This window comes from Acanthopagrus latus, chromosome 10, assembly GCF_904848185.1.
Source record: "Acanthopagrus latus isolate v.2019 chromosome 10, fAcaLat1.1, whole genome shotgun sequence".
NCBI lineage: Eukaryota > Metazoa > Chordata > Actinopteri > Spariformes > Sparidae > Acanthopagrus > Acanthopagrus latus.
Window position 1 is genome coordinate 17,741,241 of NC_051048.1, and position 202,115 is coordinate 17,943,355.

Sequence of the window (202,115 nt, forward strand, 5' to 3'; positions counted from 1 at the left end):
ATTAAATTTTGGGCAAATATAAAGGAGAGGCAACAACCTTCAAATCCCCTTCCTTCTCTGAAAAAAAAAAAAAGGCAATTCCTGGCAGCAGTCCAGCCAAAACTCTCCATCCATCATCCCATTAGAGGAGAAAGTGTCCCCTTTCAATAGCAAATTAGAGTGATTCATATGTAATGGGTAATTACATTTAGCACTACTTGAATGATATCAGTTACATGCTGAATAAGCCAAGCAGAGGGCTGTGGAATTAATTGCTCTTGCTGAAGTCTGTCAGAAAGAAAGAAAGAAAGAAAGAAAGAAAGAAAGAAAGAAAGAAAGAAAGAAAGAAAGAAAGAAAGAAAGAAAGAACGCATTGGGATTGCACTTTGTCTCTAAAAGACATGGAGGAATATGACAAAACAATGGCAATGGCCACTTTGGGGCAGGACAGTAACATTGCGGGGAAGACAACAAAAGAATTAGCAGAAAGATGCTACGAGTGTCTGTATAGACTCATGGGAAACAGCCAATTTGGTCGATTTGTTGTAAGATTGTCTCTACAAGCGACATTGCATTTTGTCATTTGATTCTTAAATTCAGTTAATTAAAGCAGCAATATGTAAGAACTGGTAAAATTCATACACAAAACATACAGTGGGAAGCAGATAACCAGAGTAACTGCCATTAAGTATTGCTGCCTTTAGCTAGCGAGCTCCGTTAGCTGTGCAGCTAGCAGTCCAGACGGGCAGTTTGGTTACCAGGGGAAGTGTTGGCGATAGCATAGCTAGAACAGGAGCTTTGAACCGGGATGGGCCATGGCTAGCTGCTTAGCATGCTTTGTTTTCAACTTTTAATCTGCATCTTTAAGAAACTCTGGCGGGAGCTTTCTGGCCTGCAGTGTCTGTACTCTCTGTCCTGTCTACTCCACCTAGTTACGCTGTCGTTACTCTTCATTCACGTATGTGAATGTCTTGGAAATATGCTCCGGTATAGACGTGGATCGGCACTCAGAGAGACATTAACGACTTCTGACGACTTAGCTATGGGAAACATGAGCTCCAGATCGGGAAACGATCTTCTTCGATCTACTGGGGATCATCTGACCAGATTTGCATCAATCAATTCCACTTTGCAATGTATGAAATCAAGCAAAGCAACAGGTCGCTCTTTTTGTTACGGAGACTGTCATGTGATGCCGATGCTCTCTCTGTTATGGAATATATACTCTGTGCCCCAGAAAGCCCAACTCCCATTAGACCATTAAGTCATAAACGGTCTGCAGTCCTGTCACTGTAAAGCACCCCCATTTAGGTAATTGACCATTACATACATCCACCCTTTTAGCTCCGTCTGCCCTGTTCTGCTCTCTAGTAGCGCTGAACACAAAAACCACAGTAAACAGGTTTGGCTTTGTGCTCTGACATACAAAGCCGTGCTTCACGCGAGCACACACTTGGCCAGAAAGCATTCCAGCGCAGTCATTTTTCCCACCCAGATTAGCACAAACACTCAGAGTATTAACGCCTACCACCAGTAAACCCCAAAACACACACACCGTCCTCCGATTGCAACAATTCCCATAATGCTCACCATCACACTTACAGCCCAGGCAACAGGACTGGCTCTGACAGGAGCCTCACGTGGATAAAAGAAGAGTGTGGTTTGTCCCTATTTGTACTTCAGAGCCGCAGCGGATTAAAACGGTGTCTCCTTTGATTGAACGTTTTTTCATTTTTCACAGAAGTTCAAACTAAAACTCCGTCTGCCCTCAGGGCTCGCGGGTGCAATCAGGTATGAAGCTCGGAATACTTTAAACGAGACGAAATTTTAATTTCATGAAAATAATTTGCGGCAAAGATTAAACGGCTGCCTGTGGCGATGATATATCGCCGTCATTTATCATCTCAAGTAGTTTCAAACAAGAATTTCAAATCAAGCCTGCCAGTGCAACTTGGATTATGAAGTTATTTGCATTTTCCCCTGGGAGCAAATACCTGCAGGTGGTTCAGGTAAATCCCCTGTTTGGCATGTTTACACGCGTGTTTCACAACTCACAGGTGATGACACATGGCACCCTGCTGTGCGCTTCAAGCAGATGTCTTCATATTATCAGCCATCGGGGCTGCTGTAGCTGCTCCACAACACGATTCAGAACGCGCTCCCCTGCCTTTCCATCTCACCCTGAAGGTATAAAATCTGGTTTCGACATACCCAAAATAAACACTCTCTGAGCCTGAGACAGAGCACACACACACCTAAAGTAGTTCACTGGGTCTCAGACCTCTTGCGTAAAAGACGGATGCGTGAGAGGTGTGCCGCGGTGACACTGTTGACAAGCAATAAAAAGCCATTTACACAATCTGTGTTTGGTTCGACACCAGCCTATTACATAAAGCTCAACATGGTGCAGTCGAGCGAACATGCCGAGACAGGCCTTTTGTTGTTACCCTGAATTCTTGCGAAGGCATAATGGTCATAGTCAACACGTAATAAGCAGGAAGTGGGTATATCACACGAGTCTCGTTAAAAAGCTAACTGGCACTTTTGGAAACCATTCGTTCCCTCACTTGGAAATAACTGGCGTGGTAAATAGGACGCCTTAAAGCAGCACAATCCACCTATGGCCACTTCTGGTTAGCATTTTAAATCCCTTCACAGTTTGTACTGTAACTGTACTGAACTATTTTAAGACGCATTGTTTGCAAGCTCAAGGCACATGTTCGGGATTTAGCAGCAAACGGGCGAACTAATGATGCGCACAAAACAAAAACAGATGTAGCGGGTAGCACGAGAAAAGATAATGAGATTGGACGCAGCTCGGCCGTCGGCTCATTAAAAACCTCAAGTTGCGAGGCGGAGTATCTGCCAGCATCTGATCCTGGAGAGGGGTCAGACGGTGGCAGCCGTTTGCGCCGGAGAGCTCCAAACTGCTCGGATACAGAGGGGATTTTCTAATTTCATGCTCCTCTTCCCATTTTAGGGAATTAAACTCAAATTTTCTCAAGGCGGCAAACAACTTAACGCAAGCGACTTAACATTAATTTAACCTCATTCGCACAGTGAGTAAAAACTGAACCCAGATGCTAAAGTCAAGGCTGTGCTCCAACCGCACCGGACTGAAAGGAAAAAAAGAAAAAAAAGCAACTAGTGTGCCGAATAAGTACTAAAACTACTGGGCAAACTTTCCCCTCAATCCCCTCCGAGTAAATCAAAAAGGCATAGCGGATTAGAGCACTGTCGCAAAGCTCCCATTGACCTAGAAGTATGTGTGTTCCTCACAACTAAATTAGGAAGCACTTGTGTATTTTATTACGTGTGTCTGTGCGCAAGAGCGATTAAGCCCCAATCATATCAGTGCACCTAATCCCTTTACGCGGGCCCTCATATTTGCTCGACATCGGTCTCAGTGCATGATCCTCGCGGTGAAATCTATGTGTTCGAGCGTTAATGTATGGATGAAGCACAGACGGGCAAGTGGGATGTTAAGGAGGGAGACAGACAGACAGACAGACAGACAGACAGACAGACAGACAGACAGAAAGAAAGAAAGAAAGAAAGAAAGAAAGAAAGAAAGAAAGAAAGAAAGAAAGAAAGAAAGAAAGAGGCAAGTGTGTGTGTGTGTGTGTGGACATGAAGAAGACATTAAGGGAGGAAAGACTGGAGGCGTGATGGAGGACTGCCTTTAAGAATCAGATTCGGCGGAAGTTGCAGCTAACTCAAATCCTCAGCCACCACCCGACCAGCAACATTAAGCCTTGATCGTCTTTTGGTGACACACACATACACACACACACACACACACACACACACGTACGGGCTATGCTTTGAAATCAGAATCTCCACTGGGCACAAATTCATCTGGAAATGATTTTGCCAGGTGCAGAGCCCTGGCAGAAGTTGGTAAACCACATCTTATCTCCCATAAGCAGATGTGCGTGTTCCAAAATACTTCATATCAATCTCACACGGCCCGACACATAAACATGTTGTGTGTGTATGTGTGTGCATGCGTGTGTGTGTGTGAGCTTGAGAGTCACAGTCAAAAAACCTATGTGACTATGCGTCAGTCAGCTCTCATTTCCCAGCCCAGCATTTACCAAAGCCTCTTACACAGACCACAGCACATTACAAAACCCCTTCATACACAGACACATACACACACACACACACAGACACTCATCAGAAATCACACATCTTATTTCTTTTATCTTGATTGCGCCCTCAAAGCCGAGAAGGTCTCTCTATCTCTCTCTCTCTCATGCAATAACACACACACACACACACACACACACACACACACACACACACACACACACACACACACCAATACACGGACACACCAGCACTCGAGCAGACGGACCATCAAGAGCACATTTCCATATCAGTCGCTCGTTCTGTCCCTGGGTTCCTGCACTTGGCCCCTCATTTCTCTTCTTTCTCTGTTCATCTACAAATAATGAATAGAAATAAACACATGGAAGGAGGGCAGGACAAGATGCAAAAGTTTTTGAAAGAAACTTGTGGACTCTCTGTTTTCCAACATCAAGAGAGTGGTGTTTGTTTTTGCTGCTTCTTTGTCTCTTTAACAATATAGCAGATGCTCAAGATGTCCTTGTGTATACACTACTCCAAATTAGCCTGGGATAGTGGAATATGTACTGTATGTGTTTTACTTGACTCAATTATTATTGAATTATTTAGTGTTGAGTCAACCGTTTCCCCAAGTAACTGATTTCTCAGTTGATCAATAACTGTTGTGGAAAATAGTGAATAACCTCCATCACAAGTTAGGAATCCAAGGTGATTTCTTCAAATTGCTCACCAACATGTAAATTAATCATTATTTAATCTATTATTATTATTGAAATAACTGTTTTGTTTATTAATATTAAGCCAGTTAACAAACTTCAGTTAGCTTATGCATTTAAAATGTATGTTAAATATGTATGAAATATGACTGTTTGTAGTTAATTAGATGAGACATGAAGTTTATTTCCTCTTTCCTCTGAGAGTGTGTTTACCTTAATTGAAAAGTTTACAAAGTCTTTTTGAGGTATGGAGTGACTCATCTTGACAATCAACAATCTTCGGCTTTATGCTTGAGTGATGGTCCTCGCGCCGACAAATCGGACAGAGGCTGCGCGTGACTAATTACTGAACGTTACAGGTACTTTGCTGTTAGCACTGGCTAGCGTTAGCCTACTACATAGTTAACTGTCAGGTTAGCTTTGTGCGTAGCTTGTCAAAAGTTTCTTTTAAGATGCTTTGAAGAATATTCTCTATTCACTAGCGTCATTTTAAACACAACTAACTAAAGTTATTACAGCCGCTAATTGAGGAGGAGGAAGTAAGCTAAGGTAAGCTCCTAGCTAACAGTTAGCTACAGTGTAACTTGCGCTGGCTAAAGCCTGGTTTGTCTTATCTGACTGCATGTATGTATACATGTAGGTGACATAAGTTAGAATTTAGCTTTTAGAAGCAATAGAGGTAGTGTTATGTTAGCTAATATTTCTTGCCACGCAGTCTCTTGTCTTGTATTTAACCATAGCTTTTGCTTCTTGTTTTGAAACCCTTTTTAAAACTTTAATCCTACATTCTTTTTAACAATGTATAAAGTCTTTTAACTTTCACTGAACTTGTCGCTAATGAACCCAGCATTCACAACAATTGCATAGTTTATAGGTACAGCTTTGGTATACAATGAGGAAAGCAAGCAGATGATGTTTATGGATAATGGTGGGCATCAGTAGGCTAGTATGAATGTGTGTGTATGTGTGTTTGAACATCGACTGTTGTGGTAAACAGAAGTTAAATTGTTGTGCTGTCAATCTGAATCTGTTTATGTTTACACAGAGAGGGGTCTGAGAGACGATGCAAGATCAAAGGTGTGACGGGGAAAGCTGTATGATCTGGGTGGTGAGGAGGACAGAATTTGGCTTAGAAGAGGCGAACTGAGTCAGTGACAGATGAGAAGGGCAGAACATCAAACGGCACATGCACTTTCACACAATATGCACTTTATTGCCGGTAAAATAGGCCTTCTCTGTGAAGATCAGAACAGAGCAGGGTTTGAGGACAGTGGATTTAAGTGCTCGGATGATAAATAGCGCTCAGAGCTCAGCTTTCGATCGGAGGGGATTAGTCCTGTCAATGGCTTCTGCTCTGATAAGAGTAGTCCAAGCCTTCAGGTGTTTTCCATAGGGTGTGCTGTTATTTCTGCTTGTATTTCAAGTTTAAATCTTGTCTGGTATGGTTCTGCTGGTGCCTCAGTGTCTTAGTTTGATTGTGGGCATCAGCAGGCCAGTATGACTCTGTGTGTATTTGTGTTTAAACATTAAAACAGACAAGTGATGTAAGGCAGGCCCGCTGGCAGATTTATGGCAACATGATGACAGGAAGCAGAAATATTCCGTTCGCCGTTAAATTAATTCACCGCTCAAATACGAAAAGGAATCTATAAACAAAATTGTCCTCTGTAACTCTTCAGCAATGCATTCGCAAACCTTGGACTCAGAACTAGCGCACTCAGCTTAATATACACAAATGGTAAGGGTATTTTATTAGGGATCAAAGGTATTGATATATATATACTGTATTCAGGTCTGCCACTATGAATGTGTCTGCTATGAAAAAGCCCTTAAAACCTGTATCATTGTCTCGTGTAGGCTAATCTGTTGTCTTGGTCCGGGTTTCAGCTGTTTCCTCACACTCAGTGGTCATGTCTGTTCTCGCCAACTGAGGTGTGGAAATGAAATGACTAATTGCACTGTTGTGTGACAGAATAGAAGGTCATTGGTTTTGCTAAATGAGGGGTTTCTCTCCAGTAATGATGATGTGAGTGATCAGACACAAAAAGACAGATTCACAGAGAAATGACAGGGTTTCAGATGGTGTTATTGACTCTGTGAAGCGTGACGGGGTTTTCCCTCTCTGTCTCTCTGACCACATCCTCCATGAGTGACACAGACAGGCCCTCTCTATCTGATGATGCTTTGGGAGCTGTTAAAGGAAAAAAACGATGCAATTTTCCCCTGATACACATTGATGAGGTAAAGGGTTTTACTTCATCACTCCTCACGGTGTAAACTTCTCTAAGCTTATCCTTCCTTTAACTTTAACTCCAGAAGTGTTCCGCTTCTTGCAATTCAGCCTTTTGCCAGTTTATGGTTATTTGCCATCCAAATGATGTCACACGCGGACAAGTTGCAGTCAGTGTGTGTGTTAAAGATGCACTGAACTAAGACGCTTTACTTTTTTTTAACACCAATCCTTTTCACACAGACTCTCCGCATTATCTCCACAGTAGAGGTTCGCCAATTCTCGGCCTTTGTTTGATCACACAGAACTAAGCAGTACTGGTGTAAAGCTGCACCGGTGTGTCAATTCATACAGCATACATACCTGTCATGATGGTGACGTCCGTGTGTTTTTTTCCAACGTGTCTCTCCCGGAGTCCACCTGTTGATAAACATGACTGAACATAAACCACTGACTGTTTATAATCACATGGATGCTGTTATAATGCATTGTGATTGCGATCCTGACTCACCATACATGCCAGAGTTAAGTTTTTGGCTCTAAATTTCATGACTACATAATGGCCATCAGTAAACAGGACGCTGTCTGACTGTGTCACTAGTGAGGAGGGATGCTGTTTTTTGGGAGAAAGTTGTTTTTTTTTTCAAGACCGTAACTTCAGCACCACTATAGTGGAAGGAGTTTTTTGCCGCTGTTTTTCAGGCAGAAATGTGACAAAGAGTGGGGCGGACAGACACTCCTTCACATATAACTGCAGTATTTATTTCCTCGTATAAGTTGCCAAAGACACTACCAGTTCCCACTTTATTGTTGTTTGGTCATGTAACGTTGCTTTGTGGGACAATTCCCTTTGTTTTGTTGAGTGAGTCATCAGATCGACAAGCCGTGCTCCATGCCTTCTGCTTATCCATTCACACATTCCCCTCTGCTGTGCCTCTGATACTACCTCCGGAGGCGCATCAGAGCCACAGCAAAATTTCACCCCTCGCCGCATCTGGAACTTTGTGAATGAGGCTACTGTTTCAAATTTTGTGAAGCTGACACCACACTGTTGTGAAGAGATGCATAATTCCTTTCTTTTGCCTTTTACCGGGTACTTTGTATTCTTCAGTTACTGTAGTGCAGGTATTGATATATCATTAGATGATTGTCTTGCAATAGATTGTCGCAGAATCGCTGTCAAGATGCTATCTTTAGCATGGATCATCCCTATCAAAAACTTGCGTTTATTAAACAGCTTTGAGGTCTAGATCAGATGTGAATATTAACTAGTGCTGGAACAATTACTCTGCTCGTCAATTGAAAAAAAATAATAATTTACCAACATTTCTGATTGTAAAATAATTGATTGAGGCATTTCCAGGTGATCAGGTAAAACAATGTCGAGATGTCACTTTGGTTGCTAGTTAAAGGCAGCCGTATCAACATTTGATACTATACTATTAGTAACTACAATGCTTTGCAAATGCTCCATTTTATCCCTCTTGTTTTACTCTGTGCTGCTGAAAAGATCCATTTTTCCACAGGAATCATCAGAGTTTCTGTGCTAGTCTAAACCTTGCATCATGACTGCATGAGGCTCGGTTTAAGTGGACTTTTGACAGCCCTACTGCGAGTTGGCTGTCAAAATTTAGCTGCAATGTCAGTAATAGATCAGAGGGCTAATGATAATGATAAACAAGTTAACAGTCTTTATTTATTCACCACAAAGCAAGGACACTCTGTTCACAAAAAACTCTTGCAGCATTTGTCCACTTCAGGGAGAATGTACTCCTCAACTAACTATGTTGTCTGCTTTACATATGCCTTACAGCAGAGTTCCACTTTCTGGCTTCCAAATTGATTCTCACAGTCTCATTTTCAGCCATTTTCACGTTAGGCTCCTCAGCAGTTAGGGAAAGACACTGAGTTATGCGATAACTGTGCCATTTATAGCCTTGATTCTTACATAATATTCCATGTTTATCATAGCCTCTTTAGTCATGTTCTATTTACAGTGGTGCTCAACGCTTGTGTTTATGAATACAGCTTGTGTTCTTTAATGTTGTTCACGCCATGAGCTGATTACCATTAAAGGGCAATGGTTTGTTATTATGTCTTATTATGTCCCTAACCCTCTTGGCCTCCTACTTCTGATAGATGTACACATGAGACCATTTATCTGGGATTACCTTTTTTCTTTGAAAACATTTGTTAAGCTTTCATCTACTTTCTTTGTCATTGAACGCTGCTGTATTTTTTGTATGCTGTTTTCAGATGTCTGTGGACAACAGAAAGAGGTCAGCATGTTCCTCCAACTCTGGAAACTTGGTTTACTGGTCCTCCTCATTTCCACGGCAACCAGCAAGGGTCCTGATTGTGGAGGCACTGCCACCCTGGTGGTCAGAGACCTGTGCAGTGCTCTGTGATGCTCTGGATAACTTCCTGTCCCTGGCCTGTAGTCTGGATGGTCCCTGTAGGATCCCACTACTCAGTCTGTATGCCATCAGCAGGCAACAGGAATGTCTACTGCCATTTGTGGTAAGAAAGATGAAAGAGAAGTAGTTTGAAGATCCGTTATTGGTTTGTCATGTTCTTCCTCTCACCCCACTTCACTTTATTGCTTTCTGTCAGTACCAGTGATCTCTCATTGTATTCCTTTTTCTTCTCTGTCCACCTCTGTTTTCAGCAGGTTCGTGCTAACCTGGCCAGGCTGCGTTCCTGTGTCGAAGAGCTGAGGTCTATTCCAGGTGAAGGTTGTATCAGAGGAGCAGCCAGAGGAGGTGAGCTGCTGCGACAGGCGGTGCTGGACAGTCTGCAGCAGTTCAAACAGTACATCAGACATACCTGTACAGGAAACCAGTCCGGCAATAACACATCTGTGGAGGTGAGCAGAGATAGGACCTTTATATGCACAACCAGCACAACAATTTTTTTTTTTGCATGGTCCTCACTGCTCTTTAAGACTTGCAGTTTTTGTGGGCTTGCTCCTGGTAACTCTGTGAGTGTTGATGGCTGTCCCATAATTAAGTATCCATGTGGGCTACCTTTAGATCTCCAGTGAGTCTGCTTATGGGTGTACACTATGGGCATCAAAAAAAAGACCTCAAGTTCACATGGGCTCAATTCCCAAATTGAGAGGTTGGACCAGCCATGGTCTGATCATTTATTGTTTCAGAGTTGATAGGAAACAGGATTAGACATCAGACATCCGCTTCACCAACTAAGCTAAACGGTGCCCCATGTATCAGTTCTGTTTTACTGGCTCTTAAAAGTGGAGATGCTGGGGATTGAACCCAGGGCCTCATACATGCAAAGCATGCGCTCTACCACTGAGCTACATCCCCTGAAGGTCATAGCTCACACAGCTCTATCTGTGTAAGAAAGTTGGATCGGGGTACACAATAAACCAGCTAATTTTGAGATTTTTTTGCTTTACATTTGAAACAACATGTTCACACTAGTGTTGTAAAGATCTCTGTCCATATGGTAACATCTAAACAATAAGAAAATGGTTAAGTCTTTCAATTTAGATGTTTTCAGTTCAGTTTACTGAAGAAGGGTTGAATGATTTGTAAGATATGAACATTTCCCCTGAATACTACCTGGAAAAGAATAACATCATCTATCCTTCATTTCTCTCTGCATGGAGAGAAAATGTGAAGCCAACTTAGATTAGTATTCTTAGTTTTGTGGTCAATTTTTGTTACTGTGACAAAGCCCTACAATTATTCATGATGTGAAAGTTGGATCGGGGTACACAATAAACCAGCTAATTTTGGGATTTTTTTGCTTTGCATTTGAAACAACATGTTCACACTAGTGTTGTAAAGATCTCTGTCCATATGGTAACATCTAAACAATAAGAAAATGGTTAAGTCTTTCAATTTAGATGTTTTCAGTTCAGTTTACTGAAGAAGGGTTGAATGATTTGTAAGATATGAACATTTCCCCTGAATACTACCTGGAAAAGAATAACATCATCTATCCTTCATTTCTCTCTGCATGGAGAGAAAATGTGAAGCCAACTTAGATTAGTATTCTTAGTTTTGTGGTCAATTTTTGTTACTGTGACAAAGCCCTACAATTATTCATGATGCAGTGCTTTAACACTTGTCATTGATCTGCACTGTAAATTTGAAGCTGTTGTGGTACAGTACCATAAGCAATGGAGATGCTGGGGATTGAACCCAGGACCTCATACATGCAAAGCATGCGCTCTACCACTGAGCTACATCCCCTGAAGGTCATAGCTCACACAACTCTATCTGTGTGAGAAAGTTGGAACGGGGTACACAATAAACCAGCTAATTTTGAGAGCTTGATTTACATGTGAAAACAATATGTTCACACTAGTGTTGTAAAGATCTCTGTCCATATGGTAACATCTAAACAATAAAAAAATGGTTAAGTCTTTCAATTTAATTCGAGCTGGAAAAACAACAAAACTGAGCAACATCTGCTCAGATCTGGGAAGATGTAAATACACCCAGTCACTCTGTTGAGTCTCAGCTGGTTGTACCTCTTTTCTGGCCCCCTGTTCTGTGGTTGTCTTTGCTGTCTTTTAATTCAGCTGCATCCACATATAGATGTTTTCAATTTAGCTAACTGAAGAAGGGTTGAATGATTTCTAAGATTTGAACATTTCCCCTGAATACTACCTGGAAAAAATAACATCTATCCTTCATTTCTATCTGCATGGAGAGAAAGTTTGAAGCCAACTTAGATTAGTATTCTTAGTTTTGTGGTCAATTTATGTTATTGTCACAAAGCCTTACAATTATTCATGATGCAGTGCTTTAATACTTGTCATTGACCTGCACTGTAAATTTGAAGCTGTTGTGGTACAGTATCATAAGCAATGGAGATGCTGGGGATTGAACCCAGGACCTCATACATGCGAAGCATGCGCTCTACCACTGAGCTACATCCCCATGTCTTATATCATGTAAAAAAAAAAACTGCACAAACTGGAAGTACTGTATGTTATGTGTCAACTTTATTGTATATGAAGTAATTTCCTCTAAATATTTGGCTGTTTCTGTCTCTGCAGATCCATCATATCGTCAGCTAGTGACTAGCTGGGACTGAATAGACCCCTTTGATGTTCAAACTCTGTACTTCATGCTAATGTGGGGAAGAGGCTCCACTTATATCTGACAAATGAGGTCTCTTCATGTCCAATTTAGTGTATTTAGCAGCTGCAAAAACATAATGAATGGGGATTCTAATTAGCATTTTTAAAAGCTTAAAAAAATCTTTGTTAACAGTTCTTCATAGTGGCTGAGAACTCTTGACATGTTATATCAGACAGTCTGCTTAGAACCAGCTCCTCTACATTTGAAATGCTGCAAATGGGCTCTATTCACCTGCTGATGAGCCATCTGTCTAAAAGGAGTGACATCAGTAAAGCATCAGCTCTCATTGTCTTCCTGCTAGAATATCCAATCAGCAATCACATTTAAATGGCAAACCCCTCAAGTACAGAAACCAGTTCTGAGCTGCATTTACATTTGTTCAGTGTTTGTTAGAATTGTTTCAAGACCAATCCTGGTCTCAGTTGTTTCAACTTTCTGATTTACATAACCTTTATTGTGGTTCTAGGGGATGTAGTTGTTGACATCCATTAAAAATAGCTTTCATATTTAATAGAACTATTAATGCCTATTTAAGTTAAGTAATTCAAAGCCAGCTTGGGTTTATTTTTCAGTACATGTTGCAGGTTCAAATCTTCGGACACAAACACATCTATTTAGACGTCAGCAGATGACGGTGTGGGGGAATAGGAATATTAGCTGTCATTACTGAAATCGTCTAATTTGTTAGATATGAACGGCAACAATATGGGGAGCCAACTGAGAAATGAGCCAGGCACTGTCCTTCTGGTTAAATTTGAACATCATGTCCTCCGGGTACAGGGCTCTGAGTTGTTGACGAGGATTTCTCAAATCCAACCAGCTTTATTAAGAAGCTCTGGGCAGATGATTACACTAAGAGTCACTGTTTCCGACAGCAGCAGATATGAATAGCACTGTTAGGCAGCAGAGGGACACTAAGCAGAGACAGGGCCCTGTGCATGTGTGTCTGTGTGTGTGTTGCTGTTCCACTAATACAATACATGTTTTCATTTATATAGGTTTCTAGCATTGATGATATTCTTTAGGCCTATACATATGGCCAAACAGCAGGAAGCAGAGAGCAGAGCCCATTAATAAACCGATTATGGTGTTCATTTATTGCTACTGTTCATGTGATTCAGTAGGGTGCAGTCTGACATTAGTTTGTCTGTGTTCACCCCATTAGACATGTAAATACAACAGAAAGCTAATTTGATCCTGTCTGTCCTCACATGTAGTGTTGGCTTAAGTAGTTGTATTTTGCGTAAATCTTCTGTGGAAATCTTCAATAACAAATAATGGATCAGTAAAAATACATTTTACAGCGCATTAACAGTCGTTTTATCACTCAGGATGGAATTACGTGAGATAATTATAGCTTAGTTACAGGAAACATTAAAATTACAGATCATACAGCAAGAGGGCACTTAAAGCTGCATTTTTTTCTCAGGAAACAGTTTTTATACTATGTGTAAGTGTAGAGTTGGGTCATTATACCATAAGGCATGCCACTTTTCTGGTAGGGTGGGATCTTGCCTTACTGGGACAGGGACAGCAGTTCTGACATCATGTGTTTAGTTTAGTAACAGTAATTTACAGTATGTCATGTCCCTGAACTACAAGAGAAACACAACAGTCACACACAAAGAATGCTTTGTTGTGATGTTGTTGTGGCCTGTTCTTTTGAAGATATGACAACCTCAAACTGAGCTTGATCTTTTGTAATGCCTGCAATTCAGATGTCATCGTTTGGGAAAGAATTGTGGGATGGAACAGCTATGTGACATAAAGGGATATTTCAAATTTTATAAGTTGTTTAACCATTCAACAATTGCCATATTTTACACATACTGACATATTTACATGTGCCTCTTTCTTTTCCTTTAACTGATTCTATCTATGTCTTTTGAGGGTTGTCTCTTTCCTTTATTTTAACAGGTTACTGTGGTGACCAGTCAGCCGGGGCGTGGCATCGTTCACCAGTTGGAGATGGGGCTCAAAGATGCTGACCTAGTGTCACTGAAGCGGCTCCTGGTGGTACAGATTTATAGTGCAGCAGACTGGAGCCAAGACAACCCGTCACCTGTGGTCACTCACGCTGAGACTGAAGGTAGGAAACCTTCAGACACAAAAACACACTGGATCACACAGTAGCACATTGACTGTTCATGCGAGGTTGGTAAAAGCAAACACATTCACACTGCTTTTATATACTGCAGTGCATGTGGCTGTGACTAAGCAAACACTAGCAATAAGAAAACTACTCTAAGGAGGTCTGCTATCTATTTCCTCCCCCTCACTTTGCACATGCTCTTCCCCTGTGCTTTCTTAATCATCTTCAATTCAGTTGTGTAGTGTTGACCCATTTATCACGCTGCGTTTTTGCCACATATCCGCAGTCAACACATCCTAGACACATGTCACAATTTCCACAACTTGGCTACAGTTCAAACATTTACCAGTCCATGCAGAGAGACTAATTTCATAATGACATGTCATTCTTTGTAATTACATGAAGGTTCAAGTGGTGTGGTCTGAGTAAGTAGAGAGTGCAGTGGGGATTGGATATCCTGAAGGGGGAGAAAAAGAGGAGACTGAGAAAGAAAACATACAGGGAGGAGGGAGGAGAGACAAAATGAGAGCAAGTGTAAGTCTTTCCTGTAAAAATATTTATGCGCCGTTTGAAATATTTATTCCGTGATTTTAAACCACTTAGCGTATCAGTTGAGTAACTGACTGCATTTTAGTTTTCTCAGAAGTGCGTCAAATGTTGGAAAGATGATACTAATGATGCTGAGAGTTTGAGCTCACTTGACACAGTTATGTCAGTTATGCAATCCTGCCAGGGTTGTAGCTTGGCCCCCTTTCTGTTATTTTTATATAATATTAAGGTAAAATATTATGGATTTTGTCCCACTTCTCTTTAATTAAACGTTTCCCTTGTTGCCCCTGGAGTCAGTCTTGGTTTGCATTGGCCTTTCAATAACAGACCTGGGTGTTGTAAAATATATCCCAGACTTTGTAGTGTTAACTTGAGATGTAAATTTAGTTTCTTTGTTGTCAGCCAAACTAGATATATAGAATATAAATATGTACAGTTTGGAAAACATGTTTGTGTTTTTAAGAAGCTGTTGGCATCCAGTGTAATGTTGCTTTACGATCCTTTTGTGTCTTGTCTTTTAAGACAGAGATCCTCACCCTGGGGCCCCTGAAGGACAGTTTTACGGGCCACCAGATAATTCCAGAAGTAAGACAGAAAGTAAAATCTCCAATTTGTGAAATAGTGGATGTTTAAAATTGTTTCAAATGTAACCATCCTCAAATTAAAAACTGACTTTAGTTTCAAATGGCCAGGAGGAAGTTCTGGAGAAAGAAATATGTTTTGGAGTCTTGTTCCCAGGTGATAAAGTACGGAAACCCTAGATTAACCCAAAGTGTCAATGATTGGTTGTTGGTTTATTGGTCTGGACACAATCAACCAATTGTACACCAACCTAAAGCTTCATATTTAGGTGGGTGGCATGAGACTCAACAATCAAATATCTTTTTCCAGAGTTGCAGATTGCATCTCTAACTGCTGTAATGATAGATTGCAAGCAGACTTATATTCATTTGAAGAGAAAGATGGAGGGTTAAACAGTCACTTTCTAGCTTGCAGTTGTCCAGGAAATTTAATTGATTGTAAATGCAGTCACAATGTGAAGAAATTGTGGTGAGATTATCATGTGTGTGTGTTTATTTAGTCTGACAGTAAGTAAATAAAAAGCTACAGGAATCATGAGTTTCATGAGGGACATGGCTCCCTGCTTCACCTCCTCTAGTGCAAATTCCTCTTTTGTATTCATTGATCAATATGAGTGATACTTATTCCTCTCACTTTCCAGTGACAAAGACAAAGCAGTCCTAGTGAAAAAAGTAATTTTTGAATGGAGCCTTAGAGACATGGTTATGTAGTTACCACAGTTCGATGATAGTGAGGCCAGACTTTTTTTTTAGCTGCTGTGATGCCACTGGGACGAGATCACTTCTCCACAGTGTCTCCAAGTGTTTACAGCACTGAGAAACATAATTGTCACTTGAACTCTGATACTTCTGCCTACACCCTCTTAATTATGTCAACACTAGTGGTGCTGCTAGACCACTGATGCACCACATAAAGATTTTTCATTAGAGCTGGTTCTTTCCACAGTGGAGAAAATATGAATACATCTTCGCACACAGTGTTATTGATGGCACAAACTATGTTATTGATTGGTGTTTTTCTGCCTTTTGTGTGACATAATTGTCAGTTTGATTATGAATCTTCTTTAGTTTTCTGCTTTTTCTCATAAAAATAAAAGATTTGACTCAAAAACTTAACATAGTACAAAATACAGAAGTTACAGTTGTTGACTTTTTTAATCTTCCCATTTCTTTGTTTTCTGATTTGCATTATTACACACATTGTAACCTGTGGAAGTTGCTTATCTTTAAGAAGTCTCAGAACAACCAGACCCTAAGATAACTCCTTAAAAATATGAGACCACACAGTCTATTTGCTTGAAAACCAGTGTACTTTTATAATATTTCAGATTGTGCAATTGCTCACAGTTAAAACCACAAACATTTTGGATGAAGTTTTGTAAGAATCGGCCAACAGAGAAAAGGGAATGGGCTCAGTACTGCATCCAAGAGCTACGTTGACCTCAGAGATCATCTGGCTGGAAACTGAAGCTGGCTTAAATCAAAGATAAGAAGTTTAGCTGTCTAGCCAGTATGATTTCAGACTTAATGGATACCAGTATTGGTCCTAAAATTGTGTTTAAATGTCACACACTTTGTGAAAGTTTGACCGGGTGTTTTTATTGTATTATACAAAAATTCAGATGCTGCTGTTTAAGGTATAACTCACAGAGCTGCTCAGAAATGGCAGTTTACAGGGAGATACTTGTTTGAATTTGAATTTCCATTTATTAGTCGAATTTCTGTTTCCTTTATCATTTATTACGGTTATTATCATGTACACAACCCTGAGGGAGTTTGTAGCAGAACTTTGTTGATCAGCAGTAGGATGTAAAGGCTCATTGACCCATCGTTTCAATTTGTAAAGCAATTTGTGTTTTGAAAAGGGATGTGTGACTAATATACCAAGCCTAATACGCAAAAATTTAGCAAGCAGTGTTTATTTAGGGAATACGCCGGAATCTGGGTGTGTTGTGGAATCTTAATCATGTCCTTGTGTTGAAGATGCTGGGTGGGAATACTCTGTGAGAGCGAGAGATTGAAGAAAATATTTCTCACTTAACCCCAGACTATTTATTTTAGCTGCGTGTGTGTGTGTGTCAGTCCATGGAGTGCAGGATATTATAAGAAGTGGGTGGAGTATCCATTTATGTACCAAAGGGAGACTTGGAGCAAAAGCCATAACTAGTGTTTTCATTCTCTTTTTGTCTCTCATCTTCATCACTCACTTATCTAATGGCAAGAAAGAGGGTCACAACTCTTTTCTAAAATAAAGAAAGGTTATTACATAACTGTGTGTGTGTGTGTGTAAGGCAAGGTGAATCGAACAAATGCGCGCACAGTACAGTGCAGCAACTTTATAGAAACATCAGTAAGAGGACAGTTATGCAAATGCCTCATTTTTCAAAAAGCTGACAGTTGGTTTGCTCAAACTGCGTGTGTGTGTGAGTGAGATGCAGCATATTTTATAATGACTGGCAGCACTGCTGGGAGTTCTCATACGTGTATCTTTGTGAGAACCATTGTGAGTTTTACACCCTGATTTTGAGGGCATTATTGTAATCGGTTCTGCAAAATGCTTTTTATCAGTCAGACTTGGATGGGTCAGAATAGGGGTTGGAGTTAAGAGTGTAGTTGTGATGATTAAGGTTAGGGGTGAGATAGTGCTTTGGGTCATCGAGGGATCTTCCAAGTGTAAAAGCACTAACGTGTGTAAGTGTTTAAGGGCCAACGCCTAGATAAGCATCCTGTTTTTGTTGAAACTCAACCAATGTATCCTTGAATCCCCTGCCTGTTGTATAATTGTACAGTTGAGCACCAGGGAGCACATAGAGAAATGGGTCACAGAGCGAGACAGAGACAGATGATTACGGCACCGGTGGTTTGGGGTTTGCTTCCTCACAGTTGAACAGCCAAGCTGTTGACTCAAACCAATACAACAAGTTGTCCCACACAGGATGCAGCAGTACCTTAGGGACAGTCAGCAACAAATAACTTTTCACTTCAGTGTTTAGATTCATAGGAGAAATGATGTAAATGCATTGTTTTTCTTTAGATATAAAGTTGTGTTGAAATGAAACAAATTAATTATGTAATTAATGCAACTCTGTTGCAGGCGTTTGACAGAATTATATTGCTTAAACATTGATATGATTTTCGTAAGCTTTATTTACCATTTTAGATATTGAAAAATAACTGAATTTGTGCTACTGCATATATTAGAACATGAACTTTTACCATTTCTGAAGAATACATTGCCCTCTCAGTGTATTCTGTTGATGCAGATTGCTGTTGATTAGTTAAATATAGTCTGGTCACAGCTGTTGGCTTTACAGCGATCACTTCAAAGAATGCTGGAGTGGATGCAGACGAGAGAAGGACAAAGGGGAACAATGCTTGTCTTTTTGCAGACAAAATCATTGTGTTGGAGCAGAGGGATAGAGAGTAAGATAAAGTCACGAATACAAGCTGATAAAGGGTATATTACAAAAATAAACAGTAGATCAGAGTGATAAAAGAGAAGATGAGACGGGGACTGTGACAGATAAGTGTTGATAACAGTGTCAGTCGGTGGGTGGATGTCAAGTGTGAGATTGAGGCAAAGACAATGGGTTTACATTACCTGAGGCTGCCTGTAATGCTGGCATTAACCCAAATATGTGTTTAGCTGCCAGACGTTTTGTTTGTGTGTGTGTGTCTGTGAGTGTGTCTGTATGTCTGTGTGTGGGTGTGTGTGTCCTTACCAGTCAGTGAAACATTGCCCCATCTGTGCTGTAACTTTGCTCTGGGACAGCCTGTCTCGAAACTGCCACAAAGTTGCCAACAAAACAAATCTTCAACCAGTCACATTTTGAAAGATGTAAAGTTGTGAAGAGGATACATGGGTAGAGGTGACACTGAAACTGAACTTGTATTTGATAATTATTCAGTGAAATTCTGTGGTTTTTCAGTGAGAGTTTTTGGAATAAGACTGCCAACTGGAGCCTGTGAAAGGTTTGATGTGTTTTTAGTGCTGCATTCAGACTTCACTATTTCTCTCTCCTATAATACCCCAATCCGACAGACATCAGGTACTGGGAATGGAAATGAACATTTATCATGACATTCTTTTCACTCCTTGCAATGACAGGGGTGTTGCGATTTTAAATTAAATTATCAAAATCAAAAGCAGGATCTGCAATTCTTTGGTAGTGTTTTCTCTCTACTCCCACCTACTTGCGTGCACCCGAACTGGGGAAAAAAAAAATCTTCAAAGACGATGGGCTGACTAGTGCTGGAAGTAATTCTGAGAGTGTCCTTCATTTGTTTGGGAAGAGGGTTTACTCATGGGGGAAGAACTGAAATGAAGTGAACAATGCAAGAGATACTTCTTTTGTTTGTTTGAAAAGATAGTTTTCTCTGGACAGATTTGGGAAACCGAACTTTGCATCAAACTGAATTTTTATTTTTTGTTTATTGTTGAAACCCAGAAGGATGGTATTTTTTGAACTTCCAATTCTTTATTTTTTGTGAAATGTATTTGAACCTGCCTAATTCTAACACCAGGAGGGAACCCCCATTCTTTAAAAAAACATTATTTGTCTGTCACTGTGTGTCATGTCTCCAAGAATTAATGAGTCTTTATCGCCTACTCTGATACAGTGACTATGGTAACAGACAAAAATATTATCAGGTCTGAATCCAGCTTAATAGAGTCCACTTCCCCCAGCAAGAATGGGTTAAGAAAAACTCCTTATCCATCCATTCTTTCAGACAAATGCATTATATTTTATTGATTAAAGCTAATAAATGCACATGTTCCTGCTATGTTGAAATCTAACCAGTTAACCAGTTAGCTTTTGTTGCTGTTTGTCTGCTTGACCCATGTTACTCGTGAAATTAAAAGGACAATGTTCAAGTATAGAGCAGGCAGCAGGATGATTGAATTGGGTCCACCATTTATCCTGCACGCCAAAGGAAGTTCCTGCCAGACGTAGCAGTTTAATGCTTTACTCCCTCCAGACTTGAGAAACACAAACACTGGTCCAGCTTGCCAAGTCTGTCTGTCAGCTCCTGCTTTGTGTGTGTGCGTGTGTGTGTGTTTTATGTGAATACATCACAAAGACATGGAGCATATATTTCTGTCTCCATAATGTTTGTGTGTTATTTGACAGTTTCCATTCCAGCTTGATTTACAAGTCATTATTTAGTCTTATTATTAAGTCTTTGCATTTGATGTCAATTTCTAAAGATGGGCTTTATAAATGCCGAAACAAGTACAATATGTGCACACAATTATGTAAATACACACCAGACAAAATCTATATTTACTCTGGAGACAGAATCACAAGTTAGAAAAAGGAGCATCTGTTTTGGGAGTAAGATGTGTTATTTTTGCAAAGTCATCGTCAGTGTGCTAGAGGACACCCACTGTGACAGGCAGCCAAGCAGATACAGAGACACACCCATGCTCCCGTCTGGAGCAGTCGCAGAGATAGATTACTACAGTCTGACTGTCTCCCATGAACAGCTGGACCTTTGTCCCCTCAGCTGCATCTCTCCCTCCCTCTTATTCTCTCTCTCGCTCTCTCACTCTCACTCTCACTCTCTCTCTCTCTCTCTCTCTCTCTCTCTCTCTCTCTCTCTCTCTCTCAAAAACTGCTTAAACCCAAACAGAACAAGACAAGGAAAAAAGTAAGATGGATGAGAATTTGTTCTTTCATTTTTTCAGAAATTCCCCTAAAGGCTGATATCACCAATCCAATTTACTGTTTCTCACTCTTTCTTTGGTTTAACTTTTTTTGGTGAAATGCAACAAATATTTTGTTTACCTGCTTCCCATAACCTGTTACCCTTTGACACATTTCAACCAGTCATCCAATATTCAGATTAGAAAGCTTTTACAGAGGCAAGAACACTTTCAGCCTTGGATCGCATCGTAAAACTCAAATTGCAAATGTCGCCTTGAGGACTGCCATCAGGCAAAGTTGGAGTGACAATTCCTGCATTTGCCTAAAGTATCATATCCAGCATTGCCTTGATTTCAACAGTGTACATAAATGTTGTCTTCATACATGTCAGAAGCCTCTGTCCTCATCATAGCACATTTTTCACTAGATGGACTTGAGGACATGGAGAACCAAAGCAGGTGCCTGACTGAGCTGTTTCACCTGAAATGCTTTGTTTTCTCAGTTATAAGCTATAAGTGGAGATGCTGGGGATTGAACCCAGGACCTCATACATGCGAAGCATGCGCTCTACCACTGAGCTACATCCCCTACACATGACAGCTTATATAAATTAAATATAAATATAAATGATATTATCTTATAAATTATCATATAAATATTAAGATTTCTGAATTTAAGTATTAAAGATGTTATGGTGAGAGCTTGGGCCTGGCAGTAACTTTATTATTATAATTATCATTAATATTGATATTTTAATGAATTAAAATACTCAATAATTGAGCTGAGTTTTGAGGATTTGCCACGGCACACAGGATTTAGTTTTCTCCAACACGCCCGGTCCTGTTTAATGTAGAATGTGAAGGCCATTTAGAATAGAACCAGCTGAAGAAAAGGAGCTGTGCTTGGCATCTCTGAACAGCATGTCTGAATTTGAGGAAAGTTAAGCTTATCAGAATGATAAAGGAGGCATGGATGGCACTTAGTGACCTTGGGTAATTAAAGTAGTGGGTTTTTTATGTACATAGTTTTTTAAATATAAGTATGTAATTATAAATGAAGAGCAAGCCAGAGGATCACAGAAATATAGATGTTAAAATGTGTATAAGTAACATTGACATTAACATTGATTTGACTTATGGAATGGATTTTATCATTGTTCCATGAATCATCATTCCTACTTTCCAAGCAGTAACAAATTCATTTGAGACTTGCTGCAGTGCAAGAAAGAACGTCTGTCTCTTTTTCTGTTAAGAATATGGTTGGGTCTTCCCAGGTATACATCACCAGCAGGGATAGATTCTGTAAAACTGTATGTTAAGGTTTGTTTATGTTAATTATGTGTGGTTAGCTTAATTTCTCATGCTGTGTGTGGCATTTCTGTGTCTTTCATAATCGTGTGCAGTAACAGTGGTTTAATCCGCCATCCATTTATCTTAGCTTGATAACAGCTTATTAAACAGCTTTATTTTTAAAAGAAGTGTTTACACATACATGATGGCTACAGGCTTAATTTTCAATTAACACAGCCTGATATCCAAAGAGGTTATTGAGGAATATCACAATCTTCTTGTAAGACCTTAGCTTTTCCTGTCACACAATGACTTCCTTACAGTATTTCAGGACTGCACGAGTCAGAGTCACCTCTGAAGCAGAAGCAGGCTGATGCTGCATGAATATTGACTTGTTGAAACATATCTCTGATTCTATGAATGCTGTGAATATCAGTGAATCACAGTAGGAGTTTGCATATGAATGATTTCACTGCTGTTGTTCCAGCTTCAAAGATAGACATTTCCACTGAGACACTTCTCTCTGAAAAAAATCATCTCCTGACGAATAGTACTGTATGTAGTATAGTTGACTAGCGTGTTTTTTTTTATATCTGAAGTCTCTTTATATTATACTGTGCCACTGTAGACTTGATAAAACACTAATGCTTCATGTCACACTGCTTTTGAACTCCTGTAATGGAAAGTGACACCACTGAAAATGTCAACGTTTGGTATTTTATTAATGATAGTGGTCTCAGGCAATGATTCAGAAAAGTCCGTCCACTGCTGATGTTACACTCACCAAACCTGAGTGGACTAGGCAATTTGCAAACTGGGCTCAGATTTCCATTGGCTTTGGAAATAGACTTCCATTTTATGAATGTTGAAATTCAAAGCAGCGTGACATACACTTAGATCAATCGGGTCAGCGCCTGTTTATATAAAACACTGCCCTCTCATGGATGGCTGCCTTTAGGCAAGGTAACTAATTTTGTAGTTTTTCCTGAAGCTGTGTTTCATTGCACTTAGTCAATTTCAAGCACCACTGAGCTATATCCCTATACTAGGGTGTTTTATGAATCAAATTATTATTTCTTCATCTAAGAAATATAAGCTATTAAGAATACTAATGGAGATGCTGGGGATTGAACCCAGGCCCTCATACATGCAAAGCATGCGCTCTACCACTGAGCTACATCCCCTAGGCGTCACGCATGATATGGAAGTTTAAAGTTGCAGGCTGTGGTTTGTTCTGTCTCCTAAAATACTGGTTGTTTTAGTGAGCACAAACTACAATGTTTGTTTCTAAAATCTTTAATAATTAATTCTGATTTCACATAATCAGAGGAAATTCAGTTTAGTGGCTCTTCAAAATGTATACCCCATGCTGATTAGGTAGGCTTTGTGCATCCTAATCTAAGCGAATGGTGAATAACACTTATATGTTGACACTTATCTGTGGTCACAGAGTTAGTGGTGAACTGCTGCATCTGGTGGACTTATTGTTACCTCAATCACTGCTGTTCTCTTTACTTCTTCCCGGCAGTTTGCTCACTATCATACACTATTTTCCTCAATAGTTAAAGTTATTGAAATAGAAAATAGAGCTACACAAAGCAATAAAGCTGAGCTAATTTGATGTTTAACATGACACTAAGGTCAGACAGTTTATTCAGTCATATTTGTACAGATCTACTCCTGGCTTACAACTGTCTGCAGACCATTGCTCTTTTGTGGAACTTATTCCTGCAGTTGATCAATTAAAACTCTCAAAGGTCAGCAGTGTCAAGATAGCTTGCTATTAGTCAGCAGTGGGAATTCCAAACTTCAAAGTTCAGCTCTAGACACGAGTGTTTGCATTGGTATGAATTTGGCTGTGAAATTACTGTATAGTCTGGTCCCCAAGCTGACTGTGTTGCTAAGCCTTGTCTGTCCACAGAAGCAATGAAGTGAGAGTGTGTATGGATTGGTTTGGAAATGGGCCAAAGTGACTGTAAAACAGCCCTCACGCGCCTAACGACTTAGCAGGTATGTGCCTCAAGTCTTGAGAGTGGACACTGGGACTGAGCTGTTGTCCTAAAGAGGCGTGATGGTGGCGTCATGAAGATGACGTTGGTGTGTTTTCAAGGTGTTTCCCTGATGTCCCCCCTGTCAGTCTGGTGGGATGGAGGCTGTTTTCTGGGACAAAGTTCATTAACATCTCAGTCCAAAGGGCTGACTGTTGCGGTGATTTATTTTCAACACAAACACTCGGTTAAAGTTGAAGTTTTTTGCCAGTGACAGATGCTGTTTTTTGGGCAGAAATGTGACGAGGAGTCAGTAGGACAGGCAGGACGACGGACCTAACCCTAACCCTCTCCACGTACAGCTGCTGTATTTTTTTCATATAAGTTGCCAAAGGCTGTTACAGTTGCTACATTACTTTTGCTTGGTCATGTAATGTTGCTTTGTGGGACATTTTTCTGTATTAAGGACCTGTGTAGTTAACCGATGGTCCGATCATCACACCCCCGACCACGTCAGCGGGTTATCTGTTCACATTGATTCGGTTCACCAGTAATACGGCCCTGATACTACCCCCAGCGCCAGGGCCTGAGCGAAATTTCACCCCTCGCTGCCTCCGAGAGATTGACACTGAGACAGAGGCAGGGAATTGGTGCAATAAAGCCGCATCCTAACGCCGGTGTGAATGGGACAACTGAGGGCCACTTCAACTTGGAACATAGAAAAGTAGATGTTGAGAAGAACCCAAAACAGTTGTTGTGTCCCTTAGCGGTACGGTTAAAACAAGTTCTGAACAACAATGTGTTGACATCTAACTTTCCCTCAAACTCCACATCGCAGTTTTTAAGTTGGAGTTTACCACTCTCCAGGGGACATGGCTGCCCGTGTGATACCTATAAAAGCAATATTTTGTTTCCTGATGTCTGCTCATTATTCTCTTGTAGCAGTAATTTCTGTCTTTGTTCCCTGTTTCACCACTGACTGTGTTCTCACCTTCAAAAGTAGCTGGTTCTAAACTAGTATGTACAACTTATACTATGCATCATATGTAATGTACATGTATGTCGTCAGTGCATGTGACTGTGCAAACATTTTGTGTGCCATTACTGTATGTATACTCTTTCATTGGTATTTTACCTAATATTAAAATCTGTGGGCAAATGTGTGTGGTTGTGCATTTGTGTATTTTTAACCCCTTTCACTTTTGAATTTGCCTTTTAATAAGGTGCAGTATTATGAAAATCCATTTGACGCATGCTTCTCAAAACTCACTATAAATCCTTTTCAAACAGCTGCCAAAATCTGTTTCCTCATCATCATTTTTTGATAGACATTCATTCAAACAGTTATAGTCTTTTTCACATCCCTTCCCAGCTTTGCCAAAGCGTTTATTTCATTCAAATTCCTAGTTTGCAAAGGCTGCTCAAAGTGATAACATAGTTATTCCATCCACACATATTCTCTCCCAAAATCCAGGTTTCAGTTGACTGTCGTTATCCTATTCAAATACCTTCCACCCAGACTGCTTGTGGAGGTTGTATTATCCCATCATTGATCTAGCCTACAGCCATCCGCCCATCTGCTTCACATCAATAACCTCCTTTATTGCTCCTCCAGTTTAGCTCTGAGCTCTGAGGTAAACATTATTCCTCATACACACACATACCAACACAAACACACCCAGGCTCCTCAGACAGTGTTCTCCTCGAAGAGGTTCACTGCTTTGTGAACCATAACGTGAACCATATCTTGCCATGCATCAAACAAGCAAATTATCATCTTCCTCATAAAAATAGATGCTAAAGAAGTTGATTTTGTAACAAAAGGTGGAGATGCTGGGGATTGAACCCAGGACCTCATACATGCGAAGCATGCGCTCTACCACTGAGCTACATCCCCTCTTTTGATGGTTTTGTATCAAGTTTATTCTGGCAGATAGCCGTCTCACCTCTGTGATAAAGAGCTGTAGAGGCTGAAATAGAATATTGAACTGTGAAAACTACAGTATACCATTATAGAAATGTCCTTCCCAAATGTTTTATAGTTCATCCCAAATAATTCTAATAATTGAAAAAAAATTTTATCATTTACATGTGGCTTCCAAAGTTACTAGGAATGTAAAATTAATGCGAATATGCTACATCTGTGTGTATCTTACTTTTCAGAAAACTTAATTGAATTACATTGAACTAATTCAACAACTAATTAAATTGGCAAATTGAGGATTTTTTTTATGTTTTCCAGTGTTATTGTTAACGGTGCAGCATTCTTTTTTTTGTCGTTCTAATAGGATTTAATAAGAATTATGGCGATGCCATCCAAATGTTAACTCTGCATCAGTGTTGCTTAGAATATTATTTAAATAGAATTACAAGAGTAGGCCTGATTATTCTAATTTTACAAAAGAAACTCACCTTAAGAATTTTCAGCTTTATCAATAGTGTGAAATGGTGAGAAAAATGAATTAGTCAATGCTACAGATGCTCAGAAATACTGTAAATGCACATGAAGTAAAGTGTAAAGTGCTAATGAGAGTAGTAGGTGTATGTTTCATTGGTGATATAACATTTTTACTAAGATTAAAGCAATTGTTCCTAAAATCGCATGAAAAAAGAGCTTATCTCGAGTGCTATTTTGTGGTTTGCCTGAGATATTTCAGCTAAAGGTGGAAGCCGTCTAAAAGCAGACTCATATCTCGGACAAATAGCTCTTTCAAACTGACACCCCATCAGCAATTCTTGGATCAGTCTCTCAATAGAAAAGGATTATAGCCCATTATATCCCCTAATCCTCTCCCTCTGCTTGCAGTGTCTCTCTCTCCTCCTTTTCTTCTCCTTCCCAGTCTCTCCTCTCAAACTGTCCACAGTGCTATCTCCAGTGTTTTCCCCTGCAAATTTTTCTTTTCTCTCCCTGTCTGTTGGTCCAGTTTGTGCGAGAGATAAGTAGCTTTTACAAGGGACAGATGACAGTTGATGTGGTTAAGCCTCAAAGAATAAAAAGCATGTCTGTTTGTGTGTGTGTGTGTGTGTGTGTGTGTGTGTGTGTGTGTGTGTGTGTGTGTGTGTGTGTGTGAAAGAGAGAGAGCGGGTGTGTTTGTGTTTATGTAACTGAGCTTGCGTTTGTGTTTGTGCCCTTGCTTATTTATTTCTTTGCAATTTTGCGATCATGGGCATGTCCTATGTGTTTGAGTACAAACATATCTGTAAATCAGCAGGGATGTCTATCCGCGCTTTTTCACTCTTTGTGTGTGTGTGTGTGTGTGTGTGTGTGTGTGTGGGGGGGGGGGGGGGTCTTAACAACGTAATCTTCCTGTATAATTTTTGCTTTTCTTTTAATCACACTGTTTCACAGGATCTGCCTTGCTCCATCAAAGCGTAAAAGAGAGATGAGAGGACTTTTTCCTCTTTCCTTCTGTTCTCTCTTCAGATGCTTAATTACATTCTCCTCCTCCACCACCTCCCCTTTCCTCTTCTCCCATGTCTCTTTTTAGGAGGAGCAAGAAAAGAAAATTCTCTGGCATGTTTTTGTCTCCAACCGTCTCTTCTTCCTAGTACATTGCAAATCTTTTATGCAGCATCCCATTTCTTCCCAGCTTTTATCTTGTTCTCACTTTATCTCTCTTGTATTACCATAGAAGTGTGATGTATTAACCTAGATTTATTGTGCTCATTGTCTTCACCACTTGTGATTTATGTTGGGGTTGGTTTGCTTAGATTTAAAGCCCATCCAATAAAAAGCTACTGTCATCTAACCAAATCTTTGAAACATTCACATCAGGCATAAAATGAAGTCATTTTTAGCAGCCCAAAACAGGCTCTGTTGAGTTGGATCAGCAGTTAATGTTACAAAAGTGCATGCAGGAAACATGATGAGACAATACATACACTGATGGGAGCCTGTTTCCTGTCAGACTATGCACTCTATGTCAGGTCACAACTGAATACATACATTTTGCCAAGATTGTGGGTGTTTTGTGTTGTGTAATCATATTAACTGTTACACTGCCGGCAGTGCTGTGCTTTTTATATCTTTGCGACTGCCACCTTGAATACGTAATGCTCCTTTTGTTTAGAAGTGTTTTCCCTCTTCTTATTTGCCTCCTTCTGAACACTTAAGCCATTTCCACACCCCACACAGTTGCATTTGGATCAGCATACATCCCACAAATCCATTTTGCATCGCAAGAATAATGACTCTGAAAATATGTGTCCCTCGAGAGGAGGATTATAATCCACTGGCCCACAGCCAGGAATTATTGCAATGGTAAACCAAGTCATCATCCTAAATGCTCACAATGAGCTATATTTGTCGCATTACATTATAATAATAATGTGAAACTTCATTGATCCCAAGAGTGACTTCTCCCCAAGCAGAGTTAAGACCTACAGAGCAGAAGCCCTGGAGCTTTTTACAAAAATGCTTTGGCAGAGTGAGTGCTTGTGGGTGTATTAACTGTGGTCATCTGGACAGTGTCTGAAACATGTCCCCAATGAGACCAAATCCTTGATTTGTTCAGCCTTTAAAAAATCCAAAAATATTCATTGTCATATACTGGGCTCTGTGTATGACATATCTACTCTAACTTAACCTCAACGCTAACTGTAACATTGAAAATAATCCCCACCATAAAATGGTGATTTGTACTTTGACTTTTGTGACATAACGTCTTTATGGCTGAGCTTTAGAGGTGCTGGTGTGCAGACTTTGCTACCCAGACCAAGCCAGGCTTTCCATTTCCAAAGTATTTGTGCTCAGCAAAGCCAAGCTGCAGCATGGCAGCTATGAGGCTGTTATTGATTTCCTCATCTAACTCGGGCAGAAAGAGAGGCAAATTTCCCAGAAATGTCAAACTATACCTTTAAAAGGTTTTCTGTACGTCTGTGTTAAAACAATTGCCAGGTGCCCCTGTTAGCATTGCAACAGGGTTTGTTGCAATCTCTTGTTAGTTCTCTCTCCTGCTCACGCTGGCATTTAAAAGGAGCCTTCTTGATACACTTGATTACACTTCCCTCTGTGTTTAAAATTCAGCCATTAGAGTTGGACAAATCAAGAGGGTCATCCGACATTCTTGAATGAATGAATGAGGACTGTTAAAGTGGAAACTCAGCATTGTCTGGTTTAATTTCATTGTAGTAATTTAAAGAAATTCCTTTCTGTTTTTTCAGTATCCCCTTTCATTGTATCAAACATTTACCCAATATTTAGATTTATCGCGATAAATTATCTTGTGTGTTAAGCTGAAAGTAATTAGAGGATACTATTGATGGTATTTGTGACTCAGTACATCCATTTTTTGCAGTCAACTCCTGTGGGATGTCAATAAACACCATTCCTACATTTTTGTGTAATTGGTTCTGCGTAAAAATTACTTTCCATCTGCCAGACTTTTCCGTCTTAGCTACTATTACCACCGCACACCTGCAGTCATTCAACCCAGGGTTGCCCCCTCCCTCAGTCTCTTTCTCTCTTTCTCTTCCATTCAGTTAATTTTTCCATCACAGTCAGCTAATTCACTTTAATGTGTGCTCTGTGAAAGTGCAGAGGGGTGCTCTAGAGGAAACCCCACCCAGATCTGCTGACATGCTCACACACACCCAACTGCAGCTACTGCACAATGTTTTCACAGACAGGTAGCACATAAGGAAGCACACTCATAATTTGCCCATAAATTCAGTAGCAAGAATGCAACAGAGATAAAGACAAAATGTGTTTTGTTCTGCTTATGCCAGTGCTTTATTCATATACATGTAAATATGGTTTAACATGAATGATAATGAAGATGCATGGATTTCAGGAGGGCTTGTTTTTCATCTTTGCACACACACACACACACACACACGGTGCCAAGGTCAGGCTGTTCACACCTTTGTGTGACGTTAGCAGAGCAGCAGGTGGTCGTACAGATGGAGCCTGGCATCACTCTTCACACCAGGATATGGAACCTATTAGTCCCACACAGAGAGGTGGCTGGTTGCTCTGCATCATGCACACACACAATCTTGTTGATATAACCCTCTCCTAAAAAAGTTTGTCTGTCAGGATATCTTTGTATAAAACTTTTTTACTGTTAAACCATTTTAAGCCTGTCTTTTTAAAAGAATAAGACAAAACAAATACTTCAAATCTACAGTGCAGACTGGGAGAAGAATACGTAATGGAAAACTTGGACAGGTCTCAAACCATTTCGGCATCTGAACTTAGTACAGCATCTTAGCATGCTAACATTTGCTAATGGAAATTAACCTGACACACCAGATGTTTTGTTACCAGGAACCGTCTGGAGAGATGCCCGAAACTGTTTGGAAAAGAGCAGGCAAGAAAATACTTGGCAGGTGATTGGACAAACCATCTGTCTCACACCTTGTATCACAGGCTAAATTAAACCAATAATATCAACAGTAGGAGAGCGTTATCAGACTCTTACCAAAGCTGGTAAGAATTGGAGTAAAAACATGCAAAGGTCCTGAAGTGCCACCATTGTTGTTTTCAAATGTGGCTTTTCTCACTGGTTGACTCTCGTAGCTGCCGTCTCTAGCTGCCAGTAGTTCCTGACAGGGTGCTGCTGTGTGCTGAGCCACAAGCACATAGGTCTAAGCCAGGCAAGATGACTTTGTAATATTACATGGTCAAGTGATTTTGCAAATCTACAAGTCACCTTGCACAGTGGGTTGAGAATGTGGACAGAGGAACAATGAGTGCATTCGGCACTGTTGTTACAACCCATAAATCTGGTATCATGGAAGTACCTCAACTTCAACAAGTGCTTTATATGCTGAATCACACCACTGGTGATCAAAATGAGCAGAAATTGTCATTTCTTTGATTTACTGCAGAAGAAATGTACCTGCTATGATTGTCTTATCATCACAAATTAAACTCTGAATTTCTCATTTCTGTTTAATTTCCCTAAGGTTAGTTTATGTATTAGCAAGAACCAAAATTAGTCTGCACTCCTGAATGCAGTATCTATGAAACATCAGTTAATCATCCATGCAGCCTTCCAAATATCACTCTCAATCATCTGCTGTAATGACACACTTTCTCCTCCTCCTCTCACCCTTTTCCCCCTCAATTTACCGTCTCATAATTCCTCCCCTATTTTCATCCAGTTTCCTCTTGACTCTTTCCTTCCTCTCTAAGTAGCTGTCTCTGTCTCTCTTCTTGTCTTCATTATCTTTTCTATCTCAGCATATACAGATAGACTCTGTGTGTCTCTCTAATCTTGGCTTTCAAGCCACTTAAAGAAAATAAGGCAATTTTTCCCCTTCTCCTTTGAGAGGTTTGTTATTTGCTATCACCTCTCCAATCTCTCAACCCTGCTCTCATCTTCTCTCTGCAGCCTTTTTCATGGGTCTCTTTCCTCCTTGTCTTCTTCCTTTGTTTGAATTCACACAGCACTTTTTGGTTTGAAGAGATTTTATGACACTGAGCATCTCTTTAAAACTTTCTAAAGTACGTGGGAGTCACCATGGGAGCAAGCTTTTGTTGTTTCCTGGAGAGTGGACATTTTGGAGCTATAATTGCTTTGATCGATACAACCAGGATAAATCATGGACCTCATAAAAGTATACTACTTAAAAAATGTAGACTTCTGTAATTTCTCCTCAGCCTTCCTGTTTTCCTCTCCTTCAAACCTTTCAAACACTTGCCTCTCTTGTGTGGCTTCATGCTGTCTGCAGGGCTCCACTCATCCTCTGTCCTCTTGTCTTTTTCAAGTGCCTCAAAGAAGTCTTCGAGCTGCCATCTTCTCTGAGTCTGTCCTTCTCTGCTGTCTACCCCTCGTCTATTTACAGATTCTGCTTGAAACCAGGCAGTTGATCTCTTGCCATCACTTTACTTTTCTCTCTCTACTGATCAGGCGCTCTACAACATTATTTATTTACATTAACATGGTTGCAACTCATCTTCCTCAGGACTCTAGGTTTCTATAATTTGTTTTTTTGCCTGCAAAATATTTCAGCTAACCTCGCAGTCGACACCAATTAATCTGAGGGTAACTGGGGTTTCATCTGACAGGCCAGAGGGTGTGAATGTGTGGCGCATGTATCCAGCAATCTGAAATTTGACCATAATGGTCATTTTGCATTGAGGAAAATACAGTTTATCTGTCAGCTCCTATTTGTTTGATACAAGTTTGGTGTCAGGACAGATCTGTGGTAGCCTACAGGAAAAGTCTTATCAGAAGCACAATTACAAGCAGGAAATTGAGATTTAAATTATTTTCTTCTGTCCAAGCATACCTTTTGCATCCATTTACACTTGTATCAAAACAGCATGGATTTGGTAACATACCAAATGAGTCCCCTCTTTTTGACCTTCTCTTTAGTACTTGTCACTATATTGCTTCTTTTTCTCTTTTCTGTTGTTCTTGATAGCTGTGCTGCTGTTTCCCCCCTCGTCATCTTGTCCTTTTCAAGTGTCCGTCTGCTTTAATTGTCTCCATGAGCGTTTGGCCTCATCAGAAGTGACCGCAAGGCAATTAGGTCACAGAGCCGCTGGTGTGCTGAGTGCATGCGTTTCATCCCAGATGATCAATGTCCTATTTGTCACAGTCTGAAACTACATCAATGAGCTATTCATCATTAATGCCTACACAGACACACGCTGACAGAGTGTGACAAGGCAAGGACAGAGCGTGTGCTGTAAGTGTCGCTCTATAAGTGAAATATGGATGTCAGAGGAAAATTCCAGAGACAGACGTCCATCATTGTATCCTTCATGTTACGTACAGTTTGTGAATTTTGTGTCAGGAGATGCATTAGGTGATACCTTACAAGATGTAATGATAAATTGAAAGAGGATTATAGACAACTTTTATTCACTGTTATTATTAAATTAGAATCTTAAAGGATGATCCGGGTTTATTTTAACAGGGGATGTATTTTTGTAGCAAAAGTTCGTTGCTGAGAATTGGGAGTTAACAAAAACCAAACTTATTTTTACTGATACAAAGTTCAGTGCTCGTTGGAACACACCTTCCAAAAGGGTGCAAATTTGATCAAATAAGCATTTCAATAGCTCATGAATATACAAAAATACACAAAAATAGGACAAAGAAATTCTGCACTGTTGATGTTTTAATGCAGTGCACCTCAGATTTGTTCTCCGTTACCATTGTCTTTCTTTAATTAGACAATGTGATAATAGAAGCTTTCATGAAGATTTCCACCATTATAGTGCGCCATGTCCATTATCAGGTAAAAGCTGATGGGTATCTAAATGAATAAGTGAAAACAGAGTTGTAGAGCAGGGCTCTGCTTCCTCTTGTTGTACTGCATTAGCTCACTGATTCACTTATTTCCCCACACAGGCTAATGTTACGTTGGTCGATGGCCATGAGGATGATGCACATGTCCTAATGCACGGAGTAAAAGGAACTATTACTGGGTCTGGGCCAGGGTGGGGCAAACAGAGTAGAAAGCGAGACACAGAAAGCGAGGTGTCTTTCGGAAGTGGTACATGTATTATTATACTACCCTAGTTACTCAAGCAATGTAAAAAATAATCTAAGAAACAGGAACTAACATTTTCACCCTGACACACTGATGTATTTGGGGCTTGGAAAGATGTAGGGGGGGTTGTCATTGTTTGGCTGTCGCTTTTTTAAAGAAATCCAAGTTTTAAATTAAACACAATTTTGGCTCCAGAATGATCATTACAGATCGCATATATCTGTTTTACCCTCACAGTCAAATTTCAAATTCAAAGTGACAGCCCTATGCCACTGGCAAAATAACCCACCCCTCTCTTAAAAAGCTCATCAGTCATTCATCAAAACCGATGTCTCCAGGGAAATTAAAACAAAACTGAAGTCATTGCGTTTTTATCTAATGTAAAAGTGAATCACAAATATGTTTGCCCTTTGCAAATGTTCTCCAACGAGCAACAATGCTAGAGGCACACAGCAGCTTTAAGTTGTCAACTAAAGCAAAAAATATGTAAGTGGTTGTTGTGTCAAAGGTTTGCATGGAAATCGCTCAACATGTGAATCAAAATGAGTCTCACCGACATGAGACAAACTCTCCAATCATTACATAGAAGAGCAATGCTTCAGTAAGCCGGGCAAGGCGTTAGCATGCACCCACTGAAGGATGTGATTTTCCAGATGAGTCAGCAACAGAGACTGAGTTTAACCGCAGTTAAAATGCCAACTGTCTTAACTGTTGGAACAAATGCAGTGACCTTGTGGTTAAAGAGCATAGAAATAAAAAGGCACAGGTTCTCCCCAATAGTTGCAGCTCATCAGAGTGTGATGCAAATAGATGTTTGTGTGTTGTAAAGCGATGATTTAATCAAATGAGCAGAATAATTTGTTAACCTTAAGAATGCACAGTTGTATGGAGAAGGTTCTGATGTCCGTTTACACATCCAGCTTACACAGAGCAACATTAGCATGTTGTGAGATGTGTTTTGACCACCTGATGAATTGAGGTCCAATATTCACTAATTTTTTTAGCTCGGTTTTGGTCTCCACCAACTCCTGAGAAAGACAGCTGGCTAAAAATCTTGTCCATGTATAACAGCCTGTTTATATGTGTATATGTCTCTGTGATTCCAACGGCATTAGACTATTGGCTCATAAACCTTGATAGAATCTTACGCAGAGATATACAAAAAACAATCAGTTAGGACCTGACTAACATTTAAAATTATTGATATACAATCATTTTAATGCTTTTCAAACGTATTAAGTATGTAAGTTCTATAGAGTTATGATTTTTTTAAAAATATGTCTATGTAAAGATGTTATCAATAAAGCAAAATAAACATTAAACAAGCCATTTGTACATTTTAGACTATTTGAAGTTGCGATATACAGAGTTGCTAACAAACATCAAACTGTCTCTGGAGCTGAACTGTTATTAAAATCACACTCTTTAAAATGTTTGGTATTACAGTGTTTACACAGAATGTGTTCTCTCATGATGAGACTTTAACTGAAGGTCAAATAAAGGTCACAGGGACGGGTCACAGTCTGGCTACAGACCAGGAGAACGAGGGACAGTTAAAGCAGAGTCATGGAGACAGTGTTGGAAGAGAGATGAAGGATAACACGTGATTAATTCTTTTAATCTTCCGTACCTGCAACAAACACACTTAATGAACTCAGCAGAGATTAAGAAGCAGAGGCATTTGAAGAAGGATTTCGCAGTGTAAACACATTCTTCATGAGATCAGATAAGCCTGCTGAGGAGACACAGCCAGCATCGCTTCACTCTGACTCTTTGCTGTCTCACTGCTGAACACACACGTCGAGGTTAACTGCTCTCACCTAATATCCTCAGTCAGTAATGTATTACTTTGTAGAAACCACTATGACACACATACATACATACACACACGCACAGAAGATGGACTGTCTTGACTTATTTTTGCCGCTGTGAGAAGAAATCCACCTTGTTTTTCCTCCTTATCACCCCCTCTCTCTCACACACACACACAAACACACACAGATACACACTTCATGGTCTAATTACAAGCATTTCCAACGGTGTGGTCCATCATCCCTCACCCAACATAACCATCCATCTCTCCCGTATCTTATCTTTCCCTGTTCTCTCTCCCCCCTTCCTGCTGCTTTTGCTCTTTGTGTAATTTACACTGTCTTCTTGTCTTCTTGGACCCACTTTCTCTCTCGCTCTCCCTTTCCTCCTCTTTCCATTTCTACTCCCCAGACAGACATTATCTGAGGGAATGGCAATTGATTTTCTGCAACCCGTTTTCCTCCATCCCTGTGCATCTCTCTCGGATTGTTCTCTTATCTCTGCATTACCATTACCATAAAGTTGAGCATCCCTTCTCTCTCTCCCCAATCCTCCTCCTCTAGATATACATGTCTCCGTAAGGTCTCTCACCTCAGTTTTTACTTCTCTGTTCCTCTCTGTAACCTTTACACATTTTCTCTGCAGCCTCTCTGTCTTCGCTCAGCCGATACACAGCAGGATGCAGGGTTTTTTTAACAGCTCTTCCTGAAGTATCACAGAACTCCCACCAGGTTTTTAATCCATATTAAGAGCAGGAGCAATGTGGCATGTGTCAGAATTTTAAGCTTGACTTTAAAGCGTGACTTTTTGACACATAAAAGGAGAACTTGTTAACCAAAAGTGTCATTAGTGCGAGCTTTGTTAGCTTCTCTGTCTCTCTCTTCCGTCATGCCTCTTGCCTTCACTCAGCAGGAATCTGACTGCAAAATGTTCATCAGCAGAAAACTCAGCAAACACAGTTCTCCCCTTCAGATAACATACTTATTTCTGGATGAGGCACTTTTGGAAACTTTGGCCAAAAAAACAGAAATAGCTTCTGTACTGTAGCTGCCTCTTGACAGATGAAAGAAGCAATGACATATCTTATTCAAAGAATTCTTCATTTTCTCCCTAAAAGTTCCTGGCAGAGAAAGTTTAAAAACGTTGTCTGCTCTTCATCCATCTTCTCTGCTCTTTCTCATCCCCCCTTTCTGTGCACCTCTCCTCCATCTGTACCCTGCAGTGCCTCCTGGTCCACTGCTATCCCTTTAGTCCCATTAGTTATCTCCTGATAGGTCATTAACTATTAAACACCAGATAGAGGGAATAGGAGAAGAGGAGCTTTCGTTAAGGTTTGTGCCTAGTTTGGGATAATAAATGGACATTGGGGGATGACAACAGAGAGAGTAGAGGGTGGGGCAGGTCCGCGGGGTCTCTTTCTCGTCTCTGTAATGATAAGTGGAAGCAAAGAGAGGAGAGCAGTGCAGCTGCTTTATAGCCCCTGGGATGAAGCGTCACTCTAAGTACAGAAAATGAGAGACAAGAGACGGAGATTTGCATGAGCGCCTCTAAAATAACTAGACAGCCTGCTTTTTCTGTGTGTCATCTGTCCTCTTTTAAAAAATAAATAAATAAATAAATAGTCAGTTAATGTCCAGAGCTTCAGCTTTACTTCTTCCAGTGCCAGGCGTTCTCATCCAGTAAAGCTTAAGAAGGTTTAATCCAGAGAAACTCAGATGACAGAGTCTGTGTCTGAGGCAAAACTGCAGATTGAATTTATTGAATTTTGCTTCCATCTAGTGGTCATAGAAAAAATGTTGATTTTCCCCAGGTGTATACTAAGCTGATATCTGTGTAAAATGGGGTTTGGAAAAGGACATGATTGACCAAAATTAGTGTCAGGTCTCTGTCAGCAGAGTTGACCTCTAGTCCAGATCCTTATTGAATCTCATTTCAAACCTCTATTAAAGACCCAGGAAATCAGCTGAGGGAGACTTTCAGTGAAACCAAGCATGAGCAAAGACAAAGCAGAATCAACCAGTTAAAATGAGAAAACAAACCACAAACTTTATTATGTAAAACAGTTATCGGCATGTTGCAAGATATGACTAAATGGTAACTTATATAACATTGGACTGGGCTTATTTCTGACTTATTTCTGATTTAATAAAAGTCATCTGTTGCTGTAGATTCCTGATTTGGCATGTAAAAGTAAATGCATCATTGAGCTAAGATACTCAAATTCTATAACTCTTTCAGCATGCGATCTGTTGACAGTAGATTCCTCTGTGTGTCCATCTTCAGACTCTCTGTTGTTGGGAACGGAGGTCGACCTGCAGCAGGTGGAAAACAGTGTGTTCGCCATGGAGATGGTGTTGAAGGCGTGGCTTCAAGAGCAGGGAGGAGACAGGGAGCACCTCCACCTCCTGCTGCCGAGCCCACTGGACAGTCTTATTCCAGGTAGAGATACTGCACGCAAACATACCTGCACACCTCCTCTAGTTGATCAGCAACATGGATGTGATGTGATGTCCTCAGATTGCTTATAGCAGTCAACTTATTGTAGCTCTATCAATATGCCATCTGTAACTGGACACCTTCTGTTGATAAACACATGTACTGTAAAAACAAAGTCTACTCTATCCAGAACACATTGCAATCTGAACGTAACTGAATCCACAGGTGACCACACTGCCATGATGGCATGTTACAGTAATACCGGATGTCTTGCCACATTTTCTTGATGACCTTTCTCCCCCCCCAGTGTGTGTGAAGTGTGACATGCAGGAGCGTCTGATAAGCCCCGCCCTCATCCCCTTGAACCCCAACCTGGGTGTGAAGACCGAGAGCGTCTGGGACTTCTTGCCTGTCACTAAGGGATCAGCTAGTCAGAGCCAGCTGCCACAGAGACTGAAAGCAATCAAGTAAGAGCTGCGGCAGCAAGGAGAGCCTCCTCAGTCACATTCATGCTTCCTTGTCTCTTAGATTGTCTGAGATAAAGAGTCTGTGTGTGTGTGCAGATGCTTCAAAGCCATGTGTGTAATGTTGTGTGTATTCAGTAAAACCCTGCCTGTCCATGAATGGCTCTATTCTGATAGCTGGGAGCAGTGGAATATTTCTCAGCTGATACTCTCCCATCACATCAGAGTCAGCTTTGTTCTGCTCGAGTCATCGGCTCTGATGCTGGAAAACACTGAAAACTTGCTCCATGCCTGAAAGCGCCAGTTGAGAATTTCCCCTTAACATGTTTGTGAGGCAATGTTTTCCTTTTTTTATAGTAGAACCTCATTGGGCATGGTCACAGAGGGATGCACAAGGAAAGGACAGGGATTCAACACAAGATAAGCAGGCTAACACTGGCTACAAGGACAAGAAAACCAAACAAAGGCTATAAATGTTTTATTATTCACTAACAAAACATCCAACTGGCACAAAATACAATAATAATATGATATTTAACTAACAGTGTCCATAGCTTGTTATATATTAACATACAGGACAGGCATGCTATGGCAAAAGCAATTTAAGTTATTTTGAGGGCACATGCATTTAAAAGAGCCCAGTAATCATAAATGTGTATGTTTTCAGTATTTCCATAATGAGACAGACAAACAGACAGGCTTTCTAATACTCATTAATACAAATTAATTCCTTTGACTTTCCTTTTTTTTTCTTGCATAAACAAAAAAGAACACTTTAGGAGCCTTTAAAGCTCACCTGAGGGGCGTAAGTCCAATGTAGAATCAAAGTCAGTACCAAAGTCTGTCTCATCAAAAACAATTCCATTGCATCCCACCCAACCTTCACAAGACAGAAATGAGCCTGAAATAAACCATACTGTGTATTAATATTATTGCTGGCTACTCTGAAGCAAAATACAGTATGTGCCAAAGGGATCTGAAATTTTTTCCAAATTTTCATGTTAGGAAAAATGGACATTAATTGAAGAAGTACCTCACTGATAAAGAAGGCAGATATACAGTAGATCAAGTCAAAAATTGACTCTCAGTTTAATAATTTGGATACAGTTTTATATTAATCCTGATTACTGTAATTGGAATTTAGAGACACTGCTGTAGTTCATTAGACTATTAAAAAGCTGACAGGCACTCTTATCTTTAATTTTGTCTCTGTTTGACTAAATCTATACGCAACTATGTGTTTAGTTGTTGTTGTAGTTTTGACCAGGTCTGTCTTGAGAATGTGAGAAAGGTCTCAGTGAGATCACCTTTATAACAACAGATTAAATTAGAAAAAGATTATGAGTGATCACTTCAGTGTTTCAATACAGTGTGATTATGATCAACTCTCTTACAGTCTTGTGACATTTTTGTCCGGCGTAACCAAGAGCATTAAGGCAAACAAATGACACAAAGATATGTCTGATAAATCCAATAGCAAATAGCAGCATACTTTCTGAATTAGAGAAATAAATTCTTCAACTTTTACTTCTTTGATACAAGGATATTGCTGTCATGTGTTTTTATGTCTTTGTGAATACATTTTCTCGTGTCTTTGTAAATAGTGACAGGGGAATTTCAACAGTTCATATATCAGTGGTTGATCAGCTGGAGAAAACTGGGTCATGCCGGTGTAAATAGCTCTGCTGTTCAAAAGCTGAAGTCAATCCTAGAAAAAAAATGAATAAACACATGCACACTGTCCCTGATTTGCATCAGTTTTCCATTTCCAGGAGCTGCAGTAGGATGTAATGTGTCCCTGTAAGTGAGAGTGTGTGTGTGTGTCTTTGTGTGTGTGTGTGTCTGTTTTGCATGCCGGTAAGTCCAAAAAGTTATTGTGCTCTGTCTGTGTGTGTGTGTGCTTTACATACTGATGAGGCATGATGTACAGCAGTGACATTTAAATGGAGCTGGAGGACGGTCACAGGGATGATGTCATGGTCTGCGTCTGTGCTCCTGATGATTTGTTGTGTTTGCATACAGACAGTGCTCCACTGAAAACTGTTTCAGGAGCTCAGAGGAGACTGACGACAGCTTGTTAGACATAAAATGGTTTACAGTACAGTTCCAGCGGTCACAGAATGTTTCCTATGATTGGAGACATTTTCTGTGGCAGGAAAACACATATATCATGGACATGTTTGTCCTTCATTTTGGGTCTGCATGCTAACTAAGTTTGTGTGTGTGCTGCAGGACTCTGCGCGCAGACGGAGTGTGTGAGAGTGTGTTATACGGCCTGCCGCTGGTGATCCGCCCCACCACCTGCTGGCAGCTGGACTGGGATGAAATGGAGACTAACCACAACCTGTTCCACGCTCTCTGCCACACACTCAGGGTGTGTTCATGTGTTTACTGTTTTTAATTTTAGATTAGACATTTTGCAAGTCTTGAAGTGCTCTGATAATTCTGCAGGTTGCTGGGGTTTAAATCTACCAATCTATCTGTGTTTTGCATAATGCAAACCAGAGTCCTCTTTATCTACCAAAATAAATAGAACTGTTTAATAGTGTGCCACTGTGCTTCCATGTAATGGACATTTACCTCACCTGACTGCTCAGCTGTTTCCACACTGAGAGAAGAAAATGAAGCTGTTTCTATTCTCAGCATCTTCCCAGATTCCTTCCTCTTTGTTTTTTCTCTTGCAGATGGCAGAGGCCACCGGTTTTGTTACTGCTTCTTCTTCTTTGAGGTTTATTGGTGGTTGGCAAACAACCAGTTTTGTTTCCAGTTTGCAGCCTCTACTTCTTCTACTGTTCTCTGTTGCAGCCATATGTAACACAGCCTGCTGCCAACTTCTGATGAAACTGAGCTTTGCAAAGGCCAGTTTCTTTGCATCTAATTCACTATTTTATCTTTCCAACCTTTCTAGAAGTTCACTTTAAACTTGCTTGACAATTAGATGAACACCACACTACTCCCAAGTCGCCCCTGTGCAACACAAATGAATAACCATGTTTTTCTCTCTTTCAGAGTCGTGACCTATTCCTGCTGCTGCAGGTGGAGCCTGCACAGAGGTGTACAGCTGGAGGCTCAGGTCCATATGTGTGTGGGTGCTGGTGTGTGTGTGTGAGAAAGAATTCATCAGTCGTCTTGAGTGCACTCTTATGCTGTGTGTGTCTGTGTGTGTGATTGTATACAACACAGGTGTGGTTTCTCACTACGTCCTCCAGCCCTCCCCGTCTCTTTCCCTCCTTCTGAAGCCAGTGGTCTCTAGAGAGTTGCTGCTGCCCTGCTCACTGCCCGTCTCGACTCACGACCCTGCACCTGATGCTATGCAGGCCATGCAGGTTAGGTGACATTTGTTTATTGAAGACAAATTGCAGAAGTAGACAGAGGTATCCACAACTTAAAAGGAGAAATAGATTTGTTGTTGACACTGATCCACAAACTGATACCAGGTCTTAAACATGATTAATGATTATTGAGTCTCACACAGTTCACACATCCACAGGTTGCTGTTGTTTTCTCTGTCAGGCTTGTCTCACTCAGCTGGATGAGGAGCTTGTGTACAATCCTCTCTGTCTGAGCAGTAATCTGTACCAGCACCTGAGGAGTAGAGGCCTGCTCTCACAGCCACGATACCCATACAGGTCAGGGTTTGGTGTGCTGATGGTCTATATGCTTTATCAATAAATATGTAATAGAGGTAGAGGTCAGTGGAAAGGTGGAAGATCACACTTCATTTACCAGTGTTGATTATGATGATTTTATAGAACATGATGATTAGAATCAATTCAATTTTATTTATGAAACCAAACATTATAAACCACTAATGTACCTCCTGGGGCTTTACACTCTGTACAGCATATTCAGTACATATTGTATTCTGTTGAGGGAAACGTCCCAAAAAACTGCTTTAACAGGGAATCGAAGAAAAGGCAGAAAAGAGGAGAACAGACATGTCATGTGTACAGAAAAGAAAAAAAATATTGTTGACAATCAGGATAATATATATAAGATTTACTCCTGGCCACCGTGGAGAGTGTGATGATTGATGATGTTTATACATAAAGATGGTAATAATAATGATGTGATGATGATGATGATTGATTGATTGATTCCAGGGTGCAGCCATCAGCTGCTCGCAGAAATCAGTCTCAACCAGTAGAGGGCCCTAAAAGCACGGGCAGCAGACAGCCGCGGCAGGTAAAGGTCAGGACGAGCTGCTCACATAGATTACCTCGGTTAGCACATGAGTAAAGTTAACAGTGTGAGTCAAGAGCAATTTGAAAGCAGGAAGCAGGAGAGATTTTTTTTTTATGAAACTCATTAAGGTTCTGTGTGCTTAACTAATCCAACTTCCCCCTCACATCTCACCACCATATTTACTCAATAGATGGCAGCACTTAGTTTTCTTGGCAATACACATGTGGTTGATATATTAGAAGTCACCTTACCCTGATGTTTTAACACTTAACACAAGACAACTTCATCACTGGTTCATTAGGAACAAAATGCAGAGTTGAATGAATCAGATGCAGCTATTAGAAGACCTATAACACCATAACATAAGAGCTGAACCTGCAGTGGTGAAACATATTAACCAGTGGTGGAAGAAGTACTCAGATTCTTTACTTTGTGAAACCACCAATACACCGATATATAAAAATACTCCACTAAAAAGCAAAAATCCTGCATGTAAAATCCTTGTTATATAAAAGTACTGAGATATTATCAACTAAATGACTATAAAAGTAAAGTTCTAATGGCTCCTGATGCAGCAGTATTTTACACTTGTTCCAACTACTCAATCTACAGTTCGGTAGTTAAGTACAGTGAAAGGGTAAGGGTCACCAAATAAACTTGAGGGTTTGTAGGATGAACAGTGGGGCGAGAAGGAAGAAAATTCTAAGCTGTGATACATACATTTGTATTAATTTAACTCCTCTCAAATCTTTGTTGATAGTAAAATATCTGATAACTTGAATGGTTATTTAAATGAAACCATGTGACAAGTTTAAAGGGGAAATGTGTCTTTGGTGGCACCAATAACAACTCCTAGGCATCTGACACATAACCTTAAACTCTTGTATGATATAATGTATTTACACTAAAGCATGTTATTCCAAAAGACATGTGACACATGGCAAAGAGCCACACACTGGTTCTATATTAGAGGTCACAAGCCAAAAAGTTTGGACACTGGTGGCTAATCTAGAAGAATTTTTTGTAGTTTATCAGCACATTATGTTTTTGGGTGAACAAAATCTCACCCTGAAAAGTAACTTGTAACTAAAGCTGTTACCTAAATGTTATGGAGTAGAAGAATCAAACAGGATTAAATGGAAGTACATTACAACTTTGTAACACAAGCATTACTAGGTTACATAAGAACACGTGTGGAACATAAAAAATGTGCAGTAATGTGAGTGAAACTTGCCGACCAGAAATTAGATTATGTAGTTTGTTTTAGACAGGAGCTCATAATCCTGTGAATCAGTCTTTTGTTTTATTTTGTCATAGTGAGTCAGACTGTTGATACAAGCTGACAAGACTGTGGTTTGATTTCATAATAGATGCACGTTGAACATTTTTTCATGATACATTGTCAAAACTGTTAATATTAGAAAAGAAGCCCAGTAACATTCAACACATATCTGCAAATATCCAAACATGTCTCATGACTTCAAGTATAGTTCATAATTGTAATTTCTTTCAGAGGAGGTTTCATATTTTACTGGCAACGTCTTTCTTTGAACATTTCATCCCTCTGTGTTATTTCATTACATCAGCTAAGGCCGACTGAGCTGAGTGTGTGTAGCTGTTGGCTGTGTGACTCATCAGCGCCGATAAGGCTGCTGACATGCAAATAGTTCACTACAGCGGCAAAACACAGAGAAAATGTCCGCCCGCTCTGCTTCTGTTTTGTTCTGTTCTTTGGCACACACACACACTCTCTTTGCCCACTACCGTGGAACTTAATCGTACTCTAACCCTTAACATAATGTTTGTATTTGTTTTCTCTCTAATCGCTTATCGTGCTTTTGTTCCACCTCCTTCAGAGCCTTCTCCTCTTCCCCTCTTGTATCTGACGCATTTTTCTTTGTCTTTTTTTTATCAGTTCAGGATACCAAGAACTGACAGCTCAGACTGCATTATTCAGCCAAAAGTAGCCAGTTAAAGTAGAATCAAATATATGTGTTCTCCAAGCATATCTATACCCTCTATTTGAAGTATAAACATCGTGTCTTGTCTCTTTTCAGCCACAAAACCAGGGTCGCCAACTGGGAGCCAACAGCAAGGTCAGGGCCACTGTGGCTCCCTTCCCTTCATCCTCCTCCCACTCATCCTCCTCCCTCGGACCTCCTCCTGCTAAGGCCTCTCGTCCAGCTCTGACGCTCCTCAGCAGCAGCGGCGGTGGAAGAAGCCGCCAGGCTTCGGCCCCTACTCTGCAGGAGGAAGACAATGATGATGTCTTCATGATAATACAGTAAGACCACCGCAGGGCGAGTGGAGGACAGTGGGCCGAGAGAGCAAAACAGTGACATGGAAGTGACAAAGAGAGAGTCGACAAGTCATTTGACACACACTCACTTTGAAATCCCTCCTGAAACTGTCTCTTCAAAGAGCTTTACAGTGACAGACACATTAGGTCTCCCTTTTAAAGTTTATGGGTAATTAAGCAGCTCATCAAGGCTTTAAAGTCTTTGTAAAGACACACTAATTTGCACATTAACATACACAGTACACACACCACTCTGTGCTACACTCTGGGTGGTTACAGCTTCTTTTGATAGCTTTTAATTCGTCTCTATTTATTCTCACCACACGAACACAAATAAATAGAACCATTTTAACAAGCCTGTCTATGCAGGCATGAGCGGGTGAGAAAGGAAAGTTGCGACCCTGCCCTCTACAGTTCACTGAGGCAGCAAAACTTCAAAATCACACACTGTCAAGATGAAAAGAAGGGAAACAGCAGGACAATGGAAGCCTGGAAGAGTCAAAAAATGGAGGGAAGGAAGAGGAAGTTATAAGAAACGACAAAAAAAAGAGCAAAAGGTGGGTGGTGTGGGAGATCAGAGGGAGATTAAAGGATGTATAAAAAGCCTTGACTGAGTCAGAGAAGAGAAACCAGTTGTAAAATGATAATTCAGGCATAATGAAGCAGACATACTGCAGCTTTTGTACTAAAGTGACTTATAGACAAACTCACACATATGCACATTCCATTTCCATTTTGCCCTTAAGCCCCGGCGTGAACACAGCTTCACTGTTTTAATGAGACAGAGAATAGAGCAGCAGACAGAGGGGCCTCTCTGCTCTCCTTCACCCCCACAGCCGGCTCTCTCTCCGGGGGTTGAAAGGCAGCGCGAGTGAGTCGGGTGGCTGATGGAAGGAGAACAGAGACAAAAGAAAAACTGAAGTATTTGATTTGATATAAAGAAATGACATCACTGTTAGATTCCTGCACACATCAACGCGCATTTAAGCAATGATTCACGCTCACGCGTACGTACTGGTCAGTTACACACGTCCATCGTCACTATTATTAATTTATTCCTCGTCAAGGAGCTTTGTCATCCACACACAGTCACACACAGGCTTAATCAGTCTCCCGCCATTCCACCCCCTTGTTGAACCTTATAACATTGTAGGGACGACCCAGTGGCAAATGTCTTCATGACGCTGTGATGTCACAGGACTTCCGCATTCATGAATTACACCCACAACGATCCTTTTGTCCCCAGAGAGAATTTGACTACCCGTTGACATTCAACCCACTTCTGTCTCTCTCTCTCTCTCTCTCTCTCTCTGTACTCTCTCTTCTCGCTTTCTCTCAGTACTGCTCTTTGAATCCTCACAAACTCAGAGAAGTCGAGTCAACGTGTGTGAATTTCATAAATTTGTTCAAATAGCACAACAGCAGCCTCTCTGTCCTCAAAAAGGTCAAAAGGCCATTGCCAAAGTTCCCCTGTTTGACCCGGACAACATCAGCCACTCGCCTCATTAAATTTCATAACTGTAAGCGATAACTGGGGCATGACGAAGAGTCAACCAGCGTCCCTGTTTCATCGTTGACTTTAGCAGAAACCGCCCCGTTAGTCAGGAGGTACTTCAGGTTTTGGCAGGATTTGGAACCTTCGCAGTTGTTCTTGGCAAAAAAGTTCTTTGTTCATTGTTATTTTTGATTCCACCACACAAACATCCTCATCTCATAGTGTTCAGTTTGTAATGTTCCCATTCAGCTTACATGTTGTGATTGGTTTTAATGCATCGTCTGAGCTACAAAGTAAACTGCCATGGATTGATGCCATTTGTTCCCTCTGTTAGTTAGATATTTCAGCATTCTTTTCAGGCTGTTGTAAGATCTGCATATTGATATTTATACAGTTTATATTTATTGACCTCATAGATTCGTATTGTACGAACTTCAATTTTAATAAACTATCCCAAAATAACTCTTTTGTGGAAGGTTTATTGTGGTAACTGTGCTGTGAGGTGAGGTGGCCTCAGATGCCTTTGCTCTGAAAAGAGGCCATCTAACCACCTTTAACCTTTTACTACGCACTGTTCCACCCACAGGATGCTCGAACTATATACAACTCTCGCTGCAGGTACTATGATAAGGTACATGAACATACTGTATGTTGCTCTTTATGGAAAGGTGGCATGTTTGGTGTACCAATCAATGCTGGCCGATTTTGAGAACTTACATTAATGTCAGCGGTTGTCGCTCACCACGTTGGTTATCTGCACCTTCTGTGCATTTTAATGCATCGCGCCGCTTTGCTCACTAGTTCATCTAATCCGTACATGTGTTGTGTGAACCGGTGCGAAAGTGTTCGACACATCACTGACAATCACATGGAATCAATGTTGGGAATGTTGGATACAGACCAAGCTATTTGGCAGAAAGTGAGTGAAAGTAAAGTGGACTTGTGTCACGTGTTGCTACTGAGACTAGACAGTGTGATCATTGCTCACCACTGTACAGGAGACAGTGTGTCTCCTACTTTTTAAGTTTTGATTCAGCGTTTCCTGAGGGAGGAGAGGTGACCTTTCACTGCACCACTCTGTCTCATTTTTCAGACAGCGAATGTCCGTTGGTCTTGGTCAGCATGGGCAGGACTTGCCTCTGTTATGGTTCCACTTTGGCTGATAAGTTCTGTATTTTTTATACATAGATTTTCTTGGCTTCCTGTTTCCTGACACTTGCAGCATTTGATGCAGTTTACAGTAATATTCGTTATTCATGAAAGTTTTTTTAAATTCCTTTTTCCATTCTGATATCAACAAAAGCTTTTGTGGTTATGCTTGGCTATAAGTGCATCCGTCAGTTTCTATAACTGCGCTAACATAATATTAGTGCTGCGACTTCCTGCTTTATTCTCAATGTACTGTTTCCTTTGCTGAAATATGAAAACGAGGAGGGGAAAGAAAAAAAAAAAACGCCTCTGCCAGACTCTATCTGTGTCACAAACTGTGTCTTTCCTGTAATTGTCCTCACTGGATACAGCAGCAGTGCAGGACTCTAATGCACACACAGATGAACAGGGCAGGGACACAGAGTCACAACTCATATACAGGTCACAGGCGGAGAATAATCGTTTTACTCAAAAGCAGAACAGAAAGAGGAAGTGCAGAGTGCCTTGCTAGCCAAATAGCTACAGCGCATGCCATATAACCCCAACTTCACCGGTTCCACTCCAGCTGACGGTCTCTGTTATGTGCTATGCATCCCTCTCTCCCGTTTCCTGTCTACCTCTTCACCTCACTGTTAACAATAAAGGCCAAAAATGCCACACACAAAAAAAAGAAAGAGGAAGCGTATCATTGGGAGGAGGAAGTGAGGAGGTGAAGTCAGGCGACGGAACATGAACTAAATCTGAATCAGAATATGAAAGGCCTGCATGCCTAGACCGGGCAAGAGAAATCTGGAAATCTGGGACGAAATCATGAACATACAAACAAAAAAACACTTGAGCACATTCAGCATAGAAGCCCATGCCCCACGGCAGTGGACCGACGAGCTTGAATGAGAACCTCGTTTCCTTCAGAATGCGCTGAGAGTCGAGAGTGTGTGTGAATGAAACTCTCTGTCAGACACGTGTGACTGAATGAGTTTGCCCACGCACTTCTAAAAATAAAAGTTGGTGGTCTGCAGAGTCAAAGACGAGGAAACGGGGCAGTTTCAGGTGCGTCTGAAGGGAGAACATCTGAATCCTTGTCAGATGTGCGCAACAGAAAGTATCATATTTCTCGCACCGCAGTCCCAAAACAGAATGAGGAAACGCCACCGAGGTTCAGCTCGAAGGGTTTTATATTCAGAGGTGCAGCTGTCAGGTGGGAAATCTTCACAAGGTGAAAGACCCTCTGCATGATCTGCACTGAAAACGATGAGCCTCCAGGTCTTAAAACCAGATAAACTATCAGGATATTTTGATATTTGAACTTTCCTTTCAATCTGCTGTTGTGAAATATAATTTATATTCCTTTACTAGGTAATTCACAGCATTAACAGGCTTAGCAGGTAACAAACAATTTCAGTTGTCAACTTAAGTTGTTAACTACCAGTTTTTAGGAATGTTAGACTGATCTGTTTGTTAGTTCAGATTTTCACATCCGCGCTCGGTTTATATTAAAGCCGTGCCAATAGATATTTTAATATCAACTAGACCTACAAAGTTAGCACCTAGCCTGTGTATTTAGCTAAAGACCAAGTCCGAAGGGGGTTCATGGGCACCTTTGTGCAAGTGCTGGTTCGGGGAAAGCTGGTTCAACACTTAACCCTGCTCTGAAATGAAAAAACCTGTTTTCCAACAGGAACGGTGCCACTGTGGAGTCGCATCATTCAGTCTCTGTATAAGTCTCCAATTTCCCAGCATTGTTAGCGACAAATATGGAGCTGAGACTCTGAACAAATATCTCTCTATATCGACTCCTGCCACTTTGGAACCCGTTTTTCTGGCCAGCAACTGAACCACCTTGGTAAAAAAAAAAAAAAAAAAAATGCCAATGTACATGACTGTTAGCCAGCTAGCAACAGACAGAGACAGGCTGTTGGAGTGTACCTGTTTTGTTCAGTTCAGGTCAACCTCTGACTGAACCGAGAACTCACCAGAAACCTCACTTCAATTTGTCATGTCCCTCCAGTCTCTCTGGATGCTAATGAAGTAGATACAAAGAGCCCCGGGATATGTGTTGATTTTTCACTAAACTTGAGATATTTTCAACTCACTTGCTTACGTGAAATCACATCTGATTGTGCCTCCCCTTAACTGTGTGTGCAACATTTTGTATTTCTTCTTTCAACGTTTCTGGAAATGTTTTTTCCAAACACGAGAGACGGTCTCAGCCTCCACAAAATGCACCTGTCAGCGGGGAGCCTGGTTTCAGTACCTCTTGCTGTTGGACTGGTCCTGTTCTCTTTCTGTAAGTCTGACCTGACCTTTAAAAGGAGAGAAAGACACAGCGAGAGACAGGAAGGAGACGGGCACACAATGTTGAGGATAGGCAGAGAAAAGATAAGAAGACAGTGAGTGGGGTGCAAGTGGTCAAAGATTGTGTGTGTGTGTGTGTGTGTGTGTGTGTGTGTGTGTGTGACGTCTACATGCAGAAATGCAGAGACCACAAACCCGCAGATAAAGCTTGTCTAGCCAAAGATAGCAGCATGTGGCTTGAGTCGGCACATACAAAAGTGTGTCCACAAGTAGCTCACGTTGTCATCCTGTTTCAGCCTTCACCAAAAAAAATCCTTGTTGTCTTCACAAAGTGCTTTTGTTCGTTTTGCGTCCTGCAGCAAAACATTTAAGGGCCTCCTACTGTCTTGACATTTCTCTTAAGTTGATCTGAAACTATGAAGCGAGGTCTCGTATGCTTTCAGACTGAGGATACCAACCTCAAGCGAGCCTACAGAGTCGCACAAGAATGCACCCAAGGTGATTTGGCAGTTGTGGTGGAACATAATGTAGACACAGTCGCACCCCCCTATACCATAGACTGAACAAACCTGACGGCACCAGGTCTGGTCGTAGATCTCTCAGACGCCACTCGCCTGTAGCTGCGTAGCTGTCTCATACACACACACACACACACACACACACACACATTCATGGCTGATCAGGCAGTCAGTTGAGCTGTTCTGCAGATGTGTGAAAGGTCAAAGCAGACGAGGAGCGAAATGTGATGAAGGAGGGAGATGAGGTGAGAGAAAGCGCAGAGGAACTTCTTATAACACAGGAACAAGATCTGAAAGAGTTAAGTTAGTTTTTACGAAGGTATAATCAGTCATCATGCTACACCGATGACTGATGAAACTACTGTGCTGTTTTTTTTAAAATTTGGGATGGGTGAAAAGGTACACTTGTACCCGAATGAGTCATGACGGTCTCCTTTGTTTGTGTTGTCAGGCTACTATCAGTTCAACTACAATTTTAGTGTTAAAAGTCATTCTGCTAGTGATCAGGAGCACAGCGTAGCAGTTGTCTGACGTCTTCTGGATGATGATGTCATCATGGTTATCTCATTTACACGTCTGTGATAAGGAAGCCAGAATTGCAAACAGTTTGTGTTTGAAAAATGTGCATTTATCATGCCGAGAATGTCCCTTCCAGTAAGTGAAATGTAGCGTTCAGTGTTTTTTTGGAGCACAGTACATACAAGGGACCACAAATACACCTCAGCCTCAGTTCTGACCATCTGATTGTTACCACTCTTGTTTCTGCCCGTTAAATTTGAAGCTTTATCCAGCAGAAGGTTAGTTAGCTTAGCATAAAATATTGCATTCATGACTACAGCATTATATCAGCCATTGACTGATCCAAAAAAGTTTTCATAATCGGGTCCTCAACTGATTATTTATTCTGTATTATTGTCACTATTGTGACGATCACAAACAAATCTAAAAAAAAAAAAAAAAGATGTCTTTTACATCATTAAAACAGTATAATTAGGTTCAGCTAGTCTTAATCTGCATGGACCAATCCACAGCTAGCACAGTGATTGGATTTTCACCTCTGCATGGTGCAGGTCTCACCTTATTATCAGTAACAAATAATAAGAACAGCTACTGAGAAAGCGTCAAGTCAAGGCTTGTTTTGGATATTCCAATGAGGAAGTGTTAAACCATATTCAGAGAACCAAATGTTGAAAGCATGAAAACAGTACCATGCACTGTGTGCAGAGTGTGTGTGCAGAGTGTGTGTGTGTGTGCGTGAATATTTTTCCAATGAGTTCGCGCAGAGTTTAATGAGAAAGACAGAAGTTTGTCATCGCTCTTTCCCTTTCTGTTTTTCTTCCCCCGTTCTGTCTGAAACAACAGGCTGGGGGGGGGCAGAGTTAGGAAATTTACCTCAAAATGTCTTCCAGTTACTTTTAGACAACTTCAATCTCCAGGAAAAAAAAAACTCCAGCAGCAGGTGGGGAAATAAAGAAAAGCAAAAAAAAAAGAACAGGGATGATGGGGATAAAGAGCAGATTGACGAGAAGGAACAGTTTGTACCTGTTGTGCAAGCCAACCAGACACAGACAGGTTCATCCAGCCAGCATTCATCATGTCAGCATCTTTTTTTCTCCCTCTTTCCTCATCCTCGGCTCAGGATGAACAGCCGCATGCTCCTCTTTCTCCGCTGCTTTCTCCAACATGTCAATTAGCCCTTTTTTCCCCTCACTTTCCCCCTCTCTTTCGTCTTGTGCTGCTGCCCTCCTCTCACGGTATCTCTCCGCGCAGTTGAAATGCGCAGCGTGTCCGACACAAACTAGCCGCCATTAACGGTCGCCGGGGCGACCGCACAACAGCATTGATGCGGGGAGGGTGAAAGGAAGGAAGAGAGACAAGAAAGAAAGGACGCCTTTGTTTCTGCTTCTTCGAGGCTCGACTTTAACGGTGTGATTAAGTGGTTGGAAACGGACTGAAACAACAAAAACAGAGCGTGGCGGAGGGAGGGAAGCGGAGGATGAGGTCAGACTCTTTTACTGTCCAGAACACCAACTCTTTGAAACCCCTCAAAACTGCATCTGATTGGCTCCTGATGGAAGCAAACACGCCGGCGTGGAGGGGCAGCGATGCAGCAATTAAGAGGACTTTTGGACGAAGCTTTAAGGTTTTGGAGCCGTTTTTTTTTTTATTATTATTAGATATATTTACAGACAGCACAGCTGTTTCCGACACACATGTACACACTTACACATTGCAGGGGATTGATTAGTTTCATATTTAGATTGTCTGTACACAGAAACGTAACAATTCAGATAACATTATCTTGTGCAGGGTGTCATTTAACGTGACCCCAGGAACCCTTTGTGGTCCATTTACGTCTCTTTCAAAGACCCGAATGGGATGCCCCACTTTCCATGCTTCCTTTAAAACGATAGCATCAATGTTTTCCATTCAAAGGAGCATTCTTACGTTGCATATTCACTTCCTGGACTGAAAATGTTATAACCTCCCCCTCTCATTGGGATTTAAGATGATAAATAAGGCCGGGCAACACACACAGGAAAAAAAAAGATCCTCTCCATTTGGTCCGAACCTGTCGATGATCTTTTTTTTCCTGTCACGTCGTCTCATATCTTCAGAGAAACACAAAGGCAGCAGTGCAAAAAAAACCAATATGTTTCCCAGTCACCTCATAAGCATGGCAGACATTTTATAAAAGAAGAGCCAAGCCACTCTCTCAGCTTGTTAAAGAGAAGCCTGGAGGCCGAGCTCCTTTTGGCAAAAAATGGTTTCTGTGTGTGTGTGTTTGTGTGTTCGAGTGAAGTGGCTGGTTCCAACCACACTGTGGATTGGTGCTCCAATTATGGGTTTGGCCATGCATCACTCTTTTACACACACACACACACAGAGGGTGGCCCGACAATAACCCTAACCCTAACCCCTAACCCTAACCCATGTTTCATGATGTGCTTTTTCTCGCAGTTGTGATCTAATGCGCTCTGAATGAATTGACCGTCTCAAATAATTATCCCAGTCCAACAGATGGAAGAAACGTGCGTAGTCCTCACATAAACTTCAAGGGGGAAAAAAAAAAAGAGCATCAACCAAAAGTTTGTGGGTTGTTTTTTTTTGCATTAGACATTTGAGTCCCTGCAGGAAACAGAGGGATGTCAGATATCTCCCAGGTTATCGTAGATGATATCGGGTGCTCTCGGGTGCTGGCTGTACCACGAGTTAGGTTTCTGTTTAGACACTTTGCTGTACAGTTCCCGGCCCCCTCCTCCTCCCCCTCCGACCCAAATGTTGTTGTTGTTGTTGTTCACGTTACTGCCGGGACCGCCGTGCTTCCCGGGAGGCAGCGGCACCGGCTCCTTCCGGGCAAAAGGGCTCCTGGCGGGTTTGGGGGCGGTGACGGGTTTGGGAAACCTCGGCACAGGGGGCTGCGGCGTGCCGCGACCTGGGCCCAGCTGCGGAGGAGAGTGTCTGTGGGGCTCGGGCTGCTTTCCGTGGGAGGGCGTGCAGTAATTTCCCTCCGGTCCTGATGGGCTCGCTACTTCTTCCTGTCTCCTCAGGCTGAGGGGCTCCAAACGGGCCTCATCGTAAATACTCATCCCCAAACCTGGAGACATGCCAGCACAACCCTCCGGTTCGTCATATATGTGCTCCGTGGGGAGAGCAGAAGGTGAGGAAGCCCCTTCAGCTTGACCTCCTGGGGGTCGTCTGTTCATGTTCACCCCTCGTCCCCCGCCTCTTCCTCCCCCTGCGGCCCCATTTATACTCAAGGCGCTTGTTTTCTGGTTCAGCTCCAGGCTGATCCGGTCATACACGTGTGAGTACAGGTCCGATGGCTTCCTCTGGTTGCTGCCTATGTGGTGATGATCCCCTTGCACGCCGCCTCCCAAAGCCTCGTCTCCTACTGGTCGGAGGCGTGGGGTGGGCACTGGTGGGGTGGATGGGTTGCTGGTCTGGTTTTGACCCTTGATGCTGTCCACTGGGTCGGAGTAGAGGCAGTCAGATGCCGTCAGAGGCATGCGGACTGAATCTGCCGGCTCAGAATAAAGACCCGCTTGTTCATCAGCTGAAGAGAGGCCTTTTGCCGCCCCCTGCCCCCTGAGAGGCTTCGGAGGGGGCCCCTCCCCTCCCAAAACCCCCAACATGGCTGGTGGTTCGGGTAAACTCCTCCCTTTGTGTGCTGTGGCTCCTCCTTGCCCCCTCCCCCCTCCTCCTCCATCTCCACCCTCCCTCTTCCCGAGCACACCGTCAGCAGAGCCCGGTTTGCTGCCGCCCGAATCGCCGTCCGCCTCCCGACTGCTGCAGCTGCTGCTGTCTCCGCTTCCCGCCGCCGCCATGCCACTAGAGATGGCGTTGCGTAAGTGCTGCAGTGATGCAGGGCAGTCTGGGTCGAAGTTGATGGGGCAGCTGAGGTGGCGCTCCTCAGCCAGAGCCTTCTGCGACTGGATGGCCTGGTCCACCAGCGTGAAGATCTCGTTGCCTTGCTTGGTCTCAAAGGTGAAGTTACCGGGGCCGGAGTCGCAGCGCCGACCCGCCTCGAACGAGAACATCACCTAGAGAAAGAAAGGAAGTAAAATGAGCTCTGCTGTCTGGACCTTACTGGAAATTTACTTTTTTATCTTTTATATTTTTAAAAGCGTGACCTGGTTCCATAAAGTCTCATCCCATAGATCTCAAATTGATTGACTGATCTTTACACGTACTTTAAAACCTGAATCTTCACTGTAGCTGCTAAGCGAAACGCTTTAGCAGGCACTCCTTCTGAAGTGGGCTCACAAGCTCGAACACACATCAAGGGTGTTAATTACGACTTTTCAACTTTCCAAATTTGACATCTCAGGCCTTCTGGGGATTTGGATTACGCCGGATGAGCCATGTTTTTTTTTTTTTCCCTTCTCTCTTTTTTACATTTTAAAACAAGTTCCCATCTACTTCAGCTGTTTAGAAGAAATGCTGTAACGCTCCAGAAATGTTACGCAGACTAACAAACTCCACCCAACTTCCCCTGGCATGGGCGTGTGTGGAAAAAAAAAATTTAAATCGTTAGTTGCAATTATTTGTACGACAATTACAACTAAAACTGTGGCAGCCCTGTGTGAAAGTAGAAGCTAATTGTGTGTCTGTCTGAATAAATGCCAGGATGGGAGTGAGATAATGGAAGTCCCTGCACTCTTTTCCAGCCACCACTCATTTAGCATTTTCTTGGAACTTAAACCGTGCTTGCTTCCCTTTTCCACTGAAAATATTTTTTTGAGTTTTCACAGCATATCTGTTTCTTTTTTTCACTGCTTTCCTTAATGTTAAGTTCCGTTTTGTAAGCACAAACTTTATGTGAGACCTACACATACAGATCATATGGGTTTCTTCCCCTTTTTATTCTTCCTCTTCCTGATACATATGATCAATGTCGGTTTCACTCTATACACATGCATAAATAAACATGTGCAGACAAACCAAACAGGCCGCTGAAAGGTCGAAGTCATTTTTAAATCCTGGCCTCAAGCTTTGAAGCATCAGCGTGACACAAAAACAACCACAGTCTCTCAGGTTTAATGTCCTCAGTGACTAAATGCGCACACACTGCCGCTAAAAGTAGCACTGCACTTCCTAACAACGATCAGTCGTCACAGTCTGGGCTTGAATTGAACACACCAAACTTCCTGCATCAGAGATTAATCTTGCCGAAGATACGTTCTCTTCACCCACCCGGTCTCGCCCGTATCTCCTCAGTAGCTTGTAGGGCCACACCAGCACCTTCCTCTTGGTCTTCGGGTCCTTCAAGATTAAGATGTCGTTTTCGGCTTTCAGCCAGTAGCTGCCCGACAGCCCGCACCGCTCGGACGCCTCGGTGCGCTGGACGGTCACCCAAAACTCGTTCACTGTGAGAAGACAGGGAAGGTGTTTTTGCTCAAAATCTCCTAATTCTGGATGATCTGTGAAGTCTGCGCTGTGTTATTCTCTTCAGATCGTAAGAATAGACGGTTTTGTGTCTTTACCCTCCTCTCTGGAGTAGTAGATGAGGTTTTCAGACATCTGCAGGTCTTGCGGTCCTCCATTAGGGTCTGCAGCAGTACCGGTGCTGCTACCGCTTCCTCCCTGTGGACACACGCAGACACTTAGGACAGTTAACCAGCTGAGAGAGATGCAGGACTGTTTGTTGTACTTTGAGGTGTAGTGTGCATGACCAAAAAAGAGGGGAAACTTGGAGAAACCGAAAGCTTTCCAGTACAACCACTGAAGGTCAGATCAGGCAAGAGTGAGAGAAGGGAAAAGAGAAAAAGGAATAAAGAGTCAGAGAGGCTGACGGTGCAACAGAGAGCGATGCGGATGAAGTCTTCCTCCTGGAAACTCCCTCTGGCTTCCTCTCAAAAAAAATGTGTAGTGTGCAGGTTTGTGCGTGTGTGTGTGTGGGTGAGTGCACACAATAGAAGCTGTGGCCTGTATAGACACTCCAGGGGCATGTGGGATAGAAGTGGATAGAACAAAAGACTGACACATTCAAAACAGACATAAAAGGAAGCTCGTACCGTAATAACTAACACATCCACCCACGTCTCAGTCACTCACTGCAGACACCACTTCCAAAAGCTAACAGTAAAAGTGCAAAAAATAAATACCTGAAACGCGATATCGCACATGGTGTCCATCCAGTCCTTGGTGACGGTCTTCTCTGCAGCGAACACGTGCATCTTGTCGTTGGTCTCTACACAGAACGCCGCCATGTTGTCTTTGGGACAGCTCTCGGTCAGCGCCGGCAGGATGGAGATGCACTCAGACAAGCGGATGATCTTCTTGTCCAGCTTCCTGGTTTTCTCATTGGACCCGCCTCCCGAGCCTCCGCCGGACCCGCCCCCTCCGCCCGACGGCGAGTCGTAGAACTCGAGGCGGGCGATGCCGTTTTGGCTGGCGGGGTACAGGACGAACCAGTTCTTCTTCCATTTCTGATGAGCGGAAAAGGGAAGGAAAATTGAAATGCTGCGCTTATCAAAATTTATAATCAACGTTATATTCATTTTATATCAGAACGTCCCACTCGTAGGGACGACCCACAGATTAACATCCCGGGAATCTGTAGTTTACCTTTGATTTACTGACTGTTTTACTGTTTTTTAGAGGGGTTTGTTTTAGGACATGCAACTTAAAAGGCTAAATATGTGAGATTTGAACATTAATCACATATAAAACATTTACTTGTACAGATACGATGGAGTCATTGTGCCCTAAACAGAGAATGACCTCTCCTTGCCTGTTTCCAAAATGGCGACCTGGTAAGAAACTTTCTCTTATTACAGCTGAACATTACATCAAAACGTGTTCCCTTCCTTACAAACCAGGACACAAAATGGTTGCCCATTCACCATAATTGTTTTCTTTTTCTTGTCTTTAGCTAAACACCACACTAAATGATGTTTCCGAAAACTGACGAGTGACTGACGTGTGCATTTGTATGTATCTAGGTCTCTTTTTTTTTTTAATTACAAGCGAAAGTAGATAAATGTGTGGCATGGTCAGAAGGGGCTGAGGGTAAAAACGGTTCGAAAAACAGAAAGTCTGCCTCTTTCTTTTGTGTGGCTCACATCTGTCCTGTTCACATCTGTCCTGGGGAGGGAAGTACAATTAGCATGTGGTCTGTAGACGGCAAAGAGGAAACGCCAATTGCAGGGTTTGCCACAAATAACCAAAAACTGATGAAGAGGGAAGATGTTTGAACATTTCAAGTCCAAAAAGGATGTGAGTCAAAATAACATTTCTGTGCCTTTCTGTTACTTGCACCCTACTGAGACTTAATGTAGGAGGCATGTGGTGATGAATGTGATGCAGTTTGACTCAGACCTTTCGCACACTCCACTCTTTCCTCTACTATCAAATAGCAGCAGCAGACCACAGTTACAGCATTAGTCACCTGCTGTTTTAAGGAGAATATAATTTCCCCCCCTAAATCAAAGCAAGTTCTGAGCTGCTTCTTTACATTTTTGACCCAAATGAGTAAAGGTTTAGCTCGACAACTAAAACTTGGACATGATATGCACCCAGAAAGAGATCTGATCATGAAATACTGACACTACTAATACTGCGGAGGTATCATTTTCAGTATTTGAAGTACCATTTCAAACAATTATATCGGATTTAATTAAATCAAAATTAAACGCAGCTAGTTTAGTTTAGGATGTTGAACACATTCCTGGATATATTTTTGGTGTCTGTAGTCATTTTCCTTTTTACACTGTTTAAGGATGGACTTTTATTTCAATACAAGTCATCTGCTGTGAGTAACCACACATATTCCTTACAGTCATGTAAAGATATGAAGAAAACCTACAGTATATATACAATAATGTCTCTGTCTATGTTTTATGTTGCGTCAAAGTAATAAAAAAAAAAGCTTAATTTACAACGGATTTATGTTTGTTTGTTTCTTTAAGTAACAGGTTAAAAATATGACCTGGCAACAGGTGCATCACCTTTCCTGAGAACAACAGCGAGGAAGCGACAGCTAACAATGATCTCTTCCTCCGCAGGGACAAAAAGGGACGTGACCAAACAACAAGACATACAGCACTGAACAATAAGAAACGCAGCGGGTGTGTAACACTCCAGATGTTCAGGGCTTACAATGGACACAATGACACACTGCATGTAAGATTATGTGTAAGTCACAACACAAAATAGTGTACACGTGATAAAACGGCATGAGACAGTGGGACACTTGTTTGGGAAGTCCCTATCGTCCCTCGTCCCCTCTGGACGTGTCTGTGTGTGTGTGTTTGGCTACCCCACATCACGATATGCCTCATCTCAGCCACATTTCCCCACAGAATGTGTGTGTGTGTTTTCCCCTACATTCACTCTGCGGGGCGGATGCTGAATGACAGTCAGAGAGCCGAGCTTGTGACAGGAAGGTCAGCAGTTTGAAAATCCTTCGACCGGCGGGGAAAATCCAAACTCCAAATGACACACGGTCCAAAACTACGCCGACAAGTCCTCAAAATGCACCACAACGAGGGGGGATTTTCTTCGTCACTGGTCAGATAATATTTAACGAAATATCACCCGGTGCATTTGAATACTTATGTGACCTACAAGCAGCTCATAGGGCCTCTGTGCCAGGCTGATATCAAAATCGACAGTTGAGGCTTAGAGATATATGATGGCAGCATATCAGCCAATACCACATTTTAATATACAAGAATGAACTAATATTTTTGGAAACTGATGCTCAAAGCTGTTTATTTAAGGGAAGTGAGTTAACCAGGATATTTACAATAGAACAAGACAGTTTTTTCACAGCATACATTTATGACCTGTCATTGTAGTCCTCTGTTCTATACAAGTGTCCTGCTAAGTGTGCGATAGTGAGGCTGTGACCAAGCACGCTCATTACCTGGAGCCTGACACTGGAGCTGCTAGGTGGAACTGAGCCATTTTTAATTATTATTTTATTACTGACTTTAATTTTCAGGTAATCTCTGATGTGAAAAAGGCTTCAAGTCAACTTTACTACAGTGCATTTAACGATAAGTTTCAAACTAATTTTAAATTACACTACATGAATAAAACAACAAACACGTTTCAGTCTTGAAATGCGTGAAAATGCTGCCTATGAAAGAATATGTACGCAATTTGTATTTGCATCACTGCCAAGATACACTGAGATTATATCAGCCTGCCATCATCTTCTTTGTGCTGTCACAGCAAACACTGGCTCTGTAGGTGGTAGAAGAAGTACTCAAATGAGTTTCTTAAGGAAATGAAGCCAGACCATGACAGAAAAATACCCATGCACCACTCGATTATTATTAACAATAATGCCACTCGGTAGTCTTTTTGCCTCTCTAAGTTATCTGGTGAAAATCCCTGCGTTTGTGGTTATAATATCGCAATGCCGGCTCTTGTTCAACATCCTGCAGCCCTAATGAAAACGAGTATATGTGGAAAAATGACCTCTGACATTAATATACTAAGCACACTTTATGTACTCTTCTTGGGTTGCAAACACATCATAAATCTTACTCTGCAGAGTAATTGTTACTGATAAATTCATGTAGTGGAGTAAAAGTTCAGTATTTCCCTCCTAATTGTTGTCAAGTCTAAGTTTCAAATTCAGTGGACATACTCAACTAAAGTAAAAGTAGCTGTAAAACTCACATGTCTATCATTCACAGCACCAAACTAAAAGACACGTGTGTCACTCTAATGGTGTAATTATAGTATTTGCATGATGGGCCCGATATAACTGCAGCCACATGGCCTACATGCAGCTGCACAATCAGATATTCAACACTCATTGCAATTCATCAGTCACATGTCAGAATCATGTCACCAAACAACTCCTAGAACTGAAATGACAAGAGATTTAAAGATGAACTTAAATGTATTTATAACACACACATACACACACACACACACAAGGTTTCAGAAGTCAACATGTGCACATGTGCATGCACGCCCTCCAACCCGTTACAATTAACTGCCGAAAAAAAGGACAGGAAGTGTGTGGGATTGTTATTACCCAGGATTCTCTCTGCTTCCTTCTTCGGCATCCAGGTGTGTCTCAGTGTATGTATACAATGTGTGTGTGCATCTGTTTGTGTTGTTTTGATGATTCCCCCGGTGCGCTGGGGAACATCTGTTGCTGTGCAGACACACATGCACACTGTGAGTGTTCAGTCCAGACTAACACTGGTCTGTACAGTATACGTGAACAGGGTGTGACATTAACCCCTGCAGCAATATGGTCCATGGTGTGTGTGTGTGTGTGTGAGTGAAACAGCTGCTCCATTTAAGGCAACAGACCGTTATCAGCCATTGTTACGCTGAGTGGAAATTATGCAAAAAGGATCCCAGCAGAGAGAGACTTCCTCACCGCAACACAGCACCAATTATATTAATAACTAACTTTAATACTATAATACAAGCGTGTGGCCTTTACTGCCTATATGTTTAGATTGGCCTTGTAAAGATGACGTAACCCCTTCCTTTGTAAATGTAAAAGACAAGGCCATTATATTTGTCCTAAACACGTAAATCTTAATAATGGCCATATGAATCAGCTTTTTATTTTAAAAAAAGCAGATAAACCCCTGTACAAAAACAAGAATCAAATCATCTTCCCATGACAAACACTTTCGTTCGTTTTTCTGTATTTTTTGGAACGATTCTCGTGCCGTTCAGGACGTCACACAGGAATTTTTTTTGCTCTTCCTGTCATTCAGCTTTGAAGGTGATGTCTTGAAAGCCGTCAGTGTTCATCCGTCCCTGCATTTACATCGCATTTTCATTTTGCACATCTTTGACGCTGTATTATTCTTAGATACCGCTGCTGCATAGGACAGAAAAAAGGTTTTAATAACCACAGAATTTGAATCTTCGCTTGAACTCATTTGGTCACTGAAACTATATTACACAGATCTGTCTCTCAAAACTAACTATTTATGGCAAAAAGTGTGAATTTGGCAACAGAAAGACCTTTGACTAATGTCACTCAAAAAAATACCTGTAAATGTTATTATCACTGTGTAATATTATTACAACACCTGTGTGTGTTTGCATGTACAGTCCTACTGATGGGTACATTAATCCACCACTGTCACTACAGCACAGGATCCTCTCTATTCATCATGTTGCAGTTTAACTGAACCACTCAACCATGTTCCCACTGGCCACAGGCAGACCTCAATGACACATGCAGGAGAAGTGTGTGTGTGTGTGTGTGTGTGTGTGTGTGTGTGTGTGTGTGTGTGTGTGGTTGTCTGCCTGTTTGTGTTTTGACACAAGAGTGAAAGTATGTTTTGTGTATCACGGCGTGTCCGTTCTCGGTAATGTGTGTGAGACGGAGAGAGAAGGAAAACAGAGGGAAGCTGTGTGGCTGTGTTTATGTGTCCTGTATGCATGTGTAAAGTGTGTTTAAGAGACGGGAGATAATGAGGGAGAAGAAGAGTGTGTGTGTGTGTGTGTGTGTGTGTGTGTGTGTGTGTGTGTGACAGAGAGAGAGACCACTGCTTTGACCACAGGTCTGCTGCCATAACCTCAGTCCTCTGCTGTGCCTACAAAATAAACCCTTCAAACATGTCGACTTGAGCCGAGTAAAGTAAAAAAAAGTGCGCAGAAAATCTTTCAGGTTGTTCTTTTCTGAGTTCCTGAAACTGACCAACAACCAAAACTAAGCATGAATTTGCATGAAGCGGTGTGGTGAGACTATAGTAAATAACACTAATAGGTCATAACTGAAGAATGTCAGCTTTGTGTCGCTGCCACACAGCGAGTCGAATAGAAATATGCCACATTTTCATATAGTCAAAGTACATCAGTGCACATGTTGTGTATCAAAAGGCTATTTGTGGAGCAAATATGTATCCAGAGGGACGATGACGCGCATAACTAGGTCAAGCTGGTTAACACAAGTGACATTTACAACAGAATGATGTACAGTCCCTAGACAGTAAAATGTTACTACATTTTATCTAATTTCAATGCTAATATGATTTTGTACAAAAATGTGGACCCTGGGACCTGTGATAATGAACGTAGGAGTTAAACTCAACATGCAAGCTGAGCTGCAATTACATCACAGTTCACTGGGGTACGAAATGTTGAATAATTAAAATAAAATCTGACATATTATTATGATCTGATTTGTGTGCCCAACAGTCCAAACACCACTAGAGAGAGAGAACAAGCGGAGCTGCAACAAACATGTCGACCGTGTTTTACTAAAGATATTTTTTTAAATGTTACAATCACATTACAATTAAAGGAGTGTGACGATTTCAAATACCTCCACAATGCAACTGAATGGCCGTTTTTTTTTTTTTTTACTAGGAAGTAACTGTTGATGATGTTACCGTGACATCATGGTGATTTGGTCTGTAGTGTTTACCGTCAGGCTGACCCACATCTAGCACGGAAATGTGCAGCTAAGCTTCACCAAAGTAGACTAGTTAAGTGATACAGCAAAATGGAAACCCTGTCTGAAAACAACTTCATGCACTGAAGGGACTCACGCCAAAGCATTTTTCTAACAGCGCGGCATAAGAATGCACCGTCTCTGATGTCCTGGTGTCTGCTGATTTTCAATGAAAACAGGAAATGATAAGCAAAACAGGCATTAGTCAACAAAATCTAAATGGTACCCACTCCTGCTGACCGAAGGGAAAGTGACCTGTGATAAAAAAGATCTGTCCGTGTAAATATGAAATAACACATCATCTGTTCATCATATGACATGCTCGCAATCAGATCAGATTGTTCTCCGCGTCCACTGACAGTCCAAGTGTAGAACAGCCCCAGTTTTACATAATACAGTAATAATTACTTAGTATTGTTATTTACACCACAGAAACTAAACTCATACATTCATGCCATGACTATGCCAGAATTAGACTGAAGTAACTAATTTGTATGTACATAATATGCAAAGTTACAGTACGTAATGCTGACTCACATGAGGGAAAGATAAGTCAGTCAAATTTGAGCTCTGCAAGTCACATTGAACAAGGTTTAATGTGACTGAAATTAAACAGCAAAGTCACTGAGTAAGGACGCTGATCATGGTTCTGTAAACACTTAATCATTCCTTTCCACTGATCATCACCGTCTACTCACAAAATTATGCTGTTCTTCCCGAAAATAGACCTACTTCTGAGCATATTTGGAGAATTACGCACTTTCTTACATAATGCTCGTCATACTACCAATGATCTGGTGTTTCTTTTCTGAGAAAGATGATTAAGCGTCTGAGATGCTACTGCAAGAGAAGAGAAGACAACTCATAACCCCGTTAATCCATCCGGCAGTCATTACTTTAAAAGGGACTTGTATAAATCGCGCCTCGGGGTGTGTAATGTTGTTTAATCCTGACACACCCAGTCTGCTCAAGTGGCAGCTAGCTCCTGGCTGAGGCTGTCTTCATCATCCAACATGCCCACCTGTGCAGCTTGAACTGATAATTCGCCAACAGCTGCCAATGTCAACATCAAACCGAAAGCTATGTGTAAGCCCGGGGTTCAGCAAAACTCCACACTGCGGGTGCGAGCATCTGTGATCTCAGTAAGTGTGTGGCAGACGAGCAGAAGCACGCACAGACAGCGATTTCATCTTAAATCATGCACACAGTCCACTCGCTCTGCTGCACATCTTAGCCACAAGAAGACATTTAATGACAGCTTTACAAGTATGAAAACTGCAACTACAGTGTCGGAAAAATTAGGACTCTTTGAAGAGTCTGTCCTCAACGGCACGTCAGACAACAAGCTTAACATCGGAATCATCACCACAAATATTTGGCATTGTTCAGATGTGACTGTGAGTGGCTTGGACAGAGGCACGGCACAGGCTTTAGATGGAATGAATACCTTTGTAGACAGTGTGTGTCAGACCTCAGATGTATTGTTTGGTGTCCCGCAGTAGGATCTGACAGAGGTCTCGGACATTGTTGAAAAAATGCTCTCTAGCGAGACGAGTTCTCCTTGAAAACACTTGTGACTCACGTCTTCTGCGTGTTTGGCCTTTTCTATGTTAGAAAAACAAACGCGAGCCTTAACAGAACACGTCGTTGGACATCGACCATAAGTTTGACTGTGGGTTCATTGTCCAAATGCTTACTCTGTCTGAACAAATGGCTCCTGTACTGATATGAGATAAAGAATAGCTGCAAAACATTTGGCAGAAGCTGGAGTATAGAAGTGATTTAGAAACTGGTGATTAAGTTGAGGGGTCGAGCCAATTCACTGAGGACATGAATGACCGCGAGTTCATGGAGCTGAACAAAGGCTGAATGAATCTGTCACAGGCTGATTTGAGAGGATGTTATTAGCGCTCTTTTTTAAGCCAGAATCTTCACTGTAGCTGCAAGAGTAAAGCACAGGCATCGGTGCACAGGCTCTTCTGGTCATCAAGTCAGTGAATAACATTTTTTTTTAAATCAAATTAGGATCTCACGGCATCCAGAAACTTTGGAATATGGCAGGAAAGCTTAATGGAGCCATTTTATGTTTTTTTCAAATGTTTTTTTCACATTTTCCCCAACCTCAGTTGTTTAGGACAATGCTACAACTCAGTTTTGCTGTGAATCTCCAGACAATGAAACTTCACCTGACTTTCCATCAGCGTGGGCGTGAGGAGACAGAGTAATGACTGAATTTAAGGTAAGCTAAGGTGAACGGTCCCTCTCATTTTCAGACATTAAACAAACGTGTTGGCAACAATGCTGGGCACGACTCCCAACACTTTGACTGTAAACCAGTGATCCTTACTCAATCCAAATTATGAAAATTATACTTTAAAAGAACTCTTTTGCTAGTTCATTGTCAGTAGTAGTAGTTGTATCTTATCTGGATTCTGGTGGTTTGGGCTGAGTCTGACTTCCATCATTTGCATAAAAGTAGCTGAAAAAAATGCTCAAAAAAAAAAAGGAAAGAAACAAATAACCTGTGGTCTTGATAATGCTATTTAAATAAATTCAATTTCGTCCTTTTGTTACTTGTCTCCAAATACTGTTAAATAGAATACGGACTGAAGTAACTAAAGTCTTCGTAACAGTTGATGCATCTCGATAGTTTTCATTCTAAGAGCCTGCGGTACAAAACTCTTCAAACAGCAGTCAGAAACAGAAACCTGGGTCAAACGCGGTCGTCACATTTTCCAACCGTACATGTGGGAACGAGCATATATGAGTGTGTGTGTGTGTGTGTGTGTGTCCACTGACAGCTCTCGCGATTGCATAATTCACCCGACGCAGCTCACGCATGTTTCGACACTTTCAGATCAGCTTCCTGTACTATTCTCCTCTACTCTGGTGCCTCCTTCTTCTTCTTCTGTTGTCCTCAGCGCCGCTCTGCAGAGATAACGTGTTATTTTTGAGGGACGTGGAGATTTTGTTTGTTAAGAGTTCTATTGTTTTTTCTTCCCCGGCTGTTTACAAAACGCACTGAAACTGTGTTTTGCGTGCATGAATATCTATTGTGCAGTGCTGATTACAGGACAGGAAACAGAGCCAGAATGTTTTGTTGATCCATGTCATATGACCAGAGAGAGAGAGAGACGGAGAGACAAAGACGCTCTTACAAATCTGAAAGAGTAACTGAGTTCTTATCCAGAGGTGCGCTGAGACCAAAGGCGAGGTTGCATGGAGGCCAAAGATTAAGGCAAACACACAAGACACACACACACACACACACACACACACACACACACACACACACACACACACACTGGTGTTATCACTGGCTTTTAACTGCGTCCGGCTCTGGTGTGTGATCTGAAAACTAGAATGAGTGGTCACAAAGTGTCAGAGGCAGCACAGAGGAGGATGGGTGAAGGCGTTTGCAAGGGTGCAAAACAGCTGTATCTGCTGCTAAGATGAAGTGGAAGTATGCGTGACACCCTAACGAAAAAGATCTGTATCTCTGTCTCAGGGAATTTTCTATCTCTGTCGCTGTACATGCAACATCCCTTTTGAGAATTTATTCTCATCATGATAAAAAAAAAAAATATTACAGCTTTCATCATGCAGCTTTTTAGCAGCCCTAATGTAGTGGGGTGTCACTAGCTCACACACCAAGCAACAAAAAGCTCTCACATTTTTTTTCTCTCCATCTCACACGCTTTACTTTGATCCACTTTCCTGTATTTTTCACATTGACTTCGATGTCACCACACATGCACACGAACACTTGCTCACACACAGATGTGCACGGCAGGTTCACTCCAAACCACCACTAGAAAAACAGGGTCAAGATCAGTAAACAAAACAAAACAAAAAAAAGCTGTGTTCACTTCCTCTCTCTGTATCTACAGAAGACACTGGACACAGTGACTGGTCTGTCAACTGCACCAATATATAATCTGTCACGACCTTAGAAGCTCCTCTTTATAACTGAGAGAAGCACAAAGTGTGTGTCACAAAAAAAAAAAATGTTAAAGACTTCGTGGGACACGTTCATCTTCTTGAAAACCATGTCACATAAAATACCAACAAACAGTACAACTATGAGGATGTGTAGTGCCTTTACCCTGACATAAACTGACCCATAAACATGCTAGTTATTGCTACAAGTTAATGTTCATATAGGGAGGATGAGTTTTACCGCCACTAACATAACTGTTTCATTCCTATGAGAACTCACAGACTGTTTCTGACTTGCAGGCTGTTTATGACAGGCCCATGGAGGTTTATACTAGTTGGTTTTTATCACAAATCTGCACAAACTTCACTGATTTTCTGTCAACGCCACAAACGCCCAGGCGGAAAAAAAAAAAAGACTGCTACATTTCTCGGACTTACCTTTCCGAACTTCTGATGCTGCACATAAAGTTGTCCCTCCTTGACGTGGGTGTCCATGCCCCCAAACGCTCCAGGGACACCCTTCACCTCGAAAGACGAAATTTGACTTCAAGTTGACGCAGGAAAAAATAGAAAATTAAATTAAATTTTTAAAAAATCACTGTTTTTTTGAAGGGGTTTTATTTTCCCTATGTCCCCTAACAACTTCCCCCTTCTCTCACTTCCGCCCCCCGGCCGCTCAGACTCATCTATCGTCCCGCTCCCGCACGCTTTAGGGCGTCATGGTGGAGGTACAGAGGTCCGGAGAGTCGCTGGGTGGTCCCGACGGAGTCAAGTTATGTCCTAAAGTTGTCGCTGGGTGTCCTATCTGTCGCCTCTCTCACTCCTCCTGTAGGGCTGGACCACTGATTAACCACACTTAATACATAACACGAAGCTTCCGGTTACAGCTTTCACAATAAAAGTCCGGTTAACGAACATCTGGATCAGGTGCATGCTGTCTGAGCTCAGCAGTGCTTCACAGGTACTTAGATATTTCAGTCGGCTAGGATATGATTTATATAATAGTGATTATTTACTTCAGGACACTTTCTTATTGGTCCCAGATTAAAAACTAAGTGAGCAGTTGTTAACCTCCCTGTTTCTCCCTGCAGTAATGCATTACTTAGTAACTAGTAGGCCTCATTATGTAGTAATAACTTGTTAAAGCAAAACATGTATAAGAATGTGCACCATGTAACTACCATGTTGTTAGTCAAAGCTTTTAAACTAGACTAGACAGGGCCTCAAATTGTTCCCCGACCATTTGAATTTATACGTTTTGATAGATAAATAAACATATCCACAATTAGACAGATTTCCACAAAAACCTCACTGTAAACCTGAGACCAAGCCAGCTGGATGTGTTGCCCTGTAGAAAAACAGCCAGACAGTTGCCCAGGCTGGATTACAAATGGGATAAATCAGACTGTAGGCATAGGCACACAGGCTAAATAAATGTGATGATATGGCTCATTTTTTGTACAATGGAGCCCTGAAAACTACTTATCTCAAAATAAATAAATAAAAACTAAAACTAAAAACTGACGGAAATGTGAACTGTTTCTTAAATTAGATATCAAACCAAGCATGACAGCATTGTATTATGTAAATGATTATCATGCTGATGGCAAACATCTGTATTTTTCAATAAATCTTACTTTTCAAAGAAGCGTTTAATAGTGACCCGACTTAAGAGTTTCGAAAATATGTCTTAATGAGTTCACATTGTTGTATGAGTTCTGTGGAAAAAAATAGTGAGGATTTTGCCTATTTATATATTCTTTTATTTTGAAATCTGTATTAGCTAATATCCGGTATTGTAGTAAATCTGCGGTGGTTGACGCAGCTCTCTCTCCACAGGAGGAGTGAGCAGCGCGTGGTGAGCGCACCGAGCTTCTTCTTCTTCTTCTTCTTCTTCTTCTTCTTCTTCTTCTTCTTCTTCTTCTTCTTCTTCTTCTTCTTCTTCTTCTACCACCTCCTCACTCTTGTGTAACTTCTCTGTTGGTCACAGCTATCACACACGTACTTTCTAATGCAACTTCAACCTATAGGCGGAATATTAAAAACGTGGTGTTTACATTGGTCATGAAACTTAAAGACAACATAGCAGGACACTCTCTTAACTGAAAATAATGTACACATGTCGCAAAGTTACCCCAGGTTCACATGAACACCGCTGTTATCAGCTCTTAAACACACTTCATCCACAGATAGCACGGGAGCCAAAGAATGATAGATATGTTTTAAGCTGCCTGTGTTGGCAAAGAGAAGCTGGCCTCAAAATTAATGCGTTGCAGATGCCTCCTGCTGGCTCACACTGCAGCTCAAGAGTTGTCCCTGTTTTTAGCCCATAACCAGATGGTGCTAAATCTCTGACTAACTACGGATTTTTAGTCCATGAGTCAAGACACACAGTTCGCCAGTGTTCCTCCACCAAACTAAAACACGTCCTCTGCCTTACTTTATGTTTTTCTTATTAAGGAAAAAAAGAAAAACAGAAATCATCATGAAGACATGATGTAAACTGAAGGTTCAGGGTGAAACACAGCTGCCACCTACTGGTTTTTCATGAGCATTGCAGATTGGAGCCGAGCTGCTGCTCTCGCGATATCTGCGCACTTGGACCGGACCACAACAGGAAGTGAGACATGGCGTCGGTGTTCGGCGGAGTAGAGGGGTAAGATTTAGTTTAATTTACAGCAAAACCTCTTCTTCTTTGACTTTTTATGAATTGATATCAGTTAAGGGTTGTGTGTATTGCAGGTTACCAGACAACTTTCCCCGGTTGTCATCTGGAAATTTAAACGTATTAGCTTAGTTTCATTCTGATTTTACTGTCCTGACTGGAGGAATAGGGAACTTTTTATGGGTCTCGTGATCACTTCCTCTCCTGCACAGTTTACATCAAAAATAAATTGTGTGTGTGTGTGTGTGTGTGTGTGTGTGTGTGTGTGTGTGTGTGTGTGTGTGTGAGAGAGAGAGAGAGAGAGAGAGAGAGAGAGAGAGAGAGAGATAATAAATGTATGGAAATGTGAAGATACTTGCTTTGCAGTTGCACCTGTGAGTTTATAGACAACAAATGCATGTAACGTTACTTCATTCTCCTAATGTTGCCTCGATGGTATTGACTCTATGCATGTGTTTCTGTTGCTGTTTGTCTAGTGGGGGGACCCACTCCAAGGCCATGTTGGTGGCAGCTGATGGAAAGATCCTGGCAGAGACAGAGGGACCGTGCTCCAACCACTGGGTGAGCAGTGGGGGGGTGGCAAGATTTAGGAAACAAAGTAAGGGTTATAGGGAGGAAATAATGGATTAGTATTGGGAGACATTATAAGTCTTTGATTTATTTCCTCTCATAATCAAAACTATAAAAGCTGATGGCCAAAAAGACTTTGTGTGTGCTTCTGTTTGCGTGTACAGTTGGTCGGGGTGGACAAATGCATCGAAGTCATCAACGACATGGTCCAGAGAGCCAAGACGGAGGCAGGGCTGGATCCGAACACGCCGTTATGCTCATTGGTCAGTTAAACCTTCAAAGTTTGTCAAATGCCTACACACGTTTTTTTGACTTCCTGATGTGTAATTGTTGAACAAATAAGTGGAACATTTAAATGTGTGTGTGTGTGCAGGGCATGTCTCTGAGTGGAGGGGAGAAGAAGGACGCCATCGACAAACTGATCGCTCAGATGAAGGAACGGTTCCCCGCTCTCAGCCAGCACTACTTCATCACCACTGATGCCATCGGCGCAATCGCGACAGCCAGCGATCGAGGTAACTGTTCTCTTTTTTTCTCTGTTGTTTCGTTGTGCTGCGTCAAAGCCTCAGAACAAAACGTTATACCATTTTAATTTCATCTCAACACCTTGAATGCATTCTCTTTTGCAAACATTTGTGCCATAAAGATATGATAAATTGCCATAGATATTTTAAACTATATACATTTTCAGAAGATATGAATATGCACATCAGGTGTTGTTTAGCAAATGAGTTCTACTGTCCTAATTTCTGTCGTAGCTACAATTGTCCTGTCTACAAAAACAGTTGGAAGATTCTCAGTCACAGACACAGTGTAAATCGTTACCATAAAGTAGGGCGAGGCCTGATACTTTACCCCCCTTAGGTGTGGCTGTATAAATCCTATCATCTATAGCGTGTCTTTCCAAACTTTATGGTTTAACAAGTTCAACACACTCATCATTAGTATCATATACACTGCTCTGTTTTCTCTGTAGGCGGTGTAGTGTTGATATCAGGGACCGGCTCTAACTGCAAATTACTCAATCCCGATGGCTCACAGATCGGCTGCGGAGGCTGGGGTCACATGATGGGCGACGAGGGAGGAGGTAGCCATGGCGATCCGATTATGAATGTTTTAAAGCTTTGTTGACTGGATCAGGCTCTTTACACAGACGTCTGTCTGTCTCTCAGCATTCTGGATCTCCCATTTGGCGGTGAAGACGGTGTTCGATGCCAGAGACAACCTGGTGGCTCCTCCTCACGACATTGCGCTTGTCAGAAAAGCCATGGAGGAATACTTCCAGGTCAGACACCAATGAGAGAATATGTTCATCGTTTCAGGGAGTCAAATTTCTCTCTGAAAAATATGTCCAATTCATCCCAGGTGTCAGATCTGATGGGCATGCTGCCGCACCTATACAGGAACTTCCAGAAGTCCCACTTTGCTGGATTCTGCAAGAAGCTGGCTGAAGGTAGGCGGTGCGTCACTCCCTGCTTGGTTCTGTTCAGAAAAATAAAATAAAAAAGATTAAAGTGGAAGTGAAACGTGTTTGTGTGCACGTGTTTAAGTTGCAGAGACGGGGGACGCTCTCTGCAAGCATGTGTTCACTCAGGCTGGGAGAGTCCTGGCTAAACACGTAGAAGCAGTCTTACCCACAGCACAAGAGGTAATATACACACACACGTATACAGTTATTTTGCCCTGAACACTCACTGCAGGAATTTAATGTTATGTCTTCGTCCGTCTGTTGTGGCAGCCTCTATTGAGTGGTGACCTCGGCCTGCCCATCCTGTGTGAGGGCTCAGTGTGGAGGAGCTGGGAGCTTCTGAAGTCAGGTCAGCGTCCCTCAGATCAACAAAACGACGCCCTGAACTGAATTTGACGCTGAAAGAAACTGAGGCGAATCACAGAAAGTTCCACTGAATGTCAGTTTGCTCTCTTTTGTTTTTCTGTGTCTCAGGGTTCACTGAGGTCCTGGATGAAGTGGCATCATCTGACAAGTTGAAGGGCCGTTTCCGTGGCTACAGCCTCATGACTTTGCAGCAGTCTTCAGCCCTCGGCGGAGCTAGTCTGGGGGCTAAGAGTATGGGTGCCAGCATCGCGATGGATTACACGGCCAACGTCAAAATCTTCTACCAGCACACTTTTAACAGCAGCCAATGAGAGTGCAGCTGCCTTAGATCTTAACCAATCAGCTGAAGGGACCATGTATTTGCCTGAATGTGATTATTAGCATTTTCCGCTAACAGTATCATGTGATTATGTAATAATGATTTGATGCAACTACAAGATACCAACCCTGTGCTTTAACATATGCCAATTTGTGTTTTTACAGCTGCATGGAGGCTATTCTAAATTGGTATCTCTTCAGTTGTAATGTCATTGCAGATCTTTGCACCTTTACAACACTTGTTTACATTTCACATTTGTAATAAAAACAATGATACTTGACAGAAAAGTCGCATATCATCTCTTGATCCCCAGGATGCAGGCCTTTTGCACTTCTGAGTTCTCCTAGTAGATGGTGCTGTTACACCACCACAGGAATATAACTTTCTGTCTGTGTGGTCACACAACATGTAGAGTAGAAGTGGGAAGATGAGCAGAGCATGAAAGAGGGAGGTTTTTGCAGGATTCCAGAAGGGTGACGTTGGTGTGACTTAAATAACCACCGGTACAGTTGAGGGTCTGTGTAGTTGTTTGAAAGTCTGAGAATTATAATTTGATTTGATTATGCCTTTGAATGTGTGTGTGTGTGTGTGTGTGTGAATGTGGGGTGGCAGCTGCTTGTGTGAAGGAGGGCTTGTGTCAGTGGCCTTGAAATAAACTTGGGTTGAAATGCGTCCGTGTGTGGTGCTGAATGGGTAAGAATTAACTTTCGTGTCAAGGAAGTGGACCTGTTGTGGATCTATGGTGGATTTGACATGGATGGATGGATGGTGGCTGTCTATGTCTGTGAAGTTCTGGGAAACGGTGCTGTCGTGTGGCCCGGCCGTCCAATGGGTGTCACTGTAAGATTGCATTTTTTATTCAGGGCCTCGAACTCAACACTTGACTTGAATGCCTCATGAAATATGCCTCTTAAGTTTTTGCTAATTTACTTTGAATTGGGCTCAAATTAAGCTGTTTTTCTACAAGTGTTTATGTAGGTAAATGTCCAGAGAAAGGAGGTTTGTGCTAGGCTAATTGGATTCCCAATTGACAGGTGCGTCAGTCAAAATGGCGGCCTCTCAGGAGGTAAACAGGACTGAGCAGCCTTCAAGTTGACACATTTTCACCAACTGAGGTCACAACTGCTCTTAACAAAAAAAATGACGATATGTCACCACAGTCTGTGTGGGTGAGTTGAAGTGTGAAAGATACAAGCTACATTTAAAATGAAGCGTCATGAAAAGACCATGTGTTGTTTCAGTGTGGTGTTGCTCCTCGTCTCGCCTCTGTGTGTTACCAGTCCATCACCACCAGGTAAGACCGTGTGTTCAGAAGGTTAAAGCAGTGCAGTATGTCTGTCTCATAACATTACCCAGGAATGAGTAGGGCCAACAAACTCAACAAACAGGAGGCCCAGACAAGGAGTGGATATTATCTCAGCCTTGCTATTAAGTGTTTCTCTTATAATATTGTGTATTCCTTCTCATGTACAGACTTTTAGTTGCCAGGACTGTTATTAAATATTTTCCCACAGGGGAAATATTGTGCTGTTGGAGAGCTCCTGTTTTGAAATTATATACAGAATATGGTTGAGTGTAGAAAGAGATATATCTGTATATAGATAATACTGTTTGCTGCTGTTATTTTATTGTCTCCCTTTACATTGAACAATAAGAACAGAAGTTCCTTGGACATGCACATATAGGACAGGATGGCAAAGGCTTATTATCAAAAAAAAGGCTGTGCAACATGACAAATGTAGCAAAAATCACACATCACTTAATCAAATTTATGCTCTGAGCGTTTGTGCAGCACTGCTTTGCATTCCATCAAATCATTGTATTCACAGATGTAAAACCAGGAACATTTTTGTATTCCTGACATCATTTTCATGTAACAAGACTATAAACTGTAGTATTAAATTTATTGCTACTCATCTAATCACATTTTAATGCATTTCTTTTACATAATGCATTCGTTTATAAATCAGTTGTCACTTCACACCATTCTTAATTTTCTCAGGAATGTTTCACACAAAATGTATTGAGCGGCACTTCTGGCTCTCCGTCAGATCCAGCTTCCTCGGCTTGATGTTCCGTTTTGCCTTTGAAGGTATGTCTCTTTGTCCTCGATGAGAAAATGTGCACCAGTTCTGCTTGGGTTCTCTCCCAGACATACTCGTTGGTGACGTTGTGCTGTTGAACCACCAGACCAGAATGGATTCCACTTTCTGTCCAATCAGGAGGCCTCATTCTGTGGTTACACCGTCCTAATCAGCGGCGTTGGAGAGGCGGTGTTTCGTGCCTCCTTCCTCGCCTGTCACGTCCACAGCATGGTAGTTTGTGTCCGACGTTGTTTTTGTGTTGCCATGTTGCAGGATTGCATACTTAACAGCACACCAACTTCTGTACATCTCCTATACAGAGAGGCACAGACTATCACCTGCATCTTTGGTTCGTGAACCTGCAGTCGGATGGGAAGGTGGCAGCCTATCCCCTCCAGCTCCACTGCTCACTGCAGGGTCAGTGGAGCACCAGAGAGATCGTCTGTGAGGAAAACTACATGGAGGTGAGTTATTCACCTGCATAGTTATGTCATCACATCCACATTTATTCTATGTCTGGCAACTTTTCCACTTGTTTTTTCGCTTGAGAACACACGCACAGCAAAGTTAGGACCTTCACTGCGAGGCTGTCCAAATTCAAGCAACTTTACCAGGTGCATTTTGGGGCTAAACGAAGATTTGAGTGATTTATGAAGGTGTATCAAGCCTTGTCTCTTCTTCTCTAGGTGTCCATCCAGCAGTCGCTCCTGTCCGGCATGTCCAAAACAGAGAAAAAGGTCAGTAGCTGACTTTTCTGTGAGGCTTCTTAAATGAGTGAATGAATCAGTGTGCAGTCAGTTGACTGATCACCTCTGTGACACTGACTAGGGAGATGACGAGGCAGACATCACTGTGATGTTCTCCACAGAGGACCGGCCACCAGAGCAAGCCAGGGTCTTGTCCCTGACCGAGGCTGCTGCTCTGGGCTACCACATCTCCCAGCGTGGCTCACACCTCGTTTTCCGCTGTCCCTACTCCTCCCCTCTCTCACAGTCTGTTAAGGTACACGCAGACGATGTTGTTTATTCGAGATTACTGGTCTTACATCATTCGGTTATTAAGTGGATGCTGTGTGTGGGCGTTAATGCGTTTTCCCAGGAGAGAGGAGTGGATTTAGAGATTGTCAGAGCTACCATCCTGTACAGACTCCGAAGCAACTTCCTGGCTGCTGACACCACTGTTGCCTGTGCTCAGAGTTAGTATCAGTATGACGTCGTTTGACAAACGTAAAATACCAAAGTGAAATGTCTCCCTTTCTTCCCTCTTCTCACCCCCAGATGAGGCAACAGCAGATGGGCCCGACCTGCTGTGGACCGTCCCTTATGTTCTGTCTCCATTAGTCCACGGTCAGTTCAGAGACAGAGGCATGAGGATGGGAGTGAATGGATGGACTCTGAGTGAGCCTGAAAATGCCGAGAGAGGATTCAAGGTTGGCCTCCAGGAGGGAAGAGTGGAGATCAGGATTCCTTTCGGAGCCCATGGTGGACACCTTAAGGTATAGAAACGAGCAATAGTGCATTAACAATATAGACGGAAAGACACAAATCAATTTGACGTCTGCAAAAATAGCTGTTTGCTATGTTTTTTTGTTTTTTTTTTAGTTGTTTTCACCTGACTGTGATTCTTCCAGAGTGGAGTTTTGAGAGGACAGTACAGTCAGTCCATGTCGGTGGATCTGTTCTTCACGAGGCAGTGGGAGGACGAGCGCTGGCCTCTCACACAGCACCGCTCCTTCAGGCTCCTCAAGACTCCTTTCATCCCACAAGTCCCAGTCTTCACCAGCAGTAAGGCTCTCTGAGTCCATGTTCACGAATGTTTGTATGATGTGCAGTAGGGATGGGGGATTGTTTGGTATCCTTAAACAGAAAGAGGTAAGATGTGCATAAATATTGACTTCGGATTTTACATTATTTTATTTCATTATAATAATGTAAAGATTTTGTACGAAGTGTCAAATTATTACGATTAGCATTTGATGGCTTTGTTTTACACGTTTGGGGAGTTTTGTCTTATGTGAGACAATAATGGTAGAAAGATGTTGAACTCGAGACTTTAGGTTTCCGGTGTGTTGATCATCCCGCCGTTATTGGTCTCTTTCTCTCTCTCCACAGAAGCAGTCTCATCTAAGGGATTGTTTTCCTTCACTGTAGGCTCTTTCGCAGCTGACGTTTCCCTCCAGAAGGTGACAGTAGATGGTGGCGGAGACCTTTTAACCTGGACCTGGAGCCACCGAACACAGCACGACACAGACCTGAGCGTGTCAAGGCTCTCCCACTCCAACGGGAGCCACTCTTACCAGCTTCGTTTCCCATTGTCACACCCAAAGATAATCCCAGAGGTGAGAGTGACTGAGCAGTTTTATCATGTCATCAAATCCAAGAATATGTGAAACAACGTGCTCTCTAATCCCAGTTTGTAGGTGGTGGCTATAAGGTGTACAGCCTCTCTTTCAGCTTCACTCTCATCATCTCACCAAGTGGAGAGGTGTTTTATCATCAAGTCACTATAGAGCACAGTATTGAATACGCGGGTGAGAAGTCTGAGTTTATTACTATTTATTCACTGATAGTTTACATGTTTAACTATATGTTAAACTCTTCTCCAAAAACCTAAATATCAGCCTCACAAACATATCACCCAAATGATTTCCCGTGCAGCTCCAAGTTCCCCCAAACTGGAGGGGAAGTGCACCGACAGCAGCCTGCTGGTGCTGCTGCACCACGGGGCCCAGGCCGAGCTGCAGTGGGAGCTCTTCCTCGCAGGCCGAAAGCTGGACTGGGACCTGGTGGAGATGGGCGGGTTCCTGCTGAAGGCAGAGGACGACTACATGTCAGTGGAGATCCCCTCCTACAGCCTTGGGTTGCACTTTGAGGTAATCAATCACACTGTTTTTACTAGATCCTGCTGACTTTAACTTAATTCGTTTTTCATGTCCAATTACTCAGCTGACAGCTAATCTCCATCTTAATGAAAGGGAGGATTAGAAACACTCGTCAGGCTTCCTTTTTTTAAAAAAAACATCTTAATTGAAAGAGAGGATTTGAACACATCATGGATACTTTGATTAAATGAGACCCAGTTTCTTCTGTTGGGTTTCTTCTTCTCTCATGCAGGAGCTGACGTTGCAGGGTCTTGTCTCTGGAGTTGAAGTGTCTGTTGTGGATTCAGTGTCTCTGAAAGTGGAGGACACTCTTGTCCACAAATGCACCTTTCCAGCGAGAGAATTATTTGGTACTACCTCAAACTGAATCATTTAAAGTTAAAATATTTGTCTTTGTTTTTTAATAATTCATGCAGTGTTTCTCTGACAGTGTGTTTGCCAGAGGGAAGGATGGTGGCAGTAGTCGACACCACCCACACCATCCCGCCCACTCACCCCAACCGAACCACCTTATTGGACCACAGCTGTGTTCCCATGGAGACGGACAGTGCCAGAGCTCTGTTCAGCTTCAGCCTGGACTCCTGTGGGACGACTGTTACTGTGAGATACTTCTAATTATTTTAAAGTTGCACTGAATATAATGCTCCCAGGCTTATTTTCTGATCTCCTCGTGTTCCTCAGACTGAGGGGAGCTTCCTTGTTTATGAAAACCAGATCAGTTACCGTCAAGAGTTTCTGCCTGTTGATGATCCTCTCATACACAGAGACTCCCCGTACAGGTGAGACACCTACACACCGAATACAATCTGTTTTGAAAGCAGATGACGGTGTTGATGAGAGTCTCGTCTGTTCTAGGCTGACACTTCAGTGTCGTTACCCAGCAAACGATACAAGAACTTTTGCAATCCGTCGTCCCTTGAACTCCTCTGTGGACCTCACAGCCATGTCAGCCAGACGCAGACGCAGGGAGGCTGCGAACACAAGTGTGTGTTTAAACCATGACTTGAGTTAATGTTAAAGAACACTTCCATTCCACCCATATTTTGATATTCTGACTATATGCCTAAATGAAGTCATGTCATCGTGAAAAAACCTGCAAGTTTCTTTTGGAAGTGTGAAAAACACCACAGAAGCAGAGCAGTGAGTCTTTTGAAATCAGTAGAAATTGAAGATTTTTCTTCAACTACAACAAACAAAATAGTATAAATATGAGTCTGTGGCTCTATCCCTAGTGGTACAAGACAGAATGAGGTTGTAAGCGCACTATCAGTGAACATCTGCCTCACGATTTGGTAACGAAATGACCCACAAATTACTACAATTCATATTTCAATGTGCATAACAAATGAAAATATCCTTTTAACTTCAGGTTGTATTGAAACTTTAAATTTACTTTAAATATGCAAATCAGGTAAAAGAAAACAGAGCGTGACAATGGAGTGATGGGAAAAACATCTAGGAGGTGCTGCTTTGAAGCTTCATTTAAACAGTATTCATCAAATAATTGTCTTTGTATTTTGTTTTACCTTACATTAGTATTATCTGACTCTAATCATATCCTGACATTTCATCATTACAACTGTTGTCTGTATATTTGTCTATGTCTGTTTTCTTGTTTTGTCTGTTATTACACTACATTTGCACCAATAAAATAAAAACAAAAACTATGCCGTACTAGCAGTTAGCATTAGTTGTCTATTGTAATGATGTAATCAATTCTGTGAGTTTGCTATATATGTTTGAGTTTGTGTTTTGATGGATTCTGTTCATATCTGTAACTGTTTTTCTATGAGCACAATTTAAATGTTTTTCCTCATAGTTGTACTCCCCTAAACTTTTCCATGTGTATCCTTTAGCATTCTCATGATTTCTGGAGAAAGGGCCCTGGTATTAAACATGTTGCTTCAGTTTGGACGTGGCTTTCTGTAAAACCTGAATGGAAAGGAAACATTGTTAATGTCATTTGCTGGACCTGCGCCTGTCCTGCTCTGAAGTCAAGCATCCGACCATCGACAGCCAGAGTCTGCTGCTGGACGCGTCCCACTTCAAGAACAAGGTGAGAGTGGAAATGACTTGTTGGCAGCAGCAACTGTTGCAGTGAAGGTGGACGAGACTGAAGCTGCTTGTGTTTTACAGGATGTTACTCTCTGGCACTTTTGAGCTCCTTGTGCAGGACTGTGAAACATCAGAGGTCCAGAGCTCCACCAGGGCTCTCTTCTCCTTTCCACTCAACAGCTGTGGAGCCACAGTCAAGGTACTGCTGCTCACTAATGTTAAATGGTATACAGTTCCCTTCATTCCATACACGTGCTGATGTCGTTCCTCCAGCTCAGCAAGGAATGTGACCTACTAAAACAAGATTTCTCAGCTGGAAGCTGCGTGCCCTGAAAAGTCTCACTCACCAGCAATGACATTGACAGGTACATCTTCAGCTTTTGTTTGTTTTTTTTTAAACACCTCTAACTTAAGACATTATCCCCTCTCATCTCAGTGTGACCATGTGATGTAGCCTACATCTCCTCTGGCTGGACTGTATACAGGTTTGAGTCCGACACAGTCGGTGTTCCTAACTTTCTCCAGAATGACAGACAGTTTAGTTGCTTGAAATGTAATTCTTAATCAAATTATTTTCACAGGAGCTAGATGATCACAAACAATGAATCCATATTCTTGATTTTGTTCAATGTATTGAATAAAAAGCTCAAACTCCTAAATGCTCTTCACCAGTATTTCCTTGCTGAAATTTCTTAACTCCTGACCTCCAAGCATTTAAAGCAGATGATTACAAGTTGACAGACTAGGTTGGCTGCAACAGTGTCTTTAGCAAGTGTATAGAATCTTTAACTTCAGCTCACGAAGCAATGTCTGTTTACCAACCCATGACAGCTGATGATAGCCAGGGTGTCCATTTCTATCACAAATTAAATGGAAAACAGCATGGAGAGCCAATTTCAAGTTCATGTCAGCACTTTTGACTGAAAGGGTTGAAGGATAGAGAACCATGCTACGGTAACACAGGCCAGCCATCGCCTCCACCTTTGACATGCAAGTTGTTCAGTGGTTATTCTGATCATGGCAATTTTTCGTCACAAGACAGGTTAGTGCTCAAGCTGTGTTGACCTGGTAGTGCAATGCTACATTCAGATAACTATTAAGTGATCCAGGTTCCATTTACTACATTAGAGCTGGAGCTGCACTGCCATCCCATTCTCTTCAGTCAGCTATACAAGAGTTGTATAGTATTAAAGTCTCAGTCATTTTGTATTTTAACACAAATTTATTGATTTACAGTTAACATATCAAACCCTTCAAAATATGCCAGCATTTACTTTCCTTTGTGACAAGTGGTTTGCTCCTGGGAAGAGAATGAAAAACACAATTTAGGAACAGAACTTTTTTTTGAACTGGGTCTAAATTTAAGCGCAAACCTTTTTTCTGAAGATTCTTTAGGAAGCTGGATACTTTGATGTACTGAGCAGGAGGGCGGTAACCAGGTCTTCTGCTGAGACTGGTTACAGGCACTGGTGTTTGAAGTGCAATAGTGGGCTCAACAGTGGGACTCTGCAGACCTAGAGTACAAGACCAAAACACAATCAGCATGCGACACCGAGTGATGTGGTTTATGCAAGTGAACCACCTACCTTCAGTGGAGAGGGCGGAATGCACGATGTGGCCGACACCAACTGTGTCGGACTCAAATTTGTACACCGAGAAGAGGCGATACAGTCCAGCCAGAGGATACGTACACTGCACTTTCACTCTGAGAGGAGGGATAATGTCTTAGATTATGTTAAGGAGGCGTAAATAACCAAAAAAAAAGTTGAAGATGTACCTGTCAATGTCATTGGAGAATGAAGGATTTTTCAGGGCGCGCAGCTTCCGGCTGAAGAAAATCTCGTTTTCATATGTCACGTATTCCTTGCTGAGCTGGAGGATCATCATAAGTGTGTGTGGAAAGAAGGAATTGTATAACATTTAACATTAGTGAGCAGCAGTACCTTGACTGTGGATCCACAGCTGTTGAGTGGAAAAGAGAAGAGAGCCCTGGTGGCATCAGCCTCTTTTGGTCCACAGTATCTGTCAACAAGGTTTGTTCTAGCAGGAACTCCTCCACTCGGGATGGCCACAGAAAAGTCAGCGACCACAGTCATCCTCCCATCAGTCGAACACACTACGGAGACATGGGTTCAGCACATGTGTCACCTATATTTAAAGACTCTAACTGCTTATTGTAAAGACAGGACAGACAGCTCTTACTAATGAATTCAGTAGAAGGGAATGGACAAGTCTTGGCAGTGGAGCTCTGGACCTCTGATGTTTCACGATCCCGCACAAGGATCTCAAAAGTGCCAGAGAACCCCTTCAGAGTAACATCCTGTAAAACACAAGCGGCTTCAGTGACGTCCACCTTCAACACAACAGCTGCAGCCAACAAGTCATTTCCCCGCTCACCTTGTACTCGTAGCCATGGGTGAAGAGCGGCACGTCCAGCAGCAGACTCTGGCTGTTGTTGGTCATGATGTAGCCGTGCTGGGCGGCCAGCTCTGATGTCAGCGGGTCTGAGCCGATTAGGATCTCCCACAGGTAGTCAAAAGGCCGGTGGTCCAGCTTGAAGCTGATCCCAGACTCCGAGCAGACAGCGGCAAAGGCTGGAGGAGCTGTTAGATACAGAGAGTGGGATGAGCCGTTTCATGCACAAGTAGGATGATTGGCCAAATTGAAAAACATAAGGTGACTTACAGACATCCGTTAATGCCATGACTGATACCAGGTGGGAAAACTGCTCGTTTTCAGGCAGAACAGTCAGTGTGTAGTTGATGTCCAGCATGTGCTGCATCACTGCATCTTCTTTGGAGAACTAGTAGACAAAAGTTCTTACTGAGCATTAGCACAACATCTGAAGATACCAGATGAATAAGATTTATGACCTTTACCTGTTTTATGACAGCAGGGTCGTCAAACGGCACAGTCACACAGTGTAGCCGTGAGTGTTGTTGGGATGAACAACTTGGGTGGCACAGTGGTTGGTGGCATTTGTAAAGAGTGAACATCCATGTTCATTCAAATGAACAGCAGCCAGCTCGACATCTGCAGGGACATCTCCGAGGTAGACGGTGAACGTTCGCTCCTCGAGAACAGTTCCTGAAACAAAAAGCTGTTCAGATTATGTTTTCAGCTTGATAAACAAAGAGTCATTCAGACTTACGGTTTTCAGTGAAAACTGGACGTGGCAGCAGAGGAGTGGTCAAAATCCTGTGGAAGCGAAGTCTGGTGTCAACGTCATCTTCATCCACTGAGATTTGCTCCAAGTACAGACTGAAGATGTAGAACTCGTAGAGGTCACCAGACACTGCGCTCTGCAAACGATAAAGTTGTGAAGGAATACGCCAAGTTTAACAGTCACCACATTGCTCCTGTAACAGACTTCTGACCTTCCTGTATCCTCCTTCAGCATTATAGGGGATGCTGATCTGGATTGTGCCATTATACTGCTCCACCGTGTAGCCCCGCTCCTCTGCAACTGGTTGCTCCACTAATTCACCATTGGCTCCGATGTTGATCCGTGTCTCATGTTGACCAGACATCAGCGGGTGAAGCACCTCGGGAGTCTCCCACATCATGTAGCCGCTTTCGTCATATGATCCTTCATCTGTGGAGATGACATTTTACAGCCTCATCTGGCAATGCCATGCGAGAAACTACAGCAAATTGGAGATTGCAATACTGACGCATGGAGCAAGCAGCCACCAGGTCGACCATGAGGACAGCCCAGCTTTGTCTGGAGAACAGAGTTGCATGGACCACCTCTACTGGAACACCATTCACCTGGAGAGAGACTCTGAATCAAAACCTGCTTTCAACCAAACTTTACAAGACAGCCATTTAAAATACAAAAACACAAGTTTCAGTGGTTTACCTGAGTGCTGAATGAGTCAGGTTGTCCATACGGTGTGCGAAACACAAGCCTTCCATCTGTCAGGTCAAACATGTAGCCCTGCTTATGAGCGTCAGAGAGAGCCATGGGCATCAGCTCCTGCCCCGCCCTCTGGAAGATCACCTGCCAGTCTGAGACAGCTGAGAAATAGGCCTGAAAGAGCATTAAGTACAACTTCTAAACAGCCATCATCCTGTAAAGTCCACACATTTCCCAGAAGGTAGCAGCAAACATACAGTTTCAACCACAGCATCCCAGTCGTCTTTCTTTGTCCCAGTTGGGCAGGAAATGTCACTCCTTACAGACACCTACAGAGAAATCAAAATGAGTGGGTACCTGAAGTTTCATAAAAATCTTGCAATGAGTGCAATCTTACCTCCATGTAGTTGGCCTCACAGGTGACTTCTCTGGCAGACCATGGAAGAGAGGGAGAACAGGTGTTGTTCAACGCATAGGTGGCCTCCTTTCCTTCATGTGTTATAATCAGGTTGAAGTTGAATGCAAACACTTTGTCATCCTGAAGAAACCCAGAGTGATTTCGTCAGAATTTGAGTCCCAGTGGGCTGTAGAGATAGTCATATTGTGTTGTACACACTTTATTGTCAGTATGACAGCTGAAGTAAGAGGCTCGTAGCTCCACATAGCCCGTTTGAGGTATAATATTGACACTGTAACCACATGTTGCTGCATATTCCTCAGTGATGGTATACACGCCCGTCTCATCTGGAAGACAACTGAGCTTTAGCCTGCGGCGAAAGTTTTCTTGCATTCTTTATTTAAATACATGAGCTTACCGACAGCCTCAAAGTAAGGGTCCTCCCCAGTAAAGGAAAGATCAACAGCTATCATGAAGAATCGATCATGACACTCCATGTGAAGAACTCCTGAATGATAAAACAAGTTCAGTTCTTAATGTAGAAGTGACTACAGGCGTGTGTTTAAGCAAAATCCATTTAATCTTACCATTGGGAATAGGGTCACACTTCACAGTTGACTGCACAGACAGGAGCAAGGCCAGACTGCAAGACAACAGAATACAAACATCCTGAGCAAGCATACCTATGTGATAAAACATGTAAATAACCATCAAGGTGTCTTACCCAAGACAAAATCCAAAAGCCATAGCCACTGATGTGTTGGCAGTGTCTAAAGCTAGCCTAGCTGCTAGCAAACTACACCTGCTAACCAGCACAAGCTAATGTGAGATACTTGCTTGTTGTATTTCCTGGCCAAACGGGCACCATGCGGTCCTGCTTCTTCCACAGCAGCTTTTATGCATCCACTTCTAAACTGACCAACCACACATGTAGCTCGTTAGCGATCAAAGTGAATCAGTTGCAGCTGATGAGGTTGGAGCTTCCCTCCCTCCAGCCTCATGGTGACTCAAGAAAATGATTTATAAAAGCTTGAGTAGCTGACCATACCACATGTTGCCGGTTTGGCTAGGATATCCCAAGCAAGTGGTTCACTTTAGTTTGTGTTGGTTAGCGGGTGTAGTTTCCTGGCAGCTAGGCTGGTTTTAGACACTGCTAACACATCACCTGCTATGGCTTTTGGGTTTTGCTTTGGGTAAGTTGTTAGAGTGGAAATTTCCAGACCATTAAGTTCAATTTGTGCTGATTATCTTTTTGTCATTGCTTTGTCTTGCAGTGTTGCCTTACTCTTGTCAATGTGGTCAACTGCAGAATGTGCAGATATTCCCAATGGTAACTGAAAAGGTGGTTTTATTGACTTAATAATTAAAACAATGCCCACATTTGTAACACTAGCTTGTCTGGTCATGCAGGAGTTTATCACATGGAGTGTCGTGATCGATACTTCATGATAACTGTTGATCTCTCCTTCACTGGGGAGGAACTTTACTTTGAGGCTGTTGGTAAGTCATAGATTGTATGTTTTTACTTTTTAAAGTGAATATAGTGATATATTAAAACAGGGTTAGATCAACATGTGCAATGAGGGAATAAAATATTCTGGTAATTGTTCCTATAGTCCACTTTGTTCCACTGAAGTGCTCTCTTCACTTCATCTAATAACTTCCACATTTGTGTAAGGTTTAAAGTAAACTCAGCTATGTAACTAATCTCTCTTCCAGATGGGACAGGCGTGTACCACATCACTGAGCAATACGCAGCAAAGTGTGGCTACACTGTCAGTGTTCTCCCTCTGCAGGGCCACGTGGAGCTCCGAGCCTCTTACTTTAGCTGTCACACTGGCAACAAAGTACAAACAAAAGACGTTTGATTTATCAAGAACATCTACATGATTTTAAGTTTGGTCTTACAGCTCTGACATCCTGGTATAATTTTGTTTATATTAGGATGATGAAGTGTTTACATTCAACTTCAACCTGATCGCGACAAATGACAGACAGAATGTCACTTACACCTTTAACGAGACCTGTTCTCCCTCCCTCCCCTGGTCCCCGAGAGAGGTTACCTGTGAAACAAACTACATGGAAGTAAGCTTGGATACATCTTGACTATTTTACTTTTATGATGAGGTAGCTTCCAGTGTTAACTTTTTTTTTTTTTTTTTTTTTTCAAGGTGTCTGTGAGGAGTGAACTCAACTGTCCATCTGGGACAATGAAAGATGACTGGAATGCCCTCAAACTGGTTTGTCTTTTCAAGTAACATTGCTTTATATTGTGCGGTGAGGTGCAACTTTTTTAAGACTTTAAAACCTCTTTCCAGGCACACAGCTCCACCACTTCAGACTGGCAGGTGATGTTTCAGAAGGGGGAGGAGCAGCTGCCGTCCATGAACCTCTCTGAAGCTCGTAAGCGGAGCTATCTGTTTGACTTGACGGATGGAAGGCTGGTGTTTCGAACGCCGTATGGACAACCTGACTCCGTCAGCACTGAGGTAAACCACTAATGCATGCAATGTCAGTCTACAGCAGGTTTTGATTCAGAGTCTCTCTCTCCAGGTGAATGGTGTTCCAGTAGAGGTGGTCCATGCAACTCTGTTCTCCAGACAAAGCTGGGCTGTCCTCATGGTCGACCTGGTGGCTGCTTGCTCCATGCGTCAGTATAACAATCTCCCATTTGCTGCCGTTTACCTCTCATGTAACAATTTGCACTTTACAGTCCGGCATCTTTTCAACAGATGATGGATCATTTGACAGTGGCTACATGGTGTGGGAGACTCCAGAGGAGCTGTACCCCAGTCACGATAGCACACAGCTCAGAGTTGGACTGAATGGTGACCTGGTGGAGCAGCCAGTTGCTGAGGAGAGGGGCTACATGGTGGAGGAGCACAACAGCACGGTCCAGATCAGCATCCCTTGTAATGCTGAAGGAACATACAGGAAGGTCAGAACTGAGGTCTAAACTTATCGTCTTGGACAGTAGATGTACAAATCTGGACAACTGGAACATGTGCAATCTGTCTGTTACAGAGCTTAATCACCGGTGAGCTCTATGAGTTTTACATCTTTCACCTCTACTTGGAACAAATCCTGATGGACGAGGATGGGGTTGAGACCAGGCTCAGATGTCAGAGGACGCTGAACACGCCCCTGCTGCCGCGCCCTGTTCTCACTGAAAACCAGACGGTTCTTGAGGAGCACACGTTCACCGTCTACCTCGGGGATGTCCCTACAGACGTCAAGTTGGCTGCTGTTCATTTGAATGGACAAGAATTTACCGTGCCCTTCACGAATGCCAGCCGCTACACAATCACACAAGTTGATCTTAACAACACTCATGGCTACACTCTGAAGGTGCCTTTTGATGACCCTGCGGTCATACAGCAGGTAAGGATCTGTAAAAGTAGGCTTGAGTCTTATCGGGTTTTGATCTTTACGTTTTGTGTTTAGTCACCGTTTTGTCCCCTAGTTCTCTAAAGAAGATGCAGTTCTTCAGTATAGACTGGACATCAACTACACACTGACGGTTTTGCCTGAGAACACGACTTTTTATCACATGGGATCTGTTGTAGCAGTGTTCACAGATGTCTGTAAGTCATTTTTCAAAGGATTTAAAAACTAGTTCATTAGCAGTGAACAGAGAAACATACAGTCTTGTATCTAACAGCTCCTCCAGCCTTTGCCGCTGTCTGCTCGGAGTCTGGGATCAGCTTCAAGCTGGACCACCGGCCTTTTGACTACCTGTGGGAGATCCTAATTGGATCAGACCTGCTGACATCAGAGCTGGCCGCCCAGCACGGCTACATCATGACCAACAACAGCCAGAGTCTGCTGCTGGACGTGCCGCTCTTCACCCATGGCTACGAGTACAAGGTGAGCGGGGAAATGACTTGCTGGCTGCAGCTGTTGTGTTGAAGGTGGACGTCACTGAAGCTGCTTATGTTTTTTACAGGATGTTACTCTGAAGGGGTTCTCTGGCACTTTTGAGATCCTTGTGCGGGATCGTGAAACATCAGAGGTCCAGAGCTCCACTGCCAAGACTTGTCCATTCCCTTCTACTGAATTCATTAGTAAGCACTGTCTTTACAATAAGCAGTTAGTCTTTAAATATAGGTGACATGTGCTGAACCCATGTCTCCGTAGTGTGTTCGACTGATGGGAGGATGACTGTGGTCGCTGACTTTTCTCTGGCCATCCCGAGTGGAGGAGTTGCTGCTAGAACAAACCTTGTTGACAGATACTGTGGACCAAAAGAGGCTGACGGCACCAGGGCTCTCTTCTCTTTTCCACTCAACAGCTGTGGAGCCACAGTCAAGGTACTGCTGCTCACTGGCTTGAATCCTATCTGTACTTGACCAATGATCTGAATGTTGCATAATTTTATCTCCAGCTTGGCAGGGAAAATGTGACCTATCAAAATGAGATTCTCTACACAAAGAAGACCCAAAATTCCAAAAGGGTGGCTTCTGATAATACTACGAGGTATTTATCAAACTACAGTATTTGGCCCTTCTGAAGCTACAATATCTCCTAATGCAGTATTTCATCAAGGTGTCCTCTTGTCTTGCAGGGTGATTATTCAGTGTACATATCCTGTGGCTGGTCTCCATCGCCTCTTCTCAGTGTACAGGTTTGAGTCCGACACAGTCGGGTACGGCAGCATCATCCGAACGACGCAGCCCACAGCAGGTACACTAGTTTGTTTGCTTCCTGAATGGGACTTATCCATTTTGGATCTGAGTGTTTCTGCTGTCCTCACTGTAGGTCTGCAGAGTCCCACTGTCAAACCCACTGCAGCACTGAAAACCACACCTGCTGCCACAAGACGAAGAGCACAGGTTGCATACCTGCCAGCACTGCACCCACCTGCTCGATACATTAAAGTTTCTCGCGGTGAATTTCTCTTTAGTGGCATGAGGAAAGGTAAAGACTTGGAACACTTAAAATGTCTATACAAGTAAGTTCTTACACTTGTTAATGGGGACTTTTTTTTTGTCTCTTCACAGGAGCACAAGGATCAATGCAAACCAAAGTAGATGCTGCCCAAATCTGAAGGAGGCATCTTTCTTTTTTTAAATGCAAAACTTGTAATAAAGCAGGTTCTTAAAACTACTGTTTAATCGTGAGTGTGCTTATAAGACACAAGGGTGAAAGAGTTGGCTTTAAGATTTTACATAGACCGTGCTAAGTAAAGCTAAACATACAATTTCGTATTTCACTAGGGAAATGTAATTTGACTTCACAATATTATCTGGTAGCTGTAGTTGCTAATTACCCTGCAAGTTAAGTTTAACGTATGCTCACTTATGTGTGCACAACTGTTTTTAGCTGTTACAATTATCTCTACTAGTTGCATCTTTCAGGGAAATCAGCAACACGGAATCATAACATTTAAGGGGCACTTTAATACTTATTTTTAACCTATTTTAATGCAGAATTCTGTACATTTCCATTACTTTTTTTTTTTTTCCAATGGTAACTGGTTATACCTGTCATTTGCACCCCTGTGGATGAATCCAGGCAGTCTTGACAATTAAGTTACTGAACTAATTTAGCACTTTTATATTCTCATGCCATCTGCAGCATTATTATTATTATTATTATTATTATTATTATTAATAAATCAAACTCTTTTTTTGGGGGGGGGGGGGGGGGGGGATTATTGGTTTGACAAACGGCATTGTGAAGGTGTCACTTTGGGTAATGGGGACCGCATTTCTCAGTTTTTCAAGACATTTGCAATGTAAACAGTTGTGCTAATTGACTAATGGAGAAAATCAGCATATTTGACTGAAAATACTTGTGTGGCACTTGCATGCAAAAGTACAAATCCTGCATTTACACGAATACAACATAATGGATCTCATGACATAACCCAATATATAGAGACTCATAGCAGTCTACATTTTTAATACAATTTTCCTGATTACATTTTCATACTTTGACTTATGTAGCATTTTAAAAGCAGTGAATTTGGATATATTCACAATGTGGTAGTAGCCTTCTTTAGTTAGTTAGCTAGGTTGGTTAGCTAAAGGATCTGAGTGACGTTCCATCCTCCACTAGTCAATGAGGAAGCATTTGGTACCGAGAGTAAAGTTTACATATATAAACACGCTCAACAGTCTGACATTAAGGTGGTCCCCACCAATAATCCAAGAAACAAGTTTGATTTCAAACCATTAAATATTGCTGCAGATGGCATCAAACAATAAAATCTACTCGTGCTTCGTTTTCATTTGCTTCATCAATCAGTTGAATGACGCACGGGGTCTCCTGAGTCAACCAGCAGGGGGCGCTAGCTAGCAGCTAGCAGAGACATGATGACAGCTACAGTTGGACATAAACTCTGGACATTAGCATGTCAGGTCGTGACCAACGTCTGGTGCCACGTTTGACTCTCTTCCACCAAGAAACGTGACCAGAAAAGTCAACCGTGACCTAAAATAAAGAACACCGTGAGTTTCCACCATCACTCTCACCCTTCACTTACGGCCTGTTCGGATTGTTTTGTGTCCGTGTCTCCATGTCTCTCCTCGCACAGATGTCCAGGCCACCAGCCCTGCCTCCCGTCTCCAGCAGGACCCTGCACCACCCCTCCTTCCTGCCTCTGTACCTGGCTGCAGACTTTGCAGACTATCATCGCACGGACTGTAATAACCAGCCAGGTGAGTGACATCTTTTTACCTGCATGTTTCAGAGCTTCACCCAGCTGGGCGGCTTCATGACGACTCATCTTCTCCTCAGTCCATCCCATCATCCCAGCAGAGCTGTTCTACTCTGATCCCAGCATGAGCCGCGGGAGGAGGATCCCCAACATCGTGAGCGATCTGAGGGTGAGTGATCCCGCACGGATACAGGCATGCGTTCACCAGCAACCAGGGGATAAGTCTCACACACACTTTCATACACTTGAGTGTTTTAGGGATTACAGATGTCTTTTTTTAAAAATATGTTTTACCTCCTATCCAAAACGTAATGTGTTAAAAATACATCAATGAACTCTTGGCAAGTCCAGACAAGTCAAGGTCATTTTCAAGACCATGTCAAGTTGAATTTCTTCCCATTTATGAAGTGTTCTCTTTTTGATCTCAGGTTCTATCTAAAACACCTGCTGGCAAACTGAACCTTTAACTTAACCAATGTGGATAATTGATATTCTGATGTCCTTTTGATGTCCTTTTGTTAGAAACTACTAAATGTTATTTTAAAAATTTTAAAAATATATCACATGTATATTTTAAAAAGAAGGGATGTTTAAATTGTTCTGACATTTTGATTTCTTAAATCAACATGACTCCAGATTGTGGGAACAGTTTCTTCTCCACTCTTGTCCTCTGTGCTATTTGGGTGGTGTTCATGAGGAGGAGGAGGAGCAGGAGCAGGAGGAGGAGGAGCAGGAGGAGGAGGAGGAGGGTAGAGCTTATGTGGTGGCTCAGACAGAGGAGCGTTTAATAAGATTGGCTCAGTCCTGTCAGACAGAGCTAAGACCCCTGAGCAGGGGAGCTGGAAGGAAACTGAGACCAGGAGCAAAGGGGGAGGTGGTTTGTTCACCCTTTTCACTGTAGAGACCAACTGTCCCATGAGTACTGTGATTATTACAGTTTGTGAATGCAGCAATAAATAAGCACAGAAGAGTAAAACACAGGAAACAAGGTCGTGAGGTTAGATGGTAAAGTGCATTTACTGGACTAGCTGATTGGTTGTTTCTACCCTCGCTAGTCGCAATTAGAAATGCCAGTTAGTTAAACATATTATTTTATGAAATTCATACTGACAGACTGTGCACTGAAATGTCATGTCAACAAGCACATGTTACTAATGTTAACAACTGTGGTCTGCTGTTGCTTCTAGGATGCAGTTTACACAATATTTTTGTTCAACTGAACAACAAAACGGCAACATTTTCTGCAAGAGTTTTCTGACTTTGGATGTTTTTTTCTTTTTAACCTTTACACGAGTCAACAAAGCCAAAGTTTTAACTTGTGTTTAAATGTCAGGGAAAGCTTGTTGAGCTTGTTAGATCATTAAGTAGGTGATTTAGGAATGCAGCTTCACAAGGCTAGAGTCTAAGCAATCTGATTTGTTTTATTAGTCTAAATCAAATACTGGGGTTGCAGCTGAGTCCTAATGAATTAGACAAGAGCATTTATGCATCTCTTCCCTGAGGCATGAACTCAGAAACAAACACTTGTAAAGCTGTTATGAGCAGTTTGCTGATAGAATGTATGTCCTACTGTTGAAACTGAAGAAAGGGAAGCTTTGCTGTTATTTGAAGAAACCAAAGTTCAAGACAATCATGATTAAACATCATTTTCTGTTCTATTTATCTTTTAAACCCTCTATTAAACTGTCTTTCTACCTTCATTTCTTTGCCTCAGTTATTAGATTGCTTCCAGCTCAACACTTCTCCACCAGTTATGTCCGCCTGCCTGGCCCCACCAGCCAGTCCAGACCCATTCAGATCTGGAACACACCCCACCGTAGATCTGGGCACCCTCTCCTTTACAATCAGTACCCTCCATCCTCCAGTGCAGCTGAGCCGGGCCGTCGTCCAGCTAACCCAGGAGGAGGACCAGACCATCACTCACCTCCTGAAGCTGCACCACCAAGAGCCTCCTGCTCCACACATGGACTTCCTTCCTCACCCTGAACCTGTGGATGTCGCCTCAGCTGAGGAAGCCTACAAGCCCATCTGTAGCGCTGTGCAGCATTTCAGGGAGGACGGCCTGCAAGGTCAGTCGCAACACCGAAGATGTTGGTCGCATACAGAACTTGAGGCAGCTGGGACGCTCTTGAGTGGCTTTAGCCTGGTGGAGAAGGACCCAATCTGGGGCGAAAACTACAGTGAATCAGCAGATACACTTCCTGATCATCTGCAGCAACAAGGATCTGAGACTTTTCCCTCACCAGTAACTGATTGTACCCAAAAAGTGACCAGCTTTAGTCATGTCAGGGAATCTGGACAACCAGGCTGGGGCGATTTAGGGTTTGCTGAGGGATACTTGGCATCATCATTACCCCCAAAGAGCAGATCGAGCGTCTTTGGCATGAAGAAACGGACACTCTCGGACTCTGAGGGAGATGCTGTTCATGTCCTCCTGAGCCTCGGAGACGTGACAGCATTGGAAACCAATCAGTGATTGTCTTAAACCTGAGGGTCTTCCTCACCCTTAGTATGTTATTGAGGGATTTCACTACCTCTTTTTCATTATGGAAACAACTAGTTTGGAGTTCTTTGCTCTGGTTTCTATGGAAGTTTTTTCATGTCTACCTTTAAAAATTGTACTGGATCAGTGTTCAATAAAAACAAGCCTCTGTTACCAAAAAACAAACATCCAGCTAAAGAGACGCATGTTTTTGTTTTTAATTTAAATCACTACTACTACTGTTTTGAAGGAGTATTTACAACATACTGTACATTTACAGCGTATCCACAAATATATCCCGTCAAGCCAGCAAACTAGTAGACAGCACAATCACTGAAACATCATGATGGCAGTACAGCTCGGCACACATTTACATGCATTTTCAACACTCTTGCGCTTTATGATCCCGGCAGCAGTCTTGGTGTGTAGTCCTGTGTTTTTAAGGTTTATTCAAAAGGCACTTCCTGATTCCATTTTCTACATGTTTGTCTTGTGAGATAAGATGCGAGATTAATTTCGTATCTTGTATTGTGGCCACCTCGGTGACTCATGACAGGTTGTTGTTGCCTGGCAGGAATGAATGAGGAATTAGACTTGTGTGTTCATGTTGCCGCTGTGACACAGGAGGCGTTAGCAGGAACACCCAGCTGCTCTTTGCAGCAGGTCTGACACTTTTACAGTCTGGTTGAGTGATGGGTAGAATGATTGGCATTTCAAACCTGCAGTTTTCACAGAGGTGCATGAGGAAGCAGCAGTGCTGGGACTACATGCTCATGTAGAGGAAGAGATGAACTGCAGGTGCTGATCTGTGTTGTAGGCAAACATGCACATTCACATAGTTTCTTTCTTTCTCCAGTTATATAAATAAGGTGATGATTGCAGGTGTGTGTTGATGTCTCGTGATCATCATTCTTCTCCATTTATCTTTCCTGGTTCTTAGAAACTGACAGTGAGTTCACTTCTGAAGAGTTTGTCCTTTAAAAAAAAAAAAGATTAAATGTAAACATCCCATGATCCTAATTAAGTGTTTCCCTTTGAGACCATGCTTGCAGCTTGCATCACTCTGTAGCGCTCTCGGAGGTTTCGGCGCCTCACGTGCTCGTTGGTGATCTCTATGACGTTGGCTATCGGGAACCAGCCCTTCTGACCGTCAGACAGGCGGATGCCTTCATAGCAGCCTGGGAGAGAGAAAGGAGGAGGGGGCGCGGGAGGAGAGGTGGGAGGAGAACAAACAAGGGGAAGATTTCTGTATCGTTCATGCAAGAAAGTCAAGACAAATCAATAAACTGCTAAGGTGCAGGGTCGAGGATGGAGGCAGTCATGAGGATCAGGGTGTATACGCAAGCAGAGTCAAAGAAAGGGGCATGTTAATGATAAAAAGTCATGTCAGAACCTTCAACCATTTGGATTGGAGGCTTGTTTGTCCAATATTTCAAATGTTAGTCTGATTCTTAGTCCTAGTCAAAAAACAAATATGGATATTTTGCAAAACAAACATTTTCAGACGCTATTTCTAACTTTCCAGGTTGCAAACAGTCTCGTACTTTTAACTGACGAAGTGTGGAGGACGAAACGCAAAACCCAACACCATGAGAGCAAAATCGACCTACACTGTAGCATACATGTCAGGGTTACCAAGCAAGCTGTAACCATGGTTACAACTAGCTTAGTAACTCTTCAGTCCATGATTCACGCCGGGCTCTTACCCTCATTGGTTTTGCGGACGATGTTGATGATCTCAGTGGGCTCCAGGGTGAGCTCGTCTGCCTGCTGGGCGATGTATTGCTCCACACACTGCACCTGAGGACAATCTGAGACACATACACAAAGGCGTAAAAAAACTGTGGGTATTAAAAACAGACAGTATTACTGTACTGTCACTGTACTCCTCACCCCAGTCCTCATAAATGACTTCATCTTCATCTCTGTCTGGGTTGGTGGGGTTGGGGAAAGCTGCCATCCACCTGTGCATGTCTGACCTGTTGAGAGAAACTGCTGTAACTTGCACTTTAAGTCTTTAATAACAGTTGTTGTAAGTTGTATTTCATTGGATGTGTAGACTGCAGGGATAAGAGTTTATGTCAAACTAAGCTACTCACTGTGAGGGAGCTTTGATCAGCCTCTCCATCATGCGTCCCTGGAAGTTTTCCAGCAGGGTGAGGTTAAAGCAGTGCTCGTAGGGGCCGCCGCTGCTCCCACCTTCATCTTGCGGCTGCACTTGTACCAGAGAGCGGTGGGCGTGGTCGAGCACCACGAAACGCTCCGCACTGCAAAAAAAGCATTTTCGTATTTCCATTCTGCTGTCACAACAATTGTGTATTAGAAACTACCCCTTTTTCTCTCGATTCTCTTTTAACACGACTTTCAGCTACATTTGAGGAAGTTTAGAGTCATTTCATGAGTGACGACACACTGTTTGAGAGTCATGATTGCTTTTGTGGTCAGTGGTCACGTTCCTCATTGTTAAAGAGGCATTTTGACAGCTTCCACAGAGACTGGCTGCAGTCTCACTTTATGGACTAAATATGAGGCCTGATGCTTATCAGTGAGATGACCACAGATCACTACCACCATCCCATAACACTAAAACCATTACTGTTAACAAGGTTAAAGATAAACCATAATTTATTCTTTTGAATGAAGGAAACAACTCTGAAACAACACCCATCCTGAAACAAATGCATAATCCTGGATTATGGAATAACTTACATGGGACAGAGTCATATATCTATAGTTTTCCAGCAAAGACTTTTTAAGTACAAGTGTAGTTTTTGGCCACCATGAATGTCAACCAAAATTTTTTGTCAAAGGACTATTTTGGCCCCCTTTTCTAACAGAGAGAGAAAAGGTATATTAACAAGCTCAATACTGGTAATCAGTCAGTGTCCTTTCACCTTACCTCTGTCTCTCTCGGTACTTCTTTTAGAGAAAGATAAAAAAGTGAAATACTTGGTATTTACAACTATTAAATCAAATTGCCACATAAGATCATTATTTAACCTAACCAGGCCTGACATAGCTTCATTAGTTTGTGAGTTTGCCGTGTTGGCAGGGCATCCCACCACATGGCATCTTTTGGGCATTTCTCTGTTGTTAACTAGCAGATGGAAGTCTCAAGGAAACACCTTCATGTGCTGCAAAGTCGACAGAGAGCAATGAATGTGCAGGCAGACTGCTCTGTTTCTAATGTGTTGGTTTCTAATTAATGTTGAATTTCAATTAGTTCTGCCTCACCCTTTCTTGGCAGCGATGATGAGCAGGTCGTTGAAGAGGAAGAGGTAGATGGGTGTAAACTTCGCCCTCATGTTGAACAGAGTTCCTCCTTTGGACATTTCCTGAAGCTCTCCTTTCTTCTCCAGATACCGTGTCTGGGAGATGATCGGGATGGCCTGGAGAAGACAGAAATGTTTACCTCTTTTTCAAAATAAATGTCCAACTAACATGTGGACAAATAGAAATCATGCACATCGTGTGTGTGTGTGTACGTGTGTTTACCCTGAGCTTGTCAAACTCCAGTGTTTGTGAGACATGAATCAACTCTTCCATTTGCCTCATTTTTCCCACCTGCGTGTTACACTCCTCAATAATCTGTGTGTGATTATGAGAGAGAAAAAAAGAAAACAGATCATGAAATAAACACTTATTTTTATTTTTATAACTCCACCTCCCTTCAGATATCATTACATACAACTGTCTCTCATTGGGAAATACTGTCAAATGTTTCCTCCCTGTTTGCACAGAGTCTGACTCAGACTGCTTTTGTCCTCACTGACACATATGAGTCACTGTCACAGTGGAGCTCAATCAATAGGAAATCTGTAACACAATGGTTGGCGTAAAATTTCCAGAGGCATGTGGAGCGCTCGTGAGTCAAATTAAATGGATTTGTAGTCAGAGGAGAGGCTGAGGAGTGAGGGGTGTTTACCTTCGACACTGAAGCTAAAGCCTTGGAGGCCGTCTGCTCCTCTTTCGTCCTCTCCTTTGTTCTCTTCAGGATGTTCTGAAACGACAAACAACTTTCTATTCCTGCAACGGACAAACAGCATCAACAGGAAACATTTTTTCCATTTAAATGCAAACCAGGTCATGAGGTTGAGGCGGGGTGTGCCCGTCCGTTTGCTTTTGGGTCAAGAAGCAGTGACGAGTTTGAGCCGTGGAGATAAAGCTGGAACGTGAGCATTCCACAAAGCAACACGCCGTGATGAACTCAGACTACTGAATTTCAATGGCTTGTATCATGAGAGGAGAGGGGTCAGTTAAACAGAATGTACTGTGGCGTTCAGTTCAGACACCTGAAAAATGAATCTAAAGGTTGCAAAGGTTAACTGCATTGTTGTCTATGACTATGACGCTGACCTCCGGAGCTTTTTTCCTCAAGGGAAAGAAAAACCAAAAGCAAACAGACACATTTCTGCTTCTTCAGTAAAGAAGTGATGGCTGAACACTGACTCAAAAACCCAAACATTAATTATTATTATTATTTTGTATTGCTTACCATATCCAACAATACATTTTCTTTTAAATTTATCAGTAGTTTAGAGTCTAGTGTTTAGCATCACACATACAAATGATGTGTGTATAATTATGCAGCACTGGAGACTGGTTTAAAAAAAAAAAAACTCCTGGAATTGTATATATATTTAAACAACAAGTTGTGGTTTTACAGGCTACCTGCTGTATTTATCGACAAACAGCAGTTGGAAATGGAGCCAAGCTTGCTGTTTACCCTCCTTTCAATCTTTATGCTAAGCTAAGCAAACTGCCTTCATGCTGGATTCATACTGTATTTATTCTTCCCTGTTCAAAGCAGCAGCTTCTCCACAGCAACATTAAACTTGTGTGCCTGTGACCTTTCTCACCTCAATGAGCATTTTGATACGTGTTATTCTCTGGAAGGGCAGCAGCAAGAAGGACATGAAGGGCAGCCGCTGGCACTGAGGAGACTCTTGGAGACGAGTGATCACTGCAGCAAACTGCCCATTGTTCTTCCTGCAGACACACATATATATACACTCAAATGAATCTTGTGTAATGCTGCAGTAATGTTTATATGTCTTCTCTTCTTTTGTGTTCCTGCAGGAAAAAGCTCAAGCAGTTAGTTTTAAGAAGACAAACTGCAGGTCCTTACATGAGCAAGGTGAAGGTCTTCTCCTGGTAGATCTGGTTGCGGACGTAGTCGATGTAAGCAGGGAAGTTGTGCTGGGCGTGGTAGTGGATTATGTCGCAGATGTCAGTAAAGACCAGATCCTCAAATATGCGGTCCTCCAGGTCTTTCAAGAACCTGTAGAGTCAGAAAGCAAATGTTTTACCACAAATAAAATGTATAGTTTTTTTTAACCATAAAGAACAACTGACAACTATCACCTGACCTCAGTCAGTTTCCTTTTCTTTCCCATCTGTTGGTATCTTTGCACAGAATACCAAGTGACCTCGTCGTGCTTCAACTCATAAATCACGTTCCTATTTCCCCATCCCTTTATCTCCCTCCATCCTTCCTTCTGCCGTTTCTCACCTCTCGCTGACCTCCCGGACTCTCAGGATGTTAGAGAAGAGGGTTTTCCTGTCTCTGATGATCATGGTCTCCTCCAGATCGCGGCTGTCCAGGAAGTGTTCGGTTAGAACTCGAAGGGATCGAAGGTAAGAGGCCTCCGATGTCAAAACCTCAAACATACTCTGCCAAGGAGAAGGTGAAGAATGTGTCATGTTTTACACAATAAGGATCTAGATAAGCAAAGCGAAGGTACACAGTATAAAGCCGGGTTTCTGCAGGTACTGTTTAATACGATTTTTTTAAGACCATTATTAAAGCAATTTAAGACCAATTTAGATCTAATGTGGCTAGGAAAAGCACAGGAACTGAATATGTGCTGCCCTCGAGCCAGATCTCATTGAACTTGCACTTTACATTAGACAAAAGTAAGTCCCACGAACATCATACAACACCTTGCTGAAATAGAAACATTTATAATAAAGGCCAAAATTGAATAGGATTGAGTACAGCATTATAAACAGACCGAAAAACTGACAGTTAAGAGAAATGGGGTAGCTCACTAATCCACGGTGACAGAACAAATAATCTATTTTTAATTAATCCTTGTAATGACTGTCATTCTTTTGCCCTCTTCTCATAGCTCAATTAAATCAAATAATGACTTGGGTTACTTCCAAAAAAGCATCACTTCCAGTACTTTAAAGGTTCCTCCTTCATGTTTGAAAGTTGGACGAGTGACTGGAAAAGCTTTCATCAACCAAGGACAGAGTCAATCAATATCATGTTACAACAGAGAGTGATACAGTGGGGCAGAGTGTGTCTAATTTTTATTAAAACAACACATTATTATTTTAAGATGCAATTTAAAATTTGATACAGCATCTCCCATTTCACTTCTGCTCCCGTCATTGATTTCTCTTCATGTAATCTCTCCTCTGTACATTAGCCTCCCTCCTGTCCTCACATCAGCCCCTCACCTCCTGGTACTTGCAGTGCTCTGGGGTGAGCAGCTCCAGCACCCCGCTGTCCCGTACAGATGGCAGGTCCTGCCACAGAGTGCTCTGGACCGGTGTGGGCACAGGGCTGCTTCTCAGTGCTCCGTTTCCAGTGCCAGCACTGGTTCCAGTCCCGGAGCGACGGGCCGTCCAGTCCATAGCGTAGTCGGCGCTAGTTTTACTGATGTTACGACAAACAGTCTGGCGTCGGATCTCTTTGGTGATGACGGTGGCGCGGTATGTCTGGTACAGTGGCTCTGAGGGGAATCAAGTCACAAATGTTCCTAACTGTAAACTCCAGTATACATGAAGTTGACACCTCTTCACCAATCAATACCACGAGTCCCCCTGCTTCAAACTGGAGCAGTGAGAGTTGTTGATTCAACAGACATTTAAGAATTTACATATTATTCTTCTATCCATACAGTTTATGTAATTGGAAATTGTGGTTCAGTCATTCTTTTTTGAAGGCTTTATATGTATGTAGTCCAAGTACAAGGGAGGATGCACTCAAAAAACTGTTGTATTGGATTGTGTCAGGTGGGACAAATGTAACAAATAAACTGGTAACTGGTAAATGATTGTGCCAGCACGAACCAGTTACTATAGTTTTGTATTTTTCAGCAGTGTTTCATTTTGCTGTAGTTAATTCTTATTTCTTTTTCAGTTAACTAAAATGTTTTTTCAGATGTTGTTTTAGTTTTTCAGTGCAACTAACCTGATCAATGTAGATCATTTACTTGTTAAAGACCATTACAGTCTGTTTCTAAGCAGATCTGAGTGTGCAGTGTGTTCCCACAGGAAATGAGACAAAGGAAACTACTCACTCACAGTAAGTGAGCACACAAAAAGTGTTTAATTTTTGAGTGTGTTGTTGGAGTACACTAAAGGACACTGCAGCTTAAATAAATTATGGGTGATGGTAACACAGCTTCAAAATAGGCAAATGTATGATTTTCCAGGAATAATATTTTTTATATGTACATCACTGTGATTTGTCTTTTTATGTTTTGTTTTCTGTTTCAGGTGTAAGCCTTACCATCCTGCAGCCGCGACTCCCAGCTGAACGAAGACTGCCTCTGGAGAGAGTCCCTCCTGACCGAGCTCCTGAAGCAGGACAGAGGAGAACGGGATCAGCCAGGGTGAGCTTAAACCATCCAACGAAAGAGTGAACACAGTTGTTGATCCCTCCAGTTGAGGCTAGTGAACCTGTATATTTTTCTTATTGTTAACAAATCCCTTAAAAAGACCAAAACCAACAATGTGCTCACCTGTTTCTGAATCCTATCTGACTTCCACACTCTCTGAGGAATTTATCCAACTTAAATCTTTTTTTAAAGGTAAAATCGTTTCATTAAACATGTGACCATTGCTGGTTTTGGTTCTAAATGATGTGATAAACAGAGAACTAGAGAATATCATCAGCCGAAACCTTTTTAAAAATGGAAGTTAGAGGAAAAGTAAGGGTCAGAGTAACAACTCACGGTTCTTCAGCTGTGTCTTCTTTTTCTCCCTCAATGCTTACATTGTCCTCTCCATCTAAAAAGTCAGGTAAATTGTGTCATCACTTTCGATTACACAGAAAATGAACAACTTGTGCATTATTCATGGCTCCTCTCAGGAAAAATAATAATGTTTGCTCTGTACAAACCTTTTCTCTGTGTTAAGGACTGCAGCGAGGCGCTGCTGAGCCTCCTGGGATCTTTCTGTGGTGGTGGAGGTGGAGGTCTGTGGGGGCTGGGGGTGGATGTTGGGGGTGGAGTGATGGCCCGCTGGGGGCTCAGCCCACTGGCAGTGGAGCTGCTGGGGGACGATGGACGCAAGTTGCGCCACTCCTCCAACGTAGGCTGTGGGAGGGGAATGCCGGCTCGGTGCACTGGAGTGAGGCTGCGGCTGTCCTGCGTCACAGGCATCCTGGGCGGGATGGCAGGTGGGACGTCGCCTGCGCTTGGAGGCGGCTCAGTGTTACCCTGGAACTCAGATGTTGGGTCTGAGGTGCTGTAGGACAGTTTAGAGCGACGGGCTGGTTTGCGAATTTTGATTAGAGGGATATCCAGTTCCTTACATGAAGGCGTGGTCTTTTTAGGAGTGGGGTCGACCGTTGGAAGTGTGGCCTCATAAATATTTTCTTCTTCTTCTTGGGGGGGTGTGTGGTGGATTTGTGTTAACTGAGCATGTTTTGGGGGGACAGGAGGAGACTGAGAGCGGTTGACAGCGAGGGTGAAAACAGAGTGGGGGCCTGGGTCAGAACGTCTCCTGTGACCCTCCGCGATTAAAACATCTAATGATTGGTGGAACTTTTGTTTACACACTTCACTCTCATCAACCACAGAAGTCCTGTCCACCTCATCCCCCACCACGCTGTCCCCTTCTACCTCTTCATCCTCCTCCCAGTCCTCCCCATCCTCCTCCCTCTGCTCTTCGTCAAGCTCATCCTCTTCTGCAACCACATCATCATCCACGTCCAACGGCACCCATACTAGCTTCATGCCAGGCCACTGGAGGTGGCACACGCAGCTGCAGTTTGGCTCGCAGCAGGGACTGAGAGGCACATGTGGACTGTGCTCCGTCTCTGCTTCACCTCCTCCAATAAGCTGAACCTCCACCTCTTTTCCATCAGGTGCTGCATCAAACAGAAGCAACACAAATTAAAGCTTTGAACTGTTAAAAGGAGAAGAAAATAAATCACAATAAACATTTTACTCATTCCCGAAGCAAACATACAGACGCTGACATCCCAGGATAAAACACATAGCTAATGGGTGTGAAGGAGCTGTTTCTCGTCCTTCTTTTTTCCCCTACATGTGCATCCCCAGTCGCTCCCTTTCATTAATGAGCTTTTTTTTCCATCCGTCAGCAATTCATCGCTATGCAAATACAGCACATCTGCAAGTGGCGTGTTCAAATATTCATGGGACATTTGGAGGGTTTCCACAAGAAAACATCCAATATTGACAAAAGGAAATGGGACAGGAGGAGAAAAGAGAATTAGGATGTGAAGGTTAAGTGGGTTAGAGAGTGAAGACATGACAGGCAGAAAAAGTCAAACCTATTTTTTTTCCACATCAGCAGCTGATAGTGATGTCATGTAATTTTGAAATATACTTTAAAAAGATGAAAAGACAAGTTTTTTGACATGTATTGATAAGGTGGATGCATTATCGTGTAATGTGGGTAAAAGAAAATGAAACCTTGGGCTGTGGGAAACTGTTGTGAAAACAAGAGGCGTCGTCAGTTCAGCAGAACCATTCACTTACAATATAGCACTTAGAATTACCATGACCTGGATGACTGACAACCTTCATCAGCTTGTTTTAGTGCCGACCACCAGGACAGAGTGCAGCTGTTTCTTAAGGCTACTTAAGGCGACTGCTCAAATCATCCTCAGCACTCAACCCTAAAAAATGGTTTTAACTGTTAAACCAGTCCAACCTGGCTGAGTTGGAATTCATGACAAGCATGAAGCAAAACTATACACAAATTGTCAATCTTCTCACTGACTGTCTTGTTTGCTTATGTAGGTCATGTATAGGCATCAGTATTAAACTGAGACAGTTTCATAACAAGTTAAAAGTTCCTATTAGTATGTTTACAGGTTGACGAGGAACAAAAACAAGGAAGTGCTATTATAGTGTGTGTACCTGAGGAAGAAACATACAATTCTCTTTCTAATCAGGCAGTGACTATAATGTCTCTTCTTTGAGTTCCTCTTTTGTCGAGTCAGGACAAAGCCCAACATCATGACACAGCAAAGTACTCCTGTGCCACTGAGCTACAGATCAAAACTGAAACAAATCTCCAAAGTTTTTTTTCCGTACTTCGCTTTACTACTTTCTACAATCACCAAGCAACTAGTAAAGAAGATAAGACATTCTCTCTCTCTTGCACACAAGCTGATCATCTGACTGACTGAACCCAATTATGTCTGTTCAGTCTGTTCAGAATAGCCAGAGGCACCAAACCTGTCAGTCAGAATAAGCAACACCCCGACTGAACTGCAGATTTAACTTTCAAACCAAGCGCTGTACATACACACTCATTTGCAGTTTTATCAGGGAGACTGACCTCTGATAGTGACCTCTGCAGTGCAACCTAAAGTATAGTTGCACTGCAGGTTGTGTGAGACTGTGACAGAAGTGAAAATGACGCTTTACCACTGCATGACAATAAACTACAATGTATTATGCCATCTGACCTCTGGTCAGCTGAATAAAAGATGCAATAAACAACTTTAAATGCTGACAGTGCAAGCTGGCAGCCAAAGTCTACAACATTTCAACTTCATTTTAAAGAAATCATGTGACAAAGCTTCCTGATGTTTATCAAATCAAGTTGGAAGAGTGACAAGGAACTTCATCATCATCATTCCAAAAGAAATTTGATAAATAATGAACTTTAGAATAAAATACAACAAGAATTATGAAGAAGCAGCAGATCAACACAGAGGACAGACACAGCATTCTGAATTGACCCTAAGATCCAAGATTAAGATCCAAGTAAACTCAACCGTACCTGATCGACCTCCTTCCACACTGATGCTGTCCCCGTCCTCTCCTCGCTCACTGTCTTTCAGCTTCTTGCTCCTCTTCATAGGCAGCGGAGGTGCCTGCTCTCCCCCTAACTGAAGCTGCAGAATGGCTCGCCTTGGTTTTGGCTTTATCGTGGGCGGCCTTTTGAACCTTCCACCTGCCTTAAATTCTGCAGTACCATTGCTGGGCTTTTCATCTGACTCTTTTGGCACTTGCTCCTGTATGCTAAACTTGTTCACGATCCTCTTGACCTTCCCCTCAGAAAGGCTTGTACTGCTGTCTGCGTCCCCTGGAGGAGGGGAGTTGGTTTGCGTTGATGGTTTTGGAGGGATCTCCGGTCTCGGCTTGGCCTCAGGTTTAACGAGTACAGGTGACGAGGCCCGTGGGGGTGCTTCCTGGACAGACATGGTAACTGGAGTCTTCTCTCACGGCGTGTTTCACTCCTAGCCCTGACCAATCAGAGGTCAGGCTTTGAGGGCAAAGGTCAATGTGAGCGTGTCATCATCACCTGATGAGTAAAGAGAAAGGAAAAGTAGCTTAAAACCAATTGGATATCATATCATATATCAAACTTTGATACAGATCATAGATTACACCTAAAAAAATGTATCAACATCGATTCAGAGCTAGAATTGACAGTCACATTTTCATTGAGGAGTTTAATGCCTTTATTAAACAGTAGAGAGCCAGAGGAGAATACAAATAATGGCCGCTGGTCAGACTTGAACTGAGGACGTTGCGATTACAAAGTGAGCCTCAAACCCTAAATTAGGGATTCTCATTCTTTTTGGTGCGGACCCCTGAAAAAACACACGATTCACTATAATTATAGTCATTTTCTCTTGCTGGAATAAACATTTACTTAAGGCAGTAAACATTACATAATACAGTACTCCATTTCAGTATAATCCTGAGATCAGACTTTGAGCTCTGCTTCAAATCTCTCTCTGTAATGAGGCCTCAGAGGAATCTGAACTTTGCACTGTAAGGGGCACATTCCCACAAATAAAGAGATAATGTAAAGACAAGTGTGTTTACTGTTCTACGAGGTGACACAGTGAAGGGAGATCCAGCTACAGATCATTGATTTTTCCATCAAAATATTCCCTGACATCACTGTGCACTTTCTTAAATTGTGATTTATTAACGACTCACAGCTGAGAAGCAGGATGTGTTAATTTATGTGCTATACCCGCGTCGCAAGCCGACATTTGAAAAGTGTCACATGATTCATGACACTGCGTTGTAAATCAATTAATAGTTAACCACTGTTTCAATACACATGTACATTTATAATCACCCCACCCTGTCCACTGTTGCCCTGGCAGTTTGAAAAGCCTGCAGCTCTCTGTAATCTTTTACCTTTCAGCACGTTTGAAAACACCCTTTGAGTATTTGCTCGCTCGGCAACATTGTCGGACGTTTTAACATTGATGTCCACTTTTAAAAATATGACCCAAATGTGCACTGATGTCATGCACTCACAGGAAACTCAATGATCATGCAACCAATCTGCAGACATGATTAGAGTGGACACACATCTGTAGCAAATCTGCCCTGCTTCTTTTAAAATTCAAACAATGAGACATTTCCATATTCAAAGTTCTCGAGTGATACAAATTAAGCCGTCAAACGTGGCACTTCTTTCAGCCAGTGGGAGTCTATAAAAAGAAATATGACGACAATCAAATGAAATTCAATTTCCATTCTGGCAGGCCAAATGGCCACGCTGCAGATACTTCTCCACATCTTTTTTTGACGTGTTAGCAACAGCTGATGCAACACCAAACCCAACAAGGCTTAGTAATCATCTGAGTCATGCAGAAAACAGAGCGGAGAGTTACTGCACTGTTTTCTTTTGTGTGCCTCTTTGTTTCTTACATCTAGTGTGTAAATGTGTTCATCAATGTCAGTGAAAGGCTCCATCAAACTTCATTAACAATTGATGTAGTGATTAGGTTTTAGGTTAACTGATGTATCATTTAGTCTACGGGGTATTTTGAATATGACAGATGCACAACAGAGACCAATCAGCAGCTGGCAGTCATATGAACCCCATGTATCTATAGACAGTATTTGCCACACTAGCTGCCGCCACTTTGCTCCAGACTGAAATATCTCAGCTAATATTTGCTGAATGGCCTGAAAAGATTTGTTGGTAAGCAAAACTGGATCGATTTCCTGTTGACGGAAACTGAGGGACGTGATCTCTGCCTGATGTAAAAGCTCTTATACGTGCAATGGTGAATGAATCAGTTGGTCCTCGTCTATGACAGTAGGTACTTTTTTAGAAATACTTTATCTTAGTGTTCTCTTTGTTCTTGTTGTTATGTATTGCTTTGTTTTGTTTAGGGTCAAGAGAGTACAGCCTTTTATCCATACAGTTAAGATTATCAGATTCAGAGGCACGTGATTCTATAAATGAAGGTCAGTGAACGCATCACATGTAGCACTACTATTCTTGGGAAAACAGTTGTTAAGGGCTGTAACTAACAATTATTTGTGAAATACATTAATCTGCCATTAATGTGAACTTTTAACTGATCATTTGTTTGGTTCGCAAAATGCCAAAAGACTGTGAAAAATGCTAATCACAAACTGAAAGTGACATTCTCAAATTGCTTATTTTGTCCAACCAGCAGTCCAAAGCCCAAACTGTTTTTATTTCCTATTATTAATGACAAAGAAAAGCAGAAAATCCTCACATTTAAGAAGCTGTAACCAGCAAATGTTGAAATTTCTGCTTAAAAAATGACTGAAACGATTAACTGATCATCAAAATAGCTTGCTGTGGCACTGCCTGAGCATTAAAAAAACAAACAATACGACTAAGCTGCATTATGGGAAATGTAGGACCCTGTCCCATGGTTTTTGCGACTTGAACCATAGGCAGACATTAACTTGGGATATCTCAGCCTCTGCTGCATCTATTTGGACCTTTATCTTTAAAATCTTTTCCACACAAGTCCCCCAACTTCATGTGAGAACAATACTTAATAGCTGGATTGCTCCTTTAATGGGGCGTTCACAAAGATTGGAGGCTGCTGCTTTTGTGTAAAGTACCACTAAATTCATACAAAGTCGTGTCTGAACAGGGTGACATTTGATATTAACCAAAAGTAGTGCCTCTTACCAGCAGGTAAACAAACCATTTCACAGATGACAAGCTACTGTTTGTTGCTTAATTGTTCCAACAAAGCTTGTTAAAGTCAACAACACACAACGACTACCCGTTTGTTATTGAGAAAGCGCACCAGCTAGTCAGACCAGTTTGGATGGCGTGCGCACGCTGCTCAGTCAGTGAGCATATAATGAAGAGACAGACAGGGTTTCATGTTTCGGTCTGACGAGAAAAATGTTTCTGGGCTGACGGATCACACCTTAAACCATTCGAACATGACAGAGCAGGAATGTACGGCACGGAAACCATTCGAGAGATTATATGAGAAAGCTACACATGCTTTAATATTCCGTCACACCTTTTCTCGTTTGGTGTCTTGATTTTCGAGTTGGTTCAAAGACACATTCATAAATCTCAGACATCAGGAAGACAGGATGACATCACTACAGCGTTGTGTGTGTGCTGGTGTGTGTCGGTGTAATGTAGGTCTTCCCAGGGTTTCGGTTTTGACCCTCTGGTTACGATCATTGTCCACGGGGTGACATAAAATCCTCAAATATTAGGGTGTGTTCACTCACAAAGCCAACACATTCGGATTGTGTGTTAATGCACTCGGAGAGACTAGACTCGAGGTTACAGTCGCTCACTGATTTCCTTTCAATTGCAACCAGACTTCATTTATCTTTTGTTTCCCTTTGGTCTATTGACCTGGTTAGTTCAATGGCTCCATCCTTCAGTCTACTGGACCTTACACACCACTCAGGCTGGGTCAGTGGGCCAGTCATTCATTCCAGTAAGTGTATTTGTCTGGGTAAATCCAATACATATCAGATATGTTGTGATCCTTTAAATCAGCGCAGCTTGAGAACAATCCTTAAGTGCTTAAAGAGGGTGTTCATCAACACAATGCTCTCCCTCAATGTGTGTGTATGTGTGTTGTACAGTAGGCCATCTGCTCTGGAGACTAATGGGTCAGTGTGTGAATAAAATGGGTAGGGGGGCTTTAAGAGAGCTACCATTGTAATACATGTGATGTGTGTGGAAGCTCCACGTTGGACAGGAAGATGGGACGGAAAAGGTGTGTCGGAAAAGGAAAACGCACGCGCTCATACACCCTCAGAGGGACAGAAACGTAGGATGGTGGAATAAAAACACAGAGGTGGTTTGGTGATACACAGATGTGCAGATGTAAACATGCTGTTTAGGTCTGACATGAGAAAATATCACAAATGAAGCTGCCAATAGTGGTCTATCCTGTTATATGTTAATTTAAGTGATAACAAAACACAACACTGAAATCAATCAAGACGAATTGAGCGTCAAGGGCAGAGAATTCATATTATGTTCAATAACAACGTTTCCCAATAACCTTATTACCTGGATCTCTTAATCGCCAATTACACTCCCTAGTTGTGTACTGCTCCCTACATTCACTACCAAAATGGGGCAAAGAAAATGTCAAGATATTCAACTCCATGATATTCTAGAGAAACACCACAAGAGGTAACCACATTTGTGTTCAGTAGGACATCGCCAATATAATATTATTAAACCCCTTGCTGTGTGTTAAAACAGGTTTCAGTACGGGAACAGGTGCCTACGGGCTCAACCGTCAAGGAAAAGCCATACCGCACCTGCTGAACTACCAAAAGTGAAGTAATCTGGTTAAAAGCATACAAGAACAGAGCAGATAACTCACCGGTGGTACTCAGACACGTCCGGCTCTTTCTCCTCAGTTATTCGGCTCTAGTGTTGGCAGTCCAACATAGTTAGCTTTGGCAAGAAAAAGCGGTTTTAGGTTAAGATCGGTCCAGGGCGCAGCTATGTTGATTTACTTCAAACTTAACTCGCCCCGCGGATAAAAAAACAAATTGTCGTTGATAAAAACAAAAACCCCTCGGACAAATTTTGCACAAGGAAGAAGCGAACCGGTTCAGTTTCTTATTGTTTCTGACAGGCTTGTTGTCTGCGCACCCACCATCCCTCTGTTGTTGTCTCCTTTGTTACCAGTAGCATGTATGAGAGAAGACAGGAGTGTAACAACCCCCCTGAGAGCAAAACCGGCCAAGTCACACGCCGCCATGTTGACAAGTTCCGGTAAGGGATTTCAAAATAAAACCTGACTAGGACTTAAAGGCCCAAAAGGTTTTTGAAAACAGGTATTCTAAGCAGTTGTCCTCTGGGTAAGGATGAATCCTACATAATGACACTTTAAAGTGACAATAGATATGTTTTTTTTAATCTTAACCATTAATGATGGGGTTTGATGATAAAGCTCTGGTTATATGTTACAGATTAACACACATCATGTTATGCCAGCCTGTTTAGTGAGTTTTAGGATTTGTTGTACATACTTTATCATATCTCTTCTATATTTTAGAAGTTCTTCCCATCGAGACTGTGCATTATCCATGTTTCACCTGCCTTAGCTCAATTTTCCATACAAACAAATACAAAATAATGTAAGAATGTTATTACATTTCGAGAAACATGCATGTTATTCAGACAACATGCATGGTCCGATTAATCCTATATAGTATAATAGGCATGCATTTATTTACTTATTGTTTCTGGAAAAAAAAACTTTTCAGTCTTTACTGTCCCACAAAAAACATCTAACAGGCTTGCAGCATTTCAAAAACAGACAAAAAGTGAGAAAAAAAGATATTAAAACATGCAAGAACAAATTAAAGTCAATATAAACTAACACATAAGCTTAGGAAATACATATAATGTCACAAGGTTGATAACAACAGACATCAAGGCTGATGAAGTGATTTAAACACATACTTACTCACACATGAGTGTTGTGAATCATACATTACATCCAAAATAATGTAAATGTCAATCTATATGTCATTTGATTTCTACTTTCGTACAATCAAACATTACATTTTTTAAATAACGTATTTGTTCCTACATCATCACCCAGAAATCTTGTTTTGGTGATTTAGCTTATTTTGAAGGGCAAAATATCACATCCGGCATTTCCTGGCAGTTAATTGTAAAATTGGTCTTGCAATTTACTAAAACCGCAGACAGTGTAACAAATCTCTGGAAATAAGCGCTTTATGTCTGGTGTGACAATAATATTCCGTTATGTTTGATTTTTTTGTTACTTATAAGGCTCAAAGCTCGTGCTCTCGAATTCCCCTTCCTGGATATCATAAAAGGATTATCTTATCTTATAATGTGTATTTTTTCAATTAAAGAATGAACAGTTTCAGTTTCAAACTGATATATACATATCACACTACCTCATTGTGAATGGTCGATTGTTCTGAGTTGAGCAGTTTCACTCATGTTAATGAACAGTGACGTCACGTGACACTACGCAATGCTTTTTTATGACCATTGCCTGTAAATGGATATGACACATTATACAGAAGACATATACACCCAACTATTTGTGATAAGTGACACGGTACATTACAGGTGCTCAGCAGAAGGTTCTTGGCCACTGCACACGTCCCGCCCCTCACCTCTGTGTTTCTCTTAAGTATCATTCTTCCACCTAGCGCCTCAGTTTGGAACATGCCTTTAAACTGGAGAAACCCTTTTCTTAAGAGATTACACTTCATATTAGATGTTTTATTGTTTTTACGAAAAAAAAAAAACAAAAAAAAAGAACTAGGAGGTAAATAATATGTTTTTGGACAATAACTTGTGGCATAAAGTTTAAATAGTTCTGCAAAATAAATAAATAAATAAAGTAATTTAAGTAAAACCTGAATTTGAATTGACTATTTCAAAATCTCTTGCTTTAAGAACATTATTTAGTAATCCAAAAGTTGAACTTACTACATCAATGCTTTGACTTATTGTCATATTGACTCACTATATCATCATTCTGACTTTTTCTCCATTTTTCACGTCACAACTCAACTTTGAATTTCAGCGTTTTCCAAATGAAACTTTTAATGTTATTACTTATGCTTACCTTACCTATAATATTTTTACCAACTATCTCATCGTTTTGAGTTTGTCGCCTAATTCCAGAGGAAGTATCAAATAATTTTGACTTTGCAACTCTATTTAATTGCACAGCTTTGCCTCAGTGTCCCCCAAAAATGTGTATACAGAAATAACATTTTTTATTGCAGTGTCATCATTCTAATTGAGCAATCCAAAGTTCAACATTCTCTCATTATTTTCAATTTTGCATCATATTTTTGACCTACTAATTGGTGATCTTAAATTCCTATTCCATTACTTGATCTAAAGTTACCTAAAAAGTCCAGATATCTACCTACTATCTCATAATATTATTAATGGTGGAGTGATAACATATATTTTCCCCTTTATATTTTATCATATCTTGTCCGCTTTCCTGATGAAACCGGCCTCCCAGTCTAATAATATTTTAATACCTGCAGGTAACTTCAGCAGTAGTATGATGCACTGACTCCTGTGGAACAGAAAGGCCATTATGAATGAGAAGTAGACCCGGTCGGTTTGACAGACGTAAGACGTTGCGAGGGCTAATAACCTCAGACATTTTGGAAATTACCGATTACAATTCAGCACATCACATATGCCATTTATCTTCTTCCACGGCTGACATTAACAGTAGAGAGAAAGTAAAATCCCGCGGACCTATTTAACTAGGATGCTCCTGTTGCGCAAAGATACTGCGGCAATTCCTTTATACTCTGCAAGTCGCAGTGCATGCTGGTATCGCTCCGCCGGCAGAGGAAATGCTCCTAGACCAATCACATCTGTGTTTACACCATCACCTGTCAAACATACACCCTCTGCTATATTTTCTCTCTGAAAGGTAGGGATATCTTGTCTATTTCATTTTCGCTTTCTGCTTAAATGTGAACTGCATGGATGAAATGAGAGAGCAGGCACGGTAGCGAAAAAGCCGGTTCAAGTATAACGAGAAGCAGGCAGGGTTAGCAAGGTTAGCGCCCCCGGAGCTAGCGATATGGAGCTGGTTGTCTATCCGCCTGGCTTGTTTTTTAGCCGATTATCAGAAAGTCCTTGCGCCTAATCATCCCGGCTGAGGTCGGAGCGCAAGGGATGCGTGTTAGCTTAGCCAGCCGAGCTAACAATTGTTTAGAACTCCTAGCATTTGTTCCATAGCGGGGGTTAACGTAGCTTTTAAGCTAGCAGGACCAGCCATGCAGTGCATCCTCAAGCTAGCGTAGACGCTCAGCTAGACAGAGAGAGAGATGCGATTAGCGGAACCGTTAGCTAGAACGGCGCACGGATGGATTAATGTCACCGTCTGTATTTCTTACTTATCTGTAGAGAGAACACATATTAAACCCTGCAGCTGACAAGTAAAGCCCATTTAGCAAGCCATTCACTGTATTTCTTTCATTTCTTTCTAAATGTGTCAGTTTCCCGCATTTCAACGTAATTGTTGGTAAACTAACGTTCTGGTGGCTCACAGTGGCAGGCTTTGGGCGACAGTTTGTTATTTTGCCTCTTTGCAAATGGTGGAGGAAGTATTGCGTTAAGTTATTAAAGCAGAAGTAGCCGCACCACAATGTACACATAGGATAGATAAAGATCCTGCATTTACAATCACCCTTCAGTAAAGTCCTGAAGCTTTAACAGCAAACTATATCTTAACGTTTCCAAAATAAAAGCATTCAACATGTGGGGGAATGAGCCCGATCTGTTGTAATTACAGCGTAATTGGATTAATTATTACTGCAGCATTCACATGAAGGTAGGTTTTTGCTGTGGTACTGTAAGGATGCATCACATTTTATAATATCTAGTTTTTGTATGCTAAATAAGTAAATATTGTTAATGTGGATTGGGATGCAGATTGAGTATAAATGTGGAGTCTTTGCATCTGAAATGTGTTGAAGTGGAAATCTAAAGTCACTTGTCAGTTAACTTACAAGTTATCCTACCTGTTTCCTCTGAAGTAGGTGGTTAGAATCATCTTTCATATCCCCTCTCAGCTTGATCCAGTTCTTCTCTGAAGCTGTGGGATGTTTTCACTAGGAGCAGTATTTAAACCCAAGATATCCATCTCCATCGATTTTTCTTTTTTGGCTGCACCGTTTCATCCAATAGAAATATTCCACATTTGTTGTATCATTCTATACACATCTGAGACTTTCGCCTGGCGTATTTGGTGTCTTTGAAATGCTTTGGAGCTCCACTGGATTTTAAAACAAAGTTGGCTCCGCAGCATGAGCTTGTAATGTTTCAAACTGCCTGCTGTCAGGCTTTTGTTTTTCTCCCCTGTGATCCCAGTGTGAGACTTCCACGCAAGTGAGGGGAAAAGGAAGAGATTTACTCTTGAATTTCTTGTTCGGCCAAATTTGTGGAAACTATTAAGGAGGGATGATGGGGCAGAGAGATGTGGGGAGGGGAGGGGAGGAGAAAGGAGGAGAGTGAATCAGATCCAGACAGTATAAGGTGCAGTGCAGTGTGGGTGTCTACAGTATTAACCCGGCCTCCGTGCTGTAGAGCTTTTTGATTTACAGTGTTCACTTTCCACTCTCTTTTCTCTCTTCTCCTGTGCACCCAGGAGCTCAAACACACACTCACACTGAAGCGCCTACGGTAGCAGCTAACTGGACGGACTCTCTGGCAATTGACCTTTTGCAGGTAAGCCTGGGCTTCACTTTGCACAATACAGTTAGACAAAGCTACTCCTGCTCGATCGGATCTTTAACTTAGTGGTGCTGTATGCTGCAGCATTTCCCACAAGATTTGTAAGACTTGCACTTTTGTTTTAGACATTTCTTTGCTTTATAAATGGCAGGAGTGTTTCTCACGTGGCAGCTCCGATATGAATACACACTGGGAGCACATAATGATATTTCAGGAGAAGTGATCCGAGGGGAACATTTTACAGATCTTAGATAATAACACAAAGTCGCTGTTGTTGCTCAGCCAGAAGCATCACACAGCGAGGGAATGGATTTGCACGACTGTTCATGACTGAGAACAACATCAGAGATATCAAGCAAAAACTGTTGGGTCAAAAAAAGCAATGCCTTTAACAGCTCAGCCATCATTTTTAGCATGGCTTTCATCTGAAATCTAGAAAAAAAAAACAGGAAAAGAGGAAGAGATCTAAGACCTCTTTCCTCCATCGACTGTTAATTAGAGAACAACTTTACGGCTTTCTCGTAAATGTCTGCTTTTGAGCATTCTAATGATTTTTATTTTATTGCTGCACCAGCAGTTGGTCGCCATAAAAACACAATTTTCTCTCTGGATCACTGTCTCTGTGTGCTAATGAAACATGCACAGTCAGACTTTGATGTCTTTGTGTTTTATTTTATTTGAAAAACTGCTGAGGGAAGTCCCACGGTTGAATAGATCCTGTGATTTTGTATCACAAGGAATGCCAGCAGCAGTTGTTTTTAGTATCCTCTTAGTGTGTGACTTGTGATAAGCCTGTCCCTGAGGCTGTGTGTTTGTCTATGGCGTGTGAAGTGTTAATTGGAGCATCTCAGGTGTAACGTGCAGCACTGGTGCAGTGTAGCAGTGGCACAGAGGCAGCCTCAGTCTTCTGGGAATCTCGCCTTGCGATCCTAGAGAATTACACACTGTGCAATCGAGGGAGGAAAAAAGAACATATATAAGAGATGCAGGCTTTTTGCTGTTTGACCACCCAGTTAGTTTTTTTTAATTATCATGCAGATACAGCCACTGATTTCCTCTTCACATGTGATTCTTCACCCCCACTACCTTTTTTCATTCTTCATCTTTCCCGACCTCTCTGTCTTTAGTGGAATAGCGGAATAAGTCTTGAACCATGAGCTCAGTGGCAGTGTTGACCCCGGAGAGCTTTGCGGAGCATCGCAGTGGCCTCAAGGACCAGGAGATTACAGGTACATCCATCTGTCAACTACATACCTTACCATACCATTATAACTCCTCGTGAGAAGGGTTCTCACCTCACTAGCCACTTACTAGCCCAGGAGATCAGGCCAGTGTATTTTTATTTTCTCTCTTACTTGTCATTGTATTGATTTCTTGCGCTGTATGCGATTGTACTTTTTCCTCTCACCATTATCCCCATCTCCCTCCCTCCATCTTTACCTTCATCCTTGCCTTATTTATCTTTGTCTCTTCGGGGCCAGGCTGTGTCCCGGAGGATGAGGCCTACATCCCCACCTACCTGGAGGCCTTCCCTCCGCTGCCGGAGAAGGGGGCACCAGGGGAGAAGGCTGGGGAGCCGGTTTCAGCATGGGGGAGCAAGATCAGGCCCATCAAAGCCTCGGTCATCACCCAGGTCAGTAACCACATAGTTAAACACAAGCAAAGTCATTGTTGACAGTTTCTACTTCGCAGAACTGTTAATTGCTCAGCTCTTTTGACATTTTTCTAATAGTATTAACATCGGCTGCAGTAGAGCTGGTAAAAAAGAGAACACCTGGTACAGTAAAAATAACTAAAAGAAGACACCACCTCCTCCTCCTCATCTAACCTGTAAGAGCGTCTATGCGTAGGTGTTCCACGTGCCCCTTGAAGAGCGTCGCTACAAGGACAACAGCCAGTTTGGTGAGGGCGAGGAGGCCAAAGTGTGCTTGGACATCATGCAGCGGACGGGGGCCCACATCGAGCTGTCCCTGGCCAAAGACCAGGGCCTGTCCATCATGGTCACCGGCAAACTGGACTCGGTCATGAAGGCACGCAAGGAAATCGTAGCTCGTCTTCAGACGCAGGTAGATTCACCTAAGTGGTTTGTGTTTATAGTTTGTCATAACAGGTTGGCTGGTGTGATGCAGAGTGCATGGCAAGGGTGTTTTCTTCACTAGAGCAATTGAAAATGCTGCCTTTTTTAGTCCTATTGACTGTTAAACTGGAAAAAAAGTTTTTCTCCTCAAAGTCATAAAAGAAAGAGTGGGGTTTTTTTTGCATAACCTTTATTTTCAGTGGAAAAAAGACCCTCCCTTATAAGTGAGCCGAGTAACATCATGAAAAGTAACAATAAAAACATGAACATTACACTTTCTGGGTAATAATTATTCATGTTTTAGTCAAGACCATTGTTGCAAATCAAAGTTATACTGACAATAATCCAGAAAGTTGGTTTTCCAAGTACGCAAAAATAAAATGTATGCAGTATGTTGCTTTTACATGAAACTATGATTTAATTTGTAAATTGCAGTCATGAGATTATCACCAAAGTTGATAGGTCTAAAGAGAAATCTTAACAGACTTTCTGTATAAATAAATGTTAAAAGTTGAAACAGACGACTTTTTCTCTGCTTAGCATTTCCAATTAGTATTACTGTTGGCGCCGCTGTCACAAACTGGATCTCTTTTGTTTCCCTCTACAAACAGCACATGCAAAAACACGAGTTTATGAACTAATTTAGTTTTTAATGGAGAACATGAAAGCGCATAGAAATGAAACGGTGCCTGGTGAGAATTATGTGATAATACATTTGTGCAGGCACATCGTGTGCTGGTGTTGAACAGTTTGTATTTTTAGGGATTACACATTCTTTTATTTTGGAGCCTGAGTAACTCAATTTCTTTTAAGTGACTGAAGTTTAAAAAGCAAGATTCAGAGGAAGTTTTTTGTCCCCAATGTGAATCCACTGAAAAATACCACTGGGTAACAGATGTTTTTATGAACAAATACTCAAAGTGGACCGATGAATGAGACCAGATAAGTGTTAATGTGACTGTTACTTTTACTGGTAATTGCTGGTCATTTTAGAGGATCCAAAGATAGAGTTAGTTTTAGCTGCAACTTCAACAACTCCTTCTGCGCAGGCCGGCCGGTTTAGGACACAAAGTAGAGCTGAAAAATGACCGTCAGCTCCCTGGGGTGAGCTGGCGGCAAACATGCTGATTTCCACTTGAATTGGTACACTGAGGTCCACCTGTTTAGCTGAGCTGCAGTTATTGATACAAAACATTCTGTCGTCCTTGCAAGGTCGAAGGCTTTTGTTGTTGTTTACTTACTGAAAACTATTTCAATGTTACTGTTAAGATGCATCCAATTACAGTCCTACTGTATTTCTGTGGATATGTCTAAACCTTAACTCCTAAGAGAGATCTGTATAATGCAAATTGAATCACTTCAGGGGAGATAATGTGCTCTGCTCCAATAAATTACTGCCATTGTCCACTGTGTAACAATCGAATGTATATCTCACTTTCTCCTTCAAACTTTCTTCCACTCCACCAGGCCTCAGCGACGGTCGCCATCCCCAAGGAGCACCATCGCTTTGTCATCGGTAAGAACGGCGAGAAGCTGCAGGAACTGGAGCTGAAGACTGCCACCAAGATCGCTATTCCACGTCCCGACGACCCCAGCGCCAACATCCGCATCACCGGCACCAAGGAGGGCATCGAGAAGGCTCGCCACGAGATACTTCTGATCTCTGCTGAACAGGTCGGCCATGGGCTCCGTTTGCGTTTCACTTTATTGCCTCTGGAATCAGTCAAATCATCTTCAGCTTCTTGTAAAACCACCGTTTACATATTCTATTGTTTGCCGACTGCCCCTCCTCACCTACTTGCCAGGACAAGCGAGCGGTGGAGCGTCTCTCCCTGGAGAAGGCCTTCCACCCGTTCATCGCCGGCGCCCACAACCGCCTGGTGCAGGAGCTGAGCCAGGAGACGGGCGCTCGCATCAGCATTCCACCGCCGAGCCTGCCCAAGGACGAGATCGTCATCACCGGGGAGAAGGAGGCCGTTGCTTTGGCGCTGAACCGCATCCGAGCCATCTATGACGACAAGGTGCGTCTGTTGGGGATCTCATATAAACTCATTTACTTAACTAACCTACCTGTGTTCCTGATTGAGTTTAGAATTGATTTTTAATGTTTGAGTCATTTTTGAAAGCGATTAATTGTTAAGCAACAGCAGTATCATATTTAATCTAACTGCAGCCTAATGGAGTGTCCTGGAGGACTGATGGTAAAGGCACATATCGTATGACTGCAGTGTTCACGGTTCGATTCCTGTCAGGGACTTTTGTTTCACCTCTGTCTAACCTTTTGTTTGCTGTCTCTGTTCTCCTCTGTCAAAAAAAATCCTGAAGTCATCCGAATCAAAAATGAAATAGTTGATAACTCAATTGCAGCGAGGGCAATTAATCTTTACCCCTACAACTTACTAAATTACCTTTGACTGTTGCTGTCATTTTTGCTATCCTTCTGTTTGTATGGTATGGTCTCTCAATAACTATGTTATTTAAATCAGCTTGTGTCTTTTGAATCAACATTTCAAAGCATTTATACCTTTAGAAATCTCAAAATTGGCATTGTGAGCTAGTGGTGAGCAAACTGATGATTTTAGATCTTAAAGGCGTTCACAATCTACTTTTTAGGTGATTTGCAGCGATTGCAATATTTAGTGTCCTCTTAAACCCTGTTCACACAGGACTAGTATATCAACTGGGTACTTACAGTAATTTGAATTAATTGCAAAGGATGTCTGTGATTTGGACAGTAAAAATTCCACCGGATATTACCTACTATGTTTCGCCAAACACAGACGACATGTGCTGATGTTAATCCCGTGGGAATCAGCATGTTGGCTACTTTGGATTCTATTTTGTTTAACATCTGTTTTATGTTGTCGGACAGCTGAAAATTATTAGATTTGATCTCGGCTCTTAATAGAATGAACAGCAGTCATATATATGTATATATACGGTTGGATCTATTGATGCAGACTTCACATAACCTCACTGTTTGGCAGATCTGAGCTGTCTGAACAAACCAATAGGTGAATGTAGCCAACACGATGGCAAAGCTGATTGGACTGATTACTTCTTGTGGCTCTTCCTTGGCTGAAGTGTTGTAAACAATGCAAAGACAATTTAGCAAGCAGCATGACAAAGGAAGAGCGTGTGCCAAAGAAGAAGTATCTTTAATATGGAGTTTTCAGTTGTGTCTGGCTACAGTCTACAGAGTGAGTCAATTTGTGCCAGTTTTTTAGTCCCTGCTACCCAGAATGTTTGTGTGAGCGAGCTGACCTCATCTGTAATAAAACTGTTTGGCAGAGTCAGACAAACTGTGGTGGTTTTGAAACGAGTAGGCTTCATTATTGTTTCCAACAGTGGTGTTTTATTTTTCTACCTTCCCTCCAGAAGTTAACAAGACTCTGAATAAAAGATGAATGGATGAAACCTGGAGAGGATGTGTGTGTTTGGGAGTGTGTGCCAGATGAGCGCTGGTGATAGGCAGGCCGGAGATAATGTGGAGGGAAAATTGGATTTCACTGGAGGACAACAGGATGAGAATGCTAATGTCATTTAGTAATGACAAATACGTTTTCTCCTTTTGTCTTACCGCCGCTCAGTCCCCCTTTTCTTTACTCAGGCCATCTTTTTTCCCCTCCCGCTTCCCATCTTTCATTCCTCTTTCTGTCACCTGGCATGTTCCCATCCATCCCTCACCGTGCTCCTCAATTTCCCCCATTTCCTCCCACCGCCCTTCCTCTAACCGCTTGTTTATCACGTCTAATCCTCTCCCCGCAGAAGAGGAAGACCACCACCATCTCCGTGGAGGTCAAGAAGTCTCAGCATAAGTACATCATAGGTCCGAAGGGCAACACCCTGCAGGAGATCCTGGAGGCCACGGGGGTGTCGGTGGAGATGCCCCCTCTTGACTCCAGCTCAGAGACCATCATCCTCAGGGGGGAGCCCGACAAGCTGGGACCGGCGCTCACACAGGTGTACGCCAAGGTGAGGAGGAGGAGGAGGAGGAAGGAATGATGGAGAGAGTCATACTCAGGACGGATTTTCTCTTTTTATTGGGGTATCAGTCTGAGAGAAAGAGATTTCAGTGAGGTTGTGAATTTTAATTAGATTTGAACTTGTGAGCCTTTTGTCCCCCGTGCAGGCGAAGAGTGTGATGGTGGTGGAGGTGACGGCTCCGGCCTGGCTGCATCGCTTCATCATCGGCAAGAAAGGACAGAACATCGGACGGATCACACAGCAGCTACCACGGGTAAGAAGAGAGATAATCAGAAACCAGAGATTAAACACAAAAGTCTTGTTGTTGTTGTTGTTGTTGTTGTTGTTTGTGTACTTCTTCTTCTTCTTCTTCTTCTTCTTCTTGCAATATACAGAATACTTTTAGAAGGATAAAGGTTGTGATACCTGTAATACTAAGATGAGTTCGTCTTTATGTGTGTGAAGGTTCATATAGAGTTTACAGATGGCGAGGAGCGCATCAGTCTGGAGGGGCCAACAGAAGAGGTGGAGCAGGCCCAGGCCCAGATACAAGAGATCATCAAAGACCTGGCGAGTACTCACACACACACACACACACACACACACACACACTCACAGACATGTGGACAGCTGATCTGAAGAGCATGTGAATAATGCATAAAAAGAATCTTATCTCCAGGAGAAATTTGAAGATATGTTTCAAGCCAAAATGCCAGACACTCCTGATGGCTGCAGCTGTTCAAACATGAGGGTTTACTGCTTTTATGTGTTTAGATCCTTGTAATCTTAATATCTTTGTGTTTTGAGCTGTTGCTCATGAAATACAGTAATTGTGAAGATGTCATCTTAGGGCTTTTTTCAACGATTTTCTGACATTTTATAGACTCAACTGTGGAGCAAATTATAAAGGAAATAATTCACAGATAAATCGATGAGCATTAACTGCAGGCCTACACAGGATATTTAGTACAGCTACAGGTTTAATGTTAATTACTTGCATTGAAAATGTTACAGTCAAACGCTCCATTAAAGTAAAGACGCTTGGAGAAAATAGATCCAGATTTGAGTTTCCTCAGTAGAAATTCAGTCATAAACCTTAAATCTGCCCCTCTGTTTGCAGCTTGTGAGGATGGACTACACTGAAGTCATCATAGACCAGCGTTTCCACCGACACCTTATCGGGAAGAATGGAGCCAACAGTGAGTATACTTCAACACAAAGTATACAATATGAGTTCATGAATATTAGGCCTTAAAAAACATCAAATAGTCTTACTTTTGAATTTGTGAAGTATTTATTTCCACAAACGCTTTATCTAGTTTCTTTTTATCAACTGTTTCATTTCTTTTTGTGAAAACAAGTGAAGCTCTTCTGGTGAAAGTCCACCTTTCTGATTGTCTTTAAAGCTACCGCTGAGCTTAGTATCTTAGTATCGGTGCTTTTCTCCACCCTCAACACAGTCAATCGGATCAAGGAGCAGTACAAAGTGTCGGTACGGATCCCCCAAGACTCTGAGCGAAGCGGCCTGGTCCGGATCGAGGGAGATCCTAAAGGAGTCCAGCTGGCACGCAGAGAGCTCATCGAGATGGTCCAGAGAATGGTACGAAGGTTTAGCTCGGCTCATTTATTCATTCTCGTGGTCGCCAACCTACACACACATACAAACTTTATTTCCCATTTCCAGGAAAACGAGCGCACCAAAGACCTGATCGTGGAGCAGAAGTTCCATCGGACAATCATCGGCCAGAAGGGAGAAAAAATCAAAGAAGTTCGAGACAAGTTCCCTGAGGTGAACGTTCTCCTCGACCCTTACCGCTCTTTATCTCGCCTGTTCATCATTGTGAATTTGTTTTGATCCATTTTTAATTTAATTCAACAGAGTGTTATCTCATCTACTTCCAGGTCATTATCAATTTCCCCGACCCGGCACAGAAAAGTGACATTGTCCAGCTGAGAGGGCCGAAGAACGAGGTGGAGAAATGCGCCAAGTTCCTCCAAAAAATCATTGCTGACCTGGTACGACCCCCTGTTATCTCTGTCTTAGACTCTTGATCTCTCTGCACCTCTCTGCACTTGACTTCACAGCAGCTGTCTCTCTTTTATAGATTGAGAACAGCTTCTCGCTCTCCGTACCCATCTTCAAGCAGTTTCACAAAAACATAATTGGCAAAGGCGGCGCCAACATCAAAAAGGTGAAACCTTGAATTGCATGAAGATTTGAGCTGTCGTTCTTAGATACTGTGGTCAGAGCATATGTTCCAGTTTTGTGAGGCACGAAACGACAGATGTTGTCAATGCCCCCAGATCCGCGAGGAGACCAACACTAAGATCGACCTGCCGACGGAGAATAGCAACTCCGAGATGATCGTCATCACAGGCAAGAAGAGCAACTGTGAGGCAGCCAGAGATCGAATCCTCGCCATCCAGAGAGAACTGGTGAGAGACGTCACACTGTTTCTGTTAAAACTCACAGGAATCTCTGAGCAGAAGTAGATTTTTTTCCCTTGTATTTCCTTTGTATCCTTTGTAGTTTTCCTTTGCTTAATGGAATAAGTTTGATTCCAATTTAACCACCAAATTTAAATTAATTCATTAAAGTTAAGAGTCTGAATATTTGTTGTAATATTCCTTTATATATCCAGAAGAGACAAGGCAGAGGACATAATGCCACAAAAATGGCTGTCTCTCATCTCCCTTTTTCCTCTCATCGTCCCTTCAGGCCAACATTAAGGAGACAGAGGTCACCATCCCTGCCAAGCTGCACAACTCTCTGATTGGCTCTAAGGGCTGCCTTGTGCGCTCCATCATGGAGGATTGCGGCGGCGTCCACATCCATTTCCCCTCCGAGGGGTCCGGCTCGGACAAGGTCACCATCAGAGGGCCCGCTGGGGAGGTGGAGAAGGCCAAGAAACAGCTGCTGCAGCTGGCTGAGGAGAAGGTGGGTGCAAGCGGGGAAAGAAAAGTTTGCAGTGAATGAATGAACAGAAGAGGTGACAGAGAAGTGAGTGTCTGACATCCCGCCGCTGTTCCTCTGTCCTCTGCAGCAAGTCAACAACTTCACAGCCGAGCTCCAGGCCAAACCAGAGTATCATAAGTTCCTGATTGGCCGTGGCGGGGCCAATATTCGCCGCGTGCGTGACAGAACCGGCGCCCGCATTATCTTCCCATCGCCGGATGACACAGAGCAGGAACTGATCACCATTGTAGGAAAGGAGGAAGCTGTCCGTCAGGCCCAGAAGGAGCTGGAAAGTCTTGTGAAAAACCTGGTAACACCTGCATCATTCCTTGTTTTTAAATGTGTAGTTTAAACTTAGAGCTTCCTTAAATAAAAAAAAATCTCTTTCTCTACTTACATATCCTCCACTTACCACATTCCTGTCGTCCTCACTCTCCAGGACGACGTGGTGGAGGACAGCATGGTCGTAGACATTCGCCACCACCGCCACTTTGTGTGTCGGAGAGGCCAGGTGCTGCGGGAGCTGGCGGAGGAGTACGGCGGAGTAGCTGTTAGCTTCCCTCGCACGGGGACCAACAGTCAGCGGGTCACTCTGAAGGGAGCCAAGGACTGCGTGGAGGCCGCCAAGAAACGCATCCAGGAGATCATCGAGGACCTGGTGAGGAGTTAATCATTACAGACTGAAATTCATTCCATTACATGTTTGTTTATGATCTCGATATTGTGACAGAATTGTTTTTTTCCTTTTTTCAGAGAAAAACTTATTAGGGTCATTGTGGGTTAAAACAGAAATAATTACAGAACTGTGGGCAGAGTGTAATATTGGGGAAAAAGGGAAACTTCAACTAAGAGATTAAAGTGGTAATTAAGTTTAGATTTGACATTATAAATTCAAGAGAAACTCCAAAGTTTCTGAGATTAATTAAATAAATTTAACAGGAAGAAACTCAGACTTATCTTGTTCTTTTTCATTCAGTGTTCTCAGAGATTAAAGGTGTAAATTTACAAGAAAAAAAAATACTTTTTCAACATTACAGTGAAAAAATCCTGGATATTTTCATTGATAAAAATGAGAAATTCTCACCATATTACAAGCATCCAGACTTTAAAGAGGCCTTGCTGTGAACTGGACTTGGTAATCTTTATTTTATTACTTAAAATATTTATAATGGCCCAAAAATGACAAGAGACAACTGTATGGATCAAAGTCAGCTCAGTCAAAAGAGTTGAATCTAATTGCCATTAGTAGCTGCATTTTACACATCAGGCAGGATCGAACATGTAATGCTCGATGATTTTACTGAACTTGTCGCGATGTGTTTTCACCGTCAGTGCTGTTGTTACCCAGCTGTCTCCTCTCTTGCAGGAGTCCCAGGTGAGCGTGGAGGTGGCCATCCCTCAGCGCTACCACCGTGCCATCATGGGGCCCAAAGGCTGCCGCATCCAGCACATCACCAGGGAGCACGAGGTCCAAATCAAGTTCCCCGAGAGAGACGACAGCGCTGCAGGTCAGAAACAAAACAAACAGGAGAAGTTCAACTGCAGCTGTGACAACATCACAACACTGTCACTTTATCTTATACTTCATCTTATGATAATTGACTCCAGTGTGGCAGTTAGTGTTTACATCTGTGTTTAAATTTAACAGGTCAGGAGGCTTCACCACAGGAAAACGGTGAGGTCAGCCCAGACGCAGAGTTCGTCCCCCGCAAGTGTGACATCATCACCATCTCTGGGCGAGCAGAGAAGTGTGAACTGGCTAAAGCCGCCCTGCTGGTAGGCGCCACTGCACTTCTGCTTTTTTCCCCCTCCAGCGTCCGTTTCCTCAATAATAACCCTGCTTCCTCCTTCAGGCGCTGGTGCCCATAACTGAGGACGTCGAAGTCTCTTATGAGCTTCATCGCTACATCATTGGCCAGAAGGGCAGCGGGATCAGGAAGATGATGGAGGAGTACGAGGTTAGTTTACGCTCTCCTCTGCCATCTACTGGCTGAGAGACCTTTCACACCTTTAATTTGTTAAATGATGAAAATTGGTGGTAGTGGTTAATTGATTGTTTGATTGATTGTGTGGATTCGCAGGTAAACATTTGGGTGCCGCAGCCAGAGAAGCAGCTGGATGTGATCAAGGTGACGGGCCTGGTGGCCAACGTGGAGCGAGCCAAGCTGGGTCTGCTAGAGAGGGTGAAAGAACTGCAGGCCGAGCAGGAGGACAGGGTAAACACAGATGTGTTTTCTCCTGAACTGACTTTGTTCTTGTTCAAACAACATATGATAATTCTCATTAGATAGGTCATATGGAATGAGATATTTCCATCTCTGGTGCCCGGTCTTCTTTTCAGGCCCTGCGCAGTTTCAAGGTAACCATGTCTGTAGATCCAAAGTTTCATCCCAAGATCATCGGCCGCAAGGGAGCCGTCATCTCTCAGATCAGGAAAGACCACGACGTCAGCATCCAGTTCCCCGACAAAGGAGACGAGCAGCAGGTGTGTGTTACTTCTGTATTTTGGGATCATGTTTCCATAAAATCTTTTCCCTTGAAATATCTCTTTTGATTGTATTCCCTCTTCTACAACCCACTTCACATGTTCTCCTCAGGACCTGATCGTGATCTCGGGGTACGAGCGTAACGTGGAGGAGGCGCGTCAGGCCATCCAGCAGCTGGTGGCCGAGTTGCAGGAGATGGTGAGCCAAGAAGTTCATCTGGACCCGAGGACCCACGCTCGCATCATCGGAGCCCGCGGCAAAGCCATACGCAAGCTGATGGAGGAGTTCAAGGTCAGGAGTGTTATTCCCTGCGCGTGCCTAACTATCGGACCTGTAGTTTTGCGCTATTTCAACCTCTTGTTCTTATGCCCAGGTGGATATTAGGTTCCCTCAGCCAGGCTCCGACGAGCCAGATAAAGTGACGGTGATGGGCCTTCCAGAGACCGTCGACAACGCCATCGACCACCTGCTGAACCTGGAGGAGGAATATGTGAGTCCACAATGTCGCAGTAGTCGCACACATGTTCAAGTCAGTGCTGTGTCCTGGTACTAAAAGCTGATTAGCTTGAGTGTCTTACAGAACTTTATAGCTCAGGACAAAAAGAGTAAGAACAGTTAGGTGACGTATAGAAAAAGTTCCTGGATTGTTTGAAGAACCGTTTCTTTCTCCTCTCTCCGTCTCTCTCAGATGCTCAGCGTGACGGAGACGGAGACCTTGGCAGCGTACATGAAGCCTCCGTCTCGCTATGGAGGGGGAGGCGGAGCGGGAGGATTTGACGACGGCAACGGGGGTCCAGCTAAGGGCTTCGTGGTGCGGGACGCCCCCTGGAACGCAGCAGGGAACAAGGTTGGATGTGCTTATATTTTACCTTTTGACTTATTCATAAACGTATCGGGCACACTGGTCCAAGGTCAATATATTACTAGATGTATCTTACTAAATTGGAATCAGTTTGGGAACAGGCGATGGGTTAGAGAAGAAGTTTTAAATGTTTCAGAGAGATGGACTTCATGTTTTGTAGACTGAGTGTCATATTTGCTCATTTTTCAAGCAAAAAAGTCAAACATTTGCTGGTTTCAGCTTCTTTAATGTGAAAATGTGCTGCTTTTCTCTGTGATGTATGATAGTAAATGAAGTGTCTTTGGGTTTTTGACTGTCGGTTAGACAAAAGAAGCAATTTGAAGACCATGCTTTGGGCTCAGGGAAGTTCACAATTCACAATTCGGCATATTAATCGATAATGAAAATAATAATTAGTTGTAGCCCCGATATTTAGTCACATTTTATTACAAAGCCTCAGAGTTTTCTGCCCTGTTAAAACATAGTCACTGCACTATACTGTTCACACAAACCCAACACTTTCAAATGAATCATACAGACTTTCATTGGACAGAATCTTTTAATTTCTGGACGATGCTTTTATTTTGAAACATTTGCAGTGAGTTGCACAGTTGAATCACTGTGCTTCAGTTGTATCTACTGCCATCTTGTGGCACTTTGACTAAATACATTTTTGGGGGGCGGTTAGCGCGCACAGCCGCGATACTTCCTCCCAGCCTTTGTTTGGACCGTCCTGAATTCTTCTGCATCAACCCTGCCCTCCACCAGCTTTTATCTGAGGACATTCAACATTATTTCAGTGTCTCAGACATTCTGGATCTGTTTGTTCCAGGCTCCTGACATGAGCAGTGCAGAGGATTTCCCCACATTCGGGACCGGCGTGGCCCTGAAGCAAACGTCCGTCTGGGGTCCCAAGAAGTTCTGAAGTTGCTCATCTGGAGGACAGAAAAAAAGAAAAAAGACAAAAAAAAACAAACTTCTGTAAAGTAGACGACGAGAGAGAATATCTCTAGTCAAATTGCTGCTCGCCTTCCTCCCTCCTCCTCTTCCTCTCCTTAGTGACTTCCCCTTCGTCTCTCCCTCTCTCTGTAAACCCCCCTCGTACCGTCCTCCCACAACTAGCTCCAATGAATTCTGGGAGAACTATCCCTTTCTTTTTTTTTTTTCCCCTCATCTGTCTTTCTTCTTAGTACCTCCTCCTCCTCCTCCTCCTCCTCCTCCTCCTCCTCCTCCTTCCTACTGAGAGAGGGAAAAAACATTGAGCGCTCTCTTCATGCTGTCCCGCTCTGCCTCTCGGTTGCACCACCCCTGCCGGTCATGCTGAAACATTTCAAAAACTGCCCCCCATCTTTCCGCCTCTGACTGCCGGTTCACCTTACTGCAGCGCATCAGAAGCATTTAAACTCTTCAAAGTCAGCTGAATGGGGGTCGAAGGAGCAGCGGGAAAGCAGGGCGCATATCCAAGTGAATTGAATCTTGGATTTTTAAGCTCATAAACGGAGGGGAGTTCATAAAACACTGACATCTTTTAAGGTTGTTTTTCTCGTGGTTTTTACAAGGAGGTTTTGTGTCGGCTCACCTTTTCCAGTCACTGATGTGGTGCAGCAGGTGAGGCAATGAGGTGTGTGTGTGTGTGTGTGTGTGTGTGTGTGGGTGTTCAAGAGAGGTTTTTTTTTTTTTGTCACCCACAACTGTTAGTACATCCCCATTTTATTTATGTCGGAGCTGGGAGCAAAAAAAAACAACAAAAAAACAGCTGCTGTAGTCGACTTTTTCTTTCCCTGTTTGAATTTCAAAGATGTGGAAGCTCTGCGCCGATCGTTTGTAATGAATGTCGTTTTTGTCACAACTGTTTTATTTATTCGAAAATGAAAAAAGGAGCCATTTTATTTGAAACTACTGTGATCATGCTTTTTTTTTTTCTTTTTTTTTTTCTTTTGGGGTTTGTTTTTTTTATATAAAAGCACCCACTGTAGCTTGATGCTTACAACCTTCTGTTTAGGAGTGAATGCTGCTGTACGTCAGGGTTTGGGCACATGTTAACAGTTGTTATTATGTGTAAGTGTACAAAGAACTTTGGCTATTTTTTTAAACTGTGTGGGATTTCTTTTGTTGTTGGTTTCTGGCATATTTGGAAGACTATGTATGTATGTATGTATGTATGTATGTATGTATGTATGTATGTATGTATGCGTGTGCGTGTGGAAGTTATGATGTATATTTGAATGAAGCTGAACCAAACTTTTACACCGTCTCTGTCCCTGTGTCTCTCTTCTCGGAGCTCATTTATTTCGAGGTTTTTTGATACTCTCAGCTCGTCAGTAACACTGGATTTTTACTGTCGACACGCACAAAGCGCTGCTCAAAATCTGCCCCCCCCATCTGCAAAACTAGCTCAGTATCCTCAGCTGCTTTGTACAAGTGCTTCAAGTGTTATTTTGTGATATTTTGTAGCAAAAACCTTTGTTGCCCTGCATTCCTTTTATCTATTTCTGAGATTTAAAGCGACACGTCCTGAACCAACTGACCCAGATTTCAGTCAGTTTAATCAAAAGTTTCCTCAGAAGAGTTAATAGAAAAGTTTTAAATAATATGCTTATTTGCTTTCTTTATTAGCATTAACTGATGATTGTTATCACTTTAAAATCTGCATGATTGGCAGAGAGCCAGGAGATGGTGAGTTTAGCTAGGCATAAATCTGGAAAATACGCCTGTGCCTCTGAAAATAACAACCTGTGGTATTAGAAGTTATGTGCTGGAACTATTTCTTTTCAGGCAGCTGGGCGCAAGAGTTAACCCTCCCTAAAATTTTTTTATTTTTTTTAGCTTTAGGAACAGGAAGTATTTTTGAACTTTTCGCCGTTTCCCAGCCTCGTACTTGAACTCAGCACTGAGTGTGTGACTCTGCAATACAGTCTCGCAGTGCTGCAAATTCAGAATGGCATTAAAGTGGTGGGTTGTATTTCTAAAATGTACATTTTGGATCTCACAGATGCCTCGTGTCTGCCTACAGTGATATGATATTTGCAGGGAGCGAACCCACCGTTTGAAGCCCACATCTCCACATGTCTGCCTCAATTCTCTGCTGTGTGAAGCCTCCTGCACAGCCGCTGGAGGATTTCTTCTTCATTGAGCTGCGCCAGGATTGGATTTTGAATGTTTTTCGCCTCGGGCATACACTGTATCCATCTGTGCAGACAACAGATATCTGCGAGATAATGAAAAGATACAACACACTGCTGGAAAACAGGCACAAGTAATATCTTTGTTTTCTACATTAAAGGTCCGGTGTGTCAGATGTAGGGGGATTTATTAGCACAAATGGAATATGACGATCAAAATAATGGTTCATTATTATTCGAATTATTCCTTTATTAGTGTGTTATCGCTGAGCAACTTATAGACTGCTGAGGGGCTTAATGGGGACTCCTGTCTCCTGTTGTTTCCAGTCAAGATGCTAAGCTAAGCTAGCTATGTAACTGCACAATCATGATCGCACAGACATGAGACTGATACTGACAGAGAAAGTGAATAAGCATGTTCCTCAAAATCTTTTGCCAGGACCGGGAAGAGCCCGGGACCAGACTAACATAAGCAGATGTAAAAAAAATAATAATAATAACAATTAATTAAATTAAACTCAGGGTCCAATTTAAAAGTCAAACTAGTGCAGAAATGAGTCTTAAAAGCTGACGGTACAATAGGAAACAAAACTGACTATGCAACCCAACAGGATCATACAGCAGATCACTGTCTGTCAGCAGGAATTATATAATTATAGTATCATCACATGTTTTTTGGGGCAGTCAGCTGGTCATTTTTTAATCTCTGCATTTTTAAATCTTTTCATGTGTGTCTGTTCTTCAGTGTCTGGACAGAGCTGACCCTGAAGCAGCCGCTGTTTCTGTAAAACGTCCTGAAAAACCCACTATTGGCCTTAATGAGTAATTAAGTCTACAGCATTTTAGAAAAAAAGTGTGACTGAGTAAGAATGCGACACTGCAATAACATGTCAGCAACCAGACTTTTTTTTTCTTTTCCTACTCTAAATAAAATTTGAACAAAAAAAGGAACCAGAAGCGACAGATTTTTTTTTGTTTTTTTTGTCTTTTCTTCATCTTTTTGTTACTGAAAACACCCCACATGAACCATCCTTCTGTGCATACTGTCTGTCAGTTTATTTTTATTTTTTATAAATCAGGAAGATATGATTTGTTATGTAACAGCCTGTACAATGCAACATACAGAAAACAAAAACAAAACAAAAAAAAATACAAATTAAATTGTACAAAGCAGCACAGGGCCATAAATAACCCATAATAATAATATTTTCACATTTTTGAAGTTTTTCCTTTGCCAAACCCCAGAGATCCTCCATCAGTCAGATCACAGCTGCTCTTAGAAGGTGACCGAGCCTCTTTAATTCAAGATTTCTTTTTTTGAGTTTGACTCATTAAACTGTGCCTTTTGAAAAAATGTTGGGGTCTCACTTTCTGTGGCGGGTTTTTATCAAATTGGCAACAGGACTGAGAAAAAACAAAAGATTGCGCTTTGGAAAGCTGTTCACATACAATCAACCATCAGGCTTGGGATGTTTTTGATCAAATAAAACCTTCGTATAAACATTTGACAAATGGATGATGTAAAGTCGGCAGTAAAATAAAAAGAGCCCTAATTAAATGACATTCACATGTAAACACCGGCGCAGGTGTGGGGACACAGGTGACCTGTCCTCCTGCTGACCCTGGAGCTCCTCGCTGTTGGCTCTGGAGCTCCTGGCGAGGTAAACAGTCAGACGTGACGGAGGGATGGATGGATCAGAGTGAGCGGATCTAAAGTAAACAGTGTGGAGAAGCGACGCCAGAAATCCCTTCAACCTTTTGGCTTCAGTCAATTTAACCACGTTTTAAAGGGGCAGTTCGCACCAAAATCGAAACCTCATGTTTTCCTTCTTGCCTGAAGAGCTTTTTGTACGTCTGGATTGTTTTTCGCTGTGAAGTTGCTGAGTTTAAGAGATTTCTGCCGTCTCTAGATTTAAATGGAACGAGATGGCACAGGGCTTGTGGTGCTCAAAGCCTCAAAAAAACAATAAGACAATCAACAGACCTGATTACGAACAGTTTCACGTAGGAACCATTTCCTCTCCAGAGGCATGAGGTGATCAGCCTAGCTTAGCATCAATCATTTTTTGTATCAGTGCATTGAAGGCAGAGCGGATGAGATGCTCGCTCATTAATCAGAAAATAGTTCCTACGTGAAACTGCTCACGATGAGGTCTGTGGACTGCTGGAGTAACCCGGTCATGATTTCTGTGATGCTTTTTTTTTGGCACTTTGAGCAACAAGCCGGGCGCCGTCCAGTTCCATCATATTTGAGAGGAGCCGGCCACTCACAGAAAAACACACACATGGATGAACTGCACTACAGGTGAGAGGAAAAATCTTTTTTTTTTTTGACTTTGCAGTGAACTGTCCCTTTAGCAATAGGCTTTGACGAGAAGATGGTCTTTGTTCAATTAATCTTCTTATTTCAAACATTTCCTTTTCCTCCTTTTCCTGTATGACAACCTCTCCAGTCTACAAGTAAATATCTATATTTTTAAATATCTTGTGATGGAGCCTCTCGGTCGTAAACACACAAGCTGCACAGCCGGAGGATCATTTGCTCTTCATTACCTCTGTACATAATTTCTGAGCTCCCCAAACAGGTGCAGGTGGTTTGTTGTCAGGTCCACATTACTGTCGCACCTTCCAGTTTCCTTCACGATATAACGCCTGGACGTGTTTCTCCACGTGACATGACCAGTGAGAAGTGACGCCGGGCCAGAACAGAAATGCAAAAAGACTGCTAACATGGAGACATGAAGAGGACAGAAACATACAGTACATGTGTAAACATTTTTTTCTTCCTCCAGTTTTAAAATCCCCCTCCCCCCCTCTAAAGAAGTCACAATCACAAGACACTCTTGGGTTCATTCTCAGATTCAAGTGTCTTTTTTTTCATATTTTTTTGAAAACACTGTCACTCTTTTTTTTTTTTTTTGACCCACATTTCAGTCTCTTCAGGTGACAGTCTGTTAACGTGCAGGTTGGCAGGGGACAGCTCCTCCCGAAATAAAACGCTGATCGGAGCAGAGACGACTGAGTGTTAAAATAAGTGCCAAAAAGTAAAGAGAAAAAAAAAAAAAATAGCTGTTCGTGTTTGTGGAAGAATGAGAACAAAAAAACGTGGCAACAAACAACTAACTGCAGCGAATGAACTAACGTGTCGATGAGAAGTTAGTTTTAAAAATCGCCTACGAGTGTCCGAAACATAAAGTGCAGGCAGTGTCTGTTCTTCGTTGAAACCGCCGTAGCCCCCGGCCGTTAAAAGAGTCCAAGAGCAAACAACCAAAAAGAAACAAAAACTAATCAATAATGCTGAATTGTCAACAATCCACAGTAGCTGGATTCCAGAGGAGTCTCTCGCTCAAGGCAGGGGTTGGATTTGGTTGTCAGTTTATTAAAAGTACGAGGAGCGCCGCGCGGACCCTCCTCCCACTTCCACCCGAATGCCTCCACCGGTCGCTCCCTTCACTCCACCCGGATGAGCAGTCCGTAGAGGAGCGTGCCGCCCTGCTCCTTGGTGATCCACTCGATCTCCGAGTTGCTGAAGCGCGGGTCGAGGGGCTCGCTGTGGCCGAGCGTCTGGGGTCCCACCTTGTAGGAGCCGGGACGCACGCACACCTGGAATCCCACCTGAGCCTGGTGGCAGCGGTGCGAGCGGGGGTCCTGAAATCTGCAGGAAGAGAAGAACTGTCAGTGAGTGCTCTTTCTCCTCATCTCCTGTTCACTCGACACTGAAGACTGTCCAATAAATGTATGAACCGGGGGGGGACTCACTGCACTTTAGGGGCAAAGATCTCCATGCCGGAGTAGCGCATAGTGGGGGAGAGCCGCACTCTGGGAACCTCCCTGCCCGGGGCGCTGTTCTCCTCTGGCTCGCTGTAGCCATTAGGGCCCTCCGCCTTCACCGGGGACACTGAGAAGATGGACGACGTCCCTGCAACAATACAAACGACAGTGTTGCACTTCAGGCATCTGACTGATGCTCTTACTTTTAGAAGCTACCCATCAGTGGTTTTGAGCAAGAAATATAGTTCACCGAGTTGGTTCATAAAACACTAACTGATATTTTACTATATTTACGATCAAAAAATGATTAGTCTCTTGTCATATTCAAGTCTCATCGTGGACACCATAGGCGGAGGGACGTCGCCTCTGCATGAATGTTTCTGAGAGGAAAATTAAAACGTTACTTCTGAAGCACCTTCTCTGACCTCAGTGGCGCAGCATGTGTGTGTGTGTGTCTGTGTGAAAAGTCATGTTTCCTACCAGGCAGCAGCTGGCTGTGGTCCAGCGTGCGTCGCAGGGCTCCTACACTGGTGCCGTGGTACGCGATGTGCCACTTCTTCAGCGCATTAGAAACCTCACAGTGGGGCTTGATCCTGGCAAAAAGATGAAACACTCACTTGCAGACACATATTTTGGGACCACACATTTGTAAGAATACATAAATTAGCCTCACATAGAAGCAAATAACACTAAAGTAACTTCTACAACCATGATTTACACAGCTGACTATAATTACATTGTATCATCTATGATTTTCTGGTCATTGCTTCCGGAGGACCATGGTGAAATTAAAGGACTATACAGTCTTTTTAATAAACATTCACCCTGGTAATCCTCTTACCTGAGGGCAAAGCGACACCACCCGAAGGGCAGGGCGTAGTCCCGGGGCGGCTCTCCTCTCTTGTAATACGCCTCGTCACCCCGGAGCTTGTGGCAGGACTCACAGTAGCACAGGTTGTACTTGGCGTCTTCGTTAAAATAGCCATCTTACAGACGGAGGAGAAGACAAACATCAGGATTGTTAAATGATTTTAGATCCGAGTCGGAGATCGCGGCAGGAAGTCGGGTATAAACCTCACCTGGCAACGTGAGCAGGTCCTTGAAGCGTGAACACAGTGCCTGGTACTCACAGGTCTTGTTGGGGTTGACCTCCGGAGGCGGCGTCCAGCACACACTCTCTTTGATTCCTGTAAAAAAAAACAGTCAGGACTTTAAACACTAGCCCCGTCCTCACTACCCTTTGAGTTTGGGGATCTTGCGCCAATTCTCCGCATCCTCCTCTGTGTGGGGTGAATTTCACTGCAGCTCTGATGCAGCTCTGGAGGCAGTGTCAGAGGTAGTATCAGAGGAAAACCGCACCTGTGTGAATGGATAAACTGGTGGCGTGGAGCGAGGGTGTGTCGATCTGATTGTGTCTACAGTCTGATAACTGAACAGATCCTTCACTCAACAAATACAGAAATATGTCCCACAAAGCAACGTTACATGACCAAACAACAGTAATGTAACTAGTGGTGTCTTTGGCAACTTATTTGAGGAAAAAAATACTGCAGTTATACGTGGAGGAGTGTCTGTCCTCCCAACTCTTCACCACATTTCTGCCTGAAAAACAGTGTTTGTCCCTGGTAAAAAAAAAAAAAACTTCAACTTTGTCTCCTTCAGCGTTGTGCTGCTGTAGTTGCTGTCTTGAAAAAAAAAAAAAAACAAAACACTGACCGTCAGCCCTCCTGACCTCCTTCAGTGAACTCCCCCCCCAGAAAACAGCCTCCCTCCCCGTGAGAGAGTCAGACAACGTCCTGTTTACTGATGGTAGTTATTTAATTATGTAATTTAGAGCGAAAAACGTACATGTTTAAATTAACAGGAGGACACCTGGGGAGACACCTGGGGAGACACCTTGAAAACACACAGACGTCATAATCATGACGTGTACCGCCACGCCTCTTTAGGATCTGCATCACACACTGGTGCGTCTTTACAAGGAGCAGCTCGGTTCTGTGTGAACACACGACCGAGAATTGGCGAACCGCCGCTGCAGCAGGTTAAACCCTAAACTTAATGTGTTAAAAGCGCCACTGACATGAATCTGCGAAGATAAACAAACCAACTGCTTCTTACCGTCAACCATGTCCGCCTTCTCCATGTCGCCCTGACAGCGGGTCTCACCACTCTCTCCTCCCACAGCTGGCACGTTGTTCGTTACTATAGTAACCTGCCATAACAACACAACATTTATTGGCATGACTGAGAGACATGTTGTAGTGATTCCAAGCTGAAATAATTAATATTTAACAGATAAATTTGCAGAAAAATGAATGACAACTCTGTCTTGATAACTGATAATAGTTTAAGTCAATTATAATGCAAAAATATCAAACATTTGTTGGGTTCGTGGTCTCAAACGTGAGATTTTTGGCTTTTCTCTGCTTTATCTTATTTTCAAATTGAACATTTCTGAGCACTGAATTCTAGGTCAAATAGAACTAGTACTATGAAGATGTTATCAAGGGTTCTACAGACGTGCCCTTAAAAATCTAAAGACAAAACAAACACCATGAAATGACTAAAAAGAAGCTGATCTAAAACTGCTTACCTACACTCTGACCTTTGACCTCTTTGTGGATGGTTGGAGTGATATTTGTACAACGCTCCAATATTGTGAAACAGGTTTTCTTACAGCTGAAGACTTAATTGACTCATGACGTCTGAACAGTAGAATGTTAAAGTACCCTCTGACTGTGGGTTGTATGTGTCTGTACCTGTTCACACTGGCCGTAGAGGTCGATGAAGGGGTAGCAAGGCGAAGGAATGTCCTGCGCTGCCACGCCCTGGTCCATGCCATTGACGTAGAGGTGGAGACAACTGTTGGCATCCACCAGCAGACCCAACACCGTCCCCTCCGGACACGTGTCCAGATTAGGACCATAGTTCTCACATATCTGAGACAAACAGAGCATGAAAATTTAGACAATGGTGAAAGACGTGATGGAATGGAAGAAAGGAGAGAGGGAGGAGAGTGAAACTAAAATGAGAGGAGATCTATCACACAGCAGACGGGAGACAGAGATCAGTTCCAACTCCATCATGAATGACAGATTTTGTGTGTTTACCTTTAGGGAGTTGTGGAAGACGGAGTCTCTCTGCAGCAGCCAGGCGGAGCGTTTCAGGCAACACGCTGTGGACGGGAAGTTGAGTCGGTCGGGGGAGTGGCCTATCACGCCTAACGACAGCGACGACGTCCATGATGGGTTCAGACGGTCGATCTGAAACTGGTTAAAGACAGGCTGTTAAGAGACTGGAACGGCTACAACCTAAAATTGTTGTAACTGGTATATATTTCTGTTCTTAATTATCTGCGTCTTCCTTCTTGATTTTTTTATTACGCTGGTGAATTTAGTTCAAAAACCAAAGGATTTCTTCTTCCATTTTTATTTGCCTAATATGACCATTGTTTTACAACTATTAGCCACGTGGACCACATAAGGAAACGTCACTGTGCAGTAAAGTTACCTGGAATAGCTGCTGGCGAGCCAGCGGCTGGGCGGTGACCAGCAGGCCCTGGTTGTAGCTGGACACTCTGGCTGCCGTCAAGTTCTGATTGGACAGCTGGATGTTTTTGCCGTGATTCTCCAAGAACGCCATGACGGTGGGAACCAGCGTGCACGGCTCACTCTCGGCGCTCTGGAGGGCGACAAGAGATGACACAATGAGTTTGTGGCTCTTTAACGTGCCGGCGCTCTCCTCTCATAAGCTCCTCCTCCTCCTACCTCTCTGACAGGGCTGCTGTCGTCCTCTCCCTCGCTGCAGCTGTCTGAGGAGAGCGAGGGCGCCTTGACGCTCTCCATGTCCTCCAGTAACGATGAGCTGACGATGGACACCGCTGTTATCCGCCCGTACAGGTCCAGAACTGCATACACATTCTGCGAGGAGACAGAGGAAGGTGATGAATGGCAACATGGGGCCAAACAGCTGTGTACTGTACATCTGAGTGTGTGCTGGAACCATTTTTCCATTTATTTTATGCTTGTAGTCTTGCTTTTTGATCCTATGTTTACTTATTTTTGTATATTATAGGACTTCTGTATTTGCTATAATACATTTGAAGGTGAGATTCTGTTATAAGCTTCTACGTTTTTTTTCTGAATCTCACCTCATCTGTTTCTGTTGCGTTTCTGCTGCTTTGTTTAATGTGAAAATAAATGAATACGAAGAAACAAATACATATTTCATCAAGTTAAAATACCTTTGCTACTGCAGTCGCTGCAGGTCCCATGTCTTCACCATCGATGAAGATGTGCATGGTGTCGTCGCTGCACCTCTTCACGCCAACACGGTTCCCAACCTGAGAAACAATCCGATTCAGTGAAGATCAATCAATTAAAAGCAATAATGGCTCTTATCCTTTCTCTTGGAGCCGAGATTCATTCTTCTTCACTGAAATTCATATACCATTACTAATTCAATTCTCCTTAATCGACTTTATGCAACGTCTGATACCCACGGATTATCATATATTTATGTTGAGATCGTGAGGGTGGTAAAGACTTTTTTATGACTTCTAAGCAGATGAAACTTCAATCTTTAACATTTTGAAGCTATTGTAAATCTAACAGGTGGCTGTAAGGAGCTGCCAGAATCACACTGGGGTGATTTTCCTCACAGAGGGTGGAGGGGAGGTGCAGCTTACCGTCAGCCGGTCCAGCGAGCAGCAGTAGTTCTGGCGCTGCAGTACGCTGTTGCGACGGACTTCGGAGCCGCAGAGCAGCCAGGTGACCTTGGTGCGGAGCTGGGGGAGGGAGGGGGAGAGACCCGACAGCGGGCAGGACGGCAGCTCGGGGGGTGCCAGCGTGGTCAGACCGATGTGCAGCGAACCGCACCACTGCTCATCCACTTCATCAATCCTCACCTGCAGAGGGCAGAGGCGGAGGGATCAGGAGGGAGAGAAAACGAGTAGCAGCTGAAGGAGGGAAACGTAAACCATGCCATTTTTATCGAAGAAGAACCTTTAAGAGGTTTTAATGTGCATGTTATTTAAAAACTGTCGAGACAGCGTTTCCTCAAGCCCACATTTACCTCAAACAACTCATCTGCTTTGAGTTCCTTCGCACTGAACACGATGCCGTGAGCGTAACCTCCGACTCTGACAGCCTGGCAGCCGTCACCGAGCAGCACCACATTCTTGCCGTGTTTACTGTGGAGTCGATGGGCAACACCTGCTACTACAAACACACACAAAGTAGAAGAAAGATTTAAACAAAATCTTATGTATGTCAAAACTATAGAAGAAGGCTTGAACAGGGACTCTGATATGTACCTGGTGAGTGGATTGGGAAGCTCTTCTCAGTGATGTTGCTGGTACAGAGGCTGTTGTCCAGCGGGCCTGATGAGCTGGTGATGGACACCTGAACACACTGACCGTACAGATCGATCACAGCATACACCTCTGAGAGAGAAAGAGAGACGGACGGGGTCATCGAATGAAACTAGACACCTTCCTGAAGCCAGTGTTGTTTCTGAGTCCCGATTCCACATTTCTGACATATCTACCTGGTGGCAGACCAGAGCAGGCGACGCCTTGGTCCACACCGTTGATGTAATAGTGGAGGTCGCCACTGGCCGAGCGCATCATGCCAATCCGTGAGCCGGTGGTCAGGGAGTCCAGGTCACAACCGTAGTTGTTGCGCATCGTGTTGCCATCCTGCATGATGGCCGTTCCACTGCGGGGAAAAAGGGGAGTATGTTGAATATTTGAGCTCAGTGTGTCAGTTTCAGATTTCAAAACCAAACAATTTCAAAAAACAAATGTAAATCAACAGTTAACAATAGAGTTGCCCCACGACCAAAACTTTGAATACAACGCTTAAAATCTCTTACAACTATTGCATTTTTTAAAAATTACTTAAAACGAAGAAGGTTTATGATTGTGTTTTTTTGCTTTGTTTTTTGAGTGTCTTCATTTTAGAGGTGAAAAAAAGAATAAATAAACCAATTATAAGCACCGACAGTACAAAATAACAGTTACGTTCATATCTTAGGAACTAAATACAGAAAAATATCCAAATATGTTGAGATATATCTTCATATTGACACAGTTTTATCTTACCTGAGCATCCAGGTGTCATAGTCGATATCTGTCATCGTGTTGGGAAACTCGAGCTCGTCCGGCCTGATGGCCGTCACTCCTGGACACACAGGAAATACATTTAAATATAATGTGTGAAATGCTGTAATAAAGATAAGTATAACGTAGGGCAGAAAACACAAGCAACAGTCCAAGGGGAAAACTCACCTGCTTCTATTGAACCAGACCAGCGGTCCACCATCTTCTGAATGATAATTTCAAACAGCTCTCCATCTCGAAGACACCTATGAGGAGGTGACAAGCAGCTCCATCAGTCTCAGAACACTGATTCACTTAACATTATATGATATTATTGATTCATAACACTGTCAACACCACACGCTACAATCCCTTTTCTTCTGCTACTTCATTCACCTTTAAACAAGTCAAACTACTCATCATGTGTTTGTATCTTTATCTGCTTGTCCACATTACTAATAACAATGACTGCTGCTTATGCTTGTGGTTGGTTGTAACAGAAACAAGCCTTGAATGTCCTCTAATTACTCAGTGTAGTGCTGGATGTTGTCAATCTGTTCCACAAATTCCACAAATTGGCAGAACTGATATCTGGTTGTTTATCACAGAAGGTCATTGTAAAATCTAAGATTTGCACCTTCTGTTCTACTTTAGATGTATATAAAACATAAATATGGTGTGGCGTGTTGCTTACAATGTGCTAACTGTTTGGAAGAAAGGTGTTTTAACAATAGCTGTGATCCATAGAAGATATGAATCAAGTTTGCTGCCATCTGTTTCATTACCTGTTGGAAATGACAATAGCGTCGTTGAACTCGCTGCGGCAGTTCTGACGCAGGGCGGTGCGCCCTCCGTTGGTGATGACGGCGTTGGTGCCGTGTAGGTGGTGGAAACGCAGGTCGTTGGTCGTGCTGGCCCCGCCTACTGAGCAGGGGCTCCCAGGAGACATGGCTGTGGGGCCCTCTGAGCTGTCCTCTGGGAGAGGGGGGAGGTCCACTGATGAAAGGAGAGGCAGAAGAGGAGACATAGTTAGAAGTTTTTTCAGCACCCTTACAAAAAGAAATGTAGCCCTGTTTCTCTTCCTCCCTCTCTTTACCCATGTCGTCCATGATGGTGGCCTGAGCAGCCTGTCCATAGAGGTCGACCACGGCGTAGACACTGGGAGGGACGTTCCAGGCTGCCGGACCCTGAGCCACACCGTTTACAAAGAAGTGGAGGCTGCCGTCTTCTTTCCGAACTACACCTACTGTGTCGCCAGCCTGAAAGACAAGATAAAGGATTTCTAACCAGAAAAAAACTGCCTTGGAAACATTCAGAAGCATTATGGGAGGATGAGTGAGCAGAAAGGCTGACTGTGAGCAGTGAAATCAGTCACTCACCTTGAGCCGGTCGAGATTGTGTCCGTACTCGTCCAGGATTGTTGTTCCGTTGTGCATTACGCCATTCCCTGTCATCATCCACGTCCCTGTAAAACATAATAAAATATTCTCTCTATATATAGATATCTAGCACTAATAACACCTTTACATCATTCAAAATTTTTTCAGGTAACTCAGGTGTTTTGTATTTTACCTGAGCGCAGGTTGGTCATGGTGGAGGGCAGCTGCAGGTACGCAGGATTGTGCGTCGTGACGCCGATTTCAATGGAGCCCGCCCATTTGTCCACCATCTTGTCGATGCGAACCTGAAACACCTCATTGGAGCGCAGCGGCCGGCTGCTCAGGACTACGCCGTGGTTAAAGTCATCAGTCGCACTGTGGAAACAGTGTTTTCAACTTCAATCGCTTTTTTATTGTTTAATGTGCCTGAAGACTATTTCTCTACACCCTTCATTGCAAACCCTGCCATTTTTCACGATTATGGAAAACACTAAAACATCAGAATTAGACCATATGACTTTAAAGCTGTATGTTTTCAAAGCATTTAAATATTTCACAAACCTTCTGAGCACAATCAAGATCAATTAAGACCTTTCACACATAGAACTGTTATAGTCAGTCAACTTAAACTGACTTTTATACACAACAGAAAAGACAGATTTCAATGAAACTATGGGTGTCAACACGTTTTGCCAGATTAACATAATCAGACAATGTTGAAGCTTTTTAAGGCTGGAGCTGAACCATGAGGATTTGTCAAGCAATCTAAAACAATTCAAACTCATGCAAAGAGTCATCATCTCAGGGGCATCATGGGAGTTGGACTTACTGTGGCCGCAGCGCCGTCCTGCCGTCACTAATGATGGCGGCTTTCTGGCCACAGTTGGCGTGGAAGAGCAGCCGGTCGGGCCCCTCTGCGTCCGGCGTGAGGGAGAGAGATGGCCTGGGCCGGCCGACATCCGGCGATAGAGCCCTCATGATTGCGTTGTTGCGTCTGAGGCGATCGCTGTGGTTGTGGTTGTGGACTATGGTGACTTTGACAGCCATGCCATAGAGGTCAACCACTCCATAGACCACGCCGGGGGTCTGGGCTGCCGCAACACCTGGAGAAAGACACCATATGGCTGGAAGTGAAAACCTTTAACATTCCCGTAGCACAGCGGCTTGAGAAAGGACAAGAAAATGTGACTAAAGATGTAACAACAGTCTTTGTTTCTGGCAAATAATAAATACATTTCTGCTACTTTCCGTTGCAGTAGATATCTTTTTATTTAAAGTATCATGTGATCAAAGGATAGCAAAAGACAAAAAAAGGAGAAAAAAAACCCAAAAGTTAAAAGTCTCTGACTCCTTCTTCTCGCTTCTTAAATGTGAGTATTTTCTAGTTTCTTCACTCCTCTATGACAGTATAAATACCTTTGGGTTGTGGACAAAACAAGACATTTATCGACGTCATCTCGGTGTTTGGGAAACACTGATTGAAATACAGGCATTACCATTACCGTCATATTTCTGAGCTTCCTCTCCCCTCATGACGTGTCTCACCTTGGTCGATTCCGTTGATGTAGAAATGGAGCGCCCCGCTGGCTTTGCGCATCAACCCTATGTGATCTCCCTCCTAACCGTGGATGACAGGAGTTGATCGAGTTCATAAACACAGACACGTGCACAGAAGCTGGCAGAGTGAAGTGCGTGTTTGTGTGGTCACAAACCTGAAGTTCATCAAGGCTGAATTCACAGTATTCCCTACGGGTTCCTTTCCCGTTGGTCAGTATCCCGCAGCCACTCATCATGATTGTACCTGACAGAAACATCCAGAATGATGTCATTAACACTGACCAACTCTTGTTTTGTTCAGGACAGTTTCTAATCGTTGTGTGAGTGTGTGTGTGTTTGCGTTACCTGAGCGCAGATTGGTCATAGTTGCAGGATAGTCCAGGTTGTTTGGATTGTGTGTGGTGACACCGATCTCTATTGAGCCTGACCACTTATCCACTAGCTTATCAATACGGATCTGAAAGTATAAAGAGAAATGCATTTACACTTTACTGATACTAACAGTATTTCTTGGATTATTGCTCAACTACAATGAAGAGATCGTTCTCTTTTCAGCCTCAAGTGATGAAAATCACGAGACCTCCAGACATGAAGAGCACTGATATCACTGATAGCACAATATATAAGTATAATAAGTATTTATCATTCTTTGCAGTTATCTTCTAAGAGTTTGTAAACGGCTGTAAAACTGTTAGTCAATAGAATTCAATTTTTGATAGTGAGTTAAACATTTAAGTTATTGATCAAGAAAAAAAGCAGAGTATTTTTTCTGGTTCAACATTTTCTAAGTCTTTAGAAATTGGACATCTTTGGTGTTGTTGTTGAAGTTGACAACGTCCCCTCAGGCTCCTGCAACTCTTGATGGGAGTTTCCTCGAGTAGAGTCAATAAAAATTAATTAATAATAATTGAATACATTTTTTAGAAGCACATCATTTGCTGCTCTACTTCTGAGTGATCTCATCTATATTATTCATGAGATACACTGTGATTTATTTTGTCTCAGTACCGCCCAGCTTGTTCTGGTGTTGTTCTGATACTGATACCAGTATCAAAAATGCTTCTGATACTGACTAAAATGCTCGACTGTGAATCATTGGTTAGAGTGCAACCAATAATTGGTTTTATCGATCATCTATTGCCTATCACAGATTTACTGAATCAGTGTATATTTGGCCCTGATATGAAAACTTTTTGGCGGGGTATCATGATGCAGAAAAAGAAGCTTAAGATGAATCAGAATTACAAAATACGAAGTGAAGTTTACTGTTTCAGTGCACTGATATCGTTGTGCACAGCAAAGTGTACTGTTTAACTGTGAAATATCCCGCCTCTGTTTAATATCTTTGACACAAGAAAACTGCATCGATTAATCAACCAAATGATTTGCCAATAATCAAAATTCAGGAACATTTGCTTGCTCCAGCTTCTTAAATGTGAGGATTTGGTGAAGTAAATGTAAATGACTGTTGGACAAAAGAAGCAATCTGAAGACGTCACTTTCGGCTCTAAGAAAATCATGATTAGATTAACTTTTCTTTCAAATTTTTTTTCTAGACTAAACAATTAATCAATTATGGATCATCTCTAGCCAGTTAGCTGTTGCTCTATTATTCATGTATGAACAAACATCCCAACACTGACTTGTGTGATTGTACCTCAAACATCTCGTTATGTCGGAGCGGCCGGTTGGTCATCACCACGCCGTTGTTGAACTCGTCCAGCGGTCTCCTTCGCTCCGCCGTCTTGTTGTTGTTGCTCAGTTTGATCAGTGTGCCGCACTTCTCGTGGAAGAGCAGCGCGTCGTTGGTGGTCATCCCCCCCGTCACAACCCCCTGTCCAACCCCTCCGTTCCCGGCGGGAGTGTTAACATTTCCACCTTCTCCACCACTGCCAGTTCCTCCTCCACCTCCTGTCGTCCCTGTGCCGCTGTCACTGCTGACAGTACTTCCTCCAGTGCTGCTGCTCCCCCTGTCATTTCTGGAAGAAGAGTCCGTTCCTGTATTTCCTCCCCCGCCACTGCCACCGCTGCCGCCGCCTCCTCCAGCTCCTCCCCCACCTCCGCCATCCTCCCCTCCGCCCTCATCCTCAGAGCGATAAAAAGAAACTATTGCGTTGTTGAACACATCAAAGAGCTGGTGCTCTGTGAGAACTGAGGAGAGAGAAAGATGTCAATACTTGTCACAGTGCACGATGTCCATCAACTGATCTGAGGGGGACTTTCTCACCTGTGTCTGGCTCGAGGTTGTTGGGGAACTTGTCTGGTCTGCTATGACTGCAGCTAAGCTCAGGCACTGACAGGGGGAAGAGTGACAGATACAACAGGTAAGGACAACAAATCCCAGGATACAGCTTGAAATAAACAGGGTTCCCACACTTTCTTAAACTTTAAATTCAAGGACATAAATGCCTGAATCCCTCAAATTCAAAGACCCCACATGGCATAGATTGAGACAGTGATCAAGGCTAATTACATTGATTCCTCACCTTCTTCTCCATTCATCATTCCATTCATTGCTGCCACATTCATCAGTGCCGTGATCCCCGCATCCTCCCGAACCCCGCACACCACCACCACCTCTTCCTCCTCCTCCTCCTCCTCCTCCTCCAACTCTTCCTCCTGCTCTATTGTCTCTTTTTCCGCGGAGAGCGGCGGCGGCTCACAACTCACCACAGTCACTTGAGTGCACTTGCCGTACAGGTCCACCACCGCCCAGAGCTTAGGCGGCAAGCCACTTGCGGCCGCACCGCAGTCCTGCCCGTTGACCCAGAGGTGGAGCTCCCCACGGGAGCTGCGCTGAATCCCCACCCGGTCACCCTCGGCCAGCTGGTCGAGGTCGCGACCGTATTCCTCAAGAACGGAGCGGCCGTCGCGTAGCACCGAGCAGCCCGACACGATCCAGGAGCCGCCTTTAAGGCCTGTGGCGCTGCTGGGGAAGTCAAGCCCCGCAGGGTCCAGTGCCGTCACGCCAATCTCAATCGAACCACTCCACGAGTTCACCTGAGAGGATACAGGAATGATTTAATGAATCTTTACCAACTGCTGAAACACAAACAATGACACATCATGGCCTTCGCCAGTCACCAGAGCTGATATCATGTCCTGCATTTCCGAAACAGTCAAAATGTATCTTTATAAAGACGATGTGAATTTCAGAGACACTGGCAGCTGCAATAACAGATTCAGAGAGAAAAAGTAGTAACAAAACAGTTAACAGTCAGCAGCTGTTACTCTGAGACAAAGTGAGAAAGCATCCAAGCGGTGATGTTGAAAGAGTGAATCACTATGCTCAAAACTGCAGGCAGATATCTATGGAAAACAAAGTGTGCCTTGTTGTATGATCTGTCTCGTTATTTTTAGTCCTACTGTCAGTGAGGAACGTAGCTCAGGGAGGGCTCCTTTGAAAATAAAACGGGACACTGTGACACAAAGGAAACAAAATGAAGTTACATGATAGCTGCAATGTTTGCATGTCAGTGTTAACTTGAAGTACAGTGTAAAATCACATTTATTTACAAGACTACACACACTACTGTAGCACCAGGATTCAACTTCCAAGATGAGATGTTAAAAACACATTGATGCACAAATGTAATTGAGTGCACATCCCGTGCTATATTTAGACCAGCTGCAGGAGAGCAGATTAGAGAAAAAAAAAAATTAGAGAGTACTACGTCTCGCTGACATCATGGTCAACTAATTCCACAAAAAATACACCTGGGGCCATGCTCCAAGGGTCGAAAAGCTTCCCATTTTTCATCCAAGAAAGTTTTGGAGGCTTTAATAAATCTCCATTTGAACCTTTCCTACTTATTTAATCTAAAAAAATCTAAAGAGATCTTTGTTGTTACTGGTATAAAAGCGAATTATAAACCCTCAGCTGCTTGATGCTCGTACCTCCTACAAACAAGCACTCTCATGGAAACACAGATGTCTGTGTGGTCCAGCAAGGACAATTAAACCTGCACACACGCATCAAACAATATTTAAGCAGCCAAGCCTCACCTTCATGATCACGCCCTCCACAAAAAACTCAACACATGAAACACAAATGTTTCACTGCAAAACTGCCTTTGTCTTCGCATGACATTGGACTCGTATCACGTAACGCGCAGCCCAAGATATCCATTTCTTCCCAGACTCAACATAAGCTCACAATAATGTGATACTTTATTGATCTCCGGGGGTGAATTCTATTTTTCCACGGGTTGTGCCTTCATGATGTGGATGACAGAGTGCAACGTCAGCTACAGAGCGGAGTCGGAGCAGCTGGTGAAGATTCAGACACACTTCAGCCCAGCAGATGTTTGCAGACACACAGGGGCAGGAACCTGCATCATCCCGCGGAGGAGTGATCTCCTGGCCCGCTGCACTCCACCTGCTGCCCCCCCCCTCCGGAGAACGACATACAAGAAAAAGCTGTTTGTTCCTCGAGAAAAGAGAATCGAGTGAAAAGTATCCCGTCACTTTAAAATCAAGCTCTCTCTTCTTTCCCCTCTCTCTCCCATGGTACTCCACGGGACTCTGGTTTAAATTGGCAGAAATCCACCCTGATGAAGTGACCTTGAGCATAACATTGAAGTCCGCCCAGCACCCGGGATGTTTCTCTGCAGCTCACCTCCGTGCCAACGGGAAAACAAAAGATAAAATCCTCCGAGATCAATACCATTTTAAAAAATCCTGTCCCGTTTGCCTCCTCTCTCCTTCGTCTGCTCCCGTGGTGTCCTCTCCTCAGATGTGGCAGGTGCTACCGTATGTAAGGCAGTGTGCTACGAAAGCCCGGGTATCTGGGTTAACAGATTTAGAAGTAACTCAGCCTGACCGGGTCGCTGTGTGTGAGGAGACAGACATCTCCTTCCCTTACTCATTCACTTATGTAACAGCCAGCCTGTGGGTGTATGCCTTCCAGTCTCTATCTTTCTCACTCTCTCTCACTCACTCTCTCTCTCACTCGCTCTCTTACTCGCTCTCTTACTCGCTCCCTCTCAAAAAGAGCAATAACTACAAGATACAACCATCCATGCCAAAGAGGAGCACTAGACAGCTTTTTAAAAGAATAAAAAATTAATTGCAGCAAAGGCAAGGACTGGGGAGCACTGCTAAGACTGTACAGAGAGGGGAAGGCTTCCGCTCTGTAAGGGGAAAGGTGACCTAAATCATCAAATCAACACTTGGGCAAGGTTTTGCTACCATTTAAAACACTGACATGACAAAAATGTGTCCTTAACGCACATATCACTTTAGACTAATATGGATATGTATACGTATTATTTCACATATGAAAAACAAGTAATGCTTATAACATTTAAACATTACATGTTCCTAGAATTAACTGTGTCAAAGATCAAAAGTGGGAATGATGTCGCCAAAACCTAAGAGCAGAACAATATTGACGAGGTTATGCAGCTAATATTTGCTTAAGTGCTGCAACTGAATGTCAGTTGGTTCCCTGTAAAATCAATTTATAGATTGGTCTATCCAATAGTAAAAGATGTTTATCCAAAGTTTTCCTGCAACATCCTCAAACAGCTTGTTTTGTCCACATCCAAGTCCCAAACACAAAGATAGAGCTTTAGGATCTAGTGAAAAGATCATATTGCAATTGCTTTGACACATATTGTAATTGTTTCATTAGTAGTAGGGATGATCATTTAAGCACTGTAATTTTCTTTTTTACTGAAAATACATTAAATCTCTAAATCTGTTTTCTCACATCATGTATGCAGCACCACAGTTGTTCGATACAATGCCATTTTTTGCCAAAGAAAATTACAATGTCGCAAAACAGCAGCTTCTTTAACTCGGATATTTCACTTGGCCATGTTGCAATTTCAACAATTAACCAAATAAACAAAGATATTCAATTAGGCAGTAAATCCTCATAATTAAAAAGCTGGAGTGATTTACATTTATGCTTTAAAAAAATGACTTATTATGATGAATCTGTTTCCGACAGTATTTCTGTTGATCTGTTTAATCCTAACTGTGTCAGCTCTAATTGATTTCACTAACAGCGTGTTGACAAATGCAACAGCAAAAGGCCTCTCCAACTTAAAATCAACATCTTCAACTATCGCGAGCACAATCAACCACAGCTTTAACTACAAACCCCAAACCACTGACACGACCCACTCTGGTAAACTGTCAGTTCAATAAATCCCTTCGCTTGCTCGTCCTCTCGCTCACATTTCCCAACATCCACTGTAGCTCGGTGGACGACAACAGATGAGGATGGGCGGTCATGCCAGTCGGTGATGGAAAAATTATTGATTTTCAGACAGGCAATGCATGTCATGACAGAGCATGAGGCTGTTTATGAGAGCTCTTATCGGGCTGAGAGCGCCATAAGGGACGGGTAATCATTTACATACAGTAGGTGCTATTAAACTTTAGCTCTGCTGGATCACGTGCTGCTGTGTCTCATCATGGTAGGTCTTCTGTAGAGTAAGCCGGACACACTGTCGTTTAGAGGGTGCCTGTGTTTGGCCCAGTTGGCACTGACAGAGGCTCCAGAGCTGCCATGTTGTGACAAACCCGGTAGGGTTGTAGATTGCAGAGGCAGGGGCCATTACAACAGACAAGCACTCCTACGCTGATAACAGCCAAAATGTAAACACTGTGCACCGGCACTGATATGATATGAAGTAGGCTTGACTCCTGAGAGCACGCAGCACATAGATAGGCACATTTAATAAGCTGCAATTCAAGGAAATGCCAGGAAATATACGTGGAATGGCAGAGCTAAGCCAGATATATATAGCGGAATATGTTTAGCATAGAATATTAAGTTATGAGATCATAAGGGACAGCCATTGATTCGATATTGTATCTTGGTTGATAGCAGAAGAAGTGTTACCCGTTAACGACCTACATCTTGGACAGAGTTTAGTGGTTGGTGGCTGCTGAAAATTGATGAATACAATCTGGTGTAGAAAGAAAAAATTGAAAATAATAATAATAATAATAATAAATGCAAACAGAAAGTCCCAATAAACAACAAGGCCGGTATTAAATATGAATCTAGATCAAATCTATAATGGACAAAAAAGACAACAGAATAATAAATGTGTCCACTTGGTTCCCTGTGCTTTGTATATTTCTATTGATTATTTCCCAGTGTCTAGGCAATGAGACGTGAAGAGTGAATGTTCACAGATAGCAGTGATTAATGAGTTCTAGCTGTTAGTGGTCAGACTCCTCATGCATCACACTGCCAGAGAGAGTCAGGTCTGAGTGCTCTGCGTTGCATCTGGTGTGCGCAAAGTGAAGGGGACTCTAGAAGAGCTCCGTTAACTCTGAACATTACAGTAACATCTAGCTTTACCCACATCTGCGCACAGTGTCTATTTAGGCTGTCACACAGCCTCTGATAGCCCAGCCTGGTGCGAGCACTGCAGTATTATTAGCCATGGGGACAGAGCAGCAGACGGTGACAGGCACCTACCACTGTCACCGACTCCTTCACAACAACCCTCAACAGAGCGACGTTAACCAGCTTAGTGGAGCTCCTGTAGCGCAAAAAAAACGACACCAGGTCCTTGTCAACCCCCGATTAGCACCTTCCAGAAAAGCTAGCCACGGCTAACCTGAGCTCACGCCACTTGCTAACAGCTAACGCCTCATTAGCACGGCTAACTGACGGTACCATGGCAGCACAGGCAGGTTATCGTTAGCTTAGTAACGAGTTATGTACATGGAGGAATGTGTTCCATAAGTCCACCTGTCGCTAATAAATCTCTGACAGTGCATGTAACCCGGCGCAGAGGGATTGCACAAACCGAGGTCGCTGTCACGCAGTGTGAACCGCCCTGGGTAACAGAAGCCCCTCACTGCGGACAGAGACAGACCACCGGCCCGTCCCAGCAGCGCTGCTCCCGCATTCCTGCTGCTCTCACCCCCGCTGGAGAAGCAGCAGCGCCGGGCCTGTTGTTGTTTACCTTCTTGTCAATGCGGACGGTGAAGACATCCCGGTCCCTCAGCGGCTCCTTACTAAGCACCAGTCCATGGTTAAACTCCTGGACTGGCTGGTTACGCCGGGCGGTTCGGTTCGAGTTGGACAGGCCGATCAGCTTTCCGCTCCGCGGATGCAGCTCCGCCGCCATCTTCAGTGGGCGGCCAGTATTCACGACACTCGGGCTTTGCGACAGTAACGTTTTGACAGACGGCAGATTTCTGCATGACTGAAGCGCACCGCACCCATTTCTGTAATACATGATATGATAGAATATTAATGTAATTTAAACTCTGACACCTGTTTTTGATTATTAGAATTGTTGGAATATTATTTAAGCACCACAACATTTAGCCTACATATAATTTGAAGCCCACATATTTTATTTTAGGCCCACTGGTATAAATCGTCTGTTCTGTTTTTATTGCCTTGAAAAAAATAATGTTCCTCCCAATTAATGTGATCTCTGTTAAGTGTATACTTCTAATTTAATTTCATTTACATATTCATTTACATTTTATCCTTTCCCCAAATAACAGAGTGGAAGAATAAGCTGATTAGACATGCGAAATCTCCCCAGTGTATGAGGACAATAAGATCTTCATATTGTTTTTCTGTTGTTGTTTTTTTACTAACTACCTTTTTATTAATTGAGATTTAACTTTACCACAATGTAATGTCCATTGATTTTCTATAGCCTTTTCATGGATTCTTTATTCAACATAAATGTGTAGTAAACGTGTATTAATCAGACAATGCCTTCTGTTTACCTTTTTGACAATAAAGAGCAGAACAATCATAAACTATTGATCATTAATCTTAATGTGATATGAAGAATATTTCAACTTCATGAGCATTGGGCAGATAATGAATTTTCAAAAAAACCCTTAGATTCCTAGCAATGGTACATTCATATTTGCTTCTTAAAGTCAAACAGTATTATTCTTAGATAAAAAGAAACATTTGAGATTACATTAATCTTCTGTTTTACTGGTGGATGTTTTGATTCAAGCCACTAGGGGGAGCAAAATCCATGCGTTAAATATCTGTCTGACTCAAACCCCACTCAGCATCTATCATCAGTATTTCATCTCGTGTTCATAGCACCTTAAAGCGCTGCTGGCCTTTCTTTTGCCTCAAAAGTCACATTCATGGATAACCAGATTCAGGAGAATCATATTTTATTCAGAAACATACTGTTGCCCGCACCAAGGTCACAACACCCCTCACATCACATATAAATCAGCATTTTCTCTTGGAATGGGGCTAAAGGATGCAATATTTATTGGAAAACATAACAAGTCTCCACATTTTAGAGATTAATAGGTAGAAATACCACATTTAACTGTAAGTGACCCAGTAAGAGAGTACCAGTAGAGGGTGCTGTGTCTCTATAGCAAATTGAGTAGACAATTTTTCACAATACAGTTTTTTTTAAAATGCCATTTTTAATCCAGATGAATCCACCGCAAACATCTAGTCCACATGCTGTACATGCGTGCTTTCATGGTCTATGCAGGGCAGCTGTGAGAGGACACTGACATGTGTTTGACAGCTAAATCCAGGTCCAAATCTTTCTCTTGGACTTGAAGCTTCTCCAGACAGCCTGTCAAGAACTGGGAGCCGACGTTGTCCTCACCGTCACCTGGAGAATGAAAAGGAAGAAACACGGGTGACCTTGTGTTTGCGCTCTATCAAGCTCCTGATCTGGCCTAATAGATATAACTGGTGCATATGTTCTTGCAACTGGTTGTTTTCTTGTGCTTCATGTGTTTATTTTGTAACACGTTTTTTTTCCTTTCTGCAAATCAAATCAAATATCTGAAAATATCTACTATCTTAAGACACTACATCGCTGTTTAATCCCACCTAATAGACCTCCAACAGCAAGTCGACCCTCTCTCCACAGGTTCAAGTATCCAGGGCGGCTCTCTGAACCGACAGAAAGCGAAGCGCTCTTTGATTCGTCTTCATCTTGAAGCACTCGCAGTGAATCTGCCTGAAAGGTTATCGCCAGTTTCTTGAGTGTGTCTTTCATACTGATCTTTAGTTCCCCGAAGGTGAGCGTGACCTCCTGCAAATCCGAGGGAGAGACAGAGGAGAAAAACTTCACGTCGTCATGTGTTCCTGTGCATGTATAACGATGCAAATGTACATGTGAGCTGAGAAGTCACACTGACTTCTACTACGCTAGGAATGACTGGCAAATTCAGTTTGAGTCGTTTACTTGCATACCTTTGTTGTATTATTGGCCACTAAAGCGAACATCAGCTCTTGCCCAGGAGCCCTGATGCTTAAAATGGTTCCATCCATCTTACTGAAATCTCCCCAGAATTCAGCCTTGACCACACGATCTGCCTCGATGGGGAAAACTACCAGGGAAAGAAGAATACCTCACAAAATTAATGGAGTTAATTTATTGTTAATTTATTGTTTATTACATCTAACTAGAGCTGACAGTGAATAAAAAGGTGCAGCGTATTCGACAGGCGTGTGTGCTCCAGGCTCGTTGGAAAGCCTCTGATTCTTTAAAAGGGTGTACTTGCACATAATCTTGTACAATCAGGCACGACGCTCCCACCTGAGGTGTTGAAAACCGCAAATCCGGTGCCAGGGAAGAAGCTGCCAGGTCGCACGTTTTGATAGCAGGGCCAGAGCTCCTCCGCCTCTGTGTCCCAGGGGACGCTGAGGTTCAGCCAGTGGCCTTCACGCACACAGCCATCCAAGTGAGGCTCGAACTACAGCAAAAGAAAGCAGTAATGAGGTTACCAGAATGAACTGCAAGTGGACATCGTCAAAGTCCCCACAGGGTGATTAGGCAAAAAAAAAACAACAAAAAAAACACCCAACATACCCTTGCAGAGTCAAAACAAAATAATCTGTAATGTATAAACCCATTTTATGGCAGTATGTCTGTTCTATTACCAAGGATGGCTCAGCAAATGTTGACACTAAGTCATGTAAGAGATGTATTTCCAGCACAAGGCCACAGCCAGAGTACAGCGCGATCAATTTTCAATTTTAGAACACCAACAGAAAAGTCATTTTCCGGGCATTGGTCCTTCAGAGAGACGGACAAAAGGGTTCTTTAGAATCAGAATTTTGTGGTGGTGTCCAAAATGGAAGTGACAGAGATGACGACTAAAGGCTCAAAAACCCAGAAGTCAATGCGGCCACCATAGAGCTGTCTTTTAAACATTAGAGAGTCGAGGTCCATGGACTAACTGGTCTCCTTTTTACGTTTGTTGTTATGAGGCAGCCTGTAGAGGGAGTAGTTATCAGGAAGTGAAGACAAGTGGTGTAAAGAGCATCAGCTCCATATAGGGAGGGGAACGTGGTTGAACAAGGATTGGACTTTCATTCGGGAGCCGCTGTTCGTGAAACCAGAAGTCAAGCGGTGAGTTATTTTAAGTCACTAATGTATTGAGGCAACGTCACGTACACAACGTAACACAGCTGTTAGAGAGCTTAGTTAGACAGGTTGAATAAGGTAGAAAGAACAGAGTCTCTACTTGAAACTGCTCACAACGAGGTCTGTGGGTTATCTTGAATAGCCAAATTCTGGAAAGAGAAATTGCTGTTGAGTGGCTGTTTGTTTGGCACGTTGAGCACCACAAGCCGAGAGCCATCAAACTCTGCAGCTCGCACCAAAACAATCTAGATGGAGTAAAACAAGAGGGGATAGTGAAAAAAAAATGCAAGGTTTTGATTGGGGGTGAACTGTCCCTTTAATTACACCCCCCTAAAAAAAAAACCTGTTCATCTATTGAACGAGACAGATAAAAGTAGAATTTATCCCAGCGTGATACCTGAACAATCATCGCGTCCTTGTCGATCAGGATCCCGCCGAGGGCCAGTCGGAGTTTTCCTGTGAGGACCTCCTCTGTCTGTTCGGACTGCATTCCCACCACCAGCCCGTTTGAGCCGTCCACCTCTAGAACCACAAACTTCCCTTGGTTGCTCACCTCCAGCTTGGGGGCACCAGGAGCACAAGAAGAATTCAGACTTAAAGAGTTCCTGCGTCCAACACATGGTCACCAATTTTGGAAAACTACATAATATCACCAGCATACTGTAAGACTATTCTTATTAAAAAAAAAAAAACTAAAAAAAAAAAAACTGCTATGTAATTTTTTCATAACTGAATAAACCAGCTGTTCTCAGAATAAGGTCCCAGAACACTATCTGAAGCTAGAAAGATGGCAGGGTCTGCCACATATAAAGAAGTAAAACAGTATGAAACTGTAATGGGGGAATGTTTAGTTTATCATACAAAAATCAGTCAATGAAGATCTTTCTCTTATGATCAAAATTCCTTCCCCAAAACTGCAAAATGCACCTTTAAATCTTCAACAAAACTGAGAAGATTTAACATGTTTCCGGGGCAAAATGACTTGTTTCTGAGCTCCGTGTTGCTTCAAGACATTCTCACTTGATTCACTAGAAAAAAAAAATCACTGGAAACTCACCGTGTGCCATTTTCCATCGTTGAGTTTGGGGCCACCGGATACGCTGACGTGGACGTCTCCTTTGCTGATCTGCATCAGAGGAATACCGTCTTTTAGGGACAGAACAAACCAGTCCAGCCCGTTTTTGGTGTCTCCGTAGAAAACTGCACCTTCTGGGTCGAATGTCCTTAACTGAAAGGATGACTTGATACTAGAGAGACAGGAAAACAGAAAAGAAACAGTGTCAGATCCAACAGAATGACTGTGAAGTGTTCTTTTCTTTTCTTTCAGTGTGTGAGATATCTAAAATAAAAGGGGCAGGATCAACAGTCTCAGTCCCATTTCATAAGTATTCCCTGTACTTGCTTCCACACACTCTCCCCAGAGTTCATTTTCAAATTTGCAAGAGCCTTCGCTGCAGACGATCAGGGAGTATTTGATGTGAAGCCCTCGTTGTGCAGTGGTTTGGCCCTGCAGACGTACCTGTGGATATCACTGAGGTTGACTGTTGTGTGGATCAGCGGGGTCCAGAAGTCTCTATCCTGGCCGAGATAGACGGTAGCCCCGCCAGACACTTGTTTCTGGAAGACACGAGGCGCTCACTGAACACCGATCATTCAATTCAGCTCCTCAAACTCTGCTTGCGCTTTTTCCCTCCACATATGGTGAGGAACTTTATTCAATTATTGATTAAATGTTATAATCTAATTTTAATGCAGGGAGTTTAATTGCTGTTTAATGAGGGTAGTGTGGTCACACAAATTCTTAAGTGGTAATGAAGTGCAAAATCAATGTGGAGTCATTTACAAGGGAGCCATCCGCAGTGTATCAGTATACAGTGGCTAGGCTAAACCTAGCAGCATAAAATCATTCAATGAGGTAAAAAAGAAAAAGAAAAAAAAAAACAGTTGGCTGTGTATTTGTCCACCCACAAACTGAGCAAAGTTCTCAGACTGAACATACCAGGAAACTCCTCTTCAGCTGGCATCTAAAATTAATACAGTACGAGTTGACTGATTTTTTGTTTGTTTGTTTGTTTGGTTTTTTTACGATTTCATATTGAGCTATCAAAAACCCACAAAACATAGAATTACAATGTTATTACAATCTTTTTAAAATGTCCTTAGTGGGTCAGAGAAACATGTTTCCTACTACTGAAGGAGTGTTTGACCTTTTCCTGATGAAAGCAGTTATGAAGACGTACTCAGAAGTCACACTTAAAAAGCAAATGACGTAAAAGTTAAAGGGAAAATGCAAAAGCAAAGGAAGTGTTCAAGTATTACTTTGGTAAAAGTAAAAGTCACGTACACACATAATACTAGAGTAAAAAAAAAAAGACCTAAAGTATCAGATATTAAATGTACTTAAGTATCAAAACAAAGTACACATAAAAGTCAAATAAACATATATTACATGTATATGCTATGAATAGCATGACTAATGTTTTTTTTAATCTGACTGCTGATAAATTAAGTTAATTGAAAAATAAAGTCGTAACTTTGCCTCTGACGCTGAATGTAATCTGCAAAGTAACTAAAATTATCAAATAAATGTTGTGCAGTAAATAATACAACATTTACCTCCAAAATGTAGGGCAGTAGAAGTATAAAGGACCCAGACAGAAAAAGATAATACAATGGAAATACTCAAGTTAAGTACAACTACCTCCAAATGTACCTAAGTGTAATTTTTGAGTAAATATACTTAGTTACATTCCATCACTGGTTACAGTAATCAGGATTTCCATTCTTTTTAAAGCTGTTTTTGAAGATAGATGACATGCTCTGGAGGCTATCAGATGGCGCCCAGCGAACTATTCATTCTGGGCACATGGGAACTTACCTTATCCCGTCCGTTCCCCTGCCCCTCGGCCCCCCACGCCAGCAGAGCAAGGCTCAAAGTGAGCAGTAGTCCACCTGCCATTTCTTTCCGAATCATGGCCATCCTTCAGTGCATTCACACACCCTGCAGGCCTCCCAGTGTGCGCTCTCCCGAAGCCCTTGGGTGGTCTGCGGACTCCAAGCTTCCCTGAGGTGCTGGCAGTGGAACGAGCAGCAGAGAGAGAGACCCCGGAGCTGTGTGTGAAGCAGTGGTGTGTGCTGCGAACACTGTCCTGAGGTCCAGAGGTCAATCATTGCCTTGACCAGTGCAGGTTATTGATCTCCAGGAGTGGAACCTCATGGTTGCGTGGTTGTGGAACGAAAATACAAATGCACAAACAAAAGGGATGTCAGTTAGGGACAGTTCAAATATTAGGCCTATTAATCACAAATTCAGCAAACCGAATTTATATTAAAATGTGCGTTTCCACCAGTCCGTCGATCTCCTGGCGATGTGAGGAATTCATGTAGAGTGGACGCGACTGCAGGCTGGGTGAGTGACCTTAGTCAGACTACTGACGTGTGTATACGCATTACACACTCAAACCTTGATTCACCACCGCTGGCTATTATTCGGTGTGTGTGTGTGTGTGTGTGTGTGTGTGTGTGTGTGTGTGTGTGTGTGTGTGTGCAGGGGCGTTATACAAAATTCTGGACCCTGTTCACCCACGTTGTCTTTTGGTCCCTCAGCACATTCGTGGCTTTTCACTCAAGCATCCGTCTGGGCCCTGCTCAGCTGTGCACTCAGTGGTGTCGGGCACTGTTCACATCGGAAGCGATACCGATAATGAAATTTGGTAGATTAAGATCCGAGACCCATCCTACATACAGGTTTCTTGGGAGTCCTCTCCGTAGTTTCTGTGTAATCGTGCTGACAAACCAACGAAGGGACCTGGGTGAAAATAGAACTTGCTTGGCAGAGTTAAAAATAATTCACCAAATATGACCTGGATTACTTCAAAGGAAGAAGCTGATCAAAGACCTGGGAGCAGCAGTAGAAATGGTCTTTACTCCGTGTACTTTAATCAAGACTGATAACTGGCCTTAAATGTGGAAAGTGATGTGCAAATTAGCACAACATTGGACTACACAAAAAAAAAAAAGGAACATCAATATGAAGAAGGAGGGCAGGAATATGCCACGTTACCAATGCTGAAAGGTTGTTTAAAATTCTGATATACTGAACAGTAAAAAATAAACCTCTATTCTGCCCAAAAGCTCATAACATGTTCTTCGGCCTTTGGTTGACGATAACATGCATGCAAAAAAAAACTTTTACCCACATTTGATTGACATAAAACAAAACTCATCCCATTGATGATGGCTCTCCCTTTTTTAATTTTCACAGTCATTGGATAAAACCCAAAGCAGTTCTCATCAGTACCAATGTAATTCGTTCTGTATCCATAAAAGTGCTGGGGTTGGTACCCAGTCCTAACACTCGTGCCCCTTTTTCCCCATTGTCCTATGCTCCAGTGTGTGTGTGTGTGTGTGTGTGTGTGTGTGTCATAGAGCGAAAGGGAGAGAGAGATATGAGACAGGACTCCTCTTTCCAGGAAGGCTGTTGTAGCTGGGAAGTACTAGGAAACATGCAACACACAGAGATGAATAATCAGTAAACAACATGTTTTCCATGCAGTTATCGAGCACTTCAAGTTAATCTTAAATGTCAAATCGCAACAAAACACAGCATCTATCTCGCTCACGTGTGCACTCAAACTCTGACATATGTCAATTTACTGTCTTTGAGTCCATTTTCACAGCAGCCATATTGACGTCATAGTGGGAAAACCCCAGGTGTAAACAACATCACTAACGACACCTGCATTTCATTTGTGTGCATACTAGCACATGGCATGCTGGGACATTTGAGTAGAGCAGAGCCATCCTTGATTTTATTAGTAACATCAGTGCTTTACCTAATTTAACAACTCAAACTGTGAAACTTCGGTTAACTAAGTGTTTAGACATGCTGACCACTACTGACTGACTTTAAATCATGAATGCACTTTGTCACTCTTGGCCTTTTAATGATGAATGTTTTGAGGAATATTTTGGGTGTGCAATGGAGCAGACTGTTTCCATTTTAAACCACTGAGTGTCACTAATGGGAACATTGTCATTCAAGGGATCAGCTCCTGACTGCCAAGAGGAAGCTGTAATCAGGTAGAGAGAAACGTGTAGTGTGCTCTGTGTGGTTGATATTAAATAAGATATAAAATAACCAGAGATATTTAACGGAATTCACCAGTTAAATTGATAAAAAATCAACAATAGGTGACAGAGGTAAACAACAGTGCACCAAGTGCTTAAAAGAAGTGCAAAGGATGTCCAAAATGATCTGCTCTGAAGAGGTCGCTAAATTTTCATGTTCACAAGAGACTTCGCTGAGAGAGTCGAACAATGTGAGACCAGGCATCTGCCAACTTCAAGCACATGGTTCACATTAAGAACTCCAAATCAACTTGTAAAGACTAAAAAAGACATCTTTAAAAAAAGAAGAAAACATGAGTCCAGACTAGAGCTGATTTCATTGGGTCATCAGGTTAATACTTTATTTTGTTTGATTGCAGCAAAGAGAAAGAGAAAAGGGAGACGGAAACGAGGGGAGAGAGAGAGAACAAGAGGGAGGTCGGGGGGGAGGAGACTACAGACTTTGGGAGAGCTGTGGCTACAAGCCTTCGTATCAAATCTAAAGACAAAGTCATCAGGCAACATTAAAACATCTTTTAAAAATAACATTAACATATTCTGTGGGCTCTATATGGCACAGTATTACCCTAGACATGTACACGATACCAAAACAGTTTAGCCACACCCCTACATCTATGAACAGCTTCATAGCAAACAAAGCCATGAACTCTATCTCCAAATTATACTGTCGTTTCTCAAGAAAATGCTCGTTTACTATTCAAATTTCTTATGCCATAACAAGGCACCTTAACAGTTGAAATCTGGCAGATCACATCTTACTATAGATAATTATTGAAATATCAAAGCAGAGGCACATTCATTTTAACTAAAACATACAGTAAATAGTTGTATATTACCACCAGATTCCAGTCCAGTCACTACAATACGTCGATTTGCATGCTTTTGGTCTGTATGATAACCGTGATGGCAAACTATGGCATAAGAAATGGTCCAAAAACACAAACATGTCCATCTACAGGAATGGCTTGAGATTATTGGAGACAGCAAGGCTTTTTTACACTGAAACTAACCCACAGAAAAAAAATAATAAAATAACAGGTGGCCCATACACTGCCAAGGGGTATGCTGTTTAGGCAGATTTACAGTATTTTGGTTTTCATATCACGCAGTCACTCACTTCTCGTACACGAAACACGTACGCCCACGCGCAAAAGGCTTGTAACCACACCCAAGGGGATGCTTGTGCGCCCCTGCAGTTGGTCACGCTGTGTTTTAACACTCCTGCCTGAACCTAAAGGCGCCCCAGTACCATCACACACATGCACACACACACTGAAACATATGAACTTCATCCAGAGGAGGTGCAGTGCACGAGTGTTTGCTTGAGGGCAGAGGAATAATTCAACAGCTCCGATATAGTGACTGAGACATGGCAGATAGTTCTGTGGAATATTTCCAATCTGCGGTCTATAATGAATAAAATTAAAAAAAAAAAAAAAAAAAAAAAAAAAAATCAACAGAGATATGGAAGATGAAGAGGGCAGAAAATATAAGCGGGAACAAAAGCTGTGCGCACAATGCCAGATTTGCTGAAGATATAAACGGTTAGGAAGCAAGTGTTGCTCATGCTTTGTGGATACAGAACCCAAGTTTACTGACATGTTCCTAGGACTACTGTATATATGCATACCAGACGTTATACGGTTCTTTTAACAGGTTATTTGTGTCAAAACAGAAACAAAAAGGAACTGAAACCAACTCTACCATTAATGCAGCTGTACTTCATTAACCTCGTGACTAAATTTACATTCATATTTTTAAGTTTACTCCCCCTTTTCACTGAAGCCATTTTCATCTGGTAAGAGGGCTAAACAACATAAACAACAACATAGTTTAACAAAACAAACATATAGAGATAACATTACACATAACAAAAAGGCCCCCAGGAGGGCACCTGGGGAGTTTCGGCCACCGCTTTGGCTGCTAAGCTCAGCCTTTTCCTACCTCTTAGTATATGACACGTGGGGCCGGAAGGGAAATAGTTCAGGCTATTTCCAATCTCCCCTTAGCTGGGAGGGGAGCTGGACAATGTTTTTGTCCCCAAAGTCATTTCTGTGGGGCTTGGTGACTCAAGAGTCCAACAGCTTTGTGCCCATATATTTATTTTCCTATCCAGAAATAACTCAATACCCTGAATCCATTTTTTTTTATTTTTCCTTCCTTGCTATCGCTTTCTTCTTCCTGGCGTAGGAAATGGAGCCTTTTCCTCTTTCAATGAAAGAGGAAAAGGCTACGCAAGATGAAGGCTGACTGGTTTTTATTCTTTTCCTTTTTTATGTGAAGGAAATGAGATGAAAAACGGAAGTGCAATGGTCTACCAACCTTTTACTCTCACCCAGTGGCCAGCTACATACCCAAAGCAGCTACAAGTGTCCCCTTTAAGTGACCACTACTTCTCTATTTTGTGCACGTAAGGTATAAACTATGGTGAATGCTATACAGATCCTACAGTGTCATCTGGCCACAAAGTCGCCAGGGTAGTTGAGACATTAGAAGCTCAGATGATCTGTCATTGTCGTAGACTTGCGATCAGCCATAGCAGTGACTTCTTAATGATTTGGATATGAGGAATCACTTCTAAATGCACTTCTACACCTACAGTAGCTATTCCAACTAGAGTAGGAATGCTGTGTGCGTCTCACACGGAATGATCTAGCCATTCACACACGCATCTCATCACTCAGCAACGCACGCACACGCACACAGACACACACAAACACACACACTCTCCCACATACATGATATTACCTGCTTCAGCCAACCTCTGCATGCACAAATCCTTCCATACATGTGCATATACATGCTCATATATAACGTTCATGGACAGTTTAACAACAGGATACACCTGCATTTGCTCATACAAATACACGCAAGGTCTGAGTTGCTTGATGCGCCACCTCCAACTGTGTTGAGTAAGGACCCTTCTGTCTCATCCCTTATCCTTTCCCACACAAACCTTCCCTGAAGAGCATTTATCCTGGTTATGCGGTGACTATAAAGGGAAGCAGACTGAACTAATTTTTCACATAACATACACCCTGTTAGCAGTTCTTATTCTTATAGATAATATAATGAGTCAGGGAGGAAGATTAATCAAGCTCTAGAACTACGACACACTACAGCAAGACAGGAGAGACACAGAGAAAGGTGAGCAAGAGTAAAGATAGGGGAGTGATGATACGTCACTATAATATCAGCCTCTCTCCCCGTTTCTTTGCTCCTTCTCCCTTCATCCAACTCCTGTTTCAATGCCTAGCTCTGATCTCTACTGAATAAAAAAGAGGCAGGGGTGCTGTGCGAGTGTACTCAGTGACCCAGTGAGCACGCACCCCTCCCACTCCCATCCTCAAAAGGCCAGGCAGTCCCCATTGAATTATATTCCTTAGAGTGCTTCTGTGTCCTACGGTTTGCTGCCGCTGCTGTCTCGTTGCTTCTTGCTGCTGCCGCTGCCGCTGCTGTAGAGGCTGGGATTGGCCACAAGCGGGTGAGGGGCTGCGCCCATGTAGGGTCCAGCAGCGGCTGCGTAGTTGAAGATGGCAGGGAGGAAAGGCAGAGGCTCCACCTTGTCCCCTCCAGGTGCCATCATATTCAGAGCCACAGGAAGAGCTGCCAGGTTATAAGGATAGGCCAGCAGCTGGGGCCCATAGAGCAGCTGGTAAGGGTCCGGATAAAATGGCAGCTTAGCCAGGTCGCCGCCATTGGGGACCATCATTTTTCCCAGTGGGCCAAAGGGAAGCGCTCCAGCGGGGTAAGAGGACATGAGCAGATTGTCCTCCTGCTTCTTACCAGAGCGGTAGCTGTCCGGCACAATGAGGGGTAGGGGATAATTCTGGGAAGGGTAGCCCACAGGGGTGGTGTCCCCCTGCTGGGAATCTCTGGAAGAAACAGTGTCCTGGTGTTCAGGCTCAGGTGGTTGGGGGGCTCGGGGGAGAAGCAGAGCGTGGGCAGAGGGGCGGTCACCGGCACCAGCTGCTCCTGTGGGCAGTGTGAGCCTGTCAAGTCCTTGTGAAGTGGAGTGAACCTGTCGGTTGGCGTGAGCTAACAGTCCGATAGTGGAGGGGGATCGACAGGGGGACTTGGGAGTGTGCCTGTGTGAGGAGGGTCCATTCATAGTGGTTTGAGTGGGGATATGCTGGGGGGACGGCACAGGGCTCAAGGGCTCCTCTTTAGGCACCAGCAGAGAAATCTGCTCCTCTGGGGCATGTGCAACTCTACTCATCTGCGGGCCCCTATCTATCTCTGTTTCTCTCTCTGTCACCACTTCTTTGTCCCTCTCCCTTTCTCTCTGTCTCTCGAGCTCCCTCTCTTTCTCTCTCTGCCTCTCTATCTCCCTCTCTCTAGCTAGAATAGAGGACATGGTCAGGTCTTGTGCTTCATCGGGAGAGGGACACCTGGACAGGGACTGAACTCTGAGATCTTGGACCAGAGGTGGTTCCTCGTAGGTTCCACGTAAAAATACACTGTTCCCACCCTGCCTCTCTCTGTCCATAATGACCCCATCCCGTTTCATGAATCCCCCCTCAGAGATGAGCGCTGTTGTCATGGAAACAGGAGGAGCAGCAGTGGTTATTCTGGTCTGTGATGTCATGGGCACATTTGGAGAGGTGTTGGTGGATGCCGCGATGTGCGCAGGGCTGGGTATTCTGTGGATCTGGCTGTCGAGGTTCTTTTTGCTGGGGGTGCGGTAGTCCAGACATTCAGGTCCATTCATGACAAGCACACTTTGGAGAGTTGAGGGTGTGGCAGGCGTGAAATCATGTTTAGTTGGCGTAAAGTTTACCGGGCTTTCTAATAGGGGTTCTGCAATTTGTGGGCTGGGCTCTCTCTCCAGAGCTGGATGTGTGAGCTCTGTCAATTCAGGTTTGTCGCTGAATTCTGACATGTGATGCTCATCTGCCAGTTCACTGAGATGGTCTTTATGCTGCTGTGATGCCGAACAGTCACCACTGCCAGGTGGGTCTGGTGTTGAATAACTGATAACTGAAACAGAGAGAGCACTGGGAACCTGTCCTTTATCAGTCTCTAGGTCTCTGCAAACAGTGTTAACAACTGTCTCTGTTGTTTTTGGCTCTGATTCTTTATCGTCCTTTTCTCTTTCTGGGGAACTGCTTAACTCATGGCGTCGGATATGGCGAGTCAGTGCTGAAGAGGTCTTGCACACCTTATGACACTGTGGACAGGTGTGTCGTGATAATGCTCTTCTGCTTAGACGGCTTGGGCTAGAATTACTCCCTACTAAGCCTACTTGCCCTCCTTTTTCTTCATCATACTTTGCCATCTCTGGTGGAGATTTAACCCCAACCCCTTCAACTTGTTCACCAAGTGCCACTTTAGGGAGTACAGAGAGTGCCTCGGTAGGCTTGGGATGCTGGGCTCTCTGGTGGGCTTCCAATTTATCCCTTGAGGGGAAAGTGGCTCGGCAGAAGAGGCATACAAACTCCAGCAGATGGCTCAGCTCGTGTTTGTCTCGCTTCCTGGGGCTTGAGAACCAGCGGCCACATGTACCACACTCTGCTGCATTCCCATTAGTCCAAGGCCGCCTCTTTATTCCCGTAGGAGCCACTGAGGTAGAGACAGGAGGCTTTGGAGAGGGCAGAGGAGGAGCGGCGAGGTCATGACGGGCCTCCTTAACTTGTTCTTCTGCATCTTTGTTTTTCTCCTTTAAAGGGGTGGAGAGATAATCTTTCTTTTTCCTCTCTCCCTTGTCTCTGTTGGCTTTTGACACTTTTTTAGCTTCCACAATCTTCCCATCCTCCTCTTCCTCGTCCTGTGATTTATCCGTTTCTTTATTCATATGGTTCTTGAGCCTCTCTGCTCTCCTCTTCAGCCGAATGGAACGCTTAAACTTCAGTTTCCTTTGCCAGCTCTTGACCCTCTGTAGGTGTGCTTGGGCCTTTCTCTTAGGCTTGTAGGAGTAGTAAGGCCTCCATAAATTATCCTGCGTGTCATGGTCGCTCTCCTGCTCGCGAACCTCCCGTCGGAAGTAGTACTCCCTCACTTCATCAGGGGATTTGGAGCTCTTTTTCCTGACCTCCTCCTCCTCCTCTTCCTCACATTCTCCTTCTTCCTTTTCACCTTCTTCTTCTTCCAAACTGGCTCTGCGGTGGAGGCGGTGCTTATGGTGATGGTGGTGGGAGTGAGAATGGCGTGGTTCCTTAGCTTCCCGCACAGATGATGTCTCACACCGTTTGGTTTTCGGGGGAGAAAGGCTCTTGTCTCTTCTAAGGTCTGTTTCAGAGATGCTGCGCTTCACTATTGCTTCCTCACCGATACGTACAGTGATCTGGCACAGTGGTCCTGCCTCTTTGACCTGTGACCCTACAGATGCTGACAGCTGCTTGGAGCTAGAGATCTCACTTTTGCTGTGGGACTTGCGTGATCTGTGAAATAATCTGCCTGTCTCTGCATCCTGTCTACCTCCTGAGCGCTCGTCTGTGGTATCTGAACTGTCTCTTGACCTCTTTCTATGACTATCTGCACTATCTCTTTGTGTTTTGATCGGCCTGGGACTGCTCTTGTGTGAAGTCTGACTGCTGCTGTTGTCAGGGGAGGGGCTGTTCAACGGACTTTTTTCACTTCCAGAGGTGACCTGGTTGCTGTGCACAATGACAGAGGATGACACCGCTGTTCCATGAACTATGACAGAGGGTTTTGTATGGCCATATGTTATCACAGAAGGCATGCTTGTTTCTGTGCCTCTGCCACTCTTGGGAGTTTTGGTTTTGCTGCTACTAGACATTTTGAAGCTGCCACTGCCTCTACCCTGCTCCAACTCTAGGGCCTCACTGTCATGTTTTCTAACTTGGGGCATGTCCGTTTGGGGGAGGGGTGTTAGTGTGGAGAGGTCCCTGTGCTCAGCCACAGAAACAGGGAAGCCATCGGGGAAGGCATCTGGGTCAGGCTTTACACTCTGAGGATGGGCCCCACTGATGAGACTTTGTAGGTCCCCTGGGCCCAGAGCACAGCCCAGGCCAGGCAGGGAGAGGGAAGGTGTTTCAGTTGGTGGCAGGAGCAGGCCATTATGCAAACTGTCACTGTAGGTCTTGTAGGGTCTCTTCTGGGAACGCATGGGGAGAAGGCGGTAAAGCTTGAGGGCATTCGCTTTCTGCTTGTAACCCCCATTAGCAGTCTTTTCACTGGAGATGAGACTGGGGTTAATCCCATGAATGGCCTTCTGGTGTGTTTTGAGGTTGTAGTAGGTGGCAAAGGCATCCCAACAGAAGATGCACTGGTAGCGTCGCTCTCCTGTGTGCCACACCTCATGCTTTGTGCGGTACTCAGCCAGGGCAAAGACCTTGTCGCAGTAATGGCAGGGATATCTGCGGCGCCATGAGTGCACATTAGAGTGACGCTTCAGGCTGGATAAAGTCATGTAGGAACGCTCACACACAGAGCAGAAGTAAATGACATTGCCATCTACCACCTTCACAAAATGGTGTTCATCACCCTCGAGTATCTCTGTGGCTGCTGCATCATCACCTTGGATACGTGCCAGGAGGCTCCGTGCTTTCTTCCCTGGCCGCGCCTTACTGATGTCTGTTTCTCCCACAATCACTCCCCCCTCCACTCTCACCTCACCGTCCTCCAGCGGCTCCTCCTTTGGCTGCACAGTGAGCGGAGGAGGGCCCAGGCTGTTGGAGGGTAGGCTTGGCACCCTGCAGGCGGCCTCATGGGATTGCAGCCTCTTGCTGTGGATGAAGACTTTGCCACAGTAACGACAACTGAGGGCGCGGCTGCCACGATGCAGCCGCATGTGGACCGTCAGGGAGGAGGCTGAGCTGAAAAGCCGGTGGCAGACGCCGCAGATCAGCTCGGGCTTCAGGCTGTCGGTAGGGGAGTAGGAGGAAGAGTGTGGGGGTGCGGTAAGACCCTCTGATGGGGGAGGAGGGGGCGGCGGTAAGGGGGGAGGGAGATGGAGGGTGGGTGGGTGAAGACTTGGTCCATGAGGGCTTCCCACTTTCCCAGCTGGCCTTCCAGTTATTTTCTCTCTCCTCTCTGCGTCCCCTCCTCTCTGATAGGCTGATGTGCCCAGACTAAAGAGGATCTGGGCAGTTTGAGAGGGTGATGCTGTACCATTGGCCAACCTGTGCCTCTCATCCCATCCATCACTGCTATAACCACCCCCTAAAGACCCGCCGGAGGATCTCGGGGGCGACCTGTGAAACTGAGTCTCTGTATTGAGTCTGGAGCACTTCAGAGGAGGCGGGGATTTTATATCCTTCCTGATAAGTGCATGAACAGTCATGGGAGATGAGGAGGAGGACGGTGAAGAGGACGGAGAGCTGTCGTGCCTCGGGGGCTTAAAAGGTCTGTGCTTTACGTCCATGGTAGCATCCAGTTTCCACAACGATGCCTCATCTGAACTCTTGGAGGATGGCCGCCGTCGGTGGGGGGAAGATGAGGATGAGGAGGAGTTGCGACAATGGTTTGGAGATGTCAGAGAGGCTGGAAGAGGGCCGGCACTGAGCGGGAAGCTTAGGGTGATCTTTGCATTTTTAGGTCCATCAGCCATGTCCTCCAGCCTGTCCTCCATCATAGCCTCTCCCCGGCCTCCATGCCTTTTACCCTTCATCTCCAACTGCTCAGCTTCCCCTTCCTCCTCCTCCTCTTCTTCAGGCTGGGAGGCGACTCCAAGACAGCAGACTGGTTTGTGTAGTCCTTCGATCTCTCTGTGTAAAAGTGAGGAGGCCCGAACTGGGTGAAGGGTCTCTACTGCCGCTAACAAGGAAGACAAAGGTGATGAATGCTGAATCTGGCGGCACTTGGTGTCCTTAGGTGCACAATGTGTGAAGCTGCAGAGGGGATTTAGCCCAGCATCCAGGTGTTGCTCACTCAGACTCGTCTGAATAAGGCCCGCATGGAGGGGGTCCCACACCTTCTCACCGGACACCATGACCAGCCCCCGAAATCTGAAAGAAAAAAAAGAAATAACGTATTAGCACTATATACATCCTTGGATAAATGTACAGCATGTACTTTAACATCGACACAAAGCAAGGGATTATCATTTCACCCAAAGATTTTGCAGTAGCAGTCATGACGCTTGTGGAACACTTTGAGAAACGGAAAAGAAAACTAAATGCCCCAGCAATGCTGAACTCCGACAGCTCAGCCAGGAATGGTGAGCGCAAGGAGGGAGAGGGCAGGGGGAAGGAATGAATCTGCGGCAGTGCTGGTTTAGATTTCAGCGTGCCACAACCAAGCCTTCAGAAAGGCATTCCAGAGATCCATCTCCCTCTCGGCTGTGACACAACATTCCCTATGCCTAATTGGAAGGCATTCAGATTTAATCAAGATTCAGAATAGTGTTGACTTAGATTCATGGCACGTAACGCACATAAAAATAGTCCCACACTCTAGCCATTTGTGCAAGAGCCTTGTTAGCCATTCCTGGCAGTGGCTAGTATTTGCCAGGCACGACTCTAACCATTTATTTGTGAAGGCAAAGACGGGAGGGAAGGAAAGAGGGGAAGAAGAGAAGGGAGGGAGATTGTATGCATGTGCACAGAGAAGGGGTGTTTTTCCGCCCTCTGCATCCGGTACAATCTCAGCTAAGCTGTAGGAGATGAGCGACAGGCCATTCTCATTTCCATTCTAATTCGACTGCCATGGTGGCAGATCATGCAGTCCTCCTGCAATTTCTCCATATGTAAGATAGCTGCAGGTTCCTGTGTGAGAGGCAATTTGCCATTATTACTTATTTAAAATGGGTGCATCTGTTTAGGTCTGCGGGAGGGGGAGAAAGACGGAGACAGTATAAGGCCATAATGATGCGACGAGAAGAAAAATCCTCAGTCATGCTTTTCTGCCTGCGTTTTCAAGCAGCAAAGCAGCCAGGAAGGCAGGCCGCTGTAAAATTCCACAGGCAGCCCAGAACAGGCAGAAACTAGGTCAGCACTGTTATTGCAGAGGGAAGAGGAGGGAGAGAGAGAGAGAGAGAGAGAGAGGGTGAGGATGAGGGAGAGTGAAAGGGTGATAGAAAAAGGGAGAGAGAAAGAGAGTGAGGGTTAGCGAGAGAGCAGGAGACAGAGAGAAGGAGAAAGGGGGAGGAGGGTGGTCTGAAACAGGAACAGTCAGACACGCTGCACCGTCAGACAGACAGGAGCCCAGGCAAACACTAACACACACAAAAACAACAAGCACATAGGCAAACATATAATCACACATGTACACTCGCACAAGCAAACATGCATGTGGACACAGCACTGTACATATGCTCATACTCAGGCATAAACAAAGTAGCTCAACACGGACAGGCCCACTTGTAAATGACATTCAAAACCAAAAGGTGAGAGCGACTGAAGGCTGAGAATGAGGATACAGGTGGAGTGAGGTACAGGCAACGAAAGGAAAACACAAGAGCGTATTGATGACGTACTTAGAGCAAGCAGTGACACATGCTTTCTGTTGTTAGGGGACAACAAACAGGCTCGTGCCTTTTCAAGATATCTGAAAACACGATGCACAATACCGTCTCGCCAGGCTTGCCATATTTTGCTGCTCTGTATTGAAACAGGCCGTCATTGTCACTCACATTTGCTGAGCGATAGATGTTGTGCAGGAAATCCCTTATGGCAAGCTGCTACAAGTGGGCGGACACACTGAGAGACAGCGCTAAGGCTAAAAATTTCACCATCTCATCTGATGCCTGCGCGGCGGACAGGAAAATGCGTATGACGCCCCCTCGCTCTTTTCTTTATCTCCCTGTGACGCACGCAGCCGCTGCACAAGCACAGCCTGCACGACGCGCTGTCTGACTGTGACAGGCAGCTTTTAACACGCTTTAAATGTGCCGAAGTTACTCATACACACCGAAATGTGTGCACAAATTGTACAGGACATGCAGAAAAACACTTTTTTCTTATTCGTGTAGATGAGTGGACGCACAGAGCAACACACAGGCATCCTTTTGTACGACTTACTGGCACACAAACAAACATGATCATGAATGTGAACAGGGACCCTAAAGCAGAATCAAAACAAAAAGCAACAGTGTTCCCACACCTCTCTGCAACAGGATGTTCTGAGCAAACAAACATGTTCGTCAGCCTATGAAGTGTTTCGTCAATTTACGCTTGTTGCGCTACAAAACTGGATTGCACGAACGGGCTCTCAGCGGATGCCGGACAAACGACTGAGCAGACTCACGTAAAACATAAAGCAAATAATGCCAAGCAACTAATGCCAAACGCACTGGCCCTCATACAGCGACAGACACAGTCACTTCACTGACAGGAAGAGGGAACAGAGGCACACTTGTAGTCGCACACCGATTTAATTTGTGTTCCAAATCAAATGACCAATGTGAGGCAAAAATAAACACTGTTGTTTTTTTAATCCTGAGAATCTGGTTATCTAATGTTAAATAATTAGAAATAGCACAAACTCGCAAACCTCTGCTCTGTCTAACTTTTAAAACTCATTCATTTATAACAAACTGTTTGGCTCATTAATCCTAACATACTGTCCGCTTGAATTTTGCAACCCATTCATAACAGCCTAACTTTTACTATTTGACTCTGAGACACTTTGCCACAAGTCTCTGAGAAACACGGATGACTTTATGACCTTGGAAACCATTAGTAATCCACTGAATTTAAACAGTCAACTAGGAACATTACTGCTAAAGTGGACTTGCATAACATAAGGCAGGACGGCAGAAGAGTTTGGCTGGTACGCCGGCACAAGGCCTTGAACCAGCCGTTGAGCAATCTGTTTATTCCACGCTGAAACTTGTGCTGACAGACAAATAAGCATTAGGATCCGACGCTTGTTTGTTTTGTTTTCTGTTTTGCCGTCTTCCCTCTGAAAAGGAAATTCTACAAAAATCTAACCACAAGTATTGGGATATTTATGCACTTCAAAGAGAAAGTGCATGCAAACTGAAATGTGTATGGCTGTTTTAACCTATTTGGTAGAATAAACTGTGGCTATAATTGAGGATTTAAAGTCTGATCATGGCAAATTACATTTTTAATACTGTTTTAATGCCGCTTAATATACTTTCACATTTTATATGGATGTATACAGCTAACATTTGTACCAAAGCCTCATTAAAATGTTTTTAATAGACCATGGCTAAAATAAAGCCATCTCGTTTGCAGCACACTCTACTTAAAGGATAATTCTGGTTGATGACAACTTATTTTAGAGACTTTAAGTTAAAGAGTTTGGAGCTTTAAGCGACAGGAGTTTAAACAATGTTTCAGACAGAGGGGGAATTCCTTATTTAAGTCCCTTTCTAGCAGTAACCCAAAATAAAATTATGAACCTAAAAACAGGTATTTTTACAGGTCTTGGAGAGTACTACAATAAATGTGAAAAAGTAGAATAAAGCATTTTGTGGCTCCAGATGAGGCTACATGTAATAAATTACCTCTTGTGATGTCACTCAGAGTCGAAGTTGCATGTGTCATCGTCAGGTTTTATAAAGAAAGAAAAATATGAGGAATAAAAGGGATCATATCTTTAATCCTGCTGTTTTGATTTTGATCTTTTTTAAAAAAAAATTTATTCTAAACTATCCATAACACGTCCAACAGTGTTATGGAAGTGCAGCGTTTGACCAAAACTTGGTGCCCACATTACCAACTAGGCAATTTGTCAGATTACATGCAGCTTCCTCTGGAGCCACAAAACATTTTAAACTGCTTTTTCACATATGCAGTTTTACTCTTCAAGACCTCTAAACCCATTTTAATGTGTGAAATTGGTAGTGTTAACCTTTGAGCACTGCAGGTCAAAGTGGAGCCAGGAAGTTGATCTGTATTTAGCATATTTCCTCTTCTCACTTCTATTTTCGCGGGTTGGTGAGGCCAGTGTTGTTACGACTAACAGGAATGGGAGCCAAAATGCTGAAAAACAAGAAATAAGTAAGAAACCAGAATCATCCTTTAACTGTGTCTGTAGCAGTCATGTGCTGACGTCTTTGGCCATGTGTGCATGTATGTGCGTGTGTGTGAGGGGTAAAGGGGAGTGCCTGCGAGGCAGAATGTGGGGGGCCTCGGTGTTCCAGCCGGCGAGCCAGCGGCGAGGAGCATGTGGGAAGAGGAAGGTGTCGGTTGGGCTTTCTCCCCAGCGAGGGGCAGCCAGAGGGGCCCGGCTATCAGAGCAGCAGTTGGTCTGTAAAGAGAAGGGTGTATGTGTGCGAATATGAGGGTGTGTGTGTGTGTGTGTGTGTGTGTGTGTGTGTGTGGGGGGGGGGGGGGGGGCGATGGTGGGGGGGGGGCATCGTTAGCAAAAGCAGCTACTGAACTCTCTACAACCCCCCGGCCAAGAGAGCATGGTGGAGCCAGCCAGATGGGATAGAGGGAGAGAAGGAGGGAGGAGGTGAGGGAAGCTGGTATGGGTCGGGGAGTGGTTGAGTGGAGGTGGTTGTGGTAGTGTGAGCGGGGGAGCTGGGGGTAACTTCAAACATGTCTCTCCTATGTTCACATTTGATGGTTTCCTTGTCTTTCAGATCCCCCTCAGCATGACTGACTGCATGCCCCCTCAACTCCCCCCTCCCTACGTGTAAACTGTCGTACCGTGGTGTTTTCGCATGCCGCTCCACGCACCAGCGAACCTGCCCATGTCCTGAACGCCACACTCTCCATGCTCTGTTAGCTCTCAGCCCAGCACGTAATTCCCATAATTCTGCTCCCTGCGACAGAATCATGGGAGGCATTAGGAAACGGTGAGGCCGAAAAAAAAAAGTACCCCTGGAGAGCAGTAACACTACACCGCTGACCTTTTTGAGGTAATTTCCCCAAAATCATTTTCAATTTCACACATAGTCCCTGTTGAAGGGGGCGTGAAAGCCCCTGTTGGAGTTCTCAGTCTCAAACAACCAAGCAACATCTTAGTATTAGCATGCTGAGACATTTTATGACAGTCACTATATACTGCATGTTGGGTTAGAGAAGGTGCTGCACTAGTTTCCTGAATTTGTCCACATCCTTTATGTTTGTGGCATTTAAAAAAAACAGAGTCAACCAGATTTGGTTTTGCACTCTGCAAAACTTGCATGGTAGCGCCTTAATGCCTGGGCAGAAAAAAAAATGACCCAAATACAAATACAGCAGGCGTTTTTTGTGTCTCAGAAAAAATAAATGACCAAAATAAAAAGGCTGCCATCACTGTGACAACATCATCTATGCGACACCACAGAGTAGCGCGAAGCCACACTTCCTATTACCTGACCTATGACCCCTACCCCTGATGCGGTGTAGCTCATATATTCCATACATTGAATGCAGGGGGGGGCTTGACTTGGCGTCCGTGAAAAGCAGGAATGTGGAGTAGTTGGCAGCAGATGCTCTGTTGTTTTGGAAAAGAAAAGTAAGGCTTCAGGCAGCCACAACGGGGCTGGTGACATCAATATGCCCTCTGCTGCTCTACGAGAGACAACCTCCAGCACAACAACAGGCTGGTAAAATGGAGGACAAAACTGGGCGGCCCAAAACCGAAATAAGAGACAGAACCAGTCGCTGGAGCGAGAGATGTTTACTGTCGCCTGCATATAAGTTTTTCCCTCAAAACACTTCTTCTTAGTAGTAAGTTGATGGGCAAGGGCTGGCAGACCGGCCCACCATGTTAGGACCCAAACAACAAAAGCTCACATCTGCTCTGACGTGTGCTGGATGCCCTCCCCCCCCACCGTCTGCGGTGAATCACAGCGACGCGAGAGGCTTCGATAAATTAAAAGTTTCATCACAATCTCAAAACGAGTCATCGCTCTTGAAAAAGAACTGCGTGGTGCGCCAGCAACAGAGGGGAGGATGAGGGAGACAGGGCCTGTTACTGGCACACACACACACACACAGGCAGACCCAGCACAGACACACACACATAAATACGCTCCCACTAGCACACACACACACACACACTGCATAAATGCGCACACCCACCAACACTCACGCCCCAACACACGCACAGTAAAATAAAAACCTTTTCCTCCTCTTCACGCGCGGAGCGGTTGCCGCCGCAGCAGCGGAGTGAAGCAGAAAAACAAGCAGGAAAACAACAGAATTCAGCCTCTCTTCCTCTTATTCTCTCTGGCTGTCTCTCAGGAAGGCAAGCATACAAGAGAACGTACCTCGGAAAACCTCCTGCTGCATCTCTGCTGCGATGTGTTCTCTCCCCTCACACTCCCTCTCTCCCTCTCCCTCTCTCTCTCTCTCTCTCTCTCTCTCTCTCTCTCTCCCCCTCGGTCTGTGTATGCGCACGTCTGAGTGTGTGTGTGAGAGAGAGAGAGAGAGAGAGAGAGAGAGAGAGAGAGAGAGAGAGAGAGAGGGAAAGAGAGAGGGTGAGCGCAGGGAGAGGCGGTGCACACACACACACACACACACACACACACACACACACACACACACAAGCAGCAGTGTGTGAAGACAGAGGGCAGGAGCGATTCTCACACTCGAACTTGCTTGCTCTCTCTCACTCACTCCCCCTTTTCTTGCTCTCTCTCCTCTCTCACTCCAGTTTCTGACACACGATTCTTGGTGTTTTTGCTCTTTTTTTCCAGCAAGTGAATCCCCCCCCTGCATGTACCCCCCACTCCAAATCCCCCCCCCCACTGAATCCAATCTTCTTTTTATTTGGAAGTGTTGTTCCCTCACTCCCTCTCTCTCTCCACACACACACACACACGCTTGTACGCACGCACGCACGCATGCACACGCACACACACACACACACACACACACACACACACACACACACACACACACACACACACTACTTTATATACACAAAGCCCAGCGATAGCGAGAGGGAGGGAGAGGCAGAGGGAGACAGAGTGGGAGAGCAAGCAAGCAAGAGGACGCCATTTAAGCAGTTTGTTACGAGCACTGCAAGTCCCCAAAATGGCTGAAAACAAACAGGAACCACGCCAACTCTAAAAACCTGGGCACAAGGACGGACGGACAGAGACACACAGACAGGGAGTGAGAGGAGAGTGAGCGAGGGAGATGGCGAGGGAGTGAGACAGAGAGAGGACAAACTGGCGGTAGTCAAATGGCGGATGGGAGCACTCTGTGAAACAAGTGAAGTTGAGGGAAAAATGGAGGCATTAAAGGGGCACTCCAATGATTTAACACAACACTCTGATAAAATTCAGGGACTTACGAGAGACGGATTAAAAAAAGAATTGTCAAAATCGATGCAGCACAGGCCGAGATATCTTGACCTGAAGTTCGTAGTGTGGATAGGGCATCATAAATGCTGGATTTGATATTTCCCATGATGCAACTTGATAGCAACTTTCAATTAGAATCTCTCTGCTCACGTCTGTCTCACTTCACTTTCTCAGTTTTTCTGGTCTCGAGGGGCTTTCAGATCGAAAGTAGCAAACAACACGACGTGCTACATTGGTGGAGGCATTGTGTGTCGCACATTGTGTGTAGCATGTCACTCCCACCAATGTAGCATGTTGTGTTGGATCTAATTTTCTCTGACCCTATTCATGAAACAAACAAATATGACCACTAATGGCAGGTAGTCACTGCTAAATGCTAACCCTAGTCACAAAAGTCTGGTATGGTTTCACTTAGTTGGGGTTGGGGGAAGGTCATGGTTTGGGTCACTCTTCTTTTGTGGGTCTGGAGTTACCATCGAGTGTGATAAGTCCATGCGTTTGAAGGCCAAAACACTGCAGAGTGATAAATGGTAGTATTAAAAAGGATTTCTACAGCTTATCAGTGTTGCATTTGCAGAGTAAACAGTTATCTGCCATATTTGCACATTGCCCAACACGCCATGCTGTTGATGATTCCTTTGGTTTGCAGGAAAGCCCGGGCCATTTTCACAAAAGTGACTTCCGAATGGAGCTGGCATCAGATTACACAAACGGGTGTTGCTTTCATATTGAGTCCTACATGGTTCTCACATGCTAATGCACGCAGTTTATGACAGTTGAAATACGTCAGAAGTAAAAAAGGGAGGAAATGATGTATTCTTGGAAATCACAACGCGCCCAAGGATCAAGTTTTTTTTGTTTGTTGTCTGCGTCCTCTACCACTGTACAAACATCTCAACCCTGAAAAGCCAGCCAGAGTGGGATCTAATTTTCTCTGAATTCAGAAAGCTCCCTCCAGACAATATGTTTTCATAGGCTGAGTAGTACTCCTCATGACGGGTAAACTGATCTTCACGTGAAATACCAGTGGGGTGCCCCTTTAAAAGCGAAAAAGGGAGTAAAGGTGGACATACAGGGACAGAAACTGGGGCATGGGCGCTCTTCGATCATCCGCGCCCTCAGCTAAAAGGGTTCAAGTGCTATCAGCGACAATGCCAATCATGCCAATTAACTGCTTTTAGGTCAGTGTGTATATCTGTGACTGACACATGCGGCTTAACTGAAACTACTGGTGACGCGCCTCAGAACAACTAAAAATCCCCCGCGCCACAGTCAAGGCCTGCAGCTGGAAATCACTTCTGATTCATCCGTATCCATGCAAAATGCCTCGCAGCAACGACTCTCTTCGTTCTGCTCGCTCTCGGCCACGCACGTCATGGTCAGTGGAAATTCCACATATCTCTGTTCGCCCTCCGCCGATCATGAGCCACTCGGTTGCCTTAGATCAGGATTCTATCAGCTGGAACAGGAGGGCAGAAAAATGAGAGGAGGGGTGGAAGAATGTTCCAGGACACCATCATACTTCCCACTGTCCTTTTGAGTGGAACTGCTACCCCCCTGACTCCCCCCCCGGTACCCACCAACTGAACCTTGACGCCAACAACCCGCCCTCCTCCCACTCTTCCCCTGCCCTTTCCCTCTCTCCCCTCTCTTTCATCACTCTCTCTCACCCTCATTGTACGCTGCCACACTTGTCTCCATGGGAACCGCTCTGGGATTGGGTGTTGTTCCTGTGACCTCTCCGGCTCTTCAAGTTAGACGAACTTTTTTTTTTTTTTCCTCCTCCCCGCGCGTCCTCTCAACTCATGCACGTTTTCAAAGCATGCAGGGTGTGTGCAAACGCGACACATGACAGCAGTCGTGAGTGGCTCCAGGACAGGACAATTAAAACTAGAAGTAACGTGTCTGCGTGAGAAGACAGAGCAAAATAAAGAGAGGGTTGTGTGTGAAGCAGACTGCCCGTTGGCAAAGACAATAGTGTGTGTGTGTGCGTGCGCGCGTATTTCAGGAGTGTGGCCGCTCGGTACACACATGTGTGCTGGCATTGTCCCGTGGCTGCAGCCAGCCACAAACTCTGTATTCAGAGGCACCCCCGTCGTCCAGCCGTCCCTTTTCATGGATGTTTGGCCAAACGTGATCATGGCTTTTCATGCTGCGCTGCCAAGCGACACACACATCTGAATACACAAAGATGGAGGAGCTAAGGAGGCCATCTTGGTGGAAAATTTAAACCATTAGCTCACCAAGACTTTCAATATTTAACCAAAGAGTTTCTCCAAAAAGAGAGGAAAAAAAAAACTGAAAGTGAGTCTTAATATCAGTGTTGAATTCAGTCTGCCGAGGACTTCTCTGACTGAAGTGCATTTATTTTTATATAAATATAGGACGTGGTCCAAAACATTTTTTTTTTTTTTTTTAAACAGCACTACTGATTGTTTTAAAAAGAAAACAAGACTTCCTCTCCACCCTGCAGAGTGTTTGCTCGCTGGCAGCACTGTAGGATGTTTTCAGAAGTGGGTCCTTACATTGAGTGTGTGTGAGGACACATATGCACACACGATGGGGGTAAAGTAAAACACATTTCTGCTGACTGTGAAGGGCGGTTGACAACGTTAATGTGCTGTAGCAAAGCGCCCGTAAAAAAGAGGAGGAGAAGAGCCGATGTGAACAGCACAGACGTCAACAATCTTTCGCACATGTTTTATGAGGGAGCAGATTCATTCAACATGTCTGTTCTGCCTTAAAACAGCTATAATTGATTTTTTGGGCCATGTTGGGGCAGCAGAAACAAGATGAGAATGACTTATTGAAATATACATAATATTGATTATAGCCGCTTTAAAGGTGCATTCTAGTAGTAGTTTGGGGTAAGACGTTTTGATCAGAAGAGAAAGACCTTCACTGACTTGACTGATTTTCATGCCTTAACAAACTCTCTTCGCTTTCAACACAATTTCATACTGTTTTATTTTGTACATATTTGGCGGACCCTGCCATTTTCTAGCCTCAAACAGTGTTCTGGGACCTTATTTTCCTCTGAGAACAGCTTGGTTTATTTTTTAGTTAGGGAAAAGTTAAATATTTCTGAGTTTGTATTATTACCCCATTAATAATGTGAATATTAAAATTTGAATTTCTTCCCCAAAACTTCCCGACAGCGACCTATTAAATGCGGTTCCTGTAAGAAAGCCGAGTGAGTCACTCATCTTGTGTTCAATAATGAAGGGAAAGTTCGGGTCCTGTCAGTTCCCAAAATGCAGAGTCATGTCTGCAGTATGTTTTGGTCAATTCAATACAAGCTTTTTGTTTACAGTGCACATCAAGCATCAAATCCTCAGCTTGGCTTCGTTTGGTAGGTTGTTATATTAGAAAGACACAGTATAAGACAAAAGTCAAATGATCAGGAACCGTGCATGAGTAAACTGTATTTGCTCCCTCTTAAATTCAGACTGAATTCCTCCTGATACATGTGTGTGAATACATCCTGAGGCGCGCTCAAGGGTTAGTAAACATCCTCAGTGATCTCAAAGAAGGGATGACTAACCTGCTCTCCAGCTGACTTGGGCTGAGATCAAAGTGGGAAGCCGAGCGACGTTCGAGGGGTTCAAATGTCGGTGATTTCTTAAAGAGGAAGCAGCGGCTTTACAGGGAGGACGCAGCAAATCCTGCTTCTGTGGCCTGTACGCAGACATGTGAGGCAAGGAGGTAGAATGAAACCACAGCACATAAATCTTCTGCAAGTACATGTAGAGATAAGCATGTCAAATGTTTACATTTGCTGTCACACGTGCACATAGATGAGAGGGCGATTAAGCCCACAGCATTGTCTTACAGACACAGGGGCAGTGCAGTGAGTAACTTGATGAATCCTTCCTTCACACGGGGAAAGATGAGCATGCTGGAGCATGTCCTTAGCTAACACTTCTCTACTGTTTACCAAAACAAATGTCAAGGCAGCGATCCAACAATACGGAACAGAAAATCCACACAAAGCTCCCATATGAAGAACCTTCAAGTGACATTTCAAGCAAATCGCTCCTCCTCACATTGCTGACAGCTATGACAGAATGCCGCTTTAAATACTAATAAACAATTTAAAATTATACATACAATGAGGTGGCACAAATTCATAGAAAACAAAAAGGAGGGTATATACACAATCGAATGCCCCACTCACCAAAGAGGCTGAATGTCAAAGCTCTACTGAAAACCTTTGGCGCCTTTCAAGTTCACATTTCCCAATTCACAGTTCACATTCTGGAGCACGGAGTTCTTCTGCTTTCACACATGCTAGAGCAGAGATTTTGTTTTCACAAGACCAGCAAAAATAAAAACCGATATCCCCTAATATATATCTGTTGAGCGATGTAAAATTCATCTTACGTAACCACTTGTCTATCTTGTCTGACTATGCAGCCTTGAAGGTCAGATGACATGCTTTTCTATGTTCCCCTCCCGGGTCCCTGTGCTGCTGTGCTATCCCGCTGTGTATTGTCATGTGCCAGATATATGTCAAACGTGCATTTTTGTGTGTTTTTCTAGGAAAATCCAAACTTTTACTTCTCCATTAAAGTGTCAAAATCTTTTCCTGACATTCAACGGAGTGTGGAAAACACATCCAATGAAATGTTATGTTGTATTCATTATATATGTGGAAACACAGAAAGTCACAATGTCAGAGCTGCAGCAGAGTTAACGCCTTCAAGCCAGAGGTCAGGGCAACAATGCCATCCTTTTTTTTCGTTTTTACAGCTAGAGAGATTTTTCTTTCTCAAATACGACATTAAAGCAACATTATGCAACTTTTTAACCTCAGAATGACGGCTTCATTTTGATGGTACAGTGTCTTGTAAGAGGGTGAATGGTGTCTCTGTCTCAGCCACTCCGCCGCCCCATAACTGGTTTCTGCTCTATGTAAGAGAAAACTCTATGAGTTTTGTTTGGAGTTAGCACCTACATTACATCTGACATATTGTCACAGACCTGGGATTTGTATTTACCACAGCAGTGTTGCACTCAGAAACAATGTGGGGCACAAAATCGCACACAATGCCCATTTCTACATAGTGTTGCTTTAAGGTACGAAAACTGCGCTGTGCATCTCATAATCACTGCATATATGTTGGCCTGGTCAATATGACTTTAAGATAATATGGGGGTATTTTTAAGGCTATATTAAGGTACATGATACACGTCTTCATATTTTGGAAACTCCTGCAAGCACTTCATAAAAGCTCCGTACCAAATGTAGATGCCACAATATTTTTCTACCTCATACCTCAACATCAACATGCGACAACATTGTAGGGAAGACTACTGGTACATCCGCAGCAAAATTAACACAATTACATTTTTGATGAGCAATCATCAGTAATTCTACATTTTGGATTTTGATCCAATTAATGTGATGGGAGCGCAGTGAAAATCAAAATACAGTTAAATTAGGTAATGTTTATTTTCCCATATTTACCAAAATCTTGTGAATTACTGCACAACCTTGCCTAAAGTACTAAATTATTAAAGAAGGAAGAAATTCACCTTCTGATTGAACTAGTCAAGACCTGTAGGTTAATGCAACAAGGGACGAGGGGGCGCAAATACACTGCTTCAGATTCAAGATACAATAAGCAACATTTCTCTGTTAAAATGTCTAAAAACATCCTTTCTATGTTTTGTATATATAGTTATTCGTGGTATCTTGTTGCTATTACGTCCAGGAGAGAGTCAGTGTGAGGAAGGAAGTCGGTGAAAGCAACTAAACATAACGTGAATAAAACTTTAAAACATTACCGATGAACGCGGAAGACCATCAATGATGGAAGACAACAACTCCCGTGGTCTCACGCTACTTGTGTCTTTTGTTTTAACTGAGACCCAGTGCAGCGCAAATTACATGCAGAGCAGTTAAGGGGTCCCAAGTGTATGTAAAATGATGAGAACCACTGTCACAAACAAAAACCGCTGTGCATTATAGAGAGATCGACACATAATGTTCCTGTGATCCCCTGAAAACGGAAGACTGGAATCTCTCACTACGTCCTCGATGACCTTTTATATGAAGCGCTGCAGCTTCACAAGAGCTACGTCGCCCCACGAGCTGAGCGCTGCAGCTGACAAATTGTTGAGGCACTTTTAGCTATTTAAAGTTACATCAAGGCAGAAACTTAAAAAGCCTAGACTGGCTGAAACTTTTTTCTTTTTTTTTTCAGTTTCAGTAGAAGGGTTAGCGAGTTCAACACTGCACCACCCCTTGCCTGCAAGACAACGCCGAAGGACTGAAACACAGACGTCACATCCAGACTATCCTGAGCAGATGTCGACAACCTGCATGCTGCAAAGATCAGAATGTGTCTACATACATGATGAAAGCACAGGAAGGACTCACAGTTAGGTTGACAAGTGATGTTGGACAGTTATATAGTTATATACTTGTCTAATATAACCCAATGGGCGGATCCATCGGAGTATCAAATGACAGAACTGGAGTTTCATCACCCAAAGCCTGACGGGCCTGCTTTAGATCCATGCAACAGACGCGCAGAGTTATAACAAGCAGGTTTGTGCGAGCAGCGAAACACTGCTGAGTCACACAAACTGTCTATGGGTGCACGCAGGAGATAAAAAGCTAAAAAAGGAAATTAGATGGGTGTAGGCCACACAAGAGAGTTACAGTTGGCATGAAATTCAAAATCAGACTGATAAACCGCTGGCGAAATACGGTTGTGTAACAGGAGAGAAAAAGCAAAGGAGAAGAGGAAGAGAGGGTTCGGAGTGCGGACGTTGCCAAAGGAGACTGGAAAGGATAGGTGGAAAATCATCTGGGAGGGGTGCCTGATACGGTGTGGAGGAGGGAGGTGGCGGGGCGGACGGCTGGTTTTTCCACTGCCAGAGCGAGGGGACGGCTAAATCAAATTAATTAGCTCCTTCATCTCCAGGCAGCTACTCAGGCATGCTGTACTGGCGAAGAGAGGCAGTCAGAGGGAAGGAGGGGTGGCTGTAGGCACAAGAGAATGGGAGAACGCGAGATAGGACATGGTGGTGGGGTGAAAAGCCTGCTGCGTATGTGCGCCATTCAGGAGAATGGGCAGCGGAGGGGAGGGGTGCATAATTCTCTGATAAGCGTGAGGGTTGTTTTGCTGGAGCCTCTGTTCAGCCATGAGGAGGAGGAGGAGGAGGAGGAGGAGGAGGAGGAGGAAGTGGCTGCATGTTGGCTGACGCTGTGTGCTGCTGCGCTTCGGGGCGATGGTACTTCCTGTCTCTAGACAGCCTGTATTTTGAGGGCACTGTAAACAACCCTGCTTTTTTGCACGCCTCTTTAAATAGCACGCAGACACTTCAATCGCAACCTCCCGGAAAGACGCTGAGCTCAAAAAATCTTGCGAAGAGACAGAAAAAGAAAGGTACAAAGGGTTCTTTTGAGCAGTGACAACATAAGGTAAACCTAGCCTGTGATCAAAAGTGAAATAATACATCAGGAATAGTTGCGTCGACATCAGGAGGGGACGAAAGAGGAGAGCCGCAAAAAGGAAAAAGAGGAGAAAGAAAGTGAGGCAGATGGTCAAGGGCAATGGCATCAGGCCAGGGGAAACAAAACAGCAGCGCAGCAGAGAAACTAAACACAAAAAAGTAAGAGAAAGAGGCAGGGAGTGGTAAGGCCAGGAGAGAGCCACTGCGAGCAGCATGTGGCCATCACTGAGGCTTCAAGTGCAGCAAGGGAAGGAAAACAAGAAAAGGCTGATAAATGTAAAGAAGGTTTGAGTGTAAGTAGGAGGTTCAGGTCTGTACGGGAGGAAAAGCAATCAATGGCGGACTGCACATAGTAATGCGGTAGGGCAAGATGATTCAAAATAAAATCCAAAACACGCTCCCCTACAAACTTGACAATGAGTGAGAGGAGAACAGTGGTGAAAAAATAGGGCGTAAAGCAAAGGGGAGCCTGGGAGTCTGTGCCAGAGGTCAAAACCTTGGGAGAAGAGAGCAGTGGACAGCTCGGTGCAGCAGTGTCGCCCGGGCCAGACTTGGCTGCACTGCGAGAACCCCAGATTAGCACTAAGCCGATTGCAACGCGAGGTGGGATCAAGAGCAATTAATTTAGCACCCAGATAGTTCCAGGAAGGCGCTGAATGAACCTTAACAAAACGCAGATCTCCTGCAAAACTCTGGTGTATCCTCTGTGTCAAACACAAGCTGACTTAACATTCCTACTCCCGTCTGTTCTCTACAAATGCGCCGACGACAAAGGATCCCGTATGAAAGAGAGCAGAATTTGGAAGGTCTGAAAGGGTGTGCGGATGATAAAAGGAAGGATAAAAGAAAGATGAAGACGCTTGGCAGGGGCTGACATGAGCCAAAACAAACACCCAGAGAACAGGACATTCTCTCGCAGACAGAAATGGGCCGGCCTGTTCCACAGGGCTCTCAGTGAGAGCATGCCTCCAACCCTGCGTCACCCATTTTTATTACAAAACAACATCCTGATGCATAACTTAAGGGGAAATACAGCCTCCAACTGATTATTTCTTGTTTGTATAATAACAGGCAACACGAACAGAACCGTCGTGACAAGCTTTTCTTGTCTAACGTTTGATGGTGCAAATTAAGTAGATCGCGACGGCATCACGTGCCTGGAGTCAGATTCACAAACTTTATCGAGTCCCACAAATCTCAATTTCTACAGTCTGCAGCAGCGATTTTCTTTTCTTTTTTTTTTTTCAAAGAACAGCATCCCATCTTCAGGACACGTTGCCCTGATTTTCACTTTTTTGATAAATGTATCCCGGCTCGACAACAGTGGCTGAACTGTTTTCTCGAAGACAAGTGTTTTCTTTTGGTGAATTAATCTTCAAGTTTAATGGCTCACCAGCTAAATACATCTAATGAGGATGCTGGGTTTTTTTGTTTTTTTTTAGAGTAACTATGGGGCATTTAGTGTTTAGGCTTCTTGATTGTAAATCAGATAATAAATAAATAAATAAATAAATAAATAAACAGTCTGCTCCTCCCACCCTGCTCTGCATCTGCTCCGTCTGTCTCTCCCTCCCTCCCTCCCTCCACATTCGCCTACATTATTGTGCTACAAAGCTCCCTCCTTTAACTCCCCACCAACCCCTGAAAACACACCATCAGGCTCTGACAACGCCAGACAAGAGCTCCCCCTAGATACATGAATCATCACCCCTTCCAGGAAATGAATGCATCTAGAAGGCAAATACATGCTGCTACATGTAACCTATACTGTATATCCTATATATGAGCGTTCTCAGCCGGAACAAAATGGTGTTATGCCGGCTTTAAAACTGCACTCCCTGTTAATGACCTATATCCATCCGACACATACAGATCATGCAGTATACGTCAAACCCACAAGCCGTTTCTCAGCAGGCCCCGATGTTATCACGGCATCTGCTAGGTTTGAATGAAGCACTTTTAAAGACCAGTTAGTCAGGCGCTTCAAAATATGACAAATCCCATCACTACATCAGACATTTTTATCGTTTCATGCATTTTTAGGCTTTTCAAACTTGTATAAAGATCAAGCTAAACTATATGTTAAAGATTTTATTTGTTTCTCAATTAAAATGTTCATGATCATTACCAGCAAAATGTGGGCTACTTAAAAGGGGTACTAAGTAGTTTTGGAGAAGAAATTCTAATTCAGAGTTTTAATATTTACAGTGTTACTGACGTAATAACACAAACTCAGAAATATTTATCTTTTCCGTGACTGAATAAACAAGCTGTTCTCAGGGGAAAATCAGGTCCCTGAGAGGCTGTTTGAAGCTAGAAAGATGGCAGGGTCCGCCACATATAAACAAAGTACAGCAGTATGAAATTCTGTTGTCCTTTAAGATCAGTTTGTTAATTTAGTCATGAAAACAAAAACTGTGTTTAGTTTGTTTAGGCATAGAAAAAAATTGAAGGGCTTATAGCAGATTGGACCTTAGAGTGCTTTTTTTTTTAAAACTACATATTATTGAGTGATTAACTGATTAAGTCACAAGGTTGAGCAACGTTTAGCCATTTCATTTTGTGTCATCTATAACAAAATCATATTCTGAGAATTTTAATTTCAAGATCTACACCCACAAAGTAGTAACTATAAATAATCGACATACATGAGAGCAGAAATACTGAAATATAATAGTTGTAAATATGTATATAGGCATAACATTTAAACTAAACTACACTACTATGTACATATTATGTACTTTGAACTAGATGAATATCGAGGCGTTTTTCCAGATTTTTCCCAGTTATATCAATTTCACAAGATGGTCAGATGGTCAGAAGAGATGAGCTAACTGCTTCTGATATTGACAGTGCTCTCATTACATCTTACAAATATTCAAAACATGTCAGGAATTCATACCGAGCTACAGCTGACACACCAGGCCTCCGTGCACTGGCCTCCTTGGGGCAGTAGAGGGCGCACTTCCGCCTGGCCTGCGGGACTCACTTCCGCATTGAAAATGTGGTTGTGCAATGTCCTCGCACCGCCGATCGATCTCCATATGAGCCAGAGGAGGGAGCCAGCTGGTCAATAATGAATCCTTTGTAGTCAATGGTATAGCATGGCACATGGTGAACAAAGTGATTTACTGTCACATTCCTCTATGCATTTTAAACCTAGCATGCGCATTTTTTTTTCTTTCAGTTTGTTAAAATTAAAAAACAGACCATGTTCAGAACAGAGCATGGTTTGACAACGTAAGGATACTGCAGATGTGGCATGTATCTCTGCTGCTGGGCTCCAGTGATGCCTTCCTCTGCTGGACCTGCCAAATAGAGATGGTGGCAAAAGGGGGCATGTTCATGCTGGTAGCAGCAAATTAACACCAATCACTCTCACTTAACATGAATGCTTTACATTTTGAAATGAACTTGGTTTGATTACCAACGAATGAACAATATCACAGGCCACCATGTTGGTTCAGTGTCTTTATTTAAACACAAAAGGCAGTACAAGTTGCAACAGAGCATGACAAGGTGTTTTGGCACAGGTACATAGTAGTTACATAAAACAAACACTACTTCAAAATTACACACACACACACACACACATTGAGAAGTAGCTCAACCATGGTCTAGCCAACCACAGAGGGTCAACACGAATATTTCGGCAAATATACAAATACCACAACACTGCTTGAATAAGGCGATGGAGACGTAAGGTTTCAAAAAGGGCCATACATTAACACAGTGTGCCGTTCTGAATGTGGACATTTAGATTAACAGCCAAACGTGACTGTGTTCCCTTCTCCCTTGGGTACAACTAACGAGAGCTAACGGGATAAATCTATTGTGTAACAAGCTAAAGGCATTTCCTAGTCCCTGAAGCCGAGGTTGATACGTACACTTCTGACACCTTTACTTTAAATAAGCGAAGGACTGAAGGGTGGAATCCCTCCATTGTCATAATAATGTAAGAGGAGCTTTAAAACAGCCTACTGGATCAACAGTAAGCTTATCCTTCCAATAGAGGACTAATATGCACGTAGTTAGCTAGCAAAATGGCTTCAACTTCGACACCGACGAAGAGTCAAGAAATACTGGCTAGCAAACTTCGAGGCAGTTTCGACACACAAAAACCTCCCGGGTTAAGATTCGCATAGCTGTTCCTTATTTTAACACGAAGCTCGGTATTTTTGATGAAACTGCGCAGCTATCTTAGCCATGTAAGTTGGCAAACAAGAATATTCCAGACTCCATCTTTCTCGCTCACAACAAGAAGCATATCGTCAAACACCGCCATGTTGGCCGCTAACGTTAAAGGCGTCCAGTTACGCTAGCGATGCTAGCCTTACATTTCAATCATCCCGGTAACGTTACAGTAAAATATGTATCCCGGTGCCATAGTTAACACCATCCGTGTGCTAAACCATTAGCATCAACACAAATACTTGCTAGGAAAAAAACGGATTTAATTAGCTCATGAAGAAATAGTTACCAAAAGCTACACTTCTTGTTTCCCCTGTTGCAAGGCTAAGCCAGCGGGCTACTTTACCGTCAATATAGACCTCTTCGGAGCTTAACGCTAGCTTGTTCAACACGATCCATGTTATCATCAAAGCCACTTTAGTTTTAACAATAATATATAATACGTAAAACACAAAAATCCCAACAGGGAACATACCGTCGATGTCGGCAAAGTCCTACCTTAAGCTAGCTAACGTTATAACACCGGTTGTAGCGCTATGAACGCACAATGTGAACGTTATTGTTCAAAAAGGCAAACAAGTGGCTAGTAAATCACTTGTCTAAATCCTAGTTTATAATTATTCAAGTTAGTAACCAACTACATAACTAGGGAACTGATCTAATTCAACCGCCAAAACCCACAGCATTTCAGACTACTTTCAAAACGTGGCCTACGACAATGTTTCATATTTTAACAAAAATATTGAAAGCGTGACAACAAGTGAACAGGTCAACTGGATTTAAATCACCAAAATAGCACGAATATGTAAAATGTATCAACACCAGTTAAAAAACCGCCGTTAAATTGACACTTAAGGCTCCCCCGAGACTTTCCTACAGGGCGTACGGAAAATCAAGTCCATTGGCCGGCCATCCCTCGCAGGCGAGTCCGAGGCTTGCAAAAAAGTCCCAGAGATCCAAAAATGCAGAGGACGAAAACCCGAAAAGTCGACGTCTTTCTAAAGTAACTCGAAAATAATCCATTATACAGTGTTTCTGTATGAAAACATCATGTATTTCGACCATTTTTCCTTGTTTAATCAAAGGTCTTAACAGGCCTCAGCCCTGAGCCTCTTTTCTTAGAGCCCAGGCTGATCTAGAGCGAGACGAACGGGAGAACAGAGATTTTTTTTATTTTTGCTCTGAGGGAAGAAATTCACATCGGCCACACTCGGCAAATATCGGAAGCAGGGCGGGTTTTGTTGAAATTATTCTAAGAAGGTTCATTTCTTCGCAGCCATTGGATCTCCGTGTTGCACTACTCAATATTAATAAGACAAAGAACGAATCAAAAGGATTTTGATTGAATATTCATATATTGCTCGCAAAGTACACGCCGCGCCGCCTACTCCGTTTTGATAAAGCCAATCGGAGTGAGTTTAGATTAAACTAACGCCCGCCTTTAGTTTTGATTCGTCCAAAAAATAAACGTGCTTTCTCATTGGCTGTACGTCTGGTAAAATTAATTATTCATATAACTGTCTTGAATAGCCAATGAGCGTTTTACTACAGAGCTCCATGTCCCACCTTCCAGTCAGTCAGCCCCTGCCTTTATGAGTGAGCAACCCCGTAGTCTGCACTCAGTCTATATAAACAAGCGTTGAACCGCTTCATGCTCAGAAGCGCTTAGAGCGCTCCGCTGTGTAGATCAGGAAAAGGGAAGGGAACAGTCAGTAGCCATCTTACTTAGGACCAAAACATAAATAATTAGGTAATAAAGGCAAACGACAACAGAGGTCCCTGGGATATCGCCTTCGGAGACTTTCCGGTCACCGTTGGCGGCCTGGCCAGAGTCGTGGTGATTATTTAAAGGCTGTTCCTGCTCACAAAGCGGCGTGCCGAGGAAGGACGCGTCTCTTTGAATAGACAGGATGCACGGACCGCCCTCCGGCGACAGCGCATGCCCATTGCGCACGATCAAGAGAGTTCAGTTCGGCATCATCAGCCCCGATGAGCTTGTAGGTTTTCTTTTTGGGGGAAGTGGGGGTATTTTATTGATTCTCAGACAGATCACACATGACTCTTATAGTTTTCTTGACTTACCTTGTAATTTAACATAATGTGGCAAACACATGGTTCTATTTACAACGGAAATGCTTGCTGTTAGCCTAGCCTAGCTAGCTGTGTCAGGCTGGTGGCGCTAGTGCTAACTAGCATGTAGCAGGAAGTTTGAAAAACTTTAAGCACAACATTCTCAGATAGGATTTATGCTATCACATCAATTAAACCCCCATTATAAACATGCAATGTACCTTGTAGGCCCATCAGTAAGTAGACATTTTAATTACTTTGTAGCTTTTTGTTATGGACACTGCTCGTTCAGTTTTACCACCGGTCGTATTGTACGCATTGTTCTGTTTGCTCATACAACAAATTAATAAAAGGGTACTTAAACAGTCGGATACGCATGTTTTTTTTTTAACCGAGATTGGCTGTTTCATTGGTATATGTATTCATGAATATTGGATTATATATGTGTTAATATGACTGAGCTTAGCGTTTTATATCATTGTAAAATGGATTGTTTGAGGGACTTTATTTCGGCATAGTGCATCCGTAAACACAACTTCTTTTAGTTATTTCAGCACGGATCACTGGATCTTCCATAATAGAAAGATAGATTCTATTACTGATGTGGATGAATTCTTGTGATTAATATTTTTTTCTAACTGGCGTGTATGCAGCGTTATATTGATATTTATATTCTTTAACTGACAGAAGTTGAGTATCTGCTGATAATTGCAGCATCAACTTATCAACATATGTTGATTTATTTTTTTCTTCTTCCCAGAAACGGATGTCCGTCACTGAAGGGGGAATCAAATACCCCGAAACAACAGAAGGTGGACGTCCTAAACTTGGTGGCCTTATGGACCCAAGACAGGGGGTCATCGAAAGATCTGGAAGATGTCAGACGTGTGCAGGTACAGTTTAATGTTAGCATTTCATTAAATTATAACACTGATCAGTTGACTGAGTTTCCTATCTGAGGTCACAATTTAATATTTCATGTTTTTTGTCTCGCCAGGCAACATGACAGAATGTCCAGGACACTTTGGCCACATAGAGCTGGCAAAGCCAGTTTTCCATGTTGGCTTCGTCACAAAGATCATGAAGGTCCTCCGATGTGTGTGCTTCTTTTGCTCTAAGCTATTAGTGGATTCAGTAAGTATACTAAGCATGTTACAGTAAATAATTATAAAAATCCAATTTTTAATCATAGCAGTATCATTCCAGTCTTGTTCATCAATTTTGCTATACTGATGTTTAACTTGCTCCCATTCCTGTCACCTCCAGAACAATCCCAAGATCAAAGACATCCTAGTTAAATCTAAAGGGCAGCCCAGGAAGCGTCTGACACACGTTTATGAGCTCTGCAAAGGGAAAAATATCTGTGAAGGAGGGGAGGAGATGGACAACAAATTCGGAATGGAGCAGCAGGAGACCGAGGAGGACATCACCAAGGAGAAGGTATTCTGCTGGAGTCTTTTTCTCAAAGCTTTTGTCCATTTTAAGCTCCAAAATTTACTGGACTGCTCATCTTAATTCACATTCTACCCTCGACCTCTGCAGGGCCACGGTGGGTGTGGGCGCTACCAGCCACGTATCAGACGCTCGGGTCTGGAGCTGTATGCCGAGTGGAAGCACGTAAACGAGGACTCACAGGAGAAGAAAATCCTGCTGAGCCCCGAGCGGGTGCATGAGATCTTTAAGCGCATCTCGGATGAAGAGGATGTCATCTTGGGCATGGACCCCAAGTTCGCCAGACCAGAGTGGATGATTGTAACTGTGTTGCCCGTGCCTCCGCTGGCTGTCAGGCCTGCTGTTGTCATGCAGGGCTCTGCTCGCAACCAGGTAAAGTAAACAAGTAATGTTACCAAGCGGTTTAAAAGAAAATCTAACGTCTGACCACAACCATTACAACAAATAATCAAATGATTTCTTTTTTTAAAGGACGACTTGACCCACAAGCTGGCCGACATTGTCAAAATCAACAACCAGCTGAGAAGAAATGAGCAGAGTGGTGCGGCGGCTCACGTCATCGCTGAGGATGTCAAACTGCTTCAGTTTCATGTCGCCACCATGGTGGACAATGAATTACCGGGCCTGCCAAGGGTATTTATACGCTTAACTGATGCCTTTCAATTGTGCAGTGTTGTATTTGATGTAAAGTACTGTTAAAATACACTAAATGAGCCCAGCCTCAGTTGTTTTTTGTATTACATTCTTGCACAGCTTTTCACGGTGCTTATATTAAAATCTGTGTTTCCTGTTCACAGGCAATGCAAAAGTCTGGCCGTCCTCTCAAATCCATAAAGCAGCGTCTAAAGGGCAAAGAGGGGCGAGTTCGAGGTAACCTCATGGGCAAGCGTGTGGACTTCTCCGCCCGAACTGTCATCACCCCAGATCCCAACCTGCAGATCGACCAAGTCGGTGTCCCACGATCCATCGCAGCCAATATGACCTTCCCAGAAATCGTCACACCCTTTAACATTGACAGGTACTTTGGAGTAGTTGGATGATTTAAGTCCATGTAATGTGTAAACCCCCTGTATTTTGAGACCATAATTATGAAATGTGACCATCCTAGATTACAAGAGCTGGTGCGCAGAGGCAACAGCCAGTACCCAGGAGCCAAATACATCATCCGTGACAATGGAGACAGAATTGACCTGCGATTCCACCCAAAACCAAGTGACCTTCATCTCCAGATTGGCTACAAGGCAAGATTCAAAGAACTATATACTGCTACAATGCTGTTGACTTATCCAATCAACTTTTATTAGATAATTATATTAGACGTAAATTTATACCAACTAATAGCGATGTTTTTCTCTGTCTAGGTGGAAAGACACATGTGTGACGGTGACATCGTCATCTTCAACCGACAGCCAACACTACATAAAATGTCTATGATGGGGCACAGGGTCCGCATCCTGCCATGGTCCACATTTCGACTTAACCTCAGGTACCAAATGAAGACTAGACCTCTTTGGATTTTTTAAGTGTCTTTTCTTTGAAACAGGCATTTCACTTTTATAGAAGCAATTGAATAACTGAGCATATTCTAAAGGGTTTGTCTTAGTGTCCAGGCAGTGATCAAGAAATCCTCTTGTCTCCCTTCAGTGTGACCACCCCATACAACGCTGACTTTGACGGGGATGAGATGAACCTCCACCTGCCTCAGTCCCTCGAGACAAGGGCAGAGATCCAGGAGCTGGCCATGGTGCCACGTATGATCGTCACACCCCAGTCCAACAGGCCCGTCATGGGTATCGTGCAGGACACCCTCACAGCTGTCCGCAAGTTCACCAAGAGAGACGTCTTCTTAGAGAGAGTAAGGAGAATGTTATGATATTACTAGCAGGTGCTTTTTTTTGCCTTGAAGGGATTTAATACTGTGTTTGTCCACCACAGGGTGAAGTGATGAACCTCCTCATGTTCCTCTCCACTTGGGACGGGAAAGTGCCTCAGCCGGCCATCCTCAAGCCCCGTCCTCTGTGGACGGGCAAGCAGATCTTCAGCTTAATCATTCCTGGACACATCAACGTGATCCGCACACACAGCACCCATCCAGACGAGGAAGACAGCGGCCCTTACAAGCACATCTCACCCGGGGACACCAAGGTCATAGTGGAGAACGGGGAGTTGATCATGGGGATCCTGTGTAAGAAATCTCTAGGAACCTCCGCCGGGTCCCTCGTCCACATCTCCTACCTGGAGATGGGCCACGACATTACCCGGCTCTTCTACTCTAACATTCAGACTGTGGTCAACAACTGGCTGCTCATCGAGGGTAAGAAACTGTAAAGCACACACACCTTTATTGCTGTATTTAATCGGTATTGAGGAATGATTTTTGCAATCAAGACTTTATATTATCTGCCATTGTTTGGTTTAATACTAACAAGTTTAATAATTTTCTTCAGGTCATTCCATTGGTATTGGTGACTCCATTGCTGACGCCAAGACCTACCTTGACATTCAGAATACCATCAAGAAAGCCAAACAGGATGTGATAGAGGTAAGCACAAATTATTTCATAGTCACCGACATTTCAACTCAAATTTGATTATTTCAACGCAGTCATACCAGTTCAGCAGAAATCTTAAAAAGTAACATTTTTCCTTTGCCAGGTCATTGAGAAGGCCCACAACAACGAGCTGGAGCCGACCCCTGGTAACACTCTGAGGCAGACCTTTGAGAACCAGGTGAATCGTATCCTCAACGACGCTCGTGACAAAACAGGATCATCAGCCCAGAAGTCTCTGTCAGAGTACAACAACTTCAAGTCCATGGTGGTGGCTGGTTCTAAGGGATCAAAGATTAACATCTCACAGGTAAAAGAATCAATCTAACGATCGCTATCTTACTGTGAATGAGTGATGGGTTTGATTCACATCACCTTCCCTCCTTGTTCAGGTTATTGCTGTGGTGGGGCAGCAGAACGTTGAGGGTAAACGAATCCCCTTCGGCTTCAAACACCGCACGCTGCCTCACTTCATCAAGGATGACTACGGTCCTGAGAGCAGAGGCTTCGTGGAGAACTCCTACCTGGCCGGCCTGACACCGACAGAGTTCTTTTTCCACGCTATGGGAGGCAGAGAGGGTCTGATCGACACAGCTGTCAAGACTGCTGAGACCGGTGAGAGAGTCGGATATGAAAGGCATTTCAATGAGCTGTCCGAGAGAAAAAAATTGGTTTGTAACACGCTTATTGTTTCTTATCAGGTTACATCCAGCGTCGTCTGATCAAGTCTATGGAGTCGGTGATGGTGAAGTACGACGGTACGGTGCGTAACTCCATCAACCAGGTGGTCCAGCTGCGTTACGGTGAGGACGGCCTGGCGGGAGAGAACGTCGAGTTTCAAAACGTGGCGACGCTCAAACCCTCAAACAAGGCCTTTGAAAAGAAGTAAGCCACACACTTGTATACTCAGACAGTGAGACTGTCAGGGGTTATAGTCCCAAACAAACTACTTTTTCCTAGACTGCTAAAATTTGGTCAATAGTGGCTTAATTTTTTTCTAACGTGTCTAGGTTTAAATTTGACTGCACCAACGAGCGAGCGCTGAGGCGGACACTGCAGGAAGATGTTGTAAAAGACGTGATGACCAACGCCCACGTCCAGAGTGCCTTGGAGAGGGAGTTTGACAAGATGAAGGAAGACAGGGAGATCCTTCGAGCCATTTTCCCCACAGGAGACAGCAAGGTGTGTGGATACAGCACTGCTCCTTAACGGTCTCCAGGACTGCCACGTGAAATGAAAAATGCTCACACACTGCAATGTTTCTCCTCGCCGACAGGTGGTGCTGCCATGCAACCTGGCCAGAATGATCTGGAACGCACAGAAGATCTTCCGCATCAACACTCGGACCCCAACAGACCTCAATCCTCTGAGGGTCGTTGACGGTAAGCTCAAACATCAGATGAAGTTGCCACAAATGTTTTTGATAATATTAATAATGATAAACCCTAATTATACAGCACATTTCATACCTAAAGTGCAGCTCAGGGTGCTTTACAGGAGTGTCAAAAACACAAATAAGTTGGTTGCGATCTAAAGGTGAAAGCATAAAATACGTATTTCACAGCTATACTAAATTAAACTAGCCATGTTAGCGATTAAACTATTAAAGGTAAGATCAAAAAAAGAGGCCTTGAGCTGTTTCTTAGATATACACTATATTACTTTGTGAATCATGTGGGAGAGCACTGTTCGTAGAATTAGATTTAGAAGTTCCTGGCCTGGACTCAATGTTCTCCTTTAAGCCATGTAAAGCTACCTGGAGAATCCCTGTTGTGTAACAGGTCGAACAGTACAAGTCCTCATCCCTCTTTAATGCAGAGACTTAAAGCCTCAGAATATCAAGAATTCAAATTGTTTAAAGCAGAACTTTAAGATATAAAATTGTCTGGGAGAAAAATATGTTTACAGTCAATACAAAACTACCAGAAAACCTCATAAATGTCAAAACTGAGACACAAAAGGAGCATAGGTGTCAATCGTATGGTGTGTTTTGGGTCCCCAGGTGTTCATGATCTGAGCAAGAAGCTGGTTATTGTAAATGGTGACGACCCGCTGAGCAGACAGGCCCAGCAGAACGCCACTCTGCTCTTCAACATCCACCTGCGCTCCACGCTCTGCTCCAAACGCATGACGGAGGAGTTCCGCCTTTCCACCGAGGCTTTCGACTGGCTGCTGGGAGAGATTGAGACTAAATTCAACCAGTCCATCGTAAGTTTTGCATATTATTCTTTTAATTTAAGAGTTGTTTAAGAGAAAGATTACGTATTTATTTTGCTCATCTCTCATTTTCCTTATTTCCCCAGGCCCATCCGGGTGAAATGGTCGGCGCCCTGGCTGCTCAGTCGCTGGGAGAGCCGGCCACACAGATGACACTCAACACTTTCCACTACGCCGGTGTGTCTGCCAAGAACGTAACGCTGGGTGTGCCTCGTCTGAAGGAGTTGATCAACATCTCCAAGAGGCCCAAAACTCCCTCGCTGACTGTCTTCCTGCTGGGCCAGGCGGCGCGCGACGCTGAGAGGGCCAAAGACATTCTCTGTCGTTTGGAGCACACCACACTGCGAAAGGTAAGAGGGAGTAAAATTATTGAACAGTTCTTTTATTAACTTTAAAATCCAATTTCATCCCCCCATCCATTTAAAAGCAGTGACTGAAAATGGGCTCTCTTTTTACGCAGGTCACAGCCAACACCGCCATCTACTACGACCCAAACCCCCAGAACACTGTGGTGGCGGAAGACCAGGAGTGGGTGAATGTCTACTATGAGATGCCCGACTTCGACGTGACGCGCATCTCACCGTGGCTGCTGCGTATCGAGCTTGACCGCAAGCACATGACTGATCGCAAGCTGACAATGGAGCAGATTGCAGAGAAGATCAACGCAGGTGGGTTGCATGCACATTTACTCTATTCAATACTGAATTGACAGGAAGTGGTTATCCTCTAATCACACTTTTTGTTTTCCCGCAAGGTTTTGGCGATGATCTGAACTGTATTTTCAATGACGACAATGCTGAGAAGCTCGTGCTGCGAATCAGAATCATGAACAGCGATGAGAACAAGTTCCAAGAGGTGAGCATTCGTGTTACATTCAACAACAATAAACGCACTTTAGTGGTTCCCTCTTTATACTTAAGTCCTGTAATTTCTTTGTCTAGGATGAGGAGGTGGTGGACAAAATGGACGACGATGTGTTCCTGAGGTGCATCGAGTCCAACATGCTGACAGACATGACGCTTCAAGGCATCGAGCAGATCAGCAAGGTAACAGATTGATAGACAAGCTTCTAATCTGTAACAAAAGCATATACCTGCCAGTAGGGAGAAGTCAAAGGTGACACTCTTCTCCTCCAGGTGTACATGCACTTGCCCCAGACTGACAATAAGAAGAAGATCATCATCACTGAGGATGGTGAGTTCAAGGCCCTGCAGGAGTGGATCCTCGAGACAGACGGAGTGAGCCTCATGAGGGTCCTCAGCGAGAAGGACGTCGATCCTGTCAGGACCACCTCCAACGACATTGTAGAGATTTTCACGGTATGAAAGCAAAAAAAAAAAAAAACCTTTTTAGTAGAAATACAAGAGCTTTGTAAAGAAATTATTTTTCATGTTCTGCCTCTCCTGTGTAGGTGTTGGGAATTGAGGCTGTGCGGAAGGCTCTGGAGAGGGAGTTGTACCACGTCATCTCCTTTGACGGTTCCTACGTCAACTACCGTCACTTGGCTCTGCTTTGTGACACCATGACGTGCCGCGGTCACCTGATGGCCATCACACGTCACGGCATCAACCGTCAAGACACAGGGCCGCTCATGAAGTGTTCCTTTGAGGAGACGGTGAGAGCATAATCAGTCACGATAATCAGTCAGTCGAAACTACTGTATCCTAGTCGAGATGTAATAACCTCTCCACTCTATCCTCCATTTCCCCCTCCAGGTGGATGTGCTGATGGAGGCGTCATCCCATGGTGAATCTGACCCTATGAAGGGCGTGTCGGAGAACATCATGCTCGGCCAGCTCGCCCCGGCTGGTACAGGATGCTTTGACCTGCTCTTGGATGCTGAGAAGTGTAAATACGGCATGGAGATCCCTACCAACATACCTGGCATCAGCGTGGCCGGACGTAAGTGGAGTGATGTTTATCAAATACGATGCTGACGGTAGGTCTAGTGTAAGAGTTACAGTACTTATGTTCTCTATATGTCCTATTTGCAGCCACTGGCATGTTCTTTGGCACGGTGCCAAGTCCCATGAGCGGTATGTCACCTGCCATGACCCCCTGGAACACAGGAGCAACACCAGCCTACGGTGCCTGGTCCCCCAGTGTCGGTGAGTGTATCCTCAGGTGCTCTGGCTCTTTTCTTTTTTGGGGGGTTTCACTCACTAAGTTTGGCTTTTCGTGTTTTTGTGTTCTCTCAGGAAGCGGCATGACCCCTGGTGCAGCAGGTTTCTCTCCCAGTGCAGCATCAGATGCAAGTGGCTTCTCTCCAGGCTACTCACCAGCCTGGTCTCCCACTCCTGGGTCTCCAGGATCTCCGGGACCTGCCAGCCCATACATCCCATCTCCAGGTGAGACGCTGCAGAGGCCTTTGGTTTATGTTATAGACTGTTTAAATAATTGTAATAATAATGTGGCCAGGGATTTAGGTTTTTTGACTCCAATGTCTATTATACAAATTGAAATCAAACAAACATAAAACAAAAAAATACAAAAGAAACAAACAGGGAAAAGAAAAAAACTTACTTAGTACCTTTACTAAAATAAGTATGAATAAATAAAAATATTAAGATAGAGAATATATTTAAGTATGTACTTTGAATTCTACATTTAAACAAATGCTCAAAATGGCTCTCTAAGTTTGCACATATCTGAGAAATGTTCACTACAACTTCAAACTGTACTTACATAGAATTGCTACTTTGACAGGTGCTAAGTGTTTTACAAGTAATTGAAAAAGCATTTAGACACCAACAGCGATACAATATGAGTAGTGAAATATCAATACAAATGACAGTAAAATACTAGATTTATTTATTTTTATTTAATGTTAACAAATCAATAGATTACCAAAATAATGATGTCAATAATAATGATTTCTAATTTTTATTGATGTTGTAATAAATTCAAAATAACTCTAATCAACTCATCAACAGTCATCTGCAAAATCTTAGGACAAAGTAAATCTGACAAACTTCAAATCATACAAAATAGAAATAACAGCGGCCCAAGACCGGATCCCTGAGGGAAGTTTTTCACCACTTATGAACGTTTTTTTTGTTTCTCTCTTTAGGTGGAGCGATGTCACCCAACTACTCACCCACTTCCCCGGCCTACGAGCCCCGCTCCCCTGGAGGCTACACCCCACAGAGCCCAGGCTACTCCCCCACCTCACCCTCCTACTCTCCCACTTCTCCCTCTTACTCCCCCACCAGCCCAAACTACAGCCCCACATCTCCTTCCTACTCACCCACTTCGCCCAGCTACTCCCCAACCTCCCCCTCCTATTCGCCCACTTCGCCGTCTTATTCCCCAACGTCTCCTTCCTACTCCCCTACCTCCCCGTCCTACTCACCCACGTCTCCCTCCTATTCTCCCACCTCACCGAGCTACAGCCCAACATCGCCGAGCTACAGCCCGACGTCCCCGAGCTACTCCCCCACCTCACCCTCATACTCGCCTACTTCTCCATCTTACTCTCCCACCTCTCCATCCTACTCCCCCACCTCTCCATCCTACTCCCCCACCTCTCCTTCCTACTCTCCCACCAGCCCGAGCTACAGCCCCACATCGCCCAACTATACTCCCACCTCGCCCAGTTACTCCCCCACCTCGCCCTCCTACTCCCCTACATCGCCCTCTTATTCTCCAACCTCCCCGAACTACACCCCAACCAGCCCCAACTACTCCCCCACCTCTCCCTCTTACTCGCCCACCTCTCCGTCCTACTCACCCTCAAGTCCACGTTACACCCCACAGTCACCCACCTACACACCCAGCTCCCCCTCCTACAGCCCCAGCTCCCCTTCCTACTCCCCCACCTCCCCCAAGTACACCCCGACTTCACCCTCATACAGCCCCAGCTCCCCCGAGTACACCCCAACTTCTCCCAAATACTCCCCCACCTCTCCAAAGTACTCCCCAACATCGCCGAAGTACTCACCAACTTCTCCCACCTACTCCCCGACGACACCAAAATACAGCCCCACCTCTCCCACCTACTCCCCCACCTCCCCGACTTACACCCCTACCAGCCCCAAGTACTCCCCTACTTCCCCTACTTACTCCCCTACATCACCCAAGTACTCACCCACATCTCCTACGTACTCACCAACTAGTCCTAAAGGCTCCACATACAGCCCCACCTCCCCTGGGTACAGCCCCACCTCCCCCACCTACAGCCCGGCAATCAGCCCCGACGACAGCGACGAGGAGAACAACTGATGCGCCGCGGATGAGAAGGGGAGGCAGCTGAAGAAGCCCCGTCACCTCACGGTGGACACCTGAAGGACAGCATCTTTAACCAGCTGGAGGTGGCGGTGCTTCTCGCCACAGGGGTGCCGATTGTGATTGTTTTTCATTTGAGAAATCTCCTGTGGGGACCTCTGTGTTCGATCATCTGAGGGCCCCCTTTATCACAAGAAATTGCTAAAACTTTAACGTCAAAGACATGAACTGCTTCGCCTGAAGGAAAAAAAAGGCTGCCTTTTGAAATAGTTTTTTAATTTTCACACGGGGTGTTGGAGCAAAACTGCAAATCCCAAGAGGGAATTAAAAGGAGAGGAAGATGTGGTGAACACATAACGGGGGAAAAAAATGTCCCTTTTTAACTTTCTAGTGTACTGCATCCAGTCTCTCTCTCATTCTCTAAATGTCGGGTGTGTAGTCGTGGAAAGCGTACATATTGCCAAAAGCCTTTTGAGAAGTGGATTGTATTCATCACTAAAGCATAAGCTGTAAAGAAAATCAAGGAGGTAGGGTTTAGACTTTGTTTACTGCATAATTTCACCAAGGTGTATCTTGTTAGACCTTTCCGCTGCTTTTGTAAAATTAGTCTCTGCCAGTTTTTGGGGGCGTTTTTGTGGATCGAAGATGGAGCTTTAGGAGTAAAGTCAGATTGTCTAAAGGAGAAATAAATATGTGATAGGAGAGAGAAACTGGCTTGCAGGGAAAATAAATTTCACTCTGAACTTCAATGACTACATAGCTCTATGTACCCATCGCCCTCCCCTCTTGCTCCTTCACACCCCTCCTTCAAAGACGAAACCTGAAAGATGTCATGAAAACACCCACCAGCATCCTCTTGTCCTCTACCATTTTGGAGACTTGTGCATCAGAAGAAACAAAAAAAAAAACACTTTTCCAAATACTAATCTTCCCTTGACACTGGGAATTTAAAGATTTATATGAAAAACATAAAGTCAGAATGATTATTCTGTCTTTAATTTTGATTCTAGGAAGAAATGGGGCCCAAACCTGTGGGAGAGGAATACTAGTTTTGCTGCTTTTGTCATTGTTTGCATGAGTAGCACATGTTCATACATTTTAATCAAGCTTTAGGTTGAAGATTCTTTTTTTCAAACCCCTCCCACTTCTCGCTAATCTTTGTCCCATTTCTGGTAGCTGACATGTACACAGGATTATTTGGACTGTTCAATTTATTTAAGAAAGAAAGTTAACTACTATTCTGTGTGAATATTAATGGAGGAAAATTAAGACTTTTAATTTGTTTTTGGCTTTCCTCTAGTTTGCTTTTGGTGACTTTGTAAACCTGTTTGCAGGAGGCTCGTGTTCTGTGGATGAAGGGGCAGAGGACGGAGGGGAGTGCTTTTATTTTTTTGCCCGCTTTCTCCCCGACTGTCCCGAGTTTTTTGCCACGACGGCGACCGCTCTCTTCACTAACAGTTGTAGGAAATGTTGCATGCTGTCAGCAGGTCGTGACGTTGCTTCAGTTAAACATAGAAGGGCAAGAAAAGTTCAGCGCCCAGTTCAGTGTTCTCACTTCTCTGGCAACATTTGTCCTCCTGTTGGCATGGAACAGTTTATTTCTTTTAAGCAGAGATGGTCCAAAGAAACAGCACTTCTGGGCCTCTCTGTGGAAAAAAAAACCTTACCCACTACATTAGTGTGATCTTCTTCTTTTTTGAATATGGGTGCTTTCTCACACAACTCGACCTAGTTTGACTGCGTTAGGAAACCGGCTGATGACAATGGAAACATTTTTTTTCCCTTCCTCCCCTCGTTCCATTTGATCACTCGACGCGGTTTCTGAATTTATTGGACTCGCTGGGTCTCCTCCCTCTTCCCTCTTCATCCACAAGTGATCCTCGTTTCTGAAATCAGTGTTTCTTTTTTTCTACCAGTGTATGTACCTGTGAGCAGGGGAATCATGGGGAGGGGGCGACGTATTTTGGGGTCTCACTCGGAGTCCTGTGGGTTATGTTTATGTTAAAATGATTTTGTGAAACATTGCTTCCAAGATGGTCTCGAATTGAAAGGACTGCATCTTCTGGCCTTTGAGATAAAGCAGGTTTGGTAATTGCACTTAGTAAATATTGTGGTGGACCTAAGCCCCAGACATTGTGATATTTTGTCCACTATGCTTGCATCTAATCCTGTTGTCTTAACTGTGTGCTGTCCAGTCAATTCAGAGCATCGGGACTCCCGGGTTGTATGAATGTGTGTATGTGTGTGTGTCCGAGGGTGAGACAGGGTTTCAAACTGAGGAAAGACGCTTGTCTGGGCAAAGGAAGGTTTAACTTGAAATTGCCACTGTATAGAAATCGATTCATTATCTCATTCTCCGTATCTTTGTTCTGTTTGTTTTTTGACTTGGAAAAAAATGAATAAAAGTTTTACTACATGTTTGTCTCCGTCTTTTATGTCACTCTTCTACAGCCGATGTCAGTTTCATGCTACAACACATGCTACATGTTATTCCAACTTTTTTGGTAATCAGTCCATCAGTGCATTTACTTAAACAGAACTTAAAGATGATTTTGAGATGCGTGTTCTTAAATATTCCCATCTTATGCCACTCAGATTTCACTGAGAAATCGGGTCCATTTCCATCTGATGAACAGCAGCCTCACTTAGTAGAGCGTGCGGCCCATGTGCAGCGGGCCAGGTTTCAAATCTGACCCAGTGTCCTTTGCTGCATGTCGTCCCACCTCTCTCATCTGATTTCCTGTGAACTTTCAGGTGTGAAAAGGCCAAAACATGAATAAAACGAAAATAAAAACAATGTAAAATGGGTCAAATTAGCTCCACAATGACCATGACCATATAATATAGGGCCTACTATAGTCTATAAGTTCTATAGTAGTTCTTCCAAAAGACTGCTTTTCCTTTTGAAGCTCTAAATCAAATACTGCTTAAATATGTCCATTAAAAAAAATTATATTCATAATAAAGTATTTTTACATTTTTCAAATCATAGTTTTACGTAAATAAAAGTTAATATTCACTTATTGGCTTACAGACTTCTCTTTCCTTTAAGCACAGCTGTGATAAATTACAGTGTTTATGTATTAATATATATCTGATGATAGGAAAAGCATTCACATATGCAGGACGTGTTTATTGAGACATCAGACAGTAACTTGATCAGGCCTGATGCTGAACACTCTGCGGTCCCATTCGAGTTCTGCTGTTTAGTGTAAATGAAAGCTAACACACTCCTCCCTCGAGGGGGCGCTGTGACACACCTGCTCACAGACAGGAAGTCAATACACCAAGGTCTGAGTGACAGCACCTCAAAGACAATGATTGATTTCTCACTT

The 202,115-nt window shown here is 43.2% G+C and overlaps 12 protein-coding genes, 6 non-coding genes and 1 pseudogene across 55 annotated transcripts; 7 read left to right on the plus strand and 12 right to left on the minus strand.

Moving 5' to 3' along the window:
• The first annotated feature begins 5,017 nt into the window (after positions 1–5,017).
• On the plus strand, positions 5,018–46,884 carry LOC119027528 (meiosis 1 associated protein). Of its 9 annotated transcripts, none has more exons than XM_037112835.1 (13): positions 5,102–5,336; positions 5,833–5,934; positions 9,274–9,537; positions 9,686–9,883; positions 14,052–14,223; positions 37,827–37,982; positions 38,287–38,446; positions 40,676–40,817; positions 41,453–41,516; positions 41,627–41,769; positions 41,957–42,072; positions 42,547–42,634; positions 44,686–46,884. In XM_037112835.1, exons 3-13 carry the CDS (start codon positions 9,274–9,276, stop codon positions 44,914–44,916), a joined length of 1,734 nt encoding a protein of 577 aa, XP_036968730.1. In that variant the 5' UTR covers positions 5,102–5,336; positions 5,833–5,934; the 3' UTR covers positions 44,917–46,884. The 9 variants fall into 9 exon arrangements, 8 of the variants coding, with proteins under 8 accessions (XP_036968733.1, XP_036968730.1, XP_036968727.1 ...); XM_037112832.1 differs by having other exon boundaries at positions 5,833–5,895; XM_037112834.1 differs by having other exon boundaries at positions 5,833–5,895; positions 42,547–42,628.
• Positions 10,272–10,343, minus strand: trnaa-ugc. The gene has a single exon. It is a non-coding gene; the product is annotated as a tRNA-Ala (tRNA).
• trnaa-ugc lies at positions 11,166–11,237 on the minus strand. The gene has a single exon. It is a non-coding gene; the product is annotated as a tRNA-Ala (tRNA).
• trnaa-cgc lies at positions 11,859–11,930 on the minus strand. Its single transcript has one exon. It is a non-coding gene; the product is annotated as a tRNA-Ala (tRNA).
• trnaa-cgc lies at positions 21,521–21,592 on the minus strand. Its single transcript has one exon. It is a non-coding gene; the product is annotated as a tRNA-Ala (tRNA).
• On the minus strand, positions 23,406–23,477 carry trnaa-ugc. The gene has a single exon. It is a non-coding gene; the product is annotated as a tRNA-Ala (tRNA).
• On the minus strand, positions 26,107–26,178 carry trnaa-cgc. Its single transcript has one exon. It is a non-coding gene; the product is annotated as a tRNA-Ala (tRNA).
• Positions 46,885–52,521: 5,637 nt separating the features above from the next.
• dok1b (docking protein 1b) lies at positions 52,522–68,070 on the minus strand. Its single transcript, XM_037111694.1, has 6 exons — positions 67,878–68,070; positions 67,657–67,762; positions 56,993–57,316; positions 56,372–56,471; positions 56,082–56,254; positions 52,522–54,928 (listed from the first exon to the last, which is right to left on the minus strand). The coding sequence occupies exons 2-6, from the start codon at positions 67,711–67,713 to the stop codon at positions 53,534–53,536; spliced, it is 2,049 nt and encodes a 682-aa protein (XP_036967589.1). The 5' UTR covers positions 67,714–67,762; positions 67,878–68,070; the 3' UTR covers positions 52,522–53,533.
• A 1,594-nt stretch (positions 68,071–69,664) lies between these two features.
• nagk (N-acetylglucosamine kinase) lies at positions 69,665–72,886 on the plus strand. Its single transcript, XM_037111695.1, has 10 exons — positions 69,665–69,874; positions 70,360–70,444; positions 70,618–70,716; positions 70,827–70,968; positions 71,430–71,540; positions 71,626–71,738; positions 71,819–71,906; positions 72,004–72,101; positions 72,192–72,270; positions 72,396–72,886. The coding sequence occupies exons 1-10, from the start codon at positions 69,846–69,848 to the stop codon at positions 72,596–72,598; spliced, it is 1,047 nt and encodes a 348-aa protein (XP_036967590.1). The 5' UTR covers positions 69,665–69,845; the 3' UTR covers positions 72,599–72,886.
• An 80-nt stretch (positions 72,887–72,966) lies between these two features.
• LOC119026965 lies at positions 72,967–80,711 on the plus strand. Of its 18 annotated transcripts, XM_037111679.1 has the most exons (21): positions 72,967–73,109; positions 73,324–73,446; positions 73,848–73,900; positions 74,609–74,698; positions 74,797–74,921; positions 75,011–75,154; positions 75,377–75,427; positions 75,519–75,692; positions 75,789–75,885; positions 75,968–76,185; positions 76,321–76,474; positions 76,802–77,028; positions 77,103–77,220; positions 77,348–77,562; positions 77,804–77,921; positions 78,002–78,171; positions 78,253–78,350; positions 78,427–78,554; positions 79,428–79,627; positions 79,708–79,825; positions 79,900–80,711. In XM_037111679.1, exons 2-19 carry the CDS (start codon positions 73,346–73,348, stop codon positions 79,436–79,438), a joined length of 2,292 nt encoding a protein of 763 aa, XP_036967574.1. In that variant the 5' UTR covers positions 72,967–73,109; positions 73,324–73,345; the 3' UTR covers positions 79,439–79,627; positions 79,708–79,825; positions 79,900–80,711. The 18 variants fall into 18 exon arrangements, with proteins under 18 accessions (XP_036967574.1, XP_036967569.1, XP_036967573.1 ...); XM_037111674.1 differs by lacking the exons at positions 79,428–79,627; positions 79,708–79,825; positions 79,900–80,711 and having other exon boundaries at positions 78,427–78,754; XM_037111678.1 differs by lacking the exons at positions 79,428–79,627; positions 79,708–79,825; positions 79,900–80,711 and having other exon boundaries at positions 78,014–78,171; positions 78,427–78,754.
• Positions 80,712–80,828: 117 nt separating this feature from the next.
• On the minus strand, positions 80,829–84,768 carry LOC119026964 (annotated as a pseudogene).
• Positions 84,769–84,900: 132 nt separating this feature from the next.
• On the plus strand, positions 84,901–88,989 carry LOC119026963. 2 transcript variants are annotated; one of them, XM_037111671.1, is made up of 18 exons: positions 84,901–85,075; positions 85,157–85,212; positions 85,293–85,382; positions 85,602–85,729; positions 85,827–85,967; positions 86,054–86,122; positions 86,201–86,371; positions 86,421–86,532; positions 86,615–86,820; positions 86,907–87,263; positions 87,346–87,466; positions 87,544–87,749; positions 87,829–87,946; positions 88,020–88,192; positions 88,267–88,358; positions 88,447–88,565; positions 88,641–88,799; positions 88,883–88,989. In XM_037111671.1, the coding sequence occupies exons 1-18, from the start codon at positions 85,053–85,055 to the stop codon at positions 88,927–88,929; spliced, it is 2,388 nt and encodes a 795-aa protein (XP_036967566.1). In that variant the 5' UTR covers positions 84,901–85,052; the 3' UTR covers positions 88,930–88,989. The 2 variants fall into 2 exon arrangements, with proteins under 2 accessions (XP_036967566.1, XP_036967567.1); XM_037111672.1 differs by having other exon boundaries at positions 84,902–85,075; positions 86,436–86,532.
• Positions 88,990–89,568: 579 nt separating this feature from the next.
• LOC119027444 lies at positions 89,569–93,057 on the plus strand. 3 transcript variants are annotated; one of them, XM_037112641.1, is made up of 4 exons: positions 89,573–90,334; positions 90,421–90,544; positions 90,624–90,712; positions 92,258–93,057. In XM_037112641.1, exons 2-4 carry the CDS (start codon positions 90,421–90,423, stop codon positions 93,017–93,019), a joined length of 975 nt encoding a protein of 324 aa, XP_036968536.1. In that variant the 5' UTR covers positions 89,573–90,334; the 3' UTR covers positions 93,020–93,057. The 3 variants fall into 3 exon arrangements, with proteins under 3 accessions (XP_036968537.1, XP_036968535.1, XP_036968536.1); XM_037112642.1 differs by lacking the exon at positions 90,421–90,544 and having other exon boundaries at positions 89,569–90,334; positions 90,577–90,712; XM_037112640.1 differs by having other exon boundaries at positions 89,571–90,544.
• Positions 93,058–93,219: 162 nt separating this feature from the next.
• Positions 93,220–109,218, minus strand: si:dkey-38p12.3 (rho guanine nucleotide exchange factor 15). The gene is made up of 16 exons (XM_037112639.1): positions 108,861–109,218; positions 104,024–104,548; positions 101,163–102,134; positions 100,996–101,050; positions 100,551–100,618; positions 99,494–99,768; positions 98,538–98,698; positions 98,154–98,306; positions 97,885–98,014; positions 96,951–97,025; positions 96,521–96,613; positions 96,260–96,414; positions 95,125–95,292; positions 94,919–95,004; positions 94,732–94,836; positions 93,220–94,203 (listed from the first exon to the last, which is right to left on the minus strand). Exons 2-16 carry the CDS (start codon positions 104,445–104,447, stop codon positions 94,046–94,048), a joined length of 3,078 nt encoding a protein of 1,025 aa, XP_036968534.1. The 5' UTR covers positions 104,448–104,548; positions 108,861–109,218; the 3' UTR covers positions 93,220–94,045.
• A 2,581-nt stretch (positions 109,219–111,799) lies between these two features.
• hdlbpb (high density lipoprotein binding protein b) lies at positions 111,800–132,256 on the plus strand. Its single transcript, XM_037111733.1, has 28 exons — positions 111,800–111,938; positions 113,661–113,740; positions 114,874–114,975; positions 115,228–115,379; positions 115,597–115,812; positions 117,291–117,497; positions 117,629–117,844; positions 119,592–119,798; positions 119,956–120,063; positions 120,255–120,359; positions 120,910–120,988; positions 121,250–121,389; positions 121,474–121,578; positions 121,692–121,805; positions 121,895–121,981; positions 122,094–122,225; positions 122,509–122,727; positions 122,834–123,055; positions 123,185–123,403; positions 124,112–124,253; positions 124,394–124,521; positions 124,599–124,703; positions 124,827–124,961; positions 125,087–125,230; positions 125,343–125,522; positions 125,605–125,721; positions 125,920–126,078; positions 126,905–132,256. Exons 3-28 carry the CDS (start codon positions 114,900–114,902, stop codon positions 126,995–126,997), a joined length of 3,807 nt encoding a protein of 1,268 aa, XP_036967628.1. The 5' UTR covers positions 111,800–111,938; positions 113,661–113,740; positions 114,874–114,899; the 3' UTR covers positions 126,998–132,256.
• neurl4 (neuralized E3 ubiquitin protein ligase 4) lies at positions 130,236–150,155 on the minus strand. 2 transcript variants are annotated; one of them, XM_037111731.1, is made up of 29 exons: positions 149,939–150,155; positions 144,488–145,001; positions 144,229–144,294; positions 143,659–144,152; positions 142,347–142,458; positions 142,157–142,245; positions 141,990–142,062; positions 141,274–141,547; positions 140,638–140,819; positions 140,445–140,530; positions 140,162–140,324; positions 139,851–140,061; positions 139,255–139,331; positions 139,069–139,147; positions 138,513–138,682; positions 138,280–138,408; positions 138,039–138,181; positions 137,653–137,871; positions 137,209–137,307; positions 136,733–136,885; positions 136,476–136,646; positions 136,076–136,234; positions 135,725–135,904; positions 135,084–135,177; positions 134,045–134,152; positions 133,807–133,951; positions 133,446–133,558; positions 132,954–133,113; positions 130,236–132,849 (listed from the first exon to the last, which is right to left on the minus strand). In XM_037111731.1, the coding sequence occupies exons 1-29, from the start codon at positions 150,101–150,103 to the stop codon at positions 132,645–132,647; spliced, it is 4,833 nt and encodes a 1,610-aa protein (XP_036967626.1). In that variant the 5' UTR covers positions 150,104–150,155; the 3' UTR covers positions 130,236–132,644. The 2 variants fall into 2 exon arrangements, with proteins under 2 accessions (XP_036967626.1, XP_036967625.1); XM_037111730.1 differs by having other exon boundaries at positions 138,039–138,184; positions 149,939–150,148.
• A 961-nt stretch (positions 150,156–151,116) lies between these two features.
• On the minus strand, positions 151,117–156,869 carry shbg (sex hormone-binding globulin). The gene is made up of 8 exons (XM_037111734.1): positions 156,243–156,869; positions 154,884–154,981; positions 154,422–154,611; positions 153,762–153,923; positions 152,534–152,690; positions 152,188–152,324; positions 151,822–152,026; positions 151,117–151,597 (listed from the first exon to the last, which is right to left on the minus strand). Exons 1-8 carry the CDS (start codon positions 156,342–156,344, stop codon positions 151,464–151,466), a joined length of 1,185 nt encoding a protein of 394 aa, XP_036967629.1. The 5' UTR covers positions 156,345–156,869; the 3' UTR covers positions 151,117–151,463.
• Positions 156,870–158,805: 1,936 nt separating this feature from the next.
• Positions 158,806–188,184, minus strand: zbtb4 (zinc finger and BTB domain containing 4). 9 transcript variants are annotated; one of them, XM_037111722.1, is made up of 8 exons: positions 186,745–188,184; positions 185,329–185,386; positions 184,981–185,144; positions 178,156–178,289; positions 176,282–176,516; positions 173,571–173,702; positions 172,021–172,136; positions 158,806–167,403 (listed from the first exon to the last, which is right to left on the minus strand). In XM_037111722.1, exons 5-8 carry the CDS (start codon positions 176,285–176,287, stop codon positions 161,895–161,897), a joined length of 5,763 nt encoding a protein of 1,920 aa, XP_036967617.1. In that variant the 5' UTR covers positions 176,288–176,516; positions 178,156–178,289; positions 184,981–185,144; positions 185,329–185,386; positions 186,745–188,184; the 3' UTR covers positions 158,806–161,894. The 9 variants fall into 9 exon arrangements, with proteins under 9 accessions (XP_036967617.1, XP_036967616.1, XP_036967619.1 ...); XM_037111721.1 differs by having other exon boundaries at positions 184,981–185,161; XM_037111724.1 differs by lacking the exons at positions 173,571–173,702; positions 176,282–176,516 and adding an exon at positions 171,218–171,348 and having other exon boundaries at positions 184,981–185,161.
• polr2a (RNA polymerase II subunit A) lies at positions 188,180–201,196 on the plus strand. The gene is made up of 28 exons (XM_037111720.1): positions 188,180–188,266; positions 189,100–189,232; positions 189,337–189,473; positions 189,606–189,779; positions 189,882–190,163; positions 190,263–190,424; positions 190,589–190,809; positions 190,900–191,032; positions 191,153–191,277; positions 191,436–191,646; positions 191,727–192,105; positions 192,239–192,333; positions 192,446–192,649; positions 192,732–192,954; positions 193,041–193,224; positions 193,350–193,521; positions 193,616–193,721; positions 194,342–194,547; positions 194,643–194,906; positions 195,017–195,224; positions 195,311–195,411; positions 195,498–195,602; positions 195,693–195,875; positions 195,968–196,171; positions 196,272–196,458; positions 196,551–196,664; positions 196,755–196,904; positions 197,627–201,196. Exons 1-28 carry the CDS (start codon positions 188,180–188,182, stop codon positions 198,775–198,777), a joined length of 5,901 nt encoding a protein of 1,966 aa, XP_036967615.1. The 3' UTR covers positions 198,778–201,196.
• Positions 201,197–202,115: the final 919 nt, after the last annotated feature.

Bases quoted from the DNA above. Each gene is read 5' to 3' on its own strand.
- LOC119027444 (XM_037112640.1), top strand. From the start codon at position 90,403: ATGTCTCTCCTCGCACAGATGTCCAGGCCACCAGCCCTGCCTCCCGTC. The intron at 90,545-90,623 runs GTGAGTGACATC...TCTTCTCCTCAG, and splicing joins GGACTGTAATAACCAGCCAG to TCCATCCCATCATCCCAGCA. The intron at 90,713-92,257 runs GTGAGTGATCCC...TCTTTGCCTCAG, and splicing joins ACATCGTGAGCGATCTGAGG to TTATTAGATTGCTTCCAGCT.
- dok1b (XM_037111694.1), bottom strand. From the start codon at position 67,713: ATGGACACCCACGTCAAGGAGGGACAACTTTATGTGCAGCATCAGAAG. The intron at 57,317-67,656 runs GTAAGTCCGAGA...TCCGCTCATCAG, and splicing joins AGCATCAGAAGTTCGGAAAG to AAATGGAAGAAGAACTGGTT. The intron at 54,929-56,081 runs GTGGGTGAAGAG...TTCTTTCTCTAG, and splicing joins GGAGATACGGGCGAGACCGG to GTGATGTTCTCGTTCGAGGC.
- shbg (XM_037111734.1), bottom strand. From the start codon at position 156,344: ATGGCCATGATTCGGAAAGAAATGGCAGGTGGACTACTGCTCACTTTG. The intron at 152,325-152,533 runs GTGGGAGCGTCG...TTTCCCTGGTAG, and splicing joins TGCGGTTTTCAACACCTCAG to TTTTCCCCATCGAGGCAGAT. The intron at 152,027-152,187 runs GTATGCAAGTAA...TCGGATTTGCAG, and splicing joins TGGCCAATAATACAACAAAG to GAGGTCACGCTCACCTTCGG.
- si:dkey-38p12.3 (XM_037112639.1), bottom strand. From the start codon at position 104,447: ATGTCTGTCCAGGAAGCACCCCCACGGGCCTCGTCACCTGTACTCGTT. The intron at 97,026-97,884 runs GTGAGAAAGGTC...TTGTCGTTTCAG, and splicing joins GTATCAAAATGCTCATTGAG to AACATCCTGAAGAGAACAAA. The intron at 96,614-96,950 runs GTAAACACCCCT...AATCACACACAG, and splicing joins CTTTAGCTTCAGTGTCGAAG to ATTATTGAGGAGTGTAACAC.
- LOC119026963 (XM_037111671.1), top strand. From the start codon at position 85,053: ATGGCTTTTGGGTTTTGCTTTGG. The intron at 88,193-88,266 runs GTACTGCTGCTC...TTTTATCTCCAG, and splicing joins GCTGTGGAGCCACAGTCAAG to CTTGGCAGGGAAAATGTGAC. The intron at 88,359-88,446 runs GTATTTATCAAA...CTTGTCTTGCAG, and splicing joins GCTTCTGATAATACTACGAG to GGTGATTATTCAGTGTACAT.
- polr2a (XM_037111720.1), top strand. From the start codon at position 188,180: ATGCACGGACCGCCCTCCGGCGACAGCGCATGCCCATTGCGCACGATC. The intron at 192,955-193,040 runs GTGAGAGAGTCG...GTTTCTTATCAG, and splicing joins TGTCAAGACTGCTGAGACCG to GTTACATCCAGCGTCGTCTG. The intron at 196,905-197,626 runs GTGAGACGCTGC...TTCTCTCTTTAG, and splicing joins CCCATACATCCCATCTCCAG to GTGGAGCGATGTCACCCAAC.
- nagk (XM_037111695.1), top strand. From the start codon at position 69,846: ATGGCGTCGGTGTTCGGCGGAGTAGAGGG. The intron at 69,875-70,359 runs GTAAGATTTAGT...CTGTTTGTCTAG, and splicing joins GTGTTCGGCGGAGTAGAGGG to TGGGGGGACCCACTCCAAGG. The intron at 72,102-72,191 runs GTAATATACACA...CTGTTGTGGCAG, and splicing joins TCTTACCCACAGCACAAGAG to CCTCTATTGAGTGGTGACCT.
- neurl4 (XM_037111730.1), bottom strand. From the start codon at position 150,103: ATGGCGGCGGAGCTGCATCCGCGGAGCGGAAAGCTGATCGGCCTGTCC. The intron at 136,886-137,208 runs GTATTTTAACTT...GTCTCCTCGCAG, and splicing joins CAGCGACTGCAGTAGCAAAG to AATGTGTATGCAGTTCTGGA. The intron at 133,114-133,445 runs GTAGGAAACATG...GTATTGTTGCAG, and splicing joins CCACAGCCAGCTGCTGCCTG to GGACGTCGTCCATCTTCTCA.
- LOC119027528 (XM_037112832.1), top strand. From the start codon at position 5,851: ATGCAAGATCAAAGGTGTGACGGGGAAAGCTGTATGATCTGGGTG. The intron at 38,447-40,675 runs GTAAGAGCTGCG...TGTGTGCTGCAG, and splicing joins CAGAGACTGAAAGCAATCAA to GACTCTGCGCGCAGACGGAG. The intron at 41,770-41,956 runs GTTAGGTGACAT...TTTCTCTGTCAG, and splicing joins ATGCTATGCAGGCCATGCAG to GCTTGTCTCACTCAGCTGGA.
- LOC119026965 (XM_037111674.1), top strand. From the start codon at position 73,346: ATGGTGGATTTGACATGGATGGATGGATGGTGGCTGTCTATGTCTGTG. The intron at 76,186-76,320 runs GTATAGAAACGA...TGATTCTTCCAG, and splicing joins CCCATGGTGGACACCTTAAG to AGTGGAGTTTTGAGAGGACA. The intron at 77,221-77,347 runs GTGAGAAGTCTG...TTTCCCGTGCAG, and splicing joins GCACAGTATTGAATACGCGG to CTCCAAGTTCCCCCAAACTG.
- zbtb4 (XM_037111722.1), bottom strand. The intron at 172,137-173,570 runs GTACGTTCTCTT...ATTCTGTCGCAG, and splicing joins GCAGCAGGAGGTTTTCCGAG to GGAGCAGAATTATGGGAATT. The intron at 167,404-172,020 runs GTACGACAGTTT...TTTTTCTTTCAG, and splicing joins CGGCATGCGAAAACACCACG to ATTTCGGGGGCTGGTCATGG.
- hdlbpb (XM_037111733.1), top strand. From the start codon at position 114,900: ATGAGCTCAGTGGCAGTGTTGACCCCGGAGAGCTTTGCGGAGCATCGC. The intron at 115,380-115,596 runs GTCAGTAACCAC...GTCTATGCGTAG, and splicing joins AAGCCTCGGTCATCACCCAG to GTGTTCCACGTGCCCCTTGA. The intron at 124,704-124,826 runs GTTAGTTTACGC...GTGGATTCGCAG, and splicing joins AGATGATGGAGGAGTACGAG to GTAAACATTTGGGTGCCGCA.